The 212,922-nt window shown below is 44.8% G+C and overlaps 2 protein-coding genes across 12 annotated transcripts; both read left to right on the top strand.

The window, feature by feature from the left end:
* The first annotated feature begins 20,491 nt into the window (after positions 1-20,491).
* On the top strand, positions 20,492-179,544 carry LOC106830746 (RAD54 like 2). Of its 11 annotated transcripts, none has more exons than XM_070493518.1 (27): positions 20,492-20,696; positions 59,207-59,399; positions 118,482-118,683; positions 119,638-119,777; positions 120,231-120,347; positions 120,675-120,901; positions 121,932-122,114; positions 122,256-122,389; positions 123,564-123,760; positions 124,824-125,166; positions 125,890-126,067; positions 127,289-127,540; positions 127,763-127,881; positions 129,035-129,153; positions 130,927-131,026; positions 131,754-131,959; positions 132,387-132,559; positions 133,088-133,284; positions 135,734-135,933; positions 137,046-137,135; positions 139,400-139,492; positions 140,944-141,394; positions 150,400-150,475; positions 152,644-152,934; positions 162,078-162,299; positions 175,287-175,455; positions 178,945-179,544. In XM_070493518.1, exons 2-27 carry the CDS (start codon positions 59,261-59,263, stop codon positions 179,235-179,237), a joined length of 4,911 nt encoding a protein of 1,636 aa, XP_070349619.1. In that variant the 5' UTR covers positions 20,492-20,696; positions 59,207-59,260; the 3' UTR covers positions 179,238-179,544. The 11 variants fall into 11 exon arrangements, with proteins under 11 accessions (XP_070349619.1, XP_070349620.1, XP_014696035.2 ...); XM_070493519.1 differs by having other exon boundaries at positions 177,413-179,542; XM_014840549.3 differs by lacking the exon at positions 162,078-162,299 and having other exon boundaries at positions 178,945-179,542.
* Positions 179,545-182,358: 2,814 nt separating this feature from the next.
* Positions 182,359-192,898, top strand: GRM2 (glutamate metabotropic receptor 2). Its single transcript, XM_070493524.1, has 6 exons — positions 182,359-182,463; positions 184,147-184,727; positions 187,217-188,054; positions 188,845-189,920; positions 191,923-192,103; positions 192,337-192,898. Exons 2-6 carry the CDS (start codon positions 184,278-184,280, stop codon positions 192,408-192,410), a joined length of 2,619 nt encoding a protein of 872 aa, XP_070349625.1. The 5' UTR covers positions 182,359-182,463; positions 184,147-184,277; the 3' UTR covers positions 192,411-192,898.
* Positions 192,899-212,922: the final 20,024 nt, after the last annotated feature.

The raw sequence follows: 212,922 nt of genomic DNA, 5'->3' as shown, positions 1-212,922 counted from the left end.
CCTAGCCCGTAGGATCAATAAATATTTATCCTAGGTGTTATATGTGAGGCAGAGAAAAGGAAAAAATCAAAAGGCCGTAGATTAAGGCAGGGCTAACCTCAGAGGTCATCTAATTGAATTCCTTTATTTTGCGGCTGGGAAAAATGAGGCCCGGAGAGAATGAGAGACTTGCGTAACATCACACAACTATTAGCTTAGCTGCAGAACCGGAATCATTCCCGATTCTGATTCAGGGATCCCTTTTTAGGGACATGAAAGATAAACGTAACTCCACAGCTTAACAGACTCTCTCCTTGACGGTATCCTATCCAGCTTTTGTCTCCCTGGAAGTCCTGAGCAAGTTTCTGTGCATTTCTATGGAGTCCTCACAGCCAACGCTTTTACAGAGGGAACAGAGGACACAGCAAGCCTGCTGCCATGCTCAGCTTTGGCTGCTAGTAAGAAACTAACCAGCGCCTAGTTGCTGGATGCTTGATTCCATTCCCCACTGGCCAGACTCCATTCCCCTTCTTTCCAGAAAAGAGATCTCCTTCCTTCACTTAAGTGTATAACTTGGAGCAGCTGCTCAGGCACAAAATTCCAGAATGTGGGGTGGCAGCGCCACAAACATGTCGCATCTCTGCAGCCTTTTCATCTGCCACAACACAGGGCTCTCCATGGTTCTGGAACTTTGCCTATATCAGTAATGGCCGCTACCATTTCCTTTGACTTTACAGCAGGCTCAGCTCTGAGCCAAGCTTTTTACTCACACTTTTTCATATAACCCTCACTACCATCCCACAGGGTAGGTACAGTTAGCCACCTATACAGATGAGAAATCTGAGCGCAGAGAGGTAGCCCAAGGAATGGGGACGAGGTTTGTGGATCCAGAGGCTGGACTTGTTAACTTTCCTATGCTTGACTTACAGCACTGCTTCAGCTGACTTTCCTGCCACGCCTCCCCAGGCCGTGAACCCAAAATGCTTGAGAATAGAGTGTTCAAGCCTTAAATACCCTCCTTAGGTCCATGGTGTAGCCAGCGCCATGGTGAATTTCGCCGCTGGTCCTGAAAGTGGGAACCTAGGATCCAGCTCACCTGCTCCTGGCACAACCTCATCCTGCCACCAGATGGCACTACTCTCCTTTAGAAACCCAGCCTGGGGCACTGGTTGAGTAAAGGCAGCAAAGGGCTTTGGAGAAGCCAGGGCGCAGGAAGCTGAGAAGCAAAGCAGAAGCTATAGAGCGCCTGCCTAGCAGCTTCTCCTTCCAGAATCTCTACTCCGTAACTCCTGAGGTGCCCGCATCCCTGCCAACACCCACACCCACAGCCGCACACTTGCAGGCACTCCCAGACTCCCACTCTGGGAGTCCCACTCTGAATCTTTGGAAAGATATTCCTTGGCCTCTTTGAAGAATATCTCTGGACTCTGTCCCTCTTGCTCTGCCTGTGCCCACCCACCCTGTGATGTGCCTCAGAAAGCAGCAGCTACCATCAAAAGGGCAAGCAGTAATGCTTGCAGGAGTACCCAATGGCAGAGGGCAAAAGCTGCCCAGCCCTGACCCCAAGGGCTACAGACTTAGGTGCTCTACTCACTTTTGCCCTCAAACATGCCCATGCACTGAGGTAGGAAAATCAATGGCATCAAGTCCTCTAGGCCTCAGGATGCTACTCACCTTTCTCCCCCTCTTCACCCTACCACCACCCCTTCTCTCCCATCACCTACTTCACAGTCTCCCCAGACCCACATGCTCCCAACCAGCCCATCCCTACCCTGGTGCCACCATAACTCCTGTGCCTCCACCTACAACTCCACAGGGTCGGGAGGCAAGGCCAACTGTCCCACATCCACTTTCACTCTCCTGTTGGCTGAACAAGACTGCTACTGCAAGTGTCCAGGAGTCACAGGAGCTACCAAGGAGAGACTCAGGCCTGCCAGGCTCTGGGGACCCCAGCCTGGACAAAGAGGAAATTCTAATCATTTACTGGGTGACCTCTCCCTACCTAGAAGCCCCAACAGCCTCCTAGAAAAGTGGAACATTACGCTCATTATCCAAGAGGTGTACAAAGCAACCACTCCTCTATGACTACATCCACACCCACCACTCTCTTTTTACAGAGGGAAAAATTGAGGCTCCACACAGTTTAAGCCTCCACCTTGTCCAGTGGTCACAGCAGCTGCAATCTCCAGAAATCAATCTCTCCTGCTCCCACCAACACAACTTCATGGAGGGGCCTGAGGCTCAAGTGATAAATGAAGCAATGACCCTCAGCCACACCCCAGCTTCCACATACCAGGGACCCAGCTAGAGCAAGGAGCCCCAAGAAGAGCTCCATGCAATATTTAAGACATACTTATATTTTCAAAATTATTGTTTATCTGAAATTAAAGTTGCACTAGTCATCTTATATTTTATCTGGCAACCCCACCTCAGAACCACTGCTCAGCCACAGACCCCAAGCACTCCCCTCTGTGGCCCCCAAGGCCTCACTTAAATCATCTGTAAAATGACTGGAAGCAAATCAGAACTGCCTCCCAATAGGTCTCATTAAAAATTAGACAGGCCAAGTAGTCAAGGCTCCCTTATCTAAAAGCTGATGATCTGGGTAATATCAAGCTCAAATTCCTTTCTACCCTTCTCTCTTTAACCCTATCCCTGATCATCAGGGATAATAAAATAGTTTTTCCTCTTTATTGGGAAGAGTTTGCAGGAGACAGGTCAGAAGCTGAGTCCAGCTTTGGAGGCAAACAGACCTGCATCCTAATACTGGTGCTCCCATTTACCGGCTGTGGGAGCTTGGCCTAATTATTTCACCTCTCAAGCTTCAGTTTCCCTGGCTGGAAAATAGAAGTAATGATACCTCCTTTCTAGCATTGTTATGAGGATTAAATGTGATAATGCATGTAAAGTGCTTAGCTTGGGGCCTGGCACACACTAAGTGTCAGCTACGTGATGGCGATTCCTCTTTGGATTATTCTCAGCCTGTGGTGTTCCAGTGCACTTCTTCAGGACCACCTCGTCTCTTCCTGGTTCCTCTTTCCCCCAGTACTACCTGCTGGAAGAGCTCAGATTTTCCTTGTTTACATGAGAAATGAGCTGCTTACCAGAAAAATCCTAGGGCACATTTTCAGAAGCACTGGGAAATAGTGGAGTAGCCACTCTTGGGGATCACCTATTCACTCTCTGTCCCAGCAGAGAAGAGGGTGCTTTTAAGAGGATCTGCTCCCAGGCCTCCTCATGCCTGTGCGGGCTATCAATGATCAAGGGTGAAGCAGTCAAGGCCAAGGAGCACCTTGGATGGGAAGCTCCCCAAACCAGCCCATGGACCCTGCCTCCCTCCTGGGATGAAACCCGCATCTGGAAACCCTACACAGAGAACACCCACTTCCTTCCCTGGGGTCCTCTGGCAGGATAGTGATGTCACAATCAAAGTAGAGGCCAGAGGGGGTCGCCAGAGGTTGCATACTCTGGGCGACCCTCACAATGGACCTGCCCAGCACAAACAGGGGCTGTAGCATAAAGAGTGCCAAGCTCTGCCCTGCAGATAACCCCAGGACCTGTCAGATCCCCCAGCCTGACTGCCAGTTATCATCTGACTCCTGGGGCCCTGCCTTCTCGGGAGGCTATGCTCCAGGTAAGTGTTAGAGGTAGGGAGACAGAGGCAGGGAAGGTAAGGAGAAAGAGCCCCCAGTCTCTTTTGTCTCAGGTTCCTGGAATTGTAAATCCTTCTGGGAGGAAACAACAGTGGAGTCAGCATTGGAGAGAGAAGCCTTTGGATTTTTGGCAATGCCCGTCTGTAGCCACAAGACCTTTCTACAGGCTTCAGGGATCTCTGGCCTGACCCCTTTGAAAGTACTCTGGGGGCTACTGGGGCACACCCTGATGAAGACTTAGGTCAGATAAAGCTTACCACTCTGTCAGTTCTTTCACTTTGAAAAGCCTAGAGAAGAATGGCTTTGTCTAATGGGAGAAGGCTGGTCTGACCCCAGATTCAGAGGTCAGAGACCCACCACCACCACCTGGAGTAACGACCTCCTGCTCCTCCCCAAACCTGGCTGCAATGGGCCTGGACCCCCCCCCCCCCCCCGCAGAGATATTGCCTGATATAGCCAGGAGTGCCCAGTTAGGCCTGGGAGCTGAAGTCATCAAGGAAATATGTTTCTAAGTGTAGAATATGTCCTGGGTTCTTACTAAGAGGCGGTTCCTCTTCATTCTTTCAGAGATGGGGCTGTCTCTCCATGAAAAGTCACATGATGTTCCTGGGGGGAGCTCCTCTGCCCAGCTCTTGTTTCATTAGGCCCAAACTTGTCACAAGATAGCCTTTTGTGAAGTCACAAAAGCTAGCTGCCTCCCCACAGGAACAGGGACCAGGACAACCAGGGACTAGTGGGCATGACTTGAGTGGACAGAGGGTTTCAGAAGTGGCCTTTGGACTCTGGAGAGGCATGTGAAGTTTAGAGATGCTCAGGTTGTTGAGGGTGAGGGGGTCTGTTGGAGACCTGGTGATGAGGACAGTTTCTCAGGTCTTGGTCATTGCCAGGAGGTAAGAAAGCTGGGGCTTGGGTCTGTGGTCTTTGGCCATGGGCCTATCCCTTGAGACCCAGGGGGTGGCGAAGGGGGTGGGGGGCCTGCCCCAACTGAGTATATATAAAGGTCCTGATCACTGATATTCTTTTTTTTTTTTTAAGATTTTTATTTTTTTCCTTTTTCTCCCCAAAGCCCCCCAGTACATAGTTGTACATTCTTCGTTGTGGGTCCTTCTAGTTGTGGCACGTGGGATGCTGCCTCAGTGTGGTTTGATGAGCAGTGCCATGTCCGCGCCCAGGATTCGAACCAATGAAACACTGGGCGGCCTGCAGGAGAGTGCGCGAACTTAACTACTCGGCCACGGGGCCAGCTCCGATCACTGATATTCTGGGTGTTCCATTGCAAAGAGAGGTTAAGACCCACAAGTCAGGCACCAGATCTTCCCCTCTACGCAACCTGTCCATGGTTATCTACTTGAATATTCCATGCTGCCAAATTCTGCTGCATTGATAAGCAGCCCTGATGGCCTTGGAGTGCCCTCACCTGTTGGACTGCTCCAGGTAACATTCAGCTTTGCCTGATTCTCTTCTGAGACCCTTGTAGCCTCTAGAATTGTCCCCTTTTTTTGTTGTTTTGCTGAGGAAGGTTTGCCCTGAGCTAGCATCCGTTGTCAATCTTCCTCTTTTCGAATGTGAGCTGCCACCACAGCATGGGCACTGACAGGTGAGTGGTGTAGGTCCTTATCCGGGTACTGAACCTGGGCCACCAAAGCAGAGGGCCCCAAACTTAACTACTAGGCCATTGGGGCAGGCCTGTCTTTGTCCTTCTTTGAATGCAGGACATATTTGATTTCATGGGGCTGCCAGCCTCCTCTAGGAGCCAGAAGATGCCCAGGGAAGCCTGGTGGAGAACAAACTCTGTCCTCCCCATTTCATTTCCCCTAAGATGCAGAGCAGAGGGGACTTGGGCAAGGTGGGTTCCCCACCCTACATGCCAGGCAGATCTGGATTCCAGGGGCTTTTGTTTGAAAGAATCCATGAGAAACATCAGAGCCTTGCCTACTCTAAGAAGGACAACAAATTCAGAAGAGCAGAGTAATGGTGCAAGGTCCACAGGTGAGACACAGGCATCATTGTTTTCCAAAGTTCCCCAGGCGATTAATTCACAGCCAAGGCAGAGAACCACTGGTCTAGGAGGAGAGATTGGTATTAAACAGCATATGGGCATGATGGTCTTCACCTGAGGTGGGGCCTAGAGGTGTGAAATCCTGGGGGCCAAGTAAGCTGGGCCCTGCTCCTACTGGAAGCCGTGGGATCCCCCTCTTCCCCAGCTGCCTACCTACCCACCCACCCACCCACGTACTCCAGAGTACTTATTGCAGGGAAAGGAGGATAGAAGGCTCAGGGATCCAGCCTCAGGCAAGGAGAGCATACACTCTGGTTTAGAATCTTGACCCTGCCCTTCTCTAGCTGTGTGGCCCTGGCAACCCTTCTGAGTCTCAATTCCTCATCAGTAAAATGGGGCAATATTGCCTACTTTGAGGTTAGTTTCCAAGGAAACACCTAACTCACAGGAAGAGCTCCAGAGATGGGGCTGCTAGCAAAGGCGGCAGCCCAGACTCCCTCTATCATCACAGTCAGGGCACTAGTGATCACCTGTCCAATCCCCTGGTTTTTCACGCAAGGACCTCAAAGTCCAGAGGGGAGGAGTTTTCCCAGGCCATGCAGCCAGCCGGAACCCAAATCTCCCTCCACGCAGGCAGCTTCACATCTCAGCAGCCTTCCTTTATTGGGCTTTAACTGTCCACTCTTCTCATCCAGCAAAACTCTGAAAATAATTACTGAATAATTATCTAAAGAAGCAAGCAGAGATTTTAAAATACCTTTAGAATGTCTTATTTGCTATGCCCGGTTGACCCTTGGGGTAGAGGGTGTGTTCAGCCAGTCTGGCCAATTGGCCCCATTGGCCGTTTATCCTCAGTCCCTTTTGATGTTCCTGATCCAGAGAAGAAGGTTCCTTACCTCAGTGCCAAAGATGTGGCCCCCTGAGGCTGATGACAACAGAAAAAGGATGACACCCTGGGGCCTGGACCTGGGGTTAGGAAGGGTGGGATGGCAGGAAAGAGGCATGGTTGGTTTTCCATATAAGCCTTTTTTGTACTCAAACTTTGTAGCCACTAAGAATGTACTATTTTGATAAAAATAAAATTGTGTTGAAGGGCCAGCTCCATGGCTGAGTGGTTAAGTTTGTGTGCTCCACTTCAGCGGCCCAGGGTTTCACCAGTTCAGATCCTGGGTGCGGACATGGCACCACTCATCAGGCCATTCTGAGGTGGCGTCCCACATGCCACAACTAGGAGGACCCACAACTAAAATATACAACTATGTACTGGGGGAATTTGGGGAGAAAAAGCAGGGAAAAAAAAAAAAGCTCCTCAGGAGCAAAAATACTTTAAAAAATTGTATTGAAAAATAGAGCTATACGTATCATTATGCATCTGTCAAAACCCACAGAATGTATAATACCAAGAGTGAACCCTAATGTAAACTATGAACTTTGGGTGATAATGATGTGTCAACGTAGATTCATTGATTGTGACTAATGTACCACTCTTGTGGAGGATGTTTATAGTCGGGGAGGCTGGGGGGGCAGACGGTTTTGAGGAACCTTGTACTTTCTGCTCAATTTTGCTGTGAACCTAAAACTGCTCTAAAAAATAGTCTATTTATAAATTTTAAAAAATAAATAAAAACTGACATATGCAGAGAATAGTACCCTCCCTATGATATTTGCAAGGATTATATGAGCTAATGGACAGGTGGTTGCTCAATATAAGTTGATTTTTGTGTTTTACTCTAAAGCCATCTCTGTCTCATGGTTCCTTCCCAGCTGCCACTCATGGGAGGGAGATGGCCCTTCCTGCCCTTTATCTCAGGATGCTGAGGCACCAGAGGCTTTGTCACTAGCTCAGTCACATGGTTTAACTGGTGATGCTACAGCCAGGCCTCTTGGGACAGTGATTAGCCTCTGTTGGGGCTTGAGTTCTGCATTCAATCCAGACTCCTAACAGGCACTGAGCACCTACTTTGTCCAAGGTCCTATGCTCAGCCCTTCAAAGTGTTCTCTCACAGTCCTACAAGGTAGGCATCATGCTCCATTTCAACAAATGAGTAAGCTGCAGTTCAGAGAAGTTAACTAACTTGTCCAAGGCTGCTCAGCTCTAAGGATAAAGTACAGAGCTCCTGCTCTCTCCTCCATCAGGAAAGGAGGCACAGGAGGTGAGCATTCAGCCAGCACCCCAGGGACTACTTGGCCTGAAGCACTCACCCCCCCTCCCAGCAGCCTAATGAAGATGCCATCTTGAAGGACGACATCTTCTTCCCAGAGGGCCTGGAGCAGCCCAGCAGACTCCACCAGGTCTGTTGACACCTGCTCTGAGGAGGGATGAGGAAGCATCTAAGCCCCCCTCCTTTGGAATCTGGGGTTGGAGGTGCTGGAGCAGGGGGTCTCATTCCTCATCTTGCCTTCCCTAGCCTACCCTACTCTTTTTAGACAGCTCATGTCTCTTTTTGTGAACCCCCTGCTTGCATCCTTCTCCAGGTAAGAGGGAGATGGGGACGAAGAGCTCTTCTGCAGGCCCAGACCTTCAATGTGGTACCTGGGCACAATCTGGGAAGGCTTTCTGCAGGTGGGGTGAGGGACAGGCTGCAAAGGAGAGGAAAGAAATAAATGAAGGGGACCACAGTAAGAACCCAAACTGGGATTTCCCTCAGCCTCCTTAGAACTGCAGGTGCATCTCTCTCCTGCTGGTTACTCTTTTGCTCCTTCCTTCCTTCATTCATTGAGCACCATGTGCTGGGCAGGAAATTGCATTCTGCCTCATGTTCACAAGCTCCTAGAGGAGACAGCTACACAAATAGCCATATAGTGTGACAAAGGCTGCAAAGAACATGTTCTGGGACCCCAAAGGCTACTTAAGAGGGTCAGAGCATCCAGAACAGTTGACATGTAGCTCTTTAAAGGCCAAATCTATGTTTCCTAACCCTAGATATGCTTACGTAGGAAATAAATGCTTTTTATAGGAAAAAATATTTACTTTGCTCTTACACAATGCTTCAATGTTGTGCTTATGAGCCCCACATCCACCTGTAAAAACATTTTTCTGGGTCCCAGTGGTTCTTAGCTAATGTTTTTTCCATTTTTTTAATTGTGATAAAGTACACATAACATAAAATTTACCATCTTACCCATTTTAAGTGTACAGTTCAGTGGTATTAAACACATTCATAATGTTGTGCAGCCATCGCCACCATCCATCTTCTTAACACTTTTTATTGTGTAAAACTGAAACTCTATAACCATTAAACAATAACTCCTCATTCTTCACTCACCCTTGCCCCTGGCAACCACGATTCTGCTTTCTGTTCCATGAATTTGACTACTTTAGATACCTCGTATAAGTGGAATTGTATTTGTCTTTCTGTGACTGAGTTGTTTCATAATGTCCTCAAGGACATTATGTGTCCTTAATGTCCATTATGTGTCCATAATGTGACTGAGTTATTAGCATAATGTCCTCAAGTTTCATCCATGCTGTAGAATATGTCAGAATGTCCTTCCTTTTTAAAGGCTGAATAACATTCCATTGTGTGTGTATATATATATATATCATATTTTGTTTATCCATTCATCTGTCGATGGACACTTGGGTTGCTTCCACATTTTAGCTATTGTGAACAATCCTGCTGTGAACGTGGATGTACAAATATCTCTTTGAGACTCTGCTTTCAATTCTTTGGAGTACATACTCAGAAGTGGAATTGCTGGATCATGTGGTATTTCCATTTTTAATTTTTTGAGCAGCAGCTCTACCATTTTACATTCCTATCAACAGTGCACAAGAGTTCCAATTTCTCCACATTGTCACGAACACATGTTATTTTTACTTCATTGCTAATGTATAGAAATGCAACTGATTTTTGTGTGTTGAGTTTGTATCCTGCTACTTTGCTGAATTCATTAGTTCTAACAGGTTTTTTTGTGTGAAATCTTCAGGGGTTTCTACATATAAGACCCTATTATCTGCAAACACGGATTATTTTACTCATTCCTTTCCAATTTGGATGACTTTAATTTCTTTTTCTTGCCTAATTGCTCTAGCTAGAAATTTCACTACTATGTTGAATAGAAGTGGCAAAAGCAGGCATCATTGCTTTTTTCCTGATGGTAGAGGAAAAGCTTTCAGACTTTCACTATTGCATATGGTTTTTGCTGTGGATTTTTCATGTATGACTTGTATTATGTTGAAGTAGAAGTAGTTTCCTTCTTCTCTATTTGTTGAATGGGGTTTTTGTTTGTTTGTTTTTGCTGAGGAAGATTAGCCCCAAGCTAACATCTGTTGCTAATCTTCCTTTTTGTTTTTAGCTTGAGGAAGATTAGGCCTGAGCTAACATCTGTGCCAATCTCCCTCCACTTTATATGTGGGTTGCTGCCACAGCATGGCACGGGCCAGCCCTGTCATATGCTTTTATCATGAAAATGTGTTTAGTTTTGTCAAATGCCTTTTCTGCCTCAATTGAGATGATCACGTGTTTTTTTCTCCTTCATTCTGTTAATATAGTACATGACATCAATTTTAGTATGATGAACTATCCTTGCATTCCAAGAATAAATCACACTTGGTTGTGGTATATAATCCTTTTAATATGCTGCTAAATTGTTTGCTAGTATTTTGTTGAGGATTTTTGCATCAATGTTCATAAGGGTTAAAGGTATATATAGTTTTCTTTTCTTGTAGTGTCTTTATTTAGCTTTGGTATCAGGGTAACGCTGATCTTATTGAATGAGATTAGCATGTGTTCCCTCCTCTTCAAATTTTTGGAAAAGTTTGAGAAGGATTAGTATTAGTTCTCCTTTAAATGCTTGGTAGAATTCACCAGTGAAGCTATCATGTCCAGGGCTTTTCTTTGTTGGGAGATTTTTGATTATTGATTCAGTCTCCTTCTAGTTAGAGGTCTATTCAAATTTTCTACTTCTTAATGATTTAGTCTTGGTAGGTTTTGCATTTCTAAAAAGAGTTTGTCCATTTCAACTAGGTTATCCAATTTGTTGGCATACAATTCTTCATAGTAATCTCTTATAATCCTTTTGATTTCTGTAGAACTGGTAGTAATGTCCCCACTTTCATTTCTTTTTTTTTTTTTAAGATTGGCACCTGAGCTAACAACTGTTGCCAATCTTTTTTTTTTTCTTTCTGCTTTTTCTCCCCAAATCCCCCCAGTGCATAGTTGTATAATTTAGTTGTGGGTCCTTCTAGTTGTGGCATGTGGGACACCACCTCAACATGGCCTGACAAGTGGTGCCATGTCTGTGCCCAGGATCTGAACCAGCGAAACCCTAGGCCACTGCAGTGGAGCATGCAAACTTAACCACTTGGCCATGGGGCCAGCCCCCCACTTTCATTTCTGATTTTAGTAATTTGAATCTTCTCTTTTTTCTTGATCAGCTGAGCTAAAGGTTTGTCGATTTTATTGATCTTTTCCAAGAACCAACTTTTGGTTTCACTAACTTTCTCCATTTCATTTATCTTTTGGTCCTTAACTTGCTAGGGATACTCTCCCCAGAAAACTGCCCATACACATCAAAGTCTGTATACATATTCAGGGTCTTCACAGACCCCTAAAACTCAAAGGTCTCTGTTTACAAATTTTGGTGCTGAAGGGCTTAAAATTCCCAGTGGTCCCTGAAAGGTTAAACTGGGTAGAGAGCAAGGCACAGGCAAAGGAAGGGGCCCAGCACTGATAACTCATCAGGCGCTGAATCAGTGAAAGCCTCTTGAATTTTATTGTGGTAGATTGGGTTGGGTCCTGAGTATCTACACTTCTAACAAGCTCCCGGTAAGGCCAGAGCTATTGGTTCTGGTCCACACTTTGAGGAATGAGGCTCTAAACAACCACATCCTCTCTAGCTCTGATTCTCAGCTAAGTTTCCCTCTCCATAAAAGGCATCCCCAGGTAGGCAGTGTCACCCTGACTCCTCCCTTCCCTTAACTACACTTTCAGTTACCAAGACCTGACAATATCATTTCCTAAATAACTTTGACTCCATTTGTCCGTTTGTGCCTTCCTCCTTTCAGTTTAGTCCACCAACATCTCCTGCTTGGACGATTGTAGATTTCTCCCTACCCCCAGGCATGATCTCCTAGCCTCCAGTCTTGGTGCAATTTGAAATGCAAGTTGTCTTAGACTTTTGTGGTTTACAAGGGCCTGTGTGACCGTGGCCCTGGTCATATCTCCAGCCTCATTTCTTCACATCTTACTCATGCAGTTCCCACCTCTTGACTTACCTCTGCTCTTCCTTTACTGAAAATCTTCCTCCCCATCTTTCACCTGACTCCCATTCCTGTTCCTGACCTGGCCTGCCTGCCCCCTTCTCTCCTCTCACCCCAGTCTAGGTTGGGAGCTTGCCTGGTCACACCTGCCTCCATTAGGGCCATTTTGATAATATCCAAGCCACATGAAGCTCCTTTAAGCAAAAGATGAACTGACTGTAAGGAGAAGAGGAAGTATCTTTTGGACTCCACAGAAAGGAATCCTGGTCCTTCCTTCCTTCTCTCCTCTGGGATTCTCAGCCCAGTGCCTTCTGACTGGTTGCTTCATAGCTCTTTGCATCTTTGAAACTTGGCTCCAAATTCTTGGCATATAGAATCTAATTGAACCATCTATAATTAGGTATTCTCCTTGGGCCCATCAGCTACTGGTAGGGTACTGAGACACAGCACAAACATACTCTCCAGGCCTCACTACTGAATGGGTTGGCAGTTTTGCAAAGGGGAGTATGGGCTAAGTAGACCCGAAAGATGTCTCTTGAAACTCTTAGGGTATTTATCTTGTGCTTTCCTCTTGTAGTGGGGTAACTGCCTGCTACTGGTCTGCCTCCCCCAGTGGACATGAGCTCTTAGGATAGAGGACAAGTTGTATAACTCTGTCTCCAGGGATGAAACAGAATGTGCCCAATAAATATTTGTGGGATGAAGTGCCAAGAAAGCCCAGAAAAGGACTGGCCTTCAGGTGCACAGAGGCATCACAGAAGAGCTGACATTTGGGCCAGGCATTAAAGCAGATTGAGTTTCCTAACTGGGAGGACAGGTTCAGCAAGAGGGGATGGTGGCTCTGTGGCTTGAATTAGTCCAACCACACGTTACTGAGCACTCAATGATTAACAACACATTGGGTGACAGCTATGAGAACAGGGTAAGACTTGGAAACAAGTGAGGAGTAGCTGAAGGGAAGTTTAAACTCCTGGAGTGTCTGAACCAGATATTTCCTCCTTTGAACAGCTGCTGATAGTTTGTTCTCATAGGAGTTAAGGCTGTATTATAATTATGTTTATGTGCCTGTGTCGCCCAGGAGTCTCAGGGGCTGTGTGCTTTTTGTCTTTGTCTAACAAATCCCCAGGGTCTTTTGAATGAAACTGAATCCCCTCAAGGCAAATGGGGGCTGTGGACAACCCTAATATTCTGTTCAATACATGCTCAAGGAACCCAATCCTGTCCTAGACTTTGAGGCTACTGATATGGACCAACCTGGTCCCATCTGGGGGAGTCAGACACAATTCCAATAAGAATGAGATAGATGCTATTTATAACTAAGATAATTGCAAAAGTGCAGCTAAGTCTGGGGAATCCCAGCCAATCTCATGTAGAGTGAGTAAGAGCCTATAATCCTCTACCAATCCTGGTAGAATTGACTTAAAACAGCAAAGATGTTAGCCTAATTATCTTTGAACTAAATTAACCTGCACATGTCTTTAGCTCTTTCAAACACTGTTTGCAGCCACTTTCCATTTCTTTCTCACCATTGCAAGCATATTATCCCATTTGACAGATGAAGAACCCATTTCAGGGAGGTTTAGTGATTTAGTGATTTTAGTGATTTTCAGACAGCGTGTGAGACGATCTGGTCCCCACTGCCCCCCCCCATCCCTGAGGTAGAATCTTTCCCTTCTTGGAGGGAGTTACAGCCCCTCCCAGATACTTCAGATTTTCTCCAGATCTTAGAGTCTATAAGTGGGGACAATTCTTTCTCCCGTACTCAGAAAAACAGGTATTGATAACCTACTATGCAGAAGGCCTCATCCCTCCTCCCTTATCGAAACCTGCTCTCAGAAAAGCACTAGCATAATAGTCATTTACCTCTAAAGTAAGTAAATACTCCTACCTTCTCACTGTGCAACATATATATGTATGAATTCTTAGACCTGGGTTCAAATTCTGGCTCCACCAGTTACTGGCTGTGAGATCTTATGTAACTTGAACTCTCTGAGCTTCAGGTTTTTCTTTTTTTTTAATTGAGGTAAAATTCACATAACAGAAAATTAACCATTTAAAATGAAAAATCCAGTGGCATTTAATACATTCACAATGTTATGGAAGCACCACTTCTATCTAGTTTCAAACATTTTCATCACCCTGAAATAAAACCCTGTGCCCATTAAGCAGTTACTCACCATTGTCCACCCCACACCTCCTTCAGCCCCTGGCAGCCACCAACTGCTTTCTGTCTCTCTGGATTTACCTATTATGGATATTTCATGTAAATGGAATCATACAATATGTGACCTTTTGTGTCTGGCTTATTTCACTTATATTGTTTTCAATATGCTACATTTTATAGTATGTATCAGTACTTCATTCCTTTTTATGGCTAAATAACATTCTATTGTATGGATATACCACATTTTGTTTATCCATTCATCTGTTGATGAACACTTGGGTGGTCTCCACCTTTTGGCTATTGTGAATAATAGTACAATGAACACCGGCATACAAGTATCTGTGTGAGTCCCTGGTTTCAATGTTTTTGGGTAAATACCTAGGAGTGAAATTGCTGGGTCATATCATAATTCTATGTTTAATTTTATGAGCAACCATACTTTACTGCCAGTACCATACTCTTGATAACTGTACCTTTGTAGTAGGTTTTTTGGGGTTTTTTTTGAGGAAGATTAGCCCTGAGCTAACTGCTGCCAATCCTCCTCTTTTTGCTGAGGAAGACTGGCCCTGAGCTAACACCCATGTCCATCTTCCTCTACTTTATATGTGGGACACCTACCACAGCATGGCTTGCCAAGCAGTGCCATGTGTACCCAGGATCTGAACCGATGAACCCCGGGCCGCCAAAGCAAAACCTGTGAACTTAACTACTGCGCCACTGGGCTGGCCCCTGTAGTAGGTTTTGAAACTAGGAAGTATGAGTCCTTCAGTTTTGTTCTTCTTCTTCAAGATTTTTTTGACTATTTGGGGGTCCCTTGAGATTCCACATGAATTTTAGGATGGATTTTTCTATTCCTGAAAAAACTATTTGTATTTCTATTTGATAGAAGTTGCATCAAATCTATATAGTGCTTTGGGTACTATTGACATCTTAACAATTCATGAACACAGGATGTCCTTCCATTTATTTGTATATTATTTAATTTCTTTTAGCAATGTCTTATAGTTTTCTGTGTACAAGTCTTTTGTCTCTTTGGTTAAGTTTATTCCTAAGTATTTTATTCTTTTTGATGCTAGTGTAAATGAAATTGTTTCCTTAATTTCCTTTTCAGATTGTTCAATGTTAGCATATGGAAATGCAACTGATTTTTGTGTGTTGGTTTTGTATCCTGCAACTTTGTTGAAATCATTTAATAGCTCTGATCTTTTTTGTTGTTGTGGAATCTTTAGAATTTTCTACATGTAAGATCATATCATCTGTGAACAGAAATCATTTTACTTTTTTTCCAATTTGTATGCCTTTATTTCTTTTTCTTGCCTACTTGCTCTGGCTAGGACTTTCAGAACTATGTCGAACAGAAGTGGTGAAAGTGGGCATCTTTGTCTTATTCTGATCTTAGAGGAAAAAGTTCCCTCAAATTTCCCGCCATTGAATATGATGTTAGCTATGGCTTTTCATATATAGCCTTTATTGTGTTGAGGTTGTCTCCTTCTACTCCTAGTTTGTTGAATTTTTTTTTAATCAGGAAAGGGCCAATTTGGATGGCTTTCATATTTTTCTTGCGTATTTGCTCTGGCTAGAACTTCCAATGCAGTCTTAAATAGCAGTGGTGAAGGCAGGCATCCTTGTCTTGTTCCTGGTCTTAAGGAGAAAGCTTTCAAAGCTTTCAGTGTTTCACCACTGAGAACAATATTAGCTGTGGATTTTTTATAAATACCTTTATCGTGTTAAGGAAGTTACCTTCTGTCCTAGTTTTCTGAGTGTTTTTATCATGAAAGCCAACCTTGCTTCTGGGAGTATGCGTATGTGGTGAGGGTGGGCAGATTCTCACGGCCCTGGAGCCCAGGACTCCTCACATTTCCCACCCAGCCTTCACATGAAGCTGGTTAAATGGAACCTGAACCACCAAAACTTTGGCTATAAACTGATCTGGGAGTGACCACTGACTGAGCTGTCAGCAGTTACACTGAGAGGCTGGGAATGACCCATCCCAGCTTGCCTAGCTAAACCCTGAAGTCCAGCTAGGACTACCTCTTTCTTGTCTTTCCTATATCCATGCCCTTTCCCATGCTGTTCTGCTGTCTAAGGCCTCATTCTTTCTTTCTTTTTTTGAGAAAGATTAGCCCTGAGCTAACTGCTGCCAATCCTCCTCTTTTTGCTGAGGAAGACTGGCCCTGAGCTAACATCCATGCCCATCTTCCTCTACTTTATACGTGGGATGCCTACCACAGCATGGCTTGCCAAGCGGTGCCACGTCGGCACCCGGGATCGGAACCAGCGAACCCTGGGCCACCGAGAAGCATAATGTGTGCACTTAACCGCTGCGCCACCAGGCCGGCCCCAGGCCTTCTTATTCTTAAAGATCCTTCTTTAGCAAGTCTTCTTTTGTACTACACCCCTACCTTGTGCAAGGGAGCTCTTCCCTCCATTTTCCCATGGCCCCTCATTGATACCATCCTTCAAGAAATGACCTCATTCTGTAGGGTATCACAATTCAGGTAAACTTTCCCAGGCATGCCAAAATCTCCAAGGGACCCTCACCCCTTCCCTTTCTTTCCCAGTGCCTCACAGGCCTGCTTCAAGAATGGGCCCAAGACATTTCAATTTGTTAAGCATATTTGTTGAGCTCTTCTGTAACTATTCTAGATTTTGAGGATCTTAGTAAGATTGACAAGATCTTTGTTCCATGGACCTCACAATCTTGAGGGGAGAGAGATGAAAAACAGATAAAGAAAAATATCAGATAGCATTAAGGTCTCTGCAGATCTAGAAAATGGTGGTGTAATGGTGACTGGGCAGCTACTTAAGATTGGGTAAGGTAGTCATGGAGGGCTTCTCTGAGGAAGCTGATGGAACTGAATGGCATTATTCTCTATAGGACTTTTTAAAAGCAACTGTCTATGACATCTATCTATTGACTTGGCAAATGTACATGGTTATTTATCAGGTACATTAATCTGTGCTTTTCCCCTAGGAGTTGATCAACAGCATCTTTCACGCTTTCCCCAGGGCCAGCCTGAAAAGTGACTACTTCAAGACCATGAAATCTGGGAGCAGGGCTAAAGGCCACTTCTCCACTCTCCAGGGCAGTCATCTGGGAGTTCTCTCTACACGCCATGCTGCGCCTGAGCTCTGGTCCTTCTGCCTGGAATTCTCCTTCCCTGAGCCTTCACATGCTTCTCTTTAGCATTCTTGGCATTCAGCTGTCTGCTAACATGTCACCTCATCAGTGTGTTCTTACCCAATGCCTCCCCTCTCCTGATAGCCTCTCTTCCATACAGGCCTCTGTTTTATGTTTTTTTTCTTTTTTTTTGAGGAAGATCAGCCCTGAGCCAACATCCACCGCCAATCCTCCTTCTTTTTGCTGAGGAAGACTGGCCCTGAGCTAAGATCTGTGCCCATCCTCCTCTACTTTATATGTGGGACACCTACCACAGTATGGCTTGCCAAGTCGTGCCAGGTCTGCACCAGGGATCTGAACCAGCAAACTCCGGGCCACCGAAGCGGAACGTGCACACTTAACTGCTGAGCCACCAGGCCGGCCCCTGTTTTATGTTCTTTTCAGCACTCATTAAAATTTGAAATTATTTTGTACTATTTGTCTCCCTTGATTAGAGGTGAGCTACTTTAGGGTGGAGACCTGTTTTCTCTTGTTCAGTGCTGTGCTCCCCAGGGCCTGGATCAGCATCTGAAGTACAGTTTGGGACAATAAGTATCTGGTCAATGAACTTCCACACGGGACAAGTTTTTATTAGTTACACTTCATTAGTTACAATTATAGAAGGATTCTGGACCAGAGTCCTTCAAATTCAAATTTGAGCATAGTTCTTCACTCACTTCAGTGCATGGTTATAAGTAGGCTCTGGACCTAAGTATCCTGTGCTCAAACCCAACCTCCCAGCTTCAATTTTTCTGTCTTTGAAGTGGGATAGTAATTGTACGTACCTCACAATATCAATGTGAGGATTAAAGGCTTTAATACCTGTCAAATGCTTACAGTTATGCTTGACATGTCTTATTACTATTCCTCAGTATGCAGTACAGTACCTGGTACAAGGTAGTTACCCAGTAAATAATTGCTGAGTGGGGAATGTTATGGTGCAGCAAGTTTGCCAGGCCTTCATTAGACACTGTGGTGGATTTTTTTTTTTAAAGCCTCCCAGAGATTATAATCTAGTATGAGAGAAGTAGTGTACAAGCAGAAAGTTTAAAAAATACCAAGAAAAGCATGGCTGTTGAAGAAAGAAATACAGCTATTTGCCACCTTGGAACCTGGTTCAGAATGATCATGGCTTTGGCATCCAGAAGTAAGGGTGGGCTAGAAGTGTTGCTGGTGGATAAAGGACTGAGCTGGCTTTCATGGAATGAGGAGGTGAAACAGGCGAAAGGAAGAGGGTGTTTTTCCAAGCGTGAGTTCACAGTGATAGAGAAGGCTTAGTTCTAGTTTCTAATTGATTAACAAGTTGCTGGCGAGTCTTGTCTAATCCCAGCAGGAAGATTCCAGAGTTTTTAACCTCTCTTAAAGGCAGAGCTATCAACAGGCAGGTGTGTGTGTAAATCATTCTAGGAATTTCCCTCCTAATAGAACCCATTTTCCTACAGGTGAATTGGGGGGGTGCCATGATCTTCAAAGGTGGTTGCGAGGGCATATCATCCAAGTTGTCAGGGAAGCTCCTGGAGGGTAGGGAGGAATGATGTCAGAGAAGGGCAATGGCATGTTGGGAGGAGAGAATGGAAGGGGCTTCCATCACCAGGGGAGCCAGCCCCGGCCCTAGTTTCTCCAACCTCAATGACAGAGGAGGAAGGTAAGTGTGGGTGTCTTTGATGATTGTGTATTGGGTCTTTTGAGGGGGGGTAGGGAGATAAACAATCAGACTCTTTTCTCAAGTCTCTGCTCAGCTTCACTGGTCTCTTTCTCCTTCCTTTGGTTATCTCATCTGAACCTGCTTCGACCTTGAGATCAGAACTGCTTTATGTGTCACACAGTTAGTCCAAGCTAAGAGGTCAATTGGGGAAAATGCAAGGCCTGGAGCAAAGAGGGGTCAGAGTGCTGATCTGACGTTGGCATGGTGAGAGAAGTGAACCAGCTTTTGAGGCACGTTTTGTCCTTTAAGTATGTAGGATGAAGTCCCCTTACTTGCAGGAGTAGAGAGCCTCCAGAGGTTTTGAGGATGCTGCTTTCTAACCCATGAGTCTGCCATTTCCAGATGGTTAACAAAAAGCCTTCAGACAGGCAGAACTATTTCCTTAGTTCAAGAGGACAATCTAAATGGAAATCCATGTGAGTTTGTGTGTGACAGGGACAAAATTTCACTCAGGTGCAAGTGACTGATATCAGAGCCTTTTGGAAAGTCTCTTCAGACAAGAGGGAAGGGTATCAAGGTAAAATTTCCTGAGTCTCAGAAGACAAGGGACTAAGTGAGAATGGAAAATTTAAGAACATGTAAAAGCTGTGATTCTTTTTGGAGTACCTTCTGTAGATCTAAATTCCCATCGATAGTTTGAGTACACACCCTTGTATTTTTATAACCTGAAAATAACTATGTCTGATATCTAGAGGTGTTAAGGCCCAGAAGAAAAGGGAGGTGGGGAGGAGAAAGGATTTTTTATCCTCTTGATTTTATGAAGAAAACAGAACAAAATATTAAAAAAAAAATCTTTCAGAATTTTTTCCTTATCTCGCCAGTGTTGGAGGAGGAGGAGGACAAAGAGGAGGAGGGGTATGAGGAAAGAACTTGGGGTTGTAGTGGAGAGAGCTGACAGAAAAACACTTTCCTCTTAATTGGAGCCCACGTCAGTAATTCCCAATTTGAGAGAGGAGAATCTGCGTCCTCAACCTCCCCTTGAGAGTCAGTGATCAAGAAAGCCTTTTCTTGTCCCTGCTTTTTTTCCAGGGAATTCCGAAGACAGCTTCGGTCAACAGGAACTGGGACAGGAGGGGGAAGAGGGGAGGGAGGAGGAGTGAAAACCTAGCGTTACAGGTGCGCATCAATTTCAGGCATCCTTGAGGACTGCGCACAACCTCTGTTGGCGGCGATGGAGGAGCGGCAATCATCACCGGCAGCATCAGCAATGACCGTGCCCCCAAGTTGAGCCCCATATCCCTGCACCAGACACTTGCATCATCCCATTCAATCCTAACAAGGCTCTGAGGTTATCCCCAAATGAGGAACGAGGAGGAACAGAGGCTCAGTTGAACCACTAAGTGACCGGCTTGCCTCTCTGCTGGCTGGCGGGGCGCAAACCCATTCCGTCGGACCCACCCTGGAACCATTCCCAGGTGGATTCCGGCCTGGAATTTCCGTGCTGCATTAATTCTCCAAACGGTCACCTATAGCACAGAAGTATCTATCCAGGGAGGAATCGCGGTCCACCTGGCGCCGGGGAAGAACGGCCTCTGCTTGGCTCTCAGCGGAACTTTTCTGTCGGCGGCGCGTGTTCCCGTCCGGTCTGCCCGGCGCGCGGGCCGGGAGGGGGACGCTTTCTGGCGCGGACCGCGAGCGGAGGCTGCGAGCGCCGCCGCCGGAGAAGACCGACGCTCGGCCGGAGCCAGCCCGCGGCGCCCGGGCCTGGCTGGCTGCTTCCCGCCTCACCCGCCACCCCCGCCGCCGCAGACACCGCCGAGGCGGGCGCAGCAGAACCCGCGGCCACTCGGCCCTGCCCGGCCCGGCACGGCCCGGAGCCGCGGCGCGGGAGGTGAGTGCCGGTGCCGGCCCCGGCTCCCCGCTCGGGCCGCCGGGACCCGCAACAATGGAGCCCGAGTGGGAACGCGGCCCGGGCCCCTGGCGCTCAGCGGCCTGGGGCAGCAAGCCGGTCCCGGCAACCCGGGCCTGGGGGCACTGGATCCGACCTGGGAAACTCCAGTGGCCGGAGGCTTGGTGGGGGTTTTGTCCTTGACTCGGGGCCTCGGTGGCTTGATATTTAGGATTTTTGTAGCCGGAGAAGGGAGTCAAAGAGGCAGGGAGACTTAACTCTAGTGGCATGCGTTCTTAGCGCTTGATGCAGACGACCAGGAGGCTGACCATGGCGGGGTGGGGGTTGGGGGGTTGGGGGGAGGATCGCGTTTGGAATTCTAGGGGCCTCAGTGTGCCTGGTCCCTAAGGCGCATCAGGAGGCCTTACCCCCGCCCCCAGGTCTGTGAACTTGGCAGACTGGGGTCTGGCTGGGGAGAAAGGACATTGAGAGTTAAGCTTCTCTGGAGTAACTGGTGATTAGTTCCTGGAGAGGCAGGAGCTCAGCTGGGCTTAGGGGAGTTGAGCAAAGAGCTGGATTCTCTGGGGCCCAGATGCATCCTGCCTTTGAGTGGTTCTCAGGTGGGGAACTTGTCACAAGAGTGTGACGGTGAGTAGTCTTGGCTACCTTGGTGTTAGGGTGAGGCCAGGGTTGTGATTTGGGGAGTGTAAAAGAGAGTTGATAGGCTGCTGAGGTTGGAGAATTAGCTTTATTTGGGCCATGGTGATGGCAGCCTGGGAGATGAACAAGGGAACTTTGCAGAGTGGGCTTCATGATAGAGAATGACCTCTTACTGCGGAGGTGTGGGTGACTCAGATCTGCTAGAATTCCTGTCCCTTGCTCATGGATATGGCTGACCGTATTGTTGGCTGGGCACTGAGGTAGTTGGAGCTGGAAGGGGCATTTGGGGGCTGAATGAGTTACTTCCTGAGTAGAAGACAGTGTGGACCCTTCCTTCTTACTCCAATCAGGATGGTGGCTGTCATTGATAATATTTTAAGTAAAGAATTTCTTTGTGGTATTTGGATCCAAAGCTTTCCTCTGTTCATTTTTTTTCTGCTTTGTTTTTGAATTGTGACTCATACTTTCTTTTCAGCACTGTGGCTATTGTTTGTAATGATGGACAACTTAGACACCATAATATATGTAAATTCTAGGCGTTTTCAGTCCAATCCTTATAAATGTAAATTAATTTAAGAGGCTGTTTTCACTAATTTGTGTGTCATTGTTTAATGTGGCAACTCTAGAGAGGGAGACGAAAACCCTAACAGTTTGTTTTAAAAGTTCTTTATATTCCTAAATCCATGAAACTTCATTTTCTCCTACTGCCATGAAGTCATTACATTGAATCTGTTAAATCTTAGTGACTGTCATTTCAGCTCTCACAGGACATTGTCTTCACTAGAAGTGTTAGCCATTTTCAGTGAATTTGGTCTGTACACTGTGTGTCATCTGTACATTGAAAGACAGTGTGCAAACTTCGAATCTGAGGCCTGCAGCTGTGCACCAGAGCTCTCTGTGTAGTATTCAGGCAAAAGTTGGTGTGTTGTCTGTAGATGAGATATCAAACCCTGTATGAAAAAAACAGTATCAGGATCATTGCAATTTCTGAGTTTATTCAGAGTGTTAGGAGATACTGCCTAGTTAGTATACTAGAGTATAAATTTTCAGGTGAGATGTGGGGTAATTCTGACTATTTTTAGTTGTACTGGTAGTTCTGGGGATTGTGTTCTCCCTTAATCTTTAAAAAAATCGTGTATTTCCCTTGTATTCTTTCTGTTTCTTTTTCTCTCTTTTAAATTTTCTATCCTAAGTAGTTCGTTCTTTCATAAACCAGTATCTGTTGAATTACACTAGGCACTGTGTTGGCCACCTCCACAATGGTGGTATTTTTGACATTTTAATAGTTGTAGTTCTTAGTTCAAAAGTGGCTGTTGGGGCTGGCCCCGTAGCCGAGTGGTTAAGTTCGTGCGCTCTGCTTCACCAGCCCAGGATTTCGCCGGTTCGGATCCTCGGCATGGACATGGCACTGCTCATCAAGCCATGCCGAGGTGGTGTCCCACATGCCACAACTAGAAGGACCCACAACTAAAAAAATGTACACATATGTGCCAGGGGGCTTTGGGGAGAAAAAGGAAAAATAAAATCTTTAAAAGTGGCTGTAGATCTATGAAAGAAGTGATTCAGGTATATCAAGCTTTTAATCAGTAAAGCCATTGAATAAAGTTTTTATAAAGATTAATTTTGACTAGTGACAATTGATTATCTTTATATGTTTCCATGTAAAAGGTTTGTCTATGGTGTCTCAGATTGGTATGGGCTTGTTTTTGCATTATTTTGTTTAAATACACCGGTTAACTTTAAGTACTCCTGTAGATAAACCACAAGGTAAACATTTTGTTTCTGTGTGTCTGGATGAACGGTGTTTACAAATACTGTTTATATGCTCAGGTTCCCAGGAAGCCATCACACTTTCCTTCGCACTGTGGTTTTGGGAGCGTGAAGGCATTTCTTACCCCCTTTGTCTGGTTCACTGTATGTAGGCAGGGAGTGTCTGCTGATTGCTTGGAGTGTTGTCCCTAGAACAGGAGGAATAAGATTGAGGTAAGGCTCAGTCTATTTGAAATTGCTTGCCTCTTAATTTTTACTGCATGGAATATAATATAAATTACGTTTTGAATTTTTTTTTGCTTTAATTGTTATTCTCCCTTCTGACCTAGTATAATGAAATTTTGTCCTTTCTCTCTTCTCTATATCTCTCTGTGTATATATTTTGGCCAAAAATAAATGAAGAAGTTTAAAATCAAGGTACTTAGATAATAAATGAATTCTTTGAAATGTCTCTCATTTTCCATCTGGAATATTCCCTTGATCAAAGAAAACAAAACTGGTTTGTTTGTTGCTTTGAAGGCAAAGTGATTGCTGGAAGAAATGTTTCTGACTAACTCTTAGTCAAATGGATCAAATTCAGAAACTCTTGGAAAGAAGTCTTCGAGTTTTTGATTTCTTTAGAAAAATTCTGAGGATCCTAGTACAATGGGAAAAGCATGGTCTTTGGAGTCATCCCACCTCTACCTCTTGCTTGCTTTTTGACCTGGGTAAGCTATTAACCTCTCTGAGCCTTGTTTTTTATTTTATTTTATTTTATTTTTTTCCTTTAAAATGGGGCTAATATAACCTTCTCTGCAGGTTGTAGCGATGACTGGAGACGAAAGCCTAGTGCTTTGTGGGGACAGTGCTTGCTGTTAGTAGTAGTTAGTGTGTGATATTATATGGGAGCACTGTTCTCAGCAGTATTAGTGGTAGGAGTGTAGATGGGTGCTATGCATGGATGAGTGGCTCAGTTTCCTTTTCTAGTGATGAGCACAGCCTGCTCTCTGCACGTGTTGGCATCCTGGACAGGTGAGAGAATTGTTGAGGCAGTCTTTATCTAGTATTGGTGGGCAGGAGTCCATGCTATAAAGTCCAAGGTCATTCCTGGCACTGGAAGGTTTTTTTCCTGGCACTTCCAATGGGGAAGCCAGGAGGTAACTGGCATGTCCTTGTTTTGCAAACAGTGGGCATTCCCATTGACAGAGTGCTAGAGTATGCCAGGCAGCATCGTGTTCTGTGTAGCCCTTTATCAGAATGTTCTCTAGCTTTCTTCTGTTGGCATTAGAGACCTAACTTTGGTCTTTTTGCATGAAATGCTCCAGATGCTGGAGAGATTTGTTATCTTTCTCTAATTTGGGCTACTTTGATAGAATCTAGCATTCTGTTCAGAAATGTTTTTGATGAACAGAAGGTTCACAGGCTTTGTTATAGAATTGTTCAGTTTTATTTTTTCCCTGTGAGAGAAAAAAAAAGTCAAGAGAAAAATAAGTATGAACCAGATAGAAGTGATTCAAAATAACTGACCCTAAATCTCTTCTAATCTTCCTTGGTCCAATCCCCCCTCTATTCCAGTGGTCTTTAATTCCAGCTAAAAGTAAATAATATTCTTCTGGCCTCAAAATGCCATGAATATATAGATTCTGGTATGTCTCTACTTCAACATCTCACAAGGACCAATATGACCCAGGCTCTTTGGTATCTTCCTTTCTAGGCCTTGTCTGCTGTAATTCCTTGGGTACTTGAGGTTCCTTGGACTCCTTGTAGGGCCTAGCATGCTCAGATTATTCCTCTTGCTATTTTCCTCTCCATTCTAGTGATTGTCTGACTCTTAGGCTTGAATTTACCAGGATTTCAGGTACCACCATCTCTTAAAAATTTTCCTTGATTCTTTCCAGATAAGCTAAATGCCTCTTCTCTGTATGGCCATTGCAATCTGAGTAAGCTTCTTTCATAATCACACAGTACTCATCTTTTGGTATTTTTGTGTGTTTTCCATGCCTAGGTTGTGACCTACTTGAGGGCAGGACTTTGTCTTGTTTATCTTTATATCCCAGTACCTAACCATTTCTGACGCAGAGTAGCTACTCAGTAAATGTTTGTTGGGTGAACAAATGAATGACCTCTGCATATGAAATAGCAGGAAATCATTCCTTGTGGAGCTGGTGGTGTGGTGAGAGTTCTGATCTTATGGCTGATCTGATCCTGGCTGAAGCAGTGCTTCTGCTTTTGTATTTCCAGGTTGCTAAAAGCAGTACTTTATTTTGCCATGAAAATGTGTTACTTATTCCGTATGTTCATGGTTTTGAGGCTGGGGGGCTATTTCTCGGTCACTTTGGGTCTTGCTAAAGTTTCCCTTAGAAGAGAATGTAGCAGTTCTTCATTAGTATCATCTAGATCTTCATTGGCCATTTACTGCTCTGAGCACTTTGTCCTCATTTAAAGAAAATTGACTAGTCAATTTGGGCCACAGGTTCTCCAGACAGCTACTGGCCAGCCTGGGAGTGGGTAATGGATTTAACACTAGGGATGTTGTGACGTTTGTAGGCTGATGGACCTTTTGGAGACCCAGCTGAGCCCAGTGGCACCATACTTAGGATGTAAGATTATTTGCCCAAACTTTATTTGGGAGTTTGAACTCAACAACTATAGAAGTCATCTGTACTAGTTCTTTGCTCAGCGTAATACTGTACTAACACTGAAACTGATATATTAATTCTTTGTTTGGTGGCTGCGTATTCTGAGTTATTAACCTAGAAATTATGGAGTTTTGATTCTTGTAGTCACCCCCTTCGATCTTCTTAGTGGTAAAATAACTTGAGAGTATACTATCTAATTACTTTGATTTAGTTTTCATGGTTGATCAGATCATATAGGAATTCCACTGAAGGCTAGGTGTGAGGAACCTCACTGAAGCCTACATTATGCAGTTGTTCTTTCATGCAGGTGACAAACATAACAGACTGCAGAAAAGGAAAGCAGGAAAAGTAACTGTAGTTAGATAAAGATAAAAGATAGAAATTGATCTGAGATAAAAAGGAAAACTGAGACAAAGCATAAGGCGCTTTAATGTGGCAAGCAACTCTTAAATTGAAAACATTTTGGGAGCAGTATTGAGATGGTGAGAAGGAAATTGTTATAATATAGGTTATAAGCAGTAAAAACATGGACAGTTTCAGGGACCGGCCCCATGGTCGAGGGGTTAAGTTCGCGCGTTCTGCTTCGGCACCCAGGGTTTTCCTGGTTTGGATTCTGGGCGAGGACATGGCACTGCTCATCAGGCCATGTTGAGGCAGTGTCCCACATAGCACAACCAGAGGGACCTATAGCTAGAATATATAGCTATGTACTGGGAGGGCTTTGGGGAGAAGAATAAAGAAAAAAAAAAGAAGATTGACAACAGTTGTTAGCTCAGGTGCCAACCTTTTTTTTTTTCTTTTTTTTTTTTTTTAGGAAGATTAGCACTGAGCTAACTGCTGCCAATCTTCTTCTTTTTGCTGAGGAAGACTGGCCCTGAGCTAACATCCGTGCCCATCTTCCTCTATTTTATACATGAGACACCTGCTACAGCATGGCTTGCCAAGTGGTGCCATGACCGCACCTGGGATCTGAACTGGTGAACCCCAAGCCGCCGAAGCAGAACATGTGAACTTAACTGCTGTGCTACCAGGCCAGTCCTGGAAATCTTTATTTTAAAAAAAAGTGGACAATTTCAGGCAGTATAGACACCTTGGAGGTACTTCTGCCCACTTAGGGCTTTATTAGCACCATTGATGAAAGTTATATGTAGGCAGAAATGAAAAATGTTTGCTTTACTATGATAAATATACCTTGTGTATGTATGATACTATAGTTTATAAAGCACTTTCATATACATTTACTCTTCCAACAACCCTGTGAGGAAGATATCCCCATGTTACAGATGAGGAAGCAAACACAAAAAGGTGAAGTGGCTTGCTTTCAAGTGCACAAAGCCAGTAAAAAGAAAAGCTAGGGACTGACCCGGTGGCGTAGTGGTTAAGTTTGCATGCTCCACTTTGGTGGCCTGGGATTTTCAGGTTCAAATCTCAGGCATGGACCTAGCACTGCTTGTCAAGCCATGCTGTGGTGGCATCCTACATAAAATAGAGGAAGATTGCCATAGATGTTAGCTCAGAGACAGTCTTCCTCAAGCAAAAAGAGGAAGATAGGCAATAGATGTTAGCTCAGGGCCAATCTTCCTCACCAAAAAAAAAAGAAAAAGAAGAAGAAAAAAAACTAGGACTTGATGCTGAGTTTTCTGATTCTAAATTTACAGCCTTTTTTATGTCCTATAGGATACTTTTAGGGCTTCAGTTTGGGGTGCCAGTCACCCCTTATTCCAGGTTTCTGGTCAGTAGAAGATACACACAAAGAAGTTAGTGCCCCACAGGGAGTAGAGTTTCTGCTCCGTTAACAGCAGCCCATTAATTCTGGAAGAGCTGCCTGGGGGAGGAACATAGAGGGAGCCCCACCTTCCTCACAGGTCACTTAGTGGTCAACACAGAACCAGGTGGAGATGTTTTCGTACTTGAGACCCAGTGACACAAGTAGGGGTCTTCCACCTAATGTAATTATAGAAATTGGAAGAAAATTGGAAGTTTGGGAAAGAATCCTTTAGGTGTGATTCTGGCTTGAGCTCAGGCTCTTTGCTCTTATTGTACCTTCCAGTCCCACTGTCTCCCCACCCCATCTCTTCACCTTTCTCTTCCCCTCTCTTTCCCCCTCCCACCTTAGCTTCAATGCGGGTTTGTTGTGGTCCACAGTTTCAGTGCTGCCCTCCGTAGGTCTGAGAACCCTTTGCCTGCCTGACTTTGTGCTCTGTCCCTCTGCCAGTTGTCATCCCTAAATTCTCTCCCTTGGCTTCTTTTGCTGACCCTAGGTTGTCCAGTGTTTCTGGGGAGTCAGGAAAATGGGCTGTCTTGCTTGTCTTGGCAGCAGTTCCCATTGCCTCACTTGAGTTCTCTGTCCCTCACGGTGCCCCTATGCTGCCTTCTCAGGGTCCCATTTCCCACAGCAGCCACTTGAATGTTTCCCAAGGCTCTTTTTTTTTCCCTCAGGCCTTAGACCTGCTCTCCAACCCTCTCATTCTTGACCTGTGACTTCACGTTAGGAATTGTGCTCCCTAATTTTTTTCCCCTTTCCTTTCTCTCGTGATGCTTTCATCACTCAGAGTCTCTTGCTTTTGGAAAGTTTTTGACTTTTTGACTGTTTTTCCTGATTGTACAAGTAATATATGAGCACAGTAAAATTTAGACTTTTTTTAAATAAGGAAAGGAACCCATAATCCCTTGCCTCAGTGTTAACCACCATTAAGAATTTGGTCTATATTTATCTAGATTTTTTTTTCCCACTGTGTATGCTAATTGTGTGTATGTGTGAGATAAAGTAATTCCTTTTTGCAGAAATGAGATCTCAATAAATCTACTCTTCTGTAACTTGTTTTTTTAATGCTTTTATCTTGGGCATTTTCCCATGTTTAGGACACATATGGATCCTGTCTTTTAATAGTTATATAACATTATGTTGTATATTTGTATCAATTTTTCTAGTCCTCTGGTGATAGATATTTGTTTCTACTTCTTTGCTGTTGCAAGCATCTTTGTATATCTGTATCTTTGTATACCTCTTTGTATACATTGTATACATCTTTCTATACTTTGTATACTTCTTAGGATAAATTCCTACAAGTGGAATTTCTGTGTTAAAGGCTATGAATGTTTGAAATTTTGCTAGATATTACCAAATAACTTTCAAAAGATTGTATCAATTTATATTTCTCCTCTAGCGCTGAGCATAATCAAATTTTTAATCTTTGCCAATTTGAAGCCTAGATAAAGTAATTTTTATTTATATTTCCTACTGGAGAGCAAGCATCTTTTCATGTGTTTATTTCGTATATATTAATTGATCAATCAATTAATTGATTAATCAGTTATCTCCTTTCTTGCATCTTCCTATCTTCTCTCCCCTCCCCTTTTTGTTTTTACCTACATACAAGGTAGAACCAGGTAATTTTGCTTAGCTCTGAGCTTCTGTGCTACCCTAGCCCTCTCCTTCCTTTCCCTGTCTCTTTTATCTAAAATCCAGTTTTATTACCATTTCCTCACCACATGCTTTATCTATATCTCTTAATCCTTTGTAGGTTGGATTCGGGTCCTATATTTATCCTGAACAGTATCTCTGAGGTGAATTCCTTGTTGCCTGGACAATGATTTTTTCCTTGTTACTTGTTCTTCCTTGTTTTGACTAACTCCTCACTCCTCACCATCTTTTCAGGGAGGGAAGCTACACATGAGTGGACTTTCTATTATGGAAAATTTCAAACATGTACAACAGTAGGGAGTATAGTATAATGAACCCCATGTACTCAATTTCAACAATTACCAACATTTCCCCAATTTTTTCTTTCAATTATCCTCCCCACTTTTTTGTTATTGTTGGCATGTTTTAAAGCTAAATCTCAGAAATTGTCACTGAGTGAGTCTCCAATAAGAACTTTTTTTTTTTAAAGATTTTATTTTTTTTCCTTTTTCTCCCCAAAGCCCCCCCGTACATGGTTGTATATTCTTCGTTGTGGGTCCTTCTAGTTGTGGTATGTGGGATGCTGCCTCAGCGTGGTTTGACGAGCAGTGCCATGTCCGCGCCCAGGATTCGAACCAACGAAACACTGGGCCGCCTGCAGCGGAGCGCGGGAACTTAACCACTCGGCCACGGGGCCAGCCCCAATAAGAACTTTTTTTAATAACATCATTACCTTACCGTTTTCTACCCTAATAAAATTTAATGTTTCCTTAATAGTGAGGACATGATTTTTTTCTTTTAGGAAGATTAGTCCTGAGCTAACTGCTGCCAATCCTCTTTTTGCTGAGGAAGACTGGCTCTGAGCTAACATCTGTGCCCATCTTACTCTACTTCATATGTGGGACGCCTGCCACAGCATGGCTTGCCAAGCGGTGCCATGTCTGCATCTGGGATCCAAACTGGTGAACCCCAGGCTGCCGAAGCAGAATGTGCGAACTTAACTGCTGTGCCACCAGGCCGGCCCCGAGGACCTGATTTTTAATCCTGGCTCTAATACCTGCTGTTTAATGTGGGTAATTTATATACTTGTTTTCTTGTATTGAAATGTGGTGAGGATAATGTGGATAATGCCACCTCATAGGGTTGTTGTGAGGTTATCTCATTTACTCCCACATAAAGTGCTTAGCAAAGTGCTTTACCTATGTGGAGGCTCAAACATTTTTTGTCTTTACTCTGTATTCATCCATGCATCCATCCATTCATTCAGCAGATATTATTGAACGTGTTTGTGTCAACTGAAGAGGAGATACTGACCTTGGCTTCTAGGATTCTGCCCTATCTTGATTCTCTGTCTACCTCTCAGATGTACCTTTTTAAAATCCCTCCCTTTTGCTCCCCTTGGATGTGGATGTAACCCAGGTTTGTTGTTTTCCTCTTCTGTTCCCTCCATAGTCTGGCCCTCAGAGTTCTAGTTCTTTTACTCCCACCACTTCAAGCTATCTGAGTGACTCAATTTTGTAACCCTGGTTTCTTTACCAAGCAACAAACCCACATTTCATCCTGGCTTTTGGACATTTCTCTCTGGCCAGAAGGATGAGTATAAAGTGCATTGAGCTGAGTCTGTAGACTAGGGCTGCAGCTCAGTCTCAACCACTAACTTAATGGCTTGTACAATTCAGTCACCTCTCTTGGTCTTGATTTCCTCGGTCAGAAAGATGGAAGGGCTGGATTAGAGTCTGAAGTCCTATCCAGTTGTAAAAGCCTGTCAGCTGTGAGAAGATGGTTTCAGTAATGTCCTACTTAGCATATGTGGAACCACATTCACCATTCTGCTCCCCAAACAAGTTTCTGACTTCCCCTGCCTGGCCTCTCTCGGAATCTAGGTTTCATTCTATGGCTCTTTCCTCTCATTTGTCCTCAACACTAGGCCACTTACCACATGGCTTGTTCTCAGTTAATCCTGACTCCTGGCTCTTCTGGGAACAGACCTTTGGTCCTTTTCAGATTTGCATCTGTATTCACGTTTCCCCTGAGCATGTGTTCCGGCCAGTTGAAATTATGTGCTGTCTTTCTAGGCTGAGTTCAGGTGACAGCTTCATCTGTATTGGAGGTGAGTCCTCCCTCTTCTGATTCCCTGGCAGTGCATCAGTGACATTTCACAATATACCTGGTACTTCAGATATTTGTATGCATAAGTTTTTCTTGCCTTCTAGTTTGTAAGCTCCTCGAGTACCACATTTACGTTGGGTGTAATTTTGCACCCTACAGTGTCTAGCACAATTCTTTATACTAATAGTTTTTCAATAAACACCTATTGAATAAGTGACTGAACTAAAGCAGACTTTGCTTCAACTTAAAACATCTATGGAAATTTTTTAAACCCAGGTGTTCTAAGGATGTGATGATTGCATAGTCAAAAATGAAGAAGGCCTAGGGGCCGGCTCCGTGGCCGAGTGGTTAAGTTCGCGCGCTCCTCTGCGGCGGCCCAGGGTTTGGATCCTGGGCGCGGACATGGCACTGCTTGTCAGGCCACGTTGAGGCAGCGTCCCACATGCCACAACTAGAAGGACCCGCAACTAAGATATACAACTATGTATTGGGGGGTTTGGGGAGATAGAGCAGAAAAAAAAAAAAAAAGATTGGCAACAGTTGTTAGCCCAGGTGCCAATCTTTTAAAAAAAAAGAAAAAAAAATGAAGAAGGCCTAGCTTGTGAAATGGTATCAGTGGTACTAATTCAGATACTAATTCCTTGATCTCAAAATTCAAAGAATCCTCTGCTTTCCTGTCTCAGAGTTGGGAAGATTTTCTGACTCTTTTGGATAATATGATTTAGCTTCTCCAAGGCATTGCTGGTAATATTATTGTCATCGTGAAGTAGCTAAAGGTAATTATCAACGTTACTGAAAGCTAACTTACCATATGCTAGACACTGTGCCAATTGCTTTATTTTTTCACTTAACGGAGAAAATAATCTTATATGAGATATGCATTATTATTATTCTCATTTTATACATAAAGAAACTTAGGTTTAGAGAAACTATCTTGTTTAGTGTTCCATAGATAGAAAGTGGCAATGCTGGGAGTCTGACCCAGGCTATCTCATCCCAGAGTCTGTGTTCTTAACTGGTGTAGTGCTTTCCTGTCCAAAACATGTTTATTGTCAGTAGCTCTTTTATATGTTTATTTTCTAGACTTATCCCTCATCAAATATCTTGCATGGATTTCTTTGTCCACCTCCCCTCGCCCCCCCCAACCAGCTAGCCCTCTATTGTTCTTTCTGATTTTGTGAAGGGTATGCGATTGTTTCTGCAGTCACCCAGACTTCAAGCCTTAGAATCGTATTTAATTCCTCTCTTTCGTTCCTGTAGAGAAGATTCTGCTGAGTTTTCCTTGGTAATGTCTTACACCTGCTCCATTCTCTCTGGTTACTTTGCCTTCCTCTTAATCCAGGTTCTCCAGGTCTAGTCCTGGATTATGACAGTTGATTTTCCTTCCGCAATTCTCTTCATCTTTGCAGTCCTTTGAAAGGATTGCCTTTCACCCATCTCTCTCCAGTTAAAAATCCTTCTGTGGTTCTTGTACTGCGGTTCCTAAAAGCCAGTTTTCAAATGTCACAGTCACCTGGGGAGCTTCTTTAAAGCATGTAAGTCCTCACAGTAACACTATTATTTCCAGTTTAGAGATGAGAAAACAGAGGCTTAAAGAGGCTGAGTCACCTGCCTAAGATCACTATTAGTTGGAACTGGGGATCTTTGTATTTTTAACAAGCTCTCTAGATTCTGATGCCATGAGAGGTTTAGAAAACACCAGGCAGCTTTCAACCCTTTTAGAATCCCCTCTCCTCCCATGCTGTCTTTTTCTGCAGTTCCAGTGACCCCTTCATCCATTGGGTCTGAAATTTCTGTAGCACTTGACTCTGTTGATAATGCCCACCTTGCTAATGCCCTGATATCATACTTCCGTGGCTGGTTCTTTCCCTGCCTTTCTGACTCTCTGTGTAGGCTCCTTTTCCCCACTCCCTCATGATTTGTCCCATCTTGGCTACACTTCCCCCACTACACATACATTCTCGAGCATCTTCCGTATTTGAGGCTTCAGCTACCTGAATGTGGCAGGAACACTCAAATCTGTATCTCTGACCTCAATCCATTTTCCAGCTCTTTCTGACATTTCACCATTAACAACACTATTACTTACCCTGTTGTTCAAGCTGGAAACCTGGGCCATGGATAAGAGCTTGGCGTCTGGAATTAGAAGTCTGGGTTGGAATTGAAGCCTGCCACTCTCTAGCTGGGTATATTTGCGGCAGGTCACTTAACCTCTCTAAACCTTAGATTCCTTATTTGTGTGATGGGGGTAACATTACTTTCCTCATGGTATTGTGAAGATTCAATGAAAGAATGTAGATAAAACACTTAACAATTTGGTTAATATTTATGGAGCCCTTCCTATGTACCAAGTACTGCGATGGATGCTGGGGAGATAGTGGTGAGCAAGGCTGCCCTCATGGGGCTCCAGTTGGCTACTGAAGTCTTACTGGTTTTGCCTGCTTAGTCTCTAATATTTCCTCTTTTCTTCCTTCTCTTTGCCTCTACTGTAGGTCATGGTCTCATCACCTTTTGCACAGACTGTTACAGTGGCTTCCTATTGAATCTCCTTGCCCCTACACAACCACCAGAATATTCTTTTTAAATTAGGAATTCAGATGTGCCACTTCCCTGCTTGAGATCCCTCAGTGGCTCCCACTGGAGGCACAGGGACTGTGGAGAGGATTGCATGGGGATGAATATTGAATCCACTTCTGAGCTCAGCAGAGAAGGGCTCAATGGATAATAGTTATGTCTGCCAGAGGTGCAGACAGGGAAGTGGTGCCAGCTCATATATTTGCCAATCCTTGTATAGGATAAAGTTCAGACTCCCTAGTAAGTTCCTGAGGACACTGCTGGATCATGATCTGGCCCGTCCACTTCTTATCTCTTGCAATCTCCTCATTTATTGCCTCCAACCTCTAGTCCTGTGGAGCTATACTTCTGCATGCGTCATTCCCTCTCTCTAAATGACTTCATCCTTCTCTTCTTAAGGAAAGCTCTGTTTGTCCTTTAACATTTAGGTTTGTTGCCTCCTCTGGGAAACCTTCAACAGCTTTTCCAGGCAAAATTATTTTCTTCTCTGTCCTATGGAACCTTGGTTTGATTTTTCTTTTCTTTCTTTCTTCTGAAATATTATTCATGTACTATAAATTTCCCCATTTTAAAGTGTTCAGCTCAGTGGTTTTTAGTATGTTCACAAGATTATGAAACCATCACCACTGTCTAATTCCAGAACATTTCATTACTACAAAAAGAAACCTGTGCTCATTAAACAGCCACTCCCTATTTTCTCTTCCCCCTATCCCCTGGTAGCCACTAATCTACTTTCTGTTTCTATGGATTTGCCTATTCTGAGCATTTCAGATAAATGGAATCATACAAAATGTGGCCTTCTGTGACTGGCCTGTTTCACTTAGCGTAATGTTTTTAAGGTTCGTTCATGTATTACCATGTATCAGTACTTTATTTATTGCTGAATACTATTCCATTCTATGGATATGTTACATTTTGTTTATCCATCATGATTTGATGAAGAACTTTAGTCATTTGTTATATTTAATAAGATTGCCCATGGTATACATTTACATATCTGTGTCAGTTGACTGGATGATCCCTGGAGGGCTCCAATTATCACTCTATGACCAGAGTTCTCTCATCTGTGTATCTTCAGTGGCTACCAGTACTGGTCAATAGTAGGTGCTTAATGAGTATTTATTGATGAATCATTTTATCTCCCTTTCCAGAAAACCTGACACTTCTGCCCTTTCAGCATTCCTCAGATCCAAGTCACGATTCCTGTGTGGAATATCCTCTCTTCCCCTCCTCACTTGTCTAATTCTTCCCTGCTTCAGGGATTGTCTGAAGGTCTGCCTCCTTCAGGAGGTCTTCCAACAGCATCCAAACCTCAGACTCTATTACTTTCTTCTCTGAATTCTGGTACATCTAGGGTTGCTGTCATTCATTTGGCACTTTATAAATGTAGTCTTAACTGTGTCCTTAACTAGATTGATAGTAAGCCCATGAACACTGAGAGTCCCTTTTTGCGCTCCCAATAAAAATATGTAGTGGAATTACTGCTAACATTTTACCTTACTTAAATTCAACTATACGCTTTGCAAAAGGAAAAAGAGCAAGAACAAAGAATGATGATTTGAATGGTGAGGTAATTTCTACTCACTCAGTGAGTACACACAGGCCATGGATGCAGTCAACATTGTTACAGTTAGTATGATTGACAAGACCTGTACATTTAAAGAATTCTTTCATTGGCAGAAGAGAAATTGTTTAGGTGGCGTGTTGATGGATTGGTAAGTATTCTACCAAAAAAATAAATAAATAAGAAGAATTGAGGACCATAAAGAATTATTGACTCACAAAGATTTGTTGGAAATGATAAGGAAGAGGATGACTAGGGAAAGCCTACAAGCTGAAATCTTCGTAAAATTCCTGGTCTGATGCAAGCAGCAAAACACATGAGGGGTTTGATTTCTGAATGTTACACCCTTTTGGAATTATTTTTGTTGTATATAGCTATAGGAATACATACATAAAACTATTTATACTATATTTACGTGGGCAATTGAAAAGCCTTTTTCAAGGGTGACTTTAAATATTGATGATTTTTTTTCACATGCTGATTTTAGACCCTCCTGTGAGCCCTAGCTAAAACAGGGCCCTTGTTGTAGACACCCAGTGACCTTTGGCACTATGGCAAAAGTTGCCACTTTTGAGAACACTATGGTACTATGAGAGCTTGCCCTGATTGGTCACTGGATGTGGATGTGGATAGGGGCAGTCACAGCCTGAAAAATATGATGCTGCTAAGGATGATGATGAGGCCAAGCAGGATTTGTTTGCTGATGGCTTGACTTTACAGAGAGAGAATACATGTATAAAGATAAAATGCTGCTTTTACAATTATAAAGTCATATTTGTTGCAAAACAAAAGAATAAAGAAGAAAATAATAACTTTTTTTTGATAAAACTACCACCCAGTGATAAAAAACAGTTAACTTTTTGGTACATTTCATTCTTGTCTTTCTTTTTTTTCCCCTATGCATATATAAATATTTGGACATGTGTAATTTTATTTTTTAAATTGGGATCTAAATATTAAGTTTTTTTGTGCTCTTTATACATTATGTTGTAAAAATAATCTTGAAAATCTTCCCCTGAAATTTGCTCTACTGTATCTATTTTATGTTCTGAGAAAGGCTCTTCCTCTAAGAGGTTAGAAACCTCTTTGATAGAGCCATCTGTTTCGTATATTGGTAGATTTGTTCATGAACTTCACCAGGTCTGCTTTGCAAGCTCTGGTTAGGGCAAATTAGAATTCACTGATTGACCTAGTCGGTGCTCTCAGCCGAAATTCCTCCATCAGAGACTTGTGATCTGGTCTCATTTGTCAGATCACCTCTGTTAGACTTGCTCTCCATCTACCAACTCTGCAGTGGATATTTCCGATTAAATGTTTTTAAAAACATTTTAGGTATTTAGAGGAAGATTTGATTTTTTACAGTCAAAACCATCTGCTTTAGCAGCATCTTAACAGTTCCATGTCGAGGATATTTTGGCAAGTTTTTCTCCCTTGAAGATTCACTTCTCTTACTATTCTATAAGTGAAAGTAGAAAAGAATGCTTTGTGAAGTATACAATCAATACATTCCTTATGAGAAATCGAATCTATAAAACAGCAGTATGAATAAAATATTCTACTGAAATGGAAACTGTTACCCTTTCACATGTAGTGTGTTTAAATTTTGTCTCCACAGATATTCTTCCTTCCCCAGGTTATATCTCTCCAGGTGCCTAACCTCTCATAAGGAGTCCTGAATCTTAATGTGGATAGAGCATTTGGTTCTTATTGCTTCCATAAATATTATCCCTGGCTTAACAGGGAGGATATCTATGTCCCAGATATTTTTCATTTAGTAACTTTGGTGTCTTATACTTGGGAACTTTTGCCTCACCTGGCTTTCTTCAGATCTGAACTGATACATTCCAGAGCCCTGTTTGGTTGCTTTCTTGACTGTTGGTGGGCCTTTAAGTATGCATTATTTTGGCTGTCTCCGTGTTCTCTTCCCTTCCTTACTGTTTTATCCACTCATTGTTTGTAGACTTGGTTTAACCAGTTTTGTCTGGGAGGAATGCCTGTTTTCTGGGCTTGGGGCCAATTTTTTACTTAACTTTTGGGTAAAACTGTTTAGTATCCCCACTGCTGTTTCCAGAGGTGAGCTCTCCGAAACAAGTTTTATTTACTTGGAAACCAGATAACGCATATTATGATGGAAGATGTTACATACATATTGGAAATAAAAACAGGCTCTCTCTAAATGGAACATTGGTTGCCTAGGTGAGAACCAACATACCAGTGTATACTGGGCAGTCTCAGTTTCTGAGGCTTCCAAATGGGATGGTGCTGTGATAAGGCTATAGTTTTTCATGAGAGACACTGTAAAATAAGTTTCACATCTATGGAGGGTTTGTGTTGTACTATGTTATGGTGTGCTTATTATGTTGATGGGTCATATGCTCTGTGAACTCTTATAGCACCTGACGTATAGGTGTCATTATTCCAGATGAAGACAACGTAAGTAATTTGCTTCAGTTAATTGGTGCCATTAACCTGGGCCTCTCTGACACTAAAGAGCTCCCACTACATTGCCTCTTCAGCAGGGCTGATAGTAAAAGCTGGGAAATTCATGGCATCTGGTCTCCAGCCTGGGCTGGTGTCTATGGGGGAGGAGGTGACAGCATCACCATAGGTCCTGGTTAGGGAAACCTGGAAGAGAAATCTCATGTGTCTTTCACTCTTTCATTGAGGCTTAAAGAACAATACTCCACTAGCCCTGTTTATTTTACCTCCTAGATAATTCTCAAATCTGGCCTTTCCTCTGGCATGTTAACTGGCTACTGTTTCCCTTCCCCTTATTCCATCTTCCACATTTCTTCCAGCAAATTTTTCTTCCAGACCATGTTATGAATACTTATAATGTGCTAAATACTGAGCTGTGTCTCTTCTTAGTACAATTTACATTTATATTCATTCATCACCTGATCCTCTTAATAATCCGTGAAGGTAGGAGTTACCTCCATTTTATAGATAAGGAAACTGTGGCCCAGAGAGATTAAGTGACTTGCCCAAGGTCACACTGAAAAATGAGCTGGGATTTGTTTTCAGTTTGGAACTGCATATACCTAACCTATGCTTTTATCCAACATTCAATAGTACAGAGTAATCTTTTTTTTTTTAAAGATTTTATTTTCCCTTTTTCTCCCCAAAGCCCCCTGGTACATAGTTTTGTATTTTTAGCTGTGAGTCCTTCCAGTTGTGGCATGTGGGATGCCACCTCAGCATGGCCTGATGAGCAGTGCCATGTCTAGTCCAGGATTCGAACTGGTGAAACCCTGGGCTGCTGAAGCAGAGTGCGTGAACGTAACCACTCGGCCGCGGGGCCGGCCCCCAGAGTAATCTTTATAAAAGATCTGATCATGTCATTCTAATCCTCCTTGCAGGATAACATCCATTCTCCTTAGCATTTATTCAGGGTGCTCCATAATCTTGGCCCTGTTACTTCTCCAGGCTCATTTTTTACTCTTTCATCCTACTTTCTGCTTTATGCTCCAGTAATACAAACTTCTTGGATTTCCTTTAACTTATTCTGCTCTTTCTCACCTCTGAACCGTTGTTCATAGTTCCCTGTCTTTGAACTCTTCCCTCCTCTTCTCCAGTCATCTCCAGTCCATACCTCTAGTCCTCTCTCCTCCCCCCAACCCCCGACATTATCTAACTCTGTGCAACTCTTTCTTCAAAACTCAATTTGGGCCTCACTGCTTTTTTTTTTTTTAAAAGGTTTTACTTTTTCCTTTTTCTGCCAAAGCCCCCTGGTACACAGTTGTGTATTTTTAGTTGTGGGTCCGTTCTAGTTGTGGCATGTGGGATGTCTCCTCAGCATGGCATTATGAGTGGCACCGTGTCTGCGCCCAGGATTTGAACTGGTGAAACCCTGGGCCACCGAAGTGGAGTGGGCAAAGTTAACCACTCGGCCATGGGGCCAGCCCCAGGCCTCACTCCTCTTAACGCTTGACCTGACCTGTCTTTGTTCTTTATCTTTGTGTGCCCAATAGATGTTCATTGTTTAATGAGTTCTTTTTTTTTTTTTTAAGATTTTATTTTTTCCTTTTTCTCCCCAAAGCCCCTCTGGTACATAGTTGTATATTCTTCGTTGTGGGTCCTTCTAGTTGTGGTATGTGGGACGCTGCCTCAGCGTGGTTTGATGAGCAGTGCCATGTCCATGCCCAGGATTGGAACCAACGAAACACTGGGCCGCATGCAGCAGAGTGTGCAAAGTTAACCACTCGGCCACGGGGCCAGCCCCTGTTTAATGAGGTTTTGTTGAGCTGAACGGAACTTTTGGAGATGTGACTCTCTAGAAAGAGACATTTCAGAGACCACCAAAGCTTCCACAGTGGTCAGTTGTTTTGCTAATTTTACTAACTTGAAGTAGGTAAGGGTTAATTTCAGACATGAGGGAGGTAACCTGTTATTAAAGACAGAGCCTGAGGTTTTTCTGATTTTAGCATTTGGATGTGTTAGAACTATCTTTGTATAACCATCTTTTTCCTTCTTTTTTAAATTGGACCTTCACTGCTATTCAGAATTTTTTGTTGACTGGTACCCTAGGAGGCTGTGTCCTTAAGTAACAGCTTTGGTTTCATATGGTTATAAGCTTTCCAAGTATTGGTTCTCAGTTATCACTTGTGTTCTTTCTCTGAAGCTTCATAGAATAGCCTGATCCAAGATCTCAGAAGCTCTTTATGTCAGGGTTCACAGAATACGCATTTTAGTAAAAGAACCTCTTGGTTTGTAAGTCATGGTCTCCATGCCTTCCCCTGCAGTGTGTTTTTCAAAAATCACCAGGGTCAGCAGTTAGAATGTAGTAATGCCATAGCAATGTCTTTATCATTTTGCTAATAACGGTTTATTTCTTTTTAACCCTTTTCTGTGTGTAAGCATTTGGTAGTACATTTAGTGAGTTGTAACTGATTGTTATATCTGCGGATAATGAAAGTATTGACTTTCCGTGACACAGGAAAAGGCCTAGGTGTGGGAGGATTAGTTACTAGGTGGTAGAGTATCCAGAGTATCAGCTTGTCCTCCACAGATCATAATCCCTTTCCTTTCACTGAAGTTCCTCTCAAATAATTCCCTAAACAGGCTGTGGTTATTTTCGCATCTTCCTTAAAAATCACTTACTTCCTGTCAAGTATAGAGGCAGCCCAGAGGGAGACTTTTGGAAAGCAGAATTATATAATTGATTCAGCTACCGATCGGCTTTTCAGGGTTTCCAGTCACCTGGCTATAGCCTCTTTATCCTGCTGTTAATGCGTTGTATAGATATAAGCCTTCTGAAGTGTTTGAAGCTGCTGCCAGGGCGTGGTAAGGACTTAGGACATCCACAGACCTAGGAGTATCTTCCCCAAAGCAGTGAAGCAATTTGTCTCTGCCAGGAAAACAACAAATACTGACCGTGAGCCACAATTAGCAGAATTCGGTAGGTTTGGGGTCCTCCATTACACATAACTGAAGATGTGAGATTTGTTATCTAGGATGCCTAACCTGATGTAAACATAGAATGTGGAATTAGAAGTAGAGGGACTAGATAAGAGATATAAGAGAGGCTCTTGTGGTCCGCCCTTTCCTTTAATCCTCTAAAGAAAGGGCTAATTGATATTATTAGGATTCAGTAAAGCATAGATATTGGTTTCTTGGCTAAACCAGATATAGCCTGTTAAAGAAACTAGCCCAGAAATGATGAATAATAGGGGGAAAAAAAGTGCTGGAAGAGGGCAGTTCAACTTTGTGGGAGTGTGTAGTGCATGTTATTTATATGTTTATAATAAGATGCTGTTAAGAAACAGCATTTCATTTGAGGATCATGTGTTTGATTCCTCTCTACAAATCCAAATGAGAGAAGCTTTATTACTTCCCATTTTGTTGATGACACTGGAGGGTATGGGACTCCTGCAGGCAGTGTCTAGAGATGAGAACAAAGAGGTCTTTCCACTCCTGTACACTACTCAGTCCAATTGTCAGTCTCAGATGCTTTGGGAAGCCTATATAAGTTGCCAGTATTGAGCTTCAGGAACATGTATATATATTGAACCTCCTCAGTCTCTCAGATTCTTTTCTCATTGAGATTAGGACCTTTTGTCTTTAGAGTGGCTTAACACCACTGCCCACAAGCCCCACTTCTCTTGTTTTTAAGGAAAAGAGGCTTTGCAGCAGCAGCACTGTCAATTTCCTGGGCAGGTGACTGTCCTTTGCCGGGAATAATGTCCTCCCACTCCTAGCCCATCACCCATCTAGCACAGGCTACAGCACAGGTAGAGGAGAGCTTGCTGTCCTTCTGTTTCATCCCTCCAAGGATGTTCTTCCTTCACAGTGTGTTTATGTCCATCAAATGTTGATTCTTGTTACTTTTTAAAAACCATCATTACATATTAATCCAGTTAGAACTAGTGTGAGAATTTTACGAAGTTATACAATTTGCGAAACATAGCATTCCTATGGAACTCTGTTCAGCAGATCAAAATGTCACAAGCATGTGTCCTGAGTAATTGACAACGGTGATTTGGGGTTGGGTCACCAGCTGGAATGTTGTGATAAACCCCCACTTATCCAAGTTTCCATCGTAGAGCTGGAACTGATTTTTTTTTAACTAATTTTTAATGCCCCAAAATGGCATTTTGGGGTGGCTGCCTTTTAGAACTTTTATTTTACTATGTTGGGTGAGGGTTGTTTGTTATCTATTTTATTTCAAACATATAGAACAGTATTCAGAATAATATAACAAATACATGTTCATGGCCTTCCAGCTTTGTCATATCTCAGCATTGTACCATAATTTTGCTTCAGATATTTATACTTAAAAAAAAACACACACACAGAATGAAGATATTTAACTTCTCAGTCCCATTTTCTTCCCTCCCCCCAGAGGTAACACTATTCTGAATTACATATTATTCCCATGCGTGTTTGCATGTTTTTCTTCTTTTACTATATGTATGTTTCCTTACAGCATTGGGTGTTATTTTGTATATTTTAAAACTATAAATGGTTATCATCTTGTATTTATCTTTCTGCAACTTTTTTTTTCACTTAATATTATGTCATTGAAGTTTATCCATGTTGATTTGTGTTATACTATAGGTATTTATTTCAAGTCATGTAATATTCCATTGGATGAGTGGGGTACAATATAGGTATAATTTTCTTATTAACGAATATTTAGATTGCTTTTTATTTTTCACTGATCCTTGCAATGATACAATGTTAATTTAAAATTTCCTTGTGTACTTGTTCTAGAATTTCTCTAGGAGTAAAATTTCTGAATTGTAGGGCATGGGCATTTTTAACCTTGCTAGATGGTCCTAATTATTCAAAATATCAACTTGTACTCCCACAGTTGTATGTATGCATCTCCCTTGCTTAGCAGCTTTTCTAGTACTTTGTACTGTCAAACTTTGGCATAAACTTTATCTAATGTGTGTGAAACATTTTTTTGCCATTTGAGTTTTCTCTTCTGAGTTACCTAGTCATATCCTTTGACTAGTTTTCTCTTAGGTTTATCTTTTTCTTACTGGTTTTTAAGAGTTTCTCATATGTTGTGGATGCTAATCCTTTGGTTCTGTGTTTGCAGATATCCCCTAGACTCTGGCTGGTTTTTGCTTTATTTATGGTATTTTCTTGTGCAGACATTTTCATTTTTGATGTAGTGAAGTTGATCTTTTCCTTTGTAGTTTGTACATTTTGTGCCTTTGGATTTTGATGAGAAGTGCATTCAGTTTATAGGGAAACGACGTTTTTTAATAGTCTCTTCCCATCCATGAATATGTCACATCTGTCTGATTATTTAGGTCTCTTTTTAATATCTTTAAGTGAAGTGTCATACTTTTTCCACAAAGGTCTTACATATCTTTCCCTAGATTTATTACTAGATACCATATGGTTATTGTTGCTATTATAAATAATACTGTTTTTAACATTATACTTTCTAAATGGGTGTTGACTGTATAGAAATAAAACTGATTTTTCTGTATTGATCTTTCATTCAACCACCTGACTGAGCTCTCCTGTATTTCTAATAGTTTACCTATAGATTTTCTATGTTGAAATAATATAATCCTTGACTGTTGATAATTTTCCTTTTTTTTTCCAATCCCTGTGCTTTTTGTGGATGTGTGTGTCTTATTTGTTGGTTAGAATCTCTAAGTTGATATTGATGGAAATATTGATAGTATGCAACCATGTCTTGTTTCTGAATTTAAAGAGTGTGCTCCCAGTGCCTCATACTAAACATGGTGGTTGCTTTTGGTAGACTCCCTTTGTCCAGTGAAAGAAGTGTTCTTCTAGTTTGCTAAGAGTTTGTTTGCTTTTGTAATCATGAATAGATTTTGAATTTTATAAAAGCTTTTCCTGCATCTTTTGAGATAGTATGCAGTTTATTTCCTTTAATCTGGTAGTTGTATTGTCAGAAGTTTTTAGGAGACTGACCCTGTTGTCTCTCGCTTTTGTTTGATGAGTCCCTCATGTGTTTGTATTTTGATTATGAGCTCATCTTCAGTAAGGCTTTATCTGTGGGAATCTTATATGGCCCATGTTGAGGTATGTTCCAGAGATGTTTTGCATTTCCTTCTAGGCAAGCAAGGTGTATCGCTTGTCTGGGACTACTTTACTTATGGTTAATTTCTTGGACCATGTAGGTGAGTATACATTTCAAGGGCAGACTCATAGTTACAGACTCCCATTGGATACCTTTTTTCCCTCCTCCAACCTAGGTTGATACAAGCTTTTATGTTATTTTCTGTGTTGGTGGTCAGATTTTTTTTAGACTGCTCTGTCACGAGAGTAGAGCTCTCCAAGATCCTGGCTTTATGTGGAGGTTGCAGTCCTTCCTTTTTAGCTTCTTTGAGCCCAAGGCATTGTCTCTTTTCTCCCTTCCTTTTCCCAAGATTGGCACCCTTCTCTTCCCCTAGGACTGCTATTAGTGTTTGCTCTCAGGAGTATTCATCTGTGTTTTCAGTTTGCCTTTCATTTTTGGTCCTTGATGATTTCTCTTACGTTTTTTGTGAAAACAGCTGTGCATTCAAAATGGATACTTATTATAATTTTATTCATATTTCTAGGTGTTTTGCAGTGGGAGAATTTCAGTCTTCCATTTGCCAAGGTGCCAGGCAGGAAGTCTTTGTCCAACTTGTTAGAAGTACCTTGCTCATTGTGGTGCTATCTTGTTGGTTTCCACTGGATAGTTTCTAAAACTGTTGACCTGGAATCTTCCTCTGGTGCTATCCTGCCTTTATGACTCTGGTATACCCAGTATTCAAGTACTGTCTGTCAGTTAATTTCTTTTGGAGATAATAATTTTATAGGCTTTTGCTGCAGAAGTGGAATCAGTGGGGGAGCTATAAAATGGCATCCCTTAATCTTGGTTTGAGTTAATTCTGAGATTTGAAATGGAGCATATTGCATAGTTCTTGATCCAAATAGCAGCACTAAAGGTATTTGTAAAACTGCATGGGTCCTTTCCATCCTCTTATGTGAGTGACATTTTTTACAATTCCATCCGAGCTTAAAATAGGTAATTATTCTTATAATTTCAATATTTTGATTATTGTAAAGATTAAAATACAGTTTGAATAATGCTAATATCAAGTCAAAAATCTAAGTAGAGGCCTGCCTCATATGTCATATCCAAGCTTGTACAAAAATAACTTAAGAGCAGGACTGTATTAAAATGGGGACATTTGAATGTTAAGAGGCCTGCCTGTCAGAATTGTTTATGGAAGGCAGGGTTTTGTTTTGTTTTGTTTTTGCTGAGGAAGATTAGCCCTAAGCTAACATTTGTGCCAATCTTCCTCTATTTTATATGTGAGTCACTGCCACAGCATGGCTGACGAGTGGTGTAGGTCTGTGCCCAGGATCCAAACTTGTGAACCTGGGCTGCCAAAGTGGAGCACGCCAAACTTAACTACTACGCCATGGGGCTGGCCCCCGGAAGTCAGGGTTTTTTGTGCTTAGTTAATAGGAGAGATGAGAAGATTGTGGATATGGCTGTGATGTGGGGTGTTCAGTAGTTTATCGATCAGCACGGATGAGTGGCAGCCTCTAGCCATGGTTTTATAATGCCCTGTAGATGCCACTGTTGACTTAGCTGGGCGTTTTTTTTAGCTTCACTGTTCTGTGACAGTGAGTTGTGCTCCTCATTCTTGTATGCTGTGGTGAGCAGGAGGGAGGATTAGCTTTTCATCCAGTCCTTTTACTGTCACTCCATCCCCTTCTTTTTTGGGGGGCATTTTTATTTTGGCTGCAGTGCTGGGGCAATGTCCACCTGAGACAGGTCACAAGAATCTTTAATAACTACTTGTTGACTGAATGACCTGAAGATTGGAACTTCATTAACTTGCTTGCTCAAATGCAGGCCTGTAGTCTGTCTTTGAGATTTTGCAGTTGTCTCTAGGTGTTCCACTTTTATTCTTTACTCTCAGTCAACTAGATTCTCTTGGATGGTGGTTGCCAACTGTTGTAAAGTTGGCATAGTGAGCACTGATGAAGCAGAGGTTTGAGGTTTAATTCTAGGGTACAGCTTCACCATGGTTAGAGAGAAACCATGCAGCCCCATACTGTACCCTTGACTGCACTAGGGTGATTGAGTATCCTTGGGCACCAGGGGACCAAGTAAGAGAGTGTGGATGTGTTTAGGGTAGATGTTTAGTGTAATTAGGGGAGAAAATGCATTGTAAACTTCCTAGTGGGATAATAATGTCATTTGTCATTTTTGTATTAGGGATATCAATTTAAATTATGATTGGATTTGATATTTATTCAAATGTTACAGACGTCTTTGGTGTCCCCAAGTGGCATTTTTGTTGATTCTTTCTGTTTTGGAGTCAGATAGTCCTATGGCTTCTTGCTCTGCCTCTAAGTTTTCTTCTTTGAGGCATGTATTTGTATCACTCCCACAGTGCCTGGCACAGTGTCTTTGTCGTAGAAAGTACCTAGGCTTTGGACTGAATAAATTAGTAGCTTTTCTGCCTTTCCGTTTGACCATTCTTTCTCCAAAATAATTATCTCCCACTTTTTTCTTTAAAATATTTCCTTAAGCTTTTAGTTCACCTCAACCTTTGCCCTTTGTCCTCTCTACCATAACAAAATCTCCTGGCCATACGGTCCCTGTGTGAATTATTTTGGTCTCTGTACCTCCCATTTGTTATAATGAAGTTTGGCTTTGTCTCCATAGTATAGTATCTTTATCTGAAGAGTGACAGGAGGTAGACACAGATAGCTGTGTGCACGTACACAGGCCATGTTCCAGTCTTTGACAGATGGCTCTTCTTCCCAAGGGTTAAAATCTGTAATTTTCTGTTTTTAGAAGTGAGACTTTCCTGCAGGTCCTCTTCTTACTTGCAAAATCTATAGCCTGAATTTTGTCCAGTATCCATATGCTTTTCCCCAGAGAAGTTATAGAAGTATTAGTTTGAAAGAAGAAACGTTTTTCCTACTTCACTCTGTTGTTTTTAGGTCAAGTGCACACTTTGTTTCCCACTTATTTTTGCTAGTATCCAGATGTCACTGTATTCTTCAGTATTTATGTCCAGTGTTAGACTACTTATTTCTACAATGCTGAAGTGTCTGTGTGTGTGTGTGTGTGTGTGTGTGTGTGTGTGTGTGTGTGTGTGTAACAACCTAAGAACTGGGCACAGATTGAATAACTTTGGCCATAAAGTAACAGTGAAATATGCAATCTAGATAGATTACATAAGTCTTCTTAGAAGACTGTTCGGAACTGGGCCACATCTACACAAAGAAGGGAGGGCAAGCTTTCGAGTCCAGTTTCTACCTTTCTACCTGCCTGTGGGGTGTTATTTGTTTATGACACTGATCAGACCCAGAGCTTTCCACAGGGAACCCAATTGAGACTTGCCTCAGAGGTGGTTCGTGTTCCTGCTGGGCTCAGGGGAAGAGAGAGAGAGGCCTATCCCCTAGAAAGAGGACATCCTGTCTGTTTATAGGGATGCTGGGAGGCTTAATTAGCCTTTTTAACCCTAAATTACTGGGTCTTAAAGGAAGGGAAGTTTGTTACTAATTTGTTACTAATCAACTATAGAGAATGGTTAGCTAGGTAATGTTTCAAATCTGTACTTTGAGATATTTTTGTTTTCAAGTGTTTAAATCTTTGGAGAACTCAGAACAGATGATTTTATTCTTTCTTGTTAACTGTCTTTTAGAAGGTTATTTATTTATTTTTACCACGAAATACTTCTTCGTGTATTTCTTTTTTTTTTTTTAAAGATTTTATTTTTCCTTTTTCTCCCCAATGCACCCCTGGTACATAGTTGTGTATTTTTAGTTGTGGGTCATTCTAGTTGTGGCATGTGGGATGCTGCCTCAGCATGGCCTGATGAGTGGTGCCATTTCCGCGCCTAGGATCTGAACCAGCGAAACCCCGGGCTGCCAAAGCGCAGCGCACGAACTTAACCACTCGGCCACGGGGCCGGCCCCTCTTCGTGTATTCTTAAGGACATTTTCTGACATAACCACAAAACAATTCTCAAAATCAGGAAATATAATATTGACACAATACTATTATGTAATCCACAGTTCATATTCAATTGCATTAACTGTTGTCCTCAGCATTGGCTTTTATAGCTGTTTTCTTCCCCAGGTCCACCATCTAACCCAGGATCCCGCATTGCATTCAGTCTCCTCTAATCTGAAACAGTTCCTAGAGAATTATTTTACATGTATGATGGGGTGTACACAGTCTCAGGATTCTTATCTTCTAATTCTCCTTCTCATCCTGACTTCCTCATGGAATTCTAGAGAAAAGTACCACCTTGAGAGGAAAGGGATTGTGTTTGAATGGAACTCATTTGTGTACTTCAATTCTTCCACATTTTAGCAGCTAGTAATAGTTTTGGGTAGTCTAAGGGGATTTGTTGGCCAAGGGAGGGGAGGTGTCTAATGGCCAGGTGATGGGTTAGACTGTGTATTTTGAACTGCTTAGATCGCTAATGATCCTCATTGGTTCTGGTAGACTCCTAAGTCTCATAATCAGTTTTTATTTATATTTTATTGGAAATACTGAAAACAGTGCATCTGAAACAGATTTGGTTGATCTGTGCTTCTTTTCTTCCTTTGTGATTTGAGGAGGTAAACCACTATAGATTCCCATTTACAAATCCTTTTACCATTTAATTACTGATTTAAGTCACCTGGAAATGTCACATTTAGTAGTTTACAGGTGCAGGTCACCTGTTGCATTGAAGTAAATCCCACAATTTGTTTTTGCACATGGGAAGTCAAGAAATACTGGATCTTCAGACTTTCTGTTGCACTTTTCAGATGTAAACTTTTTACCATGATTTGCGGCTTAAATCTTTGTGGCTCTGGGATGTTCTCTAGCACCAGTAACCAATTCTCTGATTCTCCAGATAGCAATTGAGTGTTCAACAATTCAGTTCTGACACTACCTAGAGTTAGTGCAGACCCTACAGGTTAAGGATTCAGTCCCACAAGACTGCCCCTACTTCAGATACCAGTTATAAGTCCTTGACTACGCGTACTTCTGACTGACTGAGCCTAAGTCGGGGGTTCCCATGACTCCCTCCTTAGATTCAGTAATTTGCAAGAAAGACTCAAAGAACTGAGGAAGACATTTTTTTTGAGGAAGATTAGCCCTGAGCTAACATCTGCTGCTAATCTTCCTCTTTTTTGCTGAGGAAGACTGGCCCTGAGCTAACATCCGTGCCCATTTTTCTCTACTTTGTATGTGGGACGCCTACCACAGCATGGCTTGCCAAGCGGTGCCATGTCTGTCCGCACCTGGGATCTGAACCAGCGAACCCTGGGTTGCCGAAGCAGAACGTGCGCACTTAACCACTGCACCACCAGGCTAGACCCTGAGGAACATATTTTACTTATCTTTACTGGTTTATTTTAAAGGATTCAACTCAGAAACAGCCAAATGGAAGAGCTGTATATAGTGCAAGGAATGGGTGTGGGAATGGCATTGAACTTCAGTGCCCTTTCCAGGTGTGTCACCCTCCTAGTACCTTGATGTGTTCGCTGATGCAGAAGCTCTCTGAATCTCAATGTTCAGGAGTTTTTATAGAACTTAATCTCCAGCTCCCTGTCCCCATCTTGGAGGTTGGTGGGTAGAGCTGAAAGTTCCAACCTTCTAGTCACTTGGTCTTTCTGGTGACCAGTCCCATCCTAGGCTATCTAGGGGCCCCACCCTGTCACTTCATTAGCATAAATTTAGGTGTGATCAAAAGAGTCTTGATATGAATAGCAAAAGACACTCCTGTTACTCAGAAAATTCCAAGAGTTTTGGGAGCTTTGTGCCAGGAACCAGGGGCAAGGACCAAATATATTTTTGTATTGTACCACAGGCATCATAAGGGGTCAGCACCTGACTAGTATTACCATTCATTTTAGAACTGTGAGAAGTGGAGCCAGGAGAGTTTATCTCTGTCTTTAAAGAGCTAGGTGCACAGAGTGTCCAAGTCACTAGCAAAGCCAACGTGAAAACTTTGAGTAACCATATAAATACAATTATATTAGTATATTATATTTTCCTTCTAGAATATTTTGAAAATTTGAATATATGTTACAAAAGAGTAGTTATCTACTAAAACTTTTGTTACTATAAACAATTATAAATAAACTAGATACCAGTTTAGGAAAAACCACAGTATACAACCTGTATGCCATGTACGTAGAGCTGTTTTTAAAAGGAATAATTGAAAATCTAAAGTTATCAGCATCAACTCAGAAAATTAATGGTTATTTTTTGTATTATAGAGGGATTCATGTAGAGTCCCTGCTATAGTCTTATTTTTAAAAGGTTCGATTTGTTGAAATCCTGCTTGCACAGAGCTTTTCAGAATTGTGTCCGATGGGTAGGTTGACTAGATACAGAGAAGTCTTTACCAAAGTTCATGCTGAATGTAGGGCTATGAAGGGCAAACCATCCCTTCTGTGCACAGCTTGTATTTATCTAGGTTTGAAGGGACCCAGATTGAGCTCCATGGCTTTGTGATAGAATCCTTAGGTGAAGGAAGAGCCTCAGAGGGCTTGGGCTTTGGGAAGGGTCTGGTGAGGGGGAGTGGAGGTGATGGTGATGGGGGAGTTTGAGAGAGGACACCATGATTTGGCTTCTCTCCAAGCTTCTTCAGTCTCATTGTCTTAGATAAATCTGATCTGCTTTTAGGCTGATCTGGGCTCAGGGCTGGCTTGAGCTCCAGGAAGCCTAGGGAAAGGGGGTCATCCACACCCCTGACATGTGGGCCCTTATCTCTGTAATTCCCATTTTAAGAAGTTAGAGTTGTATGGAAAGAGATACAAGGCTCATAAGTTGAATGGTAGTATGTTTAGCCAGAATTGCTTTTACTTCTGCAGCATCCCTTGTGTCCAGAGATCTGGGGACCTTACTTACTTTCTTTTTTATACCACCCTCGGATTACACTGATCTGATGTTTTAATATATGTGTGTGGGGGGGGGGGTGTGTGAGAGGGAGAGAATTTTTCAGTGCCCAGATTTCTCTGGGGAGCAGTGGCTTTTCATAGCCAAAGCTGTCATTCCTGCTTTAGCTCATATCTTCCCAACTCAGTTGTTCCTTCTCTCTCTTCTCTCTCTCTCTCTCCCTACCCTTCTTTCTTTTTTTCTCTCCCTCCCTTCCTCTCCCTTTCTCTTCCCCCATCCCCCCTCTCTTCTTGTTTTTGTTTTTTTTTTTCCCAGCTGACTCCATGGAGAATGAAATGAGTCTTTGATTTGCTCCCCTCAGCAGTGGCCTTCTAGTACTTTTACGCCTACTTATTCAAAATGCCTGGGACTGACCCTGCAGCGATGTGTTGCTCAGTGACTTCTTGGATGAAGGGCCTAAGTCGGGGGAATTTTAAGGGGGAACACAAGAAGCCTCAGCCCTTGGCCATTTAAAAGGGGGTGATACCAAACCTGAAGTGAGTTCACTCACTCGTTGTGCAGCAAGCCAATCTCTGACACCGGGTGTGGTGGAAGACAGTAGGAATTTTATTACTGCACAGCGCTGAGCAAGGAGAGTGGGCAGCTAACGCTGAAATCCCAAACTCCCCGAAAAGCTAAAAGGAAGGGTTTTTATTTGGGGTTTTAGGTAGGGAAGGGGGGGCATATGGCCTTGCTGGTCGGCAGTTTTCCCACCAGCCTGTATCTCCTTGGCAGGGAGGAGATAGTGACTGCAGGTGCTTGTCCTTGGCAGTGTCTGTCTCCATGGAGGATAGTGGATTCTGGAGCCAGGAAGCCAGAGAGTAAGCAGGGAATGAGTGTTTTGGTTTTAACTCCATATATGCTGGGTTTAATGTAGGGAAACTGATGTCAGGGGGGTGTATAGGGCCGGCCCTGTGGCCCAGTGGTTGAGTTTGCGCGCTCCACTACAGTGGCCCAGGGTTTCGCTGGTTCGGATCCTGAGCGCAGATATGGCACCGCTCATCAGGCTGCATTGAAGCGGTGTCCCACATGCTGCAACTAGAGCAACCGCATCTAAAAAATATATAATGTGTACTGGGGGGATTTGGGGAAGAAAAGCCAGAAAAAAAGAAGATTGACAACAGTTGTTAGCTCAGGTGCCAATCTTTAAAAAAAATAAAAGGGGGTGTGAATAGCAGAGATTCAGTGGTAAAAGTAAAACTTTGACTGCAAATATAGTATTAACTTCAGTCATTGAGAAAGTTTGCTCTTGATGGTTAATTACATTTATAAAGTAATCGGTGTATATCATTTATATATCAGATTAATCTTGTAATTTTTTATTTGAATGCAGTATAGAACTGTTCAAATATTTTAGGATGTTCATGTAATGTGAACATTTTAAAAATGCTGGTTTTTCTTTCTTTTGATACCTGAAATTTAGGGGAAGAGACCCTAGATCTTAGAACAGTAGTTCTCAAACTTTTTGGTCTTAAGATCCTTTTATACTCCTAAAAATTATTGAAGACCCCAAACTGCTTTTGTTTATATGGGTTATGTTGGTCAATATTTGCTGTATTAGAAATTAACTGAGAAATAAAAAAATACTCTTTTAAAAATAATGAACTCATTATATGTTAAAAATTTTTTAAATGAAAAATAACTATAATTTCCAGAACAAAAAAATTAGAAGAGTAGAATTGTTTTACACATTTGAAAATTTGAAACTATCTGGCTGAATAGAGATAGCTGGATTCTCAGATCTGCTTCTGCGTTTAGTCTGTTGTGACATTGTTTTGTTGTTGATTTATTATATTGCTGAAGTACATGAAGAATGTAGTTGGAAAAGGGAGGACTGTTTTACTAGCCTTTTCAGATAATTTTGTATATTCTTTGATACTATACCAAAACTCTGACAAGTGGTAGTTTCTTCAAGATTAATTGTAATATGGAATTTGAAACTATATCAAGGAACTTTTTGTATTGTTACATTAAAATCCATTGGCTATCTTGCACTTTGAATGTCTCTTTAACTCATGCATGTTTTTGACTTTGTGGCTCCCTTGAAAGAATCTTGAGGACCCCAGGGGTCCCTGGACCACCCTTTGAGAACTGCTGTCATAGACTCTGGAAGAGATCTTGAAGATGAACTCAGGCCCATCTTTCTTCTGGGCTAGAATAAGAGGGGTCATGGAAGCTGAGGGAGAACTGATTTGCCCAAGGTCATGTAGCTAGTTTCCCATAGAGCTGTGGCTAGAATTTAGGTTTCTTGACTGATTGTGTAAACATGGCTCCAGTGCCTCTGCTGTGCTTGGTGCTGAGTCCCCCTGGGCCTGGCCCCACTGCATTGCCTTGTGGAGAGAGTTGTCTCCTGTGGCCCTGCTCCTTGGAGTCCTGAATGTGTTTGTTCACCTTTCCTTCTTATTTTGTCTTACGTTCCAAATTGTCATTAGATTTCCAAGTAAAATATTTTGAGTTGTGTCAGTTTAGCTCTGTGGTGCTTTGTATGTATTAAATGTGTTTTGAAGTAAACATCAAGTCTTTGTATTGCACAGGAGAGGTGTTTTGAAATAACTTTAGAGACTCGCAGTGGATCTCTTCAGCAAACTGGAAGAATCTTGTTGGGTACCCAATTAGTACCATACTATATGTGGACTGAACTCTTTTTTTTTTTTTTTAAATCTTTGCATTATATAAATTCTTTCACTAATGGGTTTCTTCGAAGGGATATTGCCTAAAGTTTTGGATTGAGTGTTTTCATGCTCTTAAAAGACTTTTTTTCCCCTTTGTAAATTAGTGTAAATGTATGGTTTTGTTTATATTCTTAGTGGAAAAAAAAGTGAGTGGCTCTTGCTGTGGAATTGCTTTGAGATCATTGAGGAGATATGCTACTACTCAAGGTCACCAAAATTAATGAGGACATGGCAGTTTGGAATGGATTGTTTTATATTAGAGTTGGATCAGGATGCTGCTGAGGACCACAGAGACATCTCTGAGTTTGCATGGGCTGCCCCGCAGTGGTGAGGCAGTATGGATGTCCGCAGTTTTGTGATTTTCACTGTAAACTTTCCAAGCATGGTGTGCTTTGTAAATAAAAGTTTTGATAGTGTGTTTGTGTGTCTTTGTGTAGTTTTTTCCTCCTGTGTATTCTTCCCCCCAGGGGTGTGTCTAGAGACTGCCCACATGATTAATTCTGCTGATTCTTGGCTAGGCACCACTCTATAGATGGGTGTCATTGTCTTTGAACTTAGCAGGGCAGAAGAACCTTTTCCTTTACTCTCAAGATTGCTGTGAGGAGCTGGACTGGGATTGGCTGTGGGTTTCTACATAATTGTAGCTTCCTTTTAGCAAATCCAATATATTAAACTCTAGACATTAACATATAACTTAGGGATTGAATATTTGCTTTTCAGAGTGGTTTTCTTTAGAGTTCCTTTAAATAGCTAGTTCTCCAGTTTCATGAAAACAGAATTTGATTCCCAGAATTGGCTTTGTAGGAATACAGGTCCTCAGTAAGGCACAGCACAGCCATAATCACTCTCCTAGTTTCTCTGTGTTAGAGGCAGAGCTCCTCTTCATTGGAGATTGAAGCCGTGTTTCACGTGTGATGAGGAGCACATGGGGGAGATGCATTTTTCCCTTATCAACTTTTTCCCATATGTCTGTCTGATAGTTCTACTAAGAGCTAATTTCTTGAATCAGGGTTGCCTTTCCTGTGTTCTGAAAGGCTGTACCCACATAGAAGTGTCTGTGTGTGGGTGGAGCCCCTTAGAGACAGTGTAATTGACTGTGCTGCTGCTCCTAAAATCAGCTTTTCTCCTGCCATTTTCCCTTTGTTGCTGTTTTGAATGAGATCAGTAACAGCAAAACCTGCCCCTTAAGTAGTTGGTATGGTTCTAAAGAGCTGAGAACAGCATTCATTGTGTCATCTCTGTAAAGAAATTTAGTGGCTCATGGAAGGGAGGGAAAGAGAAAACCCCAATCTGATAGGACTTAAGAAATCTATCACTTTGCAGTTTCTTCTCTGTTATGGGTGTCTGATGGCCTAGGTACTATTTTAAAGTGTCTGTTTTTAAAACGTGTTGAGTAGGGGGCTGGATCAATGTTTCCCGTATTCTTATAGTATGTGTGGTTGTTGGATGTTTAATTAATGTTTGCTTCTGTCTGTCAGGAGCTGAGTTGTTTTTTTTTTTTTTTTTGAGGAAGATTGGCCCTGAGCTAACATCTGTCCCCATCTTCCTCTTTTTTTTTTTAATATGTGGGACGCCTACCACAGCGTGGCTTGATGAGCAGTATGTAGGTCCCCACCTGGGATCCGAACCGGTGAACCCCAGGCTGCCGAAGTGGAGCGCATGAACTTAGCCAGTACACCACTGGGCTGGCCCCTGATGTTATTTTGAAGATGTTTGTTAACTGAGGGTTTACAGGAGGCTTTTCCTTGTTACTGCTTACCTCTAAGTGATTGTCATTCTTCCATCACTACACAACTTCTTCTCTAAAATGACATTCAGATTACCTAGAGGTACTTGCTAATTGAAAACTGTTCTCTAAAAGCCACTCTATAATCTGCCAAGCACACTCTAAGCAAAAACTTATCTCAAGCAGTCGGATGAAACAGGGGTTATGCAGATCATGAACACTGACTTCCAAACACAGAGGAGTTGCTGATGAATTATCATTATACTAGTGTTCAGAAACAGATTTCACCATGAATGTCCAGAAATTTCACTTCCGAAACTGCTGTCTAATTGATTTACTACTTCCTTTCTATAACCTAATGAACTAAAGACATAGGATAGTCATTACCTCAGAGATCTGGAATCTGCTTTGTCACTCAGTGAATGGTAGCTCAGCATTAGTTATATTAATTTGTATTTGTGGATCACCTTTATTCCCTGTGCCTTAATGCCCGTTGTAGATGTTTTTGGAGGTGTATTATTAATGCAAAAATTTAAATTTTATTACTAAACATTTCACAGCTGTTCTTTGTTTTAATTGTCTTGAGGGGCTAAGTATGTGACTCACTGGGACACACACTCATAATTCCTGTGGTTTTTAATTGAGCAGTCTTAAGTTCTAGTTTTCCAAAACTCTAGAGGATCCACTTTCCTTCATTTCGTTTCTCTTTCTGTTCAGGAGAACATAGAAGTTCTGTTTCAAATTGTGTCTAGACCTTAATGAGAGATTTCAGTTCTGGAATAGTTTTTGTGTTGTGTTTTCAGTTTTTATTTTGGGAGATGGGAGGAATTTTAAGATGACCTGATTGTTAATGTGGTTGTCTGCAACCGTTTGTTTTGTAAAAGATTATTTGTCGGGGCCGGCCCGGTGGCACAGCAGTTAAGTTCGCACGTTCTACTTCTCAGTGGCCTGGGGTTCGTTGGTTCAGATCCTGGGCGTGGACGTGGCACCGCTTGGCAAAAGCCATGCGGTGGTAGGCGTCCCATGTATAAAGTAGAGGAAGATGGGCATGGATGTTAGCTCAGGGCCAGTCTTCCTCAGCAAAAAGAGGAGGATTGGCAGTAGTTAGCTCAGGGCTAATCTTCCTCAAACAAACAAAAATTATTTATCTTGTGCCCTTTCCCCACATTTTATTATGAAAAATTTGAAATGTACAGAAAAATTGAAAGAATTGGTCAGTGACTTTTTGTATTAACATTTTGCTGTATTTGCTGTATCATAGAGCAATCCATCTAGCTTTTTTTAAATTGAGGTATAATTGACACATAATGTTATGTTAGTTTCAGGTGAACAACATAATGATTCGATATTTGTATATATTGTGAAATGATCACCCCAATAAGTCTAGTTAACATTTGTCACCATACGTAGTTGCAGAATATTTTTTTCTTGCAATGAGAACTTTTAAGATTTACTCTTAGGAACTTTCAAATATGCAATATAGTATTATTAACTATAGTCACTATGCTATATATTACATCCCCATGACTTATTTATTTTATAACTGGAAGTTTGTACCTTTTGACTCTCTTTACCCATTTTGCCCACTCTTCCATGCCTTGCCTCTGGCAACCACCAGTTTGTCCTCTGTATCTTTGAGGTTTTTTTTTTTTTTTAGATTCTGCATGTAAATGAGATCATATGGTATTTGTCTTCCTCTTTCTTATTTCACTTAGCATAATGCCCTCAAGGTCCATCCACGTTGTCGCAAATGGCAAGATTTCCTTCTTTTTTATGGCCGAATAATATTCTGTGGTGTATCCATATACCACATTTTCTTTATCCATTCATCCATCGATGGACACTTAGGTTGTTCCCATATCTTGGCTATTGTAAATAATAATGCAATTAACATGAGGGTGTATATATCTTTTTGAGTTAGTGTTTTCATTTTCTTCAGATACATACCTAAAAGTGGAATTGCTGGGTCATATGGTAGTTCTATTTTTAATTTTTTGAGGAATCTTCCTGCTATTTTCCATAGTGGCTGCACCAATTTATATTCCCACTACAGTGCACAAGAGTTCTCTTTTCTCTACATCCTCGCCAATACATGTTATTTCTTGTCTTTTTGATAATAGCCATTCTAACAGGTGTGAGGTGATATCTCATGGTGGTTTTAATTCGCGTTACTTTGACGATTAGTGATGTTGAGCATCTTTACCTGTTGGCCATCTATGTGTCTTCTTTAGAAAAATGTCTATTCAGATTCTCTGCCCATTTTTTAATTGAATTTTTTGCTATTAAGTTGTATGAGTTCTTTATATATTTTGGATATTAATCCCTTACCAGATATATGATTTGCAATTATTTTCTCCCATTCAGTAGGTTGCCTTTTCATTTTGTTGATGGTTTCCTTTCTGTGCAGAAGCTTTTTAGTTTTTAGTCCCACTTGTTTATTTTTGCTTTTGTTGCCTTTGCTTTTGGTGTCAAATCCAAAAACTCATCCTCAAGACCTATGTCAAGGAACCTACTGCCTATGTTTTCTCCTAGGAGTTTTATGGTTTCAGGTCTTACATTTAAGTCTTCAATTCATTTTGAGTTAATTTTTGTGTATGGTGTAAGATAGTGTTCTGGTTTCATTCTTTTGCTTATGGCTGTCCAGTTTTCTCAACACCATTTATTGAAGAGACTGTCCTTTCCCTGTTGTATATTCTTGGCTCCTTTGTCGTAAATTAATTGACCATATATGCATGGGTTTATTTCTGGGTTCTCTATTCTGTCCCATTGATCTATGTGTCTGTTTTTATGCCAGTACTGTACTGTTTCGGTTACTATAGCCATCTAGTTTTCTCTTTACCTTGTTTTTTTCCCCCCTCAAGAAGAAATGACCTGTATAGCTAACAGTAAAGTGGAGAGAGACAGACAGAGAGACATGCACAGTGCCTGGCATGCAGTAGGCATAGTAGAGCAGGTTGGCAAATGAGGGGTGAATGTGAATGAATGAATGATCTGAATAGGACATGCTTCTAGCTCCAAGATACAAAGAAACAACTCCCAGATAATTCCTTTACTATTGGGTCAGGAGGTGAGAAACCAAAGAAGGCAAACCGCTTTGCCAGGTAGCCCATATGAAGCCTTCAGTGAAGGTCAATGTGTTCAGCATGGCTACTGGAGTTCAGAAGAGGGAATATGATCCCAGAAGATAGGGTGAGTTGACAAGGGCTTCTTGGAAGAAAGAGAGCTGGAACAGGGCCAAAAGATAGGGCAGAGCCTGAGAGCAGAGCTGGGCACAGGGTCATTCTGAGCCATGAGGAGCCTGAAACTCCTGACATGCTTGAGAGAAGTGACAGTGTGGTGAGTAGCCAGCTGCCCACTGGATGCCCTTCACTGGGTGATTAGAGAGTGGACTGTCTTCCTTGTAGTGCTTCAAGGCAAGACCCACTCCCCATTCCCTGAGTACTCCCAGTTATTCCCACTCCAGGGCTCTGCCCTTGCTTCTTACTCGCCTGGAACACACTCCCTCCAGATATCTATGTGGCTCCCTTCTCCTTCTGGCCTCTGCTCAGTGAGAACTTCCCTGACCCCTGACCCCCCACCCCCAGCCACCATATAAAATAGCAGCTTCTTTTGGGACAAACCAGTCTCCTAGAACTCCCCAATATGCTGTGTTTTGCTTCCTACTGTGTCCCCAAAGCCTAGTATAGTGCCCGTGATTATATATCCATATATGTATAGATATGTGTTTCTCTCTATATAGATATAGAAAGTTGGTGCTCAGGAAATAGTTGATACATGAAGGAATGATCAAATGGAAATTCTGAGATATATAGTGTGTTTATTTGTTTGGTTGCTTTAAGATATTTTCTGTGCAAGCAGCTAGGAGAAGCTTCAGCTGGGCAGAGAGCCACCAAAACATATCTCAGGGCCAGTGTTCTTGTGGAGAAGGTTGAGGTTTGGGTATGGTTAGCTTGCCCTGGGAATTCATCCTTGGCATTTTGTCTTTGAAAGATTCATGCTCCTAAGTGAAGTCCTTGGTGATTCTAATCCCTCTTGTCCTCCTTTTAGAACCCCTACAGTGGGCCATGAGTCGGTAATGCCCACTGAGGACCTCTGGGAGCCATGTCAGACGAATCCGCCTCAGGGAGCGATCCAGACCTGGACCCGGACGTGGAGCTGGAGGATGCGGAAGAGGAGGAGGAGGAGGAGGAGGTGGCAGTGGAGGAGCATGGCAGGGATGACGAGGAAGACCTGCTGGATGGTGAGTGGCTCTAGTGAGTGACAGAGGTTGCCTTATCTTTTCTTCTAATGGAATTTTTGCTGGGAGAGCATGGTGTTTCCACTTGGATTTCTTAGATCATCCATCATGAGAAGGCAGAGACTGTGAACACAGCAACAATGAACGCGTATGCTCCTTCTCAGGAAGCTCTCTACATAAGCCTCACCTTAGAGCTGGAAGGACCTTTAGCATTTAGCTCATATTTGACAGACATGCAGACTCGGGTCCAAAGATTTGAGAGTGGAGCATACTTGTCCAAGTCATGAAGGAATCAGTGGCAGAGTCCCTGTGGTGAGACTTTGTGGTCTGGGGGTCGCGGAACCATCAGGTGGCCACAGATAGGCATAGGGGTAATTTTGAGTGGTCTGTGAGTTTCCTGAAGTTACACTCACAATTTTGCTTGTGTGAACTTGAGGAAATTATCTGGGGAGAGATTCTCAGATAGGTTCACCACGCCAGAAAGCTTATTGCTTCTCCTGCAGTGCTGCTCTGCCTTCCAGCCAATGACTATAAATTGTTCTGATAGACCTCCTTTGGACTCCAGTTTGGTTTGCTTTGCTCACCCCTTCCTTAGCTCCCAACTTGTTGAAGGGACATTCGACTTTTTCTTTTCATCTTCAGTCTAATATTAGGTCATCTGGCCAGCCACAGGGCTTCTCAATTAATTCCAGCCTTTCATGGTATAGGATTTGGTTGTTTGTAAGCTTCCTGTTGACTGAGGAATAAAGTTTTTGTTTGTTTATAACAGATCACCCTAGTTGAACTTAACATTGTATTAGATCATCATTGCTTAGATCTGAAGGAGCATAGGAAAATGTGCTCCTGCCATTCTCCACATTCCAGGAGGATGAACATTGATTCTCTTTCTTTGCTGATGTTAGTATGTTCAGTTCTCATTCATCCTAACAGCTGCCATATGGTTCAGGGATCAATTTTCTCTCATTTATACTGTCTAGAAGTCTCTGCCCCCTTTCCACGTCACCTCTGGCAGGGAAATTACCATTTCACCTTTTTTTCCCTGACAGCATTGTTTGCTGTCTACTGCTAGCTTATTCAGTTGGAGTCTCCCCAAAGCTGGTTCTGTAGATCCCTTCTGTAAAGTAGAATGAGTAGAAATAATGGAAGAGAGTGATGTGAGGGTGTACCCTCAGACTATCTTGCTTGGCTCTCATGGTTTCTAAGATGGCATTAGAGTCCCCAGGTATCTGCATCACCGCTTGCTTTTTATCATTTGGGTCCTCAGAATTATATTTTCAGACACCCCTAGAACTCCTGTGAGGTGTAGATTGCATTTTAGATGCTGCTGGTGAGTATAACATATATATGTATATATGGTCTTCCCTCTGGTCATCCCACTGTACTAATGGGCAGAGCAGCCAGCTTTCTAAAATTGGGAATTTGTTGTTATTAGTGCTGTTGAGTCAGTTCTGCCTCCTAGTGACCCTGTGTACAACAGAGCGGAACCCTGCCCAGTCTTTTTGCGCCATCCTCTAATCTGCTGGCACTATATCAGACAGCGCTCCACTGTTATTCATAGGGTTTCCTTGGCCAATTTCTTTGAAAGTGGGTGGCCAGGTCCTTCTCCTAGTCTTAGTCTGGAAGCTCTGCTGACTCTTGTCCACCATGAGTGACCCTGCTGATATTTGAAATACTGCTGGCACAGCTTTCAGTATCATAGTAACACGCAGCTGCCGCAGTATGACAACCAACAGATAGATGATCTGGTTCTCTGAGCAGGAAACGAACTCCGGCCGCTGGCAGTGAGAGCACCAAATCTTAACCACTAGACCACCAGGGCTGGCTAAAATTAGTAATAGCTATGAATAATCTTGTTTTAGCTGGTATAGTGTAATGTAGTCCTTTTGTTTTCTTAGCGCAGTGGTTCTCAACCTGGGATGATTTTGCCTCTCAGGAAACAGTTTACGTTTGAAACGTTTTTAGTTTTCAGGACTCCTGGGGGGTGGGGTAGGAATGCTACTGGCATCTTGTGGGTAGAGACCAGGGATGCTGCTAAACATCCTACATTGCGTAGGACAACTCCCTCCTAAACAATGATTATCTGGCCGCAAATTGTCAATAGTTCTGAGGTTGAGAAACACTTTCTAAAGGGAAACTGTTACTTCAGCCCTTTTATTTGAAGTTTTGTCTCTATTGAATAACAGTAGCTCACTTTTATAGTGCTTCTTCATAGTTTACACAAACATCTGAACCATCTTAGTAACCTTTTCAAAAAACTGCCTTTTGACTTTGGTAATCCCCTCTATTGTGTTTTCTTTGTAATTTCTACTTTATGATATTCTTCCTTCTACTTTTGGGTTTATTTCACATTACTTCCAAGCTTCTTAAGAGTGTGCTTACCTCATTTCAGCCATTTTTCCCCTAATAAAAGCATTTAAAACTATAAATTTCCCTCTATTTACTGCTTTAGCTCCATCTCCTCACAAGTATTTTGACACACTTTATCTTACGTGATTATCTTGATAATCGTATGTGTTAGGTAGGGCAGATGCATTTTACAGATGAGGAAACTGAGGCTCGGAAAGATGAATGGCTTACTCAGTGTAACTTAGCAAGAAAGTAGCAAAGCTGCACTTTTGGTTTTTAAGGTGATGCTCCTTTTACAAACCCATGCTGCCTCTGAGATCATAGATTCATATAATTCCCTTGCCTGTGATGTGTTTGCTTTCTTTCTTCATTTGTGCTTTGAGGGAAGAAGTTGATTGGTGATATTGTTGACCAGAGGTGAGAGAACAATCAGAAGAAATAGCATGGGGGTTGGCCCTGTGGCTGAGTGGTTGGAGTCACACACTCTGCTTCGGTGGCCCAGGGTTTCACCGGTTCGGATCCTGGGCACAGACATGGCACCGCTTGTCAGGTCATGTTGAGGCTGTGTCCCATATAGCACAACCAGAGGCACTCACAACTAGAATATACAACTATGTACCTGGTGGGGTGAGGGCAGGGCCTTTGGGGAGAAGAAGGAAAACAAAAAAGATTGGCAACAGATGTTAGCGCAGGTGCCAATCTGAAAAAAAAGAAGAAATAGCATGAATAAAGGCAAAGTAGAAAGGAAAGTATGGCATATGCTAGAGAGTTTAGGACAGTTAGAGCTGTCCTATTTGGTATAGAACTGAACGCAATAGGGGGATGACTGGAGCCTGTGGTCAGATCATAGAGGAGTTTAGAAATTTTTTGTTTTTTTAAGGATTGGCACCTGGGCTAACAACTGTTGCCAGTCTTTTTTTTTTTTTTTTCTTTTCCTGCTTTATTTCCTAACCCCCACCCCCCCACATAGTTGTATATCGTAGTTGTAGGTCCTTCTAGTTGTGGGATGTGGGACGCCACCTCAACGTGGCCTGACAAGTGGTGCCATGTCCGCGCCCAGGATCCGAACCCTGGGCCACCTCAGCGGAGTGCACGAACTTAACCACTTGGCCATGGAGCCAGCCCCAAGAATTTTTTTTATAGGTAGCATGAAATTGATGAAAAAGACTGAGGAGCATTCATTAGGCTTTTGACTTTAGGAGTGTTATTCTAGCAGTGTATAGAAGAGATGACCTGTAGATAGGGAAGACCAGTTAGGTCTGTGGTAGAACTTTATGGGAAGAGTTAATGAGGATTTGAACTGTTGGGTCAGTTGACCTGCACTGAAGGAGTAAATGGTCAGGTTTGTTGCAGTAGAGTTTATAGGACTTGGTGACTTATTGGATATCTGTGTCAGGTTGAAGATGGAATAGGTAAAGCCTGGGAGGATGATGAAACTTTTACAGAAATGGGAAGAATAGGATAGGGAGTGGATGGAGGAGTTAAAGATATATTTACTTTTGCTACATTAACTTTGGGCATTGTCTCCTCCTTGGCACTGACCTTTGAATGTTAACTTGTAGGATATTAGTCTGAGAACTGACTGTGGTAGAATATGGACGCTTTGGCTTTTGGGGAACAGCACCATGAATTTGTCTTCAAAAAAGTGTGGAGAAGACAGTACTTTCTGTTTATAACACTTTAGGAGACCTATGGTGTGTTGTGAGACATTTTGGATTGGTTTTTCATTCCCCTGTTGTTCTTTTCTCTTGATGTCTGTGCTGGGCTTTCTCAGTTCGTTTGGAATGGTGGGGAAAGTTGGGTGTCAGCACCTTTGGGGTCTGTTGTTATTAGAGGCAGAGGTTCAAAACCTGCTGCCTTTGAATTGGCTTTCCATGTGCAGTGGTTTTTCCGGCTCAGTATTTTCTTCTAGCTCAGCTTCAGGTCTACTCTTTTGCCCCAGATAAGGCACTTTGAAATATTTAGATGAAGGGAACTCCTAGAATAATCTAGCTTTACAGAAAAAGTTGGTTTTCACTTGCTGCTTAATGTGATCCAGTGGATGTGAAAGTGTGGCATGACTGATGCATGTCACAGTCTTATGTTTTCATGGCTGTGTAAGGAGATTTTCCTGTGCCTTGATGGTTCATTGACACATTCGTTTTTCTCAATGTCATTCCACTCTTTCTTTTTTTTTTGGTGAGGAAGATTCGCCCTGAGCTAACATCCCTTGCCAATCTTCCTTTTTTTGCTTGAAGGAGATTGTTGCTGAACTAACATCTATGGCAGTCTTCCTCTATTTTATATGTGGAATGCCACCACAGCATGGCTTGATGAACAGTGGTAGGTTGGGATCCGAACCCGTGAACCCTGGGCCCCCGAAGCAGAGCATGTGAACTTAACCGCTATGCCACTGGGCAGGCCACTCATTCCACTTTTTTTTTTTTTTTGAGGACGATTAGCCCTGAGCTAACATCTGCCGCCAGTCCTCCTCTTTTTACTGAGGAAGACTGGCCCTGAGCTAACATCCGTGCCCATCTTCATCCACTTTATATGTGGGACGCCTGCCACAGCATGGCTTGCCAAGTGGTGCCGTGTCCGCACCCGGGATCTGAACTTGGCGAACCCTGGGCTGCTGATGCAGAACATGTGAACTTAACCGCTGCGCCACCAGGCTGGCCCCTCCACTCTTTAAACCTACAGTAGGTTCTTCCTTTCATGGTCTTCGCAACTATAGGTGATAAGGAATCTGGATCAAGAGGTATTTTCAAGGGTTTTTCTGTCTGTACAAATGGCAAATATCCTAACGTTGTTTCCCCAAGGTAGTCTTGTCCTCCTGCAGCAGGGAGACATGGGAGAAAAATAACGAGAAACCTGGGCCTAAATATGTGCTAGAGGTTGGGGGGTGGGGAAGGTGCTTAGAATTTAATATTTATTTAACTAGAACTTCATGTGTTTCTTGTTAACATTCATCTGGATTAATGGATCCAATTCCTGGTTTCACTCTGCAATTTCAGTTGTTCTCCAGGTGTGGAATAAAGCTTAGTTAATAATGCGATTCCCTCTTCCCTTACCACTAGCACTTCTTTTAGGCTACCCTTATTCTTGTGGAGTATTTGCAAGGAAAAGCTAGATGCCCCATTTCTTTTCCTTTGGTATTACCTCATTACCTGTGCCGATTTCTCTGGGCTTTACCTGGTTCTCCAGCAGGGGTCCTGGAGCCACCACTACCCTTTTGTTCTGAGAGCACTCTGCTCATCTAAACTGTTTGGCTCTGCAGTCACTTAGAACCCTTCAGTGGGAAAGCCCTGATTTAAGTTAATCAAGATCTGGACACAGACTGACTTGATGGACACATCTGTTTAGAACATATAGGCTGTTTTTTTTCTTCCTGTTTTATTCTTGTCTATTTCACATGGCATATCAGGATACTAGGATCTTGGAATTGCAATTAGATGCATAGCATGCTTAGTCCATTCTGGAACCTGCTTCATAGCCATGTTGTTGGCAGAAAGCTAGCCTCCTGGATGTTGACTTTGGCCTCAGACTGACCCCCTTCACCTTGGACCACCGGTCAAGGAAAGCTGGTCTCCTTCTCCACTCCTGGGTCTCTGACTCTCCTGCAAGGAGTTTGCTTTTTGCTTTCTCTCTGAACTCTTCTATTTGTCCTCTTTGCTTGCAATATAAAGAATCGGGGGTAAAGTGTTCTGTGCAGAGGGCCAAGGCAAAGGCTCTGGGGTGGGAACACATTTGCTTGTTTAAGAATCAGAAAGGTAGAGGCCATGGCAGCTGGAGGTAGAGAGCAAAGGGCAGAGTGGTCTAGGATGAGATAGGCAGGGGCCTGAGCGTGTGTAGGGCCAGTGGTGGCAGATTGAGATGTACCTGGAACCCTGGATTTATTTGCTTGGATTCTAACAGATGCTATTTTCAGACTCTCACCATGAGTTCTGGACAGATCAGTAAATAGCAGCAGTCTGCAGGAAAAGTCATGCTCTCTGAGCAGCTGGAAGTGGAAGAAGTGTAGGGGAGCCTCCAGAGTTTTTAACTAAGATCAGAGTGGGTGGTTTTTGTTTCATAAAGAATTGCGCCTGGGAGGAGAAGTTTCAGCAGTCTAAAGGGAATCCCAGCCAATGTTTTCTCCCTCCTGTGGAAGCCCCCAGGGCCCTTCACAAGGCAGTGTAGGTTATGGAGGTTGTAGTTTTCACCATTTATTATGGTATTTCTGTTGTATTAGACATCCCTATTTTGAGCCTAGATTTCTTCCTCTTCTAAGAATAGTTTTAAATTAATATTACAAACCCTGTGATTGTCTAATGTCCTCGATCCTCCTTTGGAGAATGTGTCTGGAATTTGCATAATATTTAAAAATCTATAATGCCAAACTACTTGTTGACTTTACTATTTAGCAATAACTTTCTGATTATGAGTAATATGTGCTTATTAAGTAAATTTTGGAAAAATACAGAACATTATAAAGGACACAAAAATTATTCATAATATCATCAGCCAGAAATAGCAAGAGTGCTGATATTTTCTTATATTTTTTCGAGTCTCTTTTCTATGCAAACATTATTTTTACAAAACTGGAATCCTATTGTGTATCTGTTCTTGCAGGTGTCATTTAAAATTCTTCAAAATCAAAATTGTTTTGTAATTTCATGGCATTTCATTTATGTTTACTTTTCTAAGTTTTTATTTTTAGCAAATAAAAAAATAAAAGGATCAGTAGTTGTCAGGGGTATAGCAGGAAGGGAAGGATGAATCGGCATGCAGAGGATTTTTAGGGCAGTGGAGCTACTCTTATGATACCATAATGGTGGATACATGTCATTATATATTTGTCCAAACCCATAAAATGTACAACACCAAGAGTGAACCCTAATGTAAAGTATGGGCTTTGGAGAATAATGATGTATCAGTGTGGGTTCATCCATTGTAACAAATGTACTACTCTGATGGGGAGTATTGATAATGAGTGAGGCTATGCCTGTGTAGGGGGAGGGGGTATATGGAAAAGCTCTGTACCTTCTTCTCAGTTTTGCTGTGAACCTAAATCTATGGGAATGTTTTGTGCCTTCAGTCTTTCACCCAGTGTTTTCAGCTTTCATTTATGATTCTTGCCTGAATCAGTTATTAATATTAATTAATATTAATATTAATAAGTTGTGATTTTTTTACTGATTCTATATACCTTCTACATTTATTTACATTTTTTGGTAGATGAACTTCCTTCCCCACTTTTTTTTTTTTTTAACATCAGTAGGGTCCCAGATTCTTTAAAAAAAAATTTAATGTGGTAGAATCCATTCCTGTTATTTATTTTGATGCTCATATTGTCCCAGATTTAGCTAGTGGGAGCCCCTTCCAGCTGACTTCTGTGTTCCTTTGACATATCCCTTACAATTTGTGAGCACTTCCTTTTCTTTCTGGCACAATAATATGTTCCAGGCCAGCTTATATTTCTCTGTTTCAACCTGGGAATTGGCCTTTTCTCCAAGGAATCCTGGTTTCTTTTAGAGGGGAGTGTTATTTAGAAACCAAGATCTGGGCTGTACATGTGCTCACTACCTCTGAGGTATTATTGGTTGTAGGCTCTTCTGGTGGGTAGAGCTAGGAAATACATTTATTTTAAACATCATGTATTCATAAAAATATTCTTAATTTTAATTCTTTTTCCGTTCCACATCTGTTATCTCCCTTCTTCCATAGTGAGAACCTGGCTTCCAGCAGCATCATTGTGTTTACTCATTTGCTCAGTCCTACAGTATACTCAAAATAGTTTCAAATAGTTCCACTACAAACAATGATCTAAGTAAAGTTCAAGTTTTTCTTTCCTTTTAATATGTCCCACTGAGGCTGTGTGTATATTCAGAGTACTCTATAGTTCAAAAGTTACCTGGAATTTTTTCCTTTTTTTTTGAGGAAGATTAGCCCTGAGCTAACATCTGCTGCCAGTCCTCCTCTTTTTGCTGAGGGACTGGCCCTGAGCTAACATCTGTGCCCATCTTCCTCTACTTTGTACATGGGACACCTGCCACAGCATGGCTTTCCAAGCGGTGCAGTGTCTGCGCCTGGAATCTGAACCAGCAAACCCCCGGCCACTGAAGCGGAACGTGCACACTTAACCACTGCGCCACTGGGCCGGCCCCGATTTTATTCCTTTTTTTCCATGTTTTTTCCTTAGCTTTATTGAGATTTAATTGTATGCTATGTGTATAACCCTGAAACCATCATCAAAATCAAGATAATGAGCATATCCATTACCTCTGAAAGTTTCTTTATGCCCCTTTGAAGTCCCTCCCTCCCCTCCCTGCCCTCTAACTCTGTCCCTAGGGAACCACTAATCTGTTTTCTGTCGTTATTGATTAGTTTATATTTTCCGTAACTTTTGTATAAATGGAACCACGTAGTATATTCATTGTCTTTCCAGGGGTCTGGCATCTTTCACTCAGTGTAATTACTTTAAGATTCATCCATGTTGTGTATGTACGTCAATTCTTCATTCCTCTTCATCACTGAATAGTATTCCGTTGTATGGATATACCCCAATTTGTTTATCTATTCCTTGTTTTTTTGGGGGGGAGGTAGTATCCTCCCTTTTTTTTTTTAACTATTACAAATAAAGCCACTATGAACATTCATGTACAAACCTTTGTGTAGACATATGCTTTCATTTTTCTTGGATAGTGGATTCTGTCACCTCTATTGGCTATCCAAGTATGGGGGAACATGGAATTGAATAGAACTGAGAATAGAACCTGGTGACCTTTTGCTAGAAACTTCCCTTTAGATGAACCGTTGAACCATTAACTCATTCATTCAGTGAATAAGATTATTCATCTGTCTGTGAATCCAAGTGACTATTCTCCAGCCTACAGACCACCATCTATTTACAAGATTATCAGAGTAAACATTGTAAAATGCTTTAGTTGAAATCAAGTTCTTGTTAGAAAGGTACCTAATAGAGTCTGTTAGGAGTCAAAATTGCTTGAAAGTTGTGTAACCCAGTGAGTATCAGTGCCTAAAAGAGTGGCAGGTCTCAAAGAGAGCAGGGGTGTCAGGAGAACAATACAATGTGTGAGCGTGGCAAAGGGGAGAGGGATGCATTCATTCAATAATATTTACTGAGCATCTGCTCTTTGCTAGGCATTGTCATAGGCATTGAGAATACAGCAGGGAATAAAAATGCCTCTCCTCATGGGGATTTTCATTTTAGTAGCCGGAGATAGATGATAAGTAAGTATATAAACAGTATGTCAGAAGATGTTAAATGCTATGAAGAAAGGGGGACTAGGTAAAGTTTGAATGAGGGGTGATGCTATTTTATGTAGAACAGTCAAGAACAACCTCACTAGATTAAGTGACTTTTGAGTTGAGCCATGAAGGAAGTAAGGGGGGCTAGCCTGGTGGTTGTCTAGGGAAAGAGCATTCCAGGCAGGTAGGATAGCAAGAGCAAAGATCCAAAGACAGGAGCTTTCTTGGTGTGTAGGAGGAATACCAGGGAGCCAGGGTAGCTGAAGCAGAGTATACCAGGATGAGGGTGGTGGAAGAGAGGCCATGGGGTCAGACCGTGCTGGGCTTTATTCTGTGAGGTGGGAGCCATTGAAAGGTTTGAGAAGAGGAATGGAATGATTTGACTTAGGTTTTTAAAAGATCACTCTTGCTAATATGTAAGGAACAAGCTGTAAGGGAGATAAGGGCAAAAGCAGGGAGCTTAATTAGGATATTGCAAAAATCCAGACAGGAGGTGATAGTGGCTTTGTGGAGGAGGAGGTAGAAGTACTTGGATTCTAGGTATGTTTTAAAGATAGAGCCGATAGAATTTGTTGATGAAACGGATGTAGATTGTGAGAGAGAAAGAGGGAAGATTACGATGGATTCCAAGGTTTTTGGATTGAATAACTTGAAGATGCCATTTTCTGAGCTTGGGAAGGTTGTGGGAGAGGCACAGATTGGGGGCAGATAGGAGTTCAGTTTTGGAGACATGTTAATTTTGACATGTCTTATACCTTCAAGTCCAGAAGGCAGTTAGACGAAGCTGAAGTTCAAAGGAGAACTCTCCATTGGAGATAAAGACATGGGATATATCTGTATATAAATGGTGCTTAAATCATAGGGCGGAATGAGATCATCCCAGGAGTAAGAGAAATGATCTGAGCAACTAAGCACTGGGCACTCAGAGATGTGGAGGGGATGAGGATGATCTAGGAAAGAAGACTGAAAAGACATGGCCACGAGGTAGTAGGAAACCCAAGAGAAAGATACTAAGGAAGCCAAATTAAAAAAAAAAAAAAAATCATTGGGGCTGGCCCCGTGGCCGAGTGGTTAAGTTCGCGTGCTCCGCTGCAGGCGGCCCAGCGTTTCGTCACTTTGAATCCTAGGCTTGGACATGGCACTGCTCGTCAAGCCACGCTGAGGCAGCATCCCACATGCCACAACTAGAAGGACCCACAACGAAGAATATACAGCTATGTACCGGGGGGCTTTGGGGAGAAAGAGGAAAAAAATAAAATCTTAAAAAAAAAAAATCATTTCAAAGAGGAAGTGATCAACTGTGTTAATTAAAGGCTACTGATAGCCCTGGTAGTCCGAGACTAAGAGTTGAACATTGGATTTAACAGTGTTGTGAGGGTCGTTGGTGCTCTTGATGAGTGGTTTCAGGGCAGTGATAGGGCCTCAAACAAGAACAGCTGAAAATTGGAGACCCCAAGAAAAGACAACTCTTGAGGAGTTTTGCTATGTAAGGAAACAGAAAAAAGAGGCAGTAAATGACAGGGTAGTTGAGAGCAGGGAAAGGCTTTTTTTTAAAAGTTAAAAGATTTTATCCTTTTAACTTTTTGCCAGTGGAATTGATCAGGTAGGGAGGGAGAAATTGATAATGCAGGAGAGATTGAGGGCAGTCCATATTGGCTCAAGCCACGCTGCAACTGTGGCCTGGGAAAGCCTTTGTCTCAGTGCCTTAGTGTGTAATAGATAGAGAGAGGAACATCCCTCAGGGCAAGCCAACCATCTTCATCTAAACTTTTGTGATCTTGGCCAAGTCCTTTGGTTCTCTTCCATAAAATGCAAAGTCTGTCACCTGAACTCTAGATCTGTTGTTCTCTTGTTCTGGATGAATACAGGAAGGATGGGCATCTTTTTAGGAACAAAAAGGAATCACCAAAGCAGAGAAAAGGGCTGTGAATCAGCCTTGGGGAGCAGTTAGGCCATATGACTGAGTGCATTTGGACAAGACAGTGTTAATAGCTCTCTATTGCATTTCAGTATTTTCTTCTCTACTTAGATGACCAACAGCATTCCTTAAATTACAGATTCAAGCCAGATCTTTTTATTCTGTGTTTGTCCTATTTTCCTTCTCCCCTTCCCCAGAAAGTTGTATCACCTTTTCCTGAGACAACGTGAATATCTGTTGTTGGACTGATTTTTCAGAACAGCCCAAGTCAGAGTTTATGGTGACCTTCTTGTTAGAAATGAAGTAGTGCCAATTTTGATACTAGTTCTGTTCTTTTCTGTGTGCCAGGCTTAGAGACACAAAGGGGCAGAGAGTTTGGGTGTGCTGGGAACAGAAAATTGTTTTGTAAACTTGCATCAGAAAAGCAAGTCTAATGTTGACCCGGTTATTCAGAGTGACCTTGTAGGATTGTTAACACTCCTGAATAATCCAGGGGGTGGGAGCTTGATTTTGGGTTTAATTTGCATTTCACTAATTACTTAAGATGTTGAACCCTTTTCCACATGCTTATGATCATTTTCACTTTTGTGAAATGCCTGAACACATTCTTTTGACCATTTTTCTTTTTTTCATCCATTTCTTATTGACTTATAGGAATTCTTTATATCTGGATAGGAAGTCTTTTGTTGGGTGCACACACACATATGCACACACGCACACAGATATACACATCTTTCCCTTCTATATTTCTTGATTTTTCACCTTCTTAATTGTGGGGTGTCTTTTTGCAGTTTTATGCTTTTTTAAATTGTAATTTTGATGAATAGATGTTCTAATTTTTTTTGTTTGATCCCTGAACTAACATCTGTTGCCAAGCTTCCTCTTTTTTTTGCTTGAGGAAGATTAACCCTGGGCTAACATCCATGCCAGTCTTCCTCCATATTATATGTGGGTCACCGTCACAGCATGGCTGACGAGTGGTATAGGTCCATGCCTGGGATCTGAAGCTGTGAACCTGGGCTACTAAAGTGGAGCATGCCGAACTTAACCACTACCCCACAGGGCCGGCCCTAGATGTTTTAATTTTAATGAAATTGAATTTATCATTTTTTGCCTTTACGTTTAGTGCTTTTTTTTGCCTTGTTTAAGAAATCTTTGTCTATCCCAAGGTCATGAAGATATTCTCCTGTTATCTTCTAGAAGCTTTAATGTTTTACTTTCACATTTGGGTTTGTGATCCATCTGGAATTGATTTTTGTATGGTGTGAGGTAGGGGTCAGGGTTCATCCCCCTTTTCCCCAATATGATTATTTAATTGATCCAGCACTCTGCATTTCCTTTTTGTTGTACCCTTTGTTGTAACTCAAGTCACTATACATATGTGGCTCTGTTTCTGAACTCTGTTTTTTTGCCACATAACTTTCAGGGAAATGGGAGAAGAGGGGAGATTGTGTAATGTGGTGGCTAAGAGCATGAACTCTGAAGCCAGATCAACCACCTGGGTTCAAATCCTGTTTTTACTACTTATAGCTTTGTGAGGAAAATTTCATCATCTGTAAAATGGGAATAATTATAGTGTCATCTACTTAATATGGCTGTTTTGAAGACTGAATGAGTTAATATTTGTCACATGAATAAATCCACCTGAAGAAGGAAAATGAGTATTGGTGGTGGGCTGCACCCCAGTGCTTCCGGGAGCAGAGCTAGTGACTGGAACAGTTGTTAGGTGACCTTGGACATGACTGGGGATTGGGTGGGGTCTGTATGTAGCAGGGCTCATTGTAGACCTGGTGCTGGGGCTGCAGCTGTTCATCAGTTGCTGTGCCTGTCCTGACTTCAGAGTTACCCAGCAACTCTCCTGAAGGGAAAGTCTTTAAGTATTTTCTGAATCATCTTCTGAAGTCTTCAAATAGTCTTTGGTCCAATTTAGAATACAGAAGCAGGTTGTGCCAGGTTGGAATGAAATTCCTCAAACAGCAAAGCAAGAGAGACAGCAACAGCTATTAACTTTCTCTTTGTGGCTATATTGACAGGCACTGCAGCTTAGCAATGTTGGGCACATGCTGAAATAAAAAGGAAGAAACCTAGAGAAGACTTTCTGGAGGCTAACCTTTAAGTGGAGACCTGAAAGAGAGTATGAGTTCGAATTAAGTCATTAGAATCTAACACAAAGTTGTTAGCTGAAGAGATGGGGGGAAAGGGACACATTATCAGCAAAGGCCAGAGACCCTGAGAGGGCTGTGCTTTTGAGGCTGGAGAGCATGGAGCAGAGGGTGTGTGGTTGGAGGTGATTGAAGGGAGGTACTTGGTAGTCAGACAGAAGGCTGAGGCTAGCAAACAGAAAAGGCCTTAAACATTTTAGATTTTATCCTAAGGGCAGAAGAGACAGTTTTAAAGTGTTTTAAAAGATCCTGGAGGGGTAGAGACTGTGACATGATCATATTCAGCAAGCTCACTCTTACTGCAGTGTGAACTGGAGGGGGAGCAATCAAGAGGCAGGGAGACCCTTTGGAGGTTGGTGCAGGGATCCAGACCAGGTAGTAAAGTAGTATGGAGATGAGAAGAGTGGGATATTTAGGTGCCTTCTTCGGGCACAGAATTCGTGATTGAACATGAGGAGAGGTGAGAAGCCATGGATGAGATTTTTTTTCGTTGATGGTGCCCAAGTGTGGTAGAGGTCTATAGATTGCAACGTCCTGGGAGAGCCACTGCTGAATGCTCTTTCAGCTTAGAGACTTTGTACTTATGTTCTAGCCCCTCTTCTTTTAATTGTTCCTTTTACCCATCAGGAAGCAAAGCTGCAGTGTGCTCTCAGATGGAAAGATATTTTCTTTGCATTTTCTATGGTCCCAAGGAAAAGGTTTGTTGTTTTATTTTTTTATTTTATTGAGGTCATAGTAGTCTATAACATTGTGAAATTTCGGTTGTACTTTGTTATTTGTCAGTCACCCTATATATGTGCCCCTTGACCCCTTATGTGCAGTCCTCAGCCCCATTCCCCTTTGGTAACCACTAATCTGTTCTCTTTGTCCATGTATTTGTTTATCTTCCACATAAGAGTGAACTCATACGGTGTTTGTCATTCTCTGTCTACATTGTTTTGCTTAACATAATACCCTCAAGATCCATCCATGTTGTTGCAAATGGGACAATTTTGTCTTTTTTTTTTTATAGCTGAGTAGTATTCCATTGTATACATATACCACATCTTCTTTATCCATTCATCAGTCGATGGGCACTTGGGTTGCTTCCATGTCTTGGCCATTGTGAATAATGCTGCAGTGAACATAGGGGTGCATAAGTCTCTTTGAATTGTTGATTTCAAGTTCTTTGGCTAAATACCCAGGAGTGGGGTAGCTGGGTCCTATGGTATTTCAATTTTTAATTTTTTGAGAAATTGTCTTCCAGGGTGGCTGCACCAGTTGGCATTCCCACCAGCAGTGTATGAGGGTTCCCATTTCTCCACATCCTCTCCAACATTTGTTGTTTTCTGTCTTGGTGATTATAGCCATTTTAACAGGTATCAGGTCGTATCTCATTGTAGTTTTGATTTGTATTTCCCTAATGATTAGTGATCTTGAACATCTGTTCCTGTGCCTGTTGGCTATCTGTATATCTTCTTTGGAAAAATGTTTGTTCATGTCCTCTGCCCATTTTTTGATCGGGTTGTTTGTTTTTTTGTTGTTGAGTTGTCTGAGTTCTTTATATATTTTGGAAATTAACCCCTTGTCGGATATATAATTAGCAAATATTTTCTCCCAGTTGGTGACTATTTTTTTGTTTTCTTCCCAGTTTCCTTTGCCTCATAGAAGCTCTTTAGTCTGATGAAGTCCCATTTGTTTATTTTTTCTTTTGTTTCCCTTGCCCAGGTAGACGTGATATTTGAAAAGATCCTTCTAAGACCAATGTCAAAGAGTGTACTGACTATATTTTCTTCTAGGAGTTTTATGGTTTCATGTCTGATCTTCAAGTCTTTAATCCATTTTGAGTTAATTTTTGTATATAGTGAAAGATAATGGTCTACTTTCATTCTTTGCATGTGGCTATCCAGTTTTCCCAAGACCATTTATTGCGGTGACTTTCCTTTCTCCATTGTATGTTCTTGGCTCCTTTGTCGAAGATTAGCTGTCTGTAGATGTGTGGTTTTATTTCTGGGCTTTCGGTTCTGTTCCATTGATCTGTGTGCCTGTTTTTGTACTAGTACCATGGTGTTTTGATTACTACAGCTTTGTAGCATATTTTGAAGTCAGGGATTGTGATGCCTCCAGCTTTATTCTTTTTTGTCAGGATTGCTTTAGGTATTTGGGGTCTTTGCCCCATGTGAATTTTAGGATTCTTTGTTCTGTTTCCTTGAGGAGTGTCATTGGTGTTGTTTTATTTTTAACATGGTCTGTCAGAAATGGCTTTACCTGTCTTTCTCTGACCAGAGTATACTCTTCAGCCTTTCACATTCAAAGAGTTAACATTTAAGGTTTCAACTAATGAGACAGTTCAGAAGGTCTTTGACATCCAAATTTATTATTTTGCCTAGGTATGACTTTAAATGATGCTATCTTTAGACTGGGGTGTGGGGACTGATCATTGAGCCATGCCCTCCACAGCATCTGCTCCTCAATTGGCCCTGTTCTTTGCTCTCAAATCAGAAATTCTTATCAGCATTAAGAGTCTGAAGGGATCATTTAAATGTTTCAGTTATATGTGAATGCATTTTGTGGAGGAAATTATGTGCTGTAGCAGTATTCTCTACATTTTGGGATTTTGCAAAGGTATTTTACTTCCTCTCTTGCCAGCTGTGCTTTCCTAGCATGATGTCTACTGTAAAGACTGTTGCTCTGCCTGTGAAACCCGTCTTTGTTCACAGCCCTTTCTCAACTGCTCAATACTTCCGGGAATTTTGTGATTTTATTTTTATGTGGTTAGCCTAAGTAAGTGCTTCAGAGTGATCATCAGTAGAATGGAAATGTAAACTGACTTCTGTTGATCACCCCCAACACACACACGCAGGTTACTACCATGCTTTTGTTTGTCCATGAACTGGTTTTACTGTCTTCTACTCTCTTAGGTTGACACAATAGTAACACATTTTGGAGGATTATCACCTTAGTGTGTGTACCTAAGTCCTCGCTCAAATAAAAGAAGCAGAATGAGCTGTTGGTGTTTTTCTTTGTCCATTCCGTCTTAAAAGGGGCAGCACTTGTGCCCTCCTAGTTTCCTGTTGCTTATTGAGGACACTCTTACACCGTGTCCAAACCCCTAGTGGAGTTTGCATGTTTTTAAAAATTTTTTAAATTTTAAAATTTTTAAATTTTTTGTTGTTTTCTGAGGAAGACTGGCCCTGCGCTCACATCCGTGCCCATCTTCCTCTACTTTATATGTGAGATGCCTACCACAGCATGGCTTGCCAAGCGGTGCCATGTCCGCACCCGGGATCTGAACCAGCGAACTCCAGGCCGTCTAAGCAGAATGTGCGCACTTAACCACTGCGCCACTGGACTGGCCCCTGGAGTTTGCATGTTATGGAAAGATTTGTATATTATTCTGTGCCTTTGCCACCATTTAAAATGGATTTCCAGGCAGGAAAATGGGTGTGACTGGACCAGCAATGTGGGGCTTTATCTGCCTAAGCTCCAGAGGGAAGGGCCACAATCCTCCGAGGCTGCAAACTCGCTTGTTCTCTTCATTCTTCTTTTAAAATCTCCACTTTGGGTATGTGGAGGTTGTGTTTGCCCCTCTAACTCTCATCTCTCAGGCTCACTCCTTGAGAGAGGCTGCCAGTTGGAGGCCTTTGAACCAGCTCTAGTCCAAACACCTCTCTCTATTTATATGACATCAAGCAGCTTGCAGTGTCCAGAACCACTTTAATTCCCTCTAGTGTGGATGGCAGGTGGAGGAAGCGCTGGCCCTTTAGTGATTCTGAAGTTTCCAGGAATAATTTGCTTGAGTCTTTAATTCTATTTTTATTTCTCCCGTGTGTGGATCAACTGTACTTTGGGAAACAAGCAAGAAAACATCCCATTGCCTCTTTTCCCATTCAGATCCCTAACCCATTCCTTTTTAAAAAAACTTTACTAGAGAGGTGAGAGATTCTTGGAGGTTAAATTGGGAGGGGAACTCTTGAGGAAAGAGTGGACAGCTTATTGTCACTTCAGGCCTTTGGCAAAGTCTGGAAGGAAGGACTCTCCCCACAGGAAGCTGGCTGCAGCTCAGCAGGTGCCACAGTCACCAGATGTGGGTCTTGTGTTGCTCTTGGATGAGCTGCAGCCATTTCTAGATAGATTTGGTTCTTTCTTCACCTTTTGCTCTGTTAGCAGTGAGGTTTCCCTTCCTTAATGTGTAAGTGATGGCTAGGTGTAGGGTTGGTTGCCTCTGGAATTCTGGAAGATGGAAGGAATTGGGGAAATCAAGCTGAGTTTGTGACTTGGCATTCATGTTTGGCATAAAGACTTCGCTTAAGGAGGAGACAAAGTTAGTGGATGTTTTCTCACGGCTGATGTATAGTAAAGTTGAGTGGTTGGAGAAAGTTGGGGATTACTTTCCTAGCTCAAATTAGAACCAACTCAAATTTCTGAAGTAATTATGTCAATTTTGGTTATTAGAGGTGGTGATGTTTTTCATATTTGTAAATGTTATTATATTTTGGATATACTAATCCTTTGTTATTTAGACAGTTGTTATATGTGTTATTTATAAAGTATATTTACACACACACTATACTGTCTGCAGCACAGGACTAGAATTTCAAATGAGTTGAAAAGATATGTGGTTGTGTTTACAAATGATTGTTTCTTTACTATTTTAGCCTTGATTGTGCTAAAAGTAGTGGTTCTCAACAGGGAGTGATTTTGCCCCGAGGTGACATTTGGCAATGAATGGGGAAACTTGGGTTGTCACAACTGGGAAGGTGCTATTAGAATCTAGTGGATAGAGGCCTGGGATGCTGCTAAAAATCTTATGGCACTCAAGACAGCCTCCCACAACCAAATATTATCCAGTCCAAAATGTCATTAGTGCTGAGGTTGAGAAACATGTCGTAGACTTGGTATCTTTTAAAAATGGTTTGCAGTTGTTCCCCTCCCCTGTGAGAGCTAAGTGAGAAGGCTGGCTGTTTCTTTTCTTCATGTCTTATGTTGTTTCATGAGTTAGTCAGAATGGTATTGGTCGCCTTGCACTCAGATCTCGTTTTTAAAGATATGTTTAATTTGGAATCCACAAATGCTTTTTACTATTAATGCTACAAAGAATTATTTCTTCCTGAGGAACAACTATGATCAGGATTTTTTTCTCCCTCAAACTGTCTTTAATGACTATTTTGAAGGTGAATCACATTTAGGTTTGCATGAGTTTTTAACTTTTTTAGGCCTATTGGCAAATATGTTGGCTTTCCATGACATTTATAGAGTCAGGGAAAGCTTGGTCCACAGAGAACATCAGTATGTGCTTACAAATGATAAATAAACATTGAATAAGATCTGATATACTTCAGTGGATTTTTTTATTCATATGTATTTTTCTCTATTGGCAATTTTTATAAAATCAAACTCATTAAAAAAATTCAGCAGACATTTATCGAGCGTCTGTTATGTGGCAGACATTTTTGTTAGGTTTTAGATAACAGGCCTGAAAGAGATGGACAGAATCCCTGTCCTCAAGGAGCTACGTTCTAGAAGGAGAGAATCAAATTACTAAAATAGCTTCTAATCTTGATAAGAACCATGTAGACAATAAAGGAAGAGAATGAGCCTCAGGGAGGAAGGGCCTGTTTTAGCAAGAGTAGTGGCAGTGGTGGTGGTAGGCTCTCTGAGGATGTAGCATTTATGCTTTTCTTTTCAAAGAGTCAAGTTTTGGTTTTGTTTTTGCCTTAAAGTAGTTTTTCTCTATTTCATTAATCTGCTCTTATTGTTTTCTTCCTACTACTTTCTTTGGGTTTAATTTCCTGTCCTTTTTCTAATTTTGTGAGAAGAAAATTTACATCATTGATTTTCACTCTTTATCATTATTATTATTATTATTATTATTATTATTATTATTATTATTATTTGGTGAGGAAGATTGTCCCTGAGCTAACGTCTGTGCCAGTCTTCCTCTTATTTTGTATGTGGGACGCCGCCACAGCATGGCCTGACAAGTAGTGTGTAGGTCTATGCCCGGGATCCGAACCCATGATCCCCAGGTTGCTGAAGCAGAGCACATAAACTTGACCACTGCCACCGGGCCAGCCCCACACTATTATTTTTGACATGTTAATTTAAAGCTATCAATTTCTCTTTAAGCGTAACTTTAGCAGTATCACAAAATTTTAAAAAATAGATGTCATTATGTAACTTACATACAGTAAAATTCACATCTTTTACGTGTACAGATGACTATTGACAAATGTGTGCACCCATGTGTTTACCATCCTAATCAAGATATAGAAAATATCCCTTTTCCCAGAAAGTTCTCTCATACCCCTTTGTAGTCAATTTTCTAGGCAACCACTAAACTGATTTCTATTATTATAGATTAGCATTGCCTGTTCTAGAATCTCATATGAATGGTATTATACAATGCATGTGCTTTTGTGTTTGACCTCTTGCTCAGCATAATGTCCATGAGATTCTTCTGTGTTTTTGCATGTGTTCATAGTTTGTTCCTTTTGACTGCTGAGTAGTAGTCTGTTGCATGAATATGCTACAACTTGTTTATCCATTCACCTGTTGATGGACATTTAATCTTTTGAATAAAGCCACTCTGAACATTCCTGTAAAGTTGATTTGTTGATTTTTTTTAAAAATTAGAGATACGATTTCAATTCTCTTGGATAAAATACCTAGAAGTGAATTGCTGGGTCATATGGTAGGTATATGTTTAACTTTATAAGAAACTGATGGGGCTGGCCCCATGGCCGAGTGGTTAAGTTCATGTGCTCCACTTCAGTGGCCCAAGGTTTCACTGGTTTGGATCCTGGGTGTGGACATGGCGCTGCTCATCAAGCCATGCTGAGGCAGTGTCCCACATAGCACAACCAGAAGGACCTACAACTAGAATATACAACTATGTAGTGGGGGCGCTTTGGGGAGAAGAAGAAGGGGAAAAGGGGAAAAAAAACCAGAAACGACCAAAATGTTTTCCAAAGTGATTGCACCACTTTCCACTCCTGCCAGCAGTACATGAGAGTTCCAGGTGCCCCACATCTTTGTCAGCACTTGGTATAGTCAATCTTATTAATTTTAGCCATTCTAGTGGGTGTCAAGTGGTATCTGACTATAGTTTAAATTTGCATTTCCCTAATGATATTGAACATCTTTTCATGTGTTCATTGGCCATATGTACATGTCTTTTTTGTGAAGTATCTGTTCTTCCCCATTTGCTCTTCTTTATTGGGTTGTTTCTCATCCTATTGAGTTATGAAAGCTTTTTAAAATATAGTCTAGATATGTCTTTTGTTAGATATATGTATTGCTAATGTTTTCTACAAGACTGTGACTTGACTTTTCTTTTTTTTTTTTTTAAAGATTTTATTTTTTTCCTTTTTCTCCCCAAAGCCCCCCAGTACATAGTTGTATATTCTTTGTTGTGGGACCTTCTAATTGTGGCATGTGGGACGCTGCCTCAGCGTGGTTTGATGAGCAGTGCCATGTCCGCGCCCAGGATTCGAACCAACGAAACACTGGGCTGCCTGCAGCGGAGCACGCGAACTTAACCACTCGGCCACGGGGCCAGCCCCCTGACTTTTCTTTTTTTAAGGGTGCCTTTTGAAGAGCAGAAGTTTTTAATTTTGATGAGGTACACTTTATTAGTTTCTTCCCTTGTGGTTCCAGCTTTTTGTGTCCTGCTTAAGACATCTTTGCCTACTCCAAAGTGGCAAATATTATCAGATTTTTTACTAGAAGTTTTGTAGTTTAAGCTTTTACATTTACGTCTTTGATCTATTTTGAATTGTTGTTTGTATATGATGTGGATTGAGGTGAAGATTGAGCTTCATTGTTTTTCTATAAGGATATCTATCGCAAACGGTGTGTTGAAAAGATTGTCTTTCTCCATTGAATTATTTTGGTGCCTTTGTAAAGGATCAATTGACCATAAATGTGTGGTCTAATTCTGGACTCTTCCATTAATCACTATGTCTGTCCTTATGCAAAACCATAGTTACTGTAGTTGGAATCAGGTAGTGCAAGAATTCCAACTTTGTCGTTCTTTTTAAAAATTCTCTTTATTATTTTAGGACCTTTGCATTTTCATGAAAATTTTAGAGCTTGTTAGTTTCTCTTGCAGTCAGATAGTGGCCACAGCTGAAATAGCAAACAAGGTAGAAGCTACATTGCCTTTTATGATCTAGCCTTGGAAATTACACAGTGTCACTTTTGTCTTATTCTTTTGGTTATAAACAAGTCATAGCCCACCCAGATTCAAGGGAAAGAAATTAGATCTACTTTTCAATAGGAGGAGTGTCAAGATCATACTGTAGAAAAAAGCATGTGGGGTAGAAGATGTTGTTGGATTCATCTTTGAAAAAAACAGTCTGCCACATTTCACCCTCTAGCCAAAGTAATTGACATCTCTCATGTGCAAAATACACTGCTCCCTCTCCTTAAGACCCCTAAAGTCTCATCACATTACAGCATCAGCTCAAAGTCCAGGATCTTGTCACCTAACTCAGATCCATGTGTAGATGTGCCTTTCAGGTATAGTTTCTTAAGTTCACTTTCTAAGTACATTTTCTCTTATCTGAAGACTTTATGACTAAAGAGACAAGTTATCTGCCTCTCCACCAATATAAGATGTTGGTACAGGGATAAGATAGATACTGTTATTCAAAAGGTGGAGCAGGGTATGGGGGAAAAGAGAAGGGAATGAGAGGCACACAGCAGTCGTTAATCATAATTTGATATTACTCACTGGGAACTCAATATTTCTCCAGGACTTTTGGCTTTATCCTCTGGGCTCTTAGTTCTGCCCTCTGAGTAATTCTTCTATTTCACAAAAAGTAGCCTGGATTACAGTTGAATCTCAGCCTGCTGACTGCCTCTAGAAGTTTGAGGGCCCAAACCCTTTTTTCACTTTGTACTGTCTCTATCCCTTGCAGTTTAGGCTCATACAATTCCTTTATAACCCTATGGATCAGTATAAAATCCGCTTCATTAGACAAAAGCCACGCCCACAAATCTCTTTGAGATAATCTCTTTTCTACTTGGCCTTGCTAGGAGGATGCTATGGGACAATACTCTAAGATTTTTCTAAGTTTTGTTGTTTAACGGAGAAGATCTGCTAGGCATGCCTTTAAGATCTTTATGAGGCCTTTTCTCTGTTTGAAAAAGTCTATGAGGGTACTACCTTAAATATTTGTGAGATTATAACAAAGGATCTTACAGGTCTACCCTGGATTTGAGCTCTATTTTCCATGTTGCTGCAGGTGACAGAATTGCTAAACTTTCTGACGCAGTGTCTCCTTTTCTTTAGCTTCCTATAACATTTTCCTTTAAGCCTTCATCAGTAATCTCCTTGAGGCTGTTCAGGCTTTCACTACCAGTCTCCCCATGGCCTTTCCAGCTTCTGCTCACCACTTGATCCCAAACACAATGCCATGGTTTAATTTTTTATTGTGACAGCACCCTAGATATCAAGTTTCTGTTTCAGTTACTATTACTGTGTCATAAGCCTCCCCAAAACTTAGTGATTTAAAACAATAACATTCATTTTATTATTTCTCATGGTTACTGTGGGTAAGCTATTCAGGAAGGGATTTGCTGGCAGTCTAACCTCCAGACCATATAGATTTCTCTTGATTGAATTCTTCTTGACTGTGGATCATATTTTCCCATTTCTTTGCACATCTGGTGATTTTTTATTAAATAGTGGTCTTTGTGCATAATACATTGTAAGACTCTGCGTTCTATCATCTTCCTCTGAAGAGTGTTCATTCTAATTTTGCAGTCAGTTCAATTTCTGATTGATCACTTTGAATTTGTGAAGCCTTGGTTTTATGCTTTTTCATTACCAATCTGTGAAAAGCCCAAGATGTTTCCCAAATCTAATTTGGCAGGACTCAACCTCTAAATTCTGTATCCCTGCAGATCTTGTTAGGGCTTGGTTTTAGGCTTTGTTAGGGAGGATCTAATATAGGTCTTACTCTAGAGTATGGTTCTTATTTCTAGGGACAGCCTTTCTCTTGTCTCAGCTGGATGGGAGGCTAATGGTTAATAAGATGTTAATGAAATCTTTCCACTCTGATAGGTCTGGAACTCCCAAATTCCCCTGGCACTGCTGGACTTCTAGTATCTCTATTCTGCTCTCACCCCAGTAACTGCTGCTATCTGGTAAGCCTAGGGTTGTCTCACCCTGTGCATTTACAGCCAAGCCTGTATCATAGACTCAGGGAGTCCTTCATTTGGACTTCTGGGGCCCCCTTCTTTGCATAATTCTCTTCCTTCCAGCACCGTCCCCCCAAATTTCAGCCATTTAAGCTGCCCCAAACTCTGATCTCTACCTCCTCAGCTTAGTGGTGCTTTACTTGGGCTCCAGCTGTTTATGCTGCAGTAGGAAATTGTCCCCAGGCAGAGTGCTGGATGATCGTGGACTCATCTCATGTTGTTGTTAGTGCCATTGAATTGATTCCAACTCCTACCGATCCACTGTACAGCAGAGTGGAACCCTGCCCAGTCTTTTGTGCCAACCTCTCACCTTCTGGTGCTTTATCAAGCTGTCCTCCTCTGCTATTCATAGAGTTTTCAGGGCCAGTTTTTTCAGAAGTGAGTGGCCAGGTCCTTCCTCCTAGTCTGTCTTAGTCTGGAAGCTCTACTGAAACCTGTCCACTGTGGGTGACCCTGCTGGTATTTGAGATACCATATAGCTTTCAACATCACGGCAACGTGCAACTGACACAGTATGACAATCGACAGATGGGTGGTGTGGTTCCCTGACTGAGAAATGAACCCGGGCCACAGTGGTAAGAACTTAGCTTGTGAGTTTTCCCTTTTCAGCATTTGCAGTCTTACACTGCTTGTTTGACACTGCCTGAAATTACCTTCCTTAAATATTTTGTCCAATTTTATCATTGTTTACAGAGGGAGGGTGTTCCAGTTACTATTATTACATAAAAAATATATCTTAAAACTTACCAGCTTAAACAGTCATTGTATTCCGCTCATGATTTTGTGAGTCAGGAATTCTGGAAGACAGTGGCTGGGCAGCTTTCACTTGGGCTCTCTCATGCAGTTGCAGTTATCTGAAGGCTCGACTAGGCTAGACATCCAAATTTACTCACAGAGCTGACAGTTAATGCTGCTTGTTGGTGGAGAACTCAGCTGACTCTGTCTACTGGAGTGCCCACGTGTAGTCACTCCATGTGACCTGGGCCTTCATACAGCATGGCAGCCTCAAGAGTGTTAAGACTTTTTACGTGGTAGCTGAGGGTTCAAAATGCAGTGTTCCAGATCACGAGGCATCTTTTGCATTGACTTTTATGACCTAGTCTCAGAGGTTGCATAGTGTCGCTTCTGTTGTACTCTTTTGGGTTAAGAAGTCATGAGTTCATCCAGACTTGGGGGTGGGGTAGGGGAGGGCACCCCAGCTCTTGTTAGAAGAGTCAAAGAATTTGCAACCATTTAAGAGGAAAGTCACTGCAGAAGGCTAGTTCAGGACCCATTAACTCTCTCATGGCCGGAAGAGGAAGTTTATTCCTCAAGTTTCTATAATGTTATATAATTATGTTCTAATTTCCATTGATATTTCTTTTTTGACCTATGTATCATTTAGAAGTGTATGGATTACTCCAAAGTATATAGATGCAGTTGGGAATTTTTTGGTTATATTTTTGTTTTTTATTTCTAGCTTAATTCCACTGTGGTCAGATATATACTATGAATGATTTTAGTTGTTTGAAATTTGTTGAAGTTTGCTTTATAGTCCAGCGTATGGACAGTTTTGATAAATGATGCATGAGCTGTTGAAAAGGATGTGTGTTTTGTCATCGTTGAGTGAAGTGTTCTAAATATGTTAGTTAATTCAGGTTTGTTAATTGTTTTGTTCAGCTCTTATATAGCCCTACTGTGGTTTTTTTGTCTGTTGGCTGTTATTAGTTATCAAAAGAGATATGTTAATCTCTCATTATGATCATAGATTTGTATATTTCTCCTTTTAGTTTGGTCAGTTTTAATATATTTTGAAGCTGAGGTATTGTGTGCATATAGACTTGCTATCACTGTATGTTCTTTGTATATTGACCCCTTTGTCATTATGCCTTTTTATTTCTAGTAATGCTTCTTACCCTAATGTCTCTTTCACTTGATACCAGCTTTCAGTTAGTGTTTATTCTTTTACTTGAAACTTTTTTTCTGTTCTTATTTAAGTTGTTTCACCTGCTAGCACAAGATAGTTGGGTTTTGTTCTTTTAATCCAGTCTAACAGTTTTAGTCTTTTAATTGGAATATTTGGTTCATTTATATTTAATGTAATTATTGATATAGTTGTGTTAAAATTTACCATATTACTTTTTATTTTCTGTTTCATCTTTGTTCTTTCTCTTCTTTTGGATTCATCAAGCTTTATGTATGTATGTACATATGCATGTGTTAGTGAGGAAGATTGTCCCTGTGCTAATATCTATGCCAATCTTTCTCTATTTTTTGTATGTGGGATGCTGCCACAGCATCCTGCTTGATGAGCAGTATATAGTCTGCACCTGGGATCCGAACTTGTGAACCCCCAGCTGCCAAAGTGGAGCAGGCACACTTAACCACTAGGCCACTGGGCCAGCCCCAAGGTTTTTTCTTATTTTTAAATGATTCAATTTTCTCCCTACTGGCTTGTTATACAATCTTTTACTGTACTTTTAGTGGTTATCTTAGATTACAGTATGCATCCTTGTCTAATATAAATTATTGCTTTTATTACTTCCCCAACTATATTAGGACCTTAGAACACTTTAAATTCATTTACCGCTTTCTTCTTTTATGTTGTTATTTTTTTTAACTTTTAAATTGTATTTATTTATTTATTTTTAATTGCAGGAACATTGGATTATAACATTATATAGCTTTTGGATGTACATCATAATATATTTCGAATTCTGTGTAGATTACATCATGTTCACCACCCGAAAACTAATTATAGTCCATCCCCTCACATTTGAGCCTAATCAACCCTTTTGTCCTCCCCGCCTTCCCCCATGATAACCACCAATCCAATCTCTGTTGCTATGTGTTTGTTTGCCGTTGTTTTTATCTTCTACTTATGAGTGAGATCATATGGTATTTGACTTTCTCCCTCTGACTTATTTCACTCAGCATGATACCCTCAAGGTCCATCTATGTTGTCATAAATGGCTGGATTTCATCATTTCTTATGGCTGAGTAGTATTCCATTGTGCATAAATACCACATCTTCTTTATCCATTCGTCCCTTGATGGGCACCTAGGTTGCTTCCAAGTCTTGGCTGTTGTGTATAATGCTGCAATGAACATAGGGGTGCAGGTATCTTTATGCCTTTGCATTATCAGGTTCTTTGGATAAATACCCAGCAGTGGGATAGCTGGATCATATGGTAGATCTATTCTTACTTTTCTGAGGATACTCCCTACTGCTTTCCATAGTGGCGGCACCAGTTTGCCCTCCCACCAGCAGTGTACAAGGGTTCCCATCTCTCCACATCCTCTCCAACATTTGTTGTTTCCTGCCTTGTTAATTATAGCCATTCTGACCAGAGTGAGGTGATACGTCATTGTAGTTTTGATTTGCATTTCCCTGATAGCTAATGATGTTGAGCATCTTTTCATATGCCTGTTGGCCATCGTATATCTTCTTTGGAGAAATCTCTGTTCAGATCTTTTGCCCATTTTTTAATTGAGTTGTTGGTTTTTTTGTTGTTGAGTTTTATGAGTTCTTTGTATATTTTGGATAACCGCTTATCTGATATATGGTTTGCAAATATCTTCTCCCAATTGTTATGTTGTCTTTTCGTTTTGTTGATGGTTTCCTTTGCTGTGCAGAGCTTTTTAGTTTGATGTAGTCCCATTTGTTTATTTTTTCTTTTGTTTCCCTTGCCCGGTCAGACATGGGACTTGAAAAAATGCTGCCAAGACCAATGTCAAAGAGTGTACTGCCTATGTTTTCCTCTGGAAGTTTCATGGTTTCAGGTCTTACATTCAAGTCTTTAATCCATTTTGAGTTAATTTTTGTGTATGGTATAAGATAATGGTTTACTTTCATTCTTTTGCATGTGGCTGTCCAGTTTTCCCAACACCATTTATTGAAGAGAGTCTCCTTTCTCCATTGTATGCTCTTGGCTCCCTTGTGGAATATTAGCTGTTGAAAGATGTGTGGGTTTATTTTTGGGCTCTCGATTCTGTTCCATTGATCTGTCTGTCTGTTTCCGTGCCAGTACTGTGCTGTTTTGGTTACTATGGCTTTTTAGTATATTTTGAAATTAGGGAGTGTGATACCTCCAGCTTTGTTCTTTCTTCTCAGGAATCCTTTGGCTATTTGGGGTCTTTTGTTGTTCCATATAAATTTTAGGATTCTTTGTTCTATTTCTGTGAAAAATGTTGTTGGAACTTGGATAGGGATTGCGTTGAATCTATAGATTGCTTTAGGAAGTATGGACATTTTAACAATGTTAATTCTTCCACTCCAACAGCATGGAAGATCTTTCCATTTTTTTGTGTCTTCTTCGATTTCTTTCAACAATATTTTATAGTTTTCTGTGTACAGATCTTTCACCTCTTTGGTTAAGTTTATTCCTAGTTATTTTATTCTTTTTGTTGCAATTGTAAATGGGATTGTATTCTAAATTTCTCTTTCTGCTACTTCATTGTTAGTGTATAGAAACACAACCAATTTTTATACATTGATTTTATATCCTGCGACTTGACTGTATTCCTTTATTGTTTCTAAAAGTTTTTTAGTGGATTCTTTAGGGTTTTCTAGATATAAAGTCATGTTGTCTGCAAAGAGGGACAGTTTCACTTCTTTTCCAATGTGGATCCCGTTTATTTCTTTTTCTTGTCTGATTGCTCTGGCTAGGACTTTCAATACTATGTTAAATAAAAGTGGTGACAGTAGGCATCCTTGTCTGGTTCCTGTTCTTAAAGGGATAGCTTTCAGTTTTTTTCCATTGAGAATGATATTTGCTGTGGGTTTGTCATATATGATCTTTATTATGTTGAGGCATTTTCCTTCTATAGCCATTTCCTCTAGAGTTTTTATCATAAATGGATGCTGTATCTTGTCAAATGCTTTCTCTGCATCTATTGAGATGATCATGTGATTTTTATTCTTCCTTTTGTTAATATGGTGTATCATGATAGATTTGCGCATGTTGAACCATCCATGTGTCCCTGGAATGAGACCCACTTGATCATGATGTATGATGTTTGTAATGTATTGTTGTATTCGATTTGCTAGTATTTTGTTGAGGATTTTTGCATCAATGTTCATCAGTGATATTGGCCTGTAATTTTCTTTTTTTGTGTTGTCCTTGTCTGGTGTTGGTATCAGGATAATGTTGGCTTCACAGAATGAGTTTGGAAGCGTTGCCTCCTCTTCAACTTTTTGAAAGAGTTTTAGAAGGATAGGTATTAAGTCTTCTTTGAATGTTTTGTAGAATTCACCAGGGAAGCCATCTGGTCCTGTTCTTTTATTTTTTGGGAGGTTTTTGATTGCTGTTTCGATCTCCTTACTGGTGATCTCTCTATTCATATTTTCTGCTTCTTCTTGGTCCAGTTTTAGAAGGCTGTATGTTTCTAAGAATTTATCCATTTCTTCCAGATTATCCAATTTGTTAGCATATAGCTTTTCATAGTATTCTCTTATTATCTTTTGTATTTCTGAGGTGTCCATTGTAATCTCTCTTCTTTCATTTCTGATTTTATTTATTTGAGCCTTCTTTCTTTTTTTCTTGGTGAGTCTAGCTGTAGGTTTGTCAACTTTGTTTATCTTTTCAAAGAACCATCTCTTGGTTTCATTAATTTTTTCTATTGTTTTTTAGTCTCTATTTTGTTTATTTCTGCTCTGATTTTTATTATTTCCTTCCTTCTGCTGATTTGGGGCTTTGTTTTTTGTTGCTTTTCCAGTACCTTTAGATGCGCTTTTAGATTGTCTATTTGGGAGTTGTCTTCTTTGTTGAGGTAGGCCTGAATTGCTATGAACTTCCCTTTTAGAACTGCTTTTGCTGTATCCCACAGATTTTGGCATGTCATATTTTCATTTTCATTTGTCTCCAGGAATTTCTTGATTTCTCCTTTCATTTCTTCATTGACCCAATCGTTGTTCAGTAGCATTTTGTTTAATCTCCACATTTTTGTGGCTTTTCTGGTTTTCTTCCCGTAGTTGTAGTTGCTTGGTATTGTCCTAGAGTTCCCTTAGACTGTTCTCATTCTGTCTAATTCTTTTTACTTTTTTCTGTTCTGCTTGGGTGATTTCCTCTAGTCTATCGTCTAGCTCACTGATCCGTTCTTCTGCATTCTCTACTCTGCTGTTGAGTCTCTCTAGTGAATTTCTCATTTCCAGTATTGTATTCTTCATTTCTGATTTTTTTTTTATGTCTTACACTTCTTTGCTGATGTGCTCACCGTGTTCATCCAGTCTTCTCCCCATATCTGTGAGCATCCTCATGATATTTTGTTTGAACTGTTTGTCGAGTAGGTCACTTGTTTCTGTTTCATTTAGTCCTTTTTCTGGGATTTTGTCCTGTTCCCTTGCTTGGAAAGTATTCCTTTGTCTCCTCATTATGCCTCGTTCTCTGTGCTTATTTCTCTGTATTAGGTGAGTCGGCTCTGTCTCCCGATCTTGGAGAAGTGGCCTTATGTATGAGATGCCTTATGAGGCCCAGCATGTGCTTCCCTCTTGTCACCAGTCCAGAAAATCCAGGAGTGACCCCTTTGTGGGCTACTTGTGTCTTTCTGCTGTGGCAGGGTCGCTCCCACTGCTGGAACCCAGGGAGTCTAGTCTTTCCTTCCCTGGCAAGCTGTTTGTAAATCCGGTTTGGGGAACCTCAGCACTGTTGGCTACAAAGTCTACCAGCAGACTCCTATTGCAGTTTTCCTCTTAATTGCATTGGTACCCAGTGTAACTGGTTGCTAGGCTCAGGGGCTTATAGTTGCTGTAGGCCTCAGGCCTACAAGGCTGTTGTCAGTTCTCTTAGGAGTGCAGCTGAGTGGGGCTGGCCTAGGCACTCAGTTGTTTTCAGGCTCTGGGAGGTGGGGCTGATCCTTTTTATGGCTATTTGTGAAGCACAGGTCTTCTGCCACTGATAAGCCTCACCCCCCCCAGGACCACACACACCATCAGCACAGTCCTGGTCCTGCATACTTCTCAACCCCCTGGAGCATACCCTGATGCCACATTGCAGAGGCCCCCCACCTCTCCACCAATGACCCCCACAGTTCACCTGATTCTCACACAGGCCCCTGCCCCACAGAGGTAGACACCCTTGCCTGCCTGTAGAGGATCAAGGCACCCAGTCAATGCAGGTTGAAAAGTAGCCTGAGGGCTTGCTATTAGGTGGGGCCAGTCCCTAGGGTGGGTTGCCTGCCCTGGCTGAACTGGATTAAATCTGTGCTCTAGTGGGCTTGGCAGACGCCTGGGCTAACAGGCCAAGGGATGAACCTCAATGGTGCCCACCAGGGTCTGTGTCAGCACGCCTGGACCAGCTCAGAACAATGGCCTCCACCAATGTCTCAGTCTCCGGAGAGGTCCCTCCTCTCACCAAGATGCCCCCAGAACCCACCAGGTGAGTCTCGTTTCACCAAAGGACTGTCAGCTTTCTCTCTGGTGATTTTAGGTTGCTGCAATGAGTGAGTTTGTGCATGGTCCCTTTAAGACCTAGGTCTTTTCAGCTTTCATCCATTAGCTTTTCTGGGAGTATCCTTGCTGCAGTTGATAGCCAGCAAAGCCTGACAGTAAGACCCCCGTGTCAGTTGGGCTGAGTCTGAAGGATGCTTATAGCAGTATCGGCTCCCCTGCTCTGGTCCTCTCTCCTTCAGGGAGGGCTGCATACCTTAGGGTGGACCCTGCCTGGCCAGCTGAGAAGCTCCGATGCTCCCAAAGGTGGCGTTTTTCCTCTCCAGCAGGAATTTCTGCCTCTTCTGCCTTAGTCAGGACTGTCCCTTGTTGTGGGAGTTCTTTTTATCCAGTTTTCACTTTTCTCTCCAGGGTAATTTTTCCGAAAATAGTTGTAACCTGGTTGTGTTTGTGGGAGGAGATGAGTTCAGAGTCGCTTACGCTGCCATCCTGACAAGATCTCCCCTTTTTTTTTTTTTTAAGATTTTATTTTTCCTTTTCCTCCTCAAAGCCCCCCGGTACGTAGTTGTATATTTTTAGTTGTGGGTTCTTCTAGTTGTGGCATGTGTGATGCCACCTCAACATGGCTTGACGAGTGGTGCCATGTCCGCACCCAGAATCCGAACTGGCGAAACCCTGGGCTGCTGAAGCAGAGCACGTGAATTTAACCACTCGGCCATGGGGCCAGCCCCTATGTTATTATTCTTATGCATTTTAATTCTGTGTATATTAAATACCATAAAACGTTGTTTTTCTGTAGTCAATATTCATTTGTATTTTCCACACGTATGCCTTTTTTTGTTGTTCTTCATTTCTGTTTTCTGTCTGAGATAATTTTCTTTTGTGTCTGAAGGACTCCCTCTGGTATTTATTTTTGTGTGCATTTTTCTGGCAACAAACTTAATTCTATGTATTTGGTTGCCTGAAAGTGTCTTTATTTTGTCTTTTTTTTTTTTTTTTTGAGGAAGACTAGCCCTGAGCTAACATCTGCTGCCAGTCCTCCTCTTTTTGCTGAGGAAGACTGGCCCTGAGCCAATATCCATGCCCATCTTCCTCCACTTTATATGCGGGACACCTGCCACAGCATGGCTTGCCAAGCCGTGCCATGTCTGCACCTGGGATCCGAACCAGCGAACCCTGGGCCGCCAAAGCAGACCATGCGCACTTAACCACTGCATCACTGGGCTGGCCCCCTATTTTGTCCTCATATTTGAATGATAAATTACCTGGTACAAAATTCTAGGTTGCCAGTTATTTTCTTCCAACACTTAGAAGATTTTCCACTGTCTTCTAGTGTCTTTCATGTCTCAGGAATCTATTGTCATTCTTATTGTTGCTCCTTTGAAGGTAATGTGATCTCCTGCATCCATGACTGCTGGTACAATTTTCTCTTTGTTTATAGTTTTCAACAGTTTTGCTGTAATCTCCCTAGAAATGGTTTTTTTGGTGTTTATCCTACCTAGCATTCACAGAGCTTCTTGATTCTAGTTATTATATATTTTGTTTCTAGAATTTCCCTTTGGTTCTCTTTTTTATATATTCTGATTACCTGGTAACATTCTCCATCCTTTCATTTATTTTCTCCATTTCTTTCTTTGTTTTCTTGCACACTTTATCAGAGTTATTTTTCGTATCTGGATCACCACTGATTCTAGTTCTGTTGTCTGTTTATCCCTCTTTGTTTTTGATCAGTTGATCTTGTCTTCTGGCATACCTGCTAATTTTTCATTGAATACTGGGCATTGTATATAAAATTGTAGAGACCATGGATGATATTTTTAGGGAGGGTTTCCCTTTCCTCTCCTAGGCAGATACATTGGGGCTGATCACCTTAATCCAGTTGGACAGAGCTGAATAAAAGCTGGATCGTAGTTTATGTCTTTGTCTAATACTACACACCCCTACTTCCAGGATGCAGCCGTCCCACCAGTTACAATTGAGAGCCAAGGTGTTCACTGGGCCCTTCTGCTCTGGGGGGCCCTAAATACTAATCCTTGTCTTCTCTGCACCTGGAGATTGCAGAAATATCTGCTCTGCTTTTCAGTGGTTTTCTCCTTAGCTTGTTAGCCTCCTATCTTATTCAGCTTTAGAATGAAGCAAATGACTTTATTTATTTATTTTTTTGAGGAAGATTAGCCCTGAGCTAACATCCGTGCCCATCTTCCTCTGCTTTATATGTGGGATGCCTACCACAGCATGGCTTGCCAAGCAGTGCCATGTCCGCACCCGGGATCTGAACTGGGAACCTTGGGCCGCCGAAGCAGAATGTGTACACTTAACTGCTGTGCCACCGGGCTGGCCCTGCAAATGACTTTAACAGAAAATGAGCTGAGGGTTTGGCTCAGTTCTGCCTTTCCCTTCTCACCAGGATCTTGGCTCCTGGTGTCTCCAGCTTTTATCCTTTTAGCACCATGAAATTGTCAAGAATTCTTCTGGTTTCTTTGCTTCTTAGTAATAGGCCTCTGTTTGGGTGACTTAGATTCTCAGCTTCTTGCCCCAGCACCCAGACTTGCAAAAGGGGAAAAAATGGCTGTAGACTGTTGGCTTACCTCTTCTCAATTTCCTCTTCTCTGGAATCTTGTCCCTTCACCTTCTGGTTGTGTCAGCATGTCTTCAATGTCTTCAAAATATTTTTTTGTTGTTTGTCTTTTTAAATTTGATAACATATTTCTAGCTGTTGTTTGTGTCAGCATTGGTTTGCCTCAAGCTATTTCATCTTAGCTAGAAGCACTAAGCCAACTTTAAAAAATATATATGTTCTTATTGAGATATTATTCATGATTTTAAAGTGTACAGTTCAGTGGTTTTTAGTATATTCACAAGGTTGTGCAACCATCACCACTGTCTAATTTCAGAACATTTTCTTCACCTCAAAAGGAAACCCTGTTACCCATAAGCAGTCATTCTCATTACCCTCTTCCCCAGTCCCTGGCAACCACTATCATACTTTTTGTCTATATAGATTTACCTGTTTTGGGCATTTCTACAAATGAAATCATACATTATGTGGCGTCTTGTGTCTGACTTCTTTAATTTAGCATAATGACTAAGCCAAAGGCCAGCCCCAGTGGCCTAAGTTCGGCATGCTCCGTTTCACAGGCCTGGGTTCAGTTCCTGGGCACAGACCTACACCACTCATCTGTCAGTGGCCATGCTGTGGTGGCAGCCCACATACCAAAAAAAATAGGATGATTGGCAGCAGATATTAGCTCAGGGTGAATCTTCCTCAGCAAAAAAAAAAAAAAAAAGACTAAGCCAAGTGTGTGTGTGTGATAACATATATGTAACATAAAATTTACCATTTTAGCCATTTTTACTTCAGTGGTATTAAGTATATTCACATTGTTGTACAACTGTCACTACTATTTATTACCAGAATTTTTTTCATCATCCCATACTGAAACTCTGTACCCATTAAACAGTTACTCCCCATTCCCTCCTCCCCGCATCCCTTGAGAATCACCATTCTAGTCTCTGTCTCTTTGATTTTAAGTTGCTAAGTACCACATGTAAGTGGAATCGTACAATATTTGTCTTTCTGTGACTGGCTTATTTCACTTAGCGTAATGTCCTTAAGATTCATCCATGTTGTAGCATGTGTGAGAATTTCCTTCCTTTTTAAGTCTGAATACTAATCCATTGTATGTATATATCACGTTTTTCTTATTCTTTTATCTGTTAATGGATACTTGGGTTGCCTCCACGTTTTAGCTATTGTGAATAATGCTGCTATGAACATGGGTGTATAAATATTTCTTTGAGACCCTACTTTCAGTTCTTTTACATATACACTGAGAAGTAGAATGGCTGGATCATATGGTAATTTTATGTTTAATTTTTTGAGGAGTCACCATACTGTTTTTCATAGCAGCTGTGCCATTTTACATTCCTACCAACAGTGCACAAGGCTTCCAATTTATCCACGTCCTTGCTAACACTTGTTTTTTGTTTTTTTGATAGTAGCCATCCTAGTGGGTGTGAGGTGGTATGTTATTGTAGTTTGGATTTGCATTTCCCTAATGATTTGTGATAGTGAGCATCTGTGCTTATTGGCTGTTTTTGTATTTTCTTTGGAGAAATATCTATTCATATCCTTTGCCCGTTTTTTATTGTTTGTTTTTTGCTGTTGAATTTTAGGAGTTCTCCATATATTCTGGATATTAATCTCTCATCAGATATATGATTTGCAAATATTTTCTCCCATGGGTTTCCCTTTTCACTCTGTTGATAGTGTCTTTTGATGCACAAAATTTTTAAATTTTCATGAAGTCCTGTTTTTTTTCTTTTATTGCCTGTGCCTTTGGTGTCATATCCAAGAAATTATCCAATGTTGTGAAGCTTTTCCCCTGTGTTTTCTTCTAAGAATTTTATAATTTTAGGTTTTACATCTAGGTCTTTGATCCTTTTGAGTTAACTTTTGTATATGGTATAAGGTAAGGGTCCAGTTTCATTCTTTTGCATGTGGATATCTGGTTTGCCCAGCATCATTTGCTAAAGAGATTGTTCTTTTCCTATTGATGGTATTGGCACTCTTGTTGAAAACCACTTGACCATATATGTGAGAGTTTATTTCTGGGCTTTCTATTGTATTCCATTAGTCTATATGTCTGTCTTTATGCCAGTACAACACTGCTTTGTTTACTATAGCTTTGTAGTGAGTTTTGAAATCAGGAAGTGTGAGTCCTCCAACTTTCCTCTTTTTCAAAATTGTTTTTGCCTGTTTCTGTAAATAAAGTTTTTATGGAACACAGCTATGCTTGTTCACTCATTTGTTTGTATATGGTTGCTTTTGAGGTATGATGGCAAAGTTGAGTAGTTGCAACAGAGACCTTATGGCCCACAAAACCTAAAGTATTTACTATCTGGTCTTCTACAGAAAACAAGTTTGCCAAGCCCTGAATATTAAAACTCTTTGCTCAGTGCCAGCCCCATGGCCAAGTGATTAAGTTCGCAGGCTCTGCTTCAGCAGCCCAGGGTTTTGCCGGTTCAGATCCTGGGCGCGGACATGGTACTACTCATCAGGCCATGCTGAGGTGGCGTCCCACATAGCACAACCAGAAGGAATATGCAACTAGAATATGTAACTATGGGTTGGGGGGTTTTGGGGAGAAGAAGAAGAGAGGGGGAAAAAAGGAAGATTGGCAACAGGTGTTAGGTCAGGTACCAATCAAAAAAAAAGAAACTCTTTGCTCATGGATTGTGCCACAAATAAGAAGTCAAAAGGAAAAATAATTTGTAGAAAGATACTTATGCCACTATAGATGCAAATGAAAAATAACAGCCCAAATGCCCAGCAACAGTAATGATGAAGCATTCTGTGAGTATCCATCGATGAATGCATGGATAAAGAAATTGTGGTATGTGTGTACACACACACACACACACACGCACACACAGGAATATTATACAGCCATAAAAATGAGCAAAATCTTGCTATTTGTGACAACATGGATGGACCTTGAGGGCATTATGCTAAGTGAAATAAGTCAGAGAAAGACAAATACCATGTGGAATCTTATATGTAGAATCTTTAAAAAAAAAAAAACAAGCTCATGGGCACAGAGAACAGATTGGTGATTGCCAGAGACAGGGTTGGGGGGTAGGAGAAATGGGTGAAGGGGATCAAAAGGTAAAAAGAAAAAAGTATATATGGTACTATGGTGTGTTACTGAGCAACAACAACAAAATGAAGCAATTGTTTTTTTTTTTTTTGGTGAGGAATATTGGCCCTGAGCTAACATCTGTTACCAATCTTCCTCTTTGTGCTTGAGGAAGATTGTCCCCGAGCTGACATCTGTGCCAATCTTCCTCTATTTTTTATATGTGGGATGCCACCATGGCATGACTTGATGAGCGGTGTGCAAGTCTGTGCCTGGGATCTGAACCTGTGAACCCCAGGCCACTGAAGCAGAGCCTGTGAACGCAACCACTACACCACCAGGCCAGCCCCTCAATTTTTTTAATAAAAATAAAAACTTGCAATGTATAAGCCCAGAAGTTCTTGTTCAGTGTAGTTAAATTTCATGAACAGACTGTTACTTCATAAGTTATCATGCTACACCAGCATTGAATATTGCACTTTATTCTAGCTTTGTCTATAACTTTCTGTTCAAAAAAGTATGTCAAAAACTGCAAACACATAACTACTTTCAGCAATTTTATAAAGACTTGCTAGTGCTGCAGAAACTAAAATATATTGACACTTGAATACAGTGTGTTTTCTTAAATATCAATAACACACAGCTTTAAAAAAGACTTTGAACTTTATACCACCATCATTGAAACTAGGGAGAATTTAAAATCACAAAATAAACTGTCAATTATAGAGAGGAAATTAATTTTAAATAGCAATGTATGGTTCTAATAAGTTTATCTTTAAAAAATAGAATGTTACATTAAATAACTTTGTAGAAATCAGCTGACATGTGATTCAGTATCAATATTCAAATACTAATCTTGATCTTTATGTAAACTTTGTTTCATTTTAAGAAATTATAAGCCACACTGCAAAATTTATGTACTATTTCCCTTAAAATTTTTTTTTTGTTTTCCATGAGGAAGGTTGTCCCTGAGCTAATACTGTGCCAGTCTTCCTCTATTTTTTATATGTGGGATGCCACCACAGCATGGCTTGATGAAGGGTGTGCAAGTCCTTGCCCGGGATGCGAACCTGTGAACCCCACGCCACTGAAATGGAGCATGCAAACTTAACCACTATGCCACCAGGCTGGCCCCTAAAATATTTTTAAGCATGGAGAAGTGAATATATAGTAAGCAAATCATGCTTCTTGTGTTCTGGTATCTTTTCAGATTGCTTATCAAAAGAGAAATAAATACTTGCACAATTACCTTATACGTAAGTCTAAAATCTGTAAAAGTATGTACCAAGCAATAATAGATTAATATGCTGAAGTGTCAGATAAATTGCCAAATATTGATGGAAGTATCTTGATTGATGGAGTAAACTACCTTTATAAAAATGAGGTATTTTTAATTATCAATAAAAAGGGACAGTAGCTCGTACTAAAATTCTATTTTTTCTCCCATGGAAGTATATTTTGAATTTAGAAAAATTTTCCCTTTAATAAAGATGCTAATCGGGTCAGCCCAGTGGCGTAGTGGTTAAATTCATGGGCTCTGCTTCAGCGGCCAAGAGTTTCAGGGTTCAGATCCTGGGCACAGACCTACACATCACTCATCAAACCATGCTGTGGCAGCATCCCATGTACAAAATAGAGGAAGATTAGTACAAATGTTAGTTCAGGGCCAATCTTCCTCACCAAAAAAAAAAACCCCACAAAAAGACAAATTGCGCTTCTGCTATTGCCAATGCTTCTGCCATCAATATGTGATGAGGATTCTTTGTCCCAGTTATGTGTTGGTGGTCAATGAGTTTGACCAGCTTGGTCTAAAGTACACATCTTCTGTTCTTCCTCTCAACCCAATAGCAATTTATTTTTACTGCTCTTATAGCTTTCACCACGTTGGTCTAAAGTACAGATTTTCTGTTCTTCTTCTGAACCTAATACCAGTTTATTTTTACTGCTCTTATAGCTTTGATCACACTCTTCCTTATCTTATCTGATGATTAGAGTCTATACTTCTTGATATTTCCTACCAGGTCTATTTTCCATTCATTTATCTAACAAATATGTATTTAGCGGGCCTAGATCACCATGTGTAGGGTACAAAGTCAGTGCACCAAGACTAACATCCAGTAAAAAAAAAAGTGCCACAAGATTGGATAAGGTCAGTGAGGGGATGAGTTGCTGAGATCAAAAGTCCAAGAACTATATCCTGGGTCAAAACTAATGATGAAAGGTTTGGGAGAAAAGTAGAAGTCAGCAACAGAGGGAGAGAAGGAAAGGCCAGTAAGTTCAGAAAAATACATAAAACAATAACAGAACAATCATAAAAAGAGTAGAATTTACTAAGCTGAAAACTAAGTGATGGAAGGATTTCAAGGAGGAGAAAAGAAAAAGCATTCTGTGATATACTGATAGTCTGCCATTAAAATGACAATTATGTGGACTATGTCAGAAAAATATTTGTATCTAACAAGTGACCAAAAGCAGAACATAAAATGATGTGTATTCATTGATTACTAGTGTAATTTGTGCAAATATATGTTAACAAATGTAGAAAAGTTGAGCTCTAAATGGTTTAGAGATTAGTGCTTGTTACATTTTATTTTTCATTAAAACTTCTAAAATTTAAAAAGTGAATTTCTCGCGCTGGAAAATTTCAAACATGATTAAAAAAAATAGAGACAAGGGTAAATGAACCCTGTGTTCTCAATACTGTCTTCAATAGTTGGGAATACAGGGCTAGTCTTGTTTTATTTATTCTCTCCAACCTTGTATTATTTGGAAGTAGATTCTTAACATTGTCGCATTTTATCTGTAAAAACTTCAGAGTGTATTTATTCTCTAACATCTAAAGTCTCAGAGAATGGGGCTGGCCCCGTGGCCGAGTGGTTAAGTACGCGTGCTCCGCTGCAGGCAGCCCAGTGTTTCGTTGGTTCGAATCCTGGGCATGGACATGGCACTGCTCATCAAACCACGCTGAGGTGGCATCCCACATGCCACAACTAGAAGGACCTACAACGAAGTATATACAACTATGTACCCGGGGGCTTTGGGGAGAAAAAGGGAAAAAAAATAAAAATCTTTAAAGTCACAGAGAAACAAAAACCAAAACAAACACAATACCATTATCACACCTAAATTTTTTAAATCAATAATTCATTATGCCATAATATATCCAGATAATCCCTGATTATCTTAAAACATTTATTTTTACTATTAATTTATTGAAATCCCTTTTGTTGTTGTTAGTGCTGTTGAGTTGATTCCGACTCCTAGTGACCCTGTGTACAGGAGAGCTGAACCCTGCCTGGTCTTTTTGTGCCATCCTCTCACTTCTGGCACTATATCAGACCAGGCTCTGCTGCTATTCATAGAATTTTCATGGCCCATTTTTTTGGAAGTGAGTGGCCAGGTCCTTCTTCCTAGTCTTAGTCTGGAAGCTCCACTGAAACCTGTCCACCATGGGTGACCCTGCTGGTATTTGAAATACTGGTGAGCTTTTAGCTTTTAGCATCACAGCAACACTCAGCCACCACAGTATGACAACTGACAGATGGGTGATGTGGTTCCCTGGCTGGGGAATGAACCTGGGCCACGGGAGTTACAGGGCCAAATCTTAATCACTAGACCACCAGGGTTGGCTATTAAAACCCCTACAAGGTCCACAGTTAGTTGATTTGTCTTTTAAATCTCTTCAATTTATAAACTTTCTCTAACTTTTTCGTTTTCTTTTTTTCCTTGCAACTTATTTGTAGAAGAAAAGGATTCACTTGTTCTGTATTCACACATTTCTAGATTTTGCTGATTGTATCCCTGTGGTCTTGTTTAACATGTTTAACATAGTCCTTTGTCCCCTGTATTTTTGCAAATTGGGAGTGAGGTATCAAGGTGTGTTCAGTTTCAGATTCAGTATTTTGGCATACGTACATCATAGGTTGTGGTGTATACATCCTATCACATCGTGTCAGGAGGCATGTGGAAGACTGGAATTCACTGATCTTCGTTTATACAGATGAGATTAAGGAAGAAGAAGAGATGGAACAGCTGGAGAAAGGGCCCTGGGACTGTTTGTACTCTCCAATGTATACCCGATGAATGAAATGTAGGGCTTTTTCTTTCAAAGCTACTCATTTGCCTAATCGTATTTGTCATGGTGATGTTCATAACTCATTCCTGAGAAGCTTATGTAAGTGTTCATTGATAGTTATGTAACTCTGGTGATTACTGCCCGTAGCTGGCTCACGTGAAGGGGAAAGTTCAGGGGTATTTGTGACTGGATCTGATTCTGTGATCCTGAACTTGGGTGGTTATAGTCATTGACTTTTTTTTTTTTTAAGTATTAGGACATTTTTGTTGTCACGTGTGTATGACTTCAAAGTCATGTGTTTAGACAGGATAATTAGCCTTATGCAAAATTCTGAAGTAGGCAAATTCCATCTCAGCCTTCCAGTTCTTTTTTTTTCTTTTTTATTGTTGTAACATTGGTTTATAACATTATATAAATTTCAGTTGTACATTGTTATATATTTCAGTTTCTGTGTAGAGTACATCATGTTCACCACCCAAAGACTAATTACAATCCATCACACACACATGCCTAATCACCCTTTTCACCCTCCTTCCTCCCCTCTCCCCTCTGCTAACCACCAATCCAATCTCTGTTGCTGTGTGTTTGCTGTTGTTTTTATCTTTTACTTATGAGTGAGATCGTATGGTGTGTGATTTTCTCCCTCTGACATCTTTCATTTAGCATAATACCCTCAAGGTCCATCCATGTTGTCACAAATGGCCAGATTTTGTCATTTCTTATGGCTGAGTAGTATTTCATTGTGTGTATATACCACATGTTTTATCTGTTCATCCTTTGATGGGCACCTGGGTTGCTTCCAAGTCTTGGCTATTGTGAATAATGCTGCGATGAACATAGGGATGCATGGACCTTTATGCATTCATGTTTTCATGTTCTTTTGATAAATACCCACCAGTGGAATAGCTGGATCATATGGTAGATCTATTTTTAATTTTTTTTTATTGAGTTAATGATAGGTTACAATCTTGTGAAATTTCAGTTGTACATTAATGTTTGTCATTTGTGTTGTAGGTGCACCACTTCACCCTTTGTGCCCACCCCCCACCCCACCTTTCCCCTGGTAGCCACTAATCTGTTCTCTTTGTCCACATTTGTAAATTCCTCATATGAGTGGAGTCATACAGAGATTATCCTTCTCTAACTGGCTTATTTCACTTAACATAATTCCCTCAAGGTCCATCCATGTTATTGTAAATGGAATGATTTTGTTCTGTTTTACAGCTGAGTAGTATTCCATTGTATATATATACCACATCTTCTTCATCCATTCATCTGCTGATGGGCACTTAGGTTGCTTCCATGTCTTGGGTATTGTAAATAATGCTGCGAACATTGGGCTGCATAGGACTTTTGGAATTACTGACTTCAAGCTCTTTGGATAGATACCCAGTAGTGGAATAGCTGGGTCGTATGGTAGTTCTATTTTTAATTTTTTGAGGAATCTCCATACTGTTTTCCATAGTGGCTGCACCAGTTTGCGTTCCCACCAGCAGTGTATGAGGGTTCCTTTTTCTCCACAACCTCTCCAACATTTGTTACTATTAGTTTTAGATATTTTTGTTATTCTCATGGGTGTAAGGTGATATCTTAGTGTAGTTTTGATTTGCATTTCCCTGATGATCAGTGATGATGAACATCTTTTCATGTGCCTATTGGCCATCCATATATCTTCTTTGGAGAAATGTCTGTTCATGTCTCCAGCCCATTTTTTGATCAGGTTGTTTGATTTTTTGTTGTTGAGTTGTGAGTTCTTTATATATTATGGATATTAAGCCTTTGTCAGATATATGACTTGCAAATATTTTTTCCCAGTTAGTGGGTTGTTTTTTTGTTTCAATCCTGTTTTCATTTGCCTTAAAGAAGCTCTTTAGTCTGATGAAGTCCCATTTGTTTATTCTTTCTGTTGTTTCCCTTGTCTGAGAAGACATGGTGTCCAAAAAGATCCTTTTAATACTGATGTCAAAGAGTGTACTGCCTACGTTTTCTTCTAGAAGCCTTATGGTTTCAGGTCTCACCTTTAGGTCTTTGATCCATTTTGAGTTTATTTTGGCAAATGGTGAAAAAGAATGGTCAATTTTCATTCTTTTACATATAGCTTTCCAGTTTTCCCAGCACCATTTGTTGAAAAGACTTTCTTTTCTCCATTGTATGCCCTCAGCTCCTTTGTCAAAGATTAGCTGTCCATAGATGTGTGGTTTTATTTCTGGGCTTTCAATTCTGTTCCATTGATCTGTGCACCTGTTTTTATACCAGTACCATGCTGTTTTGATTACTGTAGCTTTGTAGTATGTTTTGAAATCAGGGATTGCGATGCCTCCCGTTTTGTTCTTTTTTCTCAGGATTGCTTTAACAATTTGGGGTCTTTTGTTGCCCCATATGAATTTTAGGATTCTTTGTTCTAATTCTGTAAAGAATGTCATTGGGATTCTGATTGGGATAGCGTTGAATCTGTAGATTGCTTCAGGTAGAACAGACATTTTAACTATGTTTATTCTTCCAATCCATGTACATTCCATGGAACGTCTTTCCATCTCCTTATGTCGTCATCCAATTCTCTCAGAAAGGCCTTGTAATTTTCATTATATAGGTCCTTCACTTCCTTAGTTAAATTTACCCCAAGGTATTTTATTCTTTTTGTTGCGATTGTGAATGGTATTGTGTTCTTGAGTTCTTTTTCTGTTAGTTCATTATTAGAATATAGAAATGCTACTGATTTATGCAAATTGATTTTATACCCTGCAACTTTGCTGTAGTTGTTGATTACTTCTAAGAGTTTTCCAATGGATTCTTTGGAGTTTTCTATATATAAGATCATGTCGTCTGCAAACAGCGAGAATTTCACTTCTTCCCTCCCTATTTAGATTCCTTTTATTCCTTTTCCTTGCCTGATTGCTCTGGCCAGGACCTCCAGTACTATGTTAAATAAGAGTGGTGATAGAGGGCATCCTTGTCTCCTTCCTGTTTTCAGGGGGATGGCGCTCAGTTTTTGCCCATTGAGTATGATGTTGGCTGTGGGTTTGTCATATATCGCCTTTATTATGTTGAGGTAGTTCCCTTCTATGCCCATTTTATTCAGAGTTTTTATCATAAATGGCTGTTGGATCTTGTCGAATGCTTTCTCTGCATCTATTGAGATGATCGTGTGGTTTTTATTCCTCAGTTTGTTGATGTGGTGTATCACGTTGATTGATTTGCGGATGTTGAACCATCCCTGTGTCCCTGGTAGGAATCCCACCTGATCCTGATGTATGATCCTTTTGATGAATTGCTGAATTCTGGTTGCCAAAATTTTGTTTAGAATTTTTGCATCTATGTTCATCAGCGATATTGGCCTGTAGTTCTCCTTTTTCATGGTGTCCTTGTCAGGCTTTGGTATCAGCGTGATGTTGGCCTCATAGAATGTGTTAGGAAGTGTTCCATCCTCCATAATTTTTTGGACTAGCTTGAAAAGGATAGGTATTAAGTCCTCTCTGGAAGTTTGGTAGAATTCCCCAGGAAAGCCATCTGATCCTGGGGTTTTATTCTTTGGGATGTTTTTGATTGCTGTTTCAATCTCTTTCCTTGTGATTGGTCTGTTCAAATTGTCTGCTTCTTCTTGAGTGAGCTTTGGGAGATTGTAGGAGTCCAAGAATTTATCCATGTCCTCTAGGTTATCCATTTTGTTGGCATATAGTTTTTTGTAGTATTCTCTTATAATCCGTTGTATTTCTGCAGAGTCTGTTGTTATTTCTCCTCTTTCATTTCTGATTTTGTTTATTTGAGCTTTCTCCCTTTTTTTCTTTGTAAGTCTGGCTAGGGGTTTGTCAATTTTATTTATCTTCTCAAAGAACCAGCTCTTTGTTTCATTGATCCTTTCTACCGCCTTTTTCGTTTCAATAGTATTTATTTCTGCTCTGATTTTTATTATTTCTCTCCTTCTGCTGACTTTGGGCTTTGTCTGTTCTTCTTTCTCTAGTTCAGTTAGGTGTAGTTTAAGATTGCTTACTTGGTATTTTTCTTGTTTGTTAAGATGTGCCTGTATTGCGATGAATTTTCCTCTTAATACAGCTTTTGCTGTATCCCATATGAGTTGGTATGGCCTGTTATCATTTTCATTTGTTTCCAGGTATTTTTTGATTGCTTCTTTAATTTCTTCAATGATCCATTGCTTGTTCAGTACCATATTCTTTAGTCTCCCCATCCTTGTGCCTTTCTCAGCTTTTTTCTTGTAATTAATTTCTCGCCTTATAGCATTATGATCGGAGAAGATGTTTGTTATTATTTCAATTTTTTAAAATTTTTAGAGGCTTGCCTTGTTTCCCAACATATGGTCTATCTTTGAGAATGCTCCATGTGCACTTGAGAAGAATATGTATTCTGCTGTTTTAGGATGAAGTGATCTGTATATGTCTATTAAGTCTAATTGTTTTAGTTTTTCATTTAGCTCCACTATTTCCTTGTTGATTTTCTGTCTGGATGATCTGTCCATTGATGTTAGTGGGGTGTTGAGGTCCCCTACTATTATTGTGTTGTTTTTAACATCTTCCTTTAGGTCTGTTAACAGTTGGTTTATGAACTTTGGTGCTCCTATGTTGGGTGCATAGATATTTATAAGCGTTATTTCTTCTTGATGAAGTGTCCCTTTGATCATTATATAGTGTCCCTCTGTGTCTCTCTTTACCTGCCTTATTTTGAAATCCGTTTTGTCTTATATAAGAATTGCAACACCTGCTTTCCTTTGCTTGCTATTAGCTTGAAGTATTGTCCTCCACCCCTTCGCTCTGAGCCTATGTTTGTCCTTGGGCCTGAGGTGTGTTTCCTGGAGGCAACAAATTGTTGGATCTTGTTCTTTAATTCATTTTGCCACTCTGTGTCTTTTTATTGGAGAGTTCAATCCATTTACATTGAGGGTGATTATTATTATTATTTTTTAAAGATTTAATTTTTTTCCTTTTTCTCCCCGAAGCCCCCCATACATGGTTGTATATTCTTCGTTGTGGGTCCTTCTAGTTGTGGCATGTGGGACACCGCCTCAGTGTGGTTTGATGAGCAGTGCCATGTCTGCGCCCAGGATTCGAACCAACAAAACAGTGGGCCGCCTACAGCGGAGCACTCGAACTTAACCACTCGGCCACGGGGCCAGCCCTGAGGGTGATTATTGATGCATGTGGACTTAATGCTGTCAATCTGTGGCTCGTTATCTGGATTTCCTGCATTACCTTTGTTTCTCGTCCTGTGTGCTTTAGCCTACCCATTGACTACTGAAATTTCTTATGCTGGGTTTATTAGATTTTTCCTTAGTTATGTTTTGTGGCTCTGTTCTGATTTTTAGTTTAGTGGCTACCCTGAAGTTTGTATTTAGAATCTCGTGTATAATATGGTCTGTTCTCTGGTGGTCTCTTACTTACTTGACCAATACTGATTTAGACCTTTTGCTCTTCCCCTCCTAAATTATTATTTTCAACTCTTATTCCAACTCGTGTTATGAGTTTGTAGTTCGAGTGATAAGATTGTCTTTGCTTTGGTAGTTTCCTTACCTTTATCCTAATGCTATAGTTGAATATTTGCTATCCTATTCTGGTTCTATCTATCTGTCTCCCTACTCTGTGGTTTGTGACCCCTTTCTCCCTTTTTTCTTTTTTCAGGTATGAGAGCTTTCTTGAGGATTTCTTGTAGTGGAGGACTTTTGGTTACAACTTCCCTTAACTTTTGTTTGTCTGGAAAAGATTTCATTTCTCCCTCATATCTGAAGGATATTGTTGCTGGATAGAGTATTCTTGGCTGAAGATTTTTATCTTTTAAAGTTTTGAATATGTCACTCCATTCTCCCCTAGCTTGTAAAGTTTCTGTAGAGAAATCCGCTGAAAGTCTGATAGGGGTTCCTTTGTAGGTTATTTTCTTATCTCTTGCTGCCCTGAGTATTCTTTCTTTGTCTTTCATTTTTGCCATTTTTACTACTATATGCCTTGCAGTACGTCTTTTTACATTGACAAATCTAGGAGATCTGAAAGCTTCCTCTGCACACATTTCTCCCTCGATCCCTAGATTTGGGAAGTTCTCTTCTATAATTTCATTAAGCACACTTTCTGCTCCATTTTCCTTTTCCACGTTCTCCGGAACTCCTATGATCCTTAAATTCTTTCTCCTCATTGAATCTGCTATCTCTTGGATATTTTCCTCATTTTTTAAAATTCTTAGTTCTCTTTCTTCTGTCTGGAGCCTTCAGCTTGTCTATCTTCGATTATGCTAATTTTCTCCTCTATGGTGTCTACACAGGCATTCAGGGAATCCGTATTCTGTTTTATGTGGTCCATTGTGTTTTTCATCTCTAGTAATTCTGTTTGATTCTTCTTTATAATTTCAATCTCTTTTGTGAAGTAACTCCAGAACTCGTTAGCTTGTTTCTCTTATCTTTCTCTGCACCACATTGAGTTTTTTGATTATAGCTACTCTGAACTCATTTTCACTTAGTTTACCTATTTCCAAGTCCTCAGGACTTAATTCTGTGTTTTTATTGTTTTCCTTCTGGGTCTGGAGCTTTTATAAACTGCTGGATCGTAGAGGAGCGGTTTTTGCACATGATGATAGAATTCCGTTGCATTTACAGCCTCTCGCCACTAGATGGGGGTTGAGAGCCCCATGTTCTGAGTTTTCCGCCTTTGGGCAAGATGGCAGTGCCCAGTGCGCTTTGCTGCTCGGAGGGAGGGGCTGTTTTTCTTGCGCGCCTATCTGGATTCAGATCAGCTCTGTTCTCTGGTCTCCCAGGGCCCTGGCTTTATGGGGTCCCCTCACACAGAAGCTTTCCCCCGTCAGCGGGTTTCCACTGTACCCGCGGCGGGAGTCCTGGATGATCCCCTGGTCGTGCGGCCCCTTCCCTGCTCCTTCCTGCACTCGCGGCAGCGATCGCAGTCTCTGGGGGAGGGAGCGAAATTCTCTCTTACCCTGTTCCAGCTCCTCCGAGGCCGGCTGCAGCCTCTCGGTCCTCCGTCTTTTTGGTACTGTAGGTCTCTGATGGTCTGGCATTAGGTTTATTAGCTGAAATTCAGTTTGTTTCCAATTCTTTGTTGTGTTTTGGAGGGGAGAGTCCTGGGTCAGCTCACCCCGCCCTTTTGCTCCGCCTCCTCCCTCTGAACCTATTTTTAATTTTTTGAGGAATCAGCATACTGGTTTCCATAGTGGCTGCACCAGTTTGCACCCCCACCAGCAGTGTATGGCATTCCCTTCTCTCTGCATCCTCTCCTACACTTATTGCTTCCGTTTTGTTAATTATAGCCATTCTGACAGGAGTGAGGTGATATCTCATTGTAGTTTTGATTTGCATTTCCCTGATAGTTAATGATGTTGAACATGATCTTTTCATGTGCCTATTACCCATCCATATATCTTCTTTGGAGAAATCTCTGTTCAGATCTTTTGTCCATTTCTTAATTGGGTTGTTAGTTTTTGTGTTGTTGAAATGTATGAATTCTTTGTATATTTTGGATATTAACCTCTTATCAGATATATAGTTTCCAAATATCTTCTCCCAGTTGTTAGGTTGTCTTTTCTTTCTGTTGATGGTTTCCTTTGCTGTGCAGAAGCTTTTTAGTTTGATGTAGTCCCATTTGTTTATTTTTTTCTGTTGTTTCTCTTGCCCAGTCAGACATGGTACTTGAAAATATGCTGCTAAGACTGATGTCGAAAAGAGTACTGCCTATGTTTTCTTTTAGAAGTTTCATGGTTCGAGGTCTTACATTCAAGTCTTTAATCCATTTTGAGTTAATTTTTGTGTACGGTGTAAGATAATGGTTTACTTTCATTCTTTTGCATATGGTTGTCCAGTTTTCCCAACACCATTTATTGAGACTTTGCGTTCTCCATTGTATGTTCTTGGCTTCCTTGTCGAAAATTAGCTGTTCATAGATGTGTGGGTTTATTTCTGGGCTCTCAATTCTTTTCCATTGATCTTGTGTCTGTTTTTGTGCCAGCACCACGCTGTTTTGATTACTACAGGTTTGTAGTATATTTTGAAATCAGGGAGTGTCATACCTTCAGCTTTGTTCTTTTTTCTCAGGATTCTTTTCGCTATTTGCAGTCTTTTGTTGTTCTGTATAACTTTTAGGATTCTTTGTTCTGTTTCTGTGAAAAATGTTGTTGGAACTTTGATAGGGATTGCATTGAATCTATAGATTGCTTTAGGGAGTACGCACATTTTAACTATGTTAATTCTTCCAATCTAAGAGCATGGACTATCTTTCCATTTCTTTGTGTCTTCTTTGATTTTTTCAACAATGTGTTATAGTTTTCAGTGTACAGATCTCCCACCTCTTTGGTTAAGTTTATTCCTAGATATTTTATTCTTTTTATTGCAGTTGTAAATGGGATTGTATTCTAAATTTCTCTTTCTGCTACTTCGTTGTTAGTGTATAGAAACGCAACTGATTTTTGTATGTTGATTTTGTATCCTGTGACTTGTCCTATTCATTAGATCTTCTTTTTTTTTTTTAAGATTTATTTTTCCTTTTTCTCCCCAAAGCCCCTCAGTACATAGTTGCATACTTTTAGTTGTGAGTCCTTCTAGTTGTGGCATGTGGGATGCTGCCTCAGCATGGCCTGATGAGCAGTGCCATGTCTGTGCCCAGGATCTGAACCAGTGAAGCCCTGGGCCGCTGAAGCAGAACACGTGAACTTAACCACTCAGTCATGGGGCTGGCCCCTCATTTATTATCTCTAAAAGTTCTTTAGTGGATTCTTTAGGATTTTCTATATGTAAAATCATGTCATCTGCAAATAATGACAGTTTCACTTCTTCCTTTCCAGTTTGGCTCCCTGTTATTTCTTTTTCTTGTCTGATTGCTCTGGCTAAGACTTCTAATACTCTGTTAAATAAGAGTGGTGAAAGTGGGCATCTTTGTCTGGTTCCTCTTCTTAGAGAGATAGCTTTCAGTTTTTCTCCATTGAGAATGATATTAGCTGTGGGTTTGTCATATATGGTCTTTATTATGTTGAGGTACTTTCCTTCTATACCTGTTTTATTCAGAGTCTTTATCATAAATGGATGCTGTATCTTGTAAATGCTTTCTCTGCATCTGTTGAGATGATCATGTGATTTTTATTCATTTTGTTAGTCATTGACTTTTAAATCATGCAGACACTAATTTCCCTTTGTTGTCTGTCAGAATACATGTCTCTTTACCTCCTTGTTGAACTTTTTCTCTTTTTTCCTCAGTGGCTTTTGGTGGATTATATTCTAGGATTTGGGGAAGGGCTATTCTTTGAAAGTTAGATGAATTATTTGGATTAGGTTATAAATTCACGTTTCAGTATTCAGAAGGTACAAAAGAGCATGTAGTAAAAAGTTACATTTTGACTTAAAAAATTAATTATAGAAATTTTGAAATAATTTTATTATTAAGAATAGTTTAAGGGACCAGCCCGATGGTGCAGTGGTTAAGTGCACACGTTCCATTTCGGCGGCCCAGGCTTCATCGGTTCAGATCCCAGGTGCAGACATGGCACCGCTTGGCAAAAGCCTTGCTGTGGTGGGCGTCCCACGTTTAAAGTAGAGGAAGATGGGCACGGATGTTAGCTCAGGGCCAGTTGTCTTCAGCAAAAAGAGGAGGATGGGCAACAGATATTAGCTCAGGGCTAATCTTCCTCAAAAAAAAAAAAAAGAATTGTTTAAGATGTGGGATATATTAAAATGTTATTTGTAAACCAGAAACTTCATAATGAGCATCATAAAGCAGCAATGGAGCACTTGTAAAAACCTGACAACAAACTTTAAATATTAGTGCATCTGTAAACTAAATCTTTTTAGCAAGCAAGCAGTAGTTGTTAAACCCAGAGCTGAGGATTCATTCCAAGAATGCTGGGTGGTAAGAAGCTGGTTTAGACCTGTGTCTTTTATATAAAGGAAAGGGGAAACTTGTGTCTGAACTAAGTGTGCATGAAAATTGTATATATTGTGTCTGACCATTTTAACATTGCTACTGCACTTGGCCACATTCAACCCCTGCCAGACAGGAATTCATAGCCAAGACTCACAAGTTGGCATGTTTGGTAGTGAATTTGTCTGTGATATTGAAAGACTATCAGGTTCTGTTCTTCCTTCTCTCAAGAACAACCTGCTCTGTGAGGCAGAAACCAGAAGAAAGAAATATAACAGTTGGCAACCAGTTCCCACTGCCCGACAGATCAAGTTCAAACCCCTTGGCCTGACATTGGCCTGACATTCACAGCCTGCTCTCTATGCTCTGACTTTGTCCTGTCTGTCTGCTCTCTACCCTTGCCTCTAACTATTCCTCCAAGTGATTACTCAATAAATTTGCTTGGGAAATATAAGCAAAACAAAAGACCTTAAGGCCAGGAGAGCATCAAAGGTCATTATCAGAACCAGGTCAGAGGACCCAGCAAAACACCAAGTTGAAGTGTGCTAATCCAGCCCCAAATGTAGTTGGTGTGTAGGCCAAGCTGCATTGTTGGTGGAAGTGGCCATTTGGCAATGGATATCCCCTCTTAGAGAGTCTGCTGTCCAGCCACCTATTCTTTGGGAGGAGGGGAATTTGATGGCTTCCCCTTTTAGGAGGGAAGAACTCAGGGCTGTGAGTTAGGAGAAAGGTGACATTAGTATAATGTGACAATGCCGTGGAAGTATTAGCTCTTTGGAGGGATGGGTGGCCTGAAGGAATGATAGTTCTTCTTAAGGAAAACAGAATTGCTGAACTTTCCTCCTGTAGTGCTTCAGATGGAAATGAGAGAGGACTGTTTGAAGAGGGTTATGAATCTGGGAGGGAAACTAGTCAGACTTGGAGCTCCTCTTTGGAGCTTCTCTTTTATGTCTCCACAAAAGCTGCGCTTTTGTGTCCATGTCTGGCTGGACACGTGAGCAGTGGCACCTTGCTTCCCTAGCAGATGGAACATGCTCTTATTGCATTCCCAATGCTTGTTACCACTCTGGACTCTACTGTCTTTGGGAGGTCTTTTATAAAAGGCCTATGTGGATCCAGTGATAACAGAGAGGGGACTAGGGTGTTTTAACCTCTTCCTCATGTTAATGGTATTGTAGTGTCCTATCATGAGCATTCCTGTCTGGTGCCTCCCTTGACCATTTCCCCTTTGCTCCCCAAAAAGCAAAGGTTATCTACCTGAAACCTTCAATCATCTCTCAGTGTAAGAGCCAAGGAAGATGCTTCCAGTGCTGCTGCAGGGGGAGTGAATCACCTTCGGCGTTCACCTATGAGTGTGTGTGCATGCGTGCACACATCTTCACACCCATGTATCCCCTTCTACCACCCACTTTTACAATGGCCACATTAGCTTCCCCTCTCCATCCAAACACCACGTAGTGGAATGTAGAATACTAGGAAGAAAAGGCCTTGGAAGTAGTCTTCCCTGGGACAGGGGTTGACTTCTGTGCCAGCATCCAGGAAGGATCTTGAGTCTACACTCAAGTTGGTTTATTGGGTTGGAAGGCCCCTCGTGCTGCTGCTGTGCTTAATTCATTTTAGCCGGTATTGAACTGCACGTATTTTCTCAATCATTCCACCGTATTTAAAGTCTCTATTCCTTTTGCTTATGCTCCTATATCTGCCTAGAATGTTCCTTCTTTACTAGCTGGTGTCTACCCATTTTGTTAGATTAAATCCATGTTTCACCTTTCCCAAGGAAGTGCCTCCATGCCCAGTCCTAGGCAAGGGTGGGTTAGGTGTCCTTTCCCAAAGTGTTGTTGCTCTTAGGCACTCACCACACTGTATACGTGTTTCCCTGTGTGGACTGTTCCATTGTGCCTTAGCACAGGGCCTGGTATATAGCAGATGCTCAAATGTGTGTTAGTCTAAACGAAAAGCAGGGGATAGGAGAGTCAACAGTAGCTGGTTTGTGGCAATCTCATGTGGAGAGGTTTAGAATAAAGCTGTGGTCTGCAGCCTCATGTGGAGTGTGCATGTGTAGGTTTGTAAGAAACACTCATTTTTTGACAACAAAATGCAGTCTGCACATGTCATTTCGGCTTCCCCCTTTCCTTTCTTATTTCCGATCTTTGATTAGGGTATATAATTGAAGTCTTAGTTCTCTATACAAATAAATACTGCTACCCAGTATGGCTGACTAAGCCCCAGAGCTTTGTGTGCTCCCAGACTGTTCATAGTGGTTGGGAGTATGGAGTTAGGCAGACCTGGGTTTAAGAATAATATTTTCCATGAAAGTGCTATTGACATCCCCATTTTACGGATGTGGAAACTATGGCTCAGAGAAGTTGAACCCATGAACACAGAGCTAGTAAGTGACAGAGAGGCTTCAACGCAAGGATTCCACACCAGGGCTGCCTGACTACAAAGCTTGTTCTCTTAACTGTCTGCTCCTGTTTCCCCATTTATTTCCTATATACCCATAGGCAAGTCTTTTTAACTTTTTACGGCTTTGGTTTTTCGTATTTAAAATGAGGGGAGCAGAACTCACCTTGTACTGTTATTGTAAGGAAGAAAAGAAATAAGAAACCAGAAATCATAGTAAAAGCAGCAGCTGTTGTATGTAGTCATTGTTTTAGCACTTTATTTAGGCTATCTCATATAATAGTACAGTTGTTATTCTCTTTTCATAATTGAGGAACAGAAAGGTATATAGTAAGGGACAGAGCTAGTGTTCACACCCTAGCGATCTGGCTTCAGTGTCCATACTGAACCCTTATGCTCTGTTATCTCTTAGTTTCCAACTCCATGCTGTTCTAGAATCTGGCATCAGTATGGAAAAGATCATAAGGAACCAGAATGATAATAGGTCGAGGAGGGGGCCACACCAAGCCACAGAAGGTGAGAAGTAACGGAATGTCTGGTATATTCATGATTCCCTGACTCGGCCACTGACTGGTGAGACGGCCCATTTGTTATTTTTTGTTGGTTGCGTGCCTAGGATGAGGTCTTTTCTTACGTCTTTCTTTCAGTTTGGGGACATGAGTTTACTGGTTCACTCACTGAGATCTGTGGCAACCCTGCCTCACTTTATCAAAGCCTACAGAATTGAGTGTTTCTCACCCCACTGACACTTCAATGCATACTGACATAAATGTTGAATATATAAATGAGGGAGAAGGGACAAATTTCCCTTACAGAAGACTTCCAAGTAATAAATGTAAAAAGCAAAGAGTGTAATAGAAAATCACCATTACAATACCGTAGTAATAATTGTTGCAGGTAAGATCCACTGATGAATGTTAACATTAGTAGAGGAACCTTTTAAGAAACAGGATATGTGCATCCTCAAAGCCTCAAAGTCCTGCCTTACCAAACAATTTTTTGTACATGGTTTTAATATAAATCCAGGAATTCTTTGATGCCCTTTCCTCCAGGAACTAGAGCTTAATTCTCTTCCCCCTGACTGTGGGCTGGGCTTAGTGATTTGCTTCTAATGAGTAAAATATGGAAAGAGGAACAATAGTAATTTTACAGTGGAGAAATCTGGCAGACACCACTTTAAGCAAGCGATTAAGTTTAGTATTACCAGTACTAAGTCTTGCTGCTATCATGTGATGTGATGAGAAGGCACTTTACTGCTGTAGTATTCTTCCCCCAAAACCGTAACCCTAATCTAATCATTAGAAAGCATCAAACAAACCCAGACTGGGGGACAGTCTACAAAACATCTCACCAGTACTCTTCAAAAAAAGTGTCAAGCTTATGAAAGACAAGAATAGGCTGAGAAACTGCCACAATTAGGGAACACTAAGGAGACATGACAACTAAATGCAAAATAATATCCTGGATAGGATCCTGTAACAGTAAAAGGATGTTAGTGGAAAACTGGTGAAATCCAAATAAACTTGAAAGTTTACTTAAAAACAAACAAAAATAATCCCACCAAAAACACTATACTTCCTAACCAACAAATTGGACCATGTAGAAGAAATGGATAAATTCTTAGACTCTTACAACCTCCCAAAGCTGAATCAAGAAGAAATGGATAATTTGAACAGACCAATCACAAGTAAAGAGATTGAAACAGTAATCAAAAACATCCCAAAAAATAAAAGTCCAGGACTAGACAGCTTCCCTGGAGAATTCTACCAAACCTTCAAAGAGAATTTAGTACCTATTCTTCTCAAACTATTCCAGAAAATTAGGAAAGAAAGAATACTTTCTAGCACATTGTACGAGGCCAACATCACCCTGATACCAAAGCCTGACAAGGACAACACAAAAAAGAACTACAGGGGCTGGCCCTGTGGCCGAGTGGTTAAGTTCGCGCGCTCCACTGCAGGCGGCCCAGTGTTTCGTTGGTTCGAATCCTGGGCGCGGACATGGCACTGCTCATCAAACCACGCTGAGGCAGCGTCCCACATACCACAACTAGAAGGACCCACAACGAAGAATATGCAACTATGTACTGGGGAGGCTTTGGGGAGAAAAACGAAAAAATAAAATCTTTAAAAACAAAAAAAAAAGGAAAACTACAGGCCAATATCACTGATGAACATATATGCAAAAATCCTCAACAAAATATTGGCAACCTGAATACAGCAATACATCAAAAAGATCATACACCATGATTGAGTGGGATTTCTACCAGGGACACAGGGATGGTTCATCATCTGCAAATCAATCAATGTGATACCCCCCCATTGACAAAATGAGGAATAAAAACCACATGATCATCTCAATAGATGGAGAGAAAGCATTTGACAAGATCCAACATCTATTTATGATAAAAACTCTCAATAAAATGGGTATAGAAGGAAAGCATCTCAACATAATAAAGCCCATGTATGACAAACCCACAGCCAACACTACACTCATTGGGGAAAAACTGAATGCTGTCCCTCTGAGAACAGGAACAAGACAAGGATGCCCACTCTCACCACTCTTATTCAATATTGTACTAGAGGTTTTGGCCAGAGCATTAGGCAAGAAAAAGGAATAAAAAGAATCCAAATAAGAAATGAAGTGAAACTCTCACTGTTTGCAGACATGATTTTATATTATAGAAAACTCTAAAGAATCCATTGGGAAACTATGGAAATAATCAACACCTACAGGAAAGTTGCAGGGTACAAAGTCTACTTATAAAAATCGGTTGCATTTCTATACTCTAATAATGAACTAACAAAAAGAGAACTCAAGAATACAATCCCATTTACAATCACAACAAAAAGATAAAATATCTAGGAATAAATTTAACCAAGGAGGTGAAAGAGCTATACAATGAAAAATGTAAGACATTATTGAAAGAAATCAGTGATGACATAAAGAGATGGAAAGATATTCCATGCACATGGATTGGAAGAATAAACATGGTTAAAATGTCCATACTACCCAAAGCAATCTACAGATTCAACTGTGCAGTCTCAATCATAATCCCCGTGACATTCTTCACGGAAATAGAACACAGAATCCTAAAATTTATATGGGGCAACACAACACCCCAAATAGCTAAAGCAATCCTGAGAAAAAAGAACAAAGCTGGAGGTATCATGATCCATGACTTCAAGATGTACTACAAAGATATAATAATCAAAACAGCATGGTACTGGTACAAAAACAGGCACACAGATCAATGGAGCAGAATTGAAAGCCCAGAAATAAAACACACGTCTCCAGACAGCTAATCTTTGACAAAGGTGCTAAGAACATACAATGGAGAAAAGATAGTCTCTTCAATAAATGATATTGGGAAAACTGGACAGCCACACACAAAAGAATGAAAGTAGACCATTATCTTTCGCCATACACAAAAATAAACTCAAAATGAATCAAAGACTTGAAACCATAAAACTCCTAGAAGAAAATATAGATAGTATAGTCTTTGACGTTGATCTTAAAGGATCTTTTCGAATACCATGTCTTCTCAGACAAGGGAAACAAAAGAAAAACAAATGCGACTTCATCAGACTAAAGAGCTTCTACAAGGCAAAGGAAACCAAGATCAAAACAAAAAGACAGCCCACCAATTGATATTTGCAAATCATATATCTGACAAGGGGTTAATCTCTATAATATATAAAGAACTCACACAATAACAACAACAAAAAACAACCCGATCAAAAAACAGGCAGAGGATATCAACAGACATTTCTCCAAAGAAGATATACAGATGGCCAATAGGCACATCAAAAGATGTTCAGCACCACAAATAATCAGGGAAATGCAAATCAAAACTATGCTAAGGTGTCACCTTATGCCTGTTAAAATGGCTATAACCACCAACTCAAAAAATAAAAAATATCGGAGAGGTTGTGGAGAAAAGGGAACCCTCATACCCTGCTGGTGGGAACGCAAACTGGTGTAGCTACTCTGGAAGACAGTATGGAGATTTCTCAAAAAACTAAAAATAGGAATACCATATGACCCAGCTATCCCACTGCTGGGTATTTTCCCCAAGAACTTGAAATCAACAATTCAAAATGACTTATGTACTCGTATGTTCATTGCAGCATTATTCACAATAGCCAAGACGTGGAAGCAACCCAAGTGCCCATTGACTGATGACAGGATAAAGAAGATGTGGTATAGGGGCCGGCCCTGTGGCCGACTGGTTAAGTTCAAGCGTTCTACTTTGGCAGCTCAGGGTTTCGCCGGTTCAGATCCTGGGCACGGACATGGCACCACTCATCAGGCCACGCTGTGGTGGTGTCCCACATGCCACAAGTAGAAGGACCCACAACTAAAAATGCACAACTGTGTACTGGGGGGCTTTGGGGAGAAAAAGGAAAAATAAAAATCTTAAAAAATAAAAAAAGATGATGTGGTATATATACACAATGGAATACTACTCAGCCAATAAAAAAGTCAAAATCATCTCATTAGCAACAACATGGACCTGGAGGGAATTACGTTAAATGAAATAAGCAAGACAGAGAAAGACAAACACCATATGATTCCACTCATTTGTGGAAGCTGAACACACGGACAAAGAGAACAGTTCAGTGGTTACCAGGGGAAGGGGGCTGCCACAGGGAGTGAAGGGGAACACTTATATGGTGACAGACAAGTAATAATGTACAACTGAAATTTCACAATGTTGTAAACTCTTATGAACTCAATAAAAAAAACAAATGAACAAACAAAAACCCCCAAACTTCCCGAGTCCTTCCTGACTGAGAGCCAAGTGGCATTGACTAGAGCACCTGAGTTATAGCATTTATGTTCTAGTTTTGAATTCTTCTTACCTTTGGGAAAGACCTTTTGGTTGTATAGTGTGTGTATCTGGGAGGCTTTGGTGGATTTGGGGACAGGCTTATGGTCTGTGTGACTCAAAGCCTGCCCATCTAGTGAACAGAATGCTGCTCAGCTGACTTAGGAGAGGGATGTGCACATCGACTTTCCTACTCCAACCCCAGTCCTTGCTGGTGTTTGATGTCACAAATGACATTCCCTCTGCCGGGAATTTCTTCCCTTTTTCCCCCTGTCCCTAGTGCAGTTTCTTTAGACATCCTGCTTAGCTTTCAAGGCCTCACTCCCATTTTACCTCCCCTATAGTTTCTTGTGTGATCATCCCACGAAATAGTCTCTTTCATATTCCTGTGACCCTAACACAATTATTCTTGGTTTAGCTAATTACCTCTGGCTGAAAGTGGTATCTTAAACTTTTAAGCTCTTTAGGTCAGTTGGCCTACCCCTCCTGTTTAGCACACTTTGCTTTATTATGTCTAGAAAACAACCTCCTTGAAGGGAAGGAGTCTTATAAATATCCCTTGAAGCATCTAGGACAGTGCTTGCCATGTTGTAAGCCCTCATTAAATGATTGCTGAATTGAATGAGTGAACATTTTAAGACACTGAAAGGAGGAGTATTCTCCCTGTTTGCTGATGAGACTTGCTTGGAGTCACACAAGTGAGTGTGAGCTGTATTTGGAACCCAGCTGTCCCTTTCTGAGCAGTCTCAGGCCAAGAAGCTTCACCACTCTGATCATAGTGCTAAATTATAGCAAGCATGATGGCTATCATTTATTGTGAGCCTACTCTGGGACAGGCTGGGTTCTAGGCATGCACACTATTTAGTCCTCTCAACAGCTCTGATGTATGGGCATCACTACCATCATTTTATAGATAAGTCCATTGAGGTTCAGAGTGGTAAGTAACTTCCCTTAGATCATCAGTTAGCAAATTGCTGAATTGAGATTTGGACCCAGGTGTGTCTGGCATCAGAACCCATTTTTTCCCCCAGTGCAGGTTGGTCCCTGGTACCTCTTTCCCCTTGTCTTTTCAGACCCATCCCTGGAAGACATGTGTGGCACTGAGTGTGCCCAGCTGGAGGAAGATGGGCAGCAGCCACCGCGGTGCACTTCAACTACCTCATCTCAGTCTGAGCCTTCAGAGCATCTTAGGCGCCACCAAGGCAAGAGCCTAGCCTCTGAGGACCCCAAAAAGAAGAGAGCTCAGAAACCCTCCCACATGAGGAGAAACATACGGTGAGCTGTGCTCTGGGTAAGAGGAGAAGAGAGAGAATAGAGGTATTACCTTCATTTGAAGGCTGTCAGTAGCAGAAGGACTAGTATGAGGAGGAGACTCTTCTTTCCAAAGGAGAAAAGTATAAGCTGTGTGCCCCAAATAATAGTGAAAATCCAGCTCAGGATCACTGGTCTGGGAGTGTCAGAGGATGCGTGGTGGATGTGGATGGCACTCAAATACTGCTAGGGAATGTCTCACTCTATGGAGGCCCTGGGAAGCAGCCCAGGGATGATAGGATGCTCTGGTTGGACTCGTTTCTTCCTTTATTTTTTCCTTATGTCAAAACAAGAGGAGTTCATCTTCTTGGAACTCAACTTTAGTTGGCCAGGGACTGTGGTCCAAAGCAGAGCTTCTTCCTTGAGCTAAGAAATCAGCAGATGTGAACTTCCTTAACTATCCAAATCCCCAACAGTCCTTCCTTCTACCAAATAATTTTGCTGCTGAAAGAAGATAAATGATATCTTTTTCTGTTTCTACCCTCATCTTTTTTTGTTTTTAAACATAATGACAACTTGAAAATATTACTTTAAGTTTGGGAAATAAGGATGTAGAATCCGTAATCCTACTTTCCTATGTAACAAATCTATTATTTAATACTGCTTTTCAGCTTTACAAATCTCACATTACTCTAGTTTATTCTTGATCTGTTATGTGCAAAGATGAGTAGGCAGGAGCATCTGTCAGGAAGTTAAATAATATGAAAAATATGTTAGCCCAGAACCACCTGAGTCTTAAAGTATCTTTTTTTTTTTTTTAACCTTGCCCATTGCATGGGTGTAGTGTGAGTGATGTGGCTTCTCCTTTTCTCACCTCAGCTCTCTGAGCTCAGTACTGATGATTTCCCTATTTAGCCTGACATTACATTGTCCAAATCTCAAGTGAATCGAAGTGTTCTCTCTTATTTTAATGTTTAGAAAGCTACTACGGGAGGATCAATTGGAGCCAGTTACCAAAGCAGCACAACAGGAAGAGTTGGAAAGAAGGAAACGCCTGGAGCAGCAGAGGAAGGATTACGCAGCCCCCATTCCCACTGTTCCCCTGGAATTCCTTCCTGGTAGGTAGTAGAGGTGGCAGGAAGGGCCCTGAAGAACAGGGAGAAGAGGCCCTTGGCATGTACAGTGGTCAAGGACAGATCTGGAATAAGATCATGGTCTCTCAGGAATCCTTTTGTGTCATTCAGCTTCTTGGGAGCACACAATCAGAAGGGTCTCATTTAAAAAGTTAAGAGGGATAAAAATATACGCCTGAAATTGATCTTATTTAGGTTTTTTCCCCCTGTAACTTTGAATCTTAATATGCTAAAGGATTAGGACCTTTTCTAGTGGTCAGGTGGATACCAGGAAGTAAATTTGGAATGAGGGCTGAGGTTTCTGAGATGTCCTCTACTTCTCTCCTCAGGGGACAGTCCCCCTGAGAGCAAGAAAGGAGGAGGGGTGGTGAATCAATTTTGGAAATATGTTTGAGCTAAATATGGTTTTGACATTCCCTTCCATCTTTCTTTTCCTAGAGGAAATTGTCTTAAGAGCAAATGATGGTCCCCAACTGCCTCCTCGGGTCTTGGCCCAAGAAGTCATTTGTTTGGACAGTAGCAGTGGCAGTGAAGATGAAAAAAGCAGTCGAGATGGTAAGATTGAGCCAGAGGTGCCTCTGCTTCCTCTTGACCCAATGTTCACCCTGAGAGATTGGCTATACCTTTGAATAGAAAAGAGTTCAGTTCTTCCTCATTCAGTTTGGGGTCTGACTATGACAAATTTCCCTGAGTCTCCTTGGTAAATGTAAGTTTTTCCCTTGTCTTAGCTTGAAGTTGGAAGAGAGAAATAATAAAAATCAAATTTTTCCTAACTGATGATAAGTTCTAACTTTGTTTCCATGCTCTTTTGCTTTAACAATGGACAGTAAATTATCTTTGCTCCCTGGGTTTTGTTTTGTTTTATTTTGTTGGTTGCCTCAGAGGTGATTGAACTGAGCTCTGGAGAGGAGGACACTCTGCACATTGTGGACAGCAGTGAGTCCGTCAGTGAGGAGGATGAGGAAGAGGAGAAGGGTGGCACCCATGTGAATGATGTCTTAAACCAGCGTGATGCCCTGGGGCGGGTCCTTGTCAACCTGAACCACCCTCCGGAGGAGGAGAATGTCTTCCTGGCCCCACAGTTGGCACGGGCAGTGAAACCTCACCAGGTACTGCAAATCTTGACTCTCCTGTCCTTTTCAGCGGACATCACCTGCTGGTAGTTGTTACTTTGCAGCCTGTGAAGTACTTGTTTGGTACCACAAGTAGCTATTGGAAAGGCCTGATCCTGCCTTCTAGCAGTTGTTGCTTTAGGATTCCTAGTGAATGAGAAGGGTCAAGCCTCAGATTTGCCCTATCATGTAGAAGGCACTGGATCTCTTGGCTTAATAATCTTTTTTTTTTTTTTTAAGATTTTATTTTTCCTTTTTCTCCCCAAAGCCCCCCGGCACATAGTTGTATATTTTTAGTTGTGGGTCCTAGTTGTGGCATGTGGGATGCTGCCTCAGCATGGCTTGATGAGCAGTGCCATATCTGTGCCCAAGATCTGAACTGACAAAACCCTGGGCTGCCTGCAGCAGAGCGCGTGAACTTAACCACTTGGCCACGGGGCCAGCCCCTTTGCTTAATAATCTTGATCCTCCTTCTGTGAAATATGCAAGATTGACTGAGATGCTCTCTGGAGAGCAGTGCTTTGATTAGGAAGTTGTGGCTCCAGAAGACTTGTGAGAGTCAGAAGTCTGAGGGACTTCTGATAGGAGGGAACAGAGTAGTTGGTGTTGACCCAGAGCCTGGAACCAGAACCAGTAAGTGAAAATTTCATGAACACAGAGGTTGACTCAATATAAGAACTCTGACAATAAGAATTGCTCCTCATGGAATGGGCTACCTCAAGATGAGCAGCCAAAGGCAGCCAGCCCAAGGCTGAATAGAAGACCCTGTTAGGAATTTGGTACTACAGATTCTTGTTTCAGATAGGCCGTTGTACCAGGTGACTGCTTTTCTGTGTTTTCTCCAAGAAGATTATCACCAGCCAATAGACTAGTAAGGGTACAGGGAAACTTCTATAGCTGTCCACATCAGCTGTCTAGTATAATGTCTGCTTATTTACTTAATTCCTACTAGTTCCAAAGTGAGTAAAACTAGAGCCCTGGTCTTTGCCAGTCCCTCTGACATTTGTCTGTGTTTGTCCCTTGTCAGATTGGTGGGATCCGGTTTCTGTATGATAACCTGGTTGAGTCCCTGGAGAGGTTTAAGACCAGTAGTGGCTTTGGCTGTATCCTGGCCCACAGCATGGGTCTGGGGAAAACTTTGCAAGTGATCTCCTTCATCGATGTCCTCTTCCGCCACACACCAGCCAAAACTGTCCTTGCCATTGTGCCGGTAAGAGTTTGGGAAGGCACCACTTAGTCACCCCTCTGAAGAGCTCTGGGTTAATGCCTTACTGGGCACTGAAAAACTTGATGAGCTCAGCTCTCAGCTTGTTCTTTAAAACTCTCTTTTTTGGACTTGGCCTTCTGACAGGTTAATACTCTTCAGAATTGGCTGGCAGAGTTCAACATGTGGCTGCCAGCTCCTGAAGCCCTTCCAGCTGACAACAAGCCTGAAGAAGTTCAGCCTCGGTTCTTTAAAGTTCACATCTTGAATGATGAGCACAAGTAGGTGGCTTGCCCCCTCCTCTCTGCCCCTTTCCTTTTAGACTTCTTCCCGGGATCCTGATGTCATGGCAGTTTGTTTGGATATGTGCCCTGTCCTCCAAAATTCCTTTTGGTTTCTTGATGTGTCCCTCTCTTTCTTCTTGCTACTCATTTTTTTCTCAACCTAGCTTCTCAGTAAAGTCAAAGTTAAGTAGCTTGCGAAATTTCTTGTGTTCTGCTTGAAGCAGCTTTTATACTCTGAAATATATGTGTGCATGGTCACATTTTCCCATGTATATAGTAATAAAATTCAACGTGATAAAGTGAAAGTTTCCATTTTCTAACTTTTCACCTTTTACATTTCTCTTTTCTTAGAAACCTAATCATCAGTCTCTTCTTTTAAGCACCAATCTACAGTTGACCTTTAATGGTACAACTTCCAAGCTTTGAAAGGTGCAAACCTTTGTTTGTTTTGGATTTAAATAAACTTCTTTTCCATTCCATAAGTTCAACCTGATTTCCAAAAATCTAACCTCAATGGATAATTGAGAAGGTAGACTTTCTTTTCTTCAAAGGCTGCCTTTTGTGATGATTGGTCACACACATCAAAATGAGGAGAGTGTGAGTGGCCCCAAAGGTGGTTGATCACCTGCTCTTCTTTCCTAGATTTCAGGACTGTTAGTCCTCATGCAGTTAATGAAAGACAGCCAGGGCTCAGTTGTTGAGGCGTAGAGGGACTGTGCTGAATGTCAATCTGGTCTCTGCTACTCTAACTCCTTCACTGCTTATCTTTGGCTCTTTATTTACTGCAGCTTGGGCAGGTGAAATGCAGAATGTTGCCTTTGCTTTTACTACCTTGTATTTATTATAGGAATGACTTGAAATTCTCCCTCAAATGTAGAATTGTAGTCATGTGTGTACATCCAAGGAGGTTGTCGCTTTTGTTTGCCTTGTGCCATTGAATTTCTGTTTTTTGCTGTTTAACCCTCATCAGCGACCCAGTTCATCCTTAGAGCAATTGTATCTTTAGGATACTGGGAGAGTTCTTGGGCAGCTGACTAGCCCTGTGCTGCTGCCACATGAAGTATTTGGCAATAAGAAGTTCTGAATATACATCAACGCAGCTTTGATTGTGAGAAATTCTTCCTGGGGAGCAGTGGAAGTAATAATATTTTCTCTCTGTTCACTCTTGCAGGACAATGGCAGCTCGTGCTAAAGTGATGGCTGATTGGGTGTCAGAGGGTGGGGTGCTGCTGATGGGGTATGAAATGTACAGACTCCTCACCCTGAAGAAATCCTTTGCCACAGGTAGACCGAAGAAAACCAAGAAACGTTCTCACCCGGTCATCATTGATCTGGATGAGGAAGATAGACAACAGGAGTTTCGGAGAGGTGGGCAACCTATCCCGGGAGTACTCTTAGGCGTGTTTCAGGAAAAAAAAAATAGCACCTAGTCAAAAGTGAAGCATTATTGATGTGAGTTGTGTTGTTATGAAACAGAAATCTTGATCCCCAAGATAAGTGGGGTGCTTTCTCTGCAGGCAGTGGAATTCTGATTAGGCCAGGCCACAGACTGGCTCAGGGAAGACTACCCTGCCTGTCTGGCCCTGTTTCTCTCACAAAACACTTGGGAGAGTAACAGCTTCTTTTACCACTTCCTAGAGATATTCTGAGATAGCATTTGGAAAGTATTTATAAAATATTTAAATCATTAATATACAGAGTAGTAATAATATTATTTGTGAATTTATAAAAAAAGAATTTATCCCAGGTTTTTTTTTGAGTGAAAGCCATTCATCTCATAGTTCTAGTTCTACTTGCTCTTCTAAGGGGTCTTTGCCTATTTGGGCAAGAAACGTTTTTTTAGAGTTCACAAGCTGTTTCGTTTTATAGGTCTCTTCATCTATGAGATTGTTTGTTCTAGGTTTGTTTCTGTGGTAGAGTTGGGATGAATTTGCCATTTAGCAATGACTGGCGAGTAACTCCAAGAAGATCTTGTCTTTTAGCTAGCTCACACCAGCTGGCCCTCAGGTGGCACCACAATGCTGCCAATGGTGAGAGCCGACTAAAGTGTCTGGATTATTCCTATCAGTTTCATCTAGACTCATTTTTAATCCTAGGCTGGTACTCTGTAAGGTCATGCTTTCTGCTGCCCAGTTAGTGTAAGCCCTAAGAATGCAAGTCAGTTTTGCTCTTAGCCTAAAGGAAAAAAAAATAGAGAAAGGAAAGGGAGAAAAGGGATATTTACTGCAAGAGTCAACAGGCCAAGTTAATGTCTCATACCAAATGTGCAGGAGCTTGGATGGCTGGCTCCCTTTCACCAATGGGGGCTGACTCTTGCTTTCCTGCTTCCTTCATTTCTTCTGTCTCCTCCAGGGTGCACCCCTACTTCTCATATTGTTGACTAAGAGCAGGCCCTCTCACCCTCTGACTCCGGATCCTCTTCCCTCCCTAGAGTTTGAGAAGGCCTTATGCCGCCCTGGCCCTGATGTGGTGATCTGTGACGAGGGACACCGCATCAAAAACTGCCAGGCCAGCACCTCGCAGGCCCTGAAGAACATTCGCTCTCGCCGTCGGGTGGTGCTGACCGGGTACCCCCTGCAGAACAACCTTATTGAGTACTGGTGTATGGTGGACTTTGTGCGCCCAGACTTCCTCGGCACCCGGCAGGAGTTCAGCAACATGTTTGAACGCCCCATCCTGAATGGGCAGTGTATTGACAGCACACCTCAGGATGTCCGTCTCATGCGGTACCGGAGCCATGTCCTGCACAGCCTCCTGGAGGGTTTTGTGCAGAGGTGAGCCATCCTCAGGGCTCTGCTTTCTGAATCCTTAGAGATCCCGTGGTGTAACAACAGCATGCCAAGGTTATCCTGAAGGAGAATGTTCTTAACAGTGAGAGGGCCCCTTCCTAGTGGGGCAATAGTAAAATTTTGCTTTTCCTGAATCGCTTTTCCTGAATAACTAGCGGTTGATGGGTAACTACTGTTTTAATCCTGTGAAAGTTTGGCCTAGAAATGCTTCTCTCAGAAGTTAATCTTTGCAGTTGCTAGGGATACCTGCCTTGTTGAGAGAAGCAAGAGAGAGCTAGCATTCTGTTGACTTGGGTGAAAGAATAGAAGTGGTGGTTCTAGGGGATATGGCCTTGCCAGTTTCAGCATTTCAATAGATGTAGCTTAGGCTAATCTAAAGCATTCCCCTCGTTTTCCCTTGTTAACGTGGCATATGGGAGAAAGATTAAAGAAGAAGCCCTAGATCAGGGTAAGAACCTGGAGTTCCCCTGGTTTCTCTCACCCAGTCAGTGACCTGAGACACGTCACGCTGCCTCTTTGCTTTAGTTTTCATCCTTAAAATGAGTTTCTTCTGGATTGTTGGTGAACCAATCCTTATTTTTGCAAGGCTGCTGTGAATGTTGAGATCCTCGAGAGGGAAGTGTGGCAGAAGTGCAGGGTTCTGTTTTTATCCTGCACTGACACCTCCTGGCCACACTGCCATGTCAGTTCTGATCTTTACCTTTGTAGGAGAGGCCACACTGTGCTGAAGATTCATCTCCCTGCCAAGGAAGAAAATGTGATCCTGGTGCGGCTCTCCAAGATCCAGCGAGATTTGTACACACAGTTTATGGACCGCTTCCGGGACTGTGGTAGCAGTGGCTGGCTGGGGCTGAACCCCCTCAAGGCTTTCTGTGTGTGCTGCAAGGTGTGTTGAAGTCTTAGGGAATACTGAGGTACAGAGTAAGGATGCACATGGTCCCAAGGGAATTACTCCTGCTGGGAGTCCTTGATAAAGGGAGAATAAAGTGAGAGGGGCCACCTTGATTCACTGCATTGGAGGATTGGGGGCGCCAAAGAGAAATGTGCTGCTTGTGTACTGCACAATTCCTGGGGGTGCCACTCAGAGACTGTAATGTAAGTGGTGTCTCTTGCAGTTGTGCAACTCAGCTGCACAACTTGTTATACCAAACTTGAGAAATCGCTTTCTTTCTCACCAGTTTTTTCACTTGGAAAAAGGAGGTGAGGGAGAACATTGTGGGGCAGAGCTTTTGACTGCTAGCATAATCAAGATTCAAGAAATATATAGCTTAGACAAGTTATTAGGGTACCTTCTATTTGATTCTATACTTAGATTGAGAGCTCTTTCGTCCTGATAATACTTGAGATGGTTTGTGGATAGCAAGGCCCAGGTATCTTTAGCACTAAGACTTGTGAACAGGTTGATGAACCCTGACTTGTCTTTGATCTGGCGAAGTGCTCCCTGTTGCCTCATGAGGGACCTGTTTCTTTGACATCTGTCAGCTGACCCATTAGGTATTATTCCCAATTGACCACTGCTTTATAAGTCAGCTGAAGGTGTGTGTCTGGGGACCGGTGGGGTTTCAAAATATTTCTTTTGTAGCCATAGTCCTAGACCAGGGCCAGGAAGCCAAAGCAGACATGGTCTGTGAGGATGCTGCAGTGCCAGCATACCCTTCCTACCTGCCCACTTCCCTCCCTGGGAATTCTCAACTCCTACCAGGAATAGTCCCTGAAATGACTTGTGGTTGATCGTCTATAAGTCAGATACATTTGTCCATAGGGAGAGATTGGTTTTGTTTCATAGTTTCATAAAGTAGTTGACTGTATTCTTATTTGAATAGGAATGCAAGGCTTGGGACACGGTGTTTTTGATAATATACCAAACATATTGGCATGCCTTCTGGTATGGACTCTCCCATTCATGTGTCATGGTGATCAGAGTTAGTTAGTGAAAACGAATGTGCAGGCTCTTTGGCTATGAGGGAGTTGGGAGACTTTAATTTCTGGTGTGACAGTGTGTGCTGTGGGGGCTGCATATTTGAGCAGGTACATGTCTCCAGACTCCCTGGGACACCTTTAGATTGTTCTCTGCCCTATGCCACCTCTCCTTTCACTTGAACGTCAGATTTGGAATCACCCCGATGTGCTGTATGAAGCCCTTCAGAAGGAGAGCCTAGCCAATGAGCAGGACCTAGACGTGGAAGAGCTTGGCTCAGCAGGAACTAGTGCCCGCTGCCCATCACAGGGAACAAAAGGCAAGGGAGAAGACAGCGCCTTGGCCTCCTCAATGGGAGAGGCAACCAACAGCAAGTTCTTGCAAGGGGTCGGCTTCAACCCTTTCCAGGAGCGAGGCAACAACATTGTCACATATGAATGGGTGAGTCAAGCAGTTCCTTCTGTGGCCATAAACCAGTACTGAGAATGGATGGTGCAAAACCTACATGGGGAGAGGGTGAGGGGGTACACAGTGCACTATTGCCAAGGTCTCTGCAGGGAAGTATAAAGGTTGCTCGTGAGCTGCTGCCTTGGAGGGAAAGAATTTTATTTCTAGTGATCTGGCCGTGGACCTGCTCCAAGCTGCCTCATTTCTCTCTTGCAGGCCAAGGACCTTTTGACTAATTACCAGACTGGAGTCTTAGAGAACTCTCCCAAGATGGTGCTGCTTTTCCACCTGATTGAGGAAAGTGTGAAGCTTGGAGACAAGATCCTTGTGTTCAGGTAGGAAGAGAAATTCCCAAGTGATGCTGTGTGTCTTTGGTAAAGAGTAACACAGCCCCCGTAGAGGGAGACTGTCTGGGGTCACACCAGCCCCTTTTTCCTCTCCATGCCTCTGCAACCCAGGGTTTCTTGTGAAAACCTTGCATTTCGTTTCTTTCTTGGAATTTCTTTCTTTGCCCAATCTGATTTCTCTGCAGAGAACAATTCAAAACTCTAGGCTAACATTGGAGATCATAGTGTAATCCTTCAAATTGTGGCCCACGCCAAATCTGACCTGTGGCCTATTTTTTTTTATAGCCTGAGAACTAGTTTTTATGTTTTTAAAGTGTTTAAAAAGAAAAAAAGAAAAGAATATACAACAGAGACTGTATGTGATCTGCAAAGCCTAAAAATATTTACTATCTGGCCCTTTACAGAAAACATTTGCTAATCTGCTTCTATACCTCCCCAGCCTTTTTTTTTTTTTTGAGTTTTGTATGTAAGGCCAAATAAGTAATGTGCTTTGTTCCAGAGTCACGTTCTCAGTCTGGCTAGAGTTTTGAGTCCCCTCAAGTCCTGACTCCTCAGAGAAGAAGACATAAAGTAGATTTCTTCTCCTTTTTCTGACTAGCTTATGCTCTAGTGATAGCTAAGTTGCAGGAGTCTGGCTTAGGCGCCTCAGATTGAGGGTTTCCATGTGTGACACACTTTGAGAGGACAATAGTGATTCTAACTTGGGGAGAGCCTAATGGATCACTTCTGAGGAGGCTGGCTCTCTGCATAACTTGGAAGCAGCCAAGTAGTTCTGTCTTCCTAGTAAGACCCATAATGTTGCCTGTGGCCTATAGTTAGATCTAATGTATATTCATGCAGTGTTGGTTTTTAATGCTGATGCTATTTGTTACTATGCACTGAGCTAAACCCTAGAATTTTTCAATTAAGGAAGTAATAGGATAGAGAAATTTTTAGTGAGGTGGTGGTAATAAGTGTGGCTGACTCTGCTCCCATTATGAGCTAGAGAGAAAATCCTTGGTGGTTCTTCATGGGATTATCTCTTACGGGGAGTAGGTTGTGAGAACTCCCACTGTCAGAAGGCTGTGTGATTGTGGTCATGGTGGAGAAAAAGATTCCCTTGGGTCTGGGAGTCTTCTGAATCAAATGTTGTCCCTTTCAGCCAGAGCCTTTCCACCTTGGCTCTCATCGAGGAGTTCCTAGGGAAACGAGAAGTACCCTGTCTACCTGGTGCTGAGGGGCAAGGAGTACAGAAGTGGGTTCGAAATGTCAGCTACTTCCGTGAGTTCATTGCTGCTTTGTTCCTGGAGCCTTGACAAGGTCTGCTTAAGGGTTTCCTTTTCTACTCTTTTTTCTCTTCTCCTACTCCCTTCTCCATCAAATGCTTAGGAATATCTATGATTAGCCAAGGAACAGGGAGGTACTGAGAGCGAGCTGCTGTGTGTCAGGCACCGTACTAGGGGCTGGGGAGCTTAGGTGAGATAAGGGGAGTGCAGAGAAGTAGAAGGCATAGGCCTTGTCTTCATCTGAGATGTGAAAACTTGAGGACAAATACAAAGTAGCACTGCTCAAGCACCCTAACTGGGGTTCTAAGGAGGACAGAATCATTGTGGTGAGGCTGGTTGGAGAAGGCTTCCTGGAGGAGGTAGAACTTGGACTAGATTTGCAAAGATGGGGAGAATTTGAACATACAGAGCTGGTGTTGCCCAAAGATCATTATAGGTGGAAGGAGCAGAGTGAACACAAGCCTAAAGGGGTGAAAATTGGTTCTTGAGGGGACAAAAAATATCTTAACTTTTAAAACGTATAAAGTGCAAATTGCATACAGTAAATAAACATATACAGTATGTCTGTGGCATTAAAATTTCACGGGGGGCATGGTGATTGGAAAAAAAGAATGTAGTAAAAAGGCTCCTTAAGGGAGTGGAATGAAAAAAAGTTGAGAAATATTGACCTCAGGCACTTACCAGACATTGACATTTGGATCCAATAATTCTTTGTTGTAGGGGCGGTGCTGTGCATTGTAGGGTATTTAGCAGCATCCCTGGTCTCTACTCACTGGATGGCAGTAGCATCCACCCATTATAACTACCAAGAATGTCTCCAGACTTTGCCAAATGTCTCCCATTGGATGAGAGGGTGGGAAAATCACACTTATTAAGAAGCACTGGCCTAAAGGAAGGATTTAGAGAAATGGAGATTCAGGCAGTGGTGAGGAGACCTCCAGCACAGGGTCTGACCTTGAGCCTTGTGTTGACTGGAGGCTTGCCCAATGAGTCAGTGCTGAGCTGTGCTCAGAATTGTGGGAACTCAGGTTGGAAAGGTAGGTTGGGGTGCTGATTGAGAGGGCCTCTAATACCAGGTAATTAAACTAATGCTTCCTACATCAGTAGTAATTCAGTTCTCCATGTGGTGTTTCATGCCCTTAGTTTTCCCTTTTCTCTGTTTTACCTGAGGTGGTAAATATAGCCCCTCCTCTCTTATTCATGCTTCTTCTTAACTTAAAAAAGGTTACTTTTTCTCCTACTTTTGAGCGTCCTTCTTTTCATTCATGTGTTCCATCTCAGTGCTCCAGATCTATTCCTTTTATGTCTCCTTATGGCAAGTTCTTAGCTTTAGGAGCATGTTAACAATGCAGATTGCTGGTGGAGGAACATCATCAATATCAAAACATGAAACCCTTAGTCCTTCTGCACTCACCAGGATTCACAGGACTGAGGGCAGTTCTGGTTACCAAGCTTCCATATTTAGGGTGATTCTGAGTACACTCTCAAGTCTAGGAAGCTTGGCCTTAGAATTAGCCCAAGATACTAGAGGGAGAAACATAGTTATAATCCTTGTTGCGCATGAGAATCACCTTGGGAGTATTTTTAAGTTATAGATACCTGGGTCTCATGGTAGACCCATGGAATGTTCAGGGGGTGGAATCTGAGCACCGTAGTGTATGTGTGTTTGTTTTGTTTTCAAAACACACTTGCCCAGTGATTTTGCTGTGTACCCCTGCCCTCATCTGTCTACCCCTGTCCATTTCTTGTGGTTTTCCTTCTGTCCTAGGGCTAGATGGTAGCACCCCTGCCTTTGAGAGGGAACGGCTCATTAATCAGTTCAATGATCCCAGCAACCTCACCACCTGGCTGTTCCTTCTCTCCACAAGGTGAGTGGATCTTGAGAGGGGAGGTCAGAGGGCTGTGTTCAGGGCAATTGGCCACATGAGCAGGTCCCCAAAGGCTCATTCAAGTTCTGTCAGAAGACATCTGCTCAGGTTTGTGACTTATTTTTGAGGTCAGAGAGAGGACCCCAAAAGGAAGCTGTGTTAGAAGGGCAATTGTGATAGTGTCATGAAGTTCTCTGAGACCTTCATTAACATTGGTCATAATTAACTTTTCTCTCAGGAGTGTTCTGAGGCTTAAACAGTGTGATGAGTGTAAAAGTGCCTTAAAAATTAGAAAGTGCAATCTAACTGTAAAAGGCTAATGGCATTATTTATCTCATGCCAAGCAGCTTGAAGGCTGTGCTGCTTTCTGCCTTCAGAATGCCTTTGGGTATGAACCGGTCATTCTCCTAAGCTATTAAACTAAGCACACCAGAAACATCTATGCAGACGTTTTGCCCTCACCAAGTGACATCACTTTAGGGCCAGGATGTGGGAGCTTTACTCATCACAGAGGGGTGGAGAGTAGGTTTTCTTTCTGAGCATGTTGGATTTTCAAGGCATACTTTTCAGTGCTTGAAGAATGTACTGTTCATCAACCGGACAGCAGAATTCTCCAGTATGTTGTGCTTAGGAAAAAGAAGGTGATATTGGGGTAGGAGTCACAGAGCATAAACCAATTTGAAAACCATCTTTAAAAGCTCTGTGATTATCGGCTTGTGTTTTAAAGGGCCGGGTGCTTGGGCGTGAATCTGATTGGTGCAAACCGAGTGGTCGTGTTTGATGCTTCCTGGAACCCTTGCCATGATGCCCAGGCAGTATGTCGGGTATATCGTTATGGCCAGAAAAAGCCCTGTCACATCTATCGTCTTGTGGCTGATTTCACCCTCGAAAAGAAGATCTATGACCGTCAGATTTCCAAGCAGGGCATGTCAGGTGGGCCATCTTCCAGGCTCAGAAGAGGCACATTTATACAGGCTACTATCCTTATTGTATTAAGGGTGGGAGGAGAGGGGCATGTTGTGGGAACACAGGCAGGCTTTCAATGATAGAAAGCCAGCAGGTTCTCCTATCTTGTTCTGATTCAAATAATTGCTTAAGTGAGGATTGACCTCAACTTGTTGAAGCTGAGTTTAATGATAAGAGCTGAGCTAGTTATTCAGGTTTCTCTTAGGATATTTCCATTTCACTAGGGCCTCAGACCTGGTCTTTGACTTTTAGATATGGGATGGCCTGAGGTGGTTTAGATACTAGTGACAATTATGCCACCACAACCTCTCTTTTTTCTCTCTGCATGTCTTTGTAGATTTGCTTTTGCAGTCTTTGCCATGTACTGACTTTCTTCATGTCTTCTCCCTTCTAGATCGGGTGGTGGATGATCTCAATCCAATGCTAAACTTTACCCGGAAGGAGGTAGAGAACCTGCTGCACTTTGTTGAGAAGGAGCCAGCTCCCCAAGCATCCTTGAACGTAAGGGGAATCAAGGAGCCAGTCCTGCAACTTGCCTGTTTGAAGTACCCTCACCTCATCACCAAGGTAAGAGCCTGGTATGCATGCAATCCCTGGTACAGCAGTCTCCATCAAAGGAGGCTTGTCTGGCAAGCTTGTTTCCTTCATCTGAAGTTTTTTTTCATTCAGATGACTTAGACTCAACTGGATCTTTTCCTTGCTCCATGCAGTCCACTCTCCACCCCCAACCACCTACCCCCACCCCTACTCTGGTCTTAGAAGTCCTGAGCTGAGATAGGTGGAATAATTTGGCCATTGCAAGTTTCCCTAGCAGAAAGAGAGGGCAAAAGTTCTGAAAATGTAGTCTGTTAATTCTCTGAACACTCTCATCCTTTTGATATAGAAGGCAGATGGGTTGTCTAAAGCTAGTAGGTTAGAAATGTGAATTACACTCTTGACAGAAAGACAGTAAACCTGCCTGTGTGTCTGTGGGCAGCTTCTTTGCTAGTGCTGGAGACAGCCAGCCCTTTCTTAGTTTCAAAGTAAGGCTCATTGTATATCAGTCATGTTGGCACAAAGACTGGTAATTAAATCAACATCCTTCTGTGTCCCCAGGAGCCTTTTGAGCATGAGTCATTGCTCCTTAACCGAAAGGATCACAGGCTGACCAAGGCTGAGAAAAAAGCAGCAAAGAAAAGCTATGAGGAAGACAAACGCACATCGGTCCCCTACACCCGCCCGTCGTATGCACAGTATTACCCTGCCAGTGACCAGAGCCTGACCAACATCCCCGCCTTCAGTCAGAGAAACTGGTGAGTCACTGAAAGGAGAGGAAGGTCTGCTGCTGGGCCAGGCCCAGATCTTTCAATTGGTTCCTTTTTTAGATAAAGGGAGAGCCTACAACTTGCTCTTTGGCTGCTATGAACTGACAGGTTCTGCTCTTGGACAAGGTGCTGAAGCAGCCCTGGTGTTTTACGTGGCTGTGGCTGGAAGAGTGAGCTGCTGGCCTTGTGACTCAGGAGAGTCCTTCTGGACTCCCAGGGAAATGCAGCTTCCCAAAACACGGAGGCCTAGCCGTCCTGTACAGCTGCCTCCTATCCATAGCACCTTGGTCCTAGACTTGGCTTAGCAGTGAAATTCAAGGGTAAAGGCCAGGTCCTCTATGGGTTTTGGATTTCAGCCAGGGAATTCTGTCGCTCCTAATGGGATTTCATTCTGTGGCTGTGCCATGATCCTGAGCAAAAGATCTTTTTCTTGAGTACAACTTCTAGAACTGTTCAGAATATGAACAGGATGAAAGCCAAGTGCTAAGCAGAGAGAGAGGCTCTTTGTAAGATTACAATTAAGAAGAGTTATCTACGTTTAATTTTTTTTTTTCTATTTCAAGACAGAGTGCCTCATAGCCCTTACCAGATCAGCTGCCTGATTGGGTGGTTTGCATTTTTAAGTTGTTTGATTGTCTTGAATTAAAGATAGTTATTTAATATGAGGAGGGTAGATTTAGAACTTTTTTCTTATGAAGATTCCATGTAAAAAAAAAAAACTTGCCAAATGAGATTCTAAAGGAACTAAAACCATGTGAAATTTTATGTGAGACTCTAATTTTTGGTGAGTAACTTTGCTACTTTTTATGTACAAGATGCTTTCAAGTAGAAAGTCACTCTATTTCAAAGCCTTCATACTTTATTTCTGTGTTGTTTTCCAAGATACTGTTGCTTGGGATGTTCTTCTCTTTTGTCCTCTACTCCTTTTTTTCTCTTTTCTGGGCTTTTCCATGTAACAGCAGAAATGGCCTAAGCCTGCACCCATGGGGAGAAAAGCCATGTGGGGGGAAGATATGACAAATGGGCTAGGCTGTGAGGGGATGTCAGTTCCTTTTCTGGCCCAACTCTCACCCTTTAGGAGGCATGGTCCTCTCACAGGATTTGTTGAGCCATACCATGATCCTACTGATTTCTTATCCTGTCTGGGTACATATGAGGAGGCTTCCTGCCCAAATTACTTGCCTTAGCCCCTGCAGAATATGGAGCTTTGGCTAGGTTTCTGTTACACTTCTAACTTTTGATCCTGAGAAGAGTCCCATTGACATTGCAGGGGACCCTAGCTCCTGCAAAAGCCATCTTGGGCAGACATTGAGGAAATGGGCCCCAGACCTAGTGAGCTTGTTGTGCAATCTGGCCTATTTGGGAATTTGGGAGTCCATAGGGCCCAGGCAGCTGCCCAAGGGGCCTGTAGCAACCTGAGAGCAGTGTGATTGAGGAGTCATGCTGACCAACTCCAACAGCAAGTGGTGTAAAAGTTTTCTTTTATGTGCCAATCTTCAGAAGGATGAGGAAGAACACACCAGTCCAAGGACGTCTCTTTCCCAGGACTAAAGACTAAAGATGCAGACTTTAGAAAGCTTATAGACAGGAACTTAATTTCAAAAATCTTAAATCAAGAGTAGCTTTCTCAAGGTACCAATATCCAATTGAAAGGAAAATCAAGGGGCAGGAATACATCATTCACCAGGGGGTAACATTTTGGCATTTTGGTAGTAAGAGTTGCACAGCCATTACTTAGGCTGGTCACAGTCATATGCCATTTAAAAGCCCGGCTTCTGTGCACAGCATTTTGGCTGCTGCTGCTTTTTTGGTCGTCAAGACTAGAGGGGCACTTTGGAGACTGGCCCCAGCAGGAGCCCAGTGAAAAGTAATGCAAAGGAGAGAGAGAGGTGTCTGCATTATTTATTGAAACTTGAGGTTTCAGAGAGTAAAGATGGTTAAAGTTGGACAGTCTCTCAAGATCACCGGAACATGTGGCATCACATGGCCCTTTTTCCTTGGGTGAATGAGAGAATTCCACCCATTTGTCTTCAATTTAGCATACATTGTGTTTTGAAGAACTTTTCCTCTGATTGCATCTTTGCCTCTTCCTAACTTCCCTCTAAGGACTAATTACTAATGTATGTAGACAGTCCAAATTCTAGAAGAGCAGATGTTGCTTCATATCTCCAAAATGGTATTATTCCACTGATATATGGTTCTTCTTAGACTCTCAGAGGCTTTATCCCTCACTGCATCCCTGTCTCTGCTCTGTCTCAGTCCTTCCTCTAGTCTCCTTTTGAATTGACCATACCCTGCAGGTTCTTCTGATCCTTCTCTTAGCAGCAACTGAGGCTATAGAAAAGGGGAAGTCTGGAGAGGCTCTGCAGCCTTTGCAGAAAGGTAAGTAAGGGCTGTTCTGCCGAACTCTTTTAGTATGCTTGTCTTTCTCTTACAGGCAGCCAACACTGAAGAGTGATGAGAAGCCTGTGGCCAGTGTTCGTCCTGTACAGTCCACCCCCATCCCCATGATGCCCCGGCATGTCCCACTGGGAGGCACCGTAAGCTCTGCCTCCAGCACAAATCCAACTATGAACTTCCCAATCAACTACCTGCAGCGTGCAGGAGTCCTTGTGCAGAAGGTGGTCACCACAACAGGTTGGGAACTCCCTGGGTTCTCTCGTAGGTGTGCTGTCCCTTTTAAAGTTACTTTGTTTGTTCAGGAAGTATTTATCAAACACCTTTTGTATCTAGGCCTTACTACATTGATACCATAGGTAAAAATGGAGAGGACAGCAATCCCTGATCTTGAAGAGCTGCATTCTAATGAAATATCTTAAGAATAATGACACAGAACTGGGTTTTCTTTAATGTGGTGGGTGGGATAGACTCTGATCACTGCAGAGATTGTGGAAATATCACTGGGACACAGGGTCTTCTGAGAGAGGTGTGAATGTGTTGAGTCCGGCCTGACTCTACGGTCAGTTGGATATAAGGGACAGCTGTCAACCTTCCTGAATGTTGCTTGCTTCTTTCTTTGTGAGTTTGATGTGGATCGAGCATGGTAGGCTGGTGGTAGGAGGTGGGCAGCCCATCCATCCCTACAGTTGGTTCTGTGATTCAGGATAATTGAGAAGGAAAGCATTTCATGATGATATTTTTCATCTCGTTAACCGGAAATGTTCATGATATATAAATTTTAATGAAAATATCTTAATTGATTTTTTTGAGTATGAAAATAATACATGTCCATTGTAAAAAAAAAATTTGAAACGAGTAAAAACAAAAAGAGAGCCTCTTGTAATCCTACTTCTCTGCTGATTCTTGAAAATACTCTTCTTTTCATTCTTTAGTTAGGTATGGAGTAATGCCAGCAAGGAAGAGGATGAGGCCACTTTTGGAGCCTAAAGTAATGTGGGGCAGAAACATTCAAATAGCTTAGGGAGGAGAAAAAAAAAATACATAGAAATAACCATTTTAACTAAAACTTTTTGCAAAACAAAAGCTCTATGAATTCTTAATTAGATCAAGGGAAATTGATCAGAAAGATCGTCAGATTTCTAAAATGTTTCTTGTTTTCACAATATTCTTTATTTAGACAATTGTGAAAGGTCCTGCCTTGCTTCACCTTCCTTGGTTCTGACCTCTGCTCCACTGAGAGGCTTTAGGGAATCCCTTGAGGAATGGGCTGGATGTGAACTCTGCATTTTTCTTTCCCTCCTTCAGTCAGGCCCTGTGTAATCTAAATCTAAGGTCTCTGTCTTCACTAGATATTGTTATTCCTGGACTCAACAGCTCCACAGATGTACAGGCAAGAATTAATGCTGGTGAGAGCATCCACATCATCCGTGGGACGAAAGGTGAGAGCCTGAACAACGGGCCCATCCCCTACCTTTTTGGTTGAGAGTGCTGGGCTGGGAAGCAGAATACATATGGCTTGAGCTAGAAGAGGGATAGGAATCATCCTATAAGTGTCACATGTGGGGAAGCATGAGAAAATGACATTTCTAGGAGCTTAGCAGAGTTGGGATGGGCCCAAAGGATATCTGTCAGTGGCTTAAAACAAAGGAGTTAGAGTCTCTGCATTCCTGTATTTTGCCATCATTTTTATGGAGAATCTTGGGGTGCGTTTGGATAGACACAGTATTTTGTGTCAGTCTCAATCTATCGATAGTGATGCCTATCAACTAGAAATGTTTGAGGCACTCATGTGGTCCCATATTATTTGTGGCGAGCTCCCACAGACATTTCCTTGGAGCTAATGTTGTGGGTAGGCGGGCCCTTGTGCTTCTTATTATGATTATAAGATGCACCTCAGCAACAACTGTTAAGGGACTTAGAAAAGGCAAGGTTTATTACTTGACAGGTCCTAGAAAAAGCAAGGTTTATTACTTGGCACAGCACGGCATACTTAAGGGCCACACAGGGAGGTCATAGTGGGGTGGGGTGAGAGAGCGAGCAAACGAGTGCAGCCCTGGGTCTCTGCCTTTGTTAGGGTCCAAGAGTGAGATGGCTAGGGTTTTGCTGGTTCACTGTATATTGGCAAATTTAAAACCTAAGAGCAGGAATTAGGGCATGGCAAGGGAAAAGCAGGGTCACTCAAGGGTCAGTTATCTAGGTCACCCTGGGCTTTCTAAAAGGGAAACTTCATGGGTGGGGGCAACCTGGTTCCTTGTCTAGTTCTTTAGCTAGTAGCTGTGTCATACAGCTGGCAATTTGTTCAAGATGGGTATCTTTGAAATGGATACTTCGGTAATCAGAAGCTTGATGTCTGGCACTTACAGTACACACAAGGAGACCAGAATTGGAGGGAAAGAGCTGTGGAATGGGTTATAAGCCAACATGTATGTTATTGTGTTGTCTTACCTACTTGCTAGGAGTGGGGTAGAAATCTCTAACTAGGAAATGTATTAGGTGGATGAATTAGTATACATGGATTACACCACAGAATTTTCGAGTGTAGTAATTTAAAAAGTCCACTGCCTCTGGCCTCCTTACAGAGAGAGGTGAGATTGCTGGAGTGAAAAATCTGGGCTGGACTGTGTCGGGACACAATCCAAGCCTATCTTTCATATCAGCCTTTACTGTGTGAGGCTCCCTGAGGCTCTTTGTTTAGTAAGGAGATTTTATGCCAGCCTCTGGTAGGTCAAAGTACCATTAGGTTCAGGGAAAAGATGCCATGAAATACATGATGCACAGAGAAGACGTACCTAGCCCCTTACTGGGCTCTTCCTAGCCTAGAGCAGGGGTTGGCAAACTGCAGCCCACAGGCCAAATCCAGCCTGCTTCCTTTTACTTTACCTGTGAGCTAAGAATGGGTTTTACATTTTCAATTGGTTGAAAAAAAATCAAAAGAATAATATTTTGTGATGTGAAAATTGTATGAAATTCACATTTACACTGTCCATAAATGAAGATCTTTGGAGCACAGCCATGCCCAGCTGTTTTCATGCTACAGCAGCAGAGTTGAGTAGTTGCAATAGAGGCCTTATGGCTCACAAAGCCAAAAATATTTACTAATTGGCCCTTTAAGAAAAAGTTTGCTGACATCTGGCCTAGAGGCAGCCCTGATATTCCAGGAAATTGATCAAAAGACATATGCAACTGAACAGAAGGTAGATTAGTGCCCTGTGGGAATAGAATGCAGGTCTTGAATTATTCCTCCCAAGGGAGAGAGTATTGAGGCAATAAGCCTCCTTCCTCCCAGGTCAAGAGGAGGAACCCGGGCCAGAGTCCCTGGTCCAGACCAGAGGGACTCACCTTATTCTCTTTCACAGTACCTCATTTATTTCCTCCAGTGTGTTTAACCTTTCCTGATATTTTCTGGCATAATTGTCTGTCTTGCCCTCTAGGGGTAAGCTCCATGAGGCAAGGTCCTTTTCTGTCTTATATACTTCAGTGTCTGGAACAGTATCAGTAGTCATGCAATCAGTGTTTGTGGAATAAATGAATAATATTGGGTCCACAGTTCAGTCACTCCACTTCTCATTCAGGGGTCTTGGGAGAGGGTGTGAGACCTAATTTTATTGCTGTTTCACAGCCCACAGTGCCTAGGCCTGGAGTTTCCCAGGGTTAGCTGTATTACATGTCTGCTCCTAACAGTCTTCCTCATGTTTCGTCTTAGGGACGTATATCCGCACCAGCGATGGGCGGATCTTTGCTGTCCGGGCGACTAGCAAACCAAAGGCCCCTGAAGATAGTCGGATGGCTGCCTCAGGTATAGTGGCTTCTACTTTCCATTGACCCATGCAGCATTTTTTTGTTTGGTTTGGTGTGGTTTGTAATTAATTTATTTTTTGAATAGATAATGTGTACATGGTTCACAATTCAAATGGTACAAAAAAGGGTAAAGTGAAAAGTAAGTTTTTCTCTCCCCATACTCCCTGCCATCCATTGCTCCTTCCTGGAGGTGCTGCTCTCATTTGTTTTTTTTCAGAGATATTCTATACATATACATGGTACAGGGATGTGTGTGTGCACATGTATGTGTGTGTATAAAAAATATACGTATATAACTTTTCTTTGTATTTCTAAAACAAATGCTAACTTACTATAATATACTGTTTACTCCTTTTTTCACTCATCAGTGTATCTCAGTGCTTGTTCCTTATCATTTCTTTAGATGTGCCTCATTGAAGGTTTGCATAGGATGCCATTAGATGGGTATAACACAGTGCCTTCCTAGTTCCCTGTCCTTGGTGGTTTAGATTGTTTTACTCCACTGTTACAGTACTGGTTCACAGTCATGTGGGTGTATCTATAGGATAAATTCCTAGAAGTGGGATTGCCAAGTCAAAGAGTGTATGTGTGGCACATTAACAACGTTAGGAAGTCTTGCCAAGTTCCCCTGTATGGGAATGGTTCTCCTTTATCCTCCCACCATGAGGTATGAGAGCTAGACTGCTCTTGTTCCCAGCTTTTATTATGGAAATTTTCACACATATAGACAAGTTGAAAGAACAGCACTGTGAGCACTCATATACTTTGCATCTAGATCCAGTGACTATTACTGTTCTCATAAACTTTCTTCTGTCTCTCTCTCCCTTCCTAATATTTGAACTATTTCTAAGTTGAAGTCCTCATGTCATTTTGCCTCTAAATACTTCAGCACACATCTCCTAAGATTAAGAACATTCTTCTTCTAGTCACAACACCATTATCACACTAAAAAACAGTTAACAATTCCACAATATTACCTACTATCCAGGCCATATTCAGATTTCCCAGTTGTCCCACTCGTCTTTCATGGCCATGGATTTTGTTGTGTTTTTAAAACAGGATGGACTGCTTTTTAAACTTCGTCTTCCTCTTTCCTCCCATCCTGGTCATTGAGTGTCTTTGCCCCCAGAAAGAGTCTGACTCATTATAAGAATGATCTCTGAGCGTTTCATGTCCATTATCTCATAGGATTCACCTTGGTGGAGTTCTACAAATTGAGGACTAGGGTAAGGAAAGTTACGTGTCTTGTCACCGATAGACTTGTTTACCAGATCAGAGGATTTCTTTCTTTGTGACTGGGAAAAGTTGACTGAGTGATGTTGTTTGGATGTCAAACGATTTGAATTTTGGGGACCACAGGGCAGGATTTTTTTTTAATGGAATTTTTTCCTATACCCTCCTTCTTTCCCTGGGCATTCTGGTTCTCAGTTACCTACATTTTGTCCCCAGGTTCCCAGGGGCCTTCTCTCGAGTCCACAAGCAACGGCAGACACAGTGCCTCATCACCCAAAGCCCCCGACCCTGAGGGGCTGGCCAGGCCCGTCTCTCCAGACAGCCCAGAGATCATCAGTGAGCTCCAGCAGTATGCAGATGTGGCTGCTGCCCGGGAATCCCGTCAGAACTCCCCAAGCTCCAATGCCGCCTTGCCTGGCCCCCCGGCCCAACTTGTGGACAGCAGTGCTGTTCCTGGGACAGCTCTCGGGACTGAACCGCGACATGGGGGTCATTGCCTCAATAGTTCCCTCTTGGTGACCGGCCAGCCCTGTGGTGACAGGCACCCGGTGTTGGACTTAAGGGGCCACAAGCGAAAGTTGGCCACACCATCTGCTGCCCAGGAGTCAGCCCGCCGGCGGTCCAGGAAGGGCCATCTGCCAGCCCCCGTGCAGCCGTATGAACACGGGTATCCAGTTTCTGGCGGGTTTGCCATGCCACCCGTCTCCTTAAACCATAACCTCACCACCCCCTTCACCTCCCAGGCTGGGGAGAACTCCCTCTTTATGGGCAGTACCCCCTCCTACTACCAGCTGTCCAATTTGCTGGCAGATGCCCGCCTGGTGTTTCCAGTGACTACTGACCCTCTGGTGCCAGCAGGCCCCGTCAGTTCCTCTTCCACGGCTACCTCAGTCACTGCCAGCAACCCCTCCTTCATGCTCAACCCCTCTGTACCAGGGATATTACCCAGCTACTCACTCCCATTCTCACAGCCACTCCTGTCCGAGCCGAGGATGTTTGCGCCTTTTCCTTCCCCTGTCTTGCCCAGCAACCTTTCACGGGGCATGTCTCTCTACCCAGGCTACATGTCCCCACATGCAGGCTACCCAGCTGGTGGCCTCCTCCGGTCCCAGGTGCCTCCATTTGACTCTCATGAGGTTTCTGAGGTGGGATTCAGCTCCAATGATGATGAGGATAAAGACGATGATGTGATAGAGGTCACTGGGAAATAGCTGGGGAGCTCCTCTCCACCTCAGTGGGGCCTCCAGCAGGTTGCCCACCAAGCTGGAAGGCAGTGATCTGGGCTTTCTGAGAATAGGGCACTTGGCAGGAGGGGAAAGGAAGAGGACAAAGAAAGGCTGTTGACCATAGTGGCAGGGCTCTGTTGCTGTTTAATGAAAGAGGCAAAAAAAATCCAACGGAGCAGCAATAGCAGGAAATCAGGGACCCACAACAGGAATAGAGGGGCAGGGCAGCCTGCCTCTCCTCCTGCCTGCCTTGCTTATGCTGTCTGCTTGCTTGCTTGCCCATCTGAGTGTGGAAGCTCATATCCCATTTCTGTCTTTGGGAACATTCTCTCCCAAGAGAGCTGCCTTACTGGGTGACTTAGCTTGGCCTGGAGAGGGGAGGGGAGGGAGGGAGGGTAGGAGAAGGAGGGTGGGCAGGAAGAGCAGACTGAGATTCCATGTGAAGTGGAGTCTTTTTAGAGGGTGGGAAAGAAGCAGACCAGGTATGTGTGTTTGTGTGTGTGTGTGTGTTTATGTATGTATGCTTATGTATGTAACAGAGCAGGGTTGAAGGTGGGAGGGAATGGAGGGAGGGAGGGACTATAGGGGAAACTAAAAAATGAATTTATCTTTTAAAAATAGAAATCAGAGTGTGGTGGTTCATGGCAACTATTAGTATGAACATCAGGGTAAGCCCAGGAGAAGAGCCATGGAAACCACAAGTTTCCTCTAGTTGGGTGAAGAGAAGGCCCAGCTAACCTGAGTCCCTGGTTTTCACAGCCACATTTATTTTAGAATTTGGGGGAAATTATGAGAGAAAATGGGCATTACCAATCTCTGTCTCTTTCCCCAGTGGCCGTCTTTAAGCAGCTCTCCCTTTCCAGAGTGTGAGATTGTCTGTGTGCCGAGTCTGGGAGGGAGAAGTACTGCAGTGTATGAGTGAGAGGTCATGGAGTTGTGGCCAGAAAAGACATTCTTCACAAGGATGGAACTGAGCCCCCAGCTGCCTATCCTGGTGGCCTTTCCTTTCCTTCCCCGTTAGAGAGCTCCATGTTAATTTATTTCTTATGGGCAATTATTTATTATTTGGACTTTTCATGTGTCTTGTTTTTTTTTTGTTTTGTTCTGGAGGGTGGAAGGGGAGGTTAGGGGTAAGGAGGGTAGGAAATGGGAAGGGAAATGTTAAGATATTCCAGACCCCATAGCTGCTGGTGAATAAATGCCAGGTGGATGGTGAATTGACCAAGGAAAGGGAGTTAGGCTTGACCAAGGTTTATATGAAACAACTATGTTTTCAGAAAATGGCCTCTTGGGAAGATCAGGGAATCCTGTGACTGGATAGTTAGTGAGAGTGAGACTTACTCCATAGAGATTAAAACTTAGGATCATGTAATTTGCTATTGGAAAGTAAGTGGCCCTAAATTTGGAGCTGTGTTCTCCTGGGATGGCCTTAGAGGCGGGCTCTCTATGCTGAATAGTGGAGCTTTGTATTGGTGGCTGCTGGTTGATGGAACAGACTCTTGATTTCCTTTTGGGAAATGTCTTGGCTTCCCCAGCTTATCAGAGGATCAGTGTGGGCCTGGTGTCTGCTACCTCCATCCTCTTTGAAGGAACATGGAGGAGCCCTTCCTCTGTAGAAGCCTTAAGTCTGGCTTTTGTCTTAAAAGAACACATCAGTCATTCTGGGTCTCCCCTTTCTTGTTGCCAATGCCAAGGGAGGGGGCGTCTAGTCTTTAAGCATCAACACTGGCTGTCTTCCTATTGGCTTTTCCCACCCCCGCTACTAAGACCTTGCTAGGCAGTTCTTTATGATGAACAAACTTTGTCTGGCTTTAGAGCTTTACCATCTGCCCATGGGTCCCTCCTCACTGTGCAGCTGCTGCACCTGCCTCTTCCCAGCCCTGGAAGCAGCTTAGCCAGGTCACCCCAAGTAGTAGCTTCTGCAGCTCTTCTGACCAGCCCGTTTCCGTTGTTGGAGGACCTGCAAACACTCTGGGTGTTGTCCCCAGAGAAGAGACAAGGAGATGGCTGATGGGGGTGCATGCATGTATGTTTGTGTGCTGTCCAGTTACACCAAAAGTGGAACCTAAGGAGCTTTCTTTCTCTGTTTTCATAAGCACCCTGTCAGACACTTAATTCTCCTACTCATAGAAGCCTTAGATCTACAATTTAGCTATGCAAATTATTTTGATAATTTAAAAATAGCAGTTCCAACCAGTGCTTTCTCTTTCAGATGCATCCCAAGAATGGATGGTGAAGTGACTGAGTTGGTGTGGGCTCTCAGGTTGAGGCTAGTACAATGGGAGTGAGCTAGCCTAGATCTCCGATTTGCAGAGCATACTCGCAACCTGGTCTACAACTGATGTTTCTAAGGCCTGAGAGCACTGGGATCCCAGAATGCTCGTGCACCTGCGTGTGCGTGTGTGTGTGTGTGTGTGTGTGTGTGTGTGTGGTCAGGGAAGGAGGGGTATTTCTGTGTTCACCTATAGGAAATCACAGCAGCAGGCTCTGAGAATCCAGAAACTATCCCAGCAAGGAATTGAAACTAGTCACTGGAGGGATGGGCTTTTGAAGGTACCAGGAAGTGAATGGGTATTCTGAGAGACAGCCCATGCCTGCTCCCTACCCAGTGGTTCCAGGGGCTGGGTCTTGCTTCAACTCGGGAGGGGCCTTAGTTTTGGGAGGCTGACCTAGCTAGAGAAGGCTTTCTTTGATATGCGCAGCTTATATTGTATAGGGGGTTGGGGTTGGGATCATGGGAAATTGGAGTGCTACCAGTTTCATTTTTTTTTTTTTAATGAGCCTGAAAACACTTCTCTCACTTTTCTGCTGCCTCTTTATGTGTGGTGGTAGGCAAGTGTGCTTGCACACCAAACATGAGCATGTATGTGAGGGAAGCAGGAAATGTCTCAGAGCCTAAGAACTATGTTTTACAGCTTCTTTGATCAAGAATACTTGGTGGTCACTTCCACCCACCATCCAGGCCTGAGTGAGGGAAGGATGGTGATATGAGGGAGGGCAGAAGATCAGGCCTAGGCATTTTCCTTCAATATTGTCTTCCACAGAATGTTTTCAGTGGCTTCTCAAGCCACATCCATCTGGGGTAGCCTAAATCCTCAGCCTAGGGAATATAGTATTACTTGATGATTTCAGAATTACCATTTGTGGTAATGCTTGATTTCCTTTTCTTAATATCTTTGTGGGTAAAAATCAACAGAGACAGAGTAGTCATTTAAGTAAGAAAGTAAGAGAACCATGTTGGATCAGATCTGTTTCTTCAGATTAGATATCTGCAAAGTCCTCACCCCCTTGAGCTGTGCTGCTTAAGCATCTATCTCGTCATCCCCTGACTTAAGGATAATTCTGTCTGGTTCTTGGAACTCTCTTCCCTAGGAATTAGTGTGTAGAATCTCTATATACTTGTGATTTACAACTAAATATGAAATTTCCCACTTCAGGGCGTAAAACTGGGGTAAAGTTTTGCTGATAGGTTGAAACATTCAACCAAACTTTAGCAGTGTGGGTGGGCCTGTCACTCCCAAAGCTGTCAGCAGAGCAAGGCCCTCTGCTTCAGTCTGTTCAAGCCTGGCATTGCTCTGGAACTGAGTCCTCATCCACTGGGGAAGGTCTTCTGGGGGCTTTATGTTCCTTGTTCCTGGTGATCCTGGCCATGACCCTCTTCTTCCTACTTCCCAGTTCCCTGTGATCTCTCAGAAGACCAGTCTCTCTCTTCTGAGCCAGGGCCTCCTGTGCACCCAGCTAAGTGGCTTTTCCCCCACCAAAATGCCTGAGAGAAGAGCTCCTTCCCCCAGTGGGCCACCAGGTGACATTCTGGCCCTCTGCTGAATATTTCCAAGAAATCCACACCTCAAGGCCTGTCTGAGAATGCTGTTCTCTCCATTGGTCACCTTCAGGCTCCATTCTCCTTCTACTGACTTCTCTCTTGCCCTGTGTTTTCCTGTGTGACTCCTTAACGTCTGTTTTGTGCCAGTAGCTTGGCCCTAGGCCTTTTATGAATACCCGAGTCTTACGATGAACTTCCTGAGCAGGCAGTGTCCAACTTCTTTGCTCTTCAGGGACCTGAATCTGCCCATTTCCTCTCTTGCAGGTCTATTTATATAGTAATCTAGTGCATTGGGGAGAAGTAGCCAAGCAGGCTGCAGAGTCTGTAGTGCAGAGGGCTGGGGGAAACTTGGGTACTCTCTGTTACCACTACTGGGATGACACTCAAAAGAGAGGGGACCTCATACTGTGACCTGACCCAGGACTCTCCCCTGGAAGAGAGCTCAGCCCAGATATATGTGTGTGTGTGTGTGAGAATGTGAGTGTGAGTGTGACACAGAGTGTGTGTATGCACATGTGTGCTCATGTGCATGTGGGTGTAAACTGACTTATCTGGTTGTGTTACTCAGGGTGGGCTGGGGACTCACCGGAAGAATCCCCTCAGCCTACCCAAGACTGGTTTTTTCCTGTACCCTCTCCAGAAGGGTAAGGGAAAAGGGGGTCCAGGTGGGTTGAGGGGGTTGCAGTGGATAACCACTAAGGCCACACTGCTGCCAGGAGGAGTGGGGGGAGATGAGGTGGCCCCAGGGACCTGGCACCTGGCTTTGGTTTTCCATCTTCTTTCCTCAGGACGCCCCCTGAGGCCTCGGACCTGCACCTGGCTTTGAGGAGCATCTGTGGCTGGGTGCTCCAGCTGCTGGTGTGATCATGGGCTTCCCTCCTCTCTCCACAGGGCAGGTGCTCCTGCCCCAGAGATTGGGCAACTGGCTGTTTCTATGACGTATTTATTTTTACTTGTGTTTCATGTCACTTTTTTAAAAAAGCAAACAGAACAATTGTAAGTCAGTATAACTGCCTATCAGTTTTCTTTATTTCTCTTTTTGTAAAATAAAATTTAAACTCAAGAAGGCAGCATTGTTTGATCAAGGAATTTGTCTGAATAGCCATTTGACCAGGTGCTGGTGAAAGGGATATAACTTAGAGCATAGTGGGCACTGGGATGGCACCTGGGGCAGAGGGAGGTGGGAACAGAGGGCACACTACTGGCAGTCTCTTTGTTGCAGTGGGGTTCACTAGGTTTTTCCTGCTTTTGCTCACCTGAAGAGGACCACATGTATAGGCTCTAGAGGAAACAGCAAAGCTGACTCAAAGTGGCTTGAGGCTAGCTGGTTCTCACTCATGGCAAGTCCTGCAGGGAAAGCTGACTGGGCTTGTGAGTGGCTGGGGATTGGGTGCAACATCAGTGCCTTCTGAAGGTGAGAGATGGCTGGTGGCAGGGTTTGCAGAGCATCATACACTGCATGTGCATTCTCTGTTTGCCATCTGAATTAGAGGATCTAGCCACTGCCTCACAGAGAACTAACCAGGGCTTTGGAATGTGAAGAGGTGGGGGAAGGAGGGGACAGTCCACTCTTTGGCTCCCAAAGTTTGGTCCCTTTGAGAGGAGGAACCCTGGGGAAACATTCTCTGGAAATTTACTGAGGGTGAATTAGAGAACCTCTGTGGGGATTCATTGGACAAAGGGAAGACATGAGGAAACAAAGGTGAAATCTGGGCTCATTAGAGGAGAATATGTACTATTGGGAGATAGGACTGGGAGTGGAGCGTAAGTGGGGCAGATGGATAGCTAGGTGAGCAGGTCTGCTCAGACTTGCTACAAGGGGGAGAGGAAAGTGCCTTGATTGCTGCCTCCTGGTGGCCAGCAGAGGCCTTGCAGGGATCCTGCCAAGGGCGGGGCTTGCCTTTTTGGGAACAGCCTGAGATGAAGCCACGAAGGCTGATGGCCAGCTGCCCCAGTCACAGCCTGACTCCTTTCATGACAGAGGTGCTGAAGCTCCTAAGGCACACGCTGAACTCTGATTTGGGACTCTGGAGTTCCCCAACCAGGCTAAAGGAAGTGAGCAGAGAGGAAAAGATGAGGAAAGGGCAGCTCTGGACAACGGTTTCCTGGGAGAAGGACATCAGCTTCTAAGAAGCAGAACTAACCGTGCAAACCCTGCAGGCAGAGGCTGTCTGTCTCTGTGCCAGTGTAGTGGCCCTTCCCTGTCTCACAGGAAATGCTTCCAAGTGTATAGGTCACTTGCCTTGGGCACGCAAAGGTTTTGATCAAGTGCCTGATCAGAATAGCCAGCCCAGTCCTGAGTGCCTGTGAGGGGCCAACTGCCCATTCTGCCAGTCTGCCTAGAGGGTTGGGACAGGCTTGGCCCTATGGATGAGGTTCAATCTTCCCTGCCTGTGGAAGGAACAATGCAAAGTAGAGAGAAAGGAAATCAGGATTATGAATACCTCTGTGTGCCCAGTCTGTCCTTTGCTAGTGCAGTAGTGGGCTCCACAGTAAGATGACTCCCCACCCAAACATCAATCCTCCATGTTAGGAGCACCAAGGTAGCTCTTGGCCCAGCCTGTCTTGTAGCCAAGCTTGTGAGCATAGTTGTCCCTTCCCAAACCCCCTCCACTGCAAGACTGGGCCTCCCACGAAGGCAAGATTTTATCTTTGGGACTCTAGAAGAGTGCTTTGTAGTTTGTAGGTCCTCAGAAATATGAGCTGGAGGTTGAACCTGTCTTCAAGGAGCTTACACCTGACCTGAGAGTTACCTAGAATACCTTAAGCTAGAACTCCTTCTCCCACATCCCAGCCACATCCAGGGAACTGAGGGAGGAGCCTGGAAAGGGCCTCGGTTTTGTTCACTCAGCATCTTCAGCCTCTAGAATTGTCCTGGCAGGAAGTGGTACTCAATAAGTGTTGAATGATCACCCCTGTGTTCTGGTTTGGGGTGGGGTGGGGTGGAGCGTTTGAGGCAGGAAGCTGATATTTGCACTGCCCAGAGATTGGATCCACTAGCTTCTTCCCTGAGCCAAGATTGGGCTTCAGTTTCCTCAATTGTAAAACGGGAGCTGTAAAACAGGAGCGAGTGGCCCTGCCTTGCTCGGTTTGCAGGTTTGTCGCGAATCCTCAGTGAGAGAAAGTGGCATGATTAAGGGTGGTACAAATGCCAGAGGCTGATACTGCTGTGCTGCACTTCCCAAACCTCTTCAAACACTTCTCTCTGGCGCTGGCTTCCTCGACCCAGCTTGGCTCTCTGCTGCGGGCCACCAGGCTGACTTCTCCCCACGCCTGGGGCCAGGCAGGCGTGGTGCTCTCGCCAACCCAGATGCCAAGGGGTTGTTGCTAAGTCACCCTTGGCATCCCAGCAGTTTGTGGGAGGCAGGAAGCTGCCCGGTGGGTTCAGCCCCTGACAGCTCCGGGAGATGGGAGCACGCTCGGTTGTCATGGAGACGGGGTGGGGCAGACCTCCGCCCTTCGGGCCCGGCGCGCACGCGCCCACGGCCACGGCCACGTCCCGCCGCGAGAGGGGGCGGAGCGAGCGTGAGCAGCGGGCGCGCGCAGGCTCCGCGACCGAGCCTTGGGCCGCCTGCTGGGGTCGGCATCCGCGGCGAGCCGCCGCTGAGGTGAGGGCCAGGCTGGAGGCGGGGTGTCCCCGTCGGGACGGCCCCGCGCGCACCGAGGGCCTAGGACCTCCATCCACCCGGGCGCGACCTCCGGGCCCCCGGCGTCCCCTCAGTGGTCCCCGCGGCCCAGGCCACTCTTTGCAACTCGTCTCTGTCCACAGCTGGTCCCTGCCGGGTCCAAGGGCCCGAACGCGACCTTGAACCAGCCCTTCCACCCCAGGCCGTCCCCGGCCTCTGCTGCGGGTGCCGGGCACGCCCCGAGGCAGTGGAGCCCAGGTTGGTGGGGTGGGGAACGACATCGAGGCAGGAACCGCACTTTAACTCCGCCCCCGTTCCCTGAGGCCGCGCCTCACAGCCGTGGCTGCAAAGTTTAGCGTCCCTTAAGTTGCGAAGGTGCGTGGGGCCTCGTGAGGTCGTGGCTGGAAAGAAGGGGGCTGATAAATAGGCGAGGCGCGGGTGAGCAGGGGCTAGGAGCCGAGAATGGGAGGCGATGTTCCCTCCTCCCGGCCCAGGCCCGTCGGATCCCCGGTCTTCCCGCTCCCCGCCAGCGCTCGAGTTTTGCCTGCGGCAGGGCCCTTTAAGACCAGGCCTGTCGCCCCGGCGCATGTGAGCGGCTCCAGGAAGCCGGCGCGGGGCAGCCCGCCTTGACGCTCGCCTGCTCCCTGCCTGAGGCCACCACGCCGGGCGTCTGACCAGAGGAGAAACCGAGGCCTGAGAGGCGGCACAGCCTGCCCAAGGGCAGCAGCAAGGGCTGTTTCAGGGCCAGGTGCGGTGGCTGGACCCCTCCAGGAAGAGGGCTTTCCAAGAACGGGGGCGTGAGCAGGGCCCCAGTCAAGAGTTGACATTGTGAGGCCAGGTTTGGCTTCTGATTTCTCGAAGGAGTCTGAGAACGTGGTGGAGGTGCAACGTTATGGCGAGGAGGGAGTTCTTGTAGAGGCCCTGGTGGGCTTTCCCTGAAAAGGGAGCAATCAGGATATGGTGCCTGGCTCAGTGGTTATTTTCTTTCTGCCACCAGCACTGGAGCGCTTGGAGCACTTGGTCGCTGCCTCGCTGGATGCCATGAGCTGCTAAAAGTGAGCCTGGCTTTTCAGGTGAGCTTTTCTAGCCCTTCTCCTTCCTTTTTTCTTGAGTTTGGGGAAATTCACAGTGCCTGGCCTCCTTCCTGTGTCAACCAAAGCTCTGGGACCCCCCAGGTCATTTCACCACTGTTCTGAGTAGTTTAGGAAGTGAGAGGAAGAGAAAGGTGGGAACTAAGTTCTTTTGAGGGGACAGGGAGTGTGCAGCCAAGAAGGGAAGGTCAGAGTGAGGGCTGGTCACTCCCAAGGCAAGTGAGAAACCTAGATGCTGAGAACCTTCAGTTCAGAGATGTCCAATGCTTGGGCTTTCTAGAAACCCTGTCACCGGGGAGGAGAAAGTGGAAATGGGGGCCTGGAGTCAAACTGCCTAGGTTCCTATTGCCTGCATTCTGGTCCAAGCGGCTCTACTTAATACCTGTGTGACCAAATCTCTTAACCTCTAACCATTTGTTTCTTGATCCATACCTACGTTGTTTTGAGGATTAATCAAGTAGCTGTGTTTCAACATTTAGACAGTACCTGGCCTGTAGTAAGTACTCAGTGAAAGATTTATCGTCAGAGAAGACGGAATGAAACTAACTGGAGGCAAGATGAGTGGGACAGGGAATGCGTCCAAAAAAAAAGATAGTGCAGCTGTGGGGCTGGAACATGGATGGGTGAGAAGACCAGTGTGAGGCACGTCAGTGTCAGAACACCAAAGGTTTAGAAGTTTGCTTTGCCTCTTTGTGGGGCAAACGCTGTGTGCAATGACTCCAAAGACAATTTTCAGCAAAAAATTTTGACACCCAGAACCCACAGGGAACAAATCATTCCATAGAGCTAAAGTTTCCTTAGGGCTGAAGTGTTGACTTTCAGCAACCAAACCTTTTAAATTTTAAATATTAATTTTAAATGCTTGGGGTGGGAATGTTCCTCCAGTGGGTCACATGCTTCCCTTCCTCTTTAAACAGTCTTTTCTGGGCTGTGATTTTTTTTTTTCCTGGGTGACTCAGGTCAAGCCCTCTGTATAAGAGGCTTAGGCTTCTAGTCCCAAGCTTCATGGAGGGCTGGGTGGTCTGCCTTGAATGGCTCACACACCAGCCTCTGTGTTGTATTCCTGGACCTGCTCTTGGATAGCTTCTCTGCTTTTTTTTTTTCCCTGAAACGAATGCTTTTATTGTTTGTAGGAATGGGGAAAGGCCAGTGGGGAGGAGGGAAAATTGTCAGATAAATGACATACACACACAAAAAGGAAAAAAGATCTCCCCCCACTTCACCCCAGGATGCCTTCCTGTGAACTACCTAGTACAGGAAGTGGGGTGGGGAGATCAAAACCACAAAAACTAAATTCTGAATACCTGGAGTTGCCCTCCCTGATAGGATGAAATGTTCAGGCCAGGTGCAGTAACTCTTCTCCCTGCTGTCTGTCTCAACTTCTAGCAGCCTTTTCCTCCTCCTCCTTGCAGTTTCTAATCTATGGGCTGGAAAAGTGGGATGAAGCTTGTTAGCACCAGTAGCTCAAGTCTGGGAAGCATAGTGCTGGACTTTGTTCTGGCTGCTCAGGCTGTTTTGATCTGGTCTCCTCTGGTTCTGGATGGGTGAGCTTGCTGGATAGGGAGATTCTGCGGGTCAAGGGTGCTTAGCATAGGAGAGTTTCCTATGAGAATCTCTTCTGTGGCACATTTTCACGGTGGGGTTTTGTTCCTCATGGTTTCCTTGTTTGTTAATAAGCATTTGGACCCTGCCGCTTGCCTGTCCTCCCCCTGGCACTGATCCATGAGGCTTGGGGAGGCTGGGTGAGCAGTGTGGCTCAGCTATGGGAAGGAAGAGGCGATGTGGGGAAAAGGCAGGCTGGCTGACTGGCCCATCCTGGGGGAGGCTGGTCAGGGCTGGGAGTATGTCCCTGGCTGATTCACTCCTATCCCCCTCTATGACTCAGTTTCCCCAGGTGTGACTAAGGCTGCCATCTGACAGAGCTGCTCTGAGAGCCTCAACAATTGTGATTAAGAAATAAAGAGGCTTGTGGCTTCAGTCATCCTTTGTGGCTCCCTTCTAGGTCACTCTATATGTAAACACCTCTGGTCCCTCCCCTTCCTGGGTTAGAGCACCCCAGGCTGAGGTTGGGCCAGAACTGGCTGGCGGGCAGGTGGGCACGTTGGTCAGAGCAGGCTAATAGCCTCCTCTCCCTTCTGTCTCCTTTGCAGCTGCCTTGGGGTGTGGTGTGGAGGCACAGAGCCATGTCGGACCTGCTACTACTGGGCCTGATTGGGGGACTGACTCTGCTGCTGCTGCTGACACTGTTGGCCTTTGCTGGGTACTCAGGGCTGCTGGCTGGGGTGGCAGTGAGTGCTGGCTCACCCCCCATCCGCAACATCACTATGGCCTACAAGTTCCACATGGGACCCTACGGCGAGATTGGGCGGCTTTTCACTGAGAGCTGCAGTGTCTCCCCCAAGCTCCGCTCCATCGCCATCTACTATGACAACCCTCACATGGTAAGGAGCCTCCTGTGCCCTGGCTGGGGTTCCACCCCATGGATAGACAGAGGGCAGAGCTTGTTTGGGGAGCAGTGTTTTGGTTTCTGAGGAATGGAGGGAAAATTTTTGAGCTGGGCCTGCAGACCATCTCCTCTCTGAGCCTGAAGCTCCTTCCAGATTTATCCTGGACTTCTGCCCCAGGCATCCATATGCTGGCTTTCTACTTGCCCAGGACTGGTTCCCCTGGCTCATGGCTACCCATGGACTTCTAAGTGCAGGGGGCCATACCACTGTGAGTCCCTAGCCTCTGCCGGGGCTTTGGTCCCCTGCATCCCCTTCTTGCTGTCCCTCCCTCTTCCATCCACACTTGAGGCCAGTGCTCTAAGGCCAGGCTGTTCAGATTCTCCCCTCTCTTTGGGGTCATATCTTGTTGTTTCTGTGCTTCCCTCTTTCAGCTCTCCTGCTGAAAGAAGGTAGAATCCAACCTCTTTGGCCATTATGGTGGCCCCTGGCCCAGTGATAAGGCATTTCTTTGGATGTCAAGCTGCCTGATTGGGGAGGGGGTTGGGGGGCGTGAAGCAAGTACCACCAGATGAGCCGCCTAGGATGCTGGGTTCAGAGCCTAACCCAGCATCACTGGCACCCTGTGGGCGTCTGGCTTCACTCACAGCCTGTGGTGAGTCAGGGCTTACCAATGTCGCCTCTTGCCTTGCCATGGGGGTGGTGCTGCCCACAGCTGCATGGGCTGGCAGCCCTGCCAAGGGTTCTTCAGCCTCCACCTCTGAGCCTTGGCAGACCAGGCGTTTGGAATCCCCGGCTCTGGTTTCCTTGCCTGGAGAGCTCAAGTAGGCAAGGCCTATAGCCTACCCACTGTTTGCTGACCAGGCCTCAATGGGGCACTCAGTTGAAACAAGGCTATGCTGACTCTGTCTCTCTGCCAGGTTCTGCTTGACACCTGCACTCTGGAGATCAACAGACCTGGCCTTGCCCTCAGGAAGCTTAGGTAGTTGGCAAGTCAGCCCCACAAATGAATCTCCAACAAGGAACTGTGCTCAGTGCCCACAGAGCTTTGAGCTGTGGGTTTGGGGAGGGTGCCTCAAGTCTGCTGAGGAGGCTCAGTGAGGAGGTAGATTTCAGCTGGACCTTCGTCAGTGAGTAGAATTTTGCTCTGCTGGGAAGGGCCTCCTGGCTAAGAGAACTGCAACAGCAAAGGCCTGGAGACATGAGATGACATGGGAAGTGTGGCCAGTGGACATACAGTGGAGGGAGAAAGAAGTAGAAGTGTTCACTGGGCCAGGTGGTGGGAGGTACAGTGGTTGGGAGGAGAGGTGTGGCACAGTTTGCCACCTGTGATTTAGGGAGCTAACCGGATGGCAGGTGGAAGAGGGAAGGAGATGAGGCAGGGAGGCCATCGAAGAGGAGATTGGGCTGGGCCCAGGTGAGAGGTGCTATGGCTCAGTTGAGGGGAGAGTAGCTATGGAGATTTTGAGGTCACATGGCTGGGAGATGGCAGTAAGTGGGAGTTGAGAGCACTGGGGCCCAAGTGGGATGTGGCAGGTGCTTGCCTGTGGGAAGCCTTTAGACCAGATGCCCAACCCCTAGCCCTGCAAGGGTCTATTGTTTAAGTCCCTGCCTCTCCCATACCTGGTCTAGTTGAAGGCCTCAGTAGGAGGGAGGAGTGCCCTTGCAGCTGCCTCTTTCCTCGTTGGCATGTCTGCCTCTTCCAGAAGCAGCATGTTGCCTCTTGGGTGCTAATTCCAGGGTGAGAAAAGGGTAAGGTAGCAGGATACCTTAGGGTCAGTGCTGGAGGCTGGTCCATGGAAAAGTGAAGAACCCTGGCATGATGTGTTCTCCCCATGGCCTACTGGCCCAGCCACTGCCTCCAGGCAGCCCACCATATAGCTCTCCTAGAGGTATGGTGGACCCTATGGGGAGGGCCTTGAGTGTCTAGGGTTGGCTGGGCACAGCCTGACTTGGGTGCCACTGTGGGGGGCCATGGCCTGAGACTACAGCCTTGAGGCTGGTAGTCCTGGGTTCTGATTCTGTCTTGTTACTGTTCTGCTGTGTGATCTTGGGCGTATCACATAATCTCTCTGAGCCTCATTTCCTCATCTGCTGAGTAGTGTTAAAATACCTGCTTCATAGGTAGGCTGGCAAGGGTTAAATTAAGTGACATAGGTGAGACATTCACCTCAGCACTTGCTCCTCAGTAGATGTTTAACAACAACAAACAAAACGGTAGAAAAAACACTCGTGCTAATTAGGTGTGATGAGGGTTAGGCTGAGTACTCATGACCTGGGCCTAGACCCTTGGCCTGGCTGTGGACATCTGGTTGGCACAGAGGATGAACGTATAGGTCAAAGTGGGCCCTCTGCTCCTGTCCCTCCCAGTCCTGGGTCACTCCAGAAGACACTTGTGTCCCCATTCAGGGCTAGGTCATATCCTGATACCAGGGATGGCTCAGGGATATTTAGTCCCCACCTACTCTGGGAGCTGGGTAGTGTATTCCCTTCCTGGTAGAGATCCTAAAAGTTCAGTGAACCATGGACCCTAGGCTTCAGGTGCTCATGGCTATCACAGACTCTTTGGTCCATAAGGGCCTGAGACTTCTGGGTTCACACTGCTGGTGTTATAGAGGAGGAGACTGAGGATTAGATAGCAGGAGTTGAGGTACTAATTTCACACAGTTCGCTCATGCTTTTTTGTTTTCATTCAACAAATATTTGAGCACCTGATTCCTTCCACTCTCTGCTGAGCACTGGGGCACTGTGGGGATCAAGGGACCCAGCCCTCAGGACTTCTCCGTGTGGAGGTGTCGAGAGCCTGAAGGAGAGGCCCCATCCAGTCCTGGAGAAGGCCAAGAACCCAAGCTTTCTGCTCCGTAGGTTGCCTCCCCCAGCAGTGTCCAGCATGGGGCCCTGCATATGTGGTTCACAGAAGGAAGGGAAAAGATAAACTGAGCTGAGTGTCCCAGCCCTCCTCTCCCTCTTCAGCTCAGCACAACAGGAGCTATAACCTGTTTCTCTGTGAGTGTGGGGAGGAAGTAAGGCTATTTCAGGCTATGTGAGTGGGGCAGGTGAGAGGCAGCCACCTGCCATGGATGCTGCCCACCCCCATGAGGCATGGAATGACAGGTCCCTAGCCACTCTCCTTCCTAGGCAAGGGGAGGCTGCTTCCTGAGAGAGGCCTGGTGAGGCCTCACCTGGTCTGGCTGTGGGCCTAGGAAGTGACACAGGAAAGGGCACCAGCAAGGCAAGATTGTGACAATTGCTGTGGACCCTTTCATATCAGATGCTGCTTGAGTATGTATATCCTGGAGATAGATAGATATGGATTAATGTATGTATGTCAGCCCTGTATCCTGGAGTTCTGTATGGGAGGAGGCTGCAAAGTCTGGGCAAGTGGTTCATGTGAGGCAGGAGGAAGCATTCTGTTCTCCATCCCTGAGGGCCTTGGTGGAGTGAGGGGAGGAAGGAAGGAGCATATGGCAGCAAGCGGACAGACCCTGGCAGTGGTTCATAGGTGTCCCTCTTCTCTCCAGGGCCAGGCATTCATAGTGTATGGCCATTTCCTCTTCTAAGTACCGATGGAGGGGGGTGAGTTCCGGAGTTAGTCACTGATTCTGCGCATCCCCCCCACCCCCTGCTCCCCAGCATACACATGCACACAGATACACAGATCCAGTTCTGCTTTGTCCTTGTATAACTGGAGAAGGGTCAGAACTGCTCTGCTCTTAGCCCTGCTTCTGAGGTGGGGCCTGGGGGTTTGGACAGTGACTTTAGCCTACCCATCTGGGCCTGATCTCTCTGGGAGCCTTGGGTGTTGGGGAGAGGGAAGGAGCTGGACACCTGAACACCTCACTTGATCCTGGCCAGCTCTGGCCTGTGGACAGGCTCTAGTGGTTGGGCTGCTGTCACTGTGCCCATGGGTCTATTCTGTCTGCCAGCCTGGCCTTCCACCTCGTGCCCCACCCTCTGCTGCCACTGTCTCCACTGCTGTTTGGGGCTTGAGCAACCTGCCTGTCTGCCCTTGTGGGGAGCCTGGCTGAAGCAAGTGGGGCATGGCAGCTGGTTCAGTTTACCTGGGCAACGTCTAGGAGGGGGTGCTTGCCACAGGCATGGAGTGGGTGGGGGGACTGATGACACTTGGGTGCTACTTTTAGTAAGCTGGACCGCATAGAAGCTCTTTTTTTCCCTTAGTCCACTGAGAGTTGGCCCAGGGCCACCAAGTCTGCAGGAGCTGAGGCTGGTGAGAGTTGTGACTTAGGCCTGTGCCATACTTCCCCTTCCACTTCAGTGTGTGTGGGATGGGGCCTCCCTCCCCTTCCTGGAAGCACTGAGGTTACATGGAGCCTAGGAAAAGGTGAGAGAGAAGGATTTCCCTGGATTGACCTCTTCACAAGGGCAATGGGGGTGTGGGCTGGGCTGATGTTTCCTGAGGGATGATTTTCCCCCAGGATGATTTTCCTGTGATGATTTTCTGCCAGATGGAGTTCAGGCTTTTGCTCCACAGCAGGTTAATTGCATGGGGCAGCCCTGGGAAAGCAAGCCCCTCTTTGCCCAGCAGAGCTACCTTTGGAAGGGAGAAGGGATAGGTGTGGGAGGAGAGGGCTTTGGGATCCTCTTCAGTTTGAATCAAGGCTCCACTACTTACCAGTGTGTGACTCTGAGCAAGACACTTGGCCTCTCTGAGAATCCCTACCTCGAGGTTTTTGTTTCTCTGGGGACTAAATAGTAAGGATAAAGCCCAATGCCCGGCCCCTAATAGGTGCTTAGCCCTTTTGGCATCCACCCTTGCCTCTGAGGGCCTTGTCCCACTGGGACTTTGTACTTTCAGGAACCCTGCCTGCCTGCCTCTGGCCTCGCCTCCTGCAGGTTTCCTGGGCTGTGGGAGGAGGTGCAGCATAGGAAGAAGCTGTTTTGCAGGCCGTTCCTGGCCAGGGCGTATTTCTCCGGGTCCCAAGTGACTGTGGGTTGTGTGGAGCCAGTCTGCCTGGGTTCGAATCCTGACTCCAACACTGCCTTGCTGTTTGACCTTTGCTGTTTCTGGGTCTCAGAGTTGGTTACAGTACCCACTGCACATTACTGTTTGGATTTAATGAGCTGATGTGTGGAAAGCAGTAACTGGGGCAGGTGGTGAGTACCTTGTCAGATACCAGCTGTTGTTGCTAGGATTATGCTTAGGTGTGAAAAGAGGAAGGCCCTTAAAGACTTCTAGATGGGCGCTCCCAGAAAGCCCCTGGATCCCCGCTTTGGAGGTTGAGGAGGTTGATAACCTACTGACTTCTTTCCCCTTTAGCCTGATATATGGGTCTTGTCCTCTGGCATGAGCATCTGCGTTGCCCACGTCCTGGTTAGTGCCGGCCCCACTGTTCACCCTCCAGTAAAGGGCAGGTGTGGCTGCTCTGTTCCCCTGGGGGGCACCAGTGCAAGCAAAGGGCACTTCCCCTCCTTTTCCCCTTTCCTTGGGCAACTGGGTAGACTGGCCAGGGAGGAGTCAAGTCTGGCCTGGGATTGGCAGACAGTGCAGCTGTCCCTGTCACGTTATGGAGATTATGGACTTGGGGCTGGCCATTTCTATTGAGCCCGAGGGCTGGATTTGGTCTGGGCCGGCTGACACCATTTTTTCTTCCTGGATCCTGGGAGATACCGATCTTGTCCAGTTTCCAGACTCAGGGAGTCTTGGCCAGGCAAGAACCCTCTCTTCACTATGGTCTCACACAACAGGGTCAGCAGGGTACTGTGAGGTTTCTCCATAACGGGCAGTGGGGCCAGCTCATACCTGGAAGCTTTAGGTTTCAAGCAGTCTACCTCAGGAATCCTCATAGCCTGAAGGAAGTGCTCTGATATCTCTTTCCTAGTTCTCTTGCTTTGAGGGCAGATTCTGGCCTGCTTTTACCCAAAGTGGTGGTAAGTCCGACCACTGCCCTGTCTTCCTGGTGTGGTTCCTTGCTGGTGGTAGTTCTGGTCCAGCTCTTGTTCTGGGCACAGGTGCTGAGAGACTAATTGATATCGGGAGGAAAGGGAGCAGGCAGATGGAACTGGGAGAGCCAGGCTGACCTCCTAGGGTCAGATCCAATAAAAACGTTACATTGAACCAAGGTGGGTGGGGTTTCTAGCTATCAGGACACTCCCACCTTATAGGCCTTTGACAGCCTCAGTGGGCCATTCCCCTGGAGGTAGGCCTGGGCTCTTCTTGGACTCCAGGGAAGCCTTCCCCTGCTCCTAGACCAGTCTTGTCACTTCCTGGCTTGTCTTAGGGCCTATCCCATCTTCTCCTTGCTGGTGCCTGTTTCAGCTGCCCTCTGGCTCCAGCTTAGTACAGGGCTGCTTAGCAGGTGGTGGGCTGCCTGAGTAACATCCTAGGCTGCCCCTTAGCCACTGGCCAGGGCAGGGGTGGGGGCAGGAAGTACCCTCACTTGTGGAATTGAGAGTTGCTCAGGCAGGCAAGGGAGTACCTGTGCCGCACACACCTCTGGGAGCTCAGGAGCTCTGTCTCCTTATTAGCTGCTTCCCTGCCCTGTGACAGAAGTTCCTCCTTTTTCAAGGTGGAGGGAGAGTAGATTTGCTCATGGTGCAGGGCCCATGTGTGCATGCATGTACTGTCACTGAGCACACCTGAAGAACTTTCTGTGTGCCTGGATTTTCCTGCCTAGGGTCCTGGAGTGATGGGGAGAGATGGAGAGGCCATGAGTTACAGTGCAGCACAAGACCCACTCCCTCGGGTGGGCATTGGGGATCAGAGAAGAGAGGCTGCTTAGCAGGGAGCAACAGAAGGCTTTGAGGAGGAAGGTTGAGCTGAGTCTTGAAGGAGAGGCATGAGCTTCCCAGGCACAAGGGACTCTAGAGAAGAGTGAAGAAGGACATTCCAGGCAGAGGATGTAGCTTACGAAAAGGGAAATAGTTGCACATGGGTGTGCAGGGGCGGTGGGAGGCTGGCAAGGGGGGCTGGGCCAGAGCCTGGGTTTGTCCTCCCTCTGCCACTCAGATGCTTAGTGGGCACCTGCCCACCTGGGTCCGAGCCCCTGCTGGGGCCTGGGGATGCAGAAAAGGAGTGCTAGGTGAGTGTATGGACAAATCTAGGCAGTCGTGTATGGGCCACTTAAGACAGCCTTGCATGCTGGGCTTGGGCATGTCATCTTAGAGGTGAATTGGGATCCATTGAGAGGTTATAAGCAGGATGATCACAGGTGTTCTGGTGCCTTTTAGGGTCTCAGGAGGATGTTGAGCTCCTGAAGTGATCCCAGGAAAGACCCTGGGACCTAAACCCAGGCAGGGCAGGGGTTGGAGAGATCAAATGACCTTCCATCCATTTCTCCATCTAACCTATATTGGATGTTTCTTTTGTACAGTATAGTTTGCTAGGGTCAGGAACAGAAAGATGAGCTTTGTGGCAGCAGGCACTGTCCCTTGGTCTGTGCCTGCCGGAACCTCCTGCCTTTCTGGCCTTCCTCAAGTCTTGGGGTGTGAATGGGGCAGTTGCACCACCTAGAGACAAGAGGTGGTACTGCAGTGAGCTCCTCCAGTGCCTCTGCCTGGGTAGGGTGGGAGGAGCGTCAGGCAGAGAGAAATGACTGTGCTGTAAGGTAGACTTGATGTGGGCAAGAGTTTACAGCAAAATGTTGGTGTGCCTATGTAGGGGTACCACAGAGCCACCCTGAAAGACTCCCCAAGAGGATGTTTGAACCTGAAGGGTGGAAAGGGTGGAGCTGCATGTTCAGATATTTGGGTGGATGGGCATTCTAGGCCAGGGGTCACTTGTTTGGTCTGTGTCTATAGCTACTAATAACTAACAACAATTGTGGAGTGCTTGCTGAGTGCTGGACCAGGTAAGGCCTCATGTGAGGTATCTTGTTTAATATGACAATTCTGTAAGTGGGTATCAAGGAACTGGGGCTCCAAGAAACCAAGGGACTTGTCCAGAATCACACAACTCAAGATTGACACCCAGGCCTGTCTCTTTCCAGAAGTTGTGGCCTGACCACTAAACCATATTGCCTGCCACTAAAACCCTGAGCGAGGCTTAATGACATAGGATTCAAGGGAGCAGCAAGGGGGCCAGAGCCCCAAAGAGCTGGGGGTTACCCCAGGGGCTACACAGAGGTAAGAGCCTGGAGTCAATGCCCCAGTCCCAGGCGAAGTGAGACTCCAAGGACAGGGCTGGGTTGGCCAGAGTAGAGAGCCAGAGCAGGGCTTAGAAACCCCTGGAAGATTGTTGACAGGGCTTGGAAAAGGCCAGAATGGGAGGGCAGAGACAAGAACAGGTAAAAATGACTTCATGGTGCTACGAAGATGGGCTAGGGAGAGGAGCACGTGGAGGCAGAAGAAATTTAAATTCAGAAGTTAGTGGGCCCTGGGTAGAGGAAGAAAGGGACCTTCAGATTGAGGAAAACCCGGGATTGAGAGCACGAGGTCTGTGGTGAGTCTCTTGGATTTAGAAACCAATACTCCTAGGGGCCCATCTTGAGGACTCGTACAGACTTAGGCAGCAGGAGGTGAGACAAACTGGGGCCCCTTGATGCCAGGAGGAGAAGTGAGTGCTGGGCCTTGCAGCTCTGGGGTCATGCCTAGCAAGTTGTTGGAGACTTACATAGGGGCCCCACCTAGCTGGAGTTTGTGGGAGCCAGGGGAGGGAGGGCAGCTAGGGAGAACAGAGTGCAGTGAAGTGATGGTACTAGGGGCCCAGAGAGACTTGGAGGGGAACCATCAGTCTCTGGGTTAGCCCAGAAGGGACTTGGGAAGTGGGGCAGGGCCTGGGATGGGGCGTGGGTTGGAGAGGAGGTCTGGAGGCCCTGGTGATGGTGGCTGGCCCTGCCTGAGGGACTGGGGAAGAGGATCTCTCACACAGTTTCATCAGCAGAGTCTGATGCCATCTCACTTCCTGACCAGTGCTTCCCACAGCCACTCACAGCCAGCACAGGGCCTGTTTATTGGAGGAATAAATGAAGGGATGGATGAGTCCTGCAGCAGGTTGCCACAGGCTGGGGCCACAAATAGGTTCCAGTAGGAAAATAATCCTCTCCATCCTGGTTTCTAGGGCTGTGTGGCCTGTTGGAGCTGGTGGTTCTGCCAGGCCTGAGCTGGCACAGGACCCAGGAGGCAAGAGATTTAAGGGTCTCCTTCCTTTGCCCAACCCTGACACTCCTGCTCTGCCTCCCCAGGTGCTCCCTGAGAAGTGCCGCTGTGCGGTGGGCAGCATTCTGAGTGAAGGTGAGGAGTCACCCTCCCCTGAACTCATCCACCTCTATCAGAAATTTGGCTTCAAGGTGTTCTCCTTCCCGGCACCCAGCCATGTGGTGACAGCCACCTTCCCCTACACCACCACCCTGTCCATCTGGCTGGCTACCCGCCGTGTCCATCCTGCCTTGGATGCCTACATCAAGGTGAGACACAGGCTGGTGTGTGTGTTGTTGGGGGACAGCCAGTTCTTTGGGTGGGAGCCAGGGACAGCTGCCCAGGCTGGGAGGAAAATGTGGTTTGGGGATGGCAGCACACTGGGGCCCTCGTGGAGCAGGTGCTTGTGGAGCTAGGAAGATGGGCAGAGGCTGCTTGCATCTCTTCCAGAGGCCTGAGATCTTGTGAGCCACCAGGGTACTTACCAGGAGCATGGGGAGCTTGTTCAGAAATCTAGCCTGGTCAGTTCAGCTCTGGCCTGGACCAGAGACATCCTTAGTGCTCAGATCCCTCTCTGGGCTCAGATGGTTGGACAGGCCCACCCTGACACCATCCTGATGGAGGCCTACAGAACATGGGGCCTGAGGCTCCCAGTGGCTGGCAGGCCCCAGGTGTCCCTGTGTTGCCCTTGGTCCTACCTCTGCATGGCTTACGTACCTGCTCCCTGAGCCCAGGACTGGGGCAGCAAAGGCAGGCCCTGTCTCCTTCAGTTCCTAATCTAGTCATTGGCAATGCTGGCAGACTGGCCTGCCTGGAGGGAGCAAGAGAGCAAGATACCAGGAGATCTGACAGTGTCCACAAAGATTTTGTCAAACTTTCTCTGTTGCATATCCCTCCTCCTCTAAAACATTTTGTAGGCTTGGGTGCTAGGGAAGTGACCCCCATTTGGGCTTGGAAGCGATTGTTTAGTCATCTATTCAACTTGTATTTACGAATGTCTGTGCACCAGGTGCTGTGCTAGACACAATGTGAGATGTTGGTGTGTAAAATAAGCATTTACAATGAGGTGGGGGAGATAGGTAATGAAGTCAGACAAAAATGGGATGTGCTAGAAAAGAACAGGATGAGAAAAGGCAGGGGGCCAACTGGGGCAGAGTGGTTGAGGATAGCCTCTAGGAGGAGGTAGCCTCTCAGGCAGAACCCTAGAAGAGTCATTGGAGAAGGGCTAAGAAGGTTCTAGGCAGAGCAGAGTGAGAGCTTGGGTTTGATCTAAAGGCAGTGGGAAGTCACTGCAGTATTCCAGCCAGGAAAGTAACACAAGCTGGGCCGTGCCTGTACAAGTATAGGCTATTTCATCACTGGGCAGAGGGGGACTGGATCATGGATCCGAGGGACTAGTTGGAGGTGCTTAGGAAACTGTCATAAATCCTGGTGTGAATGGCAGCGGCTTGGATGGAGCAGTGGCTGTAGAGATGCAGACAAGGATGGAGATTTACAATCTATTTTGGAGGTAGAACTGATGGACTTGTGGGTGGATTGGATGTTGGAGAGGGAGAGAGTGGGAGGAGCACAGCAGGCTCCTGTCCCCTCTGGCCTGGGCAGGTGGGTGAGCATGTGGTGGTTCTTTTCACTGAGATATGGAGAGCTGAGGGACGACCGGGTTTGGGGGGCACCTACCTCTGGGCTGTGTCAGGAGAGCTGGCTGAGAGACTTCCAAGTTGGGGTGTGGCGTCGGCAATGACATGTTTAGTCTGGAGCTTAGAGAAGATTGGGCTGGTGGATATGTTTGGGGACATGAGCCTATTGACAGTATTTGCCCTGGGGGATGGTGTGTGGCAGAAAAGGCTGCACAGAGGGCGTGGCCAGTGTGGCTGGGGTCAGGGAACAGGAGAAGAAAGTCTGCAGGAATGTAAACTTGGCAGATTTGGAGGAACCTGGTGTCTTTTTTCTCCAGAGCAGCTTGGGGAGAGGGACAGGGCCTTGATGATGGAAGTGGGAACTCAGACAGGTCCTGGTTAAGGAGGTGTAAGAGTGGTGTTAGAACTGGGAATGAATAAATGGATCCCTGAGTCACCAGCTGTGGCCTTTGTGGTCAGGGACAGGAACAGAAGAAACAGGAGGGCTCTCATGGTAGGGCAGGGGCACAGGGAAGATAGAGGTGGATTTCCTTTGTGAGCTGGAGGGTGGCAGCCAGAAGGGTGCTAGAGAGGATGTGCTTGCCTGGGAGTGGGATTGGGCTGGAAGCTGAGGGGCGGGTGAGGCAGGAGGTTGGGGAGCTGCCTGGTAGTGAGGGCAGGAAAGGAGACATCAGTGCCCAAGGTCTGCTCAACATGCCTCCTGAGGGGGCCTCACCCATTTCACCCACAGAAGGGCTGGTGTGTGGTGTCTCTGGTCCTGTCTGTGCCATCCTCAACCTCAAGGGCCTATCTGGAGGAGCACTCCTGGGAAGAGACTCTCTGGGTTCCAGACCTCAGAATAGGATGTGTGGCATGTGGTGTGGTGGTGAGCAGCTCAGTCACCAAAGTCTTTTGCTGGCTTCAGGGGATTATTTTTAGACAGCTTTGTCCAAATTTCCCAGCCCCTGACAGCTTCACAGGTTGCCTGGTTTTGACGTCACCTCTTTGATGAAAACCCTCCTCCTTCGTCCTCTTCCCATGGGAGCCTGTCAGCTGTGCTCTGGGCTTGATTCTCCTGGGGTGGGGGCTGGAGCAAGGGGAGTACCATCCTCTTTCCTGCCTGGGATGAGGAAGTCAGGGGGTAGCAAGGGGCTTCTCCAGGCATGTCTATGAGCCTGCTGGTGTGGGCTTGGCCACCAACTGAGAGAGTGAGAGAGATGCCAGGCTGCCCATGAGGAGTCATGTCCCAGGGTACTCTGCTGGTGCTTGGACGCAGGGGTCACCTCTGCCCCTGTGTTTAGCCTGATCTTACATCCTAGGGAACAAAGCCAGTGAAAGATGAGGAAGGGGCTGCCTCTCTTTGTTGATCTCAGCTTGCAGTAGACAGGGAGGTGACCCTGTGTCTCTCTGAGCCCAGGAGACAGAAGAGAATATAAGGCTTCCTCCCACACCTGCCCTCTTCCCCAATCCCCTGGCACCAGAGAAAGGGGGCTGCTAATGAGACTCGGGCTCTTCTGACTCTCCCAGCCCTGACAGCTGGCTGCCTTTAACTGTATGTGTGTGTGTACATGCGCCCTTCTTTTTCTCCACCTCTCTGACTGCTCTCTGGATCTGAGCTGAGTACTGTGGAGGTGCTTCAAATGGAATGACAGCAGCCATTGGCTTTCTTTTTCAGGAGGGGTGAGGGAGGCCAGTAGCCCTGCTGCCAGGAGGAGGAAGGGAGAGCCTGGCAGGCTGGGGCTAGTGGTGGAGGTGAGTGGTCTTAGAGCTTTGGGGAGGGAAGGGAGAGCAGCTGCTGTCCTGACAGTTGCAGATGTGCCTGAGCCTAGGGCAGGATTGGTCTCATGGGACAGCAAGGGTCATGGGGGTCACTGTGAGGAACCTGAAGAGAAGCATTTGTCAGGCATCTGTGGGGATTCTGCAAAGGATGTCTGGGTCCCAGCTTTCTGATCTGTGTGACAGCCACTGGCTCTCTGGCCAGCCTCCCCCATCTTGGCAGCCTGGCAAGCTGAACTATAGGGGCTGGAATTCTGCCTTTCTTGGTGTAAACCACTGGAGACCCACAGGCTGAGCACTCTGGGACAGCGTGTGTGTGAGGGATCCCTGAGTACTGTGTGGCTGTCAGTCTATGTGGAAGATGCCCCAGCTTTGTCAAGCTTCTCCACCAGAGTTCAAGGAGATGACCTCCAGGGCAGGAGGAGACTTCACTCCCTGAACCCGAGAAAGGGGGGTCTTCTGGCAGCTGCAGGAAGGAACTGAGCTTCCTTGAAATTGTAAGGCCACAGAGGAGATGGGCCCAGATGTCGGCTCAGAGCAATAGGCAAAGGCCCCAAAATTCACCGCAGGGTAGAACCTCTTAATGAGTATCCAGGGAAAGCTTGAGGCACATAGAGCAGACCAGGACTGAGTGAGAGGCCTGGGGATCCCATGTGTGGGATTGTGTGTGAGAGGTTCCCAAGCTCAGTACTTGGCTCATATCTCTCTGTAGCAATTGGCAGGGGAGGTCATTGAGAGTGTTAGACTGGCCAGCCGAGCTCCCCTGTGCATGACTTCCTCTCAACAGGATCCATAACCTTTTTCATAAACCCCCTTCCCTAGAGTCTTTGCTTTCCAGGAGTTTTCAGTGGAGTGTCTTTGTGAAATGTTTGGGCATCTTCTCCTGAGCTCAGGGAGACACAGGGCATTGTCTGAATGGAGGCTGGCTGGCTAGGAAGTATAGACAGGGCCTGGAGGTCAGACACTGACTCTTTCTCCATAGAATTGGAGAGAAGCTGGGCGATTGGGGGTAGGGTGAGTGTAGTGAGCCAGCGTGGGGAAACCTTGGTGTTAGAGTTCTGGGATGGCTGGGTTGATGGAGTTGTCCTACCAGGGGTTTAGAGTGGGTGGGGACCACAGATCATAGATCTCAGATTGCTCTGGGGAGGAGCCTAGGGACTGTGTTGAGGTCCCCCCGTAGCTGGCAGCCAGGGGTAGGAGGGCTGCACTTGGACCCTTACCTGCTCCAACTGGAGTAGCTCTGCCTCTGGGTTTTACACATGAGATGACTTCGTGAGCTTTTGTTTGGAGGAGGACATTTAAGACTTATCTGGTTTGAAAACCTCTTTCCTAAGAGTGGTGCACAACTGGACAGCTGCTCCCTCCACCCCTGGCCAACTGCGTGTCTGTTGTCAAATCTTGAGGTTGCTGTGGCAGCAGCTGCAGTCTGAGTGGAGCTGGGAGGCACCAGGGCTCAACCCTTGTGCAGGTGGGGGTGGGGGCTCCCAGAAGAAGCAGCTGTTTCTGGGGGAGCATGACTGATTGGAAGCTGGACCTGGAGGGAGCCCTGGGAATCTCAGAGTGGAGGTCTCCCTGGGGTGATTGTGACTGAACTCTCAAGTGATGGGTGATAGAATGGCAGTGTCATGGGGCAGCCAGCTGGGAGGTAAGGAGCAGGGGCTTCAGCAAGGTGATTGCGCAAGTAGGTCAGCCTGTTGAGCCTAATTGTGCCTTCCAGCAGCGCAATTCTCTCCAGTTCTGCTGGAGGCTCCTAGCAGCATGGTCCTATCCAGTGGCTCAGAATCTCTTGTATTTGTTTCCCCTTAACCTGCCTGGACGACTTTGAGGGAGTCAGTGGTAGAGATGGTTTGAGTCCACACTGGGGCCAGAACACCAGTGGGGAGCAGCATGGCCCTGGCAGTGGGAATCCAGGTGAGGAGGCACCAACAGGATGTGAAATTTGCGGTCATCTCTCTCTCCCTGCCCGTCACCTTTGCAAGCTAATGTGGGAGGATTCCAAGCTTTGTTTTTAATAAGGAAGACCCTTCTGGCACTTCAGCTCAGTCACTTACTTACCAGTTATTTACTGACCCTCTTTTGTGTGGCATTGTTCGGAACATGGGGGACCCAGCTAGGAGGCAGTCATAGGGTCCTAATCAAAGCCAGCATCCCTATGATTTTACAAAAGGGGACACTGAGGCCTGGGAAGGGGAGATTACCCAGGGTCAAGGGATGAAGCAGTGGCTGAGTCCAGACTGGGTTCCCTGGGCTGAGGATCATTCTGGTAGCTACATGCCTTTTGCCACTCTGCTCTGTCTGTTAGTGGGGCTGGGCCTAAGAGGCTGAGGACTTGTCATGAACTTGGGATACACTTGGGATGGTGCCCAGGGTGGGCCTGTGATGGCAGCACTCTGGCCCAACAAGCACTTGACCCTCTGTCCCCAGCCCTAGTAGGCAGAATCGGGGGCTGAGGCTGCCAGTCTGGGAGACTGCTAGGGGAGCAAGAAGCAAAGGCCAGGAAGAGCCCAGCTGCCCATTGCCCAGCAGGCACTTGTTAAGAGAGGCCTTGGCAGCTGCTGCAGGTGCCTTATTGGGCCTCATATCCTCACCCTCACTCAGGTGGAGACAGCTCCGTTCCTAGGCTTCCCTCACTGGGGCTCCAGGGCCAGCTCATCTGCCAATGCTGCCACCTGCTAATTGGCCTGCCCCAGCTCAGAGAGGAGGGCAGTCTCAGCGGCACCAGGACCTGGGGCTAAGTGACAAGCCCCCATAACTCTTTTCTTCCCCATTTTCCCCAGCCCCAGGGCTTAGCCATGCCTAACAGGAGTAAGGTCGGGAGGGGAGGGATGGATTCACGGGGAAAGACAAAGAAGACTTGGGGGTTGTGGCATTTAGGCTGAGCCTTGAAGGATGGGTAGTGTTCTCTAAGTGGGAAGGCAGGTCAGGCAGAGGCACTCACCTGGGCATGGCTTGTGTATCCATTGTGGCTGGAGTGCAGGTGGGGAGCAAGGGTTTGGGCCCAAGAGATAAGGTTGCTTCTTGCAGGCTCTAGGGAGCCACTGATGGTATGTGAGCAGATGGGTGACAGCATCCAGGCTGGGCTTTTAAACATGGAGAGGTGGGGAGGAAGAGCTGAGGGCCACAGCTGAACTCTGAATGAGGGTAACGAGTTAACTGAGAATAGCAGTGACTCTCCAGTCCCAAATACCCCCAAGCCAAAAGGAGACCACCCCCCCCCCCCCCCCCCCCGCCACGCCATGCCAGGGCTTGGCTTCCGTGACTCCCCTTAGGGAGCTTCCCCTGGATGTTGAAGTGTGGGGGACCCACAGGAGGCCCGCCCTTTCCCCTCCGCTGGCCTAGGCCCTGGAACCTGTTCCTCAGCCTCTCTGGCTTCACCTATCCTCACTCCTCTAGCCCAGGACTCAAAGCACAAAGCCAGCCTTTGCTGAGGCGGGCGTGGGAGCCACCACTCTCTAAATACTAGCTTGAATATGGTAGCTTGGCAGCCCTGCAGGACCCTGGGGGCTGAGGCTTGTCTGGATAGTGCTGTGGGGTTTGGGCCATCACCAATCCAGAGGGAGCCTTCTTCCCCAGGCAGATGGGACTTACCAAGGAAGAATTCTGTTGCTCTTCTCCAGAAAGCTTGAGATTCTGGGAACGAGGAAGGGAGAGAGATTCTGAGGAGGGGGCTTGCCCTCCAGAGCTGAAAAACTCTGCCCTTTGACAGAGTTAAAGACAGGAAGCCTAAGGCTCCAGAGGCAAGGGCTTCCCTGAGGGGCGAGCAGAGGACAGAGGTGCCGGTCGGAGATGACAAATTCAGGGCCTTCTCCTCCCCTACCTTCTCTCCTTTCCCTCTTCTTCTCTCCATCCTCACCTGCCCACCTGTCCTTCCCCTCTGGCACTTCCTGATTCCTCTGGCTCCCAGGTGCTTGGCTTCATGGCTCCATCTGCAATGAGCAGCCTTCCTGCTGCTGGGTAATCAATCAGCAACATTTTCTTCAGCTTTTGAGCCGGTCGGGGCTCAAGGTCCTTGACTGCACAGATCCTGCAAAGAGTGGCTGGATCTTGGAGGGGGGTGGATTGTGGAGCCTGCCATGGTAGCAGCAGCATCTGGGAGGCCGTGGCTCCCCTCCTTGATTTGGAAGGGAGAGTGGTGGGATCTGAGGACTGACCCTCCAGCTCCCTATGGGACACTCAGTCCTACACTCCCCACCCCACTGGTTTTGCTCCACAAGGGCACAGGAAGGCCAGAGCAGGGCTGAGCTGAGGTTGGATATTGGCTTATCTGGGCCCTGGGGAAGGAAAGGCTGGGCAGGGCTGTAGAGTCAGGGGCTTCCCAGTCCACCCAGGTACTAGGGTTCTTAAGGTCCTGTGTCCCCTGTGCCTGCTTAGAAGAAATCACCCTCTCTTGCTCCTCAATGCCCCAGCCCACCCTGGTCTCCATTGCTGCCAAGTGCCACTACCCCCCCCCCCCGCCCCCACCATGGGCCACCCAGGAAGCCAGGGCCTGGGTGCACAGGAATATGAGCAGAGGTGTAAATTGCGTGGCAAGCTGTCGGCTGTGAGGTGAAAATGAAAAGTCTTCAGGCAATGGCAGCAGGAGGCACAGCAGGCTGGGGTCCAGGCACAGTGCCCCGCCTCACTGCCCTACTCTCTCTCACACATTCTCCTTTCTGCAGTCTTCCCCAAGTTCCTGCCCAGACCTGGCTCCTCTGCCATCCCCTCCACTGCCATTCAGGGGGGCTCCCAGATCAGCCCTGGGTTAGCCCCAGCCCGAGGAGGGCCTTTATCTCTTGCTTCCATTATGTTTGCCAACTGGCTGACTAGGCACAGAGACATGGGCTGTGCTTTTTGTTCATTTGTGACCTTCATGTTTGTGGCAGTTTCTCCATTGATTCTTTTTGGGTTTTTCAAGTATATAATTGTCTTAATTTAAGTGATGGTGTTTCTATTTATCTTTTCCAACTCCTCACTTCTTCTGAGATCATCGATTCCAATCTCTTTATTTTACAGTTGGGGAAATTGAGACCCAGAGAATAGAAGCCACCCGTTTGTCAATAGCTAGACCAAGGCTCTGGGCTCCTGCTTGAAGTTCTCTCTACCACTTCCTGTTCCTTCTCTCCCCTCCCTGGCAAGTCTCACCTCATTTCTTGTCTCCTTTGCCTATCATTTTTAGAGCTTCGGGCCCTCCTGCTGTGAGGGGGGAGGGTGCTCACCAACCATTCTGCAGGCTCTCCCTCCTCGCACTGCAAGGCCCCCAGAGCTGTCTCCTGCTGTCACCTCCCACCCCACAGTCAGGTTTAGGTTCTGGGCCAGAGGCTGTTGGGAGGCCCAGTGGGGATGAGAGGGAGCCAGGGGGAGGGAGTTTGACAGAAGTTTCCTGGGCAAAATAATAACAATGTGCCACATGCCAGCCACAGCCCCTGCTGCGCCTCCCCCATCACTTTGCACTTGCAATGCAGACCAGCTGCCTAAGGGGCCTCTAGGGTCTGAGCCCCCGCTTGCAGGGACTGCTGTGTGCAGGCGGGTGCACGTTGGTGTCTGTGTAATTAAAAATGAGCATGCCTCACTTCACCCAGTGAGGAGAAGCCACCACCTCGGGTGGGATGCAACAGCTCTTTGCTGGCTGTGTGGCTGCCTGGCTGTCCGGCCTGGCATGGAGGGATGGATCAGACTGGGCAGCTCAGGGTGACAGGCAGGACAAGTGCCCCTCATCCTAGGAGGTAAGGGCCTGTGATAGGGTAAACATGGACAGAACAGATCTCATCCCTTTCTGGGCCTAGAACTCATGTAGGAGATATGTGACCCATTGCCTTGACCCATACCCATTGCCTTGCCCTTTTAGGGATTTGAGGCCACCTAGCTCTGAGCAAACCCAGCCTCTGGGCAGCCTGGGAGTGGGATCCACTCTCAGTCTCCATCTGGGCCTGACCTCTTCTGTTTCCCACACCCTGCCCACCCCTACCTGAAGCTAGGGCATAGGTTGATGCTTTGAGAGCAGAACACCAAACAAGGGTAGTTCAGGTCCTCTCTCTTTCCTCCCTCCTCCCCTCCCCTAATTCAGTAAAAATATTCAGTAAGGAGAGGCACTGTGGGTCCTATGGGGAAACCTTGGCCCAGCATGTCAATCTAGCCCCTTTTCAGGAACTCTGAGCTGTGTTTGGGCCAAATGCTTGCCCCTCACCCAGGAGGTGAGCTCAACCTGATGTGTGGAGGGTAGTGTGGGGTTGTGTCCTCAAGGTATCTGAGGCAGTGGCACGATGGCAGCCTTGTGTGTGCTGCTCCTTCCTTTGTCCGCCAGCATGGAGTGGTGGTGGAGGAAGTGCTAGCGACTAAGGTCTCCTGGAAATCTCTGCATTATAGATGGTGTCCCAAGTCCCCTCTTGTGTCTGCTTCTGGAAGGCCTAGGTGGGAGGGAAGACTTAGGGGTGTGTCAGAGGGACTAGAATTCCTGAATCCAGTTTCTAGCAGTTCCTGGTGGCACCTTGGCATGATTAGCTGACTTCTCCCTGTTAGGTGGGGAGGGTTGTAGATGTCTGCATCTCTCCCACCTTGGAGAGGGGCCTTGTGGTCCCCTTGAGTCTGTGTGTGGGAGTTAGTTGCTCTGGGTTGTGGCCTCATCAGATAGCCTGTGGCTTCAGTGCCAGAGCAGATTCTCTGTCCTGGTGCTGCTTTCAGAAGCTTCTCACTGTCTGGGCTGTGGGAGAGGGTGTGCCCAGGTCTGGGAGGCCTCCAGGCTCACGCAGGCCCCTTTCCCTAGCAGTACCAGCCCAGCATGGCATTGACCTGGTGTCCTTGGCCCTTGGCAATGTGCTCTCCAAGGGCTCCCTGGGGCTAGCTGAGGAAGAGGCAGCTGGCCTTGCCTTCCTCCAATGATTTTCCAATATTTACCAGCTCATCAACATGTTGCCCAGTCTGCAGCTCCTGCTGTGGAGCAAGGACCTGAGAGCTGGCCCCTGGCTACCCTCGCTTCCCTCAGAGGCTGCACCTGGCTGGGAGGGAAAGGGCTTGTCCTCTCTGCCTGATCTCTTAGGGACAGGGCATATGGCTAGTCCTGCCCCTCACCCTCTATCCCCAGCCCCCACTAGATTCATAGCTCAGTGGGAAGAGCTTGGAGAGGGGTCTCCCAGGAGAGGCTGCAGGGACAACTATAAGCCCCTCCCCTGCCTATGGGCCTGGATTGGAAGTTCATGCCTTTGCCTTCTTCCTGCCCCTTCTCCTCTGCCCCTGAGTCTGAATTTTGACAGGACCCAGCATGTGTTAAAATGATTTGGGGCTGAGCCATCAATGTGATTTTAATTAGCTCTGTGCTTCCCTTCAACAGGGAGGGCCAGGGGCCCCCAGGTGGCGGGGGTAGGACCCGGCTGGGCTCTGGTATGAAGCTGCCCCTCCAGGGGCTTGGGGGACAGGCTTGGGCAGCTGGCGCTCCCCGTGTGGGATAGTGTGAGGAGGGAGGACTGGGCAGAGAAGGAAGGGCTGTGTAGCCAGGCCACAGTTTTCTCTCCCTCTTCTGTCTCCTCTGTTCCTCTGTTCTCCCCGATGGCTTTGAGATGAAGGCGACGGCAAGGATGGAGGATGTAGTTTCCATGGCAACGGGGCTGTCCACAGCCAGGCAACTTCAGAGCCGGGCTCTCTGGAGGAGGCAGATGCGCAGAGCAGCCGCAGAGCTGCCTCCCGCCTGCCAGTGAGGGGGCTGGCAGAGCAGGTGGCAAGGGTGCCTGCCTGGTGCTGCCCACCCTGATGCCCGGCTTAGAGCAGAGGGTGGAAAGCACTATTGCTGTTATCATCCCTGTTACTTCTAGAAGGGAAGCTAGGTGTGTGGCCTGAGTGTTGACAGGGTTGGGGTAGGGCCCCATTGTCCTTGGAATTTCTGGGTAGGCACAGGCTCTCTGGTGCCTGGGAGCATCCCCAAAAGCCAGTTCTCTACAGCTCTTGAGAGATGGGCCTCCAGGTAGCTGATGGCCGCTCAGTGGCTTCCCTTTGTGGACCTTTTGAATGCCCAGAGCGTGGGGATGCTGGTGAAGGCCATGCCCGATTGGGTTTCGGGGCCCTTTTCTTCCATTTAGCTGCCAGGGTAGGACCTGGACCTTCTTCAGGGAGCCTCCCTGACCCTGGTCCTAGTGACCTGGCCCAATTCACTGAGTGGAGCTCAAGTTTGGCAGATGCCTGCCTACAAGTGCTGGCGTTAGAGGAGCCCCAGAACCTGGTGGCTCCTGCTTCCTGACGTTGGACTCCTCTTGAGCACCAAGGTTGGGGTGAGTGTGTGGGCAGATGGAGAAGCAGAGGCAGCCATTGGTTTCTTCCAAGATAGGAGGAGCTGGAGGCAGGGCCTCATGAGATGCCCCAAAGATCACCCAGGTTGGCAAAAAAGATTGGACTCAAACTATTAAAAAATAATAACTTTCCTTCATGACCCTGGAGGTGTCAGGGCTAGGGTGTCCCACTCTGCATTTGAGCACACAGAGACTTAGGATGAAAGGCCTTCCCTGGGTCACTCATGGAGTCAGAGGCTGAGCTGGCAGCTAGACCTTGGGCCGGGCCATCCACCCCCAACGTGGCCTCCTAGATGCACCCTGCCTCCAGCCGGCTGCTGAGGGCCCTGGCTGGATAAACCTTTCAGGCTTACCCCTCCTTCTCTCTTTCCCTGAAGGGTTCATTTTTACCCCTTTTCACTTGGTTTAATTGGAGGGGGTTCCTGAACTCTAAGGTTGGCCAGGCAGGCAGACAAGTAGAGTCCTGGAGTGACTTCTCCCCACCAGGCGATAAGTCTCTCATTACCGATGAGTGGAAGGCTCATTTCAGAGCTCGTGGTGAGAGCCGGGCGGGTGCTATAAATAGCCATGTTGTGAAGGTTGGCGGGTGAGCAGTGACAGGGCAGGGGCCTCACAGTCATCTTAGTGGGTAATTGCACTCCATCACAAGCAAGGGGGATGGGCTCGGGAGCAAGATGCTCTTGACCCCTTTCTGATTGTTCCTGCCTGCCTCAGCACAGCTCTGGCATATTTCTGTGCCCTCTTCCACACACATTGGGGGATGGGGAGCTTTGGGTTCTGTGTCCAGGCTGAGGGGAATGGAGTGTCTGTCTCAGAACTTGGGGTCCCATAAGCTGGTACTTCAGCCCACTGGGGAGTTGGGATAATGTCCAGTGTTAGACCTGCTTGTCCTGCTTGCCCTTCCAGTCTAGGGTCTGCCTCCTCCCCCTTGGCTGAAACTATGGGCCCAGGTGCGAGAAGGGATGGGAACCAACCACATCTGATAGTCTTAGAGGTTGGTGTAGACCTGAATTAGCAGGGGGATGATAGTGGAAGAGGGATTTAGCTGGCCTGGAGCCCCTGTCCAGGCTTCTTCAGTAACATGTCTGCAAGGGCAGGGTCAGGGGCACTGACCTCTCCTGATATCTATGGGTCAGTCAGCGTTGTTTGGGGTGCAGAGGAAGTCACAATCAGGGGATCCTGGGATGGAAAGTCTGGCAGATCAGACCTTGCCTTGGCTTGGGTGCCTGGGGCCATAGTTCATGGGGTCCCTGTCCTCGAGTAGTCCAGGGTGCTAAGCTTCATGGTTGCATGAGACCAGGGCTTTCTGGAACAGCCTTTTGGTCCCAGACATACACATAGGATTAGCAATGCCAGGCTCCTGGGTTCTTTTAGTACCTGTCCTAGGGTGTTGTCCCAAGGACTTCTGAGTCCTCAGACCACTGCCACCTAGAATGTGGGGCCCTTCCCTTAGGGTGCTCTATGTGTGCCTCCCTCCTTGAGGGAGATTGGGGTAGGAGGCAAAGCCAGCCCCCAGGAAGGGAATAAACAATAGACAGTTCCTGGGACCACTCAGGGACAAGTGGGTCAGAGGCCCTATAGGGCTCGTTCTACCTTTTGCCACTCTGACAAGGAACGGAAGCTGTGTGCCCACCCTCGACTGGAGATCTACCAGCAAGACCAGATCTATTTCATGTGCCCACTGGCACGGCAGGGAGACTTCTATGTGCCTGAGATGAAGGAGACAGAGCGGAAAAGCCGGATGCCTGCGGAGGCCAGTGATGCCCAGATGGATGGCACAGGTATGTAGGGATGGGAGAATCAGGGTGGGGCCCTGCCTGGAGTCCTTCTCTCTGGACTTGCTGGGTATGGTTGAGGAGGCTTCTCCCTGGCTGAGTTGGCACTGTGGGTGTCCAGGCTAAGCTTGGCAGAGATGGAGGAAGGAGACCTGCCTACCCCAGGCCCCACATGCAGATGCCTATTCCAGACGTGTGAATCCATGTAGATGTAGATTCACGCATATTACCCCTGGCAATACAGATACAAAGACCATGTCCAGATCCCCCTCAGATGCAACAGGAGTACCCTTGGAAACACAGATCACAGACAGCTTCCACGTGCTCGTGGGAGGGGGCTGAGGCTTCACAGGAAAGGTGTCACTTGGGTTGGGCTCATCAGGAAATAAGATTGGCACTGGATCTGGAAGGTAAAGAGGGAACAAGATGTTTTCCAGTATGGGGCCCTGCCCAGAACCAGCTGCTTTTGCCCTGCCAGAGAGCAACCAGGGAGCTTGCAGAGGGGAGCCAGATTAGGGCCCTTCCACCAGTGCAGCTTTCATACCCCAGGGCCAGGCCAGTTGCTTGCCTGCTCTGAGCCCACCCCCCTGCCATGACCTCTTGTGACCCTAGGCTGTCCCCAAGGATGAGGGGGCCTTCTGGTAACATCCCAAGTAGTCCAAAGGGGTCCAACCCTTGGCCCTGCTGGTGAAGCCTTGTGTGACTCTGGAAGTCCATGACCTGTGGGAGTGGTACAGGGCTGGGAGGAAAGCGGCTGTCCCTCTTCACCTCCTTTAGGAAGCTCCCTCTGTCCATCCAGTCTTCAACAGTCAAGGTCACGCTAGAGAAGCATGTGTTGGCAGGGGCAGGGGGGTACTGGGAGGCAGTCTCCACTCCCTAGGGGCCATGTCTAACACAGTTAACTTCATCTGCCACTTAATTACCTCCATGGAGCACTGTTCCCACCCGCCTGGTAGTGCCCGGCAGACACTCTTCAGCGCCTGTACTGTGGGTACAGGACGTGGCACAAGGTCAGCAGGCCCAGGCAGTCCCCTGGGCAGGAATGGGAAATGCTGTGACCTTCCTTCAACCTCTCTCTGCTGCCTGCGTCCCCCTCCATGGACCACCCACCCAACTTCCCTCCCAAACACTGCCTGCCAGAGGTGTTGAAGGACTGCTTGGCATCCACTACAGCTGGCTGCAGCTGAAGCTCCCACGCCCCCAGCTCTTTGGCCTGTCCTTCCCAGCAGCCTGCCTGCCCAGTCCCTGTTGGGCGGAGGGGTCTGCCCACCTCTGACAGGGTCTGCTCTGACACCCAGGGTGGACTCCGGGTGTCTGCCTGCCAGGTGCATGTCACTTGTGTGGCAGTGTGTGGTGGGCGCCTGTCTACCCAAGGCTTGGCCTGACCCTGCCTGCCTCCCCGCTGAGGCCCCTCTTGGGCTGGGAGGTGAAAGGGGATGATTAGCTGCCTTGTGCCTGTTATTACATTGATGTATTATTTAGCTCCAGAGAGGCGATGAATATTTGATCTCTTTGCACTGGCTGTGGGCAGTGGAGGAGGGAGGGACTGGGGTGATGGTGGCAGCTTCATTCCCTGCCCCAGCAGTCCTGGGATTTAGGTGCTGCCCTGCCTTGCTTGTCCTCTTCTGCCCTGGGACTCAGGCCCAGGACTCTGGGACTTCCTCCTATGCAGACCTTGGTGGGGCTGGAGGGATGCCACTTCCCTGCTTTGGACTCCTTTGCCAGAAAGTGTCCACATGTCCCTAGGGGCTGTCCCCATCCCAGCCTGGTGGGCCCTGGCCTGAAGGGGCACCCCTGGGCTCCTTCCTCTGATCACTCCTAGCCCAGGAGCTGGGAGAGGGAGGAAGCAAGCAGGCAGATTCCCACAGCTGAGTCCCAAGAGAGCCAGTGATGGGTGGGTGGGTAGAACATGACAGTTAAAGGAGGCCAGGGAAAAACTATCCCCTTGCTATGTTCCTTTCAGGCCTGCAGCTCCTGGGGCACTGATCATTTAAGGAGCAAATGAGGGGCTGGAGTCCTGCCCCAGGATCAGAGGGAACTACGTATTACTCAGGGCATGGCTCGGCCTCTCCTTGAATGCCTCCACCCTGGGAGCCATGACTGGAGCCCCAGCGAGAAGAGAGCCCTGGGTCAACAGCCTGGCACTTCCAGAGCTCAACATACCTCTGCCAGTAGGACCCAGAGGACATCTTCTTGGGGCCAAGGGGATCCAGGGGGCAGACCCCAAATCCCTCCACCCCTGCCGTAGGCTCCAGCTGAGGCTCAGTAAAAGTTCCAGGCCAAGTCCAAATGCCAAGCAGTCCCCAGCTGCGCCTGGCTCAGGACTCTATCACCATGGAGACAGGATTTGGGGAAGCTGGCCCACCCTTCACCTTCTGTGATATTCAACAGCTGCCCCCCTCTGTCTCACACAGGAAGAGAGGCATATCAGCCTTCTCTCAGTCTGGATTCCTACACAGTGGGCCTGAGCTCTTTGCCCCTCATTGTCACCCCTCAACTGCTGTCAGTGCCTCTGATCTGGGGAGATGAATTGAGGAGTTGCTCCTGAATAGGGGAGATGAGGGGGCTGCTTGTCTGGTGGACATGTTGGGGGTCGAAGGAGCAGGCTGGGAGGGATCTGGACTCTCAGCCCAGCTCAGGACCATCTCAGGGCTCTCCAGCTGCCAGCAGAGTGCTCTCATGGTCCCCTCTGCTACTTTGTGGCTCAGGAACCACCATTGGTTGGGCAGGGTAAGGGCTCCTCTGGGGTGACCCAGGCACAGGGTAAGAAAGCCTCCAAGATGCTTCGTCCCAGCACCCTCCTCCTGTGCAACTGGTTGAGCATTTCTCAGGACTTCTCCAACCCACTCCTGCCCCAGCCTCCTCCTCAGATCAGGGCTCAGCCAGAAGCAAGGGCCAGCTGACTTCCTGGATATGGATGTTCCTTGGGGAGCCCTGCATGGGGGGAGGCGGGCAGGAGAGTAGGCCTCCTGGTCCATTTTTTCCATCCTCATGCCTTATGGGCAATGTTCTGTAGCTGGCCTTGTACAAACCTCTCTCCAAGCCTGAAATGGGCAGTGGAGGAGGGGACACTACTTGAGTCTCTTTGTTCTTCCCTCAGCTCCTCACCTCTGGGCTGAGTGGTCCTTAATGGACTGTTGGCGGGGGAGGGGGTTGGTGGGCAGCAGGCTTTGTGGGAGTGCAGGGAGCTGAGGCTAATTCGGGGTAAGGAGAGGAATGCACAGCAGGCTACCCTCCTTCCTTCCCTCCCCGCTCTCTCCCTCTGCCCTGTCAGTGCAGCCCCAATCAGGGCAGAGGGCAGAGGGCAGCTGGAATGAGCCTCCTGAGCCAGGGGCAGAGGGCAGCTGGAATGAGCCTCCTGAGCCAGGGGCAGCTTTATTATTCATGAGCACACTGTGTATGCTGAATTGATCGGATGGTGGTGGAGCTTCTGTCTTCTCCCAGAAGGAGGGGGCAGGGGTCTTAGCTAACCTGTGCTCCCTCTTCCTGGCCCAGGAGCTGACACGATGAGTGACACAAGTTCTGTAAGCCTGGAGGTGGGTCCTGGCAGCCGAGAGACTTCCGCTGCCACACTCTCCCCTGGGGTGAGCAGCCGTGGCTGGGACGACGGTGACACCCGCAGTGAGCACAGCTATAGCGAGTCGGGTGCCAGCGGCTCGTCCTTTGAGGAGCTGGACATGGAGGGTGACGGACCCCCGGGGGAGCCAAGGCTGAGCCCTGAGGCCGAGCCCCTGGGGACTGCCAAGTGGCCCTGGGAGCCTAGTACCCCTGAGAAGGGTGAGGAGTAACCCAAGGCCCACACCCTTGTGTGGTGTGCTTACTAAGGAACTGAGCAGATTCTCCAGCCCTCTTTCTCCTTCACCTCCCATGCCCAGGCTGGAGCCAGGGATCTCAGGGAGATCTGACTTCCACGGCCCTGGGCCTCTAGCCAAGCCTTCTCCTCATTGCCGGTTCAGCTCCCAGGGCCAAAGGAGCCAAGGACTGTTTTCTGCACCCAGCCCCCTGGGCTGCCACCCCTATTACATTTTTTTCAGATTTACATTGGAGCTTCCAGGACCCAGAATAAAGCAAATGATTTTGTTGTTTCACCTGGATTTGGGCTGTGCATTTGTTTGTTTGTTCCACCTTGGGGAGCCCTGTGCAGATAGGCGTGGAGTGGGCAGGATCACCCCAAGCCCAAGGAGAGGAGGGAATGTGGCTAGGTATCCTCGGGTTGGGGGAGGAAGGGTGTATTTGAGGCCCTGCCCTCCCTGCTCTGTGGCCTCAATTGACAGCTGCCCCTCCATTGCAGCAGCTCCAGGGACTCCCTCAGGCTGCATGAGAGCGGGCAGAGCAAGGCAAAGGGTGTGACAGCTGAGCATGGGGTGCCCTCCAGGGCTCAGGAGTGGGGAGCTCACAGCCTGCCTTTGTCTGCCTCCAAGGGATGCCTTTGTATCTGAGGCTCGAGTGTGCCTGTGCTCATGCTGCTATCTGCCCAGCAGGTGAGGACGTCTCTGCTGTGCTTGCCAGTGCTTGTGTGCCTGTATGTGTGTCTGTGTGCGCACATGCACATGCCTTTGGTTCAGTGTAACCATGGATGGTCTGCTGGTAGTGGTCCTGGGTGAGACTATGCCCATGTGGACATCAGGATGTGATTGTGGTTGGTCATGGCTGTATTTGTGTGGATGGCTATGTGGCTATGTGCACATGTTGCTGTACTTTATGTGTCTAACTTTATGAGCTTGTATTATTGGGATGTGAGGCTGGAAAGCTGGGATCTTTGTCCATATACAACTATCTGTGTGTGGCTATGTGTCACAGCTGGGTGAGCGTGATTGTGTGTTCATGTGTAAAGCTATGTGTTTTTCCTTGTGTCCATATGTAAAGCTATAGGTCTGTGCAGCCGTGTGACCATGAGTACAGCTCTTTATGTGTGGACATGTCCATGTGTACAGCTATATGTATGTGACTGTGTGTCCATTTGTACAGCTCTGTGTGTGTGTCTACATGTAAAGCTATGTATTATGACTGTTTGAGTGTGCACGGCTGTGTGTGTGGTTGTTTACATGTATTGCTATGTGTGTGGCCATGTCCACATGTACAGTTCTATGGGTAAAGCTGGCCATATGTCTTTGTGTGCACAGCTGGGAGTGGTGGCTGCATAGCTGGGTGTGTACCTGCGTGTCCGTGTGCTGCAGTGGGACTGTGCAGCCCACCTGCTACTGGCCACATAATGGGCCTCTCGGGCTGACTTTGTTTAAAGCCCAGTTTCTTCTGTGAGGCTGCCTTGGTGAATGGGCTGGGATTGCTGGGCATCTCTTCTCTCCTCAGCACCCTGCTGCTGTCAACCCCTCTACTCCAGGGCCTCAGTCCATCACTCACCTGCTCCAGGGAACAGTTGCTCAGAGGCAGTGAGAGAGTGAGAGCAGCCAGAGCTGGAAGACAGCATGTCTGTCTCTCCAGCCTTGTCTGACAGCTGTGAACCCTCATTCTGCTGCCGCATTGCCTCCCGTTAGTGATGGAGTTTGTTTTTTTGAGTTTGATGTGTTTGTCTGTTTCACAGCTATTCTCTTTCCAGAGCAGTGGGTTATCGGGTTTCTGTGTCCAAGGAAAAAGCCTGTTCTTCCTCGGTGACACCTCCCCCAGCTGTCACATGCACATGTAGCTGTGTGTACCAAAGGGTCTTGGGCTTGGCATGTGTTCATTAGCATGTGTCTGAGCTGGCTTTGCCTCTCCTGATACCTGGGGAAGAACGGGCAGCACCAGGGGGACGTACGTAGGGATGCCATGCTCCTTAGCACTTGTTAGTGTCTGTGCATGCTGGGAGAAGATAGCACAGGCTGACAGGCTGTGGGGCTAAAGCTGGGTGTAGGCCCCCTCCTCAAATCCTTCACCACAGTCTGCTGCTACAGTTTATCTACCACTCCCTACCCAGAGGCGTCCTTCCCCATTGCTGCAGGAGGGAAGAAGAGTCAAGAGCATCTTCTCAGAGCTGTCCTCCCTCTGCTTGGACTCCAGCTCCTGCTCCCTCCTACGCAGCAGTCAGTTTCAGGAGCCTCTTCCCCAGCCCCCTCCTCTCCCAGCTCCCTCTGCCAGCCCCAGCATGTCCCTCAGGATTGACCCTAGTCCCTGACCCTGCAGCCCCCCACCCCGGGTTGATATCTCTTTACCATAAATATCCTTTGCATGTGAGAGTGGGGATTACTGGAGGGCAGGAGTGGGGGAGGTCAGGACTGGGTGTGCGTGGAAGAAGGTAGCAGATATACAGGTCATCTGAAGGAAGGAAGAGGAGGTCCCATCCTCCTCTGACCGCCCCCCCCCCCCCAGTCTCTTCTTCCTGGTGACTCAGGCCCCAACTCTTGCATGGGGCCAAAGACACATGACCCCGCCCCAGACCTGGCTTGTGGACTGAACTGCAGTCCATGGGTAGGGAGAGTGGATGTGAATAAAGGGACAGACTTGTCGCAGCAGGCTAAGCAGTCCACCTATCTCCCACGTGCCCCCTTACCTATCCCCCAGTGGCACCCTGTGACCCTAGGGCCAGCGCCGCCTCTCTCATAGGTGGGAATCCATAGCACTGTGCGCACCTCCCGGGGCTCAGTGACCTTCCAAGCCCTGTGCCCCATGCTAGCGGCTGCTCTCTGGAACGCAGTCAGACCGCGGGGTGGAGGGGGCTCCCTCAGGCTCCTGCTCCGGCTCAGAGCGGGAGTGTCGGAGGATTCAGCACCACGCGGCGGACAGCTCCAGGCCAGCGGCCCTGCGAAGAACCGGAGCCGGAGGCGCAGGGCGAGGAGCGGTGGAGTCTGGAGAGAGGAGGAGGCCCGGCTGGGAAAGGAAGATCGGGAGTGGGGAGGAACGGAGGAGGGGCTGGGGGCGGGCCGGGGCCGGGGGCGGGGCAGGCCGCGATTGAAAGCAGCGGGGCGAGCGGGCGGGCAGAGAGCGCAGAGCCGCTGAGCGAAGCGAGCGAGCGGGAGCTGGATCCCCGCGCCCCCGGCTCTTCTCCGTTTCTCTCCGCGCCAGAGCCGGGCGCGCCAGGTAGGGTAAGCCCGTGGTGCGGCGGCTACCGCCGACCTTATCGTTCCTGACCCCACGTCCCGAGTCCCACGGGCCCTCGAGTTGTGGGGCGCCTGGGCAGGGACGGGCCGGGGCGTCCAGACAGCGCTCGCCAGGAGCTCGGGGAAAGGGGAATACAGCTCCAGGAGTCCCGCCTTTCTTCCCCAGAGAACGCAAGCCCTGCATCGCTCTCCCTCTTTCCTCCTGCTCCTCTGTCCTTTGGTCCGTCTTTCTGTCTGTGCCTCTGTCTTTGTCTCACCCTCTCGGGCTCAATCTCTCCCTGCCTGGATTTTGTGGCCCAGGCTCCCGGGCTGCTTGCCTCTGGGGTTCTGTGTCTGTCCCAGCTTTGGTCCTGGCCGCCCCTGTGGGAGGTTCGTGGTCTTGACCACTGTGGGCCTCAGCCCCCATCTGAGTCCCCATCCGCATCTGTGTTGGTCTTCATGCTTGCCTCTCCTGTTTGCCTGGTTGAGCTGCTTCTTTCAGGATACCCGGAGGATCCCAATCCCCCTGCCTTGGCCCCAGAGGGAGATTAACCCTAGGGAGCTGAGGGGACAAAGTGAAGAGCCCCAGTCTCTGTGGCCAGGACATGGGGTCCTTGAACTAGTTGCTCCCCTTCTTCAGGCTTGGTTTTTCTCTCCTAGCCTGCCCAAGTCTGCATGATTGTGAGAGCCTGTGTGGAGTGGGTATCTGGGAGGGCAGCTGGGCACAAATGATGGGGTGCAGAGTGGAAGAGGGAGGGAGTGGTCTCTGAGGGCCAGGGAGGGGGTGGACAGGGCCTTGAGGCTTAGGAGGAGGAGATTGGAGATGGTGATTTTCTCTGCTTGGTTCTGAGCTGAAGAGAAAACAGAGGCAAAAATTCTTAAATAGCATTCTATGTAGAGCTAAGATGTCCAAAAGTCTCACCTTGAGCATTATTTTGAGATTTTGATCAGATGAACTTCCCCCCACCCCTGACACACACATACACTCACAGCTACTTTCCCTGTTGACTTAGGACCCGTGGCCGCTTTGGTGTCCCTCCCTGGGGCCAGCCTATCCACCTTGCTGTCTAACTCCCAGGGCCTAGAGTCTCTATTACTTCCTCAGTCAGGGGGTGTCTGGGGATGGCTTTTTAAGAACCAGAGGCTGGGAACCTTGGGAGCTCACTTGGGCTCCAGTCTCCCTTGGGGTTGGAGGCTACGCTTTAGAGACTCTTCCTTCCCTCTTCCCTGGTGGGTTCTAAGCCAGCAATGGCCCCTTTCTGGAAATCCAAGGCTCAAGATGGAGACTGGACCCCCAAGTTTGTAACTCTGACCTGGCCTCTGCTGCAAGGCTGTTGACCTTGGGGTTCTGGGAGGTTTGTTCAGTGTCTTGGACACTCTGATTCACAGTGGGATAGATGTTGGCTGCGTTCTGCTGACTTCTGTCTGGGCCTCTACTCTCTGCCTCCCTCTCTCTCTGCTGAGTTTGGGATGGGCACAGGGCCCATCTCCAGACCCAGAGCAGGGCAGGGCTGAGAGACAGGCCAAAGGAGTGTTCCAAGAGCTTCTCAGCCTAGTTAGTGACACCACCTCTCCTGAATCCTGAGTCCCTGGGAAAGGGGTTTGGGGGAGGTAGAATCAGGAGGGGTAGCTGCTCTCAGTTCCACTTCTCCCTGTCCGTTTGTTTGTCTGTCTCTCTCTGCAGGAGCTGGGTCCCTTCTCATCTCTCTTCCTGTCTGTCCTTTCCTGGTCCCTGTTTCCTCCTCTCTTTGCCTTTGCTGCTTCTACCTCATCTGCTGAAGGCATCTGCTGGGCCCATCCATCCCCTCTGGGGCCATGGGATCACTGCTTGCCCTCCTGGCACTGCTGCTGCTGTGGGGCGCTGTGGCTGAGGGCCCGGCCAAGAAGGTGCTGACCCTGGATGGGGACCTGGTGCTGGGTGGGCTGTTCCCGGTACACCAGAAGGGGGGCTCAGCAGAGGAGTGTGGTCCTGTCAATGAGCATCGTGGCATCCAGCGCTTGGAGGCCATGCTTTTTGCACTGGACCGCATCAACAGCGACCCCCGCCTGCTGCCAGGCGTGCGCCTGGGTGCGCACATACTCGACAGCTGCTCCAAGGACACACACGCGCTGGAGCAGGCACTTGACTTCGTGCGTGCCTCGCTCAGCCGTGGCGCCGATGGTTCACGCCACATCTGCCCCGATGGCTCTTATGCCACCCATGGTGATGCTCCTACGGCCATCACTGGTGTCATTGGCGGCTCCTACAGTGACGTCTCCATCCAGGTACATGGGAGCTGCCCAAATGGGGGCTGTGGAGGGAGGCTGGAGGTGGGGACCTGGAATTCCCACAGAGCAGGGTCTCTGGGATGCCATGCATTGCAAGAGAAATTAGAAGCTTCCTTTGAGTAGCTTTTTACAGAAGACTAAGACAGTGCCCCTGTCACATAATGGGGGTCAACTTTTAGAGACTGTGCAAGGAAAGCATCCCACTTCCAACACAGACACACAGGCACACACACCACACACACACCTGATGTTAAACAGCTCTGAGAAGCTTAATAGCCAGGCCTCTTGAGCCAGAACTCCAGGTTTGAATCCAGGCTCCCTTAGTTACTGTATGACTCTGGGCACTATTTCTCTCTTCTGTGCTTCAGTTTCCTCCTTAAAAGGACTCCAACACTTGCTACTTCTAGGGTTGTGTGGAAATTTAATGGTAATACATGAAAAGCATATATCAGGGGCCTCACAACTCGTAAGGGCATAATCAAAATTAGCAGCTATTATTGTTAACCCATTTTATAGATGAGGAAACTGAGACTTGGAGAGAGGCAGGCCACAAGTCAAGGCACCTGCAAAGTGGAGATGTGAACCTAGGGCTTTTGGCCAAGGGCCTCCAGGTCTGTCAGATCATTTCTCCATGGATTGGAAAGGGGTGGAAAATAGGAGCACCCCAGAGAAGAGAAACAGGGGTGGAGGACTCAGGAGGAAGAGAAGCAGAATGCGTATGGGAGGGTCCCCTAGGGTCTCCAGGGGCTGCAAGATTTGAAGGGGTGGGAAGGTAAGGAAACCAGGCCCTCCCTTCTCCTGTTCTCCCACAATGGGTCAGCAAGAGGATACTGGCCCAGCTGATGTCCCTGGGCATGCCTGGCTCCTTTAGCCCAGATAGGATCCTCCTGCTACCTGACTGGGCCCCACCTCTCACCTAGACACTTACCAGCCTGGTGCCCAGCATAGGCTGCTAGAAGATGAGTCCAGAACTGGGATCAGGGTTGGGGGTTGCCAGGAGGGCTTTGACTGGGGCCTCAGCTTCCATCAGGAGGCTGGCTGAGGGCATTGCCATCAGAGGCAGTGCCAGGACCCCTGACCTGAAATGTTTGTTCAGGAGAAATGAAGCAGGAATCTGAACCATGGAGTCAGCTTCTGGCCTGGAGTCGGGGAGGCCTGCTCATCCCCCTACTGCGGGGAGTGAATTATTAGTCCTGCTAGTCCCAGCAACTGGAGGTGGCCAGTAGTGGCTTGGATAGGTGTGGCTGTGCCTGCACCCACATCTGCAGCCCTGGCTGGGGGCAGGGATGAGCGGGCAGCCTCCCACTTGATGATGTCTTTAGGGGCCTCTAGGGTGCTCTCCAGCAACCCGCTCTCCACAATTCTCTTCAGGGCCTCATGCATTCATCTCTAGGAGCCCAGTTACCTCCCTTTCACCCCAAGTTGCCTGCCTCTTATAGCAGGGCCTACACCTCAAGGTCGGTCTGCCTTTTCCTTGTCTGGGTCAAAACAAGGCCCAGCCCTTAATCCTTAGGCTACACCTGCCTGTTAATGATTCTGTCTCATTTCTGTCCCTTCTCTCTTGCCCAAATTCCTTTCAGCTTCCATATGCCAGGTACTGTGGTCTCTCGCGCATCATCATTTTTATCTTCTCAGCAGCCTTGTAAGGCAGGAATGAGAAACTGAGGCTCAAGAGGGTTTGCTAACTTGCCTAGGGACACAGAGTTGAAGGTAGGGGAGAAGAGGGCATTGAGACTGTCTGCATAAGAGCCCATGTCTCAGTTGAAAATACAGGACCTAGCGACCTCCTGTGGAGCCTGGACCATGCCCTGCTCTCACCTACTCACCATCCCACCGGGTCCTTGGCTGGACCCTACTCTTGGGGACAGGCCCCGGGACCTAAGGATGGGAGATGGGCTACCAGGCAGCCAGTGGTAAGCAGGAAGCCTTGTTTATTTCAGGCTCAGGCATCCAACAGAGACCAACCCTTGGGCTCTCAGGGCTGTGGGTGCCCTCAGATCTGAGTCTTCCTTCCTGCGGGAGCCTTTTCCTTCTTTTTCCATTATTCCATAGGATTGACTCTGGGAAAGGGTTCCCGCCCCAAACAGGTAGAGAGCTTAAGAGCCCTGAGCATCCCAGATGCCGTCTAGTGCCTCCCTCTCCCCTATGCAGCTAAGTGCCAACCTTGCTCCACCCTAGGACTTGGGTCTGCTCTTGGCTCCCTACTTCTCCTACTCCCATGTGTCTGACAGGCACAGCAGAGGAGTTCAGGTGTGGCTCAGGCCCTGGTGCCTCAGCCCTGGGTCTTCTCTCTCCCAGTCCTTGGAAAGGGGTAGAAAGCTCCCTGCCCCCAAGAGGAAGACACATCAAGATAGGATATAGGTCTTTTGGGAGACAGAGACCTCAGGGCTGACCATGTGGACGCTGGATTCCAATGTCAGATAGCTGTGGGGGACACAAGTGTTTGACTTGGTGTCTGATCTTTGCCCTTTCTACCCCTCCCCCAGGTGGCCAATCTCCTGCGGCTATTTCAGATTCCACAGATCAGCTATGCCTCCACCAGTGCCAAGCTGAGTGACAAGACCCGCTATGACTACTTTGCCCGCACAGTGCCCCCTGACTTCTTCCAAGCCAAGGCCATGGCCGAGATTCTCCGCTTCTTTAACTGGACCTATGTGTCCACCGTAGCATCTGAGGGTGACTATGGTGAAACAGGCATTGAAGCCTTTGAGCTAGAGGCCCGCGCCCGCAACATCTGCGTGGCCACCTCAGAGAAGGTGGGCCGCGCCATGAACCGTGCGGCTTTCGAGGGTGTGGTGCGAGCCCTGCTGCAGAAGCCCAGTGCCCGCGTGGCCGTCCTGTTCACCCGTTCCGAGGATGCCCGCGAGCTCCTTGCTGCCACCCAGCGCCTCAATGCCAGCTTCACCTGGGTGGCCAGTGATGGCTGGGGGGCCCTGGAGAGCGTGGTGGCAGGCAGTGAGGGGGCTGCTGAGGGTGCCATCACCATCGAGCTGGCCTCCTATCCCATCAGTGACTTTGCCTCCTACTTCCGGAGCCTGGACCCCTGGAACAACAGCCGGAACCCCTGGTTCCGTGAGTTCTGGGAGCAGAGGTTCCGCTGCAGCTTCCGGCAACGAGACTGTGCAGCCCACTCGCTTCAGGCCGTGCCCTTTGAGCAAGAGTCCAAGATCATGTTTGTGGTTAATGCAGTATATGCCATGGCCCATGCACTGCACAACATGCACCGAGCCCTCTGCCCCAACACCACCCGCCTCTGTGACGCAATGCAACCTGTCAACGGGCGCCGTCTCTACAAGGACTTCGTGCTCAATGTCAAGTTCGATGGTAATGGTGCTGGCCAGTGTCCACCAGGCTGCTGGCCTTCGGAGGGTGAGAGGGAGCAGGCCCTCAGGTTCCATGACTTGGCTAAGAAAACATAGCCTACAGCAAGTAAGGGGACTGGTGTCAGAGCCAGGACAAGGATGGCCAGGCAGAGAGGACTCCAACTGGAGCCAGGACTGAGGTTCCACTTTCTGAGACCCTTCCAGAGAGTAGACTCTGGCCTGGTCCTGCACTTTGAGGGTGTCTGGTTCCTGCCTGAGCCTTGTTCTCTCTTTCCTGTCTCTTTATTATGCAGGGAGTAGGAACCAGGGGTCCTCAAGCCAGTGCTCAGGCAGCAGAACATCAGTGAGAATAAGAATAAGGGTGGGTTGAGAGCGAACATCAGGATGACAATTTTCCGGGAAAATTTCTATTGCTAATCTCTTTTTTCCACTCGAGGTGGCCACAGTCTCTTCAAAGCAAAAGTTACTTTAATAAAAGTTCCAGCTTTAAGAAAAATGAATGCCTCAGAATCATCACTGTGCTTCAGGAAGCACATGGTGTGGTCTTTAGGTTTGTGGAGATGCCTTGGATTTAAGGTTGGGGTTCTATTTGGGGTTTAGGGTTGAAGTTTGTTGTAGCCTGTCATTTAGGAAAATGGTTGGGGATAAGGCCGGCTTTAGTGTTAGGTGAGGATCAGAAGGATGAGGAGTGGCCCCAGTTCTTGGTTTGGGTTCCATGTTAGGGTGAAGGTTGAGGTCACATCAGGATGACCCACCAATCCTACCCTCTCTTCCTTCCATCCCCACCCCAGCCCCCTTCCGCCCAGCTGACACCCACAGTGAAGTCCGCTTCGACCGCTTTGGTGATGGCATTGGTCGCTATAACATCTTCACCTATCTGCGGGCAGGCAGTGGGCACTATCGCTACCAGAAGGTGGGCTACTGGGCGGAAGGCCTGACCCTGGACACTAGCCTCATCCCATGGGCCTCGCCTTCAGCTGGCCCCCTGCCCGCCTCTCGCTGCAGTGAGCCCTGCCTCCAGAATGAGGTGAAGAGCGTGCAGCCAGGGGAGGTCTGCTGCTGGCTCTGCATCCCCTGCCAGCCCTACGAGTACCGGCTGGATGAGTTCACCTGTGCTGACTGTGGCCTGGGCTACTGGCCCAATGCCAGCCTGACTGGCTGCTTTGAGCTGCCCCAGGAGTATATCCGTTGGGGCGATGCCTGGGCCGTGGGACCTGTCACCATCGCCTGCCTAGGCGCCCTGGCCACCCTTTTTGTGCTGGGTGTCTTTGTGCGGCACAATGCCACACCAGTGGTCAAGGCCTCAGGCCGGGAGCTCTGCTACATCCTGTTGGGTGGCGTCTTCCTCTGCTACTGCATGACCTTCATCTTTATTGCCAAGCCATCCACAGTGGTGTGCACCTTACGGCGCCTCGGTTTGGGCACCGCCTTCTCAGTCTGCTACTCAGCCCTGCTCACCAAGACCAACCGCATTGCACGCATCTTCGGTGGGGCCCGGGAGGGAGCCCAGCGGCCACGCTTCATCAGTCCCGCGTCGCAGGTGGCCATCTGCCTGGCACTTATCTCGGGCCAGCTGCTCATCGTGGCCACCTGGCTGGTGGTGGAGGCACCAGGCACAGGCAAGGAGACAGCCCCTGAGCGGCGGGAGGTGGTGACATTGCGCTGCAACCATCGCGATGCAAGCATGCTGGGCTCACTGGCCTACAACGTGCTCCTCATCGCGCTCTGCACGCTGTACGCCTTCAAGACCCGCAAATGCCCTGAGAACTTCAATGAGGCCAAGTTCATCGGCTTCACCATGTACACCACCTGCATCATCTGGCTGGCCTTCCTGCCCATCTTCTATGTCACCTCCAGTGACTACCGGGTGAGCCACCTGCTATAGAGGTTGGAGGGTGGGACACTGGACCTTCTGTTTCTGGTATCTCATTTAATCTTCTGATAACTCTGAGACTCCAACCGGTTAAATGCTCACCCAGGGGCACACAGCTTGTAGTGGCCCAGTTGGGACTGGACCCCAGGGGAAGATGGGAAAGCTGAGTGGGACCTGGGGAAATAGCCAGAGAGGTGGAGGAATTAGAGCTGAGAAGAAATTTCAGGACTCACATGTCATCCCCTAACCTGGGAGGAGATGAGGGTGCCAAAATAAGTCCAAATGAGCAGAGCCTCTGCCCTGCTCCACTGAGGGGTTGGCTGCAGAAGGGGACTGGCCTCTGCTCTGGGGAAGCTACTGGGCTAGCTGGGTGACGGACCAAAGAGCTAAGTCAGGAAATGCTGCTGACTCATTTAGGTTGACAAAAGGCCCCAGTGAGAGTGCAGAAGAGGGAGATGTGTATGCGGTGATGGTGGTGGTGGGGCGTGTGCATGTGTGTGTATATGTGTAGAGAATCAGGAAGGGCTTCTTGGAAGAGGAGTCCTTGAACTGGGCTCTGCAGAAGAGGCAGATTTGAATAGGTAGGGTGGAGGAGACTGGGGAGGGCAGCCAATACGAGGCTGATTAGAGCAGAGGGTATGCATTGGCCTCCCATGCTGAGGAGAGAAGGCATAAATGGTGGAAAGGCAGGTAGAAGTGAAGGTGGAAAGCTGGAATGTGAATGTGGCAGAGCTATTGAGCCACACAGCTCCAGAGGGTACCACGCTCTGATGCAGAGCTCTGCAGTATGGTGTGGTGCCCACTGAAGCCATGCAACTCTGACATTGAGAGATGAAACCAGGGAAGGCAGGAAAGATGGAACAAAGAGGGGCAGGAGATCTGGGGTGTAAGGTTGAAGAAGGTTAAAGCAGGTGAAAACTGTACCCTAGTTGGTGGCTTCCAAGCAAAGTTCCAACTGGCGCTGAGTGTCTCAATGGGTCTCCTCAGCTTCAAGGGGCAGTGGCTGCTTCAGATGGAGTGGTCAGAGAAGACCTCTCTGAGGAGGTGACAGATGAGCTGAGTTCTGAACGAGGAGAGGATCATCTTGGTGAATCCTCATGACTCTGGAGTAAACTCCATGGCTCTCCCCATTTTACAGATGAAGAAACGGAGACTCAGGGAGGTTCAATCGCTTGCCTATGTTCACTCAGCTTGGGAGTGTAGAGCAGGGTCTGAACTGACAATCTTAACAATTAAAGGAGCAGGAAAATCGAGACAAGAGCCCCTGCAAAGGCCCTTTCCCCCAGGACAGAGGTATGGTGTGCAGTGCTGGGGGTCAGGGACGGCTGGGCTTGGCTGCTCTTGCACCTGCTGGGCCACCTGCTTGGTAGTGGAGGCCGGGGCTGGGGAGGGACTCTGCTCTGATTCAGCCTGCATTTGCATATTATTTGCATTTGCATGCCAATCATAGGCAGCTAAGCACTCGGTTGGGACACACACACAGACCCATACAAGCATCCATGTGCACACACTTACCTGCGTGTATATGCATGCAGATACACACATACATGTATCCCCACATGCACACACACGTGCACACACACCAGCATGCCTGGTACACACGCAGATCTTCCCACCTACACACACATCCATACACATGCATCTACACTCACGTACACTTGCACACACTCACCACCCCTATGTACCCACACCCACACAGATATACACTCATTTACGTGCATGTACTCCATACCCGCACCTCTCCACACACACACACATTCCCATGCATACATGCACTCCTGCATGATCAACCCCCACAGCTGCAATTTTGGTCTCCCTGGAAGGATGGTCCACTGGGGCTGACGCTGGGACTGTGCCCAACCATCCTAGAAATTCTTTGGGGCTTGGCAAATGGACCAAGGCCCAGTGTTGGATGCTTACCCCATTTCCTACCCTGCAGCTCAGGCAGGGTGTCAGGCCTTTGGGCCAGACTCATCCTTGACCTCACCCATCGCAGGTGCAGACCACTACCATGTGTGTGTCAGTCAGCCTCAGCGGCTCTGTGGTCCTTGGCTGTCTCTTCGCACCCAAGCTGCACATCATCCTCTTCCAGCCACAGAAGAATGTGGTTAGCCACCGTGCGCCCACCAGCCGCTTTGGCAGCACCGCCGCCAGGGCCAGCTCCAGCCTTGGCCAAGGTCAGCATATACCATAAGCACCCCTTTCCGCCTGTGCCCTGCCCCCTCTCCCTGCCTCAGCTCCTCAGCATGGGGGCCACTCCTGGTTGCTGAGATTCCTTGACTAGGGGCAGACTGCTTCCTAGATGAGGCCGGACAGGAATGGCAGAGTGGATGAGAGCTTGTTTCCCCTGTTGCCTGCCCTCCATGGAGGACCTCGGCATTGGCCCCAACCTCTGGTTTCCTTTCCATAGGGTCTGGCTCCCAGTTTGTCCCCACTGTTTGCAATGGCCGTGAGGTGGTGGACTCAACAACATCATCGCTTTGAGGACCCCACACTCCTGCCCTGACTTGGCTGCTCCCTGGAACCCATTGCAGACCCACATCCAGGGCCAGGAGGAAGTTGGCTGGAACACTGCAATAACACCAACCCTTTTCCCACCCTCAGAGCCACTTACCTACCGTCTTGCTCCAACCCTTCAGAGTCAGAAGTCAGCGTCCTTGGCCCAGGAGCCTCCGCAACAGCTGCCAACTGCTCTTGCAGCGTGTCCCTTCCTTGCCAGGCCCAGGACTCGGAAGGGAGCAAGCCAGGGTCCACTCTGCCCTGGAACAGAGTGGCTGAGGACTTCAGGCCCCAACCCCCAATCAGCAAAGGTGCTTCCAGTCCTGCCCCTCCCTCCTCCTAGGACCTTTTTAATTTTTTATATAAGTTATTGTGGGATGAGAGGGGGATTGTTGTGGGGGCCATTCCTCCCCCTGCGCAGTAGTTTGTCCTGTGGTTTATTTTGTATTATCTGTAAATAAAGTGTCTTTATTAAAAAAAAAATCATTCCTTGCTCTTGATCCAGGGAGGCCCCTCATGCCTGCCACAGTCTCCCAAACTTGATTTTGCCAGTATTTGTTGACTCTGCTCTGTGCCTCCTGCTAGGACCTGGCAACCACCAAGACAGACCCAGCCCTGCCTGATGGGAGACAGAAAATGAATAAGCCATCCTTTCTTAAAAGGAGCCACTGCAGACTGGCCAAGGCACTACTGGGGTGAGGGCAGGAGGTTTAAATGGATACAAGCTCATCTGGCAGTCCAAGGAGGACCTGGATGGTGTGGAAAATGGGGCAGCTGACTGTGACCCCTGAGAACTGTGGGCTTTTCCATAGCTAGCATGCCTGGCACTTGGAGGAGCCTTGGTCAGCACAGAACCAGTCTGAGCATTTGGTATGGAGGGAACCAAGATGAGGCACAGGGCCAAACTTCGCCTGTTCACGTGGCACATACTAAGCCAGAAAGAGCTCGTGAGGAGGGAGAAAATGAAGGAGGCAGGGCAGAGGCTGGGCAGTTGGAGAGGTCAGCTGCTGTCTGGCTTGGTGAAGGTGGGAGAAGGGGGCTTTTCTCCAGTCCCTGGAGGAGCTCTGGCCCATGACTGTGTTGTGAAGCCCAGCGCCCCTTGAACATGCCCTGCATTTGCCGTCTGGGTCTTACCAGGAGAGGGTGCAGAGACACGGTCGCAGCCACTCAGCTCAGCCAGGCATCTGCTGCCCTCCAGTGGCCTAGGGGGCAGTGGGCACTGAACCCAAACAGGAGCATAAGAACCTGGAAGCTTCAGGGGAACCCCTAGACTGCCTATCTCAGAGAGACAAGGTCCTGGGTTGGGAGACAGGCAGGCCAGGGACATTTGTTATTTTTAAGTGAACTCATTTGCATCTACAGGTCAGTGAGGTTATGGAAATTTAGGTTATTAAAAAAATGAAAACAGGAAACTGGAAAAAGAAAATTGAAGGAATGGCTCTTCCTCTCCAGCCAATATTTGGGGTGTAGGGATGCCAAATAAAACACAGAATACCCAGTTAAATTTGAATGTCATATAAACAATGAATAATTTTTTAGTATAAGTGTATCCCATGCAATATTTGGGACATACTTATACTAAATATTTTTGTTGTTTATCTGACATTCAAATTTAACTGGGCATCCTATATTTTCATTTGCTAATTTTAGCAACCCTATTGGGTTGTCAGTTCCAGATCCCTGGCCCCAAATGACCCAGGCCTGGATGCAGCCCCTAGCAGCTGGACACCAGGGCACTGCACCCCATGGGAACTGCAATGATGTTCCCTGCTTCCGGGGTGGCCTTTTCTGGGCCTTCGTACCAAACTGGACCCAGGGAACATTTGCCCACCCTCCAAGCCCCTGGACAGGCCAAGACAGGGCTCTGATCCCCTTGCACCTGAAAAGCAACCCTCCTTCGCATGGCTCAGGGGCAATTTCCTTAAAATGTAATAAGAATACTAATTTTTAAAAGGTAGTAATTAACATGTAATTAACAGCTAAAAAAGTACAAAAGGTATTCAGTGAAGAATCTTCTTCTATCCCTGCCACACATCTATGGGGAGGGATCCAGAGGTCTGGGGGTCGGGAGAGAGGGCAGGAGGTAGGTGAAGAATCCCTAAGGGCCAGTCCTCTTGTCTGTCAGCCACATCTTTTTCCTTCTGCTGGCCTCATTCTCCCTCCCTTGCCATCCCTACTCTACCCCGTCCCCAACAGTGTTGTAGGTGGAGAATCTCTTGGCCTTCACTCCTCAAATCTCAATCCTCATCACGTATTACTAAGATCAGGCCCCTCCAGCTCCCCTTGCCCCCAGTTCTTCTCCTAGTCCTGAGTGGCCTGAGTTTATGTCTTTGCTCTCCTCTCCAATACCACATCCATGTCTCTGACACAAAGCCTGATCCCTCTGCCTGGGAAGGGGGTGGGGCTCAGGGGTCCCTGCTGGGCTGACCTTGCTTATGTGAGACTTGGAGTCCTCAAAAGAGACCCCTGCCCTTTCTGGAGACCGAAGAGCAGAGATGCCAAGCATTCGAGGTTCTCTCCCACCCTAGGGAGCTGCCCATCCTGGTGAATTGAATGTCTTTGAGCATAATCCCCAGGGTTAACTTGAAAGTAAAACAGCTAGTTACCTTACCAGCAAAATTAGTTTATTCAGGAATAGCCAGAGGAATTGCAATTCAGGAATGCAAGCTATGGTGGACCAGAAGCAAATGCAGAGAACAAAGGAAAGGAGCTTGCTTTTATAGAGAAAGGGGGAGGGGGGCGGAATTGGGAAAGGCTGTTCTAAACAAAAGTTCATTGGAGGAAATTAAGAGTTCAGGATGGCTACAGCTTCTCATTGGCTGAGCTGTGGCATTTCTCATTGGCTGGGCTGTTGCTGGGCAAGAATATCTTTCTTCCTCCTACTGGAGTAGTAAAGTAGTTGCACTTCTACCCAAAATTGTAAAGTAAGCTGCAAAAGACTGCGTGTACATGAGAGCTCCTGCTACAGGGCTTCCTGACTCCATTTTAAATGTTTTCCTTTTATGTATTAATTTTTAAACGGGTTTGCCTTGCTTGGGTAGCCAGAGTTTACCCTGGGTCAGGGTTGTTTCTCCCGGTGGCTTTGTTCAAAGACCCTCCCACCCCACTTCCATCTTTTCACCTGTCCCTTGCACTGGTCCTGTGCAAACTACACAGTAGCCCTCAGCCTGTCTGGCTGGGCCTGGGCTTTCTCACTCAGCCATGAATCCCTGTGGCTTGGGTGAGGGTGGTTCAGGCCTCACCTACTCACTGCTCCCCCCGTCCTGGCATGGGGTCAGGAGGAGTGAGCTCTCTCCACCAGTAGACCCTTGAGATACAAAATCGCAATCCAATAAGAAGTCGGTGATGTATGGAGCAAAGGTTTTGGGAACAAGAAATGGAGCTGAAAGGATGGCATAGAGCCAGGAATAAGGTTCAAGCTCTTCCACATCCCTGAATCCTGTGGGAAACCATGCCCCAGAGCTACATTCATGCCAGAGCTCTCTCTCCATTCCTCCCATCCCACTCTGGCTGCTCTAGCCTCTTCTCCAGGTGTGGGGGCCATGGGAGGCAGAGGAGAAAGGAAGGGTCACTGAAGGTCTCAAATCCCTCGTCTGCACCCCAACCTTGTACAGCCAAAGGAAAGGAGCCTGCCACTCCTACCCTCCCTGGACCAGTGGGGCATTAAGCACTGAAGATGGAGGAGAGTGGCTAAATCTGGAGGAAGCACGGGAAGGAAAAAGGTGGAAGTTAAAGGGAAGTGAAAAGCTGGGAGGGCAAAAAGGAAGGGAGGAGGGAAATGGAGGAGACATGGGGGGAGACGTGGGAGCCAGGAAGAGGAGCAGGAGGAAGAAAGTAAAACATGGAAGCTTTGAACCCTGAGCGCTCTTGCCAAGATGTCAGGTTTTTGGATTTTTGGTTTTTTTTAAAGAAAAATTACTTTGTTCTTTCCATGAAAACAATATATCCTCCCTATAAACAGTTTAAGCATTGCAAAAAAGTAGAAAAAGAAAAGTGTTACCCCAAGTTTCATCATTCAAATATAACCATCATTAACATTTCTGGTACAGCATCCTAGACTTATTTCTATGCATTTTTACAGATAGAAGGAGAAATAGAAATACTTTCATAAAAATGGGATCATGCCATATGTCTATTTTTTTTGGTGAAGATTTAATTTTACTTGATTCTAATTGAAGAAAATGAATCTGAAGTGAAACTGAAGAAATTCTTGAACTTCACATACATTTCTTCACCAAAAAAGATATTTTTTCTCCCTGAAAGTTCCCTGTAAGTTTAAGAAAAGAGACAGAAGTGGCATTTAGAGGTAAACATTCCTTTAGTCTCAGGGAATCTGATTCAAGCCCTGCCTGTCACACACTGCTTCTGGTCCTGGGGCTTGTTGACTGTCTAACCTGTCATTCACCGAATAGTACCCATACTCAACAGAGAGAGGCAGGCAGACGCCTTGAGGCGCCAGGTGGCTAGCAAGGTGTCTCAGCAGAGTGACCCGTGGCCCTGCAGCTTCTCTCTGCTCTTGTGGTGTGCACTCATGTTGGTTCCCGCAGGAAACCCGCAGGGATGGCAGCATAAGAAGCTGCGTCTGGGTCTCTGAGAGGGCCCTGGGCTGCTAGCTTCCTTGTTCTGCATGCTTTCTCCAAGCAAAATAAACTAGTGCTGAAACAGCCTCTTGTGTCTTCTGAGTTTGAGTCACAAAACCTGAAACTCACTCCAGTGGTCTTGCAGCCTCGTTATGTTTTTGTATTAACCATATTTTCATTGTAGACCATACTGATTGATTCCTTGTTGAGAAATTGTGAATATTAGCATTATTAGTAGTTTCACATTGGCCAGTTTTTTCACATTTAAATTCTGTTCTGTAGCAGTAATTTACTTCGTTTTTTAATGTTCATTCTATATCTAACGTATTCACTGGTCACTACCAGTCCTTTTACTTCAGCTTCTCCATTCCTGAGTTCTGACTTTTGATTTACTTTCAATCGTTGGCATTTTGTTAAGTAGTTTGTATTTTTCATGAAGGGCTCATGGTACCCATATCCTGAGTTATTTTATATTTGACAATACTCTTTCCCCCTTTTGCCGTGTATGTTATTACAAAAATTTGGCTTTATTAGTTTATTTTATCAAATTTTAATACAACTCATCTTAATAAAAAGATCCCCTTGCCTCCAATTATTACTTCTCCTTTTTATCATGAAAATGTTATTTACATATAAAACAGTAGAATACCTCCATGAACTGATTAGCCACCTTTAGAATTATCAACCTCTGGCCAATATTTCTTTCATATATACCCCCATTCTTTTCTTCCCATCTCCTCCAGGATTTTTGAAGTGTAAATTCGGGGTGATACTCTTATCCTTTTAATTACAATAGTATGTAGCATTTATTGAGCATTTTCCGTGTTCTGCACACTGTTACTATATATTTATGTTATTGTGAGTATTGTACTTAGATTATTTCATTTAATCCAATAGCCATATTAGATATATTCTATTAATATATCTATTATGCAGATATGAAATAATTTTTTATTGAAAAATACACACAGTTCATGGAGATAAATCTCAATGAATTTTTTCCACAAAGTGAATACACCATTTAAACATGATCCAGATTAGTGATAAACCTCTTGACTTTTTGCTTGAATAAATTATTGGCTGGTTTTAGTATTTTTGGATCCACGCTCTTTTAAAAAAAATAATTTTGTATTATTTTATTTTTATTATTATTTAAAAGTTTTAAACAGTTTTTGGTTTATAGGAAAATTGTAAAGATAGTACAGAGAGTTCCCACATATCCCACACCCAGATTCCTCCCTTATTGACATCTTATGTTAGTAAATTAATAACAAATAGTACATTTGTTACAATTAATGGACAAATATTGATACATTATTATTAACTAAAAATCCTTCGTTTATTCAGATATCCTAGTTTTTGCCTAACATCCTTTTCCTGTTCCAGGCTCCCACAGGATAGTTAGTCATCGTGTCTCCTTAGGCTCTTCTGGAGGAGGTCATTGAGAAGACTTGAACACCGGTCGACCCGAGAGCTCAAGTCAGGCAATCGGAGGCTCTTCCTTCACTCCTCTGTCCTTGGAATGTACATTCCGCCCACCATTCCCACAGTGGAAGCTCTTTTAAGGATGCAGCCTTGAGAGAGTAATGTGTTGTCGAGACCATCTGGCTGGTTTACATGACTGAACCCAGTTAAGGCCTCTAAGTAAACATCGTAGATTCTGGCAGGCAGGCACAGAGGTCTACTCCTCTGTGGCTGCCCAAGATAAACCTCGTAGGTTCCCTTGCTTGTTAAAACTGCCACCTCCCAATCTGGAGTGGTCTGCTTCTTTTCTTCAGTCTCTCCTTGTCTTCTGTGTATGGGGCCAGTTTGCCAACCAGTAGGCTCCTCTTTTAAAAATTTTTTTATATATCTCTTTTTCCCCCCAGTTTTATTAAAACATAATTGACATACATCACTGTATAAGTTTAAGGTGTACAGCATAATGGTTTGACTTACATATATTGTGAAATGATTACCACAGTAAGTTTAGTTAGCACACATCATCTCATATAGATACAATAGAAAGAAAAAGCGGGACCAGCCCATGGCCTGGTGGTTAAGGTTTTTGCACTCCACTTCAGCTGCCCGGGTTTGGTTCCCCAGCGCAGCCCTACACCACTCATCTGTGGCCATGCTGTGGCAGTGACCCACATACAAAATAGAGGAAGACTGGCACAGATGTTAGCTCAGGGACAATCTTCTTCAAGCAAAAAGAGGAAACTGGCAACAGATGTTAGCTCAGGGGCAATCTTCCTCACAAGAAAAAAAAGAAAAAAATTTGTTTTCCTTGTGATGAGAACTCTTACGATGTGCTCTCTTAACAACTTTCATATATACCAAGTAGAATGTTAACTACAGTGATCATGTTGTAAGTTACATCTCTAGTACTTATTTATTTACTTATTTTTTGGATTTGTTTTTTCTTTTTTTTAAAATTTTTTATTGAGTTAATGATAGGTTACAATCTTGTGAAATTTCAGTTGTACATTATTGTCTGTCAGTCATGTTGTAGGTGCAACCCTTCACCCTTTGTGCCCACCCCCCACCCTCCTGTCCCCTGGTAGCCACTAATCTGTTCTCTTTGTCCACATGTTTAAATTCCTCATATGAGTGGAGTCATACAGAGATTGTCCTTCTCTATCTGGCTTATTTCACTTAACATAATTCCCTCAAGGTCCATCCATGTTGTTGTGAATGGGACGATTTTATCCTTTTTTATGGCTGACTAGTATTCCATTGTGTGTGCGTGTGTGTGTGTGTGTGTGTATTTATCTTCTTTATCCAATCATCTGTTGATGGGCACTTAGGTTGCTTCCACGTCTTGGCTATTGTAAATAATGCTGCAATGAACATTGGGGTGCATGGGACTTTTGGAATTGGTGACTTCAAGCTCTTTGGATAGATACCCAGTAGTGGGATGGCTGGGTCATATGGTAGTTCTATTTTTAATTTTTTGAGGAATCGCCATACTGTTTTCCATAGTAGCTGCACCAGTTTGCATTCCCACCAGCAGTGTGTGAGGGTTCCTTTTTCTCCACAACCTCTCCAACATTTGTTACTACTTGTTTTAGTTATTTTTGTCATTCTAATGGGTGTAAGGTGATATCTTAGTGTAGTTTTGATTTGCATTTAATAGATATAGGCCTACTCAGATTGTCTATTTCTTCCTGTGTGTGCTTTGCCAGATTGCATCTTTCAAAGAATTAGCTCATTTCATCTAGGTTCAAATTTGCGGGCATAGAGTCGTTCAAAGTATTCCTTTATTATGCTTTTAATGACCATGGGATCTATAATGATGTCTCCTCTGTCATTTCTGATGTTAGCAATTTGTCTCTTCTCTCTTTTTTCTCAGTTAGCTTAGTTGGAAGCTTATTGATTTTAACATCTTCCTTTAGGTCTGTTAATAGTTGCTTTACGAATCTTGGTGCTCCTGTGTTGGGTGCATAGATATTTATAAGCGTTATTTCTTCTTGATGAAGTGTCCCTTTGATTATTATATATTGTCCCTCTGTGTCTCTCTTTACCTGTCTTATTTTGAAATCCACTTGGTCTGATATGAGAATTGCAACACCTACCTTTTTTTCCTTGCTGTTTGCTTGAAGTATTGTCCTCCACCCCTTCACCCTGAGTCTGTGTTTGTCCTTGGGGCTGAGGTGTGTTTCCTGGAGGCAACAAATTGTTGGATCGTGTTCTTTAATCCATTTTGCCACTCTGTGTCTTTTTATTGGAGAGTTCAATCCGTTCACGTTGAGAGTGATTATTGATGCATGTGGACTTAGTGCTATTAATCTGTCGCTCATTATCTTGTTTTCCTGTGTTTCTTTTCCTGTTTGCTTTAGACTACCCATTTAATACTGCAATTTCTTATGCTGGGTTTCTTAGATTTTTCCTTATTTATGATTTGTGACTCTGTTCTGTACTTTATTTTAGTGTCTACCTTGAAGTTTGTATTTAGAATCTCGTGTATAATAATATAGTCTATTCTCTGGTGATCTCTTACTTACTTGACCAATACTGATTTAGACCCTTTGCTCTTCCCCTCCTAAATAATTATTTTCATTTTTTATTCCAACTCGTCTTATTAATTGGTAGTTAGAGTGCTAAGATCGTCCTTGTTTTGGTAGTTTCCTTACCTTTACCCTAATGCTATAGTTGAATATTTGCTATCCTGTTCTGGTTCTATCCATCGGTCTCCCTAGTCTGTGGATTGTGTCCCCTTTCTCCCTTTTTTCTTTTTTCAAGTATGAGAGCCTTCTTGAGGATTTCTTGTAATGGAGGGCTTTTGGTTACAAATTCCCTTAACTTTTGTTTGTCTGGAAAAGATTTAATTTCTCCCTCCTATCTGAAGGAAATTCTTGCTGGATAGAGTATTCTTGGCTGAAGATTTTTATCCTTTAAAGCTTTGAATATGTCACTCCATTCTCTCCTAGCTTGTAGGGTTTCTGTAGAGAAATCCGCTGACAGTCTGATAGGGGCTCCTTTATAGGTTATTCTCTTTTTTTTTTCTTACTTCCCTGAGTATTCTTTCCTTATCTTTCCTTTTTGCCAACTTTACTACTATGTGCCTTGCAGTAGGTCTTTTTACACTGACAAATCTAGGAGATCTAAAACCCTCCTCTACACACATTCCTCCGTCGATCCCTAGATTTGGGAAGTTCTTTTCAATAATTTCGTTAAGCACATTTTCTGCTCCATTTTCCTTTTCCATATTCTCGGGAATTCCTATGATCCTTATGTTCTTACTCCTCATTGAATCCATTATCTCTTGGAGATTTTCCTCATTTTTTAAAATTCTTAGTTCTCTTTCTTCCTCTGTCTGGCGCCATTCAGCCTGTCTATCTTCGATTATGCTAATTTGCTCCTCTGTGTTGTCTACACGGGCATTCAGGGAATCCGTATTCTGTTTTATCTGGTCCATTGTGTTTTTCATCTCAAGTAATTCTGTTTGATTCTTCTTTATGATTTCAATCTCTTTTGTGAAGTAACTCCAGAACTCAGCTTGTTTCTCTATCTTTCTCTCTACCTCATTGAGTTTTTTGATTATAGCTGCTCTGAACTCATTATCACTTAGTTTACCTACTTCCAAGTCCTCAGGACTTAATACTATGTTTTTATTGTTTTCCTTCTGGTCTGGGGCTTTTATAAATTGTTGGATGGTAGAGCGTTTTTTTCGCATGGTCGTAGAATTCAGTTGCAGTTACAGCCTGTTGCCACTAGATGGGGGTCAAGAGCCGCGTGTTATGAGCTCTCCACCTTGGGGCAAGATGGCTGCGCCCACTGGCTTTGCGGGGCGGGGAAGGGGGGAGGGGGAGGGGCTGTTACTCACAGGTGCCGGTCTGGGTTCAGATCAGTTCTGTTCTCTGGTATCCCAAGGCCCTTGATTTATAGGGTCCCTGCCGACGGAAGCTTTCCCCCTGTCAGCGAGTCTCCACTGAATCAGCGGCAGGAGTCCTGGATGATCCCCTGGTTGCGCGGCCCCTCCCCCGCTCCTTCCCCACCCACGCCGCAGCAATCGCAGACTCTAGGGGAGGGAGCGATGTTCTCTCCTACCCTTCCAGCGCCTCCGAAGGTGTAAAGCAAGGTTACGATCTCCGCCTTCTTGGTATTGTAGGTCTCTAATGAGCTGGCATTATGTTTATTCTCTGAAATTCAGTTCTTCCAATCTTTTGTTGTATTTTGGAGGGGAGAGAATCCCGGGTCAGCTCACCCCGCCATTTTGCTCTGCCTTCAAAGACTCGGAAGCTTATTGATTTTATTAATCTTTTCAAAGAGCCAGTTTGGTTTGGTTGATTTTCTCTAATGATTTCCTGTTTTCATTTTCACTGATTTCTGCTTTAATTTTATTATTTATTTTTTTCTGTTTACTTTTGATTTGATTTTCTTTTCTTCTAGTTTCCTAAAATTAATGCTTAGATTATTGATTTCAGATCTTCCTTTTTACTAATTTGCATTCAATGCTATAAATTTACCTCTAAACACTGCTATTGCTGTGTCCCACAAATTTCTATAAGTTGTCTTTTTATTTTCATTTAATTGAAAATATTTTTAAATTTATCTTGGGATTTATCATTGACCCATATTGTGTGTTGTTTATTCTTCACTTATTTTGGGATTTTCCAGCTATTGTTCTGTCAATGATTTCTAGTTTAATTCCACTATGGTCTCAGAGAAGACAATGTATGATTTATAGTCTTTTAAATTTGTTAAGGTGTGTTTTATGGCCCAGAATGTGGTCTATCTTGGTGAATGTTCCATGCGAGCTTAAGAAGAATGTGTTCTTGAATGATGTAGTCTATAGATGTCAATTATATCCAGTTGATTGATGGTGCTGTTGAGTTCAAACACATCCTTACTGATTTTCTGGCCTGTTGGTTCTGTCCATTTCTGATGGAGAAGTGTTAAAGTTTCCAATATAATAATGAATTCATCTATTTCTTCTTGCAGTTCTATCAGTTTTTGGTTTACATATTTTGACACTTAGTTGTTAGGTGTATGCACATTAAAAGTTGTCATATCTTCTTGGAGTATTGACCCCTTTATCATTATATAATGCCTCTCTTTATCCCTGGTATATTTCCCTGCTCTGAAGTCTGCTCTGTCTGAAATTATAGCTAATCCCTTTCTTTATATTAGTGTTAGCATGGTATATCTTTCTCCATCCCATTACTTTTTTTCAATTAGACCTTATTTTTTCGGAACAATTTTAAGTTTATAGCAACATTGAAAGGAAGGCACTGAGATTTCTCATATACTCCCAGCCTCCCAACGTGCATAGCCTCCCTCATTATTCATATCCCCCACCAGACTGGTATATTTGTTACAATTGATGAACCTACATTGATACATCTTAATCACCCAAAGTCCATAGTTTATATCATGGTTCACTCTTAGTGTTGTGCATTCTATGGGTATGGACAAATGTATGATGACATGTATCCATCATTATGTTATCATGTAGAGTAGTTTCACTGTCCTAAAAACCCTTTTTGCTTCACTTATTCATCCCTCCTTCCCCCCATTCCTTTATTTTTATTTTGTCTTTGTCTCTAAAGTGAGTTTCTTGCAGACAACATATAGTTGGATCTCGTTTTTTGGTGCACACTGACAGTCTCTGTCTTTTGGTGTATTTAGACAAGACATTTAAAGTGATTATTATATGGATGGATTAATATCTATCAAATTTTTTACTGTTTTCTGTTTGTTGCTCTTGTTCTTTGTCCCTATTTTTCTTACACTTTTTTCTGCCTTTTGTGTTTTTAATTAAGCATTTTATATGATTCAAAATCTCTCATTTTTTAACACAGTTATACATTTAAAAAAACTTTTTTTAGTGGTTGCTCTAGAGTTTGCAATATACATATACAACCAATCCAAGTCCACTTTCAAATGACACTGTACTGCTTCACAGGTGGCACAAGTACCTTTTAATGACAATATATTCCTAATTCCTCCTTCTCATCCCTTGTATCATTACTGTCACTAATTTCACTTATACATAAGCTATAATCATTGAATACTTTGTCATTATTATTATTTTGAACAAATTTTTATCTTAGATCAATTAAGAATTAATTAAAGAATAAAAGTTATTTTACCTTCACTTACTTTTCTCTAATATTCTTCCTTTCTTTATGCAGATTCATGTTTCCAACCTGCATAATTTTCCTTCTCGCTGAAGAACTTCAGTTAACATTTCTTTGAGGCAGGTCCATTGGCAATAAATTCTCTCAACTTTTGTTTGTCCGAGGAAGTATTTCTCCTTCACTTTTGAGGGATAATTTTTCAGGATACATAATTCTAGGTTGGGTATTTTTTCTCTCAGCACTTTAAATATCTCACTCCACTTTCCTCTTGCTTGCATAGTTTCTGAGGAGAAGTCGAATATAATCTTATTTTTGCTCCTCTATAGGCTAGCTATTTTTTTCCTCTGGCTTCTTAACAGATTTTTTCTTAATTTTTGCATTTCTGCAGTTTGAATATGAAATGCCTAGATGTAGTTTTTTGGCATTTATCTTGCTTGGTGTTCTCTGAGTTTCCTGGATCTGCAGCTTGGTGTCTGACATTAACCTAGAAGAAGTTCTCAGTAATTATTGCTTCTGTTCCTTTCTCTGTTTCTTTGCTTTTGGTATTCCCATTACACATATGTTATACTTTTTGCTGCTGTCCTATGGTTCTTGCATATTCTGTTCCCTTTTTTTCAGTTTTCTTTTCATTGCTTTTCAGTTTTGGAAGTTCCTATTGACATACTTCAAACTCAGAGATTCTTTACTCAGCTGTGTCCAGTATGTTAATCAACTCATCAGACATTCTTAATTTCTGTTATATTGTTTTTGATCTCTAGCGCTTTCTTTTTTCTTTCTTAGAATGTCCATCTCTCTGTTTACATTATCCATACGCTCTTGCATGTTGTCCACTTTTTCCATTAAAGCCCTTATATTAATTATAATTATCTTAAATTCCCAGTCTGATAATTCCAACATCCCTACCATAGCTGATGCCAGCTATGACGCCTGTTCAGTCTCTTCTAACTGTTTTTGCCTTTTTTTTTAAAGATTGGCACCCAAGCTCACATCTGTTGCCAATCTTTTCTCCCTCCTCTCCCTCCTCTCCCCCATCTCCCCTGTCTCCCCCCTCCCCCTTCTCCTCCTCCCCCTTCTTCTTCTACTTCTTCTTCTTCTCCCCAGTATGTAGTTGTGTATCCTAGTTGTGAGTGCCTCTGGTTGTGCTATGTGGGATGCTGCCTCAGCATGGCCTGATGAGTGGTGCTATGTCTGCACCCAGGATCCAAATCAGTGAAACCCTGGGCCGCTGAAGAGGAGTGTGCAAACTTAACCACTTGGCCACGGGGCTGGCCCCTGTTTTTTTGCCTTTTAATATGACTCGTAATTTTTGTTGAATGGTAAACATAATGTACTGGGTAAAAGTAACTGCAACAAATAGGTCTTCAGTAATGTAGTTGTAAGGTGTGTGTGTATGTGAAGCTGTTACTGAGCAAAGGCTCACTGCCTGATGTGCATGGAAACCAATACTACAGCAGTGGCTTTTGACAGAAGAAAGAACTTGATTGCATGGCTGACCAGTAAGGAGACAGGAGGTAAGGCTCAAATCTGTCTCCCATAGCCAAAGTGGGGACAGAGTTTTAAGGAGTTGGGAGTGGGAGGGGTTATATGAAAATGCTAACTTGGTGGAACTGATTGGAGGGTGGGAATTTAACAGCCTTATAAGTCCGATGTGCCACAAATCAAGGGACCCCTCGCTTCTTATCAGCTCCCCCATTCCACTTTCTCTTTACAATCAGTTCTGTAGTTGGGGAACTTTGGGTTCCTAGGCAGCTCAAGGCCATCTGAGGACAAGATTTCCATCTTGTGAGCATGGTTTAGCTACATGACTTTCAGTTTTTGCTCATTACCCCTGAAAAACAACTTTTGATACAACATTGTTATTGATACAAGAAGATACAAGAAGGTCAGTACAATTGGCCTATGATGGTTACAAAGTGTACTGTAGCCCCATGATTAGGTCTCAGTTTTTGAGGAGCCTATGTCCATGGACTATGAACTTCATAAGTGCTCAGTTTTTTCCCTTTAGGTGGGGCAGGAAGGCTAGAGTGGGCTGGAGTAGGGTATTTTTTCTTACCCTAGGTTGGTTAATCTAGCAAAAAACCTCAGTAAGTTAGGCTCTGGTAAAGTAGTTTCCCTGAAAATTAGGCTTTGTTAAGAAGAGAATGCTGTGGTATCTTACAAAATGGTTACTTTTCCCTAACCCTGTCAGAAGCATGAGATGATTTTTCTCTCATCTTCACTGAGAGCCTAGTAGAGCTCTTGCAGGTAAAACACAAAAATGTGGGCATACTCCCTTAGCGTTGGCCTCCTTGGAGTTTTTTCTCTTAGACTTGTCTACACTGAGCCTCCAGTAATTTGTCAATTCCAGTTTAGGTTTTTCTGCCCCTGTACTGGCTCATGTAGAGATTTGTGCTCTGGTAAGTTGTGATTCTCTGTTTCTGCCTGTCTCACCAATTTTGGGGGCATCACTTTGCCCTGTGAGCTTGATTCTCTGATAGATCTATGAAAAATTGTTGTTTCAGTTTGTTCATTTTTTTACTTGCTGCTGGGATGGAGTGTTGACTTCCAACCTACTTACGTATTCCCTCTCCTTCACTGTTTCCCCCATATTTTTTATTATGGTAAAGTACATGTAACATAAATTTTACTATCCTAATCATTTTTAAATGAACAGTTCAGTGGTATTAATTCCTGTTGTTGTGCAATCATCACCACCATGCATCTCCAGAATTCTTTTCATCATGCAAAACTGAAACTCTATACCCATTAAACAGTAACTCTTCATTCCCTCCTCCCCCCAGCCCCTGGCAGCCACCATTCTATTTTCTGTTTCTGTGATTTGACTAAGTACCTCATATAAGTGGAATTATATAGTATTTGAATTTTTATGATTGACTTTCTTTTTCATTTAGTATAATGTCCTCAAGGTTCATACATGTTGTAGCATGTGTCAGAATTTCCTTTGTTTTTAAGGCTGAATAATATTCCATCATATGTATCACATTTTTCTTTTTCATTCATCTGTCAAGGGACATGTGGATTGCTTCCATGTTTTAGCTATTGTGAATGATGATGCCATGAATATGGGTGTGAAATATCTCTTTGAGGGTCTGCTTTCAATTCTTTTAGGTATATTCCCAGAAGAGGAATTGCCGGGTCATATGGTAATTCTATTTTTAATTTTTTTGAGGAATTTTCATGCTGTTTTCTGCAGCAGCTCTACCATTTTGCATTCCTACCAGCAATGCACAAATGCTGTAATTTCTCCACATTCTTGCCAACGATTGCTATTTTCTATGTTTTTGATAGGTTGTGAGTGGTATCTCATTGTATTTTGATTTGCATTTACCTAATGATTAGTAAAGTTGAGCATCTTTTCAAGCTTATTGGCCATTCATATATCTTCTGTGGAGAAACGTCAATTCAAGACTTTGCCCATTTTTGAATCAGTTTGTTCTGCTGTTGTTGAATTTTAGGTGTTTTCTATATATTCTGGATACTAATCCCTTATCAGATATATGACCTGCAAATATTTTCTCCCATTACATGAGCTGCTTTTTTTTTACCCTGTTGATAGTGTCCTTTGACACACAAAAGTTTTTAGTTTTCACGATGTCCAATTTTTCTATTTTTTCTTTTGTTGCCTGTGTCTTTGTTGTCTTCTCCAAGAAACCATGGCCAAATCCAATATTATGAAGCTCTTCTCATATGTAGTCTTCTAAGAGTTTTGTAGTTTTTGTTCTTATATTTAGGTCTTTGATTCATTTAGAGTTAAATTTTGTATATAGTTTTAGGTAGGGGTCTAACTTCATTTTTTGGCATGTGGATATCCAGTTTTCCCAGCTTCCTGGGTTGAAAAGACTGTACTTTCCCTATTGAATAATCTTAGCACCTTTGTCAAAAATCACTTGACTATACATGTGAGGGTTTATTTCTGGGCTTTCTTTTCTATTCCTTTGGTCTATCTGTCTGTCTTTATGCCAGTACCATACTGCTTTGATTACTAGCTTCGTAGTAAGTTTTGAAAGCAGAAAGTGTAGTCCTCCAACTTTGTTCTTTTTCAAGATTGTTTTTGCTATTCAGGGGCCCTTGAGATTCTGTATGAATTTTAGGATGGATTTCTTTTTCTGTTTCTGCAAAGAATGTCATTGGGATTTTGGTAGGTATTACATTGAATCTGTAGATCACTTTGATTAATATTGTCATCTTTCCAATATCAAGTCTTCCAATGCATGACCATAGGATATGTTTCCATTTATTTATACTGCTCTAATTTTTTTAGCAATGTCTTGTAGTTTTCATTGTATAAGTCTTTTATGCCCTTGATTGTGTTAATTCCTACGTATTTTATTCTCTTTCTCCTTGATGCTATTGTAAATGGAATGTTTTCATAATTTCCTTTCAGATCGCTCATTGTTAGTGTATAGAATTGCAACTGATTTTTGTGTGTCAATTTTGTATCCTGAAACCTTGCTCAATTTGTTTATTAGTTCTAACAGTTTTTTTTGTGGAGTCTTAATCTACATATAAAATCGTGTCATCAGGAAACAGAAATAATTTTACTCTTTCTATCCAATTTGTATGTCTTTTATCTCTCTCTCTTGTTTTTTTTTTTTTTTGCCTGATTGCTCTGTCTAAGACTCCAGTACAATGTTGAATATGAGTGGTAAGAGTGGGTACCCCTGTTTTGTTCCTGATCTTAAAGGAAAAGCTTTCAACCTTTCACCATTGAGTATGGTGTATAATATCCTTGTATTAACTTTATCAAGATCTTTATTTCTTCATACAGTTTTGAGTTACTGTCCAGTATCCTTTCATTTCAACCTGCAGCACTCCTTTTAGCATTTCTAGCAAAGAAGATGTAGTGGTAATATTTTTGTTTATTTAGGAATGTTTTAATGTCTCCCTCATTTCTGGAGGACAGTTTTGCTGGATATAGGATTCTTGGTTGACAGGTTTTTGTGTTTTTGTGGGTTTTTGTTTTTTTTTAGCACTTTGAATATATCATCTTATTGCCTTCTGGGCTCCAATGTTTCTGATAAGAAATCTGCTCATAATGTTATTGAAGATCCCTTATATGTGATGAGTCACTTCTCTCTTGCTGCTTTTGAGAATCCCTCTTTTCTCTCTTTGTCTTTAGACAGTTTGATTATAATGTATCTTGATGTGTTCATCCTACTAGGAGTTCATTGATCATCTTGGATGTTTATATTCATGTTTTTCTCAAATTTTGGAAGTTTCAGCCATTATTTCCTCAAATATTCTCTCTGCTTCTTTCTTTTTTTCTCTCTCTTTTCCTTCTGGGATTCCTAATATGTGTAATGTGTATGTTGTCTTCTTGATGGTGTCCCATAGATCCCTTACACTCTGTTCACTTTTCTTGAATCATTTTTATTTCTGTTCCTTAAACTTCATAATTTCCATTGTCCATCTTCAAGCTGATTCTTCCTTCTGCCTGTTCAAATCTGACTTTGAATCTCTCTAGTGAATTTTTAATTTCAATTATTGTACTTTTCAGGTCCAGAATTTATTTTTGGGCTTTCTATCTCTATTGATGTACCCATTTTGTTCATACATCATTTTCTTGACTTTCTCTACAACTTCCTTTGGTTCTTTGAGCATCTTTAAGGTGGTTGTTTTAAAGTCTTTGTCTAGTAGATCTGCCATCAGGTATTCTTCAAGGAACAGTTTCTGTTGCTTTATTTTTTTCCTTTGAATGGGTCATCCTTTCTTGTTTCTCTGTATGCCTTGTGAATTTTTGTTGAAAACTGGACATTCGAATCTAATAGTGTGGTATCTCTAGAAATCAGATTCTCCTCCTTCCCCAGGGTTTGCTGTTTTTTTGTTGTTGTTTCTGTTTTTTTTAATTATTATTGTAAGCTATCTCTGTGTGTAAAGTTAAGTATTCTCAGGTCTTTTCTAAGCCTGCAACTTTCCCTGGGCAAGCACAGTCATTTTCTAATTTTCTCCATATACACAGTTGCTTTTGAATGTCCTAGTCTTTAATGTCTGACTCCCAAAAGAGGAAAAAGAAAAAACTTCTGTTACCATCTCCTCCTACCAACTAAATAGTGTCCTCATCTTGTCTCTATGGACTTTCTCTACTTCATAGCTTTGGTTTTCTCAGAGTGCTCATGGCCTGCCCTCTATTTGATGAAATCTAAGACATGTGCAGCCTCAGTACATGCTGTTTAATGATTTTCTCCATATTTCCAGTGAAATTCTAGCTCATGAGAGTCTTACTGATCCAGATCTTCTTTGTTGGGCAGAGGTTTTTCATGCCATACCGTCTTGTAATAGATCAGGTTTAATGGGCTTTGATCAGTATGAGAAGATATAGCACAGAACACAGATATTTGCATCTGAGTGTCTGCAGACCAAGATATGTCTATTAGAAAGGGCTACAGACCTGGCCAAATTGGGTTTGAAAAGCATGTCCATTAGGCAATTAGGTTTCCAGCAACTTAGTGGCCTAGGAATCCTAAATAATCTCCATGCTGAAAACAACAAAAAATGTTGGATAAAATTTAAAAACTACATTTTAAAAGCATTGATAATATGGTAAGATAGAAAGGAATACTCAGGCTCAAAACCAAATCAAGGTGGGAATTCAGACAGGTACTGGAGTTGTGAAGTTAATTTTTTTCTTGAGGACATTTTGTCTTGAGGACATGTGAACTTGAGCTCTGTTTGTCATGGCATTATGGGGCTCAGGGAGCAAGAGGACATGTCCAAGGTGGAAAGTCAATTAGGCAATCCTCTCCCATAAGGCTGGGACCCCCAAATCCTTGAAAACTGCAGAGAACATTTCTAAGCAGATTTTTGTTACTGGGCAAAGGAAGAAAAATAACTCCTGAGGACTTACAACCAAAGCCATCCGTGCTGCAGGTTTTCAGCCAAAATTCGTGCTACATAGATTGTCCAAAAGCACTCAAGCTGAGATTTTAGTTTGCAGTCCTTCTGGACTAATGGTCTGCCCGGGCATCTGAAAGAGGCAACAAAATCCTCTCTGAAGGAACCTATATGCATCCCAGGAAGCAGGTAATTCCCACAGGTAAAATGAACAGATCAGGGCCAGCCTGGTGGTGCAGTGGTTAAATTTGCAAATTCTGCTTTGGCGGCCCAGGGTGTGCTGGTTCAGATCCCGGGTGTAGACATACCCACTGCTTGTCAAGCCATGCTGTGGCAGGCATCCCTGATAAAGTAGAATAAGATGGGCACAGATGTTAGCTCAGGGCCAGTCTTCCTCAGTAAAAAGAGGAGGATTGGCGGCAGATGTCAGCTCAGTGTTAATCATCTTATTCAAAAATAAATAGGGGGCCAGCCCCGTGGCCGAGTGGTTAAGTTCGTGCACTCCGCTTTGGTGGCCCAGGGTTTCACTGGTTCGAATCCTGGGCGCGAACATGGCACTGCTCATCAGGCCTTGCTGAGGTGGCATCCCACATGCCACAACTAGAAGGACCCACAACTAAAAATATACAACTGTGTACTGGGGGGGAGGGAGTTTGGGGGAGAAAAAGGAAAAATAAAATCTTTTAAATAATTAATTAATTAAATTTTAAAAGTTAAAAAAATGAACAGTTCACATTAAAAAAACCTACTAAACACACAAAGAGAGAAGGCACCGCAAATGAGAACTAGCAGGAATGAATCTGCAAAGACTTCAGATAGTGAGTTTGTCAAGCCCAGAAATAAAGTCACTATATGCAATAAGTTTAAATAAGTGAAAGACAAACATAAAATATTAACCAAGAAACAAGAAATTGTAAATAATAAGCAGATTTGGAAATAAATCAAATGAAACTTATAGAAATGAAAAAATATAATAACTATAACAAAAAATTAATGATAGTATTTTTGGTTTCCAGCCCAGCATGTAAGGAGTTTAGAAGTCTTCACTCCATCCTAACAAGTCAAAAGCTGAACAAACTGAAAAATCAACTATTCTTATTCTGTCAGAGAAGTGAGATCACAGGGCAAACCATTGCCCCCAAAATTGGAGAGGCAGACAGGTGGATACAGAGAATCACAATTTATCAGAGCAGAAACTTCCATGTTAACCAGTGCCCGAGTTGGAAAACCTGAGCTATGATTGATGAATCACTGGAGGCTCAGTGTGGACAAGCACAAAAGATAAAAACTCCAGGGGGACCCAGCTGTACATGGACCTTCACGCTCTGTGGGTTTAACCTCCAGACGCTCTACTAGATCTTCACAGTAAATATCAGAGAAATACATCCCGTGCTTGTGGCAGGAGGAGGGGAAAGGAATCATTTCTGAAATATGTAAGAGCATTCTTTTCTTTTTAACAAGGTCTGCCTCCAGGAGAAACTATTTTACCAAAGCCTAACCTGCTGGAGTTATATCACAGCC

This window comes from Equus asinus, chromosome 21 (assembly GCF_041296235.1).
Source record: "Equus asinus isolate D_3611 breed Donkey chromosome 21, EquAss-T2T_v2, whole genome shotgun sequence".
NCBI classification, from domain to species: domain Eukaryota; kingdom Metazoa; phylum Chordata; class Mammalia; order Perissodactyla; family Equidae; genus Equus; species Equus asinus.
This window is presented reverse-complemented; position numbering and strand designations above follow the sequence as displayed.

Bases quoted from the DNA above. Each gene is read 5' to 3' on its own strand.
- GRM2 (XM_070493524.1), top strand. From the start codon at position 184,278: ATGGGATCACTGCTTGCCCTCCTGGCACTGCTGCTGCTGTGGGGCGCT. The intron at 184,728-187,216 runs GTACATGGGAGC...CCCCTCCCCCAG, and splicing joins ACAGTGACGTCTCCATCCAG to GTGGCCAATCTCCTGCGGCT. The intron at 188,055-188,844 runs GTAATGGTGCTG...TCCCCACCCCAG, and splicing joins GCTCAATGTCAAGTTCGATG to CCCCCTTCCGCCCAGCTGAC.
- LOC106830746 (XM_070493518.1), top strand. From the start codon at position 59,261: ATGTCAGACGAATCCGCCTCAGGGAGCGATCCAGACCTGGACCCGGAC. The intron at 123,761-124,823 runs GTGGGCAACCTA...TTCCCTCCCTAG, and splicing joins ACAACAGGAGTTTCGGAGAG to AGTTTGAGAAGGCCTTATGC. The intron at 175,456-178,944 runs GTATGTAGGGAT...TTCCTGGCCCAG, and splicing joins TGCCCAGATGGATGGCACAG to GAGCTGACACGATGAGTGAC.